Raw genomic sequence first — 247,886 nt, 5'->3', positions numbered from 1 at the left:
ATCTTTCCATTTAATTTTCCTTCTCACCACCAAAGTTACTGAGTTTTTGCAAATTCCATTAACATTTGCCATAGTTTGCACTCAGATTGTTCGCAGAAGTCTCCATGGTTTATGTGGAACCAGTAGAGCAGGCAGAATTCATGTACAAGATGTTAGTAAACTTAGACTCTGTTTAGGGGTATAAAGCGTCTTTACAGTAATCCCATCAGGAGGTTCTCTGCAGTCACACTGTAAGTGTGTACCGGCTTCCTAGTATGAATGCTCAAAGTAACAGTGATGAAGAATAGGTAAACAACAGACTCTTGGGAAGCCATCCTTAAAATAGTTTGGGGTGAGGAAAGTCCATAAAGACCACTAAACTGAAAGGTGGCAATCTGTTTTATTAATCTAGATGTTCTAGTGCAAGTAATATTTCAGTAGGTGTATAGGTTTTTATTTTTTCACTTTCCTTCTATTAGTAATATTTCTTCTTCCTTGTCTCCAGAAAAGAGGGGTGGTAGAAAACCAAAGACGCAGATAGATTGATTAAATGGAGTGGGGAAACAAAGCAGAATGATCCTATGAGTATTTCACTTACCTCACGAGGCTGTTTTCTTTTCTGACTCATACAAGAAAACTTCAGCCGTAAGGGCTAAAGGGGTAGAAATTTCTTTTATTTTGGGACCTTAGTGTAGATTCTTTGCATTAGAAATTGCTCAAAAGCTATATAGTTCAAAGAAAATAAGTCCATTTTGTGTGATGAGTGGATATCAAAGATTCTTATTAATTAGATCCGAGCGTCTTCCGTCTTTAGTTTTAATAAGCTTGTGTGCAGCTTGACCCTTGGGGGCTGACGTGCTTTGTTCCTAGCCACACGCTCCTTCCTGACCATGAGTAAGTCTCTGGCCCGTATTGTCCCTTTCAGGGTGTAGGAGGTGCGCATCTTTCACTTCCCTCTCCTCAGCAGGCTGCCCAGGTTCCCAGGGGTGAAGCAGAGCACACGGGTGTGTGTGACTTCTATGCCCTGCTTGGGCTCTGCTCTGCAGCCCTGCCTTTGCCCAGGCTAGTGCTCAGAGAAAGGTTTTTTTTTTAAGAGCAATGCATTTATCACTCAGTGCAATCTACTGCAAAATCTCAAGGAAAAAAAAAATCCTCCAGAAAACAGTACAACTTTTCTAGCCAGGATTCCAGAGCCATCAGCTTCTTATAGGCACTGCTTCTGTTTATAGACGTTGAGTTGTCAGGGCTTTGCCAGTTGTTTTCTCCTTCCGTGGTTTAATCACAGAACCTAGTAAGAACTCTTATTTGTGAGAACTGAATGCTGACTTTTGAGGGTATTATAAAAATCTAGTGGATCTGTAGAGTTCGAAGTGTGGCTGCTAGTCTATATTTTGGGCAAGAGAGTATCAGATAGTGTTCTGGTGGAAATTGAGGCATCATACCCCTTGAAGTCTAGTTGTGGCCTTGGGCCAAGACACAGTGCCCCTGGGACAGTATCCTTCTTCCTATTTGGAAATTTATTCCTATTAGGGGCCTATAACCGAGTAGAGTACTATTTCCTTCAGAAGAATAAGTTCAATATTACTAATATTTGAAGACCTTTTGAAGTTCTAACTTATGTATGACAAATATATTTTTTCCTTTTTAACATCATTTTTAACAACTCTGGTTATTTTTAATTATTATTTAAAAAATTTACAAGCAGTACAGTTGAAAAAAATTTGGAATATAGTTCTATGAGTTTTAACACATGTATAGATTCATGTAACCAGCACTACGATCAGGATACACAATAGTTCCATCACCTCAAAAAGCCCCCCTCTGCTGTCCCTTTGTAGTCAGACTCTCTGTAACCTGTGATCTCTGGCAGCCCCCAACTGGCTCTCCATTCCTGTGGTTTTGGTTTTTTTAGAATATCATGGAAATGGGATCATACTGCAGAGTATAACCTTGTGAGACTGGCTTCTTTCACCCAGCATGATACCTTGGAGATTTATCTATGTTGTAGTCTTTATCAATAGTTCGCTCTTTTTTTTTTACTGCTGAGTGGTATTCCATTGTGTGGTTATGTAACAGTTTGTTTATCCGTTCATTTGTTGAAGGATATTTGAGATGTGTCCAATTTCAAGTGATTATGAATACTGCTGCTGTAAATGTGTAGGTTTTGGTGTGAATCTAAATTTACAGTATTCAAAGATATCCCTAAGGGTGATTGCTGAGTAATAAAGTAAGTATATGTTTACCTTTATAGGAAACTACCAAACTGTTTTTCAGAGTGGTTATACCGTTTTGCATTTCCACCAGCAGTGTATGAGAGTTCAGTTGTTAATATCCTCATTTGCACTTGGTATTGTCAGATTTTTGTTTGTTTTTTAGTTTTATTGTGGTAAGAACACTTAACATGAGATCTATCCCCTTAACAAATTTTCAAGTGTACAATACGTTATTGTTGACTATAGGTACAGTGTTTTACAGTGAATCTCTAGAGCTTATTCATCTTGCTTAACTGAAACTTTCTGCCCATTGGCAACTCCCTATTTCCCTCTTCCCCCAGCCCCTGGCAAACATCATTCTACTTGGATTCTCTGAATTTGATGATTTTATATACGCCATATAAGTGTAATTATGCAGCATTTCTCTTTCTGTGACTGGCTTGTTACACTTAGCATAATGTCCTCAAGGTTCATCTGTGTTATAGCATATGTCAGAATTTCCTTCTTTTTAAAAAAGGCTGAATAGTATTCCATTGTATGTATATGCCACATTTTCTTTAGATGTTATCTGTTGATGGACATCTAGGTTGTCTCCCTATCTTGGCTACAGTTGAATGGTGCTGCAATGAACATGATAGAGCTAATATTTCTTCAAGATCCTGATTTTAATTCTTTTGGATAAATACCCCAAAGTGGGATTGCTGGATAGTATGGTAGTTCTGTTTTTAATTTTTGGAGGAATCTCCATACTGTCTTCCATAGCAGTTGCAATATTTTGCATTCCCACCAACAGTGTGCAGGGAGCTCCAGTTTTTCCACATCCTTGGTAACACTTGTTATCTTTTGGAATTTTTTTGATAATAGCTGTCTGACAGCTGTGGCTTCTCACTGTAGTTTTGATTTCGCATTCCTTTGATGATTAGTGACATTGAGCATTCAGATTTTTAATTTTAGCTATTTTAATAGGTATGTAGTGGTATCTCATTGTGGTTTTAATTTGCATTTCCCTAATAGTAATGATCTTGAGCATTTTTTCACATGCTTATTGCCATCCATATATCTTTCGTCAAGTGTCTGTTCAAATCTTTTGCCCATTTTTTAAATTGGATTATTTGTTTTCTTACTGTGAGTTTTGAGAGTTTTTTTAAAAAACGTATATCCTGGATATAAATCATCAAGTTAATTACTTGGACATGTTTTCCCCTAGTGTGTAACTTTTTTCTTCTCTTTACCATGTCTTTTGTAGAGCTAACTTTAAAATTTTGATTAAGTCTAATTTATCAATTTCTTTCTTTTATGGATCATGGTTTTTTTTTGTTTTGTTTTGTTTTTTGTGGTACGCGGGCTCTCACTGTTGTGGCCTCTCCCGCTGCGGAGCACAGACTCAGGACGCGCAGGCCCAGCGGCCATGGCTCACGGGCCCAGCTGCTCCACGGCATGTGGGATCTTCCCGGACCGGGGCATGAACCCCTGTCCCCTGCATCGGCAGGCGGACTCTCAACCACTGCACCACCAGGGAAGCCCTGGATCATGTTTTTGATGTTATAAATAAGAATTCTTTGTCTAATCCAAGGTCACAAATATGTTCTCTGTTTTCCTCTAAAAGTTTTATAGTTTGCATTTTACATTTAGATTTCTGATCCATTTGAGTTAATTTTTGTATAATGTATGAAATTTAGGTCAAGGTTCATTTTTATGTATTTTGCAGATAGATGTGTAATTGTTCCAGCACATTGCTATTAAAAGACTATTCTTGGGCTTCCCTGGTGGTGCAGTGGTTGAGAGTCCGCCTGCCGATGCAGGGGACACGGGTTCGTGCCCCGGTCCGGGAAGACCCCACATGCCACGGAGCGGCTGTGCCCATGAGCCATGGCCGCTGAGCCTGCACGTCCAGAGCCTGTGCTCCGCAACGGGAGAGGCCACAACAGTGAGAGGCCCGCGTACCGCAAAAAAAAAAAAAAAAAAAAAAAGGACTATTCTTTTTCCATTGAATTGACTTTGCACTCTTGTCAAAACTCAATTGGCTATATTTTTTAGGGCCTTCTTCAAGGTTCTCTATTCTCTTCCATTGATATATGTATCTGTCCTGTCACCAATGCCGTACTGTTCTGATTACTGTAACTTTACAGTGAGATTTAAAATTATATAGTGTGAGTCTTCCAACTTTATTCTTCTTTTTTCAAAATCGTTTTGGCTATTATAGTTCTTTCATCTTTCCATTAAATTTCATAGCTTGTCTGTGTCTGCAAAAACTCCTGCTGACATTTTGCTTGGAACTGCATTAAATCAGTAGATCAATTTGAGAATTAATAACTGTATCATGTCTTCCAATCAATGAATATGATAAATGTCTTCACTTATTTAGGTCATATTTGATTTCTCTCATCAACATTGTATAGTTTTCAGCATATAGATTTGCATATATTTTGTTAGATTCATACCTAAGTATTTTTTAAGCTATTGTAAATTTTTAAAATTACATTTCAGTTTCTAATTCATTCCTTGTATATAGAAATATGATGGATTTTTGTGTGTTGAACTTGTCTCTTACAACCTTGTTAAACTCATTAATTCTAGGAGCTTTATTATAAATTGTTTTGGATTTTCTATATAGACAATTATGTCTTCTGTAAAAAGGAACAGTTTTATATCTTCCTTTCTTATCTATATGCTTTTTATTTCCCTCTCTCCTCAACCCTTATTACAGACTTCTAGTAAGATATTGCATGAAAGTGGTGAGAGTGGATATTTGTGACTTCTTCCTGATCTTAGGGAAAAAGCATTTAGTCTCATCATTAAGTATGATGGTAGCTGTTAGTTTTTGTAGATACTCTTTCTCAGGTTGAGTAAATTCCCTTCTATTCCCAGTTTGTTGAGAGTTTTTTCAGGAATGGATGTTCAATTTTGTCAAATGCTTTTTCTGTATCAGTTGATATGATTATGTGATTTTTAAATTATTTTATCTGTTAATATAATGAATTATACTGATTGATTTTCAAATATTGACCTACCCTTGCATTCTTGGGATAAACACCACTTGGTTGTGATGTGTTATTCTTCTGTATTGTTGGATTTGATTTGCTAGTATTTGTTGAGGAGTTTTGCATCTGTGTTCATGAAGTTGTTAGTCTGTAGTTTTGTTTTTTTCTTGTCTTTATCTAATTTTGGTATCAGGATAATGCTGGTCTTATAAAATAAGATAAAAAGTGTTCCCTTTAGTATTTGAGGGAAGAGAAATTGTAGATTCCTTTTTAAACATATTTGGTAGAATTCTCCAGTGAACTGTGCCTAGAGTTTTCTTTGTGTGAGAGTTTTTAACTACGAATTAAATTTCTTTAATAGATACAGGCCAATTCAGGTTGTCTGCTTCTTTTGGGGTGAGTTTTGGTACTTTGTGGCTTTGAAGTTGTCAACTTTACGTACATGGATTTGTTCATAGTATTCCCTTATTATCCTTTTAATGTCTGTGGGTCTATGGTGATATCCTTTCTTTCATTCCTAATATTGATAATCTGTGTATTCGTTCTTTTTTTTCCTTTGGCTAGAGGCTTAGAAATTTTATTCATCTTTTCAAGGAACCTGTTTTTGATTTTATTGATTTTTCTCTTTTTTTTTCTGTTTTCAATATAATTGATTTCTGCTCTTTTATTTATTTTCTTCCTTCTGCTTGCTTTGAGTTAATTTACTCTTCTTTTTCTTTTCTATTTTTTTAAGGTGGAAAACTGTCTTTTTTAGATCATTGATTTGAGACCTTTCTTCCTTCCTAATATAAACTTTTATTTTTAATACTATAAATTCCCCTGTAAGCACTGCTGTGTTTGCATTTTACAAAGTTTGATATGTCAGACTTTTATTTCCCTTGAAAATTCTTCTTTGACCAATGGATTATTTAGAAGTGTGTTGTTTCAAGTGTTTGGAGTATTGGGAGATTTTCTAGAGTCTTTATTTTATTGATTTCTCGTTTAATTCCATTATGGTCAGAGAACATACTTTGTATGGTTTCAATATGTTTAAATTTGTTAAGGTTTGTTTTATGAACCAAGATGTGGTCTATCCTGGTGAATATCTCCTGTGCACTTGAATAGAATGTATATCCTACTGTTGTTAGGTGGAATGTTCTATAAATGTTAATTATATGCAATTGGTTGTTCAGTTCCTCTGTATTCTTGATTTTTTTCCTCCCAGTTTTATTGAGATATAACTGACGTGAAGCACTGCATAAGTTTAAGGTGTACAGCATAATAATTTGACTTACATACATCATGAAATGATTATCACAATAAGTTTAGTGGACATCCATCATCTCATATAGACATAAAATTAAAGAAATAGAAAACTTTTTTTCTTATGGTGAGAACTCTTAGGATTTACTTTCTTAACAACTTTCATATGTAATATACAGCAAGGTTAATTATGTTTGTCATGTTGTACATTACATCCCAAGTTCTTATGTGTCTTGTAACTGGAAGTTTCTACCTTTTGACTGCCTTCATCCAGTTCCCCCTCCTCCCACCCCCTGCCTCTGGTAATCACAAATCTGATCTCTTTTTCTGTGTTTGTTTTTGTTTTTAAAGTATACTTGACCTACAACACTATGTTAGGTCCTTTTACACAACATAGTGTTGTGATATTTCTATACATTTCAAAATGATCATCATGATAAATCACCATACGAAGATATTACATAGCTATTGACTGTATTCCCCACACTGTACATTTCATATCCGTGACTCATTTATTTTGCAACTGGAAGTTTGTACCTCTTTATTTCCCTTACTTCTTTCTTTCCTCCCCTCACTCCCCTGTATCCTTGAATTTTTTCCTTCTCCTTTTAAAAAAAATTGAAATGTGGTTTATTATTTAATTGCAACATTATGTCCTATCTCTTTATTTTTTCAAATGTATTGAGATATTATTGACACATAGGAATTATATATATTTAACATGTACAACATGTTTTGATATCCTTGATTATTTTCTGTTTACTTGTTTTATTGATTAGTAAGAAAGGAAGATTGAAATCTCTAACTATAATTGTAGATTTGTCCATTTCTTCCCTTAGTTCTATCAATTTTTGCTACATATATTTTGAGGTTCCTTTCTTAGGTGCACACACATTTAGGATTGTTATAACTTTTAGTGAATTGACCCTTTTACCATTATTTAATGATAACTAAATTAAAAATTTACTTTTAAATAAACAATTTTTTTAATTTTAAAATGATAAATAAATTTTTATCTCTGGTAATTTTCCTTGCTTTAAAGTCTACTTTATCTGATATTAATATAGCCTGTTAATATATAGTTAATATAGATCTGATAATTCATGTTTACATGGTATATACTTACCCCTCCTTTTACTTAAAAATTTTTTTGAAATAATTTCAGATTTATAAGTGAGTTGCAAAAATAGTACAGAGTTCCCATATGCACTTTACCTAGCTTCCCCTAATGTTAACATATTACATAACCATAGTACATTCATCAAAACTAAGAAATTAACATTTGTACACTGTTAAGTAAGCTACAGAATTTTATATGGGTTTCACCAGTTTTTCTACGAATGTTTTTTTTTTCTGTTCTATAATCCAATCCAGGCTGCCATATAACATTCAGCATCCTTTCATTTTTAACCTATATATATCATTGTATTTAGTGGGTTTCTGGTAGATGACATACAGTGTGTCTTTTTTTTTAAATCCATCCTCATAATCTTTCTTCTAATTGATGTGTTTAGACCATTTACATTTAACATAATTATTGATATTTTAGATTTAGGTCTAAATCTAAATAGGTCCAGTGGGTCCTTGAGGCTCTGTTCATTTTTGTCTTCCAATCTTTTTTCTTGTTTGTTCAGCTTGGGTAATTTTTGTTGATCCATCTTCAAGTTCAGTGACTCTTCTGTCATCTCAGTTATACTATAGATCCCACCTAGTGAAGTTTTAAATTTCTGTTATTGTATTTTCTGGTTTAGATTTTTTTCATTTGGTTCTTCTTCTTCTCCTTCTCCTCCGACTTCTTTTTCTTCATCTATTTCTTTGTCGCGACTGTCTATTTTTGCATTTACTTCAAGAGCATTTGCCTTTATTTCTTGCAGCATGATTATAATAGCTGCTTTAAAGTCTGTTAATTCCAGTATCTTGCGGTTGGTGTCTGTTGATTGTCTTTTCCCTTGTGAGATACTGAGATTTTCAAGTCTCATTTTACGGGTTGACCCTTAAACAGTGTGGGGATTATGGACACCAACACCCATGCGGTCGAAAATCCACATATAACTTTATCAACGGCCCTCCATATCTGAAGTTCCTTATCTGCGGGTTCAACCAGCTGGAGATTGTGTAGTATTGTAGTATGCATTTATTGAAGAAAATCTGCATGTAAGTGGATCCACGCAGTTCAAACCCATGTTGTTTAAGGGTCAACTGTATATCAGTTTGGATTTGTATCCTGGACATTTTGAATATTATATTATGAGACTTTGGGTCTTGTTTAAATCCTGTAGAGAATGTCTTTGTTTGTTTGTTTATGTGAGCAGGCAGTCAATCCAGTTAGGTTCAGGCCACAAGTACCTACCTGCCTTCTTTGGGCTGGGGTTCAGTATCTGTTCAGTTTTCAAAGTTCTGTTTGCTGTGCTATTTGTGTCTGTTCCACGTACATACCAGCCAGTGGCTAGACTCAGACCTGGGCAGGTATACCTCATATATCAGTTGTCAAAACCTTCAGTATGCTGTTTAGGGTCAGATACTTTCATGTACAGCTTGGAGATGATTCCTGGAGTTCACATACAGCTTCACTGAACTCCCTTTTCTTCCTGTTGTTCTCCCAAACTTTCTAGATCCAAAGGATTCTCCTTCCTGCTCCTCTTGCTAGAAAGCTGAGACTTGAATTTCTCTGCTCTGCCTTGCACGCCCTGTAACTACCTTTTCCTTGGGAACCAAATGGCAAGAGGCTAGGGAGAGAAAACAAAGCAGTGGAGGTTCCCTCTATGCTCTTGGGATCACAGTTCCTCAGGTCAGAGAAAAGGTTTTCCTTTCTGGCTGGTGTTGTCATTGCCACTGCTGCCTAATTGCCTTGGAGGTAGGGCAAGAGAGGACAAAAGAGAAACAGAAAAAATCAGGGGATTTCCTCCACTCCCTTTGACCTTAGGGCCTCCCTTTCTTGCTTCTTGGGCCAAAAATGGAGGTCTTCTCTTGGAGCTTTTTCTGTCTGTACCTGGTGCACAGTTCTGGGTTTGGTCTGCCTTTGAGTCCAGGCCAAGAGATACCAGAAGAAAAAAGGGAAGCTCTGTTGGTTTCACGATATTTTGAGCTTTGGTTTGTTTTTCCAATCCACCTGCTATCAGTTACTTTTCAGTCATCAGATGATGCATGGAGCATCTCTGTCTATCCATGGATTTTAGCTGAGCTCACTGGGAGAGACAGGGTAGAGTGAACTTACTCAATCTTAACAGGAACCAGAAACTTTGATTATTTATTAGACCCATTTTAAGAGAGGACCAAGGTTGGCAGCGGCAAGAAAGGTGTTGGCTTCAAGGCAGGTTATCAATCCTGAAAGATCAAATGACTGGACTGACAGGCCTTAGGGTCCCTAGTGGAGAAGACACCTCAAGGAAGGGCCCCAGTGTTTCCAGTGCAGGATGCTCTCTCTTCCTCCTTTTTAATTTTTAAATTTAAATTAAAAGTTTTTAAAAAATAGATTATATTTGAACTCAGTACAAAATTTGAAAGATATAAAGGGAACAAAGTGAGAGAGGTATGTCTCCCTCACTTACTTATCCCCTAGCTACCCAATTCCTTCCCCTGGAGGCACCCATGTACCAATTGCTTGTGTATCCTTACAGAGATATTCCCCACAATACCAAATATAAAATGGGAATGTGTGCATATAATAACAAAAACAGCAGTGTACTGTACATACTGCTGTATGCCTTGCTTTCTCTCTTAATATGTCCTGGAGACCTTTCCATAGCAGTGGCTAACGAAGCCTTCATTCTTCTTAGCAGCTGCAGAGAATGCCATTGAATGAATACACTATGATTCATTTAATAAGTCCCTTATTGATGGACTTTATTCCACCAATAAATGATTATTTAGTCAGCAAATAAATATTTATTCCATCAATTTCAGTCCTTTGTTATTACAGGAAAGTTATATTGAATACCCTTGTATACATATTTAATATATGTGGGGCAATATCTATAGAATAAATACCCGGGAGTGACATTGCTGGACTAGAAAGTATGTGTGTCCATTTAAATTTACCAGATTGTTAATAGCGTATTGATACCTTATTTCATACAACTGCAAATAATCCATGAATTTTTTAAGCCTTGGTAAGGAGAGTAAAATTAGAATAGGTAATAGAAACCTTCATATAATCTTAAGTCTTTTTCTAACTCTGGTTAACATCTAACTCTGGTTCTGCCTAGTCTTTTACCGACATGATATGGAAGAAAAGGAAAATGTATTAATTGGCATTTTCCTTCTTTCTTCTCCCTTCTTACTCTAGTAAGAGACATGCCAACAAGCTGTGAAAAAAATACTGTAAAATAACTAAATAGGAACTATTCAAAAGGAAGGCTATAACAGTCAGGAGGATTTGGATCTTGGACCAGTTGATTGGACAATCAGTTCCTAAACCTCAAATGTTGGTTTGCATTAAAGCCTTTCTTCTGAGGAACATTTTCTCTATCATGTGTTCTCACCTACACAACCATGCCCATATAGGTAGGTAGAGAGGGCAAGTGAAAGCTGTTATCATTTGCTGTACTTACGGTGGAACAGAAGCCCTACAAGTATAATGATTTTTTTTTTTTTTTTTGCGGTACGCGGGCCTCTCGCTGTTGTGGCCTCTCCCGTTGCAGAGCACAGGCTCTGGACGCGCAGGCTCAGCGGCCATGGCTCACGGGCCCAGCCGCTCCGTGGCATGTGGGGTCTTCCCGGACCGGGGCACGAACCCGTGTCCCCTGCATCGGCAGGCGGACTCTCAACCACTGCGCCACCAGGGAAGCCCATAATGATTTTTTTTTTCTGACCCCTAGATCAACACATTTGATGTGAAAATGTTTAATGTGAAGCAGTCTTGGAGACATATTTACTATTATGGATACCAAAGAGTTGTTGCTTAGCGGTTTTTCTGATGGTTCATAGTATTTATTTGAAAGCAAGGCTTTCTTGGAAAACCTGACATACAAATTTTCCAACACGATGGAGCATTTTACTAGTAACCGTCCTTACATTACACGTGAGACTAGAAATCAGATCAGTGAGGTGCTTAAAAATTTTCATATTTACTTGGCTTTGACTGTATTGTTATCTGCTTCAATTAATTTAAAAAATAAAATTAGCTATAAAATTAATCTGGGAAAAAAAAGACTATTTTTAAAGTGAATGGTGTGTTCTCTCCAAGTGGGGACCCTAATTGGGTAAATTATTAAGTAATAAAACTGGTTTGGGTGGCTCTTCAAATAGTCATCTTGCTTTTAATTTTTATGTATTTAACCCTATATTTTTGGAAAAATTTGGATGAGCATGTATTACTTTTTAAAAGAAATATAACTCAGTAGAAAATACAGAACAAAGGAAAACAGTGATCTTGGAAGGCTGTGCACTTAATACAGTGAAGCAATTGTTACACAAAACATTGTTGGAATTTCTTGTTTGAAATTGCCCTTCAAACCTGTTCCACGTCAGTCAAATTAAAAAAAAAAAAAGACCAGGATCAGATAGCACTGGGGCCAACTGGAAAGGAAGAGTGTGATGGTTCTTACAATGACTTGAATGGAGTGGGCTTACTGGAAGATGCTGAGGATGGTTCATGGTGTATCCTTGGCCTTTCCTCAGATTGCGGCTTTACAGAGTAATGCAGTAGAGGAAAGACTGTCAAGAAACTTTTATTGGGGCTTCCCTGGTGGTGCAGTGGTTGAGAGTCTGCCTGCCGATGCAGGGGACGCGGGTTCGTGCCCCGGTCCGGGAAGATCCCATATGCCGCGGAGCGGCTGGGCCCGTGAGCCATGGCCGCTGAGCCTGCACGTCCGGAGCCTGTGCTCCGCAACGGGAGAGGCCACAACAGTGAGAGGCCCGCATACTGCAAAAAAAAAAAAGAAACTTTTATTGTTTAAATGCTTTATCTTTTATCATCATAAAGTTTTGTGATCTTCTCTGCTTATCGTATAAAGCAAGTTAATCAAGTGTGGCCCTTACCATAAACTTACAGTGTCTCTTTGGGTCTAGAAGCTCTCTCTCTTTTGAATGTTATTTACTGAAGTTGGATTTAGAGATCAGAGTCAGTATTCATCTTTCTGAGAAGGCAGCCGATGAATTCTTTGAATTTTAAATCATTACCCTAAATAGTGCTGATTTTCATTTAGGAATACAAAGTGCGTTGTAATGATGACCTCTTTTAGATAGTGAGCTCTCAAAATCGTGACAGTAGGGTATTACTCCTCAGTTCGAATACCTTATGCAGTTATTTGGCTGTAGGCTAAGACATTGCTGTTCTCAGCTTATGTACACAGTGATGCTTCTGGGAATGATTTAATCTGGACATGGAGAGACTGGGATTGTTCAGCTTTCTTTAGTTGTGTGTCAGAGGCAATAGTGAATAGAAGGAAGGGGCAAAGTCTCAGTCACAGCCCTAGGCCTCTTATAGGCAGGTCAGAGTCCAGACCAGACAAGGTGAGGGTCCCAAGAGAGGCCAGAGTTCTGCTACAAAGGCAAAAATGGCCAGGGAAACCTACTTAACCTCATCTGGAGGTGTAGGAGGGAAGGGAGGAGTTCTTGTCAAAGAAAGAACATGTAGTCCTATACTGGGAGGATTATTTCTCCCTCTGGTAAAGAAGCACCTGACTGTGAACGTGCCATGGAAATGCATTTTCTCCATCAACAGAAGTATCATTACAGTAGATTCAGTTTATAAGATAGAGTGTCAGGTGCACTTCATTTGCTCTCTGTAAAAAGATGTGCCCAATGATGTGATCCTATACTTCTGTCATACAGATGTCTTGCAAATAAAAATTTAGTTAATTGTTCCTCACTAATTTGACCCCACACCAGCATTAGATTGTTTAAAAAGTCAACTTTCAATTTTGGAATAATTTTAGATTTACAGAAAATTTGCAAATACCCTGCATTCCTCACTCAGTTTCCCCTAATGTTAACATCTGAAGTTACCATGGTATATTTGTCAAAACTAAGAAACCAGCATCGGTGCATTACTGTTAAATTCAAGGCTTTGTTTGGATTTTACCAGTTTTTACACTAATGCTCTTCTTCTGTTCCAGGATCCAGTTCAGTGTACCACATTGCATTGAGTCATCATGTCTCTCTCCTTAGGCTCCTCTGGTCTGTGACAGTTTCTCAGACTTCCCATGTTTTTCATGACCTTGGCAGTTTTGAGAGTACTGGTGAGGAGTTTTGTAGACCGTTCCTCAATTTGGGTTTGTCTAAAGTCTTTCTCATGATTAGACAAGGGTTATGGGTTTTGAGGACGAATACCTCAGAGATGAAGTGTCTTCCTCATCACATCCCGTCTGGGGATGTGGTGCTAACATGACTTATCACCAGTGATGTTAACCTTGATCACTTGGTTAAGGTAGTGTTTGCCAGGTTTCTCCACCATAAAGTGACTCTTTTCCCCTTTGCCTGCTGTATTCTTTGGAAATGTCACTAAGTCCAGCCCACAGTTGGGGGAGGAGGGGTGAGGATTAAGCTCCACCTCCTGGAGGAGGTACTGTCTGCTTATATTATTTTGAATTCTTCTGTAAAGGAAGACTTACTCTTTTTACCCGTGTGTTTATTAATTGCCATTAAGTTATATCCGTATGAACTCATATATTTTGGGTTATAATACAGTACCATGCTATTTATTTTATTGCTCAAATTGTTCCAGTTTTAGCTACTGGGAACTATTCCAGGCTGGCTTCTGTATCCCTTTGACATGCCCTCCTCCTTTTGCCACTAGAGCACTTCCTTACTTTCTGGAACTAGGAGATGTTCCAGGCTCATCTTGTATTTTCCCTGCCCTTGCTCTAGAATCAGCATTTTCTTCAGGAGCCCTGGTTCTTTTCTTTGGAGAAACCAAGATCTGAGCATTGGGTGTGTGCATTGCTAGTAGGCCCCCTCAGCAGAGAGAGCTAGGAAATACACATATGTATACTAACCCACATATATATACATATGTATAATTATTTATGTATCCATCTGCATATATATTAAGCTAAACATGGATTCACACTGTTCTCTCTGACTCTAATCCAGTACCACAGAGTTTATTCTAGCCTTCCCCCCTTGCTTATCTGCAGTTCCTTCTCTGACAGTGAGAAACCTGCCTGTCACCATCCACCACAGTAGATGGCGGGTTTACTTACTTATTTAATTCTGTATACACGTGAAGCAAGTTCAGAATTGTCAGTCCATACTCCAGTGAGCAGTAAATTTACCAATTAGCATACAGTGTTTATGTACAGTTCCTTTTGTCTTTAGCCTTATAGTTCCCCATTGAAACAACATTTTCCAAGGTTACTTAGGTCAGCTCCTTTTTTCCCCCCACCCCCTTCAGTGAGTTTATGTCATACATTTATAATATGTGAGATTCATTTGTCACAGTCTGCATTCTATCTTGGGATCCCTTGATATCCTTTTTGAGTTTTAAAAAAATTGTGTACATTCAAGTTCACTGTTTGTAAGGTATAGTTTTTTGGGTTTTGACAAACACATAAAGTCAGATATTTACCACCCCAGTACCATATAGAACAGTTCCATCACCCTAAAAATTTCCACGTATGTCCCCGCATAGCAGTCACACTGTCTACTCTGTTTAATGCCACTAATCTGTTTTCCATTCCTATAGTTTTGCCTTTTCTAGAATGTTACATAAATGGACTCATACGATTTGTAGTCTTTCACTTAGCAAAAATGCATTGAAGGTTCATCCATGTTGCTTCATGAACCAGTAGCTTGTTCCTTTTTGTCATTGAATAATATTCCGTTCTGTGGATACACCACGATTTGTTTATCCATTCACCTGTTGGAAGACATCTTGGTTGTTTCCAGTTTAAAGTTATAGGACTATAACTAAAGTTATAAAGTTGCTCTAAACACTTAAGTAAACTGCTCAGCTGTGCGGCATTAGAGTTTAGTCACCCATTTTCAGGTGTTTTTTTTTCTTTTTTGAGGGCAGAGGGAATAATTAACAATTGATAAAATTTGGGCTGAAAAAAGTCAACTGATTATTTACTTATCTTTGTAACATTCAACTTATCAAGTGGCTGCTGTGTATATAGCATTAACTTTGGTGAGTCCGTGATACAAGAGCAGGTCTTGTTTAAGTCGTCAAAGGAGGTACCATCTGATAGGGGAGGTCAGATATTGTAAGCAGTGGTATAAGCCGGCGTATAGGATTAGTCTGGGTTGAGTTTTGGTTCTTTGTGTCTGGTGGTGTGGTAGCGATAGTATCCAACTGATTTGTGCCTAAGTCTTAATTTATAAAGGTGACTGAGAGAGTTCCCTGGTGATCCGGTGGTTAGGATTCCACGCTTTCACTGCTGAGGGCCCAGGTTTGATCCCCGGTCAGGGAACTAGGATCCCTTGGCCAAAATAAGTAAATAAATATAAAGGCGACAAACGTGGAGAGGTCAATGCTATTAAAAGAAAAATTTATCATTTACATTTCCCAGGAGAAGGGGACATGCCACATCACACGGGGACGCAAGGAGAAGCACCTGGTTTGGTCAGTAGCAAGGAGAAGGCATGGCCCAGAGCCTTTGTGTTTTCCACGGGAAAGGCAAGGCAGGGCAGGGGAAATGGCTTAGAATTGGCTGGTTTGAATAATTCCTTGGATCCTGGGGCCTAGCGGCTGTTCCTTGTTGCCTGGTACCTGGCCCTGGCTTGATTTAGGGCAGGGGAAGTATTGGCCTTGTGTGTGAGAGTTAAATAAGATCGTCCCGAATATGGGCTCTTGCTGGCAGGGGAGGTGTAGACGATGCTGGGCATTAGTTTGGCCCTGTGATTAATGGATGCCAAACAGACAAATCCAGGCTCTGCGAAAACACAGAGCACGGATGGAGCCTTCCTGCATGGTGCTGCCTCTACCCAGCAGTCGGATAATCTAATTCAATACATTATCGACTGCCTACTATGAAACAGGAGTACAAAAGTGGATGAGATGAGGTCTCTGCCCGCAGGGAGCTCATGATACATCAGAAAAAAGAGATTCATTCATTTGCTAACTTTTATTGAACATCTGCCATGTGCCAGGCACTTGCTAGTCTCTGAAGACACAGGGTTTAATCTAACAGATGGAAAGCTTGTAACCAAATAAATAGAGTACGTTTCTCTCCCTTATAAACATTAATGTTTCATACAAAAATATATCCTCTTATTTTGCTCTGTGTTTCCAATTTCCCTCTACCCCCTACACTCCAGTTGTTTTCCGAATATATAGGGTGCGCCAAAAGGTTCGTTCATTTTTTCCCCTAAGATGGCTCTAGTAACACTTAGTTGTATTTAACTTCATTTGAAACAATTTTGTTAGATTGTATGTGACAGCTGTCTTATCAGCGAGCATTTAAAAAAAGACATCAAATTTGGTGAATTTTTGTGTAGCCATTTTAATATTGAAGGTGGAAGAAAAAAAGCAACATTTCTGACATATTATGCTTTATTATTTCAAGAAAGGTAAAAACGCAACTGAGATGCAAAAAAAGGTTTGTGCAGTGTATGGAGAAGGTGCTGTGACTGATTGAACACGTCAAAAGTGGTTTGCGAAGTTTCGTGCTGGAGATTTCTCGCTGGACCGTGCTCCATGGTCAGGTGGACCAGTTGAAGTTGATAGTGATCAAACTGAAGCAATAATTGAGAACAATCAATGTTATACCACGCGGGAGATAGCTGACATACTCAAAATATCCAAGTCAAGTGTTCAAAATCATTTGTACCAGCTTGGATGTGTGAATTGCTTTGATGTTTGGGTCCCACATAAGTTAAGCGAAAAAAACCTTCTTGACCGTTTTTCTGCATGCGATTCTCTACTGAAATGTAATGAAAATGTTCTGTTTTTAAAACGAATTGTGACGGGCGATGAAAAGTGGATACTGTACAATAATGTGGAATGGGAGAGATCATGGGGCAAGCGAAATGAACCACCACCAAAGGCCAGTCTTCATCCAAAGAAGGTGATGTTGTATATATGGTGGGATTGGAAGGGCGTCCTCTATTATGAGCTCCTTCCGGAAAACCAAATGATTAATTCATCAAGTACTGCTCCCAATTAGACCAAATGAAAGCAACACTCAACGAAAAGCATCCGGAATTAGTCAACAGAAAACGCGTAATCTTCCATCAGGATAACACCAGACCGCATGTTTCTTTGATGACCACGCAAAAACTGTTACAGCTTGGCTGGGAAGTTCTGATTCATCCACTGTATTCACCGGACGTTGCACCTTTGGATTTCCATTTATTTTGGTCTTTACAAAATCCTCCTAATAGAAAAAATTTCAATTCCCTGGAAGACTGTAAAAGGCACCTGGAACAGTTCTTTGCTCAAGAGATAAAAAGTTTGGGGAAGATGGAATTATGAAGTTGCCTGAAAAATGGCAGAAGGTAGTAGAACAAAAGGGTGAATACATTGTTCAGTAAAGTTCTTGGTGAAAATGAAAAATCAGCTCGGTGCTTTGTGTCCCCCTAGAGGGGTGGGATAGGGAGGGTGGGAGGGAGACACAAGAGGGAGGGGTTATGGGGATATATGTATACATATAGCTGATTCACTTTGTTATACAGCAGAAACTAACACACCATTGTAAAGCAATTATACTCCAGTAAAGATGTTAAAAAAAAGATGTTAAAAAAAAAAGAAAAATGTGTCTTTTATTTTTACTTAAAAAACTGAAGGCGCACCTATGGACAACTAATCTATGACAAAGGAGGCAAGGATATACAATGGAGAAAAGACAGTCTCTTCAATAAGTGGTGCTGGGAAAACTGGACAGCTACCTGTAGAAGAATGAAATGAGAACACTTCCTAAAACCATACACAAAAATAAACTCAAAATGGATTAAAGACCTAAATGTAAGACTGGACTCTCTAAAACTCTTAGAGGAAAACATAGGAAGAACACTCTTTGATATAAATCACAGCAAGATCTTTTTTGACCCACCTCCTAGAGTAGTGGAAATAAAAACAAAAATAAACAAATGGGACCTAATGAAACTTAGAAGCTTTTGCACAGCAAAGGAAACCATAAACAAGACGAAAAGACAACCCTCAGAATGGGAGAAAATATTTGCAAATGAATCAATGGACAAAGGATTAATCTCCAAAATATACAAATAACTCATGCAGCTCAATATCAAAAAACAAACAACCCAATCCAAAAATGGGCAGAAGACCTAAATAGACATTTCTCCAAAGAAGACATACAGATGGCCAACAAGCACATGGAAGGATGCTCAACATCACTAATCATTAGAGAAATGCAAGTCAAAACTACAGTGAGGTATCACCTGACACCGGTTAGAATGGGCATCATCAGAAAATCTACAAACAATAAATGCTGGAGAGGGTGTGGAGAAAAGGGAACCCTCTGGCATTGTTGGTGGGAATGTAAATTGGTACAGTCACTATGGAGAACAGTATGGAGGTTCCTTAAAAAACAAAAAATAGAATTACCATATGGCCCAGCAATCCCACTACTGGGCATATACCCAGAGAAAACCGTAATTCTAAAAGACACATGCACCCCAGTGTTCACTGAAGCACTATTTACAACAGCCAGGTCACGGAAGCACCCTATATGTCCCTCGACAGACGAATGGATAAAGAAGATGTGGTACATATATATTATGGAATATTACTCGCCACAAAAAGGAACGAAGTTGGGTCATTTGTAGAGACGTGGATGGACCTAGAGGCTGTGATACAGAGTGAAGTAAGTCAGAAAGAGAACAACAGATATCGTATATTATTGCATATATGTGGAATCTAGAAAAATGGTACAGATGAACCGGTTTGCAAGGCAGAAATAGAGACACAGATGTAGAGAACAAACGTATGGACACCAAGGGGCTTGGCAGGGTGGGATGAACTGGGATATTGAGATTGACATACATACACTAATATGTATAAAATCGGTAACTAATGAGAACCTGCTATATAGCACAGGGAACTCCACTTCGTTGTACAGTAGAAATTAACAGAACATTGTAAAACAACTATACCCCAATAACAAAACCCAAACCAAAATCAAACCAAACAAAAAAAACCCGAAGGTACTTTTGGGCCCACCCAATACTTTAGATTTAGAGGAGCTTATTTTATGGATTTGAGTTTTCACATTCATGACAGATATAAGGAAAGGCATATGATCGAAAGATTTTCTTTTAAGGACCTGGAGCAGATATTTTAAAAACTCAAAGTTGTGTTTAGGTAGTTGTCTTTTTACTATTGCATCTGAAAAGCAGCGATGGGGGAAGGAGCATAGTCATATGCGTGTAGCTGGAGGAGTTAGGGGAGGAGGGATTGTGGGGCACTATTTGGGGCTGTGAGGAGAGAGAGTCAGGAAACTTGTTCTGCTGTTGACTTTGCTGTTAACACGTGCATCTGGATCAGATGTCTTCCTCCTTCTGAGCCTAGTTTCCTCATTTACAGATGGGGTTGATGATTACCACTTTGTCTACCTATCTCATATTGTTGTTAAAGATGAAACGAGATAATAAGACTTAAAGTCCATTATAAATGTAAGGTATATTACAATGCCTTATACATAAAAAGCCTCAGAAGATATTGAGGGAATGAATGAATATATCTCTTTTTTCTTTTGTTTCTGACATTCACTCCAAGGAATGAGGACTGAGCGACCTTGATCTTATTTTCTGAACTTCGGCAGTATTTATCATCTGTAGCTATAATTTAGTAATTATGTTCTTCCTTATATTTCGTGATTGTTTTGAGTGAGTTAGTTTTTGCACTTTAAGGGGAGTAACTAAAAAGTATATATATTTCCTATCTCCTATGGAACCTAGAGTGCAAAGTACATTATAGGTACTCAATAAATACTTGTTGATTCATTGATACTGGTTCAATGTTTAGGGTATCTAACTAAACGCTTTGAGAACTAATTCTAAAGCAGAATATATGCAAGTGAGTGAGAAGTTGGTGTACTGCCTGGGAGAGATCATCAAGGAAAGGATTTAATAAAAAGACTTGATAGAAGGTTGGAGGCAGATCCTGATGTAGCCCTTAAAGACACTGGAGGTTTAGTTTGGGAAACAAAAGAAGGGCGTGCCTGATGGAGGGTTAGAGGTCGGAATGACAGTGGCGTATTAGGAGGTGCATGAACTGGTGGGACAGTAGTAAAGGCCAAGTTGTTGAGGTGTTAGGAATCATTTAAAACTTGCAGTTATTCACTGTGGCTATACATTTGTCAGAGTCAAACAAGCAACCTTCGAACTTTGTTCAGAAATGAGTCCTTGTCACTGTATGGAGTAGCTCTTCAAGGTTTAGACTTAATGCTTACAAAGCCTCTTGCTTCTGCAGAGCCAATCTCTTAGACTGGTGATGTCATTAATAATATAATCCATGTAGAGTGTCAGGGGTTTTTAGCAGTTTTGTAGCTCAGATAAGCAGATAGGCCAGGAATTAGCAGCCTTTTATGGAGATGTTTGGGTTACTTTCCTTCTGGAGGATGAAGAGAATTCTTGCTGTGTAGGGATTCTCACAAGCTGGGGTGTGTGTGTGTGTGTGTGTGTGTGTGTGTCTGTGTCTACATGCTGGCCTCCGTGGTAGAGACTGTTTAAAGTGGAAAGAGGAGTCGAGCATTGATATCAACAGGCCTGTGTTTGTGTGGGCTAGTGATGGTACTTCTGTAAAATAAGGGAACCTTTTGCTTATCCAGGAATTACAGCAGGTTGGCAGGTGTCACCTCCTTCATGTTCACCATCAACCTAGTTATATAGTAATGAGTACTAGTTATATACTATTAAGTACTAGGCTGGATATTTTTACTGGTAAACTGGGCAACACAATTTAGACATGTTGCCTGACAATTTCAGTGTAGGGCTCTTAAACCAAAATAAACATAAAAGCATGTCTAGACAATATATAAATGTCCATCTACTACATTTATAAGATGTGGTAACTATCTTCTGGTTTTGAAGGACGCCACGTAGATCAGGGAGTTGACTACCTTTTGACCTCAAGAATTAGCATTATGGTTGACAGGTGAAAGCTCCTTAGAGGCAAATTCTGATGGCGTGTGAGGAATGCACTTATTTGTTCACGGATGAAATGAACTGCCTCAGGTCACAGCTCTCTGTTCATCACGACAGCAGAGGCTGTTGTCTCTTGGCAGTTTGTAAAGGGAGTGCAAGTGGCATGGAATGGTTGGGCTGTCAGCATCAGCATATCTCCCCTTGGCACCCGTGACATTTTGATTGGGAGAATTCTTTGATGTGGCGGGCTATTCTGTGCATTGTAGCATGTTTAGCAGCAACCCTGGCCTACCACTAGATGCCAGTAGCACTCCCCTTGCCCCGAGTTGTGACACTCAAAAATGTCTCTAGACATTGCCAAATGTTCCCTGAAGGGCAAAACTGCCCCGGTAGAGAACCTCTGGGCCAGGTGAAGTTAAGGTGCCTCAGAACTTTTTAAACTTTTTTTTTGCTTTGCAAGTGAATTCTGCAGCATACATTTTTTTTCAGCAAGAAAGAACTGTTCAGAGGGCCTGCATAATTGGAGTCGTGGTATTCAGTTACTTTCCAATTCTGGGAGGCTTTCTAGGGTTGGAAGGTTTTCAGAACCTGTTGAGTGACCATGAGCTTGGAATATACAGGACGTTTCTTAAACAGGGCATACTCTTGGGAGAGAGCTATGCGATGAAAATGAGCAGATTAGACGAGGTTTGAGTAAAGACACCTGAATGACTAGAGCAAGGGGAGAGATGTGAATTAGCCATTACAGCCAAGTCCACTGTGGTCAAGCAGCACATCAATGTTCTCTTCCTCATCCTTTTCCTTCCCGCTGAAAGCCTGGACAGCTCTGGGGTGGAGGAGGGAGGAGTGCCCGAGGAGATCACAAGCTTGAAGCTTGGCTCCTCCATTTATGAGTTCTGACCTGACAAATTTCTTAACCTTGTTTCCTATGCTTTATTTCTTTTTCTTTTCTTTTTTTTTTTTTTTGCGGTACGCGGGCCTCTCACTGTTGTGACCTCTCCCGTTGCGGAGCACAGGCTCCGGACGCGCAGGCTCAGTGGCCATGGCTCACGGGCCCAGCCGCTCGGCGGCATGTGGGATCTTCCCGGACCAGGGCACGAACCCGTGTCCCCTGCATCGGCAGGCGGACTCTCAACCACTGTGCCACCAGGGAAGCCCTGTTTATTTCATTTTTAAAAATTGTGGTAAAATATACATAACATAAAGTTTACCACTTTAAGCATTTCCCCCTCTACTACTTATTTATCTTACAACTGGGAATTTGAACCTCTTGACTGCCTTCATCCAATTCCCCCTCCTCCCACCCTTTCGCTTCTGGTAACCACAAATCTGATCTCTTTTTCTGAGTTTGCCTGTTTTTGAAATATAATTGACTTATAACACTATGCTAGTTCTCTTTACACAGCATAGCAATTCGGTACTTCTATACATTTCAAAGTGATCACCACCTATGTCTAGTTACATATGTCACCATACGAAGATATTACATAACTATTGACTCTGTTCCTCACATTGTACATTTCATACCCATGACTCATAATTTTGCCACTGGGAGTTCATACGTCTTAATCTCCCTCACCTATTTCTTTCCTCCCTCCACTCCCTCCTCTCTGACAACCACCTGATTGGTCTCTGTATCTGTGACATGGTTTCTGTTTTATTATGTTTGTTCATTTGTTTTGGTGTTTAGAGTCCACGTGTAAGTGAGCTCATACAGTATTTGTCTTTCTCTGCCTGACTTCTTTCATTTGGCATGATACCCTCTGGGTCCATCCATCTTGTTGCAGATGACAAGATTTCATTCTTTTTTTATGGCCAAGTAATATTCCATTGTATATATGTACCACATCTTCTTTATCCATTCATTTATTGATGGGTACTTAAGTTGCCATTTAAACTTTTTTTTTTTTTTTTTTGCGGTAAGCGGGCCCCTCACTGCTGTGGCCTCTCCCGTTGCGGAGCACAGGCTCCGGACGCGCAGGCTCAGCAGCCATGGTTCACGGGCCCAGCTGCTCCGCGGCATGTGGGATCCTCCTGGACTGGGGCACAAACCTGTGTCCCCTGCATCGGCAGGCGGACTCTCAGCCACTGAGCCACCAGGGAAGCCCCTAAACTATTTTTTAAGTGTACAGTTCAGTGGCATTAAGTACATTCACATTGTTGTACAGCCATCACCACCATCCACCTCCAGAATTTTTTCATCTGTCAGAACTGAAACTCTGTACCCATTTAAACAGTAACTCCCCATTTTCCCTCTCCCCCAACCCCTGGTAACCACCATTCTACTTTCTGTCTATGAATTTGACTACTGTAGGTACCTTGCATAAGAGGAATCATATAGTATTTGTCCTTTTGTGACTAGTTTATTTCACTCAGCAAAATGTCTTTAAGCTTCATCCGTGTTGTAGGTTGTGTCAGAATTTGCTTTTTAAGGGTTAACAATATTACATTGTATGTATATGCCACATTTTCTTTATCCATTCATCTATCAGTGGACGCTTGAGTTGCTTCCACTTTTCGGCTACTGCAAATAATGCTGCTACGGTATTTTCTTTTCTGTTGTTGTTGTTGTTTAAAAATGGCAACAAATAATGCTTCCTTTGTACTGTGTGTAAAGGCTCCTTGAGGAGTGCCGGGCATGGGCACATGATAAGTGACATTTCCTTTCCTCACCATTTTTTATGCCAGCTTCTTCACTTTTGCTTCTTTTATATCTCCCTCCTAGTACTGGTAATCAAAGCAAAGCAGGGGCTAATGGATTTTTTTTTCCTGCCACTTAAAGTCCATTCCAGGACGGATGTCTGCAATCACTGTGCTCTGAACTCTTTGTGTTATATCAAGACTAGTCAGTCTCTGGAAATTGGAGATGATCTTAAGGTTGCCTTAAGTGCTCAGGTTCTCTTTAATGGCTCCATTGTCACACTTTTCCCCAAGATAATTTGTTCTAAAACCTTGCTGGTGGCAGCTTGCTGTGCCCAGGGTCCTGAGGTCCCTTCATCAAGGGTTTTGATTCATTTGTCATTCAAAAGACTATTGATATCCTGAGGGTAAGTTTTAGATACACTTGGTGAATTTCATTGCTTTGTTCCTTTGACTCCTGCCTTTAAACACCCAGGCTCCCTCCCTGTGTGGGAAGGAATATTTTTGGCTGACCCTTTTCTGTCTGTGCCGTGCCATCTGTCACAGGGGTCATTGCTCAGAGGCTAGCTTCTTCCCTACTGGGAGCAGGTGGTCAAAAGCAACGGCTATTGACAGGGTCAGGTTGGGGCAGCTTACCCGTATGCCCCCAAAGCTGTGTGTTTAGTTGTTATCTTCAGAGGAATATGAGAAGGCCTTACTTTGGGGTCTTTTTTGCATTAAAGAGGAAGGATGCAGATGTGATCCTAAATCGTTAGTTAATTCCTGTAGTCCAGCCGCTTATTCACTGTCCTGTCTATGATCTTGCCTCTATCCACTTCACCTGGTTCTGGACTCGAAGACTACTACCTGAATCCACCTACGATGTACAAAGAAAGTACATCCATGAAAATTATGGACGATATAATTAGTCAAGCTGATTCACACCCAAGATGTGAGAAGTGACATCCTGATCCTTGTTCAAACGAAATAAAATACCCCTGAAATATTTCAGTGCTCTTGGATGGTAAAGACCTTGGTTTTAAAGTCTCATTTAAAGAGATTGTGCTTCCAGCCACTCAGGATTCTGGGCCTGACTCACAAGAGAGCCAGCCCAGTGCTGAGTCACTTAGCCAGCTTCATTCATTGATCATGTGCTTGTGCACAGCTTGTTTGCAAGGTGGGAGAGAATCACTATTTCCAAATGTTCCTTCCTGAGGTAGCATGATCCAGAAGTGAACCGAGAGACAGGATGCTGGAGTTCTATTCTTGGCCCAGCCATGCACCTTCAGCAAGATACATCCCTCTCCCCCCCCCCACCCCCACCGTGTTAACATGGAAGGATTAGGGAAATAGGTAAAACCAGCACGACAGATGAGATAGAAGACTTGTTTTACATAAAATGGTTTTCCCAGCAAGATTATGAGGCAGCATGGCCCCCTACCCTGTGACTCCTGGTTGGCCAGGCTTTGTCACCACCCTTGCTCAAGTAACTTACCATAGCCTCCGCTTTTCTTTCTTTCAAGCTTTTTTTTAAAAAATTAATTTATTTTATCTATTTTTGACTGCGTTGGGTCTTTGTTGCTGTGCACAGGCTTTCTCTAGTTGTGGCGAGCGGGGGCTATTCTTTGTTGCGGTGCGCGGGCTTCTCGTTGCGGTGGCTTCTCTTGTTGCGGAGCGTGGGCTCTAGGTGCGCGGGCTTCAGTAGTTGTGGCACGCGGGCTCAGTAGTTGTGGCACGCGGGCTCAGTAGTTGTGGCTTGTGGGCTCTGGAGCGCAGGCTCAATCGTTGTGGCGCACGGGAGTCGTTGCTGTGCGCAGCATGTGGGCTCTTCCCAGACCAGGGATCGAACCCGCGTCGCCTGCATTGGCAGGCGGTTTCTTAACCACTGCACCACCAGGGAAGCCCTCCACTTTTAAAGTAAGGAGGAATTTCTCCTTCAAGGTGAACCCCAGCATTCCTAGTCTTCGTTCTTTTTCAAACCAGTCATGCCTGTTTGCCACGGGACTCACTGCATTGTGCTTGGATACATTCAGCTGTTTTAAAAAGCACAAACGATTTTTCTGTTAAGCGGGGGAATCATTTCATAACAGTTTACGGAGAAAGTTCGTCCTAGGTGTGTGGCCTCAGGTTACTGAAATCAGCTTGACCCCGTGTAAAGTATTGTTGGCTTCTTTGGGGGCTCCCTAGTTCCCCTCTAGGTCTACTGCTTGCATAACTGTCTCTCTTGCTTGTGTGCTCTTGTGTCAACCTCCACCCTAAACATAGTTATACCTTTCACCTCTTCTGATTCCTGGAGAAGTAAAACCTTTTCTACCTGGGCCTCAGGTACTGTCTACTCCTTGGCATCCTCACCTCAATATGCTGGTATCTCTAAACTTCGCCCACAGAATTCTTTTATTTTTAATATGAAATGGTTTAAGCATACAGAAAAACATAGAGAATAATATAATATTTGCTTTAGGTCTCTTTCTGAATGTCAGAAATCATCATGGGTTCCCCTGAAGCCCAGAATCGCCGTGTGCGCCCCCCTCCCCAACTCTTTTGAACAAACCTTCTTTGCAGAGCGCTTAGCCTCCCTGTAGGAGGTCTGCCTTACAAATCCTATATTCATTGTTCTGTTTCCTCAAGTGCGTTCACAGCTCCCCTCCCCATCCTTCGCTGTGACCTTGGGCAAATCGCTTTACCTCTCTGAGCTTTATATTTCTCTTCTGTAAAATGTGAATAATAGCAGCACCTGTCGTCGCCAAGTTATTTTGAGAATCAAATGCAGTAACGTATGTGGAGGTCGTTTGTAAAGCTCTGTGTTACACGTAGCATCAGTCATCTGGACAGAGAACCCACAGCGATGTTTTCCAAGGCTGTGGGAGGGGGAGCGGAGGAAAGGAGATTGCCGAGGGAAGCGGTATATCAGAATTCCCAAGGGCTGTTTCAAACTCTAACATATCTACTTTACACTTGGATGTGTTTACACACATATGTACATACGCACAGATGAGAGTTAGAAATACTTGGAAAGTAGAGACCAAGGGGAAATCATTCTATATTCCCTTCTGTCATTTTCAAGGTTCTGAGCTTTTTTCTGACCTATCTCCCACATTGTTTTGCTGTGGAATGTCCACTTAAAAAAAGTCATTTTCTTAGTCTCTGTTTGCTCAAAAAGCACATTTTCAGTGAGAATCTTCATCAACTGTTTGGCTAAGGAGGTTTGCTTTTACCAATATGCTTTGCAAAATTTCTGTTACCGATTCTTTTTTTTTTTTTTTTTTTTTTTTGCGGTACGCGGGCCTCTCACTGCTGTGGCCTCTCCCGTTGTGGAGCACAGGCTCTGGACGCGCAGGCTCAGTGGCCATGGCTCACGGGCCCAGCCGCTCCGCGGCACGTGGGATCCTCCCGGACTGCGGTATGAACCCGCATCCCCTGCATCGGCAGGCGGACTCCCAACCACTACGCCACCAGGGAAACCCCTGTTACCGATTCTTTATGACCCCAGAATACGTCTTTCTCTCCTTTGTTCTTTATTTCTCCTGCTGAATGTAGTCTGAAGAGAGTTCTCCTGGTAAGAGTTAAGGATGCCTCAACAATTACTTCATAGCGCATTAAACTGAAGATAGTCAGGTGTAACTACTGTTTAACCATTTCTGTGCCACTGTGTGCAGGCTGTCTGTATAGATCCTGGTCGCCGCTCATTGTCTTGAGGCGTCCACATTTACTAAATTATGATACCCTGCCCCAAACCAGAGAAGGGATACTTGGGTGAAGGTATTCCTGAATAATTGTATTGAAGAACTATTCAGTTTTATTATTTAAAACATTTAAGATTCAAGTGTAGAAATTAAAAACGCGTATACTCTAGAACCCAGTAATCGAACTCCTAAGTATATATATACCCAAGAGAAACTTTCTCACGTGAGCACATGGCGGCCTGGACAAGAATGTTTATGGTAGTGTTGTTGACAATAGTGCAAGACTGTTAGTAACAAAGATTCATCAATAGGAGAGTAAATAAATTGTGGTATAGTCAAACAATGACCCTCTACTATGAAGCTGTGAAAACTCATGAATTAGCAGAAAATATGTCAGAAGGAATAAATGTCAGCCATAATGTGGAACGGAAAAATGCAAGTTTCAGGATATGATCAATATTTCGCATTTATACAAAGTTTCAGAACATGCAAAACAGTCCTTTATGTTATAAATGGATACACTGTTTATGTGGTAATAATATAAAAAGTGCAAGAATTTGAAAAACACCTAATTCAAAATAGTGGTTTCTTTTGAGGAAGGAAGAGAGGAATTGTATGGAAAAGAATACACAGGGGGCTTCAGTTGTATCTGTAAAGTTCTGTTACTGTCTATATGTTTTTGTTGTTGTTATTGTTTTTTGGCTGCAGCATGCAGGATCTTAGTTTCCACCAGGTATCGAGCCCATGCCCCCTGGTGTGGAAGCGAGGAGTCCTGACCACTGGACTGCCAGGGAATTCCCTGTGTGTTTTTTTAATACCTGAAATATTTCATAAAATAAGTCAACTGTAATAAAAAGAATTCAAAATGTATGTTTTAGTTCATTTAGGTTGCTATAACAAAATACCATAGTCTGGGTGACTTATAAACAACAGACATTGATTTCTCAGCTCTAGAGGCTGGGAAGTCCAAGGTCAAGGTGCTAGCAGATTCAGGTCTGGTGGGCACCTGCTTCCTGGTTCATAGAAGGCAGTCTTTTCACTGTGTCTTCATGTGTGGAAGGGGCAAGGGAGCTCTCTGGGGTTTCTTTTATAAGGGACTCATCTTTTGTAATTCAACATGTGAATTTTGGGAGGACACAGATATCTTATAGCAATGTATATAAAATATGACCCTCAACTTTGTAAAATTACGGACAAAGGAAAGAACATGGAAGGATTTAATAGGCATTCATCTCTAGACGGTTTTCATTTTCTATATTTTCCTATTTTTCGAGTTTTCTGTAGGAAAAACGATAATAAATATTACTCATTTAATATTTATTTAAGAGATCACAGGACATCAAAATAAGGCAGTAAAGTAGTATTGGCAGCCACTCAGAGTTTTTCTCCAATCTGGACCTGAGACTATTTTACTAGCTGTAATTTTCAAACACTTTAATTTGATGAGTGCTTTATTCTGTTTGCATTAAAAAATTTTTTTTTCTTAAAGAATTGGGTTTAGAGGAAAAAGCTGCTAGGATTTTTAAAGGCAAAGAATGCTATTTAATATTATGTAAAATCATGTTAAGACAAATAATGATTTTCAAAGACTGACAGCATGGTTAACAAGTTAGCCACTTCCTAGTTTGAAGAAATTCTCATAGAGTTGAAGACAGGCTGGATCAGACTGCAGAGAAATAAACTTAATTTTAAGTTCTTTTCTGTTTGTCTTGTCCCTAGGACTTCACATTTCACATGTTCATCGAACAAACTACCTTTTCTTCTCACCTTAGGTATTACTTTTATAGGAAACTCTACCTCTACCCCCTCCCCACCCACACCCATCTGCCCCTAATTCTGGGTTATCCTTAATCCTGTCGTGTCACTGCATTGTAATTGGCTGATAATCTGTCTATCTCTACTGGGGTTTAAGCTTCACAGGATGGGATACAGATATTTTGTTCACTGTTCAATTAATCCCCAGTATCTAGCACAATGTCCAGCACATAGAAAGCACTGGTAATGCTTGAATTAATGAATAAATTGAATGAATCAGTTAATGAAAATGTCACAACTGAAGGGGACATTCTGGAAACTGAGCCATTTGATAGGAAACTTTATTTATTATTATTTTTTTGAATTTTATTTTATTTATTTTTTTGTACAGCATGTTCTTATTAGTCATCCATTTCATACACATCAGTGTATACATGTCAATCCCAATCTCCCAATTCATCTCACCACCACCCCCCCACCCTGATAAGAAACTTTAAACTAGGGTTTTCTACTCATAGGTACAAGAGAAGTCATTAGGTTGAGTAATAAGAATTCCAGAATTCTCTCTGGAACTTTTTTTTAAAAAAAATAATTTATTTATTTATTTATTTATTATGGCTGTGTTGGGTCCTCATTGCTGCGCACGGGCTTTCTCTAGTTGTGGCGAGCCGGGGCTACTCTTAGTTGTGGTGCGCGGGCTTCTCATCGTGGTGGCTTCTCTTGTTACGGAGTGCAGGCTCTAGGCGCACGGGCTTGCTTCAGTAGTTGTGGCACGTGGGCTTCAGTAGTTGTGGCTTGTGGGCTCTAGAGCACAGGCTCAGTAGTTGTGGCTCACGGGCTTAGTTGCTCCACCACATGTGGGATCTTCCCGGACCAGGGCATGAACCCACGTCCCTTGCATTGGGAGGCAGATTCTTAACCACTGCGCCATCAGGGAAGCCCCTGTCTGGAACTTTTAAGTGGGGAAACGAAAAGCCAGAGTTTTAAATGCCATTGCCTTACTAGACATAATGAATGAGGAAGTAGTGACATGAAGAAAGTATACCTAGGATTGAAATAAATAATGATTTTAAGAAGTTTTAATTGGTTCCTCCTTCATCTTATCTGATTTTAAGTGCTGTTTCAAGATATTGTTTTAAATGGTATGGTTTCTTTTTTGTTTTCTTTTTGGTTTCTTAATATTAGATAATTTCTTTAATCATCATTTATAAAAACTTCATATTGAAATGTAGCATGCATATAGAAAAATGTGGAAACCATGACTGTACGCTTGGTAAGTTTTCAGTGAACATACCTCTGTAACCAGTAAGCCAGAAGTCTCCTCCTGCCTCTTCTACCTTTCCCCAATGGAGCTACTATCCTGAGTCTTCATTTTTTTTAATAATACAGTTTTTATAGACTATTTCAACCTGTCATACTCCTATTAATATCAGGAGTAAGTCAGCCTGTTGGGTCCGACTATTCAGATTGTTGCCATCTTCCATCCAGTGGTCTGAACGAAGGCATGGCAGCTTCTGCCCAAAGGAGATGCTTCATTTTATTGACAATGAATGCCACATTCCCGAGCCATCACTTAACTTTTATCACAGAGATCTTGGACTATGGGTATGTGGAAAGGTGATTAATAGAAGGTTAGTCATATAGTCGATTTTTGAGCCCTGGTTCTCTTGGATACTGACGATCTCAAGACTTTTGGATGCATTATTTAAAAGGTATTGGAGTCAGTTTGCTTCCCAGTATAGCCGTCGTCCTAGGACAAAAACTGAATCTCATTCTTTCATTTATGCCACAGTTATCTGACATCCCACTGTATTCCTCTTTGTGGGCAAAGCACAAGGCAAAGGCATTCGGAGGATGCAGTGATTGATAAGCATGATCTTGCCCTTGAGTTACTTACGATCAGGTTGGGAAAATGAAACACAGAAACATAAAACTTCCAGTAGTATTTTAGGAGTGATATAAAACACTGAGGGGAGGGTGAGATTGTTTTTGACTAGGGGAATATGAACAGCTATCCCAAGCAAGGATAGGTAAGGTAGCATTCCAGGCAAAAGGAGTGGTACAGCCACAGGTGTGGGAATGGAAAAGCACAGAAGGAGTGAGGAGTGGTTTTATGGAGCATGAGGTACAAGCGGAGAATGGCTATTAATAGGCTGAAAAGGACCCTGAGTGCTCACTTAAGGATTTGAAACTTTAATCAAAAGCCATGGAGAGTCTGAAGGTTTCTGAGCAGAAGGGAGCCATGGCCATCAAACCTAAACTTCATACCAGTTTCCAAGTGTATCCACCAGTTTAGAATTACTGTACTGTCCAGAGGTTGCATGGGTTGTGCTGGCTGAAAGGATTCATTTGTCATCAGTGAGGTGGTTAGCAATAGTTAAGGCACCATACAATCATGAACAATGTTCTGCTTTGATTTTTCCTACAGGATTTTTTGCTGGTCCCATCATCTCTGAGAAGATGAGAGAGAGAACTTTGAACATTGTAGGGGAAAGCATAAGATTAATTTTTGTTAATGCTTTACAAATGAGATTAGAAATAGAGTTCTCATCTTGTTATCACTGTGCTCGTCCCATTATGACATTCTTTTCCTGAATGAGGAACATCAACCTACAGAAAAGCACACTGGATGCAGAGTCATATCCTGAGTCTAAGTCCTGGCTCTGCTACCTGCTATCTTCGTGACCCTGAAGATGTCACTTAACCTCTGTGAGCCTGTCATAGGGTGGTTGTGGGATTTCAGTTGGAACATAGTTGTGAAAGCATTACTAACAGTATTGGGATGCATGTTGCTGTGCTATATATTCGGAGATGATGTTCATGGATGCTTCTGAAAAGACTGTCTACATCACGTCCACAGTGCCTAGAGGCAGTGTGTTGTCATAGAAAAGCACTGGGGTAGAAAGCAGCCCACACCCTGCCACTTGCCGGTGTAACTCAGATGTAACTCTGCTTTTGTAAGCTACCTTGCTTTTGTCTTAATGCACCATAAAAACAAAACAGAACAGCAACAGAAACAAAACACCCTCAAATTCGCCTCCGAAAGACTTAATGAGTAATGGGTGTCTTCAGTGCATGATTCTTGAAGAGATTAGCAAAGCGTGTTGGGCATTAAGCTGCTAGACTTCCTGAAGAGTATTCTTTAGCCACTCCATACAATAGTTGCCCTCTCTCCTCTTTTTCTTTCTGTCCCCAAACTTCCCAGCTGCACTGACAGCCACCTCCAGCAGCAGCCACGTTCCCGGAGTTTTCCTTCGTGGCTTCTTTACCATCATCATTATTTAAAGAGTTTTCCCCTTTCCCTTCTTACCTATTGTTCTTTTCAGCATTAGGAAGATAGCTAGTTTTAACAGGTAGGGAATTCTCCCTCCTTAGAAAATGGATAGGGGCGCATTTAATACTTTGTCCCCGTGTCACTGGCTCTTTGAAACAAGGCAAGTCAGTTGGCCTCCCTAACCTCAAATACCTTTTCTGTGAAATTGAGTCTGGCAATATTTGCTCCTTTAACCTCACAAGTGAGGCTGAGATGAGGTGAAGGATAAGAAAATGCTCTGTAAATGTTACAGCCCTATACAAATATGAGGTTGCATTAATTTGTAGCCTCAGCAACTGTTTGCAGAGTTTGTCGCTCTGTCAGCTGCATCTCCTAGGATTCCTAGCAAGTCTGAAATCTTGTTCAGGAAAGATCTGTGCTGTTTTTCATCGTGGCTGACCACACCAGGTTGTTTGCTGCGATGACCTCCTAGCACTTCACGGGCAGGCTGCTGTGTATTGCTGTGTTGACATTTGTATAACACCTCAAGAGCTCTTCGTAGATACTCTCCCATCAGCTCCTCGCGGTAACCCTGTGAGGAGGATTTCGTGAGCCCCTGGTTGAAGCAGTATCTCAGACCACCCTGTTGTGTGTGTCTCCCTGCTTGTAGTCACCGTGTCTGAGAACCACAGCAGCTACTTGGGTGACCTATCTTCCCTTCCCCCGTACAACCTCATAGAAATGTGAGCCGTGCTTCTGAGTTTGGTAAGTAGGTGATCTTCTAGTGACCATTTAGTGGGTCTGCCCTGCTCTTCGTTAGAGATTGATTCAGCAAATGAAGAGCAAAAACCGTACGCGCTCCACGAGACGTCTGTGGTTCCTGTGTTCCAGCCTCTTAGCCACGTGCAACGCTTTGGTTCTCAATGCTGCTTGAATGCCCTAGGTCTGACCCAGTTGGGGTGTCACCTTTTTTGACCAGTGAAACAACCTGCGAGTTGCCTGAGTAGCAAAACTCCATATAAGCTGTCCATTCTTGCATCTTCTTCCTGTTTATAGAGCTTCTTTGGAGTAGGCAAGTACCTGACCTTAGTCTACAAGGGAAACCCTGTGGGCTTTGGAGGAAGGCTGCTTCCCATATGACCTTGGCAATTCATATTTTTTTATATGAGTCTCACTTTCCTCGCTTGTAAAATGAAGCTGTCAATAATACCTGCTTAATTAGGTGGTTGTGACAATTACAGGTAATGTTTATAAAATGCCTGACCATCGATATTATAATAATCTTTATAGACATTACACCAGCTTTGCATACAGACACATAACCACATTCATATATTCCTGCATGTCCATATCAAGTGAACTTTATTAGTAAACCATCACGATCCGTTGCTATAAGAGGTGTCCACTGATTCTGGAGTTCAAAGAGACCCAGTAACTGTTTTGTGTAATACTTTTAGAGCCATCCTGACACTCTTCGGGAATGTCTTTGGGGCGACATGGGCAGAGCGAGGTGGACTTCAGGTTCCCTCCCTGCTTCAAGCAGAGCAGAGAGGCTTTCGTGTATGTTATATATTGACATTTCGTCTGAGATTTTATTTGAAAAACAAAAAAGCTTTAAAGTTTTCATCCAACTTTCTACTAGCCAGTACAGGAATCTACTTTACAACATGACTGCCAAATAATGACTTAGGAGAATGTGTTCTGATATCAGTTCTCTAGTTATAAGCTTGCCAGTGCCTGCCATATGGTAGACACCTAAGAAGTGCTTATTGAATGAATGCATTCTTGGTCACGGTTGTCGTAAGGATCAACCAAATGGTACTTGACTTCTTTTTAGCCTCTGTGTTCATTCCTTTATTCAACACATAATCATTTAATGATAGGTATTGAATCCGGACACAATTCTTTCTGATGTAAGCCTCTATACATTTAGAACCTTTGTAATTCTCTCAGAGAAGCCAACTTTGCTTAGCCTGTCAGAGTCCAGGGTAGCTAATTAGTCTATTTTTCTGGAAGCAGAGCTGAAAGGGATCTTAGAAGAGGTTCAGAGAAAGGGAAAAAGAGTGCTGATAACAAGAAGTAGTATAGTGAAATGATGAAGAACACAGACCCTGGAGCCAAACAACTTGGGTTTGAATACCCTCTGTGCCCTTGGGTAAGTTACTTCATCTCTCTGTGCTTCAGTTTTCTCACAAGTAATATGGGATGGTAATAATACTTACCTCACAGGGTTGTAGGAAGGATCAAAAGAATTACAATGAAAACTCTTAGAGCTGTGCCTAGAGCATGTAGTAAATACTCCATATTAACTATTATTATTGGTAGTATTATGATCATTTATTTATTGAGACCTACTTCACATGCATCGTCTCATTTAACCCTCAAATGAGGAAATGGAGGTTCCATAATATTATGGAATTTTTCCAAGGTCATTTAACTGACCTTGGGCAAATTCCATAATATTATGGAACCTCCATAATATAGATCTGGCTCTATAAATCATTTCACTCACCTCCCTCCTTTTATAAATAAGACCAAGCCTTGGGTAGGTGAATTGATTTATTAAGGGCCATACGGCTGGTCAGTGACAATATCTGAATTACAACATCAGTTTCTTAAGCATGGCCTAGGACTGTATCTCTTTGGGGGGTGTAGTAGAGATCCTGATCTGATGTCTTAATGTAAAAAAAAATCTCTATGGCATAGGTGATGTCAGCTGTCCACAACCATTATTTTTTTTATGTTTTTGCGGTACGCAGACCTCTCACTGCTGTGGCCTCTCCCGTTGCGGAGCACAGACTCCGGATGTGCAGGCTCAGCGGCCATGGCTCACGGGCCCAACCGCTCCGCGGCATGTGGGATCTTCCCGGACCGGGGCACAAACCCGCGTCCCCTGCATCGGCAGGCGGACTCTCAACCACTGCGCCACCAGGGAAGCCCTACAACCATTATTTTGATTGCAAATTGTCAAGCTTTATAGACGCATATGGGCTGGGGTCTTACCAATTGTGGAAAACAGAAACCTTATAATCCTCGTTATAGTCAAACACCATATTTTGAAGATGGCAAAGTTAAAGCTAGCTGTGAAATCTTGTGACTTAAGTTCTGAATTCTATATGCAATGAAAAAGGGTATATGCAGATGAAAGTAATATAACCCTGTGATGTTATTAATATTATCGTACTCCATACCTTCATCCTCAGTTGTGAAAGATAAGTCCAGCAAGCATTTCCACCACCTCTTTCTCTGCTAAGAGTGAGATCGTCTGCATTCCTCAGTTGAGCTTGGCAGGTGTGCCTCTGGCTATATGTAGTCTGTAATGTAGTAGAGAATATCTACAACTCGGCTACATTTGTCTTTTGTACACATGATATATTGATACCCCTTAACTACCATTTATACCCACATTTAGATTTTTTTTTGTATCAACTGAAAAGTGAACATTATAGATAAAATGTTTCCTTCACTGACTGCCCACCACAAATGAATTTCCACAGTGATGGCATCTTTGTTCAGCAGGATTTATGCAGTGATTTGCAGAAATTGTTTTGGATTTTTATTTATTTTATGAAGGTTGTGTGGAATGGAAGAAATGAAACTGGTGATACAGATGGTATTAAGAGCAAATATTTACTGTGCCCTTTCCGCATGTTAGACACCATATTAACCCTGTGCTTTCTTTGTCATACTAGTAGGTCTCACAGTCATTATATAGTAGAGGCAAAGCTTAAAACCGTTGGATTTTTGGTCAGAGCAGTGAATCCTATATATATGAGTCCAAAATACATATTCATTGGACTTAAGCTGATTAACTGTGTATAATTATAAAGGAAAAAACAACATCAAATATGAGATTTGTTGATTCCCTCAGTTACAATTAGGAACTTTATAATGTTTGTGTGTGTACAGCTACTTCCTTCCTCCACTCCCAACATGTTCCTTCATATGGAGGGATTTTCCTGTTCCCACCATGCCCAATAAATGCTTATGGGAGGTGGTATAAAGTGAGAGTTTCTCATCCAGGCTCTAGAGTAGTGCCTAGAAGCCTGTCTTAGATACTTGAGATAAAATATGGCTTCCTAAACATTTTGGTCTTCCCTTAGAGTGGGAACACCTGTTAATTGACATTTCTTTTCTCAGCGTCAAGCATATGTCAGTAGTTTAGTTCTCTGGAATACACGGAGACAATCTAGTGGAAAATAAGACAACATCTGCTGTCTCTTTAGACAATTGCGTGGGGTTGCGCGGAGATGGGAGGAAGGGACCACATAGGTGAGAGGGGAATCTCAATATTACTGTGAAAGAAATGCATAGGAAATTGAGGGTAGAATCTAATGTGTATGTTGGAATTGAGGCAGAAAGAAGTAGAGAACCACAGATCACAGAAATGAAACCCTTCTCAGCTGTAAAGCAATAGGCAAGAAAAATTGTTTGCATCGTAACTTGAATCAGGAGACTAGTGAAGAGAATGGCAATAGGTGGGAGGGTGGGGGAACAACCAGAGCCTACAAAGGGATAGAAAGGGGAAAGGCTCCTGTACCTTGTGGAAGAAATAAGAGGAACATGGAAAGCCAGTTAAATTTGAAAAAAAGAAAATTGGTGATGGGGGATAGGTGATAAAATTGAGGGAAAATGTGACTTGTAGTGTCCGCAGGGCCAGGGAGATGGAAGTCTAATGACCTCTTGATTGGGCTGTATATTGAGTAGCAGATAGAAGACTAGGCTTGATAGTTGTATGGATACATAGACAAGGTGGAAACCTATTTTCATTTTGGGCTGATGGGACCTGCTCAGAGAAGCTTCTAGATCCATGTAAAATCATTATAATCATTGGTTTTGACTTCACTTAAAAGCATTTTTAGATCAAAATATTCAAGTACTCAACGTGTAGGTGCTTCACACGTACCTCCAGATAGAGTTACTTACTTATCATGGTTAATCTTAAATTTATATCCATATTAGCCCTCTTTCAAAATATTTCTATAAACACATCCTTCAAAGGGTATCTGCAGGAAGACAGATGTAAATCAACCAAGAGTGACTATCTCAGAGGATTAAGAAGAGACCAGTTATTGAGAATCAGAGGCAAATAGCTCAGCTTTGGAAAAGTTGGGTGGGTGTGAGGCTTAAGAAGAACGAACTTTGAAGTGGCCTCGTGAGGTGGAAAGCCAGCGAGACAGAAGAATGCACAGGGCCACTGTCAGTTAGCGCAGGTGCTGACACGCATCAGGGTGAGGATGGGCCATAACATCTTGGAGGAGGGAGAGCCAGATTTCAATGTTATCGAGAGACAGCAATTTTTAATGTTTCAAATGAGTAAAATTAAGATTTGACAAAATTGTTTTTATTTCAGTTTCTAGAGCTGTTATATGATTTTCCAAAATGAAATCTGTAAGTGACAAAGTAGAAAATTGGCAGCCTAGAATCTAGTTGTCACTGGAGGAAGGAGGGGCCCAGGGAGTGGGGACAGTGTAAACTCTATCCATCTGGCTGCATTTCTCTCTTCTCCTGTGATGAGAGCCGCCCACCTTCCTCCCAGTGCACTGCTGTTCCTCTGGCTAATTCCAAATGAGCTATGTATCAACATGCAGAGACTGGCTGGCAGTCCTCAGAGTCTAGCTGTAGTTCTATACAAAGCTGCCTCTCTCCTTTTAGTTCTTGTCGTTAAGTCTTTCCCTTGAACTTCAGGACCACGTGTCTACTGCCTATTCAGAATCTCCATTTGGATGTACCAAAGCAACTCAGAAGTGAAGTCATAACCGTAAACGCCAGAGCTGTGCATCACATCTTATTTCCTGTCTCTGAGTTTTACTACCTTGCATCCATTGCCCACAGCAAAAATCTGGGCCTCTTTCTTGATTCTCCTTCTACCTTCCCTCCCACTTCAGTTAGTCGACATTCCGTTCTGTACATCATCCCTATTGCTGCTGCCTGGTTCAGGCCATCATTTCCTCTCAACTGAATTGCTACAACGGTCTCTTTACACTGTAGTCAGAATAATCTTCCTAAAGTGTAACTTTGATCAAGTCATTCAGACCTTCGGTATCTCCTTATTGCCTTCAGGATAAAATCAGAACCACTTGCCATGATAATGACTTTGCCCCCCTGATGTGGCACCTGTTTACCTGTTAGTTAATTTTGTAAAGACCACTTACACCTAACTGTTTGCAGTCCCTAAGGGGCTTGATCTCCCTTGTCTGTGGTCTTTTGTGTATGCTATATTTTCTTCCTGCAAAGCTCTCTCCATTTTCCTGCCTGCCACCTTGTACTTCACCAGCTTCAGGCTTTAGCTAAGATGTCGCTTTCTTCAGGAAACCTTCCCTGATCTCCCCGATTAGGTGTCTTGCTTGTATCTGTCTGTCGAAGCCCATTTTGCTTTACTGGATTTATCATTACTGTACTTTGCCTGTTTATTTGTCTTCTACCCCCAGAAGACTTTAAAGGTCCCTAAAGGCAAGGAGCTATACTGATCGTGAGTACAGTTTCTGGCATATAGTAGGGACACAGTAAATGCTTCAGTTTTTTTCTCTTTAAATAAATTGTGGTAAAATATACATAATATAAAATTTTCCTTTTTAACCATTTAAGTGTACACTTCAGTGGTATTGAGTACATTCACATTGTTGTGCAACCATCACTACTGTCCATCTCCAGAACTTTTTCATCATCCCAAACTGAAACTCTGGACCCATTAAACAATAACTCCCCCATTGCTCCTTCCCCCCAGCTCCTGGTAACCACTGTTCTACTTTTTGTCCCTATGCCTTTGACTATAGGTACCGCATATAAGTGGAATCATACAATATTTGTCCTTTTGTGTCTGGTTTATCTCACTTAGCATGATGTCTTCAAGGTTGATCCATGTTGTAGCATATGTCAGAATTTCCTTCCCGTTTAAGGCTGAATAATATTCCATTGTATGTATATAGCACATTGTATTTATCCATTCATCTGTCTGTTGGTATTTGGGTTGATTCAGCCTTTTCGCTATTGTGAATAATGCTGCTGTGAGCATGGGTGTACAAATATCTGTTTGAGTCCCTGCTTCAAGTTCCTTTGGGTATGTACCTAAAAGTGGGATTGCTGAACCTTATGGCAATTCTGTGTTTAATTTTTTGAGGAAGCGCCATACTGTTTTCCGTAGCAGCATAAGAGTTCCAGTTTCTCCACATTCTCCAACAGTTGTTATTTTCTGTTTTGTTTCATTTTATAATAGCCATCCTAACGAGTGTGAAGTGGTGTCTCATTGGGGTTTTGATTTCCATTTCCCTAATGATTAGTGATGTTGAGCATCTTTATATGTGGTTATTGGCCATTTGTATATCTTCTTTGGAGAATGTCTATTCAAGTCCTTTGACCATTATTTATTTATTTATTTTTAAATTTATTTATTTATTTATTTGTTTATTTATTTATGGCTGCATTGGGTCTTCGTTGCTGCCCATAGGCTTTCTCAAGTTGCGGCGAGTGGGGGCTACTCTTCATTTGCGGTGCGTGGACTTCTCATTGTGGTGGCTTCTCTTTGTTGCAGAGCACGGGCTCTAGGTGCTCGGGCTTCAGTAGCTGTGGCACGCGGCCTCAGTAGCTGTGGCTCGTGGGCTCCAGAGCGCAGGCTCAGTAGTTGTGGCGCACGGGCTGAGTTGCTCCACGGCGTGTGGGATCTTCCTGGACCAGGGCTCGAACCTGTGTCCCCTGCATCGGCAGGTGGATTCTTAGCCACTGCACCACCCAGGAAGTCCTGACCATTTTTTAAATTAGGTTTTTTTTGGTTGTTGTTGTTTTTGTTGTTGTAGGAATTCTTTATATATTCTGAGTATTAATCCCTTATGAAATACATGATTTGCAAATATTTTGTCTCATTCTGCGGGTTGCCTTTTCACTCTCTTGATAGTGTCCTTTGATGCAGAAAAGTTTTTAATTTTGATGATGTGCAATATATCTATTTTTTCTTTTATTTCTGTGCTTTTGGTGTCATATGCAAGAAATCATTGCCAACTCCAATTTCGTGAAGCTTTTCCCCTATGTTTTCTTCTAAGAATTTTATAATTTTAGCTCTTACATTTAGATATTTGATCCATTTTGAGTTAATTTTTGTATACGGTATAATAAGGTAAGGGTCCAGCTTCATTCTTTCACATTGGGTATCCGATTTTCCCAGCGCCATTTGCTGAAGACTGTTCTTTCCCCCATTGAGTGGCCTTGGCACCCTTTTTGAAAATCATTTGACCGTGTATGTGAGGATTTGTTTCTAGGCTCTCTAATGTATTCCATTGGTCTGTATGTCTGTCTTTATGCCAGTACCACACTGCTTTGGTTAGTGTATCTTTGTAGTAATTTTTGATATCAGAAAATATGAGTCCTCCAACTTGTTCTTTTTTTTTTTTTTTTTTTTTTTTGCATTATGTGGGCCTCTCACTGTTGTGGCCTCTCCCATTGCGGAGCACAGGCTCCGGACGTGCAGGCTCAGCGGCCATGGCTCACAGGCCCAGCCGCTCTGCGGCATGTGGGATCTTCCCAGACTGGGGCAGGAACCTGCGTCCCCTGCATCGGCAGGCGGACTCTCAACCACTGCGCCACCAGGGAAGCCCAACTTGTTCTTTTTTAAGTCTGACAAGTTTTTAATACTACTTGCTATTTGATCCTCCTTCTAACATTCTTTGTGTACCCCCGCCTATAGCGTTTCCCTTAACAACTCCTCCTAGATGACTTCTCTTCCTTCATCTCCATCATAACCTCACTCCAGTGCCCGTTTTCTTTCCCTCTTCCACCCCCTTTTCCTTAATTTAGAGTTATCTTTAGTGTGTTCAAGCCACAACTGACACTTTAAGGCCTTAATACTCCTGGGTGACCAACAGAAGGGAGCCCTAATCATCGATTTCTCCCAACTTTGAGTCTGGTTCAATCTCTTTCAGAATTCTCAGGGCTAAAATTCACATTTATTGTTATGATGGATGAGGTGTATTGCCTAAGAGACTGTGTGGCATAGTGAAAAAGCATTATATCGGAGGCCAAGAGACCTGTGCCCTAGCTCTGCATCTGTCACCGATTAGCAGTTAGACAACTCAGCCTCTCTTACTTAACTTACTGTTAAATTTTCTTATCTGTAAAGTTAAGGAAAGTTGGACTAGATGGTCTCTAAATTCCTTCTAAATCTAAAAAGTTTATTTTTATTTTTAGTCCTCAGAAGGAGGAGGAATTTAAGCTGGTTTTAGAGATGAATGGAATTTAGATGAGAAAGAGGGAAAGACTTCAGGAGATTTAAAATAAGAAAATGAAAGTGTGTTTAGGAGTCAGCGAAAACAACGGTGACCATTTATTAAGTGATGCTGGGTCAATTGGAGACCCACGTAGAAAAAAAAATGAACCTCGACCTCTATCTCGCACAATATTCAAAAATCAGTTCCAGATTATATGAAGTCTAAATAAGAAAGGTAAAACAAAAAAGCTTCTAGAAGAAAATTTAGGCTAATAGCTGCATGACTTTGGGATAAACAAAGATCTCTTTATAACAACAACAAAAAAAAACATGAAAGGGAAGGTTGATAGATTGGATTTCAGTAAAATTAAGAACTACTTTTTATCAAAAGACACCATTAAGAAAGTAAAAAGGAGAAAAATATTTGAAATATATCTGACAAAAGACTTGTATGGGGAATGTGCAAAGAGCTCCGACAAATCAATAAGAAAATGCAGATGACTCTAGAAAAAAGTGCGCACAGATTGAAACTGGCGTTCCACAAAGGAGGATTTATAAATGGGCAGTAAACGTATGAAAAGGTGCTCAGTGTCGTCAGAGAAAAGCAAATTAAAACTCCAGTGAGCTAACAAACACATGGAAAAATGCTCAACATAATTAGTCATTAGAAAAATGCAAATCAGAACCACAGTGAGATACCCCTTCACACCCACTAAGATGGCTGTTAAAAAAAATAATAATGAGAGGAAAATATGTGTTGGCTAAGATGTAAAGAAATTGGAACCTTGCTTATATTGCTGGTGAGAGTGCAAAGTGGTTTAGCCTCTGTGGAAAAACAATTGGGCATTTCCTCAGAAAATAAAGCTTAGAGTTACCATGTGACCCTGCAGTTCCACTCCTACGTGTATACTTAAAAGAATTAAAAACAGGGACTAAGGGACTTCCCTGGCGGTCTAGTGGTTGGGACTTCGCCTTCCAATGCAGGGGGTGAGGGTTGGATACCTGTTCGGGGACCTGGGAGCTGGGGTCGCACACGCCTCGCAGCCGAAGAGCCAAGACATAGAACAGAGGCAGTGTTGTGGTAAGTTCAATAAAGACTTTAGAAATGGTCCACATCAGGGCCTCCCTGGTGGCGCAGCGGTTGAGAACCCGCCTGCCAACACAGGGTACACGGGTTCGAGCCCTGGCCCAGGAAGATCCCACGTGCCGTGGAGCAACTCAGCCCGTGCGCCACAACTACTGAGCCTGTGCTCTAGAGCCTGCGAGCCACAACTACTGAAGCCCGCGTGCCTAGAGCCTGTGCTCTGCAACAGGAGAAGCCACCGCAATGAGAAGCCCGTGCACCGCAATGAAGAGTAGACCCCGCTCGCTGCAACTAGAGAAAGCCCGCGCACAGCAACGAAGACCCACTGCAGCCAAAAATAAATAAATAAAATTTTTTTTTAAAAAAAGGAAGAAATGGTTCACATCAAAAAAAACCAGGGACGAACTAAAATAAGTACATGTGCATGCACTGTTGACAATAGCCAAGCAGTGGAAAGACCTCCCGCCTCAGTTGTTCCTCAGTGGGTGGATGAATAAACAGATCATGATACAGACATATATTGAAACATTATTCATCCATAGAAAGGAGTGAAGAACTGATACATGCTACAATGAGGATGAAAGAAGCCAAACATGAAAGGTTACATACTGTATGATTCCATTTATATGAATTTCTGGAATAGATCAATCAATAGATTATAAAGACAGAACACAGCCTGATGGGTGCCAGGAGCTGGGGGGTTGGGTGGGTGCAGGGGAGAGGAATGGAGAGAAACTGGTTAACGGGGAAAGGGTTTTACTTTGGAGTGATGGAAATGTTTTGGAACTAGACAGAAGTGGTAGTTGCAGTATGTGGTGAATGTACTAATTGCCGCGGAGTTGTTCGCTTTAAAGTGGTTAATTCCACCTCGGTAAATTTTGTAAACACCATGAGCTATCACTATACGTATGCTCACTAGAATGGGTAAAAATTAAGAGGACTGTCACTTCCAAGTGTTGGTGAGGATGTAGAGCAACTGGAACCCTCTTATCTCGCTGGTAGAAGTATCACTAAAGCTAAATAAACGTATGCTCTCTTCTGAGCCCAGCATTCCACTCCTGCCTATGTGCTGAAAAGAGAAGAGCACATATGGCCACCAACAGGCATGCACACAAAGGTACTTAGCAGCTTTCATTCATAATAGCCTGAAACTATAAACAACCTAAATGTCCAGCAAAGTAGAACGGGTAAATAAATTGTATGTTCCTACATGGAATACCACAGAGCAATAAAAAGAATGAACTACTGCTACGCACGCCAGTAAAGATGAATTTCACAAATAATGTGGAATGAAAGAAGCCAGATTTTGAAGAGTATATTTTGTCTTCTGCTAAGGCCAAACTAATCTATGGTGATAGATGTCAGAAGCGCTTTTGCTGGGCAGGGGTGGTTGTGGTGGTCTTTGACAGGGGAGCTCAAGAGAGCCATCTGGGGTGCTGGAGACATACCTTCTGTATCTTGATCTAAGTGGTGGTTACGCAGGTGTATACATATTACAAACTAATCTGTGCACTTAAGATTCGTATACACTTTATTGTTCTACCTTTAAAAAAAATACTAGAAAATTAAAACAAAAACCAGTCGCCAGAGTAGATGTTCTTGCAGGGAAGCAGTAGAAAAGCATGTTTGTGAAGTATAAGGTTGTAGATGAACATCTGAGAAGTGTAAGGTTGTAGAAAGCCTTGAATGGCAGTGAAATGGCAGAAGTTTGGATTCTTTTCTGTAACTCCAGTAGCTTCGAGGGAGGAAAATGACAAAATGGAAGCAGATTTTTTAGGGAAGTGGATCTTTGGAGATGTGCCTAGTGGGCTGAGGACTGGTCCACAGGTGGGAGGCTATTGCAGTAGGACCTGAATTAGGTTGAAAATGGAAACTCTGAAGGAAGAAGAACTAGTGAGGCTGGTGACTGGTTGGGCAAGGACAGCAAAGGATGACGGGGCAAAGATGACTGCAGGTCCACGCTAGATGGCTGGAAAAACGATGGTCCCGATCACAGAATTAAGAAAGCCAAGTGGAGGACTCTGTCTTGGAAGCGAAAAGATGAGTGGTTTTAAATGCTTTAATTGTGAAGTGGTGACAGGCAGTTGTGGGGCTCAGAAGAGCAATCAGGGCTGATGATAGAAATCTGAAAATCACCCACATACAGATTATTTTGAGTAGATGAGCTCCCTAAAAGGAGGAGTGATGCAGAGAGATTGCAGAAAACCAGCCCTTACAGAAGAAAAAGGTGGTAGGGGAAGAACCAGGATAGAACCAGGGTATCAGAAGAGAACCAGAATCGCTTAAGCCAAATGAAGAGAGAGTGGGGGGGATGAAGATGTAAAGGGAGAAAATACAGAAGTAGGAGAGGAAAAGTGAAGATTGAGAATGTGTTGGAGACCCACGATCGTTGAGGGAACCTGGAGAAGGCAGGAGGAAACAAAGGCAGAGGACTTAGCCTAGGACGGCTTTACCTGTGAAGAGCCCAGGTGTGTACAGTCAGGTTACAAGACTTTGTCAGCATCTGCAGTGACTTCCTCTTGCAGTATTCTCTGTCCTCTAAGTAGGGTGACCCAGGATGAGTGTGGCTGTGGGAACCAAGGAGTCCCAAGTATTTGGACCAGTTATGGGTTCCAGGCATAATCGTATTCTCTGTGAGAAGAATACAAAAGAACTTTAAGACACCACTCATGCCCCTAGGGATTTATATGGTGCAGTTAGACAATGACTGAGAGCCAAAGCCAGTGTGAATAAGATGTCTTGAACCCTGACTTTGTCATTTGCTAGCTGTGTAACTTTGGCCAAGCTCCGTTAGGACTCTGTGCCTCTTCTTCCTCATCTGTTAAAAGGGGATAATAATAATATCTACCTCATAGGCTGTTCTGGAGATTAAACGAGTTAATACAAACAAGGCGCTTGGAACAATACCTGAAACATAGCAAGTATGTGATAAGTGCTAGCTAAGAGATCACGATAAAGCTGTAGGAGTTCACAAGGGGAAAATAATTCGTAAGGGCTGGAGCTGATGGGAAGATTCTTCGGAGGAGTAGGGATTTACGGGAGGCAGTTCAGGGACTGATAAGAGGAAAGGAATTTTAGGTTTGGGGGAAACAGTGGGAGTAAAGTCTTAGATCAGTAAAACCATTGGCATTTGCGTGCGGTTTACTTGAACCAGACTGTTCCTGTTGCGGAGTAGTGGGAGTCAGGCTGGGACAGGCAGAGGGGTCACTGATATTTGTCAGAATAAAAGAAGTCTGGGTTGGGGGAGTCAGAGCTCTTTGTGTGTTTTTTCCTGGCCCTGTGACTTTGGGCACGTTACCTCATCTCTTCAGACTGCAAGTTTCCCAATTCTTAAAATGAAGTGGACTGGATCTATAAAATCCCTCACAGCTCTAGAATCGCATGCCTCACACGTGAAAAGGATTTCTTCGACCCCATCGTCTGAGGAATGGTGTTTTGTGTGTGTGCAGCATGGAGCTGACTTGCGGTTCTGGCCTCGTCAGTGCCAGGCTGTAACCGAGTGAGCTGATCAGCCCATGTGGATACCACACACTGCCTTTCGCAGCCATCACCACCGCTGGAAAACTGTGGGCTCTCTGCGGGGGTATTTATGAAAAGAGCCCTTGGGTATTTCACTCCCAGATTATTTAGCGCCAACTCTACTACTGTTCTCTTAAGGAGCCTCAAGCTTTATGGATGCTAGCCTTGGAGTGGACCCTGAGGGCTAAGTAGGAGGGAAAGAACTGTGTTTAGCCTTTTAAAAAAAGGCCCCAGATTGTCTTTGTGAAGCTCATAAAACAAAAGGAAGAAGCAGCACCACCAGCGCCAGATGAACTGCCAGTGAAGCCCTAAAGCTTTCGTGGGAAGAGTCCCATTGCTTTGACATTAGGGAGCCCCCTGTTCCAAGGTGTGTATTTCAATAACCTAGGACTCTGTATACACATAAATGAAAATGGGCTTTTCAGATACCATGCTTAGAAGTCTTTGGCTCTAGTATGGCACTACTTCAGTTTCTCTGTTTAGAAAGGAATTTGGTTTGTGATTCATTTCTCACTTCCTGTCCTTCTGGCGTGAGCCCCGCTCAGGGGCCTTTCTGCTGTCGTTCACCCTGCAGTGCTGCAGGGCTCTTGCATCAGAGGAAGGTCTCTAAGATTCCTCTCCCATTTGCTTTTCCTGTTGCTGAGTGGGAGGTACGTAGAGCAATAGCTTCCCTCTCCATGAAGAAAAGCGCTTTGTGTTTGTCCCTGGCACGAGCTTGGTCATCAGAGCAGGTACTTCTGGACTTTTATACTGGATGGATTTTACAAACCTTGGTGAATTGAAAAAGAACTTGAAACAGAAGAGCCAAAGCAAATAGAAGCATTTCTGTCTATATTTTTGTGCCTCCAAAGTTTTGAAGGGTTTAGTGTTTTCAGAAACTGAAATTTGAAAAGAGAGGCAGTTTACCCTTGCGTTGTCCTTGGAAAAAGAGTGTTTCTTTAGGGAGCAGAGTTCTAGGAAAGGAAGATGACTTGAGCATATAAGGATTCCAAAGCTAATAGGTGCCTCTCGGTCATGTTAAACATACCTTATTCATTTAGAATAGAAATTACTTGAGGGTATGGAATATATATATTTTTAATGTTGTCTATAAGAAAATCACTTTATTTTTTATTGAAGTATGGTTGCTATACAATATTATATAAGTTAACAGGCGTACAGTATAGTGAGTCACAATTTTTAAAGGTTACGTTCCATTTATAGTTATTATAAAATATTGGTTATATTCCCCATGTTGTACAATATATCCTTGTAGCCTATTTTATACCTAATAGTTTGTACCTCTTAATCCCTTTATTGCCCCTCTCCTCCTTCCCTTTCCCCACTGGTAACCACTAGTTTGTTCTCTATATCTGTGTCTGCTTTTTTTTTGTTATATTCACTAGTTTTTGCTGTATTTTTTTAGATTCCACATATAAGTGCTATCATACAGTATTTGTCTTTGTCTGACTTATTTTACTAAGCACAGAGGGTATGGAATATATCTTTGTAGCTGTACGTGGTTCCTAACTGTGAGCTGCATCTAAGTCAATAATAAAAACCAGCAATTCAGGAGACTCCCATGTTCTGATCTCCTTGGCTGCTCATTCCCCTGAGGGGTGGTTATGGACATTGCCTCGTCCATTCATGCCACAGACTTTCTGAAGAGAAAAATACCCATGTCATGGGAGAAACTATGTGTTGCGAAGGTTGTGACTAAAGGTTGAGAGTGAGATGGTTTGGTCTGGCCTCTTTTTAGAGCAGCGATTGATTAATGCTGTCTGTGTTGCCGTTTCTTCCAGAGCTGACCTGTCCTGGACGCAGCATAACTAACGAAGCTGCTGCAGGATGAGAAGATGGCAGCGCGGCTGCTCGCACCACCAGGCCCTGATAGTTTCAAGCCTTTCACCCCTGAGTCACTGGCAAACATTGAGAGGCGCATTGCCGAGAGCAAGCTCAAGAAACCGCCAAAGGCCGATGGCAGTCATCGGGAAGATGATGAGGACAGCAAGCCCAAGCCAAACAGTGACCTGGAAGCAGGGAAGAGTTTGCCTTTCATCTATGGGGACATCCCCCAAGGCCTGGTTGCGGTTCCCCTGGAGGACTTTGACCCATACTATTTGACGCAGAAAGTGAGTTGGAGGAGACGGAGCAGCAGCTTCAGATACCCCGCTCCTAACAGGCTCAGGGGGGATGGGGGGAAAGAGCTGTGTCTTTGCCAGAGTTTGGATAAGTACTTAGCCTTTTGTTTCAGTTCCAGTTGACGGATTCTTTTTTGGTTTAATTGCTGCTAAGGGTCATTTGTGGGTCTTGGCACTTTTCAGTCTGTTAATAAGACTTCTGGTTTTGGCTCCTTTAACTGATTTGACAGTAGAAAAAGATTGATTTAAAAAAGGGGGGGGGGCTTCCCAGGTGGCGCAGTGGTTGAGAGTCCGCCTGCCGATGCAGGGGACGCGGGTTCGTGCCCCGGTCCGGGAAGATCCCACATGCCGCGGAGCGGCTGGGCCTGTGAGCCATGGCTGCTGAGCCTGCGCGTCCGGAGCCTGTGCTCCGCAACGGGAGAGGCCACAACAGGGAGAGGCCCGCGTACCGCAAAAAAAAAAAAAAAAAAAAAAAGGTGGGGGGGGCATAAATGGGAGTGTTTTAATAGAGTACAAGAAAGATGGCATAGTGAGAGACGGCACAGCCCTGTAGAATCTTGTTCACACATTCAGAATTCTATCTTTATATGTAAAGATGATGTTACTATCGCAGCATCAACAGAGCCTGTTGTTAATATAATGGAGATGATGGCTTTGTCTGCTTACCTAACCCCCTTTGTGACATTAGATCATAGCCTTTGGGGACAAGAATAGAATAGAGTAAACCAAACTGGGCCAATGAGGAGACCAGGTCTGTAGCCTTGTTACACAGTTGTCTGTATTCAGCGAATACTGATTCTTACATAGAGTCAATTCTGTTATTCCTGCTAGTAAGAAGCATGAGTGAAAGAAATACCAATCTTCATTTTGCCAAGAGTTTCAAATTTCCCGGACAAATGTTTGACCAAACCTTGGGTTTCTTTCTCACGATTATCTTTTGAAACTAGGCAACAGGTAATGAAGCAGAGCCCCCAGTTAATCCGGTGGCCAAGTAATTAGCCATTGAATACTGAAGACTGACATCAGATACCATTTTAGGGATCCCCCATTTGACAGATGTCATTTAAAGAATTAAATCCATAGGTGTTTCCAGATGAAGGGTAAAAAGGCTTTGTGTAATTATATATTAACAAATATAAAGCTTAACTAAACTGCCTTTATTAACAAAACTGTCTTATAAACTGCCGTTAACTAAATTGCCTTTTAGTCTTTCAGTTATGGAAGAAATTTCTGTTTCTTTGTCTTAATAATGGGACAGAAGTAAGACTTGAGGCGAATAGATCTCTTGATTTAGCTATAGTTGTGGAGGCATCTTAGGTCTGAATGGCAAAACTAGTTAAGACGTTGTCTACAGAAAATGGCCCTTCACCCTGGTACTTCTGTTGCAGCTCAGAACAGCTACGTAATAGGAAAAAGTAGAATCAGTAGCCTGTAACTTCCACTGGGAAATTTAGAATGTTTAAGGAACAAAACATGATATGATATAAAGAAAAGTAGACTAGAAGTAAGAAATCTTCACTCTACCGTAATTCACCATGTTTATTATTTATAGTTTCCTTCCTTAGTATGTGTATTTTTCAAGCTACCACAAATAGTTCATGGGAAGAGAAAGTAGTAGATAAAGAAAAAAAATCTCAGAACTAGTTCATGTCCTTGAGCAAGTCATTTCACCTCTCTGGGCCTAAATTTCTCATGTAGGAATTGAGAAGTTGGACAAGACTTCTAAGGATGTTTTCAAATGTCAAATTCTGGGGCTAAGTAAGTTTCCATAAACTGTCATTGATTTCCTTACTTACTTATCCTTTTTTTAAAATCTAACTATTTAATCTGGGCCTTTGCTGAATGGGGGTAGGTGGGTGAGGAAGGAGACAAGGTTTTAGCTTTCTGGGTTAGTGAGTAAGGGAACATGGAATCTTGCACTGTTTTTAAAAAAATATTTCATTGATTGTAAAATTTTGAAATATTTTAAGATATATTTCCCTCCTCTTTCCTGCCCTTGCGTCCTTAGTCTCTTTAGAGGTAAAAAGAAATAACAAAACACAGAGTTTAGGTCGTGCCTACTGAGATAAGTTTGGCCAACTGGTGTAACTTTTTCAGAAAATACTCTTATGGCAATAAGCAGATAGGTAAAGCCCTTTGGACTCTGGCCTTTCAGGTGCCTGAAACCTCTTTGCTTTTATTTGAACTATTTGTTTTTCTAACTCAGATGCAAATTAAACTTCCTTTTCTTAAGCCTGACTAATATATGAAAAATGTAGAGAGCTCTTCATTGTCAGAGCCTAGTTTTCCTTTGCTTGCCTTTTTCCCTGCTTCCCGCCTTATAGACAGCCTCTTTCCATTCCCAGTGCCTTAGATTTCGGTGCTCCTAGCTTGGGAGTGAGGACCCACAGAGAGTGGTCTCTGGCGCTAATGGGGACTCTTCTCCGGGTTAGGCCAGCTGTTGATGGCACTCCAGTAGGGGACTGGCTCTTCATGATAGAAAATCTGACTTCAGCCTTTGGCCTCACCACAAGGGTAGATAGTTTGTGGAAAGGATAACTTTAATTGTATTCTTTAAATTCTTTTTTTTAAAAAAAAAAACCTGAAATATACCACCATGCAGAAAAATTCATAAAACATAAATGCTTAGCTTAATGATTATTAAAAGCAAACGAACACCTATGACAAGAAAGAACATTAGTAGCACTTCAAGGTATTATTTGTCTTTTTAAATAAAGCGTTTTTCAATTGATTAAAAATAATGTGCTTGTTCAAGTTCACTTGCATATCTTCACTGGCATTACTAAGACGTCTTACTAACCAGGCCTTTCACTGGGCCAAATTAGCGAGGTCTCCCCTACAAGGAAGCACGCTGGGAATCAACCCACATATTGAAATATCCTGAGAGTAGAAAGGACTTTAAGAGGACATTCCCTTCCATTTGTTTCTTAAGGGCTGCCTTAAATAATTCTTGCAAAGTAGAATTTCTTTTCTTTGGTTAATGGTACAAGTGGGTTTCTTTATTTTTTCCTCATAGGTCTTGTTTTCTACCTGATTGATCATTTTTGTGACTCTCATAGAAACTGGTTTCTCATTTCCTTCTCTCTTTATTTTAGAGGGTGAAAGAGAACTAGTTCTCTGTTGTGGATTTCACACTGTCCAGGGACACAGGGTCATAAAACATGTGTATCACGTTTTCAAGATACCATTGTACCAGCTGGTGCTGGTTTGAGCTATCTATCCTAAGCTTCTTGGTGGTGTCCATATTGCATTTCACCTGACTTTCCCGGATGGCCCCCAGAACGATCCAGATCATCCTCTCTTTGGACTGTCTCAGAACTCCCAGTGCTACAACATTTTCCTTGCCTCTTGGTACTTTGTTCGCATGTCTCCATTCTTTGGCTTTCTTGTTTTTCGAGTGTCACCTGAAAAGAATTGAATTTACAGGACATTTAAACTTTTTAATTTATTTAATTTTTAAAATAGGTAATATATTTACATGGTTAAAAATTCAATAAAAGGTATTCAGTAAAAAAGGTATTGAGTAAAAGTCTCCCCTTTACACCTGTCTCTCCTCAGCCCACTTCCTGCCTCTCTGCCACAGGTAACCATTGTTAGTAGTATCTTCCAGAGTTTCTTTATACTGCATATGTACAACCAAAAACAAATAGGTATTTTAGGAACTTGAGCCGTCCTGAATGCCTTTGCTCTTGGTTTTCTTTCTATTTTATTAAGCCAATTGAAGTCTTAATTTTGTTATTTGTTTTCCCTTCTTTCATACTATGGAATCTTAAGTTTTATCAGGGTAAATTCTCTGTTCATTTCTCCCCTTCCACATGGTTTTTGGTAAATCAAATCAAGGACTTCTTCTCTATTGCTTGAAGTGTCTTTCTATCTTTACTACAAAATATACTCTCCGATGCTTAATAATAACTTGTTGAATTTTAAATGGCCGTGTTTAGTCCTAAGAACTGTCTTAAGTGGGGCAACAAGAAAGTCAGTGTATTAAGTTGAAAGAAGGCCTTCAGAGTTGGCTCCTACCCTTTTTTCCTGTTTATTAAAACCAATAATTGTTATTGGTGTCCTTTTTGTTCTGTGGATATGCCCTCCCATAAGAAAGCCCTGTAAGCAAAAATCCAAATTACAGGATTGATTATGTTCCTTTAAATTGGGCACATACCTATTGCATTAAAAAATTACATATGGTTTCCCAAAGTTCATTTTACCTTCAAGTTTTCATGTCTGTCTTTTCCTGCAAATTGGAGTCAACCTAGAATCAAAGAAAATTAGAATATGGTAGGTTTAGACATCATCTAGTTCAGCCTCCTCATTTTATAAACTTAATAAGGTGAATTCGCGAACACCTCCTAACTCTCAGTTTGTTACAACATATTTCTAGTTTTCCACTTTTCTAATTTTTCATTGATTGATCCTCAGCCTCGGTTGGCTCAGTCCTTCTGAAGTGAGGCATGCAGATACGGAGAGAGAAAAAAACCCCGCTTTTTCATTCACATCCCTTATAATCCCTGTGGTTTAACAGCCCTTCTTAGGATGGGTCCTAAGAAATGCAGTGCTTCTGGGGGAAAGGATGGCATTTGCGTTAGCTCCAGTACTTGACCTTCTCAAGTGAAGGAGCTCTGAGTAGTCTAGCGGCCTAGACGACTTGTTCCAGAGACGTGGGCTCAGTATCGATACTGCTACCACTGTTCAGCTGGACATGTAATTTGGAGGGAATTTTACTTCACCTCTTCACATATTTTTGCTTTTTAAAGGAAGATTATTTCTTAGCCCCCGCCAACCCCCCAGCAGAATGATATAGTGAAAAGAGCACTTAACTGGGAATAGAAAAACCTCATTTTAGTTCTGCCATTGCCTCTTGTCTGCCCTTGGCCAAATCACTTAAATTCTCTGGGCTTCAAATTTCCTTACCTACAATATATGCAAGGTAAGAGTTGCGCTTATGTCTATATCTTTCTAATTTTATTTCACATATTATGCCTGTCACATATTATGTTTTATCTGTTGCAAACTATTCTGTTGCCCTGGTGCCGCCTGCCTTCTGATCTCCATCCCCTTCTTCTGGAATATACTCTATGCTTTAACTTCACCTTTGGACACTTAACCACATTTGTCTAGGCCTAGCCCTGAGGCCTCTTCTTCCTTACAGCCTAACTTGTTGTTTACATTGGAACGGATTCCTCCTCCTGAATTTCTATAATACATTAAGATCCCAGCCCTGAGAAGTGGGTTTTAGTTGTAACTCAGGTTAGGTATGGCAGGGCACCCTGTGCCCAGCAATGTTTACAGTTTTTTCCTTACATCCCTAATATTAATGCCATCAGCTTCCTCAAATGAAGAACTCTTAAGTCACACACACACACACACACACACACACACACACACACACACACACACACACACACACACACACACACACACACACACACACACACACACACACACACACACACACAGCACACGCGCGTGCCGCATGCATGCATGCCCATGAGCTCCTGGCAGAAAATCCTTGCAGAATCTAGTTTCACACACTTTCAGCAGGTGTGCAGAGTGGAGACAGGCTGTTAAAGGAGGATTTACATTTCATTAGGTGTGATTTGAAGTATTGCTAATGAAGCGTTGAATTGCCTGTTGCTGCACAACAGGCCTAGATGCCGCTTTCTGTTTTGAGCGAAAACTAGGTGTTTTAAAGCTAGACGTTTTATTTTGTTTAAAAAAAAGTTTTGCAGCAATATAAAAAAACAAAATGTTTCCATTGTTTTATTCACCAAATCAAATTGAGGCAAATGCTTGTGAGCAAATGGGAGGAAGGCCATTCTCAGGGTGGTGGGTTAAGGAAGTGCGTGGTATGGGGTTCTTTTCCATTCTCCAAGTATCATTATCTAGAGGAAAAGGAATTTAATTAAACAATCTTAAATCAGATTCCTCTTTCATAGCCTTAGCAATAGACCAGGAGCTGAGAAACCTTATTTCTGATCCCATTTCCACCTAATTCTAAATGATCTTGGGCATGTCACTTAACCATTCAGCATCTCAGTCTCCCTCATAGAGAAAATTAAGATTATGCTAATAATCTATGCTATTATGCTATTCTACAGTGTTGTTGTGAAGATTATATCTTGCCTACACTATACAAAACAAAGCAGCCTGTTGTGCTAGCCCTCCTTCATTTTTCTCCATTATACACCTAGCATATATTTATTTGTTTATTGTTCATTCTCTTGTATGCTCCTTAGCTGGAGCAGTGCGTGCCCTATAGTAAGTGTTCAATCCATATTTGTTGAATGAACGAGTCAATCTTATGAGATAATGCCTGTGGAAACACTATGTACTTTTCTAAGTGCTTTGAACATGAAAGGTGACATTATGATTTTTTTTTTTCCTAATGAAAAGTTTTCCCATCTACCAAAATGAATGGAACTCTAGGGGGAAAAACACTGATTATCAATATATCTTTTCCTTTCCTGAAGAATTAGTTTCCTTTAGGGGCTGAGGAATTAGATCAAGAAATGGGTTTCCTGGGGCTTCCCTGGTGACGCAGTGGTTGAGAGTCCGCCTGCCGATGCAGGGGACACGGGTTCGTGCCCCGGTCCGGGAAGACCCCACATGCCGCGGAGTGGCTGGGCCCGTGAGCCATGGCCGCTGAGCCTGCGCGTCCGGAGCCTGTGCTCCGCAACGAGAGAGGCCCCAACAGTGAGAGGCCCGCGTACAGAAAAAAAAAAAAAAAAAAAAGAAATGGGTTTCCTGACATTTTAGGGGACTTTCGGAGGGCTGAATTACTTTTGGTAAGTGCACCAGTCTTAACTCTCCTCTTTTAGCTCCTTAGATTAGCAGGGACTTTATCAAAGACCATTAGGTAATAGCCGCTACCTAGTGCTCTTCCTGATTTATTGGTATCAAGTCTATTACACAAAGGATGTTATTTCCTGAATATTCGAAGTTGTTCTGTCATACCTACCTTTATTAAGTGTTTTGCTTCTTTCTCGTCTGTGGGAGTTGTGTTACCCTCCCTGTATTAACCGACTCTAAAGGAAGTGAGAGAAGCTGACGTGGGGTATATACCAGTTTGGGTTGTCTCATATAACATATGATCTATTTATTCAACAAATACTTCTTGAGTACTTCCTATGTGTGAGACCTTGGGGGTATTGGGCTCTCTTGGGGGGATCACAGATTAATAAAGTCCATTTTTGACCCTTACGTAGCTTATAACATGGTAGTGTGTGGGGTGGTATCACTTTTGATAAGGGGGCCTCAGAAAGGGCCTTATTACTTCATAGTAGGCATAATATTTGGATTTTAGAAAAGAGAGACTGAAACATTCTAGGCAGAAAGAACAATATAAACAAAGGCTCAGAAACAAGGGCATAAGATAATGTAAGAGAAAGCTCAATAGTCTAATTTGATTGGAATTGGGGGAGTTGGGTGATGCGTCTGGGAAGGGTGTGCTGGAGCCAAGTCATGGAGGACTTACAGTGTTAGACGGAGAAGTCTGGTCCTCACTTGATAAGCAATAGACAACTACTGAAGCCTGTTTTTAAAAAAAATAAATTTATTTATTTTTGGCTGTGTTGGGTCTTCGTTGCTGCGTGAGGGCTTTTCTCTAGTTGTGGTGAGCAGGGGCTACTCTTTGCTGCGGTGCACGGGCTTCTCATTGCGGTGGCTTCTCTTGTTGCGGAGCACGGGCTGTAAGCACGTGGGCTCAGTAGCTGTGGCTCATGGGCTCTAGCGTGCAGCCTCAGTAGTTGTGGCACATGGGCTTAGTTGCTCCGTGGCATGTGGGATCTTCCTGGACCAGGGCTCGAACCCGTGTCCCCTGTATTGGCAGGCGGATTCTCAACCACTGCGCCACCAGGGAAGCCCTACTGAAGGCTTTTGAATGGGAGTAAGGATATGTGATCAAAGTTGTGTTTTGAGGAGGTGAATGTGGCAGTGATGTGTAGGATAAACCAGAGGGAAAGAGAACTGGGACAGAGCGACCGGCTATGAAGTAGTGAGGGTCTGAAGTGTGGTGGTGGAAGTGAAAAGTAAGGGGAATAGGTGAAGTCAGAAGTGATGTAGAGATAAATTGATAGGAATTTGTGATTGATTGTAGAAGCTTAAGGAAAGAGTTGAGCATTCAGTCCTTCATTTGATAATTGGATCAATTGTTATTGTCTTCTTTATACCCAGGTTCTGTTCCATACCCTTGGGAACAAAGCAGGCAAGCTCTATATACCACTCCTGGAAGTCAGTTTTTGTTGGGGAGACAGATAATAGACAAGTAAAGAAATAAAATTATTACAGATAACCATAGGTACATTAATGAATTTAATATAGTCCAGGTACCTTAAAGATTGTGGTGCTGTAACTTGGTACAGAGACCCAAACGTGGAGAATGCAGAAGAGTCAACGGCTACATGCTCTCTTAAATATTCAGTGTCTTAAATATGCTTTTAGCAAGTACTAAGTTATAATCTTCAAAAGGACCCATATCACAGGTATTCTGAGTTGTTTAAAAGCCAGTATTGTTACTCCACTGAGTTTGCCAATCTTAGATTTTTACATAGGCAGGAGATCAATACATTTCAACATTAGTGTTGAAATTTTCCCCAGAAAAGAAAATTTTCCCCAGAAAAGAACCTCAGGTCTTCTCTAGTCCTTGTACAAGTCCTAATTTGCAGTTCCAAGGTTCTGAGCCACATAGTGTATAAGAGACAACTTTTACCTGAATTCTTTTTTTTTTTTTTTTTTTTTGTGGTACGCGGGCCTCTCACTGTTGTGGCCTCTCCCGCTGCGGAGCACAGGCTCCGGACGCGCAGGCTCAGCGGCCATGGCTCACGGGCCCAGCCGCTCCGCGGCATGTGGGATCTTCCCGGACCGGGGCACGAACCCGTGTCCCCTGCATCGGCAGGTGGACTCCCAACCACTGTGCCACCAGGGAAGCCCTTACCTGAATTCTTGGGTGTATATTATTAGCTAATCACCTGAGCCATAACATTACGCTGACTGGTAATTTTAGGAATTAATCTCTGATGGTTTCTCCAGGGTGTAGTTTATGAAATCTTTTTATTCTATTAAGAATTAACCTGTTGGGGAATTCCCTGGTGGCGCAGTGGTTAAGAATCTGCCTGACAATGCAGGGGACACGGGTTCGAGCCCTGGTCCAGGAGGATCCCACATGCCGAGGAGCAACTAAGCCTGTGTGCCACAGCTACTGAAGCCCGCATGCCTAGAGCCTGTGCTCTGCAACAAGAGAATCCACTGCAATGAGAAGCCCACGCACCTCAACGAAGAGTAGCCCCCGCTCACCGCAACTAGAGAAAGCCCACGTGCAGCAACGAAGACCCAATGCAGCCAAAAATTAAAAATAAATAAATAAGTTTATTTTTTAAAAAAAGAATTAACCTGTTGAATGGGATATTTAATAATGACCGTATAAATGTTGGAGGATTCTCGAGGTTACAGTGATATTGATCATCTTCTCACTATAATTAGCCATATTTTAAATCCATTCTTAGTAAAAGAGAGTAAGACTGTGACATCATTATACAGGGATTGACTGATTCCAAATTCACATGAGTTGTAAATTCTTTATATATAACCCTATTTGACACAATTCAAGATTAGGATTTCCCCATTATATGGCATTTTCTGTCAACTGATTCTAGCAAAATTTTTGATACCTGCTCTGAAAAGGCACTCCTGTTCCAGACACTTTGAGTCTACAAAGTTTGGCCTATGGAATGAAGTTTGAATAAAATATTCCTCCCATTTCAGAGGATAAGGTACCCAACCCATCTGCTGTTCAATGTCAATCCCTCTCCCTGTGCCTTTGAGCCCATCCATGCCTCCCAACTTCCTCTAGCACTTCACTCTCTCAGTTATCCCCTCTCTTTTCTGTACTTTCTATCTTTCCCTTTCACAGTGGTTCTTCCCCTCAGCCTATAAACATACGAAAAGCCTCTCCCATCTTAATGAGCCCACACTTGACCCCCATATCTCCAGCAGGTATAATCTCTCTTCTCATGCCATTGAAGCTTTTAAAGAGTAGCCGTTGCTCACCCTCACCACCTGCACATCTCCTACCCACTCCTCCATCCTTGCAGCTGAGTCTGCATCCTCCCCGCTCTACTGGCATTCTCAATATAAGATCCTCCAGGATCTCAAATTACCAAATCTAATGGACATTTTTTCTGTTCTTATCTCACTGAACCTCTCTGCTGTATTTGACACTGTTTATTACTCCCTGATTCTTGTAGTTCTTCACTTCCTTGGCCTAATTCTCTTTCCATCTCGGACTGTTCCTTCTCTTTCCTTCATTTCTTCCACTTTTCCTTTAAATGTTGACATTCCCACAGGTTCAGTCCTTGGCCTGTGTTCCTCTCATTTGGCAAATTCTCCCTGGCTGATCTTACCCATTCTCTCACATGAATCTGTATCTCCAGCCTAGAGCACTCCTTAAATATTCAGTGTCTTGCCAGGCATCTCCACCTGGACTTCCCATAGGTAACTCAGTGTATTCAAAATTGAACTCGTTTTCTCCCCTCAAACCTACTTACTCCATCTGCTACTTTAGTTGAGGATACCACCCAAATTCTAGGTGTCATTATTGACTCTCCAGTTTTCTGCAGTCCTTGAGGATCACTTAGGAAGCTATCAGTGAATGTTGCACATTTTTACAAGTAGGAAAAAATTGTGGCTCAGAAATGTTACTCTGCTATTGAAATTCCCTCACCTAGTGTGTGGTAAAGCCGGGTTTCAGTTCCCGGGATATGTGAATTTAATGCTCATGGTCTTTCTACCATATCATGCTGTCTCTATAGAGTATATTGCAGGATGATTTTGGGGTTTTGTTTTTTACTATCATTTTTAGATAATTTCTGTCATTTTGCACGGCCTCAATATGAATATAGTATGGGTTTTTTTTAGTTCATTTGTTGCATATCATATCTTCAGCATGGTATCTAAGATGTAGAAAAGGTGAAAAGACTTTTCAAACTAAAATTAATAAATTTTTATGGGTGGATGAGCTAAAGAGTGGAAAAGGTCGATTAGACACCTAGCATAAAGTTGGATATAGTTATGAGTTAGTTGATTTTAGCTGCATCATTGCCTCATGACTAAGAGATTCATTCATACATTCAACAAATATGTATGAACTGTCTGCCTTGTACCAGATGGGCATCATATTACATCTTCTGCTTGCTAAGCTAAGAAAGTCACAGTAGTTGGAGATATACCCCTGCCTTTAAGGATCTCAGGGTCCAGTGAGAGTTACTGATGTATAAACAGAGTGACAGTACTATGTTAAGTGCTCTAACAGAAGTGTTGTGGGAACACACAGGAAGGAAGGATAATTCTGTTTGAGAGAGTTGAATGGAGAGGAGGTGATATTTGAGCTGTACCTTGAAGTATTAAAGTATGGTTAAAAAACATTTCATCTGTTAAAGAGAAGAAAGAGTAGTTTGGGTATAAAGAACAGTACATGAAAAGACAGAGAGGCGTGCAAAACGTTGAAGTGTTTAAAACCATGCGTTTCATTGTGACTGGAGCATGGGGCTTGGTTTGGTAAGAAGGGAGATAAAGGAGAGAGGCAGGTTGGATCCCACTGTGTGCATTCAGCAGTTTTGTTTTGTTTTTTTTCTCCTGCTTCTAGAGTTCTCAGGTCTGAAGTAACCTCTGGGGCCCATTTTGAGCCAGTGCAGCTGTACTGACTTTGGTCCTAGTGACTTTGGACTCTTGGAGTAGCTTATGCACAAGTGTCCTACTGGTTTATGTCAAGTGTGTGAATACTAAGTGACTTGAATATTACCCCTTAGTCCCCTCCTGCTACCCCGCCTGAGGTGCCAAGTTGCAGAAGGAAGAGCAGCATCTGTGTGGCAGCAACAGCGTTACCGTAATCCCGTTTGTTGAGTCCTTCTTCTGTGCCAGGCACTGTAGTAAGGACTTTTTGTGAATTTTCACTTAATCCTCATAATCTGATAAGGTAGGTGCTGTCACTCATTATCACTATTTTATCAATAAGAAAACTTAGCCTTAGCAACCTAAGTTGGTTGCCTAAAATCATGACAGCTAATAAGCAATGGAGCTGGGCCTTGAATCCAGGTCTTTGTGGCTTAAAGCCTCTAAACCGCTCTCCTCTGCTGCTTTCTAAGAGAAAGGAGAATGAGAATAAATTCTAGAATATGATACAGTGAAGAGAGGCATCTACGTAATAAACCTGCTTTTTGCCTTTTGCTTTACCCCCAGAGCAGCTGCAGGCTGGGTACCCCCAAGAGGGGAAGGGGGAAGGAGATCAAAAGCAAACTCATACTGAAGGGCAGTGAGGAGGGGTGGCCACGTAGGAGGTTCAGAGCCGCCCTGCCTTGGGGAGCAGTATATGCTGTTTCAGAGCTGAAGCAGCTGCTGTTCTGCCAGGTGTGGCTTCCTGTGACCAGGATGTGGGCGGGAAGGGGGTGTCAGCTGCTCCAAATGTGGGTTGAAGGGCATGGGGTTACAAGGTCAAACCAAATGAGGAAGTGTATGCAGAAGCAGTGGGAAACAGCAAAGCCACAGACAGATGGGGTGCTAGCATTATCTGCATGGAGCTTAGCTTGGGAAAATACCGTAAATAGCTGCTGTGAACTCTGTGGCATGTGCAAGGGCTTTTTTTTTTTTTTTTTTTTTTTGCCAGAGTTAAAGGTATTAAGTAAAAAAGATTTCTTCATTGGTCTGAGGTTTGGACCAGATGACCTGGTGTGCTGAAAAGAGTTCAGGACTCTGAGGAACCCTTCTATTCCTGTTCCCACCTCTGTGGTCTCAGCTTGGGCAGAGCGCTCTGTGCTTGCTTTCTTATCTGTAAAGTGAGGAGTTAGACTTGATAAGTAGTTTTGAAGCTTTTTCAAAATTGCAGTATTGTGTGATAATTAAGTGTAGGCTTTGGGGCTTCCCTGGTGGTGCAGTGGTTAAGAATCCGCCACCGCGGAACGTGCAGGGAACACGGGTTCGAGCCCTGGTCTGGGAAGATCCCACATGCCGCGGAGCAGCTAAGCCCGTGCGCCACAACTACTGAGCCTACGTTCTAGAGCCCGCGAGCCACAACTACTGAAGGCTGTGCACCTGGAGCCCGTGCTCCGCAACAAGAGAAGCCCCCGCTCGCCGCAACTAGAGGAAGCCTGTGCACAACAACGAAGACCCAACGCAGTCAAATATAAGATAAATAAATAAATTTATAAAGGAAAAAGGAATAAGCTTTGGAGTTAGACTGCCTTGGTTCAGTTCTAAGTTTCACCACTAAACAACTTTGTGGTCTTGCTACAATTTCATCATCTATAAAATGTCCCTACCTCATCGAGTGGTGGCTGTGAGACAGACAGGTATTGTATAAGGCATCTCAGTAGGGTGCCTGCCACATAGTACCTGCTTAATACATGCTAAATGTTATTATTTCTTCAAATAGACTCATAGGTACAATTATCAATGAATAAAAGGAATATAAATATGGGATTTGGAGGTCTCTCTTGCTCACCCCTCAGTGTAGTGGAATAGAGACCTGGAAGATGAGGGCTCTAAATATATAGTTCAAACAGAAGTATGAGCCTAAATGAAAAAGGAAATTGCCTGTGTCCTGATGTCCTGCTTTTTAGTTCAGTATTTCTCAGCTGGGCACCAGGACACAGGCACTCTGGGGATTCAGGCAGTTGTGCCTTTGCTGGAGCCTTTCCTGGGACACACTGGGACTATAATTGTAATTTTACTTGAGAGACCCACTGAGCAGATTAGCATTCAGAAAGGCATCAGGACTCCTTTTCAGCAGGGTGTAAGTCATTTTGACAGTGCAGGTCATTTATTTCTGAACAGCTTCCTAGTCTGAGGTAGAATCTGTTTAGATTTAGCATTACGTTTTTTCTATAGTAAAACAGGGAAAACTTGAAAGGACATTTATTTGTTGCCTGCTGTATTGGCTGTATAGTTACTTAGAAGCGAATGCCAAAAACTGTAGCCATTGACTAGTGGACAACTGGCTACTGCTCTTATCACTGTTATAGCTGTTCTTCAGATCAGCTGTATTTGTATTGTTATTGGGTAGCAGAGTCCTTCTCTGTGCGTGCACACTCTGAAACCAATAGGCAGAGAGGATTTGCCCCCGTAGAAGGTACCAGAATTAAGAATTTATAGTTAGGCAGGAAACAGCTAAGAACTGTTGTAAGTCAGATTAGCTAGTTGCCTGGTTCAGAAGAGGTGACGTATGTCTGGGAGAAAAAGGTACATATGTATATATTAGGTTTAGCAGACAAGAATTTAAGGCTAGAAGTCAGCTAACAATGAGAGGGTCAGGCAATTCCGGAAGTCAAAACAGTTAGGATCTAGGGTCCAAACCCTGGGGAGATGGTCGTAAATCAGTGTCGATAACAGTTAGAGCCGGATGGAGCCAACTGCCCCCTTGTAGATTAGCTCAATCCCTGAGCCCCTAGGTGTTCATTATAGCTGGAAGGCCATCAGATACCTGCGGGTTACCTTCGCCCCAACTGAAATGATGACCTCTCAGGGGAGGGAGAACTTGGTTGGGTGGAGAACTGCTCTCCTGGGCCTTGTGTCCCACAGCAAACCAGGAGCTGGGTAATAAACCTTTCCCTAAGAAGCTTTCTGTTCTGTGATATACTCCACCCCTGCCTTGAGTACTCCTCCCTGTAATGTCCTTTCATATGTACCCACCCTTTATTACTTTAATTTATACATTTTGTATGGCTAAAAAGCTTAATCCAGTCCTGGGGTGAGGGTGGGGAAATGCTCAGGAGTTGGCTGCATGCAGTACTTTGGTAACTGTGTGCGTTTATTGTATTGTGTTTGCGGTGTGCTAGGATTTGTTTGGCATGAGCGTGAATGCGCTCGCACCTGGCCTTGCACAATGTCCCTGCTCCTTACTGTAGACGGAAGAGCATATCTCTTACCCTGCGTTAGCAATGGCAAAGCTCCCCCATCGTGTGCTCTATCCCCACATTGCTAATTAGAAATGAAAAGCCTGTGCTTTTTTTTTTTTTTTTTTTTTTTTTTTTTTGTGGTACGCGGGCTTCTCACTGTCGTGGCCTCTCCCGTTGCGGAGCACAGGCTCCGGACGTGCAGGCTCAGTGGCCATGGCTCACGGGCCCAGCCGCTCCGCGGCATGTGGGATCTTCCAGGACCGGGGCACGAACCCGTGTCCCCCGCAACGGCAGGCGGACTCTCAACCACAGCGCCACCAGGGAAGCCCGAACCTGTGCTTTTCAGAAGGCTCATCTTATGCCGGCATGACACATTTGTTAATACTCCATGCCGTAACTTGTGAAGAGCTGTTCCACCGCTGCTAATGGGCCTTGTGCTCACACACATTCAGTGGCTGTTGTTATAAACTGATATTTTCCCTTGGACCATAAGCCACAATTCAATTTCAATTTCCCTTTTAACTCATTTACTTCACAAAGATCTAATTTAAGACAGATTAGGTAGAATATTATTGGACTTCATGAGTACCAAGTGACCGTTGCTTAAGAAATATTCTCGTAAGAATCCAAGGCTTGCTGTCCTTCCCAGTCCTCCTGAGCTTTAAAGGATCTGGTGTTGGAGCACAGCATCGAATAAGGGACGAATCTTCTTTTCTGGATTCTTACCAGCAGTTTAACAATGATGCCTGACATTTAAATCAGCCATGTGTATGACTTTAAAATGCTTTTGTATATATTTTTTTAAAAGCCAACCCATCACCAGTCATCCCTATCCATTCTCTCTCCCATAGTCACTGTCCTGCTAAGAACAGGGGGTATAAGTAGGGGATATAGGGCAGGGAAAAAGCAGCCTGTGGTACAGTTCTGTCTGGTACCCTTCTGCCCCATGCTGCCCTCTGCCCACATAAGTATAGTTGTCAGGATAGTATTAAGCACTGTTGACCATGGACTTGACAGAGTTTCAGTTGAAGGAGCAAAATAAGTAACTCAGGAGAGTTCTAGCAAGATGTAATGTGAAGGAATGAATAACAGTAGGTTTTCTCCTCAAAGGTACAGTTTGCTGCTTTGTTGCACTTAATATTGGATGCTTCTGTGCATTTTGCAAACTGTAGACTCACAGATTGCAGAGCTGGAAAGGACCTGGGTACGCCCGTCAGGCAGCCCCTCTCTCATGTTAGAGATGAGGAAAATGAGATCCAGAGAGCTGCAGGGGCTCCCCCAGGCCACATAGCCAGGTAGAGGCAGGTGAAGAAGGACAACCTATGTGTTTTAATACCTGACAGGTGATGTGGCAGTTCTCAAATCCTGATGAGCACAGATTCCTCTGCAGCTTGTGTATCAGAACCTCTGAGGTTGGGACTTGAGAATCTGCTTTTTTTTTTTAAAGCTGATCAGATCATTCTTAAGCAACCAGTCTGGTTTAGGTCAGAACTGGTGTTAGTACATAACAGGGATTAGCCAACCTTGATCCCTGGCCCAGATCAGCTCTGCCATTTGCTTTCCTACAGCCCATGAGTTAAGAAGAAGGGTTTTCACGGGACTTCCCCGGAGGTCCAGTGGTTAGGACTCCACGCTTCCACTGCAGGGGGCACAGGTTCCATCCCTGGTTGGGGAACTAAGATCCCACAAGCCTCATGGTGTGGCTAAAAAAAAAAAGAAGGGTTTTCACATTTTTAAAGGGTTGGGGAAAAGTCAAGAGCATAATAATATTTTGTGATATGTGAAAATTTTACGAAATTAAAATTTCCTTGTCTGTAAATAAAGTTTTATTTGAACACAGCCACTCTTATTTGTTTATGTATTGTCTGTGGTTACTTTTGCAACTACAATGGCAGGTTGTTGCAACAGGGACTGTATGGCCCATAGAACCTGTACTGTTTGCTATCTGACCCTTTACAGAAAAGGTTTGCTGACCCCCGATATATATTATTCTATCTCTCAGATAAGCCCTGCAAGCCCCAGTGTTAAAAGGAGATTGCTAAGCTCTGAGAACTTGTGTTGGTCCAAACAGCATCTTGCTTTATGCAAAAGATGAAGTTTGAAAAACTGCATATGAATTAAGCATATGTAAATCTAATTATTTTAACAGTAAAGTATGTTTTATTGTAATACAACTTGCTGCTTGAAGTATGGAGGATTCACCTTCGTTTCTGGAGGTTTAGTGAAAGCTAGATGTTTATTTCTCTTTGAATAGAAAAAATATCTCCTGTTTTTATACTTGATAAAGATAGAGGGTGTAAATATTTAGAAAGGAGTGATGATAAACTATTCTGTATACAGTATTCAGTATCCAAATTAATTGTGAAATTTCTACTTCACACATAAAATGTCCATAAGGAAGCCTTTATACCTACAAAACCATCGTTTTAAAATTCACTAAAAAGACCTAGTTTCCCTCAGGATCATCAGTCTCTTTCTTGCCAACTCGGCACTGTACTCATTCAGAATCCTAGCTACCTCCTAGTTCTTCTTCAACCAAGGCCTAACAACTTCAGTTTCCTAACGTCTTCCTTTTTCTTTTCCTCTTCTCCTTTTCCCTCACCTCAGGCATACAAGCATTTGTTCAGTCACCAAGCAACAGGCATTTATCGAGCATCTGCTCCATGCCAGGTGCTGTGCAGGCTCTGATTCTGAGATAGGAAACACCCTCAGTGGTCCCTCTAGACCTATCTTTCCATCATGACCAAACTACAAGATGAGAAATTAGGAAGGTGCAGAGTTTGTTAACTTTTAACAACCCTGTTGCCTGTCTTCTTCTAAGGCGGGTAGGTGACTTTGGAAAGGCCCAGCCTGGTGGTTTTGGATCCTGGGGCACGGGCCAGTGCTTCTTCCCTTGTTGCTGAGGCTTTTATGCAGCGTACCCCAGGGGCTCAACGTTCTCATTCACCGGAGACTCCACCCCCCACACCAGGTTCATTCTCTGCCATGTTCCCATTGAACTGCCTCTCAATCCGGCACAATAGGAGCTGTAAAGAGGCTCTAAACTTGGAATAATATGTTGCTCCTTGCTGCCTGACCTTTGATAGGTGGTGTCCCTCTCCTGAGCTTTTGTGAGATGCATAGAGGATAATCATCCCTCCTTCACACATACTTCACGGGGATATTATGAGGTTGAATGAGGAGGTTATTTAAAAGGCTTGGCATTTTCAGAGAGGGGGTTGCTATAGAAACACAGAGGAGTACAAGTACTTCAGAGAGGGGGTTTTGAGAGAGTGCAGGGCTCTTTGTTTCTTTGGGAAGCCAAAATATGGAAGAGCCAGTAGCCCAGCCCTTGACCTCTTTCAGCCTAACCCCAAGTCTACTACTTCCTCTTGCTTTTAGGATTAGTCTTTCCCTGCAACGTGCCCCACTGGAACCAGTCCCTTCTAGTACAGGAAGAACATTATTGCAGTGCATTCTCACCCTGGGGATGGTGCATTGAGCATTTCCAGGATGTATATGGCTCAGTACCAGCACTGCTTTTCTACTGTGGAGAGACCGGTGTGGCTCTGTCAGATTAGGAAAGGAAAGAGCAGAAGATGAGAAGACAGGAACTTCGAAAAATCTGCCAGCAACCGTTTATTGGGAGTGCTTGGGCTGAGCGTTATATTGGAGCTGTGGGAGGCAGTGGGAGGAGTGAGGTTGGTTCCCGCTCTCCAAGAGCTTGAAACTTAGTTCTAGGAGTAGGTGGAGAGGGTGGAGGGGAGGGTACAAAAAGAGCTGGGAGAATAATGAAAGACACAAACTCTGAGTGTAGAAAAGGGGGAGCTCAGAGTAACTGGAAATATACCACAAAAAGGTGGGACCTCAGTACCAAATTCAAAATATCGCTGACCTCTGTGGGAGGGAGAGTGTGTATTTGGAAAGGAGTGCAGAAAGGAGCAGTATTGGTAAGGCGTTATTTCCTAGGCTAACTGATGGGTGCATAAATGTTTGTGGTATCGTTCTTTAGAACTTTTTATATGTCTTATACCTCTTACATGGTTCAGTTTTGTGTGTGTTTTTGTGGTGTTTTGTTTTCATTGAGATACAGTTCACAAGCTAGAAAATCCACCATTTTAAAGTGTACAATTCATTGGCTTTTTGTTCACAAGGTTTGCAGGCATTACCACTATCTAGTTTCACAACACTTTCATCACCCTAGAGAGACCCATTTGCAGCGAGTTCCTAATCCCCTCTCCATCCAGCCCTAGGCAGCCACTAACCAACTTTCCATCAAGATTTGCCTGTTCTGGACACTTCACGTAAACGAAATCGTACAACACGTGGCCTTTTGTGTCTGAACTCTTTTCAAGATTTTGCAAGACCATGTTGTAGCATGTATAAACACTTAAATTCTCTTTCTTTTTTTCTTGGCCCAGATGTCCTTATTTTTCAAAAAGCTCCTTAAATCTTTCTGAAGTTCAGAATGGGTTGGGAACCACTTTTAGCTATTACTATTCTTAATTCTATTATTTGGCTTGTAATAAAACTGATTTTTAAAAATGTGTCAATAACACCTTACTGGGCACTTTTCAGGTAGTAATGTACAGTTGACCCTTGAACGATGCAGGGGTTAAGGCCATGGACCCTCAGCATAGTTGAAAATCCACATATAATTTCTAGCCAGCCCTCCAAACATGCAGTGTCCCCCACACCTGCGCTCCCTTAGTGTCTGCGGTTCCTCTGTACCTGTGCTTCCGCAGCCACAGATTCAACCGACTGTGGAGCGTGCAGCACTGTAGGATTTACTATTGAAAAAATCCACGTACAGGTGGACCTGAGCAGTTCAAACCCACGTTGTTCAAGGGTCAATATATTTTTATTGTGGTAAACTATACATAACACAAAATTTACCATTTTAACCATTTTTAAGTGCACAATTCAGTGGTATTAAATACATCCACCATGTTGTACAACCATATCGCCACTGTCCATGTCCACAAATTTTTTTATCATCCCAAACAGAAACTTTGCCCATTAAACCAAAACTGTCCAATCCTCCTGCCTGAGGCCCCTCATAAACTCTATTCTACTTTCTGCCTCTATGAATTTGCTAATTCTAGATACCTCAGATAAGTGGAATCATATAACATTTGTCCTTTTGTGTCTGGCTTATTTCACTTAGCATAATGTCTTCCAGGTTCATCTATGTTGTAGCATATGTCAGAATTTCAATCCTTTTAAGACTGGAGAGTATCCTGTTACATGGATATATGCCACATTTTGTTTACCTGTTTGTCAGTTGATGGGTTGTTTCCACTTTTGCAGTATTTTGAATAGTGCTTTTATGAACATCCATGTATACATTTTTGTGTGAACCTGTTTTTAGTTCCCCTGGATATATAGCTAGGAGTGGAATTGCTGGGTCATGTGGTAACTCATTGTTTAACTTTTGAGGAACTGCCAACTGTTTTCCAAAGTGGATTAACAATTTTATATTCCTGCCAGTAATATATGAGAGTTCCAGTTTCTTTATATTCTTGCCAGCATTTGTTATTTTCCATGTTCTTTTTTTAAATTATTACCATCCTAGTGGATGTAAAGAGGTATCTCATTGTGGTTTTATTTGCATTTCCCTAATGACTAATAATGTTGAATATCTTTTCATGTGCTTATTGGCTGTTTGTATATCTGCTTTGTAGAAATGTCTATTTAAATCCTTACCCATTTTTAAGTTGGATTATTTGTCTTTTTACTGTCGAGTCGTAGGTTTTTTTTTTTTTAATCTATTCTGGCTGCTAAACCCTTATTAGATACATGATTTGCAAATATTTTCACCCATCCTTTGGGTTGTCTTTTCACTTTCTTAATAGTGTCATTTCCTGCACAAAAGTTTTGAATTTTGATGAAGTCTCGTTTATCTATTTTTTTCGTTGGTTGCTCGTGCTTTAGGTGTCACACCTATGACACCATTGCCTAATCCAAAGGTATAAAGATCTACACCTATGTTTTCTTCAATGAGTTTTATAGTTTTAGCCTTTACATTTAGGTCTTTGATCCATTTTGAGTTAATTTTCATATCGGGTGTGAGATAGAGGTTCAGATTCATTCTTTTGCATGTGGTTATCAAGTTGTCCCAGCACCATTTATTGAAGACTGCTCTTTCCCCTTTAAATCGTCTTGGAACCCTTGTCGAAAATCAATTGACTATAGACGTATGGGTTTATTTCTGGACTCTCAATTCTATCCTATTGATGTGTTTGGCTATCCTTATGTTAGTACCACAGTTTTGATTATTATAGCTTTGTGGTAAGCTTTGAAATGGAGAAGTGCGAGTCTTCAACTTTGTCCTTATTTTTTCAAGATTGTTTTGGCTATTTTGGTTCCCTTAAATTTCTATACAGATTTTAGGATCAGCTTGTTAGTTTGTGCCCAAAAAGGCAGTTGAAATTTTGATAGAGATTGCATTGAACCATAACAGTATTAAGTCTTGCAATCCATGAGTGCAAGATGTCCTTCCATTTATTTATGTTTTTTTCAATTTCTTTTAATGATGTTTTATAGTTTTCAGTGTATAAGTCTTATACTTCTTTTGTTAAATTTATTCCTAGGTGTTTTATTCTTTTGGATGCTCTTGTAAATGGAGTTGTTTTCTTTCTCTTTTTTCTTTTTATAGTTTTTAAAACATTTATTTAATTTATTTTTGACTGCATTGGGTCTTTGTTGCTGTGCACATGGGCTTTCTCTAGTTGCGGCGAGTGGGGGCTACTTTTTGTTGCGGTGCGCGGGCTTCTTATTGCGGTAGCTTGTCCTGTTGCGGAGCACGGGCTCTAGGCACACAGGCTTCAGTAGTTGTGGCGTGCGGGATCAGTAGTGGTTCGCAGGCTCAGTAGTTATGGCTCGCGGGCTCTAGAGTCCAGGCTCAGTAGTTGTGGCACACGGGCTTAGTTGCTCCTCGGCATGTGGGATCTTCCTGGACCAGGGCTCGAACCCGTGTCCCCTGCATTGGCAGGTGGATTCTTAACCACTGAGCCACCAGGGGAGCCCCATAGCGTTGTGTTCTTTTTTTTTTTTTTTTGTGGTACACGGGCCTCTCCCTGTTGTGGCCTCTCCTGTTGCAGAGCACAGGCTCCGGACGCGCAGGCTCTGCGGCCATGGGTCACGGGCCCAGCCGCTCTATAGCATTGTTTTCTTAATTTCATTTTCAGATTGTTTATTGCTAGTATATGGAAATACAACTGATTTTTATATGTTGGTCTTGTGTCTTGGAACCTTGCTGAACTCGTTTATGAGCTCTGATAGTTTTGTGTGTATCTATTCCTTAGGGTTTTCCATATACGAGATCATTTCATCTGCAAATAGAAATAGTATTTCTTGCTTAATTGGCTTGTCTAGAACGTCCCGTACAGTGTTGAATGGAAGTGGTGAGAGTGGAATCCTTGTTCCTCATTTTAGGGAGAAAGCTTTTAGTCTTTTAACATTAAAAACGATGTTAGCTGTGGATTTTTCATAGATGCCCTTTATCAGGTTAAGGAAGTTCCCTTCTATTTCTAGTTTGTTGAATGTTTTTATTACGAAAGAGTATTGGATTTTGTCAAACGTTTTTTCTGCATCTATTGAGATGATCATGCAGCAATTATGCTTTATTTTATTAATATTTTGTATTACATTGATTGCTTTTCATATGTTAAATCATCTTTGCATTTCTGGGTTAAATCTCACTTGGTCGTGGTGTATAATCCTTATTTTATATGCTACCAGATACTGTTGGCTGGTACTTTGTTGAGGCTTTTTGTATCTATATTCATAAGGGATATTAGTCTATAGTTTTCTTTTCTTGTAATGTCTTTGTATGGTTTTGTATCAAGGCAGTACTGACCTTACAGAAGGAGTTGGGAAGTGTGCCCTTTTCTTCTATTCTTTGGAAGAATTTGTGAAGGATCGGTGTTAATTCTTTAAACATTTGGTAGCATTCATCAGAGAAGCCATCTGGTCCTGGGCTTTTCTTTGTGAGCGTTCATTTTTTTAATGCAAGGTGCAGAAGAGTATTTATGGTAGAATCCCATTTGAGAGAGAGAGAGAAGGAGAGTCTTTTTAAGGCTATATTTATTAATACAGAAAAGTTTTGAAAAGATATACAAGCAGCAAAGGTTATCGTTGGGTCATGAGATGGAACTTGTCTTCTCTTCCCTTTTTTTTTTTTTTTTTTTTTTTTTGTGGTACACGGGCCTCTCACTGTTGTGGCGTCTCCCGTTGCGGAGCACAGGCTCCGGATGCGCAGGCTCAGCGGCCATGGCTCACAGGCCCAGCCGCTCCGCGGCACGTGGGATCCTCCCGGACTGGGGCACGAACCCGCGTCCCCTGCATTGGCAGGCGGACTCTCAACCACTGCGCCACCAGGGAAGCCCGTCCTCTCTTCCTTTTTTAATGATTATGAACGTGTTTTGCTTTAAATTAAAAAACAGAACAAAACCAAAAACCTACTTAAAATGGCTAGCATTTGACCATTTGCTTTTTTCACCTGCACGGTGAGATGCTAGGGCTGTGTACCTGCCACTGACCTTGTGTCCTTAGGAACTCAGTCTAGTAGGCCCCTACATCTCTCTCCAGCTTCACAGTCTGCTGCTCCCCCTCTCTATTTTATCCTCCATCAACACTGAATTACTTATCAATTCCCTGAAAACACCCACAGTTCTGTGCTACTGTGCCTTTGTAATCCTATGTTGGTCCCTTTCCTTGCCAACCCTTCCTCCTTTATCTGCCCAGTTAATCTCTCTTAATCTCCGCTTGTCCTTTAAAACCCCTTCCAAATGTTTAGTTACCTGCCTTTGTGAACACCTCGCAACCCACTCTCTTCCCTTGCATTTCCCACCCAATGGGGGAAAAAATCTCTCTCTCCTGCTGCCTCATACATTACGCATATTTTTGTTACTGAACTTTGTATTTACCCTGCATCATAATTACTAGTTCATATATATGTCTTCCCTAAAAGTACAATTTTATTCAATCTTGTATCCAAGGAGCTTAGCACAATGCTCGGCACAAAACATGCTCAAAAAGATTTTAATTGAATTGAGGTCATGCGACAGGAAAAAGCATTCTGGGTAGGATGAGCAATGAGAGCCAAGACCAAAGTTTAAATGACTATAACCTGTACTGGTTTGGCAAGACAGGAGGATTCATGCCAGGAATGATTTTGGCAAGGCTGATAATGGAGGCTCTTAAAAGCCAGACAGAGTAGACTTGGTAGGTAAATACTGGCGGAATGAAGAACCCTCCTCACCTCCTTTGAGTTTTTGCTCAAATCTCTCTTCTCGGTAGGCTTACCCTGACCACCTGAGAGGGATAGACTCGGAGTTTGGGGTTGATAGATGCAAACTATTACATTTAGGATGGATAAACAATAGGGTCCTATTGTGTAGCACAGGGAACTATATCCAATCTCATGGGATAAACCATAATGGAAAAGACTATTTAAAAAAAAAAAGAATGTGTATATGTGTATAACTGAGTCACTTTGCTGTACAGCAGAGATGGGCACAACATTGTAAATCTACTATACTTCAAAAAAAAAAAACACCAAACCTGTCATCTCTCCGTTCACCCCATCCCCTGACCCCTGCACTCTAGAGCCTCCTTTCCCTGATCTTCTTCCTTTTTCCATAGCACTTATCACATTTGGTGTAATTTACTTACTCATTATGTTTTTTATTTATTATCTGTCTCCCCCCTTAGAGTATAAGCTCCTCACACTAGGGTGGCCTTGTTTACTGATACTTCCCAAGCACCTAGAACGTTGCCTGGCATATAGTAGGCGCTGAGTAAATATTTGTTGAGTGAATGAATCCTAAATTAATAAACTTAGGGCTTCCCTGGTGGCGCAGTGGTTGAGAGTCCGCCTGCCGATTCAGGGGACACGGGTTCGTGCCCTGGTCCGGCAAGATCCCACATGCCGTGGAGCGGCTGGGCCCGTGAGCCATGGCCGCTCAGCCTGTGCGTCCAGAGCCTGTGCTCCGCAATGGGAGAGGCCACAGCAGTGAGAGGCGCGCGTACCGCAAAAAAACAAAAAAAAGGGAAACAAAAATAAACTTAAGTATCTTGTCCAGAGCTGGCATAAAATAGTTTACGTATAATTCAAATGTCTTGTTTCTCAAAGGAAAGTTTATTCTGTAAAACTGCTGAGATAGTGTCATCTATTTGTAATGTAATCTGGGGCAGGGAGGGGGGAGGGAGGTGAGGGAAAGAGGTTTCTCTTGCCTTAATATTGCCTGAAGGTTTCTTGCCCTAGACACCAAACTGAGAAGTAAAACTTACAAGTACATTTGAGTTTATTTCTTGCCTAGAAAAATGTTGTTTCATGTGATGATTAATTCCCATGCTTTAATAATTTCTCTCTCTCTTTTTCCACAGACCTTTGTAGTATTAAACAGAGGGAAAACTCTCTTCAGATTTAGTGCCACGCCTGCCTTGTACATTTTAAGTCCTTTTAACCTGATACGAAGAATAGCTATTAAAATTTTGATACATTCATATCCTTTTCTGCAAATGTGGAGTGAGTGCAGCAGTTGCATGGTCGCTGGTGTGTGTTTCTGAATGTGGACAACGTGATTGTATATTCAGTATTTTACCAATAATGTAGGTGACTATCCCACCAGTTAGAAGTTTTAAGAGTGACTTCTGCTGAATCCTGAGTTGAGCTTCAGCAAATTCTTTTTTCTTAGGATGATGTCATGGGAGTCTGGAATTTTGTGGATATCATTAAGAGCAACAAATGAAGATGGTAACCTTTTACTGAAGTCTTACTTTTTAAAGCACTCAGACTTCAAGAGTTAGATTGTTCAGCTTCTTATATATGAAAGTCCATATTAGAATTTTTGAAAAGCTACTTCTTGAGTTACAAATAATTGAATGAGTGTTTTAGAGATCTGCCTTGAATATTTTTGATTTCTTGAACAGTGAGTTTAGAAAGTATCTAAGATAGTTTCTCAGATTAAATGGCCTCCTTGGTACAGAGGTTTAGATCTACATTGCAAGATTGCTATGAATCTGTTTTGGTGTTTTTGCTCCCCTTAAACAGAAAATGCCCATTTATTCATGTGGCTTGACTTTTATGTCTTATTAATATAGGAGAGTATATGACAGATGACAAATTATGTGATGGGGTTAGCAACTTTGCATAGTGACTTTAAACTTTCATGGTTGGCCTTCAATTTGACAGTACTTAGTCCCATGCTTCAGAGTTTTTGTACCCTCCAAGTAGGATGAGGAAACCAGCAGTTGCTACTTTGTAAATAGGTTTGCTGAGCTTTTGCACATTTTATTAACAGTAAGAACTTCGCAACCTGGTCTGGAATCTTTGGTTTACAAGCAACATAGATCTGAAACCTAAAGGTTTATAAGTAAATAAATAACTCACAATGGACTTCTTCCCTTTTTGCTGGATCAGAAGATGGTGTTTTTTCTCTTCTAGCCAGAACATGTTGTTATTCCCTGAAGAAAAATACAGCTGTAGTGAAGAAAAAAATCCAGCTGTAAGAAGTAGTTTTTCTTTTTAAAACTCCACTAATAGAATGAAGATAGTGAATGCCATTAGCAAGAGAGAGTGAATTAGCAACAAATGAGATATGGCTTCTGTGCTTATTAAAGTGACAGTTTGAGTTCGAGTAACTCATATTGACCTGAAGCCGTTTAATTTTTCTCAGTAGACAAGAACAGGAAGGGCTGAGAGAGATCCTGGATGGAATTAAAATGGCAACAGAATGATTTGCTACCCATAAACATTCCCAGGCACTTTCAGAATGATCAGATGAATTTGCCTCGTTACCTAATTCTTAGGAGTACGGTGGTGCAGATGTCCTTAAAATCCTTACCCAATGTACCATAACTGGTTTCCCAGATTGGACAAATTCAGCGTACATTGACTGTTGCCTTGCCCCACAAGAACAATCAGACCTTTGGAAGACTATTAAAAAAAAGAAAAATCATTAATGACATGCACATTTCCAAATAACGGGTAATGCAAGATAATTAACAATAAATGACTACTGAATAATATAGATTAGATTTAATTTATTTTCTCACCTGATGACTTTGGCATCTGGTGGACTGCAAGATTTCTGGTTATTGGGCAGAGAGGTATTTAGAGGCATAAGTGGTAAGAGGGAGAAATGTTTATCCAAAAGGAGTAGAGCAGTGACAGTGCTTTTGAAAGAAAGAGAGTGGCCATGCTGCTGTGTCCACTCACATTCTCTGGCCAGGTGTGGGTCCACATGGTGGCACTCTCTGTTCATGGTGATGACCACAGTTTTCATTATCACCTCGCCTTTTCCTCCTCTCTGTGCTTTGTCTCCTTTCAGGTTACTGATTTAATTCCTGTGATACCCAATGCGATGTGTGTTTGCTTCCTGAGGATAAAAACTGGCCAGATTTTGTATATTCTCCCTTGACTTTTTTCTACAGTGTTTAGCATGATCATTATGTGCACTATTTTGACCAACTGTGTATTCATGACTTTTAGTAACCCTCCTGAATGGTCGAAGAATGTGGAGTAAGTAGCTCATTTATTTATTTTTCTGCCAGCTTGTTTTAAGTATTTTTAGTCACTGAATCTTGCACTGCACAGCTTATCCACCAAGGAAGAAAATTATTGCCCACTTTTCATGTCACAAAGATGTGTGAGGATACGTGTGGAATTTAAGAACTATCCTTAGAAGTCAACTCTAGAAAGAGAAAGTATGCCCTGGAAGTTACTACTCATCACCTCTGCCCTCTCCTGTGTCAGCCAATGCTTTGACTTGCTGCCCCATCACCATCTCGTACCCTCAGTTCCTGATGATACTGCCTTCTTCTCCAACATTAGCTTTCCCTTTCTTTTTGACTTGTCTCAAGTTAAAATTAACTGTGGGGCCTCCTCGCCTGGTTCAAAATGATCATGTGCTAGATGGCAATACAGAGTTTTTTCTTTGCAATACCCGTCAGGGCCCAGTGCAACATTCCAGAGTTCTTGCTTTGTGCATTTCAATAATTTTCATTTGAAGCATCCCTTTCTCTTCCTCACTTCCTTTCTGCTGCATTGGCTGTGTTCTTTCTGTTTTGTCTCTGTTAGTTGAAGCCATCCGTCAGCAAGTGTTATCTTAAAAGATTCATTTAAAGTTTCTGTCTGTTCAGAAATTACCTCAAGATATCCATTTCTTTGACAGGTACACGTTCACAGGGATTTATACATTTGAATCACTAGTGAAAATCATTGCAAGAGGTTTCTGCATAGATGGCTTTACCTTTTTACGGGATCCGTGGAACTGGTTAGATTTCAGTGTCATCATGATGGCGTAAGTTCTCTGCTTACTTTATTGGTGTTCTGGGTGATTATGTGTGTGTGGTTGTACTCTTGGGTGTGTTTGTATGACAGTTTGTAAGTGTGAGTTTGTGGGCTTAGTTGTATGAGGAATTAATGGATAACCATGTAAGGTGGTATGGACTTATGCCTATGATTCTTGCTTATGAGGGCCTCTTGTGGTTCAGGAAATGACAGCATGTATATATGGGAGATGGTGAGCAGAGGCTTGACAGCTGGGAGAGAAAGTAGGAAGTGATTTCCCATTGACACTCCCTCATATTTTATTTTCCCCTACAGCATTGACCCGGGGTCGCACAATTATCACTAGGCGGCCTCGGTGAAGACCTCAGATTTTTTAGGTGTAAACCTTAGGCTGGAACTCAGTGTCCTGGGTATGTTATATCACATGTAATTTCATGAGGCTATCCAGACGTTGCGGAATTCAGAGCATATTTTAGAGTCAAAACATGAGCCAAGTGTATCCAATCTGGTCACTTCGTAAAGAATTACCGACCAGAGCTTCAAACTATTATTACTAGGGGGCAGTGTAACCCCACATTGGTATGCTAGGGTAATCTGTGTTCTTTTAACAATGAAAATGTATCTCTTTGGGAAGTTTAGCTGGTGATAGAAAAGTTATAGCAGACTTTATTTTTATTTTCAGGTTGGGAAAGTACTTTGTGGTTTGGTAGGGGCTAAGTGTGTTGTATAGATTGTGTGTGTGTTTATGTGTATGCACACAGACGTGTAAGAAATTGAGTGCATTTGTGTGTGTATGGGTCTGAACGTCAGATAGAAAAATGTATTTCAACTGTAAAGTGTGAATGAACGATATGCATTGAATATTTGAAACTGGAACTTTGACTTTCTGTTATATTAAGACAATTTCTAGCTTTCCAGCAGTATGAATACACATTGGTGTTCATTTAAAATTTAAGTGTCCTTGCTAGGCACAGAGCTGGTGAGCACTTAACACAATATTGGCACTTAACACAGTGCCACAGTGCCACATTGGCACTTAAATGAGCACTTAACACAATATTGGCTCTGATCCCATGACCTAGATTTTTCCTGAGCCCTGTTTCTGTATGTCACGGGCTAAAACTTCATCTGTAGGCATGACTGCAAAGATACGCATACAACTCTTAGATAAGTCATTTATGCAGAGATTTAGGCATTTTTGCCGTTGTCAACTAGGGAGTTACTTTAATGTAGGTTTGTTTTTATGAGACTCCTGTTGCAGAAATTTGTCTCCTTTTCCTAAGAAATTGTTCATAAAACTTGGAGACATAAGCCTTTGAATACCTCCTGGCCTTCCTTTTTACTAAAACAGTGAATGGACTAAGTAGTCATTCTGATTGGGATCTGCACATCACAATGCTGAGGAAGAAAGGAAGCCCTAGGAACCTTCTGGTGGTATCACTTCCTTCAAATACACTTTTGAATTCTCCTTGCCCAATTGAAAAAAAAATGTGTTCCTTAAATGTTTATATTTTGAAACTTTTCTTTTTCAAGGAAATAAATGAAATCATAGCTTGTATATAAGACCCTTTCTTACCCCCGTTCTCAAACCCTCGCCCAGTGGTACCATTACAAGTTAACTTTGGTTTGATTCTGCAGGTATATAACAGAGTTTGTAAACCTAGGCAATGTTTCAGCTCTACGCACTTTCAGGGTACTGAGGGCTTTGAAAACTATTTCGGTAATCCCAGGTAAGATGGCCCGGGGTTGGTGTTAGGTGTTGGGTTAGGGCCCTGACGTGACGTATTGTACTTTTTGTTTTGTTGTGGTTTTGTTTTTTTCCTTCGGTGTTTGTGTTTGTGTCTGTGTTTGTCATTTGTGTCTGTGCGTGACCTCCCTTACTACAGATATGTGACAGAGTTTGTGGACCTGGGCAATGTCTCAGCGCTGAGAACATTCAGGGTTCTGCGAGCTTTGAAAACTATCTCTGTAATTCCAGGTGAGAAAATTTAAACACAAGACTGACTTTGCCTCATCTCCTCTCTCTCCTCCATTCATTTTGTCCAGCACATTCTGAAGCGGCATCAGCACAGCTGATATGGCCTTGCATTCCGCATGTTTGTCCTGGGAGACGTTCTCTGGAATGGCTCTTTGGTCCTTAGCAGTATCTCTGACAGTGCTTGCTAGGCATGCGGCCCCCATTCCATCCATGCTTTGAAAAAGCACGTGCTTAAGAATCCCTTGGATCTTACAATATCTGAAAGAATTGTCACGGAGCTAGCTGTCTCTTTGAATATCAATCACTTGCTTCCTAGCCTCATGGAATTACAGTAATTTTAACATTCACCATCATTCCATTGCTTATGATTTCTAGGCTTCCTGTCGCATGGTTTGCTGATGGGATGTTATTCGAAGAATTGTACTTTTATTGTTACTGTGTTAATGGAATTATTTAATCACAGAAGAGACCTTACCCAGTTAACTAGTCCAGTGTTCCAGACAAATTTAAGAGCCTGAACTTTAATAATCACTGTCTATCACATTCTGTTGCTGTCTGTTTCACTAGAATAAGAACCAGTAGACATCTACTACATATATATTCAGAGACCATTCTCAAACATAAATCCCAGTGAAAGCTTATGCAGGTGCTGTTAAAAAAAAAAAGTCAAAGGTAAGATAAGATACGTCTAAACATGTGGGCAAACAAAAAAGTACAGAAACTTCATAAGAAAAAAAAAAAAGGAATCCGCGGGTGGTTAAGAGGTAGTTTGATTGACAGTCTCTCTAAAATTTTTGCCTTTTTTTTTCTTGGTTCTGGTTGAGCTAGCTCAGTGGTTCTTAACCTTTGGAAGGTTTTGAATCCTTTTGAGAATCAGATGAAAGGTCACAGGCACCACCCCCCAACACCAAAGCCCACCTGTGGCCCCCAGGTTGAGATCCATTAATTTAACTCAAATCCTTTCTACCAGGTAATAACTATTTTTCTAAAGACCAGTCTTGAAATCTGGAAGGAAAGATATTTTAGTTAGTCTGCTAACTAAAATATTGTTGGCAGAAATGTGGCAGAAGTCAAGACTACGTTGTTGCTGGTTCGACTTTGGTTATGTTCAGGAGTTTTCAGGGAAGACTCCCGAGAGGCCAGGCTTTCCACTGCAGTTTTGTAGAAACAGGGACATGAAGAACAGAGGCATCCTATTCCTGGCATCACGTGGCTCTTCTCCTTGTGGCTGAACCAAAAATAATTCCTCTTTTCCCCTTTTCAACACGTTATCTAGATATCAGATGCAGAGAGAGGGAAGCACAGAGGTAGAATCCGAGAGAGGGAAGACTTAGAATGTAGCTTACTGAGAACCTCAGGAAGGTAAACCTCAAGTTTCTCCATTTACAGATTGGGCTATGAAGCGGGCCAGTAAATTATGGCCCTATTAAAAATGAATTCCAGGGCTTCCCTGGTGGCGCAGTGGTTGAGAGTCTGCCTGCCGATGCAGGGGACACGGGTTCGTGCCCCGGTCCGGGAAGATCCCACATGCCACGGAGCAGCTAGGCCCGTGAGCCATGGCCGCTGAGCCTGCGCGTCTGGAGCTTGTGCTCCGCAACGGGAGAGGCCACAACAGTGAGAGGCCCGCGTACCACACACACACACACACAAAAAAATTCCGGGCTTCCCTGGTGGCGCAGTGGTTGAGAGTCCGCCTGCCGATGCAGGGGACGTGGGTGCGAGCCCAGGTCCGGGAAGATCCCACATGCTGTGGAGCGGCTAGTCCCGTGAGCCACAAGTACTGAGCCTGCGCTCTAGACCCCGCAAGCCACAACTACTGAGCCCATGTGCCACAACTACTGAAGCCTGCACGCCTAGAGCCCGTGCTCCGCAATAAGAGAAGCCACCGCAATGAGAAGCCCGTGCACCGCAACAAAGAGGAGCCCCAGCTCGCCGCAACTAGAGAAAGCCCTCGTGCAGCAACAAAGACCCAGTGCAGCCAAAAATAAATAAATTTATTAAATGAAAAAGAAAACGAATTCCTTGGGACTTCCCTGGTGGTCCAGTGGCTAAGACTCGGTGCTCCCAGTGCAGGGGGCCTGGGTTTGATCCCTGGTCAGGGAACTAGATCCCACATGCCACAACTAAGAATTTGCATGCCACAACTAAAAGATCCCGTGTGCTGCAACTAAGACCCAGTGCAGCCAAATAAATAAATATTTTTTAAAAATGAATTCCTTTATTTTTAGCAATGGTAGCTTACTGCTTATCATCCAGAGGCTGGGTGTCAGTTGGAGTATATTCTCCTTGGCAAAAAACTATAACCCTGACTTATCAAGGTTTAGTTCCTAGCCATTTCAAATCCGTTTGACAGAAAATTCAGCTCATTCTTTAGGCAGCTTCATGAAGCTTGTTGATGGCACCCTAACCCTTAGGCAGGCCTTGTCTTTTTTTTTTTTTTTTAAGACATCTGTACCACCAAATCTTTACTTTCATTTTTCCTTTGGTCTCTTTCCTCCTCTGGCCTCTTTTAAATATGATCCCATGTTTTCTGCTCACTTCCCCCAGCGTACTCCGCAAGGCATCTGTCTCTTTATGTTCTTGTGATCTCAAAACTTCTCTTCCAGAATTAAATTGGAAAGCTGCGTTCTGCTCACTAACTAGGGCAGCAGATGCTGTCTCTGCTCCAGCTCTTAGCCTCTGTCTCTGTCTCTGCTGTATGATTAACTTCTGACCGCAGCATTTCTGCAAGATAACTCTTGACTGATGTCACGTAATTTATCCTTATTACTTTAGTTTTATAGATATATATTCATGTCTAGTTTTATATTCTGTATTACAAATACATATTTATAAGCACAGTGCCTGGCCCATAGTAGTCCTCCATAAATGATTTTAGCAGTAGCAATTATAAAGAAGAAACCTAAACCCAAAGAAAGGGTTTGTATGAAGATTTAGACACCAGCTTCACAGTTTGAAATAGATTCCTGGATTCCTATTTCTAGAAGCACCCCGCAACTGAGATGGCTTTGGGAGGCTTTGGAAAATAACTTTAAGGGGTAATAAAGCCAATAATAGATCACTATCAGTGAATGGTATAATTGATACTTGAATTAAAGTGTGACTTTTAATCCCAAGTCCTTTTGCTCCCCATTCTACGTGTAGAGGGCTATTGCCTTGTTCCTACCTGCCTGTTACCCAGGTCTCCTTCCCAGGTGGTAACACCAGTGTATGAGGCAGTAGACCCTCTCTTGACTGGAAATCTAAGTCCTCTTAGATTTCTCTTGAAATCTAAGTCTAAGATTTATGATTTAGATTTCTAGATGAAATCTAAATGATTTAGATTTTTAGATGAAATCTAAATGATTTAGATTTCTAGATGAAATCTAAATCTAAGTCTAAGAATCTAAGTTCCAGTCTCTTGACTGGAAATCTAAGTCATTTTGACTCCACAGTTACAGAGTTAGGCCATAGTTCCCTCTGAGTAAAAGCCATTGCTTTGAGTACCAAGTTTTCTCATAGGCCACTTCAGTGGAATTGTTGCTTTCTTTTGCCTTTTCCTGCTCCCGGTTTGATGATTGCCTTTTTGGTTTTTTTTTAACATCTTTATTGGAGTATAATTGCTTTACAATGGTGTGTTAGTTTCTGCCTTATAACAAAGTGTATCAGTTATACATATACATATGTTCCCATATCTCTTCCCTCTTGCGTCTCCCTCCCTCCTACCCTCCCTATCCCACCCCTCTAGGTGGTCACAAAGCACCGAGCTGATCTCCCTGTGCTATGCGGCCGAAGCTGCCAAAAACAGGAGTGAGAGCAGCCACAGCACTGATGTGGGACCTGCAAGTTCTCACAGGGCTCTTTATGAGAGTTTTCCCTTTCCTAGAGCACTCACCCTGCTCGCCTGGCTGATGCTGTCCTCCCTCTTAGCATCTTTGGTATTGATAGATACTCTGAATGTGTCAGGGCAGTCAGGACTCCCTGAAGATTGGAGAGTACAGTGCACCAGTTAGCTCCAGCCTTTTATACAAGAGGTACTTTGATTTAGAGCCTTCTTGTGGCTTAGAAAAGACTGAACTCACATCCTGACCCTTTTTATTTGCCAACTCAAGACCTGGATACCTATCATTCATGGTTTCCCTTCTGCTTCGGAGAACTCAACTTGAAGAACAGTGCCATGCAAACTGTGCTAAAAGGGTCAGTTATAGGAAAAGACCCTTTGAATATTTTCTTTGGTCTGGAACTTGCTGGATTCAACTTGACATTGAAGTATTCTGTGGAGAATGTCGTATACCTTAAAACTTTGTTTTCACTTTGTGTTTATCTGGGTACAAAAATGAACTTCTAAGTGACTTTGTCAGAATTTTCATCTCCTGCATGCTTTGGCCATGAGCCACGGGACTAACATGCCCCCAAGATAGGGTGGACATCTCAAAGAAGGTGTCTCAGGGTTTTCTTAGAGTGTAGCACTTAATGGTGTAAATAAAACTGGTTGGGAGGGCCTCGCTGCCAGTCCCTTTTCATTTCCATCATCATTTAAATGGCTCCCCAAAGCACTACTTCTGTTGGTCATTTTGCTCTCTTTTGAGCTGTAATTTCTTGATTATTTTTCTCTTGGATTTGTTATTTCTCTGCTTTCATTTTTGTTACCGTCTCTCTCTCTTTACCTGTGGTATCAGATAAGAAGCAGGGAAAATGAGAGGCCCTTCTCCGTCCCCCCCCAGTATTCACGAAGAAGGTGTTTTCTTTAAATGTGCCCGTTATGAATGTGGCAATCTCTGCTGCGCTGTGAAGGGGGATAGAAAGTGTGTTAAGACTCTATTCAGAGTCATTGTTTCTTTTAAAATATTCTAGTGATTAATCCAGTTGCTTTTGTGTTTCTCCTTTTTCCACACTGTTTCTCAGGAAAGACAGCTGAAGTTTACCACAGTGGTCCTGATGGGAGCAACACTGAGAACTCCCAGCGCCCCCTCCCAGCCCCACCTCTGAGAGCTCGTTTAGTTGTGGTCAGGCTTACTCAAGACGAATCTAGTGTTGAGTAAATAAATCAAGGGGCCCCCAGGTCTCTCCCACATTACTCTTGATCTGAAGAACCTGCAAGAACTGTCACTGTGAGGACTGAATCTGCAGCAGGGAAGATGACCTGGCATGACTGTACCCCAGGACTTGTCTGGACCGAGCCAGACTGTGGGACCGGGGAGTTGTTCTTCCCCCTGTTGCGAGAGCTGCTTGTTACTGCTGTTGAGGCCTGTTCTGATGTTCATTTTGTAGGAGGGGTGGCTCGTGTTGCTTCAAACCAGTTAGATTTCTCAACCTGAACCACGAACTAGGAAAGATAAATGGACCTTATTTATAACCTGGCACCAGCATGGTGGACGATCTTGATCCCAGCATGCATGGCTGGTTTCTCTGGACTTAGCTTTGTTCATTTGTCTAAGGGATTGCTGGGCCTTGGGAAAGGTGACAGGAGGTTCAGAGGCGCCTTTGGACATAGAGCGGAGTGAAATTCTGTGACAGCGGCTGCACCTGCTTCTCAAAATTTCTTAAGTGTCCGACTTCCTGTCTGGTAGCTGACCTTTCTGTACATCGGGTCCAGCTGTCTTTCCTTGTTCTGTAGTAAATCTATTAACTACTTCTGCTCAGACACGTCCCCAGTGCTGGTGAACGTTCGCCTCTTCTTCTCGCTGTCCAGTTTGCCGCCGCGTGGCTTCTGTGTCACACTCTGTTGTGTAGGAGTCACATGAAGGAGCTCACTGCTCTGTTTCGGATTATTAGTTTTCTTGCGTATTCTGGTATGTGGTGTTATGAACTGGTTGAGTTTATGCTCACAACCAGAACAGTCTCCATTCTTGCACGCCTCGGGTCAGAAATTCTACCAGCGACTTCTTACTTTTTTTGACCCGTGTTGCTTGTTGCTGGGGGAGCACTTTTGCTTGGCTGTGTTTACTAGTATGTGGCAGCCACTGCTGGCAAGACTATGAAGGTTGAGCTTAAGAAAAGCATTGATGGGACTTCCTTGGTGGTGCAGTGGTTGAGGGTCCGCCTGCCGATGCACGGGACGTGGGTTCGTGCCCTGGTACGGGAGGATCCCACATGCCGCGGAGCGGCTGGGCCCGTGAGCCATGGCCGCTGAGCCTGCATGCCTGGAGCCTGTGCTCCGCAACGGGAGAGGCCACAACAGTGAGAGGCCCGCGTACCGCAAAAGAAAAAGAAAAGCATTGATGGCGTCATTTCCATAAATTGGCGTCAGTGTCTGCAGATATGGTCATTTGCAATTATCAACACTGACGGAAGGAAGAAGAGTCTTGGCTGAGGCCTGGGTATAATCCAGTAACCATTTAATATTGCTGAGTAATTGTGTGCCTAGCTTCACTTACAGATACTAAGTTATGTCACCTTTCTTCTTCCTGTGCCTTCCTCTAATTTTCTCCTAACAATCTGGATGAGAATCTTAGAGAGTAAACTTTTTGGTTGGCCATAGTGTTATTTAGTGATCATTTTTGCTTAATTAAGTTTTGTTCCTTTGAGACCCTGTGAAGTATAAGCGGCTGAATACCATTTCCAACTTAAATCTCTACTTTAACCTTCTTGAAAGCTGAAAGAACTCCACAGAGGAGTTGATCTAAGCCTCAGACTTCAAAGGAAAACACTTGAAAATTTTTTTTTGGCTTTCTGGACTCATGTGTACAGATTTCTTCAGCAGTGGCATCTGGTTTATGGAGAAGAGATGTTGAACCAGCCGATTGTGAGTGTTCACGTCAATCCCCAGAAAAGTGAGGAGCTCCATGTAGGGTTGGTGTATTATTTGAGCATCTCTGGTTGCAAGTAAAAAGATACAGGAGTACTTCAAGGAAACTAAGGGCTGGAATGCTTTGGGGCTTCTGGAAGCCAGTGAAAGCAGAATGCAGAGCCAGAAGGCCCCAGACACCAGGGAGTACCTTGTCTTCATCTTTCTCTTCTCCATGCTCCTATTTCCTTTTTCTGTCCCTTAGAATGCTGTCTTGACTTCACAGACATATCCTAATATAATGATAGAATATGACTACCATTTAGCTTCCAGATTTATACATTATCATTCCCACCACATGAAAAGGCTACTGGACTGTCTCTTGTCCCATTCTATATTCCTGGAGGACAGGATCTAGATTTAGGTCAGGTGTGCATCCTGACATCTAACTACTAAGAGAAGGTTACTTCCTACAAACAAGGCTGCTGGGAGCCCACCCTTATGGAACAGAAGATAGTTTGAGCTCATAGCCTGGAATTTCCTGTTGTATGGGCTTGGAACTGTCCAAAGAGTTCCCAGCCCAGGAAAATCAGATTAGACTTATGCTAAAATTGTATGTTTTTAAAAATTAATTAATGTCACAAATACATTGGTTTGACTATTTTAAAGTTTTATCCTCTTGTTACTAATACAAATGACAGCTTACAGCTCATTTCTCAATTCATTAAAATAGAAGTAGAAAGGGCCTTGAACTATCATCCAGTATTCAGACAGGTGATTGTCTGAACCATTCAGGAGAGATGGCTATATAAGCTCTTCATAAAGAAGTTCAGGAAAATAAACTTTACAGTCATTCTTCAGTGACCTATTCAACTACTCTTTTTTTTTTAATTTATTTTTTGTTGACATATAGTTGAATTACAATGTTGTGTTAATTACTGCTGTACAGAAAAGTGACTCAGTTATACATAATACATACATTCTTTTTCATATTCTTTTCCATTATGGTTTATCAACTACTCTTTTTTAAAAATCACTCTTTGACTTTGAAAGCAGAACTTTCAAAGTTCACTCTTGACTTTGAAGCAGAATTTTAGGAGCCTAGAATTGACTTATCGGCCCAACATACACCTACCTCAACCCAGCCAAATACAGTGAAGGACTTTTCTATTCCTTAGCAACTTATTGAAATGAGTTCCAGAACACTGGAACAATTTTTACTTCTTTATAGCTGCCTTTTATTCTATACCACCAATACCTTCTTACCTAGCTGTGAGATTATGATACAATTTTCCAGGACTTAGGAATAAAAGATTGAAACTTCAGCTACTTAATCACGAACAAGTAAATATCTCTGCCCTATTTTTAAAGACTTTTAGAGGGACCTCCCTGGCGGTCCAGTGGTTAAGACTCTGCGCTTCCACTGCAGGGGGCACGGGTTTGATCCCTGGTCGGGGAACTAAGATCCCACGTGCCACAAGGCACAGGTAAAAAGATTTAAAAAAGAAAAAAAAAAACGAAACACTTCTAGAGACGATTCTTCAGCTTCTCCTCCACTGCCCACTGCCGGTGCTCCTGTGTTTATCCATGTTCTGTGTATGAGAAAATGAGACCGGGAGGTGACCTTAAGTTTGTTCTGAAACACAGTGGGTCATAAATAGTGGCTGAGCCAGGATCAGAATTCCCGCTTTCTGATTCCTGCCTTGTGCTCTTTCTGAACAGCCCTGTGAGGAGACAAGGAATCAGGCCAGAAATGCCTTATCCCTGGAGCCCAGGCAAGCTCTTCCTGATCCCTTTGGTGGCCACAGTGTCCATGGAAGGCCCGCTCTGTGAGCAAACATAAGCCTTTGCACACTGCCACGTCTCTACAGTCTAACTCTTGGCTCTTTTTTCTTTAATTTCCCTTACATCCCTTTCAGGATATCTGTATGAAAGAAAGCTTCTTACTCATTTACTCTTTCAATAAAGAATTTAAAGACATATTAAGTGTCTGCTTTGTGCTAGGGCTTGTGCTAGGCACGGCATCCATTACCACCATTGGACTCAGCTTTGAAAATTCTAGGTAGTCACTTGCAAAATACAGCAAAAGAAGAGTCACGTCCACACCACCCATTAGATCACCATCGTGCGAGGTTAGCCATGCAGTGTCATTATCCCATTATCCTGTCTCTTTGAGGAGGGCAACGTATGTATAATAGTGATAGCTAACAGGTAGTAAGTGCCAGGCACTGTACTTGGTATTTAACATTCATTATCTTATTTAAACCTCACAGCAACCCAGCGAGGTTGATATTTTAAATACCTTTTACAAATGAGTAAACTAAGGTTCAGACAAAAATGGTTAACATTTGATTCATTTATTGTGTGCCAGGTGCTGTGTTAAGTGTTTGTATGAGTCATGCTTCATCCTCGCAACAGCCCTATGATATTCTACTATATTCATCCCCATTTTAAAGATGAAAACACTGAGATCCAAGGAGGTTAGGTTTATTGCTCAGGCCACGTAAGTAAGTTGTATAACTTGATTAAGATTAGTAATTATCTACCCAGACTCAGGATTAGAATTGGGATTAGGGTTAGGATCAGAGCCAGGGTTAGGATTTCTGTAGAATTTCAGTGTGATAGTCTTGTCTTCAGAAGTAGATTAGGGGGCTTCCCTGGTGGCGCAGTGGTTGGGAGTGCACCTGCCGATGCAGGGGACGCAGGTTCGTGCCCCGATCCAGGAGGATCCCGCATGCCGCGGAGCGGCTGGGCCCGTGAGCCATGGCCGCTGAGCCTGTGTGTCCGGAGCCTGTGCTCCGCCATGGGAGAGGCCACAGTGGTGAGAGGCCTGCGTACCGCAAAAACAAAACAAAACAAAACAGGAAAGAAGTAGATTAGGGATAAGATCCCTCTTGAGGCCTGTGTGTCAAGGCTGTGTGTCTGCCTGCTGTCCGTCCTGGCGCCCCGGGAGTGCTCAGTGCTTTCTTGGCCATGTCTTATGGTTTATGGTTAGCTGATGTGTGAGCATGCCCAGGAGAACCACATGTAGACTCAGTCTTGATCCAAACATCACGAGCCCACAACCATACTTTTCTTTGCCTCCTATCACCGATCTCTCCCTGTGCAGTTAAGAAATCTGCCTGCAGATTCAAATTTGAACCGGTGGCTTGAATTTAAACCGCCAATTCAAGTGGGTTATATGTTTTTTTAAACTTTTTCAAGTTTTTAATCTAGGACAGAAAAAAGGTATAGTATATGTGATGCAGAGAAGGTATATTTTTTAGTGGAAATACAAACCACAAATACTAGATTGATACTGATTAACCTTTTCAATACATTGGCATTTCCAGAGCTCTTGGGAAAATATTATTGTACCTTCTCACCTATTATTGGCTTTTAAACTTACCTGTAGTTCTCTTTCCAAACTGGAAGCCTCCTCAATTCCTGATTTTCTGTTTGTTTATTCAGCTAATATTTACTGAGTACCTTGTGGGCTAAGCCATGCAGATACACCTGTGAACAAGGCAGACATAATTAACTATAACCATGATAAATGCTACAGAGGAAGTAAAAGGTGCTATTAAAATAGTAATAGTAGGGGAGGGAGAAGAGTCGTAAAGTCAGGGAAGGCTTTCTGGGGGAATTGCTCTTTAAGCGAGAGTGGAGGATGAATAGGAAACAGGCAGGAGGGACAAGAGAAGGGAAGGAAGCATTCCAGGCAGAGGGAACAGCATGTGTGGCAACACTGAGGCAAGTAAGACCTTGACTTATCTGAGTCGCTGAGAAGCAGTCAGAGACAGGGAAGTGCTTCCAGGAAGAAAAGAGCCACATGCTGGAGAAGGGACTTTCTTTTTCAAAAAAATATTGACTTAAAAATTGATGCCCCTGGAAGAATTGACAATACCGCCGCCCCACTGTTATTCCCATGGTGTAAATGGTGAAGTGGCCGTGCTTCGTGGGCGGCCCTGTGGGGCAGACTAAGAGCCGTGGCGGAGCTGGGAGGCTGGGGGAGGTGGGGAGGGCTGTGGGATGACTCTGACTCTGGGGGTTCTCTCCCCTCAGGCCTGAAGACCATCGTGGGCGCCCTGATTCAGTCCGTGAAGAAGCTGTCGGATGTGATGATCCTGACAGTGTTCTGCCTGAGTGTCTTTGCCTTGATCGGACTGCAGCTCTTCATGGGAAACCTGCGAAACAAGTGTGTGGTGTGGCCCATAAACTTCAACGAGAGCTATCTTGAAAATGGCACCAAGGGCTTTGACTGGGACGAGTACATCAACAATAAAAGTAGGTGGCCCCGTCTCTGCGAGTGGGCAAGAAAAAGCCTTCCAGAAAGGAAGGCCAGGACTGCTGGAACGAGCCTTGGGAACTTACTCCCTTCCCGTGAGGTCGGATGATGTTCAGAAGCTCTCAGATATCAGCCCCCTCTCCCTCTCTCTTTTCTCTCCCTTTAAAAGCAAAAATGAAACTTTAGATCTTTTTCACATGTACCCCTAAACTTTTGCTTTGAAAATCAGGCTTAGAAACTTGATAAAAATCCTCTTTTCCCTGAGATATGTAAACATTTAGTTTATAGAGTATATACCTAGTAAGGTTTCTGAGTACTACTTAGACCTTAGGAATCAATCTGGTCTTAGGGAGTCGAGTAATCTCTAAGTAATCATCTGATCCTATTACAGTTAAGGAGTTTTAACAGGTTCATTTCAGGAACCAAGGCACTTGGGTCTTGCCCTTAGGAATATTTGGTATAGTAGTACTTCTGTAAAACAATGGGGGAAAGTTAGCAGTCTCACTGTTAGTCACTCCTGAGGAATAAAGGCAGTTAGTATCTACAAGAAAGTGTTGCAAAGGGGATTTCAGGGACACGAAAGGCAAACGTGCCTTCTGAATTAAAGTGGGGCATGGTAACTAGCGATCAGTTTATCTTTGGTAGAGAGAAGTTATAAGGATAGAAGAGTAGAGTGGTGTAACAACCCTTTGATTCAAGTGCTAGAACGTGGCGTACAGATCTGAAGTACGAGAAGTCAGGTGTCTGTGAAAAGAACATTGCACTAAAGGCTACACAGCAGCACTTTTCATTGTTAAATATATATAGGAGAATAGTTAATGGGAAAGAATTCTTATCAGGTTTCACTGCTGTCAGGAAAGATTTATGTGAGCTAAAATCAATAACTGTTTATTCTCTCATTCACTGAAATCTGCCTTATTCATTTCCTGCCTCTTCAAACTTTTCTAGCAAATTTTTACACAGTTCCTGGCATGCTGGAACCTTTGCTCTGTGGGAACAGTTCTGATGCTGGGTAAGTAGCTCACCTAATTTTATTCTCCTCCCTTAAAATAATTTGTCAGACAAAAATGGACAATATGTTCTCTTTCTTTGTGCTCATATAGTGGATCCTTAGTGGGCCCGACGTATTGGGTGACTCAGATTTTCTTTCTGTCTTATATTGGTCCGTCCAAAGTTGACATTTCACTAGTAGGTGAAGGTGTCCATAGTCTCAAGCCAAAATTAAAGATGTAAAAGGCTAAAGACAGAATCTATAACATCAGATGTCTTGCCTGTCTCTTGAAGACTCTCCTCATTCTATCCTAACACAATTAATAAAATATCGAATAAGGACACCGTCTTCATGATAGGTTAGCACCCAACGTTGACCCAGAATATGCCGGGCCTGACAACATGGGGGAGGGGAAAGAGTTGCAATGTAATATCTTTTCCCCTTTTTATACTGTGGCAGAATACACGTAACATAAAATTTGGTCTCTTAACCATTTCTACATGTACAGTTCGGTGGTATTAAGTATGCTGATGTTGTTACGCGACCATCACCACCATGCATCTCCAGAACTCTTCATCTTCCTACCGTGAAACTCTGTACCCAATAACTCCCCATTCTCCCCTCCCCTCAGCCCCTGGTGACCACCATTCTACTTTCTGTCTCTATGATTTTGACCAGTCTAAGTACCTTACTTAAGTAGAATCATACAGTAATTGTCTTTCTGCAACTGGCTTATTTCACTTAGCATAATGTCCTCAGGGTTCATCCATGTTATAGTATATGTCAGAATTTCCTTCCTTTTTAAGGCTGAATAATATTCCATTGTATGTATATATCACGTTTTGTTTATCCATTCATCTGTCAGTAGACACTTGGGTTGTTTCCACATTTTAGCTCTTGTGAATAATGCTGCTATGAACATGAGTGTACAGCAACAAAGTTTAGTCCTGATTCTGCTACTTCTAGACTTTTGGCAAGCCATTTAACTTATGTGAGCCTCAGTTTCTTCATCTAAAAACGGATTTAATCATGTTCTCACTTTCTCAAAGGGTTATGTAAGGATCCAATTACATAACATATGTGAAAGTGCTTTGTAAACAGAGGACTATATAAATGTAGGGTGTAGTGTCATTATTTAGAGTATATTGGTAAATACAGGAGTTGGTGTTTTAAGATGACATGACGACTAGAAGTTCATTTAATTTCTGTATTGAAGTAGATACTAGAAATTACACTGAAATAAATATCAGGCGAGTCTTAAAGCAGAAGAACTGTTGTAATCAAGGTCACTGAAATCCCCAGTATGACATGGTTGTCACAATGGGTGTTAAGAGAATCGAGATGATTAAGAGGAACTTCTAGCCGTTTGTCATTTCGGATAGCAGCTAAGTTAAATTGGGTTGAATTGCACATTGATATGAATCTAGGACAGTGAATCTCAAATTTTGGCATGCATAAGAATCATCTGACACGCCCCTTAAAAATACAGATTCCTGGATCCCATATCCAGAGCTTTTATTCCTAGGTCTTGGGTAGGTCATAGGAATCAACATTTTTCAGGTGATTCTGATCCTTGACTGTCCCCATGACATCATTTTTTGAAAAATTGACCTTGCTACTTTGTTTCTTTCCTCTTTTTCTTTTTTTTAATTCCTGTTTGTTGGCCTGTAATAAATAACCATCTATATATTTATTATCTCCAAGGTCATAGAGATGCCTTACAGCTGATGACTGGGTAGGATTACATTGAAAAGCCGTTTGTTTCCCTTTCTTTCCTCAGGCAATGCCCAGAGGGATACCAGTGTATGAAAGCAGGAAGGAACCCCAACTATGGTTACACAAGCTTTGACACTTTTAGCTGGGCCTTCTTGGCATTGTTTCGCCTTATGACCCAGGACTACTGGGAGAACTTGTATCAATTAGTAAGTAATACCTCTTTTTCGAGTGCTGCCTCTTTTTCTTTGGTGATAGAATTTGCATGAGGCTATGTGGGGTTGGGGACATTCTGTGTGAGAGACCTTTGGTGAAGACGTTATATAGGATCTTAGGGTGGTATTTCTCAGAGTCAGCTGGTTTACAAAAGTAAGTGAATTCTCCCAGCTCTTGGCCTGGTCCTTTAATGCTCATCATGGGTAGCTGTAGAGGTTCACAGACTTGAGAGCCTCTCGCCCGGCCTGGGAATCTGCATTCTCTGCCTGCTTCCTATCATTTCACCAGACCATCTTCAGTATTCCTCTTTTTGGATTTTTGGGCTTAGGGCATCTTTTTAAGAAATATTAAACACATTGTACAAGGCACTATGCTAGACATTATAAAGATGAGATCTTATCCACAGGGATCTTGGATAAGATCTTGTCCATGTTTTGAAATTTGTAACACATTTGTATTTGTTCAAGAATGTTGTGACAGATTTTTTTTAAAAGGTCACTACTATGCTTTTGGGCTGCTTTGGTGACTCTGGGCAGGTCGTTTAATTTTGCTGGTTGTGGTGGAGAAGTTAGTCTAGGTGACTGCTGAGGGTCTTCCAGTTTAGAGATTCTCTGATGATCCATTGTTTTCCATTTGACTCTAGCATTTGGTAATGCAAATTAGTTTGAGGATAAGAAATGTGTTCCCCTCAGGCATGAAGGAAGCTCTTTAAGGAAAGTTTCTTATTCGTATCTCCTAGAACTCTTCCTTTCTGTTGTACAACCTAGTATTCCCTCAGGATTGAATCTTTCCCATGAAATATTTGCGACTTATGCTAAGTTTCAATTTGTGGTTGAGAAGAACAAAAATGCAAACTAAGTAATAGTGGGTCCCGTGTACATAACCGAAAACACAATTGTTCTTTGGTGTCTATGTGCTTGCTCAAGGAATACTCAGTATTCCTTGAGTAGTCCCCAGGGAGTACTCTTGGGATCCTCCTTCCTGTTTTCTTTTCCCTCCACTATCCTTTATGTCATACCCCTCTTTAAAAACTCATCCTACGGGGCTTCCCTGGTGGCGCAGTGGTTGAGAGTCCGCCTGCCGATGCAGGGGACGCGGGTTCGTGCCCCGGTCCAGGAAGATCCCACATGCTGTGGAGCGGCTAGGCCCGTGAGCTATGGCTGCTGAGCCTGCGTGTCCGGAGCTTGTGCTCCGCAACGGGAGAGGCCACAACAGTGAGAGGCCCGCGTCCCACGCACACACACAAAAAACTCATCCTATTGCAACAGGCTAAGGAAGGATGTCCCTCAAGATAGGGACTTCCTATGACTTGGACCTGATCCCAGAGATGGAATTTGTCTGTTAATGCTCTTTGAGGACCAGTAGATAAATGAGCTGAGGTCTTGTATTCATTTCTTCAGACTTGTTTTAGAACGAGCTGACAAAGTCAAATGTAATTCTTAGCCCAGAGCGATTTTTCCTTTAAGAAAAAAATTAAGCATTTTTCTACAAAAGGAGTATATTAAGAGTATTTGGAAGTGGAAGAGGACTTTTTTGTCATAATGAATGGGACGTACTACCAACATTTACTGTGAGTTGAGGGTAGGGGAGGCCGTTTGGCCATTGGGGATGCTAAGTGTTCTGCAGTGTGAAGAAGTACCACACAGTGAAGTACTGTCCTGTTCAAAATGCAGTAGTGGGGGCTCCCCTGGTGGCGCAGTGGTTGAGAGTCCGCCTGCCGATGCAGGGGACACGGGTTCGTGCCCCGGTCCGGGAAGATCCCACATGCTGCAAAAAAAAAAAAAGTAAAAATTCAGTAGTGCCCCTGCAGAGGAACACCAGCCCATGAGTTGTTTTCAGCCTGATTCGTTTGATGCAAGCAACTCAGAAAGTGGTCTCTGTCTTTACAGACCTTAAGAGCAGCTGGGAAAACGTACATGATCTTCTTCGTCTTGGTCATCTTTGTGGGTTCTTTCTATCTGGTGAACTTGATCTTGGCTGTGGTGGCCATGGCTTATGAAGAACAGAATCAGGCAACACTGGAGGAAGCAGAGCAGAAAGAGGCTGAATTCAAAGCAATGTTGGAGCAACTTAAGAAGCAACAGGAAGAGGCACAGGTTGGTGACCAATTCTTTGCTATGGTCTTTCCTGCCATATCACGGTGACTAAGGCCCCGCCTGATTGCCATTCCAATTGATCTCTTTAGGCATCAGTCACTGTCAAATAGAAGTCACTGATCTGATTAAAATAACCCAAGTAACAACTACAGATGGTCAGTCCAATTATTCCATTTGTCTTAATGGCCATATTGTTTGTGAATATGATCTTTTGTTGAATTTCTCAACTGTTCAGTGTACAGCTGCTGTGCTGGCTGGGGAGAAAAGAAAGTGGCCAGAGCAGTCTATATAATGCTTCATATAAGCATAGCCTTTTTGTTGCGAAAAACATTAGGGTCTCCTTCAGAGATTCTCTGTGGTCATAGCAAGTCTTGAAAAGAAGATACAGGTAAAATATGAAAGTAAAATTTGAAAAACAAACTTGTGATTCCACCAACACCCTAACACTTTACTTTTTCATCTTTATCCAAATATACATGTATTTTTACATTGTTGGGCCCATAATGTATAGTATAGTTTCTTAGCATTGCTTTGCAGAGTTGTCCAAAAAAAGGATCATTTGGTACCAAGGTGGCAGCCACGTTCTTGTCTGAGATACTCAAGAGAATAAGCCCCAGAGTTCTCACCATGCCGTTCTGCTCTGATTATGCAGGGCTGTGTGCCACGATACAAATTCAGCTAGGAAAAAGGGATGCCAGGCCCCAGCCACAGTCTCCTCTGACGGGCTGTTTTCCTTCCTCCTTTTTTCCCTTTTCCCCTATCTGTGGGAAAGGAAACGACCTGTACTAATTGCTTGGCTTTGGGTGGCTCCAGTTCATTGCTTCTGATCTGCTCTGTGGCTGTGGCTCCTTTCGCAGGCGGCGGCGATGGCCACTTCAGCAGGAACTGTCTCAGAAGACGCCATAGAGGAAGAAGGTGAAGAAGGGGCAGGCTCTCCCCGAAGCTCATCTGAAATCTCTAAGCTCAGTTCCAAGAGTGCCAAAGAGAGACGTAACAGGAGAAAGAAGAGGAAACAAAAGGAGCTCTCTGAAGGAGAAGAGAAAGGGGATCCCGAGAAGGTGTTCAAGTCAGAGTCAGAAGATGGTATGAGGAGGAAGGGCTTTCGGCTACCAGACAACAGAATTGGGAGGAAATTTTCCATCATGAATCAGGTAAACTCTTTGCGCTGGGTCAAATAAGCCTAAGAAATTTTGGTTTTCCTAATCTCACTTGATTCTCATGTTCCCCTTTGGGTTTACGTTTTCCACACCCATTCCTGCATTCTCAGGCCTTTTTCTCCATACCTACACGCTGTTTTCCTTTAGGAGGAAGTGTTACTCGCGTATTAGGGCTGCCCTGTGCTCTAATCCTGCCCTCCCTTCTCTGCTCTAAAGCTAGCCCTAGGACAACCTGGTCACCTTTGGCAAACTTACCATAGCAGTAAAGTCTGTGTCACAACCAGCAAGCCTTATGTTCTAAAACATCATGAAGAACTTTTCTCCTCTTAGCATCTGAACTTCAGAATTTAGATCAAATACCTCTTTTTAAGAGTTTCATATAATTTTAGGTTAAAAAAAAAAAAGTCATGGAACTCTTTAGGTCACCTTATTTGAGTGTAGCAAGTTCTAGTAATTAATTATTCTAGATATATAGTGTCATGCTGATAAATTAGCCTATGATATATTAAAAGCCTCCAGTTTTACCCAACTTTGATAAATCGGGAAACTAAAAGAAAGAGAAGGGAGAGGACTTATGGATTATTATTGAGCATTGTATTACTATAAATTTCATCACATAATAGGTATTTTTGGATTTCAGAGAACACCACCAAAATCCAATTCTTAAGCCATTTAATTCCCCAATTTTTTTTTTTAATTTATTTTTGGCTGCATTGGGTCTTCGTTGTTGCATGCGGGTTTTCTCTCGTTTCGGTGTGGGGGGCTACTCTTTGTTGCGGTGCATGGGCTTCTCATTGCGGTGGCTTCTCTTATTGCGGAGCACAGGCTCTAGGCACGCGGGCTTCAGGAGTTTTGGCACACGGGCTCTAGAGCGCAGGTTCAGTAGTTGTGATGCACGGGCTTAGTTGCTCTGCGGCATGTGTGGTCTTCCGAGACCAGGGCTTGAACCCGTGTCCCCTGCATTGGCAGGCTAATTCTTAACCACTGCGCCACCAGGGAAGCCCTAATTCCCCCTTTCAAAGAAAGTTTTGTAAGGTATAGAATACATTATTACAGTTCCTGGTTATGGCAGTGTATTCAGTGTCTTTTCTTGTTTCCCAGAGATGATTGATTGTGCCTCTCCCTTACATCTCTCACCTCCCAGTTCAGTCTTTTGCTGGTCCAGTTCATTTTATCACAGCAGAATCTCTCATGTCCATCCCCTTCTTTTTATTCGTATTAATCCTATTTTAGTTCAGACTTTGTGTTACTTTGTTCTACTGCAGTTACCCATTGCAGCTTCATTCACTCTTGTCTGTCTCTCTCTCCTTTATGTTTTATATATTGTCAGCAGATCACTTCCTAAAACGTCTCTCTCATTATTTGTCACCAAGCATTTATGGAGTGCCTACTGTATGTCAAGGATTGTGCTAGGGGGCTTCCCTGGTGGCGCAGTGGTTGAGAGTCCGCCTGCCGATGCAGGGGACACAGGTTCGTGCCCTGGTCCGGGAAGATCCCACGTGCCGCGGAGCGGCTGGGCCCGTGAGCCATGGCCGCTGAGCCTGCACGTCCGGAGCCTGTGCTCCGCAGTGGGAGAGGCCACAACAGTGAGAGGCCCGCGTAACGCCAAAAAAAAAAAAAGAAAAAAAAAAAGAAAGGATTGTGCTAGGTCCTAGAGATTAAAAGGTGGTTAGAACACCATCCTTGCCCTAGGGAGCTTACAGTGTAATGGGGCAACCAGATACATTAAAAAAATTATTTGTGTAATAGCATTGATGATATTATTCCATAATTGAGATACACTGGGGTGTTTTGGAGGGCACCAATCTATCCCAACCTGGAGGTTCAGCAAAGATTTTCTGGGGAAGATCAATGAAGGATAAACAGGAGTTAGTCACGTAATGTACATGTGTGTTGGTGAGGGAGCAGTAAGACGGAAAAAAGGACATTCCAGGTTTGGAAGAAAAGTATGTTCCAGTTTGGACATCCCAAGTTTGAATTGTTTGTTGGGAAACCTAGTAGACACATGGATAGTCAAATGATAGCTCAGGGAAGAGGTCCTGAGCTGACAGGTGGGGATTGAAACCATGAGACTGGATGAGATGACTTGGAGAGGTGTGTCAGGTGGAAGAACAGTGAGCCACTGATGTTCACGGCCATCAGAGATGGAACTCATGGAGGAAGACAACTGAACGGTCGTTAGAGGTGCTAAGAGAACCGACAGTGCAGTGAGGGCTGGAGAGCACAAGGGTGGGAGAAGGCAGTGGAGTGATCAATGGATTGAAACTTAACAGAGATGCTTGATGAGATCAGAACTGGAAATATCCGTTGGATTCGGCAATAGAAGTCATTGAGAACTTGAAAGTTACATTTCAGTCCAGGGTAAGGGTGGATGCCGTGTTGAGTGGGAAGTAAAGACTTCTCATTCAAACTTCTTTAAAGAATGTGGGTGGGGGCTTCCCTGGTGGTGCAGTGGTTGAGAATCTGCCTGCCAACGCAGGGGACACAGGTTCGAGCCCTGGTCTGGGAGGATCCCACATGCCGCGGAGCAACTAAGCCCGTGAGTCACAACTACTGAGCCCGCGCGTCCGGAGCCTGTGCTCTGCAACAAGAGAGGCCGCGATAGTGAGGGGCCCGCGCACCGCGATGAAGAGTGGCCCCCGCTTGCCACAACTAGAGAAAGCCCTCGCACAGAAACGAAGACCCAACACAGCAAAAATAAATTAATTAATTAATAAACTCCTACCCCCAACATCTTAAAAAAAAAAAGAATGTGGGTGAAAATAAGCTTTTTTTTTTTTTAGTTTGCGGTACACGGGCCTCTCGCTGTTGTGGCCTCTGCCGTTGCAGAGCACAGGCTCCGGACGCGCAGGCTCAGCAGCCATGGCTCACGGGCCCAGCCGCTCCGTGGCATGTGGGATCTTCCTGGCCCGGGGCACGAACCTGTGTCCCCTGCATCGGCAGGCGGACTGTCAACCACTGCGCCACCAGGGAAGCCCAAAAATAAGCATTTTTATAATCTGTTGGAGAGGAAATCCAGAAGAAGGAGGGTTGGAAGTAAAAATGGAGTAGAACAGAAAAGAAAGTAGAACAGTCTTGGGAGATGTGAAAATAAGCGTAGCCTCTAACAGGAAAGGGGGTACCTTGTCCCCCCCAAAGACGCCAGCACAAGAGAGGTGGGTGTGTGTGGGCAAGTTTGTAGATGGGGAGTAGGAAGTGGAGAGAGATGGCACCTGTCGGTCTCTAGTTTTCAATAATGTAGGAAATTAAAAATCTTATCAAAGGGTTTGAGAGGTTGATTCGGGAGCTTGAAGACAATAGTGACAGTTTAGAGTAGTTACTAAGAAGAATGGGAGAGGGAACTCCCCTTTGGGGTGGAATTCATAGCACTCGCCCTCCCCGATGCAGACTCCCTCTTCAGTCTCCAGTCCCTGTGCCCCTTCAAGCACCCTATACTTACACCACAGTGAACTACTAGATGCTTCTCATACACGATGCTTCTTTTCTACCCTCTGTTTTGCTCCAGAAACAGCCTCTCTAAGATGCCCTGTTTTTTCCATTTCTGAATTGTCCACATTGTATTTATTCTACACATCCTTTTCTCAAGAAACCTTCCCTGACCCTCCTCCATCCCACCCCCAATTGGAAATTATCATTTCACCTTTCCATTATGTTTATACATACCTCTTTGCATGTTGCTTTTTACTGTATGTGGTTTTATATTTACGAATGTTCATATCCTCTCCTCTCTCAGATAAAATCCTAAAGTCAAGGTCTGCTTCTATGCCCATTCAGATATTTGTTGGAAAAATGAATGAAGAACTTTTATAAATCTGACTTAACCCCTTCTGGGACTCCTTTATGGCCTGGAACCATCTCTGTCTCACCTTCACCTCACCTTTCTCCTAGTTCAGTCTCTTCTGGGGGAAAACTGTGATTGTAGCTTTGTTGTAATCCAGCCCTTGTCTTGAGAGCCATCCTGAGCTAGTTAATGAATACCTTAGTACCATTAACACTTTGCTATTGAATGGGCTCTGATTAATCCATAGGCTTCAGCACAGAGTTGCACTGATTGCTCCCTAGCTCAGAAATAAAGCTGGGCTTCTGAGATGTCCTGCTTTGCATGAAAATGTTCACTTCCTCTAATCTCCCCATTTGAGAAAAACTGTGGATTCCTAGAGTCCGTGGCTGACTGCCAAGACTTGCTTAGAAGCCCCACACAGTAGTAATACTCTTTGTCCCAGGACTCTCCTGCAGTTTCTCTGATTTTATCTGGAGGAATGGTTGCGGAAACTGAGCCCTAGGGAGATTTACTAATTTATTTAAGGTTATATAGCTAGTAGGTGTTGCAGGCAAGATTTGAACCGGGGGCTCCTGACTATAAGCCTTGTACTGCAGTCTCTAGCCACCCCCTCCTCACTCACCTCCACACGTACCTGGTCGTCTGTGGCGACTGGCTTCAGTTTTCCCACCGCACAGTTCAAGTGAATGTCAGTTTCCTGTATTTCAGATCTGCTGAGATCCTCTCGAGACATCTGCCCAACCTGTCTCCTACCTGTTTCTCTGTAAAATTACTGCTGTGTTTTTAGGGTTTAGGTGAAAACAAGTATTAGGTTGAGTTCATTTTTGCAAAGTATTTTAATTATTCTATTGCAGCAGTTCTCAAACTTTTTGGGCTTTATATCTTTAAGAATTATTGAGGACCCCAAAGAGCTTTTTTTAAATGTGCTTTCAATTTATTGTGTTAGAAATTATAATTAAGAAATTTTAAAATGTTTGTTTACTGATTTATTTAAAATAATAATGATAACCCCATTATATGTTTAACACAGATCATACATATTTTTGAAAAAATAAACTGTTTTCCAGATCAAAAAAAAATTAGTGTAAAAAGTGGTACTGTTTACATCTTTGCGAATCTCTTTAATCTGTGATTAGTAGAAGATAGCTGGAATATACCTGTATTCAGTCTCTTGCGATGTATGTTTCTTTGGTTGAAGTATTTAAAGAAAATCTAGTTTCATACAGATGTAGTTGGAAAAGGGAGAAATATTTTAACAGCCTTTTTAGATAATTGTGAATATTCTTCTTTGATGCTTTTCCAAAACTGGATAATGGTAGATTTTTAAATGGTTAGTTGCAATGTGGACGCTGAAACTGTATCAGTAACTTGGTACTGTTACATTAAAATCCTTTGCTGTATTTTGCACTATAGGTCTTTAACTCATGAATGACTTGTGGCATCTTACGTTGACCATTTGGGAAATACTGGTTCACTGAGTTATGCAGATCTTCGAAGTACTGACACACAATATTAAAAAATCACGTATATTATTATCTCTATCAAGCTCATAAGAAAAGTCTTTAAATTCTGTGAAACTGTCAGGCTCACAGAGTCTACTGTATGCCTGTGAGAAAATGAGAGTGATAAAGGCAGACATCATCTTAGTATTATTATGAAGTAGTTTTAATCTTGTGACCCCCCCCGCCCCATAAAAGGGTCACAAGGACCCCAGGAGTTCCCAGACCACATTTTAAGAACCAGCTGCTGTGTTGGAAAGAAAAAGTGAAGAAAAGGTGAAATATGGCATGGAAGTAGGACATTTAAATCATCAATTTATTACATTCTAAACATCCCAGTCATTGTTAAGCCTTATCCCAGTAAACAGCTGACATGGATGCCCTGAAATTCCCAATTAATTTTTCTGTGTAGTGTGAGGGCTCCTCCCTCTAACCAAGAGCACCCCAGAGCTATTCTCCCAAGCAAACACCTAGATCTAAGGGAGTATTTTTAGTTAGCTGTGATGTGACTGCCTGGAAAGGACCAGAAGCTCCTGGTTTGTTGACAGGAAAGATTTTGAAAACAGGACCTATCTCATAAACTAGCCTGGATCCCAGGAGTTAATAGAGCCACAGGTCCTGAGTCATAACTAAAACCCTCCAGTCCGGGAAAATTGAGACTGGGGGGTCAGGGGCTACCCTCAGGATATGTCTCCTTAGGGAACTGGCTAGATCAGGATTAGATACAAGGGGTACAAGGAGAAATGGGACAAGTTCATCTTTTCCCCTTCCACATTTATTGCAGTCAACTCTTTTGCCAAGAATGGAACAAAGAATTAAAGGATAATAGATAAACTGTTTCCTTTTAGTGTGTATTGTCTCAGGATCCTGATTCCTAAGTGTTCCTGGGTCACTGAATTGGTCATTATCTTTCTATCACTTCCTCTCACTTTCCTATCAGTTAAGAATAGTCAGGTATTATATACTATATGAGATCTAATATAGTATATAGTATTTCCTCATGTAGTACATAATATTTCCTACTAGGCTGCAGGTTTCGAGAGGTCAGGGTCCATGTTATATGTCTTGTTCACCACTATATCCACATCACTTAGCACACAACAGGTATTTAATGATCATTTATCAAATAAAAATCAAACCTCTTTCCTAATACGGGGACCTAATATAGTAGGTAGGGTCAGCACCCAACGTCGGCCTTGTGAAAATCACAGATTCAGTCCAGGGAAGCTTGCGGTGAGAAGGGAGGCAGTTTTTTATTTTCTGTATTTTATGGGGCTTTGACACGTTAGGAGCCTTGCTGGCTGGGAGGAGCTGCCCCTCTTGGCGCTAGTTTAATTCCTAGAGAGAGCAAACAACTTGCCAGGAAGTGTGCCTTTCATGTGCAGATCAACCAGTCCCAGACCCTTATCCCCAACCTCCTGGTATCTAATACACACACCCAGCCGATATTTCCCGTGCCCTAAATCACTCCAGAGCCAGGACCATTCCTATAGCCCAGAACCTGTTTGAAATTATTCAAACTATCCAATTTTAAACTTGTTCCAATGTGCCTGCTCTGCCTCACCCATCCCTTCCACAGCAAAGGCTCTGGGCCAGGCTTTTCCCCTCGCTCCTCCTGCCTCCTGACTGACCCTCGTACCCACCCCCACCCCCCGTGAGGCCCTGTGTGGCCTGGCATGACATGGTGCGGCATGCCATGCCCCCTTATTTTGGGAACTGTAAGTAATGAACCAAAGGCAGTTATCTCTGTGTCTGTCACCTTACCATACCTGATTAAAACAAAATCATAGGTGGGACTTCCCTGGTGGTCCAGTGGGTGAGACTCCATGCTCCCAAGGCAGGGGCCCTGGGTTCGATCCCTGATCGGGGAACCAGATCCCGCATGCTGCAACTAAGACCCAGCACAGCCTAAATAAATAAATATTAAAAAAAAAAAAGAAAGAAAGAAACCAAAACTCATAGGTACGTTCTAACACTTAACAAATCTTCTGGCCAGCCACATTATTTAGAGAAGTGTTTCTCAAACTATCTGTAGCGAAGGACCAGTTTTTGTCTTTCCCATTTCTTCATGAATGATACTCTTGTAAAATATAATTGCAGTAAACTTCTAGAAAAATTATCACATTCTTGGATGTTGTAAAAATGCCTACTTGCTATTAAAATTTCTAAATGCTTCTCTCAGGTTTTTACTGTCTCATTGCAAGCCAGTAGCAGATTATATACTAGCATTGATCTGTGAATGGTTCAGGGGAATGAATCAGTGAGGGTGCCCGAACATGTATGTGAAATGAGGAATAGCAAGCAATAAGCTGGAGGAGGCGCTGACCCCTCTACCAGCTCAACAGCATGGAGAAGGAACATGGCCATGTATGTGCCCTTTTAATACACAGTGACACCCTCCACTCATAAATGAGACCCAGTGAACATTCTAGAATCTAACCCATGCAGCTCCTCCTCTCTGGTGCAGGGATGAGGCAGAAGAGCAGAACAAGTCAGAGTGATCAGGAAAGGGGTCAGAGATGCTGCATACCTGAACCCTATTTTTTTAGAGGTCTACATACAGCATATAGTATGTATTTAACAGTAACATTTGTGTAAAATGATCTGTGATAAGTGGTTTTCTTGATGCAGTTTCCAGTAATCAAATTCATTTATTATCTCAGAGATTTGTGAGTTGCTTCAAGCCACCACAAGAAGAGACTACATAACAAGGGAGATACAGGTTAGAGAATGAAGTATGATAAAACTAGAAATATCCAAAAAGATGTACCCACCTGGGCATGGGGGCTTTGTACATTACAGGAAGAGAATGGAACTGGGATCATTTTGAGTCTAGAACTAGAAGTGGAGTTCTAGGTAAAAAAAGATATGGGCAGAAATATTAAAGAGGAGCCCTACAGCCATTCCAGGGTTATCATCAAAAGTATTATTTTAAAATGTTTATTTAGCACTTTTAATATGTATACTATATTGGCAGAGTCCTGGCCCACAAAGAACTTTCACAGTGGAATCATTTTACCAGAAGGGTAAGGCCTAAACTCTAAGGCAAAAATCTTATATAGCTAAAAGTTACTTTGAAATTCCTTCAAAGCCATAATTGGGCAAACTGAGTATCTCAGGGTAGCAAGGAGGATTGTCTGAGGTCAGTTGTCTGTCAGGTTTTGTTCTCTTAGAGCAGAGGTCCTCAAACTGGGATTGCATCCCCTCAGGGTACTTGAAGACTTTCTAAGCACAGTTTTAAGGAACCTGATTTCCAGATCTTTAAGTTACATTTTCCTACGCCTAGGGAGAGGCCTGTGGTCCAAAGTCACACCAGTTCTTTTCCACTTTTCTTTTCACAGTCAGCCTTCTCCCACTTTACAAAAGGAAGGCATATCTCTCTCTCATCCCAAATCCTAAGTGGTGTATTGCCCTAAGATATAAAAATCTTTGGAGGTGCGAAACAAAGGGACAGTTGAAAATATTAGGGTCTAAAAAGTTTTCTTTAACCTAGGAAACAAACCCATTGTAAGGCTTTCTGAATTTACCTATCTCTTATATACTTGTAATAAGAGTGAAATATAGAGTTATAATCAGGGGCAATGGGATGTTTTAAGTTCAGGAGCAAGATGGATGTCACTGGGATACATATTAATACATTTATTAAAAATTAAAAATGAAGTCATACTTTTCCCAATGAAAATAAGTCTGATTTGGCCAATTGCTTTGACATTGGGGACTGGCTTTGCTAATTAGATCATATGGTGGGCATTTTTGTAAATTAAATGAGCTAAGTCTGTGGCTTTAAGGTTTTGATGAAAATATCTTTAAAGCATGTGATAACATCATTTTATTAAAAAACTAATGTTGGCAGTGATGTGTAGAAATTGACAATATTTTGGTTATTCCAGCCTTTTCTGTTGGGTTAAATATGGTTCCTTTAAAGTCAAAGAATAACCCCTGTAAGAGGTACCGATATAATTATTAGTTAATAATAAATAAGGCCCTTTTGATATCCTCAGGAATCAGGAAGTGGAATACTTCTATCAACTGGGTACAAGTCCTTTGGCAAGTTGGGTGGTTTTCAGTTCTTTGCTTTCAACACAATTGAAAGAGGACTTGATTTAATTGTCAGCTGATAGAGCATTAAGATACATTTTGCTGATAGCTTACTATGCAATTTTGGCGTATAACTTAGAAGGAGTTCAAAGAATTGAGTGACATTACTGTTTATAACAATATTCTTCTGTTCCAAGGTACCATTTACATGAGTAAGGTTTCTCAGCACTTAAAACCTAAATAATATTAGAAGGGAGAGAGGGGTTTCTGTTGAGCCATGTTTGATTCTAATAATAAATAATACTATCTACAAATATTTAAACACCAAAACACTAATTGGAAAAAAAAATTCATCTCACTGAGATATATTTTAATAAAATTTTCTTTTTAAGCTTAGTAATTACTTATAAAATGTAGAATATATTTGTGATCAATCGTATTAATGAGAATTGTAATAAAAACACAATCCAGGAGAATTTTTTAAATTTCTTGGAGACTCATGGTCACAGGAGAATTTTCTTTTAATTTTAAGTAGTTTATTTATAATTTTTTGTTACCGAAAAGTATTGAAAGGTGATCAGTAAAATGCATTAAAGCATAAAAATATACATTAGCATAAAATTCTCTAGGGCAGGTGGAATGGAAGTATGAGCTGAAGGAGAAAAAGATGAAAAATTTCTAAGTGATAAATACAAGTTTGACTTTAAAATGTCAATGCTGGGAATTATATAATTTACAAATACTTAAAACTTCTCATGAAAAAAACGTTGACTTTAAAATGGAGGAGGAGGGGACATACCATTTTCAACTGAACTAAAAAACTATTGGCATAGTTCTTAGCCTCTAGGGCATGTGGTACCCATTGAGAGAGTGGCAAGTGACTGGGCACTTTTAAATTCTCTCCTTTTGCCCAGTGTGGCATAGAATCTAACTTGGTAGATTAAAGGCACACTCCAGGTGAGCTCGTAGTAATGAGAAATAGACACTGAATGTATTTCCTGGTGATTCAATACACAGAGCATGAGATAAAAGCATCCTTTCAATACATGGGTGAACAGTGAATAGAACTTGTGAACGGTTAACAGGTCAAAGACAGGTGTATAGCAAGGTTATGGGGCAAGGAGAAGTGAGTAATGATGGGTGTTGAAAAGCAGTAGAAATTCGACATCCCGAAGTGCTTTCTGGAAACACCTGTGTTCCGATGAACAGGAATGCAAGGATGGGGCCAGACTGGGGAAGCTGACAGCCTTTGTTCAGCCTCTGCGGGGTCCCCTTCCTGTCTCATGCCTCTCTCTCTGTCTCTCTCTCTTCCTGCCCCTACAGTCACTGCTCAGCATTCCGGGCTCCCCATTCCTGTCCCGCCACAACAGCAAAAGCAGCATCTTCAGCTTCAGGGGGCCTGGGCGGTTCCGGGACCCGGGCTCCGAGAACGAGTTTGCGGACGACGAGCACAGCACGGTGGAGGAGAGTGAGGGCCGCCGGGACTCGCTCTTCATCCCCATCCGAGCCCGCGAGCGCCGCAGCAGCTACAGCGGCTACAGCGGCTACAGCCAGGGCAGCCGCTCCTCGCGCATATTCCCCAGCCTGCGGCGCAGCGTCAAGCGCAACAGCACGGTGGACTGCAACGGTGTGGTGTCCCTCATCGGCGGCCCCGGCTCCCACATCAGCGGGCGTCTCCTGCCAGAGGTGAAAATAGATAAGGCAGCTACTGATGACAGTGTAAGGAAGTAAAAAAGTAGACCGAGGCTAGGCATGGCCTTCTCTCCCACTCCCTTCCTCTCTTCTCTCCCTGCTCTGTCCCTTCCACCCGGTCTCTCTTCCACGCTCCATCCCAACTCGTGTCTCTGCCCCCCACCACTTCTGTTTTCTCCCTCCTGGTTTGTTCCTATTTCTCTCTTCACCCTCCTCTTTTACTCGCCCTGTTTTCCCTTTTACTTTATTCCTTGCTCCATTTTCCCCCATCTTCCTTTCTTGTTTCTGACTCTGGCCCTTTCCCCATCAACTCTTCCCTTTATTTTATCCCTTTTTCTCTCTCTCCATCTCTGCACGTCTCTGCCTGCTTATCTCTTTTCCTCCCCACACCTGCTTTGACTGAATGCCTCTGGCCAGAGGATCCTGCCCGGATGGAATGAGAAGGGCCTCTGCCGTCACCAGTGACCCAAGTCTGAGCGGGTTTGGAACTATCATTGCTTCTCTCCCCCTACGTCCTCCCTCCTCGTAGGGAAACAACTTGGAATTTAAAGCTCTTGTCTTCCTATTTAAAAAAAAAAAAAGTAACATAGCTTTGAATAATTTTCTTAGTCTTCTCTACAAGAGTGAGATGTGATTTTTCCTCTTTTTCCAAAGAGGAATGTGCATGGGTGATACTGAGGGTAGGAAGTAGGCACTGGGAGAGCCAGGCAAGGAGAGGTTAAGGAAACCAGTGGGGAACTGGACCTAGACATTTAAAAGGGATTGAGATGGAAATAAATCGAAGGAGGGGAAGGTAGGTGGTCAGGGCAAGAACACATGGTATATGGGGGAGGAAGGAAAAGGGAAGTGAAAGATGAATTTTAAATGTAATCAAATGTCAAGCTCTGGAGGAGCTGTATATCATAGCTTCACAAAATCGCTTGTCTAGGGGCTAGGATAATGGCTCGCCTCTTTGGGAAAAGCCATCCCTTAACATTTCTTTAGATTCTAAGCTGTTTATACCTTTTTTTCTAGTTTTAAATTCTTATAACCTTAGTGATCCTAATCCTTTCTACCTCTAGTTCCTTAACTTTCCTCAGTCCCTCCTTAGCCGGTCTCAGCTTCTTGAGATAGCATGTCGGTCTGTTTTGTTGCAACACTTCGGTTTCCTCTAACACAGCATGAAGATAGCCAGCCCTTTCATTAGCATGATGCATGTGTGGAGGGAAATTGGACAATCAAGGATGGAATTATTCAGAATGATCTGTTTTTAGCACTTTAGGACAGTTGTTGACTGTCCTAAATTCAAAAGACAGTTAGGATATTTGACGTTGTCCTTCCTCTTCCTGACTTTTTATTTAAAAGCAAAATGTTTTCCCCCTTATGTTTGTGTAGCTCTTTACAAGGTACACATTACTTCTGCATGCTTTATTTGTTTCGAATAAAAATTCCATAAGGCTGACAAAATGGAGCTGATTATTCCCGTTTTTGAGATGGGGAAACAGGCTCAGTGAGTTTGTACTCCTTGGGGTTACACAGCTCATCACTGACAGACCTTTCAGAAACCTCAGTCTTCTGCTTCTCAGTTAATTTTCATGTCTTCTCCGCCTAGTCACGTGGCCACTGCTCTTCTGGAGAACTGTTTGTTTCAGATCAAGCGTAATAGGAACAATAATGATAACAAACGGTGTCTCCAAAGCCCCTGCAAGCTAGGTAGTTGGCTAGAATAAATGTTATGAATGACTGTCTTCACTTGAAATATAATTTTTTGATCTTCACTGGTTCTATGTCTAGATGTAAATTTTTTGGCTCCGTAATTAGATAGATAATTATGTTCTCTAATAAAACAAGAGATGATATCAATGGAGAATGAGGGGTGGATCAGCCTGGACAGTACAGTGGGCATAATTCAGATGTTGAAAACGAAAGTAAATTTTGATATCCTAGCAGTTTTAAAAAATATTGAAGCGAAATAATATATCTTGCTTTTTCTTTGAAGAGAAGGTATTAGAAAAGGTATCCAGGAAGAAGGAGCTTGAACTTCAGCTTAAAGGCAGCTGAGCGGGTTTGCGGGTTTTGTTTTTGTTTTTTTAGCAGCTTCTGTTATATTGTGTGGGAGATAAATCTGAGAGGCAGTTGAGCAGATGGCTGTGGAATGTAAGGCTGTCTGCGCTGCCTTACGTTGTGGCTGACAGAACGCTGCCTTTGGGGTTTTGGGGGTCCCGCACACTCAACACCCTGTAAGCACTTAGGAGATGCTTTGCAGTGGCCCCAAGTGATGATGGTGACCGACCTGAGGATTCCCAAGGCCAAGAGGTCAGATCCCAAAGTGGCAGGAAGATGAGGTAGGTAGGACTGTATCATTCCCAAGGGCTTCATAACGAGGAAAAATTATTTTGTTAGAAACCATAAAGAAGCACCTCCTACTTGTTGATGGTGTGGGGAAATATCTAAGTTACATTAATAGGCCAAAAAGACAAAACAAAACAATAACAGAATGCATATAGTTTGTGTGGTATGATATCATCTATATAAAGACAAACTGCATATAGAAAAAAGATGACTGACTAAAAGTTAACAGTAGCTGCCTTTGGAAGGGGAAATTATGAGTGACTTTTTTTCCCTTCCTTAACATTTTTCTGTTCTTTCTAGTTTTCTGCAATGGGCCTAATACTTATAGCTGCCATAGACTGAGTTCTGATGACACTATGCTACTAAGCACCTTTATATGTATGATCTCATTTAATTCTTATAACTTCCCCATTCAGTAGGTGGTTTTATCCAATCAACAGATAGACTCAGAGACTTAGTGACTTGTGGAAATGGAACCAAGGTCTTCCTGACACCAAGAGAACTTCCTGACTGCTTATTTGGGAAGTAGGAAAAGTCATTTCTCTTAGAAGGAATTAATATATTCATAATGTTATATGCAGCCTGGGCCAAGTGAGCAATTATTATACCTCTTTGGGTGAGAAGATAGCGATTCTCACTGTCAAAACATTTTGGATGCGTCTGCAGCTACAGATGAACTTGTCCTTGCCTGAACCATCAGAGTGCTTCCAGTTACATACTCATGCTTTATGGACTGGTGTAGGAGCCATTGATGGTGCATAAGCTGATCTCACACAACATTAATGCTTGGGCTATGCCACATCTGTATTTTTTTTTCTTTAGGCTCAAATTAAGAAATATGATATTCCCTATGAAAAAAAGACATCCAGACATCACCTCATTAGAATCTCATCAAAAACTATTTCACATCTTCATTAATTATTCAGTTGTGATTGAGTGGTGATAATTTTTGGATAGTTTGAGAACTTTTGCGTTTTGCTGAAGCAGAGGATAAGGGGACTTTCCCCATGTCTTCATCTCTGTGCTGGAAAATCATTGCTCTTCACTCGTAAAGGAAGCAGGTGCCACTGACCATCCAAAAACGCACATAACTCAGAAATCATGTTGTAAATGCAAAGCATTATCTCATTTCATGCTCACAGCTCCTGCCCTCTGAGTTAGATACTACTATTGTGTGCATTTTACGAGGAGGAAACCAAGGCTTAGAGAAATAAAGCAACTTGTCCAAGATTGCACAGTAAGCAGTAGAGTTAGGATTTGAATCCAGACAATCAAACTCCACAGCGTTAGCCACTAACCATTATGCTATGCTAACTACGAAGCCCGGGTTCTTTATTTACTCAGGTGATCCTGAAAAATTAGCATCTCTAAGCCCATTTCCTTATCTGTAAAAAAGAGATAAAAAGGACCGTTGTTATAGGGCTATTTGAAGATTAAATGTAATAACATTTATAAAATGTGAAGCATATTACTTGGCCCATCCTTGGTATTCAGAAAGCCAGTTTCCATTCCTTTCCCTATACTTTTTTGGCCTTTGTAGCCTGAGAAGTAGACAGTGGGATTTCTGCTGAATTGCTTGACTTGGAGAGGGTCGGATTTCTTCTAAGATTCCAAAGATCCTTTGAGAAGGATAAATTATTGTACAGTATTTTAAAGCAGAATACTGCAAAAATTTTAGAAAGGCTTGAAACAGGAGATAAATGGCTGGGTCCTAAGCCCACTTCTAAAATGCTCTAAATTTTAGTCCCAAGAAAGGTGACTGGCTGGTAAGTTGCCAGTTATGTATTTCCATGTGAAAGCAGTTCAGAATCAATAACAAGTTGAGATTCCTTGGATAGATCTATAGAAATGTGGGCAGAACCTGCCATCTGCAGACATGGTAGAATATCTCTTTGAGAAGGACAGCTACAATTTAGGAGGTTGGAAGTCAGTGGCCTAATAAACTTTGTGTTTGAGTTAAGAGAAATGCAATAAATTTGTATTGGGTTTAAAGTAATTAAGGTTCTCAATGGCTTCCTCTGTTACTGATAGTTTTGCACCAAGGCTCCTTAGGGGCTGAATTTTTACAAGGCAGAGAGGCTCCTGACTTTAAAAAGTTGTTAGTTCTCCTCCTCCCTCCCCAACAAAATGAAAGAAAACGAAACAAATAAAAATATACACCTTCATCTCCCGCCCCCGCAAAAGATGACCCCAAGAAACAAGGGAGGGGAGAGAATGAGTATGTGATCTTTCCTCTGGTCCTTGGGTCTCAGCATGCTTGGAGGAAGACACCTCCTTCCCACCTTCCAGGTGATGAGAATTGGGCAGCTGAACCAATAGTAGAGACATACCTCACAGAATCCCAAGCAGATTCTAGGTGGAAGGGGTGACGATGAAGAGTCTGCTCCAGGTTTTCTTCCCTTCAACTGGTCATAGTCTGACACAAGAAACAATAGCCAACATTACTGGTTGGAAAGTGAAATAGTACAGACACTTTGGAAAACAGGTTGGCAGCTCCTCATGAAGTTAAACATAGGGTTATCAGATGATGCAGAGATTCTACTCATAGGTATATACCCAGGAAAACAGGTGTTCACACAAAAATTTGTACATAAATATATGTATATGTGTTTTCAGAAAACACAGAATTTTGGTAGTGATTGTACTGAATCTATAGATCACTTTGGGGAGAATGGACATGTTAATTATATTGAGTCTTCCAAACTATGAATGTGGTACATTTCTCCATTGATTTAAGTCTTCTCAAGTTTCTCTCAGCAAAGTTGTATAGTTTTTAGTGGGGGTCTTAGACATCTTTCATTAGATTTTTTTTGCTTGGTATTTGATATTTTTTGATACTATTGTAAAAGGTATAATTAAAATTTTTATTTTCAATTATTTGTTGCCAGAATATAGAAATACAGTTGATTTTTGTATATTAACCTTATATCTCATGACCTTGATAAATTAATGTATTGGTTCTATTAGCCTTGGAGGGTTTTTTGTTGTTTGGGTTTTTTGGGTAAATTCCATAGTGTTTCCTACATGCACAGTAATATTTTCTGTGAGTAACAGCAACTGCAATCTTTATGCTCTTCATTTACTTTTCCTGCTTTATTGCACTAGCTAAGACTTTAGATACAAAATGGAATAGACTTGATGAAAGCATACATCCTTCCTTGTTTCCAGTATTAGAGGAAGAGGATTTAATGTTTCACCAAGAAGCATGGTGTTGGCTATAGGTTTCCTAGATGATCTTTGTCAGACTGAAACTGCTACATTGTATTTGTGGCTTGCTGAGGAATTTTATTTTTATGCAGAGGTGTTGAATTTTGTTAAATGTTCTTTTTCTGCATCTGTGAGATGATCATATGGTTTTTCTCCTTTATTCTGTTAGCATGATGAATAACACTGACTTTTTTCCTAGTATTAAATTAACCTTGCTTTCCTGGGATAAACTCTGTTGGTCATGATGTAGTGTCCTTTGTATATATTGCTGGATTCTGTTTACTCATATTTTGTTAAGGATTTCACGTCTCTGTTGGTGGGGGATACTGATCTCTAATTTTCTTTTCTTGTAATGTTCTTGTCAGGTTTAGTATCAGGGTTATGTTCGCTTTATAAAAGAAGTTGAGAAGTATTCTCTTAACCTCTGTTTTCTGAAAGAATTTGTATAAAATTAGTATTATTTCTTCCATAAACATTTGATAGAATTCACTTATGGAGCCCCATCTGGGCCTAGAGTTCTCTTTGTGATAAGATTTTTTATTATAATTTCTTGAATTAATATGAGCTATTTAGATTTTCTATTTCTTCTTATGTCAGTTTTTATAAGTTGTGTTTGGATATGTTTGTCTGTTTCATCCAAGATGAAATGGCATAAAGTTATTCACAACATATCCTTATTATCTTAATAACGTCTATAGGATTTATAGTGATATCCTGTTTTTTCACTCCTGAAAATTATAATTTGTGTTTTCTCTATTTTTTTTCCTTGATCAGTCTTGCCTGGGGAATTATCAATTTTATTAATCTTTTTAAAGAACCATCATTTGACCTTTTTTGATTGTCTATTGTTTGTCCATTGACTAATTCATTAATTTCCATTCTTATTATTTCCTTTCATATACTTAACCTATGGCTTAATTTGATCCTCTTTTTCTAGTTTCTTAAGGCAGAAGCTTCGAGCATTGATCTTATATCTTTTTTAAGCTGTAAAATTTTCTCTAACAATTTCTTTAGCTTCATCCCATAAATCTTGATGTATTGTGTTTTCATTGTCATCAGTTAAAGTATTTTTTAAATTTCCCTGTGCAAACCTCTTTGATTCACAGATCTTTAGAAGTCTGTTGTTTCATTTACAAATATGTGGGAATTTTTCTGGATATCTTATTATTACCAAGACATTTGATGGAACCAGTTATTTAGATCTATGCTAAATGCTCTTGCCTTTGTAAAAAGATAATTAATGGATTTCTCTTTTTACCTTCTAGAATTTCCTAAGTATGGGCTTTGAAATGTTCATTTCTCAGCATCTTCTTTCATTTGTTTCTTTTTTAAAAGTTAAGCAATTGTACAGTATAGATTATAGTTCTATAACACATTATGGATTATGGAACAAATTTTAATATTTCAGAAGTTGTCTCCACATAGCCCTGCTACAGTTTACTTTCATTTTACCTAGAAAGAGATAAATAGTAATTGTTCCATCTTAATATTAAGTTTGGGGATAAATTTTTCTTTAATTTTTGTGGATTTTTTTATCCAAGCTAAAAATTGTTTTATCTTTTGAATAGGTATCAACAAATGATAATATAATGATTTGACTAGGTCTTTTTAGATAGCATTTTCATTAATTTTGTTTTTTAAGGTTGGTGTTATTAAAGCCTGAAGAATTTATATCTTATTACATCCAGCATGCCCAAAAGACAGTAAGCTACACTAATACCAAAGCCATATTAAGTGCAGTTTCATCCTTCTTTGATAAACCAGCCAGTCCATTAGATCTCCCAGTACCTCGGGGGTCAGCATTATAAAATCTATCTATTGTAGATTTGCAGAAGGGCAGTTCAATAAAAATCTAGAATTAATAAATGTCAGAAATAAGAATGTCCATTGTATTGGGACTTCTGTGTTTATTTTTAGATGATTGTCATTTTTTAAAATAAATTTATTTATTTATTTATTTGAATTTATTTTTGGCTGCGTTGGGTCTTCGTTGCTGCACGCGGGCTTTCTCTAGTTGCAATGAGTGGGGGCTACTCTTCGTTGCGGTGTGCAGGCTTCTCATTGCGGTGGCTTCTCTTTGATGTGGAGCACAGGCTCTAGGCACGCGGGCTTCAGTAGTTGTGGCACGTGGACTCAGTAGTTGTGGCTCGCAGGCTCCAGAGCACAGGCTCAGTAGTTGCGGCGCTCGGACTTAGTTGCTCCGCGGCATGTGGGATCTTCCCGGACCGGGGCTTGGACCCGTGTCCCCTGCACTGGCAGGCGGATTCTTAACCACTGCGCTACCAGGGAAGTCCTGTCATTTTTAAAATATAGTAGTTTAATCTCATTTATTAAAGGTCATGAATATCAGGCTGGGAATTGTAGCACAAAGTGATTTCTCAAAGAAATATACTGTATCATGACCTGAGCTAATGGTTAAGTCAGTCTTACAAATACAGATGCTTATATAGTAATGCATCCAGGAATTCCCAAGGAAACCAGTTCTTTTTCTTTTCCATTTCTTCTGTAGCTCTGCCAGACAGACAAAACAAAACAAACAAAACCCTAAGGTAAACCAAATCTCTGAATCAGTGGAACTATTTGATAAAACACCATGATGGGATAAATTGTAATCTGCCCGGAACTTTCTTCAGTACAGTTCTTAAAATCTAAATATATGTAAGAATAGAAAGGCTTTCTGATGTAACTCTCCAGAGATGATTATTTTCTTTTCAAAACTTACTGTCACTGATCAGACAGATACTTCTCTAGCTTCATACAAACACATGTCTTCCCTGTCCTGTGGTGACTGTCTCCGTCCTCTTACCTTCACATGGAAGGAGCAGCTAAGTTTATATGGTTGACGTGTTACAGTACAGCATGGTTAACTAGAAAGCTAGGTTTTAAGCCACCCCATTAAGCCTGATCTGATGTAGAATATTCAGGTTGGCACAAACAGCGCAAGCTAGGGACATTCAGAAACCCTTTGCCGTAATCTACCATACTGGTATCGCCCAAGGTGGTGCGTGTAAAAAATATTTTGTTTAACAGTCTGATGGTGTTTTCTGCCCTTTTTATTCGGTTGGGAATTCGAAAATTTCAGGTTAACTCATAAAATAAAAATGTAAAAAACAAGATAAATGTAACAAGACATATGAGGCAATGTGTTTAATTAAGATGGCAAAACCTACCACTCTCGTTTGCAGTGGCTTGGAGGAGATTTGGAGTAGAACTTCCACTTGCTAACGTTCAGTTAGGCCCAGTTTTGACATTTGGAAGTGACAGTTTGGTAGAATGATGGTGCTCCTACAAGTGAAGGAAACCGTGTCTGTAATACTCAGTGTGATCAGGCCCCTGGCCCTTCATGAAATTTCACGTACAGGTGAATTTGACTTATTTTATCATGTGGTCCAATTCTAGCCAAATGCTGTGGATATGCGAGGAGGACAGGAGGGTCTGCTTCTGATGGCATTTTCCCAGGGGATCTGGTCTTTCTACTCTGCGTACATGGAGCAGATGATGTATTTGGATCCCAGCCAGACTCTTGGGTTCACTGTAGATTTTATACACACTTGGACGACTTGGTCTTGTCATCTGTAGAACTAAGGATGATCCATGGCCAACTCGTTTCATTCTACTCCTTGAGGCGAATAGGACTGTAGGATCAAAGTAGAAAGATCTAAGGAAGAGCATAGGTTCTCGCTCACTCTAGACTATATCCGCTAAGGCCCAGCCTTAACGTTGATAAGACTTTACTCACCCAACTTGCTGTTTTTTTCAGGCTACAACCGAGGTGGAAATTAAGAAGAAAGGCCCTGGATCTCTCTTAGTTTCCATGGACCAATTGGCCTCCTATGGGCGGAAGGACAGGATCAACAGTATATTGAGCGTTGTTACAAATACACTGGTAGAAGGTATGTGCCTTGTGATGCTGGTCCAAGCTGCTGAGCTATAAATATGTAGTGTGCATGATAATATAAATATAGTCCCTTGGGCTGAGTTTCGCAAAAATTGTCTCAGCTTTAGGAATAGAGTCTGCTGGTTATAGAAACCAGCATTTCAGATCTACATGCGGAGAATCCAGGAAGGACTTCAAAGCCGCTGCCAGCACTGTACACAGATAGGTAAGAAGTATGAAGGAACAACGTAAGAGCGAGCTAGAGGACCTCAAGAAGTCTCTGTAATCAGCACCATGAGGAGCCAGTAGGGTGACGTGAGGCAGAGAGGAACAGAGACGGAAGAACTGTGATGACAGAAAATGATGGAAACCCCCCTCCTGCCCTCGACCACAAAACTTACCTTCCTCTTTTCCTTTTTAGCTACTTACAGATCTTTTGGTTTTCCCTTAAGGACAAATGTACCGTGCATTGTGATTATACCTAATTCTGCCTCGCTTTAAACACCCCCATATATCCATAAATACATTGCACGAGTGAACAGGTAAGCTGAAGCCCCTCTAACGCTGGCGCTCTGTGCCCGGGGGAAGGGCAGCCACTGTTGAATCATAGCGTGCCTGCAGCAGCGTAGCCGTCAGAGCCTGAGCTCCGTAGCCGGTGGCTCCTCCGTGACACAGCCTGGCTTGCTGAGGATTTCCCATTACACTGCAGTTCCCTCGCAACTGTCAGCTTTCTGTCCGACTGTGGTCTGTATTCCAGGCTCCTCTTGATTTCTTTGGCAGTAGATTCAGTGACCAGGTTTTCTCTCACAAGATTCTGATTGATTCTGCATGCTTCTTCTTCATCTGATTCATGCTGATTTAGCTGAGTTGTCCCATTTTACATCCGTACTGTTCCTGATTGCCGTTCTGCAGAATCCACACACCCAGGCTAACCCAGTAATAATCAGAGTCCCTGAGATAAGGAGACTCAAATTACTCTGGTGTCCTTGGAACAAGTTTTTTTTTTTTCATTTAAGCCACATACCACTTCTAGTCTCTCTCTCTGTGTGTGTGTGTGTGTGTGTGTGTGTGAGAGAGAGAGAGAGAGAGAGATGGGCAGGGGCATCTGTGGTGAAAGGAGAATCCCTAGAAGGGAACCCGAAACTCCTCTGGAATACTCACATCTGCACATATGGGCAAGGAGTTAGACTAAACCTAGGCTAATCTTGAGGTGTATCACGTAAAAAGAATACTGAACTAACTACTTTTCAGCTCCTGAACAGCTTCATTTGTCCTGTTTTCTTTAATTCCCATTGAGGTCATTGTCTGATAGAACATCTTTAAGCTTTATAGTTTATACTTTGAGATAACAGGTAAGTAACTGCAGATCATAAGAATTCCAAGATAAGATACATCAATATTAGCTTAAGAACCTTAGCAAATTTTATTCTTCACTTGGAGACCAAGACAAGATTTCTCTGAGTATCTGTAGCAGTTGAGAAAGAAAGACGAACAACCTCCAACAGGCCTATTTTATTCCTGGTAATAACATCAGAGCAGAGCTATCCATTCAATGCAACAGTGATTTACTGGTTACCCCGGTGGCCTAGTGCAGGGTCTGGCAAAAGTAGATGCTCAAAAAATGTGTACGGAACTGAATCTTGTTGTGCTTGGGACTGGGGAGGAGTACTGGGGCTCCAGGACTCCTTTCGGAGGGCTTAGTAGGATTTGACTCCCTTTGCTGAAGCTGACGAGACAGAACTGCTGTAATCAAGGACAGTGAATGGCTGGAGCTGAATGATGTGAGAGAATTAAAGGACGTTAAGGAAGATCCATTCCTATGTAACCACTGTTCCCTCTGTATTTAACAATTGCTACAACATGGAAAGCCAACACTGAATGAATACTTGTTTCTGCTTTTCAGCCTTCAGTTAGGAAACTCTGACATTATTTTAATCCAAAGAAGCGGGCTTCTTATCTAATGGTTTAGAAACCACAGTGGAGAATTCCAGAATCCTGTAAATAATGAGATAATCCTACAAATAATGAGATAATCCTGCCTGCTCTGCCTCACCCCTATCCTATCGCAAGCATGCTCACCAGGATCCAATAAACTCAGCGGAATTCACAATCAGCAGAGCCGTAAGCTTTGGGGATATTTCAGAGGACGGGGCATGGGGTGTCGGCAGAGAGTAATGTGGTCTTACTTCTCCTCAAAGCAGTAAAGCTATGGGAGAAGGGGAGAGAGTTGAAGTAAGAATGAGGAAGCAGTGATGGTATTTAGCATTATTGATTCTCAGGTGAAACAGTTTCAAAAGTGTCAGTGCAATTACTTACCTGGTGTCTGCCTTTCCAGGTGCGGCTATAAGCTCTGTGAGGGTGGCGATTCTTGTTCATCAACGCAGTCCCAGTGCCTAGCACGTTGTTGAATTGACCTGGGAGAAGCCCTGGCCTTCAGAAACCTCCTGGTCTACAAAGGCCACCATCTTGGAGGAATCATGAGGCCCTCTCTGAAAACAATTCCCAGTGCCCCCAAGGTTGAGACTACAATTCCCAGTGCCCCCAAGGTTGAGACTACAATTCCCAGTGCCCCCAAGGTTCTCTCTGAAAATGTCCAGGAGCAAACTAAGGGAGCCTCACAAACTTTTGGACATCTCACCCCCATATGTTAACACATTTGCCCAGACTTTGCTCTTGTGGGTGTGTAGGGCCAGTAACGGTGTGCAGAGCTGTGCGTCCCTTTATAAACCTCCTTATTCACCTAACTGATCTCTTCTCGCTCCTAAGGCTCCGCATCGTCTTAGTTTTTGTGGAACGGAAACGAGTATCCTGAGGATCTGCCCCTCTCAGTAAATGGCAGGGATACTAGATACCTAGTATCCCTTTTTGGTGCCCCACAGGGTAGGGAAACCCTACCCTTGTCTGTCTGGCAAGGACTCGGAACCTAGTTCCTTGTAAAACATTACAGTTGTCAACTGTTAGAAACGTGAACAGTCCGCTGCTTCAACCTCCACGTGCAGGTGAACAGCGGACATTTGGAGAGAGGAGGAGATAAAAAAAGGAACGGAACCAGATTTCCAAATATGTACTATAAGAATTCATGGAAATAAGAGAACCTTTTCAATTTTCTTTTTTGGGAAGAAGACTAAATTTACCTTGGGAAGGGAGGGAGTTCTATGAGGAAGAAACCAAAGCAAATTTTCTTCACAGACTTCCTTTCCCACGCAGACTCCCACGTGTCGCTTACTGTGGCCCTTAAGTCTGAAAAACCAAGGCAACCATTTTCTTAGCAACCAGGGAGCCAATTAAAAGCCCAACCAAAGCACCCCATCTAAAATAAAGCCATCACCATGGGCACCAACCGGCTGGTTGGAAAAAGGGAGAGTAGACTGATTTAAAGCAGCCATCTTGCTCTTCGTGAAATGTCGGGAAACTTTTTTTCTATTCCCTGAATGACTTGATTTTGTTAGTGGATTTGAGTGGGGTCAGGGTAGTAGCGGATGCAGTTATATCCAACCCCACAGAGCCAACACCTGGCCTCTAAGGGTTATCATGCTGATGGGTTTTCAAAGTTACCCCTCTTCAAGAACATCCTTCCAGATCAAGGTCCTTGGACTTCTGTGATGCTGGCTATTACATTTCATACTGAATTTTGAGGAGGGCTTTGTTACCGAGGGCCTCACGCCTAGATTGTTGGAGCTGAATGGCTCTCCGCCTTTAGTGTCTAATTGTCCTTTCTAGTCTTTGCTTTGTAAACGACCTCAGAGCTCATCGAGTCCAGTGATTGTCAGTCTGGGTTTATCAGAGTCCTAGGACCCTGGCGTAGTACCTCAGGGAAGGAAGACTTGGATTGCCCTGGACTCCAAGCTCCTCTTCCTGCCTAAACTAGAGCAGCTCCTGGTTTGTCTATTTTACATATTGCGGGTCACATAAGATCTTGTTTGAAAAAATGGGTCCTGCTTTTAAAAGAGGGATAGACTAAAGAGACGAAGACAAAAGAAGCGAGAAACAAAAAGGAAAGAAGAAAGAGACTGAGGGACGGGGAGACGAAGAAGATAGAGAAAGAAAGGATGAGAGTGGGAAAGGGTGAAAGGGCAAGAGAAGGAGAAAGAGAGAAGAGCAGAGATGAGAAAGAGGAAGGAAGGAGCAAAGGGGAAGGAATGCAACCTCTGTTCCTGACTGCACTGCAAACTCACATTGTGAACTCATACATCTTTGAGAACCTAAGACAGACGGTCCACGTGGTGGCTTGGTTGACAATGCTGGTTCTGCTGTAAAGAAAATAAACAACAATAGCAAATGCTTTCATAGCACTTGCTGTATGCTGGGGTGTTCTGAGGCACTTTATATATGTTTTAGCTCATTTAATCGTCGCAGCAAACTGAAGTAATTTACTCAAGGGCCCACAGTTAGCAACTGCCTGAGCTGGTTACGCCCGTGTATGTCTGGCTTCAGTGTGTGTGCTTTTGACTGCTTCTCTGATAATAAATAGTTTAATCATACCATGTGTAATAAAATATCTACCGTTTATTGAGGACTTACCTCGTGCCAGGCCCTGTGCTGTGTGCTATCTGTAAGCAATGGAGGAGGGTTATAGGATTCATTTAGTCCTATAGCCTGCAAGTCAGTGCCCTTTTAGATGAGGCAACGGAAGCGTAGAGGACGCAGTAGCTTGCCTGAGATCATACACTCGTGAGTGTGGAAGCCAGTTGAACCAGGGTTGCTATGCTTCCCAAACGGGCGGATTGAGTTGTTTCTAACTAGATCCTTGTTAACTGGGATGTGACCTGGCACTGGTCATGCCTCCTCCTCTCTGCCTTCAAGAGAAGGAAAACTGAGGGAAGCCCTCAGGAAAGTCAGCACTCCCTGGCCACCTTCCTTCTTGTGTTAATAGCAGTGATACCCACCAAGTCCAACCCTTTTGTCTTCTTCCCAAGACTGAGGGGCTACCTTTGTTCTCTACTCACTACAGAGCTGGAAGAGTCTCAGAGAAAGTGCCCACCGTGCTGGTATAAATTTGCCAACACTTTCCTCATCTGGGAGTGTCACCCCTACTGGATAAAGCTGAAGGAGATTGTAAACTTGATCGTCATGGACCCTTTTGTGGACTTGGCCATCACCATCTGCATCGTCCTGAACACACTGTTTATGGCAATGGAGCACCACCCTATGACGCCACAGTTCGAACATGTCTTGACTGTAGGAAATCTGGTAAGATGGAGCACGGCCTCCTGATTTGACCATCTGAACGGGTTTTGCCTGTAGGAATTTTTTTTTCTGAGACTGAAAGCTGGAGTTTAGTTGAAAAGAAAGTAATAGTTAATTGGAAGACAAATGCTTCCACATATGCCGCAGCCCCGCCGCTTCCGCTCACTGTTGTGATCCCTTGGCTGTTTCCTCTTGCTGCAGAACTTTGAAGACGTCATTTAGGAGCTGTTGGTTGCAGAATGGGAGGCATGGTACAGTGGGTTGGTTTCCGCAACCTTAGCCAAGGACTTGTGGATTTCTTTCTCACTCTGTTTCTCACATTAATTCCTGCGTTACTCCAGCAAACCGCTTCCCCTTTTTCACCTTCAGCAACAACCACCACAAAATAGGGGAGCTCTTTCAGGGCGTTAAATCTAATGATAAACTTGCCCACACCGTCATATCTTAATTATCCATATGGGGACTGTCCACGGGAAATTTTAAATTCTAGGCTGGTTTCCCCTCCTGTCCAACTTCTGAGTGTCATCCAGTTTCTACCATTAGTTGATCTGTGCCCAATTTATTTTAACGTTGGTTTAAGTGATTAATTTATATTATTTAGAAGATAAGTATGCAGTTTTTAAAAAATAGATTATGTCGTGTATTGTGAAGTCAAGTAGTTGTAATTTGGGGATTTCCTGTTTTACTTCTTTAGTACAAAAATCAGGAGTTGATTGAATTTTGATCGACTGTAAAGAGTTAGTTGGAAAGAATCCTCTAGGTCATCTGGCTGCATTATTCCTTAGGAGTTGCACTATAGGCATGTCAAATCTAGTTGTTACCATTTAATTTGTGCATGATCTCTGCCTGGTATTTCTCTCTCTCTCTCTCTTTCACACACACACACACACACACACACACACACACACACAGAGTTTCTACCTTAAGTCCTAATACACTATCAAAGTGTTATAATATCATTTTGACTGCTGATTCGGAAAACACACACTGGTTAGTCCTTACAGCTGATGTGCTCTAGTACACATCCAAGGTGATACTCTAATCTTTCCAATCTTTATGTCTGAGTTAGTGACACACTTCCGACTCACTACTGCAATGTGCAGCTCAATGAAATACCCAGAGTCTTGAAACAGGATACCCTCATAGACTATCCAGGAAACCTGTTAACTGTCTCTGAAAGGCCTCTGAAGGTAGCTTGCTGTGTGATTGGCCGACCCTGGGGCTTGGCCATCAGGCAACATTTTGAGCCAATCAACAATATCATATCGATATAAGCTTTATTTTATTAGCCAATAGTTATGTAACGAGAGAGACGACTTGATCAACTTTGTTGTTGATGGTAGTGGCAGTGATGTGTTTCCTGCAGTGTTTTGTTTTTCTCAAAGTCTTTACTTGCTTTTCACAGAATCAGTCCTTGATTTCCAAGGGATTTTGAGAGGCCTTTTCACATACTACCAGCAGAATTGCCCTCAGACCAGGCCAGCAAATAACGTTATTTTTCGCTTCTTGAAAATCTAGAGGGGACTTCCCTGGCAGTCAGGTGGTTAAGACTCCACCCTTCCACTGCTTCCGCTGCAGGGGGCACGGGTTCCATCCCTGGTTGGGGAACTAAGATCCCGCATGCTGCACAGCACAGCGCCCCCCCCCAAAAAAAAAAGAAAACCTAAATTAGAGTCGTGAGCATTCAGAAGACTTTGCTCAGAATCATCACTGAAGAAGAGGGAGAGAGGAGAAGGTCAGCAGCTAATATTTAGGGACTTTCTGAGCTAAGCCAACCAGAACCAAGTTCTGCAAAGAGAAAGCACTCCGGGGGTAGAGTTTTCAAGGGAAAAGTAATGTCTGATTAGCAGTGGGGATGGAGAACAGTGAATGATTCAGGATACTTTGGACTGGCCAGTGAATTGGACATGAGGGTTGAGGGAAAGAAATCAGGAATGGTGCCTAGATTGGGGAAGTTTGGTAACCGAGGGGGAAATGGGGATGACTGAGCAAGGAACAGGGGTGGAGTTTAAAATCAGTTCTGTTTTGGATATATTAACCTTAAATAAGCCATTGATTTCTGTCCGGAAATGTTTTACATCTGTAAAATGAGGATGACACCATGTCAATCAGTAGTTGGGAGGAACAAATGAGAACCTATACAGAAGTACTTGGACTAGTGAAAAGTCCTCTCCGTACTAGAAACTGTGTAAGTGTAGTTCAGTAGGAGAATTTTCAAAGGCTTGGAGATTTGGATACAGCCTTTGACTGAACCTGAGAATAAGAGAACAACAACAACAAAAAATGGGCGGACTAGCTTGTGAAATAGACTAGGACCTTCTCTCTCTTTTTTTTTTTTTTTTGCGGTACGCGGGCCTGTCACCGCCGTGGCCCCTCCCGCCGCGGAGCACAGGCTCCGGACGCGCAGGCTCAGCGGCCATGGCTCACGGGCCCAGCTGCTCCGCGGCAGGTGGGATCTTCCCGGACCGGGGCACGAACCCGTGTCCCCTGCATCGGCAGGCGGACTCCCAACCACCGCGCCACCAGGGAAGCCCTAGGACCTTCTCTTGTGGTTGGACGGTGAGGCTTTTCCCACAGCTGGGACAGTGAATTGAGTTGTGTTCGTCCACAAACGTGCAGATAGATGTTTTTGAGGGAAGATGAGAACAGCATTCTGTAAATTGGCAATCCCTGCCTCTTCCATCCTCCCCATAAGAAAAAAATGTTCATAATAGGAAGAGTAAGGATAATTCGATCCAACCCCCATGTTTTATAGAGGAAAGTGAACCCAGGGAAGCTACTTGACTTTTGTATTGTTTAGTAGATAAACGTAATGATTCTTTTCTTGCCTTTTTTTGGTAACCATTTGAACACAACAGTGAGTTTATAACGTGGTTTTTTAAACAATCTTAAATCTTACAGAAAAGTATCAGGTACAGCGTAAAAAACTATTTTTTGAGAGTACATTGCTGACACAGCCTGTCACCCGCAAGTACTGTAGTGTACTTTTACAAACAAGTACATTCTCCTGGGCTTTTGCAGGACTGTCGCACAAGCAGGACTGTCATCTTCTCATTACATCTACCGGGTGGCACGTGATTTGCGTTTGTCCCATTTCTGCCTGTGGTCACTTGATTAAGGAGGTTCTGCCAGGCCTCTCCCCTGTACAGTTACTCTTTTTCCATTTATAATTAATAAGTGTTTGTGAGGAAGACACTTTGAAGCTATCTAAATTTCCTGTTTTTCATTAAACTTTTGATTTATTCCTTTACTTACTTATATCTGTATGGACTCAAAGTTTTCAGTCTTATTCAGTGGGTTTTATTTTAATCCATTACTATCATGTACTTAGATGTTTAAACCATTCCTGATTTGGCCAGTAGGAGTCCCTTCAAGGTGGCTTCTGTATCCTTTCAACACATCCTCATTGCTTCCTTCCTAAGACCATTGAGGTCTTAGGGACCTCAGGGATCCCCGACTACACTTTGAGATCTGCTGCACTAGAACATAAATTCTTAGGTGAATATTTGATGACATTCACAAGAGGGACATTTATATACAGTTGATGTGCTGCTTGTAGTTCCCTTTTTTAAAAAATTAATTTATTTATTTATGTTTGGCTGTGTTAGGTCTTTGTTGCTGCACGTGGGCTTTCTCTAGTTGGCGGAGAGCAGGGGCTACCCTTCGTTGCAGTGCACGGGCTTCTCATTGTGGTGACTTCTTTTGTTGCAGAGCACGGGCTCTAGGCGTGCAGGCTTCAGTAGTTGCGGCATGTGGGCTCAGTAGTTGTGGCTCCCGGGCTCTAGAGCTCAGGCTCAGTAGTTGTGACACACGGGCTTAGTTGCTCCGCGGCATGTGGGATCTTCCTGGACCAGGGCTCGAACCCGTGTCCCCTGCATTAGCAGGCGGATTCTTAACCACTGCACCACCAAGGAAGTCCTTGTAGTTCCTTTTTCTCCTCAAGAAGCATATCACAGTGCCAAGAAGAATGGCATCAAATGGATAACCTTAAATCTACTCTTCTCCATTTAATTCCTTCCAATAGTTACAAATTTATTTTCACCCAAACCCCAAACAAGGGCAGCACACTATGTGCTGAAACAACATGGGTGCCGACCTCTGTCACAGGCATTTCTACCAGGCACCTGGAGGCCTTTCATCCCATTGAAAGGCAGCACCACATAACTGTGTCATTGATCTTCTGTCAGGAACCAGAGTTCCCACAGTATAGATATTCCGAGGTCAGTCAGCCCGTGCTTGTTACTGAGCACTTACTGTATGCTCACCAAGAACTAATGGGACAGCAAAGTCAGTCTCTACTTAGTGTGCGTTAAGTGGGTTAATGTTTCTATGTAGAGAAACATTTGATGGGCTGATGCTAAGGGTAAAGCGTGTGTCAGGAGTTGATTCACTGCCCCTACCTTCCTGACCTCACGCAGAGTGGTATTCTATTTGTAGACGCTTAGCTTGCACTATGAACTTTGATTTAACTTAACCAGATCTCTTCAGGGAATATTTTCTTTCAGTTTTAGAATACTGCATCTTCAATTTAGCAAAGTGGGGGAACCATAGAAACGTATATGGACCCCAAAAATTTCCAGCCCGTTTATCCATTTTGTTGTGTTTTCATCAAGTCATTCTGTTTATTGCTATGCATTAACTCAGTGTGTTTCAAAACAGTGTCTGTAATCTAAGTCTTTTTCACTATTTTTAATTCTGTCCTCAGACCATATCTCCAAAGTTTTCCTCAAACTCCTTCATATGTAAAGTTGGTAACGGAGTGGTTACAAGTATTAACTTACTATGAATTTTAAATCTGCTGCGTGTAAAGTCCTCGCCTCTAAAAATAGAATATTCAGTCATAGTCGTATGTTACATGCTTAGGCTAGAATGAGGGTATTGGTCTTGTCAAAACTGGGGTTCATGGGATTTTACTCTCTCCCTGCCTGTTATGTCACTAAGGCCTTGGGAAGGATACAGAAAGCATTGGGAAATGCAGGGTGCTCTGAGAGGCAGAAAAGTGGGAGCCAGGTAACACAGGGAAGGCGTCATTCTCGTGCCCAGTAAGCTCCAAATCTAAAATAATTACCACATTATTGACTATCGTATTGAAAAAATCAAAAGGAAGGACCAGAGTCTCCAACAATAAGAAAATTCTTTGAGGATATATTTACCCAATAGAATATTATACAAGCAATAAAAGTGAGAATTAGGAAGACCGTGTTGCAACATGAATGGGGTCATGATTAAATGAAAAATACGTGATAAGTGAAATGAGTCGTGATAAGTCAAGATAAGTGTAAAGCTAAAATATTATGTAGTCTGTGGTTTACAACTCTGACAAAATATATATGCATTTGAAGAAAAAAAAAAGAAAAGGAGTACATTAAAATAATAGTTGTACGCAAGGTGGTGAGACTGAACGTTTCTCCTGTATTTTTCACACTTTTAGCAATGTTCTGTTGCTTTTACCATTTAAAATAAGAAGGCTTGCAGTATATGTCTACGTTTGAGAAGGCACATAATGTCAAATCAGGAATAATACTGTATTTTTTAAATATAATTATAACACGAGTGATTTTTTTTTGGCCAACATCCCAAATGTGGCATACGCATTCAAACGACTGCTGACCCTTTAGGAGTCAACTGTGTGATATTTTCAATTGCTTAGAATAATTTTTTAACTGCACGTTTGAACAATATGAATTGGGTAGTTCTGGCAACAAAGATGTGAACATTTCCTCTTCATTCAAGAGGAAAATAAGGGCTTCCCTGGTGGCGCAGTGGTTGAGAGTCCGCCTGCCGATGCAGGGGACGCGGGTTCGTGCCCCGGTCCGGGAGGATCCCACATGCCGCGGAGCGGCTGGGCCCGTGAGCCATGGCCGCTGAGCCTGCGCGTCCGGAGCCTGTGCTCCGCAACGGGAGAGGCCACAACAGTGAGAGGCCCGTGTACCGCAAAAAAAAAAAAAAAAAAAGGAAAATAAGAAGACTTTCCTGCATCATGTGGCATGGTCAGGGGACATCCAGGTATTGTCGGCCTCAGATGCAGAATTTAGCCAAGGCTGGTGCTTGTGGCTTCTTGGACGTGCCATATTCAAAGATAATGATAAAGGCGTTTTCTTTTTATTATTTCTTTTTTCTTACCCCCTGCCTTCCCCTCTTTAGGTTTTCACTGGAATTTTCACAGCGGAAATGTTCCTGAAGCTCATAGCCATGGATCCCTACTATTATTTCCAAGAAGGTTGGAACATTTTTGATGGATTTATTGTCTCCCTCAGTTTAATGGAACTGAGTCTAGCAGACGTGGAGGGGCTTTCGGTGCTGCGATCTTTCCGATTGGTATTCCATATTTCTCCAATTTCTTTTTATATTTCCTATCTTGCAGCTACTAGAAAGAGTTTTGCATAAGATAATCTGATGATTTTTTAAAATCTTTAGCTTTATTTCATTGGCTGTTTATTGGCTTAGCAACTAAAATATTGAAAACTTTTCTGCTAACTACCTAACATAGAAAGTAGTTGTTAAAATCAGTCAACAAACAGAAATCAACTTTATGAAGTTCCTCAGAAAATAATGGTTAATCTAAAAGACGAAGAAGAAGGATTCCCAAGGGCTATTCTGAGGTCCAATTTGGATTTGCTAGTGAGCCCCTTTCTTTATCTGAACATCTCCCTGAAGTGGCAAGAATTTCTTCTTTTTCAAAGGTGGCTCCACTCTTCTTCTGTCATGGTGACCCCTTCCAAAATATGAGAATAAAGTAATGTTTTTTAAAGTTATATTGAAATTAGTAGTTGAACATCCATCATTAGCTAAGAAAGATTTTTCAAATGTATCTGAAGAAGTTAGTGTTCAAATGACTAAAATGCCTCTGAAAGAATAGTTAATGATATCCTCGAAGTAGCTTCCCATATGCACAGGCATAAGTGATGTCCTGATGAAGTCGCTTGAGCAGCTGAGTTATCATGGGGATATCCCACTCAGACAAAGCATCAGACAAAGCAGCTCCTTATTGGGAAGATACCTAAGCACTTGCAACTGAAAAGATTTCAGGATATTCAGCATATCTAAGAAATAGAATTGATTAGAGTGAAACTGTTTATAAAACAGAAATCTCATTGAATCCACGTCACAAATATTTGTCAAGTTTCTGGAACCTCTGCTTACTGGTCTTTGGTTAGGATCCAGCCCACAGTAGACTTTTTGAGAATACTTCTTATTTTCTAGAAGATAAGATGAAGAATTAAGAGATAGAAGCCCTGCCACTAATACTCTTGATAAATTAAAAGCCAGTCAGAATAGGGAAAAAATATGAGAGACCCAGAGTGTGCACAGAGCCACATCTGGTAAATCTTGGAACTCTCAGATACGATTCAAGTTTTCTTTTTTTTTTAGATTTATTGAGGTTTATTTTTATATCAAAGGATAGTACAAATATTTACCACACACCATTAACCTAAATACAATAAGTTTAACCTTCTAAAAGTGCAATTGCTTGCTCAGAGATAGATCTGCAGATAGTTTTGCCACGTAATGCCAGATTTCCCTCCTCAAGGGTTACATCAAATTACAGTCCCACTAACAATGTATGAAGACTCAAGTTTTAAATAGGAAGAAAAAAGTCCTAATCAGTGCTGTTGCCTTCTACCAGAATTCTTATTACATCATGTGTTAGTTATTAACTTAAGACCTACGATGACGATCTCTGTTCATGGGCTTCATGCATTATAATTCTCAGGCTATTAGCCAAGACCTTGTAATCATTCATTACAGAATACAGAAATCTCGTGATTGAAAGATACCAAAAGTTCTGTCCTCTGAATTAATATTAGTATAGTCCCTTTTCATAAGATATTTGACATATTGGAACTTCCCCTACTTGGAGGTTGTGGTTTTCCTCCGAGTTATTCCAAGCATGTCACGAAGTTTCGTATCAGCGATTGATTATTTATTGGCAAGCAAAAAGAGAGGTATGTAGAATTTTTAAATGCTTGCTTTTTTGAAGAGACAGATGATTTATTTTCACCGTCCTTACCCCACTGACCTTTTGGTTCACTACAAATCACATTTTCCTTGATATGACCCTTGAGAAGTCAGAGGAAAATCAGTGGGAAAAGGATTATTTCAGGTATATGGATTTTTAAAAGGTAGATTGACCCAGAGACTAATTCAGGGGACTAGAGGCAGTATTCTTGGTTCTTAGTTCTAAACCTTTCACTTCCTGTGCAGTTAATCTGTTTTCCTTCATCTTTGCCTCAGTTTCTCTCATTTTCCTCTAAGATACTGTTAGAAAGTCCTGGGGATTTCCCAAGGGTGCTCGATAAATGTTAAGATGATCTTAGTAATTTCATATGTTTTTATTGTAGCCATGTGGTAAGAATAAATGAATTGAGTTTCACTTGGGTTTTGTTTGGGTTTTTTTTCCCCCATAGCTCCGAGTCTTCAAACTGGCCAAATCCTGGCCCACCCTGAACATGCTGATCAAGATTATTGGAAATTCAGTGGGTGCCCTGGGCAACCTGACGCTGGTGCTGGCCATTATCGTCTTCATCTTTGCCGTGGTGGGAATGCAACTCTTTGGAAAGAGCTACAAAGAGTGCGTCTGCAAGATCAACCAGGACTGTGAACTCCCTCGCTGGCACATGCATGACTTTTTTCATTCTTTCCTCATCGTCTTCCGAGTGTTGTGCGGGGAGTGGATCGAGACCATGTGGGACTGCATGGAGGTGGCCGGCCAGGCCATGTGCCTCATCGTCTTCATGATGGTCATGGTTATCGGCAACTTGGTGGTTAGTACTAACGTGTAGATCTCTTTGTTCTTCGCTCTGAACGTCTTACCCTTGACCCAGAAGCCCAGTCTGCTTAGTGCTTCTACTACCTTCCACGTCTGGGTTGGTCTTTATTCTTTCTTGGCTGAAGAACCCTAAGGTACAAGTGAAGGAAAGGAGACTGCTGTTTTAGGTCATGAGCCCCACAATCTGTCAACCCTCTTTCATAGTTGTGGAAACAAAACTCAGCGAAGTTAAGACATTTTTCCAAAGTCACACAGCTGATAAAGAGTCAGGGCTTATATTAGATCCTTGACTTCAAAGTCTATGCTCTTTCTGCTACACAAAAAAAAGAATTTCCCGACCTTGACAATATTGATCTTTTGGGCTAGATCATTACTTGTTGTGGAACTTTCCTGCATGTTGTAGGGTGTTTACAGTATCCCGGCCTCTACTCTTTACTGTCCAGTAGTGACTCCCGTCCCAAGTTGTGAAAACCAAACATGTCTTCAGACGTTGCCAGCTGTCCTCAGGGGTCAAAATTGCCCTCCATTGAGAACCGTGGATCTAAACCTTCCCAGGATTTTATCTAATTTGTATAAGTTGCAGATCAATTTCTCGCTTCACTCTGATCTGTCCGCCTGCTGTCTTCTGCCTCTGTATATAGAACATTCCCCAACAGAGACTTCACACCTTGTTTCTCAAAGTGTCATCTGAGGACCAGCAACAATGAGATCGTTTGAGAGTGTCCTAGAGACGCAGAATCTCAGACCCCTCCCCAGAACTACTGAATTAGCATCTGCATTTTTAACAAGATCCCCAGGTGATTCCCATGCATGCTAAAGTTTGAGAAGCACTCATCTTTCAGGTCAGGCCAAAGCCCACTTGCAGGTGTAGAGCGAGGAGGGCTGGAAGAAGGCACACTCAGGTGACCCCTTACAAGCGCATCCACAGTAGGGTCTTCCTTTTTCTGCCACAGAGAAGCATATGCCAGGAGAGGGTTCCTGCTCACCAGCCTCTGAACTAGCCACGCTCCCCCTGTTCTTTCATTGGACCTATAAAAATAGACACTGTAATGTTCCTTAATCACTTGCATTCTCCATGCCCAGCCAACTTCCCCTCAGTCCTGATTCCTCTGGTCTTTCCACTCCTTCAGTGAATACAACTGCTGCCTACTGGTCTGTAGTGGGATCAGACATTACCAGCCCTGACCTCCTACCGTTTCTCTAGCCTCCTGTTCTCAGTTGTCTCAGGGGCATCGCCCCATGACTGGCTATAGATACCTGAGCACATGACAGAACCCACTATTATTTCTGCCTCTGATGACACCTTTCCCAGTTCCCCTTGGCTCAGTTCTTCTGCCCATGTAGTCTCTAGTAACCTATAAGTCTTTATGATTTTTCTCTCCACTCCTAGTAAATATCTGATGTCTTTCATATGTCTTTCTTCTTAGCATTTCTATACCTACATCTTTCTTCATAGTATTTCTGAGATCTGCCCCTTCCTTTCCATTTCTACAACCCATCTGTTATTTCTAAAAGTGTGAGGAAGACCACCTTCATCACAATCACCTGAGTCTCACTCATTAAAAGAGGCGGAGTCCCAGGCCTTACATCAGATCTACTGAATCAGAATCTTTCAGGTGAGGCCAAGGAAATGCTTGTTTTTAACAAGCATCCCACCCCAGGAGATTCTTCTGCATGCTAAGGTTTGAGGTTACTATAGCCTAATCCAGACCCTCATCAATTCATGCAAGCAACAACCTCCTAATTCCTAGTTCCCCCTCACACCCCCCACCCCCGACCCTTGTACGTAGCTAGTAGGAATGACTTTCTCAAATCTCTGTCATCACCTGTGACTCCTTTGCTCAAGGACCAGTAGTGAATCCAGTTAAATAAAATTCAGATCTTTCAGCTTGGCCTTCAAAGCCTTCTGCAACTGACCCGCACTTTACCGACCATATCCCTTTGTAATTCTGCAAATGGCCGCAGTAATCATGATACATATAGTTCACATATTGTTTCCATTTCTCCCACTCTGCACATATGATTATCTCCACCAAAAAACTATGCCTTACTCTTCTTCAGAAGTGTGACAAAGTAAGGGCCAAGTGTAAATCAAGAAGTGAACATCTCTCCCACTTTTCAAAAGTAAGTCTTAATAAAAATAGTTAATTTAATGCCCAATGTGGTGAAATAGGGGAAAAGACAACATAAATAAAGCTTGTTTCTGATGGCTTGACACTTCGATATATGATAGAACACAAAAGTCACCATCACTGTCTTGCTAGAGCTACTTAATTTTGATAAATGTTAGGAAAACAAAGAAAATTAATTCTTAAAATAGGGTGACATCAAATATATTACCGTTCCACCTTCTAGATCTGTGCTATGAGAGTCTGGCTCTCCAAGCCTACTTTTTTTCTAACCTGGGTCCTCCAGGACATCTGCTGCTCATGAACACATGGCATCTATACACTTTGATCCTCCCCAATAATCCATGCCCACCTTTTTGTTTTTATTTTTGGGAAATTTTCTCCCAAAATGGATACAGCCTTTGCTTTCTCAGATTATAAGAAAAGCAGTATGTTTTGAAGTACATATATATGTATATAACACTACAAAAGAACCAAGAAAAGGGATACTAAACTCCTTGTATTACAACCAAAACCAAACCAAATGCCCACCTAGTGACATTTAAAACACTACGTGGGTCAAGTGAAACACAATAGAAACTCCTGAGTCTTTCACGTAAGTCTGTGGGCTCCCAGTTTGCAACCCTAGTTTAGTGGATGCCTTTACCCAATACCGTTCTACATTCCCTCTCCTTTTTCCTAATGCTCCTGGTCCAGGTGCTGAACCTGTTTCTGGCCTTGCTCCTGAGCTCCTTCAGTGCTGACAACTTGGCAGCCACAGATGATGATGGGGAAATGAACAACCTACAAATCTCAGTTATCCGGATCAAGAAGGGCGTGGCCTGGACCAAACTGAAAGTGCGCGCCTTCATGCAGGCCCACTTCAAGCAGCGCGAGGCCGACGAGGTGAAACCTCTGGACGAGCTGTACGAAAAGAAGGCCAACTGCATCGCCAACCACACTGGCGCCGACATCCACCGGAACGGTGACTTCCAGAAGAATGGCAACGGCACAACCAGCGGCATTGGCAGCAGCGTGGAGAAGTACATCATTGATGAGGACCACATGTCCTTCATCAACAACCCCAACCTGACCGTGAGAGTGCCCATCGCGGTAGGCGAGTCTGACTTTGAGAACCTCAACACCGAGGACGTTAGCAGCGAGTCGGATCCTGAAGGCAGCAAAGATGTAAGGTCCTAGCCTAGAAACCAGTCTTGATCCTATGTGAGAACAGACGGCTCTGTCAGCCCCAAGGCTTCAGTTCAGCTCTGGGTCTGGCAGAGAGATTCTGGAAGAGCCGACTCTCAACTTTGAGAAGCAATCCTACCCACCCCCCATTGTTATTCTAGATGAGCTAGATTCCTGAGATGTTCCCAGATCTGTCTCCATGGCTTCTGGACCATCTGGATCCAGAGGCTGGAGAAAACCGTCAAGTACTTCCCTGCCATTAATCTGTCTGAGCTGTATCACTGAGACCAGTCTATAGCCCACCTTCTGCTTAGGGTAGATCACTGTCACCTGTGAGTGGGCTTTAACGTTGTACCCCATCCTGACAGAAGTTTTGAGGGCGCTGTGGTAGTCGTTTGCCTGTGATGAACTGGACGATCATGGGTTTGCCACAAGGATTGTATCCGGTACATCATCTGTACCAAGGTAGCATCGTCAGTGTAGAGTGGACGTGTTACTGCAGTGTTGCTTCTCTCCCTTTTCCTTGTGTATCTAGAAACTGGATGACACTAGCTCCTCTGAAGGCAGCACCATTGATATCAAACCAGAAGTAGAAGAAGTCCCTGTGGAACAGCCTGAGGAATACTTGGATCCAGATGCCTGTTTCACAGAAGGTGAAAGGGGGCCAGGAGAGGGGATGGCCTGTAGCACTTGCACTGCTCGCAGACACATCTCTGCCAGGGTCAGTGGTTGGCTGGGAGGGGGCTCTACGGCTGTCTTCACCCGCCTCATCATTTGGAGGGAGGTTGCTACTGTTTTGCCCGTTTGAGTCTTAGCTATCACAGGTTTTTACTCTCAGGCTTTTCTTTGTCCTTTTTTCTTGACGTCAGCCCCAAACTTCCATTAGAAAGGCCTCTCCTGTCATGGCCGTGCCCGCCTCCTGACTACCCTTTTCTCCTCCCTCTCACTGCTTCTTTATAGGACATCTTCCCAGCGCCAGAGGGCCTTGCCCTGGTAGCCTGGCAGCATAGCCTCAGCCCTGCCACCCTCTCCACTTCTGAGTCAGACCTTCTGATTCAGCCACTGAACTCCTGGCTGTGTGGTGGGGCAGCACCTGGTGGGGCCTGGGAGAAGGAGGAGAGGGCACATCTGGGCGGGGCACGTCCCACAGTCTGACCTGCCTCTCCCGCTGGTGCCAGGTTGTGTCCAGAGGTTCAAGTGCTGCCAGGTCAACATTGAGGAAGGGCTGGGCAAGTCTTGGTGGATCCTGCGGAAAACCTGCTTCCTCATTGTGGAGCACAATTGGTTTGAGACCTTCATCATCTTCATGATTCTGCTCAGCAGTGGCGCCCTGGTGAGGTCCGGGGGAAAGAACCATGGGGGATTGGCTGGGGAAGGGGTAGAGCAGGAAGGACTGGATGGGCCCAAGCCCAGTTTCTCTGAGAACACAGCTTGACTGTAGGCCCAAGAATAATGATCTACGGACGTGCTTCGAGCTGGTGTTTTGAGCCTTTGGGATTCGAATTCAGACTTGTCCAAATCTTCATCTTTAGACCCAGCACGACCCCTCTGAAGCCTAGGAGCCCCTTTTCATCAGGCAGAGAATACAGATTACCAAGTATCTTCACTGCTTAGTTTGCGCCATTCAAAACAACTTCCTAAGATGAGCTTCCCTTTCTCGCCTAATACCCTGAATCACTAGTTCTTGACTTTTCAGTTGCCCAAGATAGGAGGGAGGTGGCACCCCTCCACCCCCTCTCCCGTCATACGCTGCTGGACTTGGAGAGCCCGTGGCCTTAGCAGATATTAGGAGTCAGATCTCTGATACAAAGGTCATTTATATTCACGTGGTTGTACCTGCTTCTCATTAGTCAGTGAGGCACACAGGGCACTGAACACACAGGTTCCTCCCCTACTAGGACTAATTATCTTGGTGTTTACTTTCATTTTTTAGCAGGATTATAACTGAGGAGATCTGCACAGGGTCTGCTGTGAGGGAGCTGCTTCCTAGTTGAGTAGATTCGAAGACAGCAGGAACTAGAGACACAACACATTTTCCTTCTTTTAATTAAGGGAAAAGTAAATAATGCTGGATTTTGAAATGCTCTTAAAGAAGGTGGGCACATTCATGTAGGTGTGGAATTAGAGGCTAATCTGGAAGCAAAAAATAACAAGAGAGAAGCCCCAAATGTAGTGTTAAAGAACCCCCAGTGACTCGAGAAGTTTCTCTGACTTGTGAGGTAGGAGAATAGGAGACGCCGAGACAGGAAGTGACATGTGGCGAAGAAGAGCCCGAGCGTGAAGATGACGGTGAACAGTGGGGAGTGGTGGGGGGTGGGTGAGCAATGCAGGAAAGCCTCAGGACTAGAGCAGGAGACAAAAAAGCCTCCATCCCTAGTGAAGGGGAGCCAGACCATCCTGCCTGCCCCCGGGCCGTTTATTGCACCAACAGGCATCCACTCAGCACCTCCTGAGGCCTGTGGAGGCCCCAAGAGGACCGCGCAGGCCCTGCCCTTGAGAAAGGATCAGACTCAGGCAAGGGATTGAGGAAGGTCTTTTATTACTGTTGTCATCATTATTCTTCAGATCTAGTAAATGAAAACCCAAAATAAGAGAGGGCATGCCTCACCCTTTGATTCTTCTGTTCCCCCGTCTCTACGCAAAAGAGTAGAAGCAGCAGTGAAACAAATGTATTGAACCTTCTTCACTGCTACCTGTGACCGTCTTTATTTATCAAAGGTGAATAAAACGGGGGAGACCGGGCTCAGGACATGAAGACCCTGTGCAGTAGTAGCATGAGACTCAAGTCAAGTGAAGCCACAGCTAAAATGTCCAAGAAAAGACTAGAATGTGGTTGTGAGGAGATCTCAGAGGGGGATCAGAGCCCCCAGTGACAGGATGAACAGTCTCAGCTCACACATGTTGGGTTCTAGAATGGATCACTACAGGTGGAGCTAAGGGGAAACGCGACGTGGAAGCTATAGCTTTTCCACTGAGCGGAGGGGATTGATTTGTACCAGACCCTGAGGACTGTGGACCCATGATTTCTGTCCCCACTGCCCAGCAGTGAACCTGGATGTCCATGTGCCTCCATTTGGGAAGGAGAGTCTGCGGGCGCCTGGCTCTGTCCTTCCTTCTGGGACTGTTCAGAGCAGGCTTCTCCACCGCCGGGCACAGGACCCTTTGTCCACCTCCAGGTTTTTTTTTTTCCCACGCTTCAGGGATTCCCTGCCCCCAGCACAGAGCTTCTGCAGTCCACCCCCCTGCACGCACGAGTGCTCAGACCTTCACATGACAGAGGCTCATCCCCTCGTTTGGGAGTTCCAGAGAAAGAAAGGAGTGTTGAGATTCTCTTCACCCGGTGTCTTCCAGTCCTGTAACTCTCCACCTGTGTCTGTGGTGTCAGGGGCTGAAGGGAGAAAAATTTTTGTCCTATAAATTATATAAAGTGTTAACAAGGATGTGGGGGAATTGGACCCCTCATCTACTGCTGGTGGGAATGTAGACTGGCCCGGCCTCTTTGGAAAGCAGTTCGGCAATTCCTCAAAAAAGTTAAACTTGAGCTACCAATGACCCAGCCATTCCACTCCTAGGTATATACCCAAGGGGAATAAAAACATGTCCACATGAAAACGTGTACACAGATGTTCATAGCAGCATTATTTACAATAGCCAAAAAGTAAAAACAACACATATGTCCATCAACTGATGAAGGATAAACAAAATGTTGGTATAGCCGTAACTAGAACATTATTCATCGATAAAAAGAAAAATGCAGTGCTGAGGGGTACTGCCTTATGGATAAACTTTGAAAACATTATTTTAAGTTAAAGAAGCCAGTCGCCAAGGACCGCATATTATACGATTCCATTTATACGAAATGTCCAGAAGGATTAGACCTGTGGAGATAGAAGATAGATGAGTGGTTGCCAGGACTAGGGGGAGATTGGGAGACTAGAGGGTGCAGCTAGAGGTGTGGGGGTTCTTTGGGGGGTAATGAAAATATTCTCAAATTGTGGTGACGGATGTATGACTCTGAATTGTATTAATAGCTATTGTATTGTACACTTTAAATAGCTGAATTGTGAGGTTTGTGAATTCCATCTCAAGAATGCTTTTTTAAAGAGAAAAGCCGTGTGTAGCAGGGGATAGAGAGAAAGAGACAGGGAGCTGATGACGGGCCACCGCAGGTGGGAGGGCTGCGGAGGGGGGCAGTACCTCCGTGTTGCTTGTTTCCCTTTAGGCACTATAGGCAGCTGCTGCCTCTCTTCCAGGCCTTCGAGGACATCTACATTGAGCAGAGAAAGACCATTCGTACCATCCTGGAGTACGCTGACAAAGTCTTCACCTATATCTTCATCCTGGAGATGTTGCTCAAGTGGATAGCCTATGGCTTCGTCAAGTTCTTCACCAATGCCTGGTGCTGGCTGGACTTCCTCATCGTGGCTGTACGTGTCCTGCTTTCTACTTCCCACCCATGCCAACAGGAAAGCAAAAACAGGGACTGTCCTTCCTCTAATGGCTGGAGTTGCCTGGGGCCCAGGGTGTAGGACAAGATGTAGATAGAGCACGACAGCTCCTTTTGGAGCACTCAGATCGTAACTTTGGAAAGGGACTCTGAAGTCCTGCATTTGCTCCAGGGACTAACTCAGCAGCTCTTTACTCTGGTGGTTTGGCTTAGAAGTTTCAGAGGTTAGGACTGGGCAGAATCATTGGTGTCAGAGCCTTGTTATTATTAGGCTGGGAACAGGAGGATTGTGTCCCCAAGCCAGTGTGATGTCCTCCTCCTGCCGCCAGGAGAGGGCTTAGAGGACGAGGTGGGTGCTGCTGGGACGGAGGTGGTGGTGGGATCTAAGTACACTCTCCTGCCGACCGTCCCCGGGGACACTCCCATCCCCCTCAAGTCTTCATACTAGACTCATCTGAACAAGTCAGACTGTCAGGGCGAGGAGGAGTCACCCCGAAACAAAGCCCCCTCTCTTCCCACACGTCGCATTTCCACAGAGGTGATCAAACTCTTAAGAAATCCTTTTTCCTCCAGGTTTTGAGAGCATCTCCACAGCTCAGCGGCCTTCGCCTGCCATGTTCTTTTTCAGGGCAGAAGCTGCGTCACCTGACACTATTTCTCGCCCCACCACGACTTGTTCCTTATTGGGTTTAACCCTGATGGTTATTGGTTCTAACCCTGATGAGTGTTTCTTCTTCTGTCTAATCACTACAGCTTTTTTTCTTTCGGCCAAATCGGCATTTGAATGGGAGTGAATGGGGATTTCAGGAGCAGGGCCCAGGGAAACTTCACTTCCTTCTGAGGGCTGAGAAGCGCCAAGAAAGTGGCATGCTTGGCGGCTGGGTTGATACATGTAGAATATGGGTTTCATTGGCTATATGGTGAACTACGTGTAGAGTGCCTCCGGGATCTAGCATAGAGCAGCAGGGAAGTAACAGGCACCTGGCGTTCTGCTCTGTTAATGCACTCCTTTCCCAACACAGCATCTGCAACTTCCATGGTTTAATGACTCCTTCCAAGAGCTGTCACTATGCTCCTATCTACATTCCCCATTTCAAAAAGCAAGCCTCCGGGAAGATCCCTAAATGAAGTGAGGGGGTCACTGTCTGCCGTCCGAGTGAACTGGAGAGGTATCACCCCAGAGTTGCCAGCAAGAGAGCCTCCTAGCCAGAGGTTTCAGCAACCTTGGATGGAAGGGACTCTACCTCCCACAGATGGAAAGCTTGAGTTCTAGGAGCTAAGGAATGGGCTTGGGATAAGGCCCAGAGTACTAAACTGACACTGGGCCAGCACAGGGGAAGTGCTCTGGAGTCTTCATTTCACTGTAACTCCTCAGGACCACTTAGAGTCAGGTGGGACACCCGTGGGAATCCTAGAAGCCCCTCATCTTCTGGACCTTCCAAGAACTTGGATAGATACATCCACTACCACACTTCCAACAGCCCTAGGAAAGCTGTGATTCAGAAACAGATCTTCCCTACCATGACCTGCCTCCTGTTCACCCTAACCTCTACTACTCTATTCCTCTTCTCTCTGGGGTGCGCAACCCCAGAATTTGTGAGTGTCAATCAAGTATCCCACATTCCTCTGGTACCCAAATAAGCTGCTAGAAGCATTAACGATTCTGCATGTCACCATTTATTTATTTAGCAAATATCTTTAGTACTTTCTATACTAGGTGGCAGGGAAACAAAAAACATGAGAAAGGCATGTAGCCAACTGACAATAATCCTTAAATCCCCCTAGCTTTGGGGAGTTGCTGGATTCTTACATTGCCATGAGACCTGACACTGGCTCCTGAGAATACCTCTGGACCAGTGACTAGTAGACAGACATAAATGAAACACCATTCTCCGTGTGGAATTGTCCCAGAAGCCATAGGGAGTCACGGGACAGGCAGGCATAGTCCCGGCCCCTGGGAAGCTCACACTGGCTTGCAGGGCCACTCTGACCTGATTCCAGGCTGTGGAAATCCAGCATCCCGGGAACAGGGCTTTCCCAGGACCTTCCTTCTGTTTTCTCGGGGACAGAGCAGTGCATCTGTTCTTCATGTCTCATGTCTACGGAGCATCCGCAACACAAAGCCTCCTGCCAGGTATCGTGGGGGGATACAGAGAGCAGAAGACGAGGTCACTTCTCTCAAAGGACTGAAAAGATGGGACACGTACACAAATAACCAGTGTGAAGCAGAGTGTGCTGGGGGCGGGGGGAGCCCCAGTCCATGCCGTGGCTGCACTGTTGGCCACTTTTGAGTTGTGGGTGGAGAATAAGGCTTAGACTGACACCTGGACATGGGGAACTGTCAGTTTTTGCTGTCCTTTTGGACTAAGTGTCTAGTGCCTTTGGCATTTTAGAACATCCAGCAGGTGTAAATTTTAGGTCCTCATTTTGGAGCGTCTCTGAGACTCTCTTCCTCCCATTTCATCCACCGGTGGCTTGATATCTGAATCTGTTATTCATCACCATGTTTGTTTCCCTAATGGATTTTCATTCTTCCTTGTTGCCCTTTACAGCTGCTCAGAGCACTCTTTAGGATCATGGGGATGATCTAGACAGCTTCCAAGGTTAACTCGCTGTGTTTGTAAGCCAGGCGAATTCCCAAACAGAGGCACCATTTTCTTTTGCCCAGGTCCCTGGCTGCACTGGAGATCTTGTCCTGGAAAAGAATTTTGTCATCTTTTCCCAGGGAAATTTACCACATCAGATCCGGAGATTAGCCAGCATATTGGTTCCAGGGATGGGAACTTGCGGAGACCATTCACCTCATCCTGAATTCAGACTACTGAAACCATTCTCCATTTGAAAATGTTCACATCATTTTGAAAAAGCCACCCAGTGTCTCTCCCTTTTTTTCAGTGCCTGAAGCCACAGATACCCTGGATTTTGACTTGCCCTCAACTCCTTTTTTTCTTTCTTTCAGGTTTGATTCTTTCCTTAATTCTAAACAATGTTCTGATTATGTCCAGTGAGAGTTTAACATGGAGACTCGGCAGATTATAAAATTGCCCCTAACTGTTTAGGAATAACCCAGATAGGATGCTTGCTGGTCCTGTCTTGGGTGATCTTGGCCAGGTTGATGAGTTGAGCGGCAGACTCTCTCTCAGCACCATTTAGAGCCAGACTCTGAATTGGCCTCTGTACCTCCTCCACCCTTCCCCCCACTTTAGGCAGGCCTATTTATTATCAGACAAATTACGCAGCGCCCCCCGCCCCGAGAAGAGCTTGGGTTGTCTTGTCTTGTGTGAAACTTAGTTTTTTGCAGTCTTTACCTGGCATAGTTTCACAGGATGAAGTTGACTCAGGTATTTTGAACTCATGTATTTGGTTGAGGTAACTTACCTTCAGATGTACCTATAGATTCTTTGGGGTTAAAAGTTGGCTGCACTTGGCAATAGTAGGCAAAAGACACCTCCATGGAGAGTCTTCCTGTTAATGATGGATGGAGGGAAGATGGTTGGTTGGTACTGCTGTGTTCTAGATAAGGATTTGGAGGTGCTTGTTTTGAACAGAAATTGACCTCTGAGCCATCTACCCTTCAAAGAGCATGAGTGGCCTAATAGGGCAGCATTTCATTCCAGATTTGCTTCAGATACAGCCCAGGACTGTAGAGGAGAGACCTGCACTAATGGGTTACGAGGACAGGCATAGTTGAAGGTTCACAACCCTTTGAAAAACTGAAACCTTTGAGCCTGCTCATCCGTGACCCTCACTAGGGTCACTGACCTGCTACTTCTACCCCTGCTGCTTAATTATAAATATCTTCCTTTAAAGCAACTTTTTTTTTTTTTTTACAGTTCAGAGATACAGAATCAAAGAAGTAAATCCCTCAGCTAGAGATAAAAAGCAACAAATGAAACTAAATTATGGATTGTTGCTTTAAAATGCCAGTTCAGGCCAAGCCGATCTGTAATCACCACTTCCCAGTAGAGGGAATTTAAGAATTGTTGATGGAAACAGCTTAACCGATCCCAGAATTTGTGGTGCAATATAGAGGAAAGACTGCTCTAAGAAAGCCAGGAGCCCAAACATTCTAACTAAAGGTGTTTCAGGTCTGGTGCCCCCTGAAGAGCTACATATCTCTCTCCGGTTAGGCCCAGGCAGCCTTAGGTATAGTTAAGGGTCGGCGTGGTAACTGTTCTGAGACCTCTGGCAGAATAAGGTGAGTTTGCCGGTGGAAGAGCAGGAAAGAATTTGACCGTGACTCTAGGCCCAGAGACCAGACTGCTTCTCCCCAGCATGGCAACATATTGAACCCCAAATTGTTCAGATACCGTAATCCTCTATTGAGATTTTGTCATCCAGCCTTCCAGTGAGGGAGGTGACTTATCCATGGGAGAAAGAACTCTGGCCTGGGAATCAGGCATCTGAGCCTTTAATCCTGGCCCCAGAACTGCCAGTGTGACACCGGGCAAATTCTTGTATATGGGTCTCAATTTTCCTCATCTATAAATAAAGAATTATTCCAAGAACCCTTCCAGCTGTTATTCTGATGATGAGAGTAATAGAAGATTGTCCTGGAAAGGACAGACCTGAGGCCAGTTCTTTTGGGGCTGTTCTGGAGAGAAAGAATGGGGGTTATAAGGGAAAAATATGGATTCAGTTGTCCAGACTCACCCAAGCTCTCGTGGCCATGAAGGAGTCATGGTTATAGTTAAAAGATGGAAGGATTGTTGCGGTTAAAAGTGAGAGAATCACTTAAGTGAGTTCCCATGGAGCCAAACCTCCATCAAGAAGTTTCTTCTTTTGGTCCTTTTCTTGTTGGGAACTGCAAAGTCAGCTGTGGTACTTACTGAATACGTTTCCTTGTTGATGTAGTAACGCATCCAATTCTCAAATGGTTTCTTGTCAACCAGGAGTAAGAGAGCTTGTCCCTGTTGGAAGTCCATGGTGAATGAGCTGAGGAGGGGGCAGCCTGTGTGGAGTGTGTGTATTTATCTGTATTCTTTTCCATAGGTACCATTAAATTTGTCTGGCTTAATTTAATGGGAACTTCGGGGACCTGCAGAGACTATAAAGGGCGAGGGTAAGGTTTTTGTCATCTGTTCAGGCTCCTCTCCTTCCAGTGGAACTTCCTCATTCTCCCTCTCCCTCCAGCCTCTTCCCTTTGCCAACTCGTATGTCTGTTCTACTGCCCTCTCTCCGCGTTCTCTTCCCTTTGTGTTTTTTCTTCTGCCTCTCAACCACCTTTCCTTCCAGGTCGTTTGAGTCCAAGTTGAAGTAGGCAGCTGGTGTTACCCACTTCCTCTTCCTGGGGGGGGCGGGGCCCAGTCTGTATAATCAGTGCTAGGGGCTTTATTCTAACACTCTGGAACCTCTGTTTTCTTTTTTTTTTTCTTTTGTTTCCTTTTTTTGTTTTTGTTTTTCTCTTCTGTTTCCGTGTAGGTCTCTTTAGTCAGCCTTATAGCTAATGCCCTGGGCTACTCGGAACTAGGTGCCATAAAGTCCCTTAGGACCCTAAGAGCTTTGAGACCCTTAAGAGCCTTATCACGATTTGAAGGGATGAGGGTAAGATACTAAGAGCAGCTGATCCTTCTGCATGCCAGTGGAAACCGTCTAAGCATGCTAGAACTGATCACGTGGTGGAAAGGTCATTCACACACGCACTCTGGATGCAGCTGCTGACTTGACCCTCCACTCTTTGTCCCCCGCACCTGCCCCAAGGGCAGTCGCGTTTAGCTGCCTCATCACATTAATACCGGCCCCACCCCCGACGACATGCCATCGCAGAACATGTTAACATTGGCTCTTCTCATCTGGCCTGGCTTATCTGTAGCACTTCGGGGCGGCTTTCTGGGCTGTTGATTTAATAGGGAGAATCACCAGGTGCAAAGAAGGGGAATTGTCACCCACAGACCCACTGAAAAGCAGAGGCCGCAGGCAGGGAGAGTGCAGGGTAGGGGCGTCAGCCAGGTGAGGACTGCGGCCTTGGAGTCACTGAGAAAGCGGCCGAGAAGGGGCTTGAAGACGGGATGGCAGGCCTGGAACTGGGGACGGAGCAGAATTTGGCATGGCCCTGGGAAAAGAAATGCTTTTCTTTCTGTTCTGATTCCTCTTATTGCACCTTGTTGTTCTCAGCCCAGTCCCGTAAGGACTGGCAGCCTCTGTCTGATAGCAAAGCTTTCCTCCTCACCCCCCACCCCTCTGCCCACGCTATATGGTCCCCTGTCCTAACACTGTCAAAATAACAACCGGGTACGATGCTAGGTGACTATCAGCTAGTTCTCCTGAAATTTCTCAACACCTGCTATTCCTTCTTTGGCGACAGCTCCACCCAAATCCAAACAGTGCAAGGTGCTGTCACCCTGCCAACTATAGAAATAAGGCTCCCTCTTTTGGTGCCTTTTTGCTGTCTCTCTTGGTTTAAAAAAATTGTGTGCACACGTGCGTGCGTGAGCGTGCGCACACACACAGACACACAGACATGCAAGTCCGTAAAATCAAATGGACCACTGGCTTTTGGTGGTAATGGTTGCCCTGTGGTAATCAGAGAGGTCTGTTATACTTAACGAGACCAAGAAAACTCATTTTAATTCAGATGTTGAATACATGCAGGAGAGCAAACCAGAGGATACGTTTTTAAACATGCAGACATCAGAATGTAGGAATAAAAATTAAACTGTTGTGGTAGTTCACGTGAAGCAAGACTGCTCAGAGAAACGAGGTACCAGGACAGTGCTGCTTCATTCAGTCCTCATCTGTGGGTTCCTGGCCACTGTTTCGTGAAGCCACCCACATCTGTACAGGAAGACGAAAATTTCACTGGGACTTGGGAATTTTATTATTCTAGTTTATCCAGACAAATGCTTTCTGCAAGAAATGTGCATTTCTCCTGCAGCACAGTCACAGTTTGGTTTACTAAATATAAGCTTTATGCAACCCACCTGAAACCATCTGCAGGAAGGTCAGTTCCACAGCAGCATAAATTTATTTTAATTTAAGAAACAAAACTTGGGATTCTAAGTCTTTCTCCCACAGGTAAGAGAGGTTTCAGAATGTGTGCAATCAGGTCATTGTTATGCTCGGGCTAAATGTAAGGGGAAAGTATGTTGCAGAGGGCTCAGTGTTTTAGGGGGCCGTGGTGTCACTGAAAACGGGATTTAAATGCTCTTCCCTCCTCTCCCACCTTCCCACTTTTTTTTTTTTTGGTCCGTACGTGGGCCTCTCACTGCCGCGGCCTCTCCCGTTGCGGAGCACAGGCTCCGGACGCGCAGGCTCAGCGGCCATGGCTCACGGGCCCAGCTGCTCCGCGGCAGGTGGGATCTTCCCGGACCGGGGCAGGAACCCGTGTTTCTTGCATCGGCAGGCAGACTCTCAACCACTGCGCCACCAGGGAAGCCCACCTTCCCACTTTTTTCAGAAAGCATTAGTTAAAATTTTTGAATAAGTCCTACTAGTTTTGTTATAAAGTTGATAATCCGTTTTGGTGACTGAAAGCTAAAGATAGTAATTGCAAGATTGTACCTAAACTCAGTAGCCTGTGATCCTCCACATGCCCCAGGAGGGGTCCTGGAACTCCTAAAAGGAGACTGGTAATACCCAAAGAAAGCCCAAAAGAAGATGCTCTACCGACTTTCTCCATCTGGGTGCCCATTACTTCCAGTCCCAACCTGTGGCAGAGGCAGTCCTCCCTGACCAGCTGCCGCCAGTTGGCTCACGAGGAAATTACGTGTATTGTCTGAACACAGGAGTGCTTCTGGTGGCCACACCTCTTCCCTTTAGCTCCTCCTCCTTTCCTCACCTTTCCGGGACTCGCAATTTCCATTCCCTCAACACTTTTACTTGTCAACTTTCAAGTAGTTGAGCCCAGAGGTCTGGAATGGGTGACCAGAAGAGCAGACACTTTTATTTGAAAAGCATTAGTAAAGGTTTTCTCAAATGAGATAATAAGGGCAGGAACAAGTTTGAACCCAAAGCCGGGCTTTCAAACAGTAAACATTCAGTGAGGAAAACTATGGTAAAGGATGTCACCTCCTTTGGTTGGCTCCAGTCAGCGACAGCACGGCCACTTCTAGTTGGGCCGGAGGTGAAAACTCAGGACCCATTCCTTTCCTGCAGTTCCCCAGCCCTTCTGTGCAAGAATAACTGCAAGAAGGGAGGAGTGAATTTGCCCCAATAATAAACAGAATTAGGGACCTAGGTTTTACTTGAACGTTACTCTTCTGCAGGGTCGTGTTTTTCATTTCTTGGTTTGGGTCCTTGTGTGTGCCAACACTTGCATAATCTAAGAGATTATCCCCTTAGAAAATTTTAAACAAGACATCTTTATGAACTGAATACCATCAATGCAGATGGGCTCAACTGTCACTGTGCTGCTCTGGTGAGAGGTTCAGACCTTCGCTCGAGAGGGAACATAAGGCCCTAGCCTGTCCTGGGACACTGGCTTCAGTCTCTTCCTCAAACCAAAGACCAGAACACTGAAACACTCATGCTGTCGGCAAAGGAATGCTGAATGTAGTTCTTTGCTTTTCTCTCCTGCGTAGTAATCTTCATTTAAGGATTTTGCTGTGCCGTTAAACTTTTGAGGGTACAGAAGAGTAATGCTGTGAAACATGCATGCATTTTTGTTGATTGTCAGTATATAGTTGTCCATTAAAGCCATGTTCCCTCTGCCAGATATTGAAAGCTATTTGACAGATTTTATAGTATTTAATGAGCAATAACGTTCTAGGCATTAGAGAGAAGACAAAAATGCTGAAAGAATTAGTACCCATTGGAATTTTTTCATCAAATGAGATTTCTATCAACTGCTAAATACAAACTTCCATTGCAAAAAGTAACTTCATAGGTTGCTAGCTTTGAGTGATATTTCTATACCTAACTTTTAACAATAATGAATTTCATAATTAAAGGTGACCCAGAATAACGAGTTATTAGGGAGCAGAAGGGGAGATCCACTTTATTATGTAACTGTCCATGGAAACTTAAATTATCATTTATATATATGTCTATAGTGTAAGAGTTCAAAATAAGAAAGCATGGTTTCTTGCTCTTTGGTTGCTCAGAATATTAGCTAATGTTCACAACAAGGAAGAATTATCAGTAAAGTTCATCAGCTGTTTACTGTTTTATTCATGAAATGAAGCTAAGAAGTTTTTCTTTTGGTTATAATGAAAGTACATTTCATTATAAGTGAAAGTACATTTGCATCTCACAAGTACATTGGATTTTATAGGATTTTTATGTCATATATATCAGAGAACGAGGCCCAGTAAATGCTTTTGTGTACTGATTCCTTTGAGCATATCTGTGAGTTTAAAAGTGCAAAGAGATTTCTTAGTCAATTAGCTAATTATTCTTCCCTGCTGGAAATATTACCCCATATTTAACTGTAACACACAGACGCTATGTAGGACAGGTTAGACTAGGTGAAGGTAGTCAGAAGAATTCCTAGAGGAGGTATACTCTGAATTGATATAAAAAGCAAGATTTCTAGGCTTCAAATCTTTGGGGGCCAACTTCTGTATTGCACACTTGTGATGGTCTAATAGAAGGTCACGCTCTCGCACCTGAGCGCTGCTGCAAAATGCTGTCACATAGACTTGAGCTTTTGAAACTTTACATAACCTACTCCCTTAACTCCCTTAACCTTAACTTGTGAGAAACAAATCATTCCATTTGTGGGTCATCTTCCTTTTGCCTATTCTTTTGCACATTTCATTGCCTTGAAGTACTCCCATCAAAGGGTAGGCAACTGTAGAAAGAGGAGATAAAATTCATATCTGATCACCTGACAAATTTGGTAACATAAATTAATAATATGAATATCATTCTCCACAGTAACGTTGGGGAGTTCCCAGATTTCAGGTGTTCTGGCTTTCCTTGCTCAAAGTAATGAACAATGGAAGTATAATTATTTTATACCAATGACAGAGCTATTACATCTAGAAGAGATTTCTTGGTCTAAGAATTAGGAAATAACTACCTCTCAATCTAAAGGCCTTCATACATGAATTGGAGAAACACAAAACTACTATTTTAATCTAAGGAGAGTGACTCCTTAGCAGAATATCGTTGCCTTTTCTATATAAGGACAGAACAGACAGCTCTTCCCAGCCACGTGTTCCAATGAGTGACATTACAATCTAAGGCCAAAACAGAAGATAAGGAAAACCTGGTCCCAAGTCGGGCTCAAATTAGAGCCCAGAGCTGCCCCCTGGTGTTCCTTCTACAGCACGGCCCTTTTGGCCGTTTCCATGCTGTGCCGGTTGGCAGCGTGTCCTCTCTCTTCCCTGCACTGAAAAGCGATGGAGGAAGGTGGTGATGCTTGTCACCTCCTTCTAACAAAACATTAGAAGACTTTGTTTATATCCAGGGTCTTTATTTTAACTCCACTTATCCTCCTAGGATACTAGAAAAAGGAAGAAACATGCTTCCCATTTTAGGGTCACCTTTCTGGGCCTTAGCAGTCCTGCTTAAGACAACAGCCAGTGAGAATCAGGGAAGAAATGAACACCAGCTTTGTTTTCTGCCCCACCACCTGAAATGCTATTTTTGTAAAGCACTTTGAACTCTTCTAGTGAAAACTGCTGCCGCAGTGGAAGTGTTGTCTAGCTATTCTCATCTATAGTGTGAAGCAAAATCAAAGTTAAAAACACAGAAACTTTAATTCCTGAGGGAGCTCCTTTCCCTTGGCTTTTTTTCACTCCCAAGCTTACTGTAGTCAGTGATTTTTAACAATATGCCAGTTTGGGGGTTTCAAGACCAGTGATCTAACCCAAAATTCTCCCAAAAAACCCAAATTATTCCTTTTTCTAATAATACATTGTGAAGAGTTGAGTCAAACCCCAGATTGAGCAGAGAGACACCAGCATATTAGCCAAGCAGAGGGCGACTCAGATCTAGAAGCCTGCAAAGTCAGGAAAAAAAAAAAAAAAACTGAAGAAGAATAATGAATCTTGCATGAAAAACACAACCATTCAGATTTTATTTTATACTGTTTGGTAGAGGGAATATAGCTTTTTTTTTTTTTCTTGAGCCTGCAAAAAATGCATGCTCAGCTCTTGCCTGAAATAAGATAACTGGCCTTGCACAGTCATAAAAGAGACTTTATGTACCGTTGAGCGATTCACTGCTAACCCCACAGGGGAGTTCTCTGTGATTTTGAACAACCTCACCTTGCTTTGCAGAGGGGGAATGTCTGTCGAAAGGCAACTAGTGAGCTTGAAATCACTCAGATTTTCCCATGGGGGGCATATTTTATGAGTTGATGGGAAGGGACACTAGACAATGAAATAATTTTTTCGGTCCCAGGTTGATGCCTAGGAGAGAGACCTAGGTCAACTTGGGCAGGGGAATTTGTGTTCAATGAAATAAATATGTAATTTTTAGAATTCCTCATAATATATTTCATAGATATACAAAATTTTGGTCCTGCGTATGGGTGTTTGGTTACCCTAATTCCAAAGGGAACATAATGTTTCCATAGTCAGAACAAGCCACAAAGTGTCATGTCATTCCCCTCCTGGAAATCAAAAGAGCGTGCGTGCCTGTACTTCTTCCCGACACTCAGCAACCTCCCCCTTCCAACGCAGGTGGTGGTGAATGCCTTGGTGGGCGCCATCCCCTCCATCATGAATGTGCTGCTGGTGTGTCTCATCTTCTGGCTGATTTTCAGCATCATGGGCGTTAACCTGTTTGCCGGAAAGTACCACTACTGCTTTAATGAGTCTTCCGAAATCCGATTTGAAATTGAAGATGTCAACAATAAAACTGAGTGTGAAAAGCTCATGGAGGGGAACAATACAGAAATCAGATGGAAGAACGTGAAGATCAACTTTGACAACGTCGGGGCAGGATATCTGGCGCTTCTTCAAGTGGTAAGGATTGTTCTCCGTCCTATGAAATCCAGAAGGCTAGCAGAAATCTCATTTGGTTCCTTCTCAACCCTGCGTCCAGAATTGGGACCGCTGTTAATAGGTCAGGGGACGATGTCATTTCCCACACCAGTTCCAGGGAGACCCCTTGCCTGAGTACTCTGACATCTCCAAAACCTCAGTCAAGGGACTCTGTCACTGTGCTCAGAAGCAGAGTTCTGCTTATCTACAAATAAGGATTCCTGCAGCGTAATAAAGTTGCAGAGAGATCACCATCTCTCTCCATGACGGAGTATGTAGTTAAAGAGAAAGAAAAAATGAAGTAGGTAAGTGTATAGACCAAAAAAAAAAAAAAAAATTGATGGAGCAGAACAATCCCACGTAACAGCTACACTCGAGTTAACTACATATGACAATGTGACGGTGCTATGATGCCGCTACTCATGTCAGCTCAACCCCAGAGAAAGGTCTCAAGTTAATGTATCACAGTAAACAATGAAGCGTTCCATCATGTCTAGTTTTCTCTTCCTCTTTGGTTGATTTTTTGGAGAGTTTGACAAGAAGGTAGAGTACAATGAAAGCTCCTAGTCTTTGGACTCAAACATGTAGGTTTGAGCCACACTGGTATTTATTGGATATGTAACCTTGGACAAATTACTAAACCTCTCTGAGTCTATTCCTTCATCTGTTAAATTTGAGTAATAATACCTTGCACGGTAGTTAAGAGGATTCATGATAATTTATTAACATTTCTTAGTACAATGCCTGGCACATAGCAGTGCTTAATTAATGGTATTTGCTATTATGTTTCTTTGTTACTATTACAACTGTCCCTATGTCATAGGGTTGTTGGGAGTATTAAATGTGGTAACGCAGGTGGAGCTCTCAACTCGGCCTTGCGTATAGTAAGCACTTACCGTTAGCTTGTAGGAATGAATGGGATGAGCAGTGGTTTATCCCACTCCAGAGCTCTTTAGCTCTTCTCTCCCAGTTCAAGAAACTGGACCCCCAGATTGAACCTGAATTGGAGCAGCTCCAGGAAACCAGTGCACATCAGCCAGCCAAACATTGTATTGAGTCCCCACCACATGCAAGGCACTGTGCTTGGGCAGTACCAGAGCCATCAGATGAATAAAGAACTGCCCAGGCCCTGAGAAAACTGAGAATCTGATTGAGTAAATAAAACAGAGAATGAAAGGAAGACATGGAGACTGTTAAACTGGTTACCCGTATTAGTTTCCAAAATCAGGTTAGGTATAGTGGGAGAATTGGGAAGGGGCTGCCTAGGACGAAGCCACTGTTGCCACTACCATAGGCTAAACGTGTATCTTAGTAGGGGGAAAGTTCTGACCTTGTTTTTTTTTTTAATGCAACTATTAATTTTCAGACCCCCCCCCATTGCTTGTTTAACACCTTTTTAAAATATGACTCCTTCATGGAGGGGGTAAGTTCTAAGTAAACTCGGTAGATTCCTGCCACTCATAAATATGAGTTTGCCCTAGCTTCAGGCGACCTTCTCAGACCCATTTTAAAGACCTTTTGTAAAAGTATTGATCCAGTTACCACTGTCGACATGTTTCTCTGCCAATCTTTGATGTTATATTCAGGGCTTAGACAAAGCTCCCTTGGGACCTGTATTAACAAACAGAAAATTCTGTGTCCACGTGAGGCTGCACCCAAACTCCCTGACTTGTGTTCTCGCTGAACCTAAGCCTGCCTTTGGGACCCTCTGCCCAGACTCCCACCCACCCCCTAACAGGCACAGTCTAATGACTGACTCTGTTTGCCAGGCAACCTTCAAAGGCTGGATGGACATCATGTATGCAGCTGTAGATTCCCGAAAGGTAAGGTTATACCTGGTGAAACCACGACCTTATTAACTGGTTAGAAAGCAAGCAGCATGGTGGAGCTCGTCAAGAAAGAGAGGGAAGGTTAGAACGTTTTTTGCCTGTCTCACTGATTGTAGGTCACTTTCCCCCGCAGTGAGTCACCACTCTCTTACAGCGGCTCCAGGTGGCTAGGCTCCTGGTTTTCACCTGGCCCTAATGGAGCTGTCTGCTCTTCAGTGCTGATCTGAAATAAGCGTGGCTCCTAGCAGACAGCCCTCCCCTCCCCCTCGCCTCACGATTTGCATATTCTCCACACACGTCATGGAAGGCATAACATGCCTTCTCAGGGCAGGACCTGCCAGCGTGGAGAAGGAGACAGGCAGAGAGAACCTCGGGCTCCCCTACCCCAGCTGGCTCAGCAGCTCAAGCGGTCAGCGGGGCTGACGGCCTTGGCATGTCGGAATCCCCCACCTGACCCCCAAGCTAGGAGCTGACTCTCTTCTTCTTTCTCCTGTCCCTTGACAGCCTGATGAGCAGCCTAAGTATGAGGACAACATCTACATGTACATCTACTTCGTCATCTTCATCATCTTCGGCTCCTTCTTCACCCTGAACCTGTTCATCGGTGTCATCATTGATAACTTCAATCAACAAAAGAAAAAGATAGGTCTCCTCCCCACGTTGCCAGCAGCCGGAGGTCATCCCAGATGAGAGGCACTTCTGTCCCTCTCTCTAGAGAGAAATGCCTCTCTTTCTCTAAAACCACATCATCACCTCGCTGTGGCACTGGCCCCACTGTACATTAGTCCCAACCAGCCCGTTGTGTTCTGCTGGATTTTGCAGTGTGTGGTTTACCACATTTACTAGACCAAACTAGCAATTTACTGGTACCAAATTTACTAGCAATTCCGGAGGCTTTTTACTAGGTTTGGCCTCCCACCAGAGGGAGGTAGGGTCAGAGAGGGTCTAGTGACAGCTGAAAAGGAAAGCAGCAGATGAATAGCTTTAGTGAGAAGTAGACATTGTCTCGACCTGTCATTATCTGTGTTAATCCCTGGTACCACCAGCACATTGGGATTTGAGAGATCAACCTTGGAAAGCTCACCTCCTTTACTTGTCCAAAGCAAATAAGATTACCCTTGTCATTCATTTTATAAATCGAGCCTGTCCCAACAAACTCCAAGGAACTTCCCAAATTGTTTGCTCCCACCAAGATTTCTAAATTTTTAATATTGTCGGAAATAAATGGGCCATTAGCCAGGACTTGAAAATTCTTTCATTTTAAAATGCTTTTTTGAGAATTGTGTCAGGAAAGCAGGCCCCCCAAAATTTACGAAGATGTGTTTAGAGTCATGGCTCTCAAGTTTATCCTTCCCTGGAGGTCTGTTACTCCAGTTCCTTCCTTCTTTCCTTCCTAGCCCCTAGCAGGTCTCAGAAATCCCAAGCTGAGAACAAAGGTATCTCTTTGAGTCAGATTAGTTGTCCCAGGTCTACCTCCCTCTGGGACAACCATTAGCTAAACTGACCTCTGGAAAGTAAAGGGGGTAAAGCCCCCTCGGTTCTCAGGGTTGCACCTTAGGTCCAAACTTGTAGCATGTGAAAGCCAGTTGTAATTGCACGTTCTCTCTTTCCCTCCTTTACTTTGGAGGTCAAGACATCTTCATGACCGAAGAACAGAAGAAGTACTACAATGCCATGAAAAAGCTGGGCTCAAAGAAACCACAGAAACCCATCCCCCGCCCCCTGGTGAGTGCATTGTGTGGGCCCAGGGCAGAGTGAGGCCCCGTGTGGAAAAAGACACGGCTAGAGTTACTGCAGAGGGAGGAAAGGGGCAAATGATGGGCGGCCTGGGCCCTCCAATCCTCTCCTCGCTGTCCCATCCAAAAGATCAGAGGAAGGGAATTCGCTGGCCATCCAGTGGTTAGGACTCTGTGCTTTCACTGCCGAGGGCCCAGGTTCAATCCCCGGTCGGGGAACTGGATCTGAGGAAGACGGCAGAAGAACAGGAGTTAAGGTATGGGGTGGCTTTTGCATTTGCACCTGACCTTTCCTCTGAGGCGTCCTTGGGCAGCAGCAGAGAATCGGCATGTTGACCACATTGGCTGTGACCCTGGTAGAGAGATGTTTTAAGAGACCCACTAAAAATGAACAAAGGAAAGTGAAATGAAAGCTGATCTCTTTCCTACCAGTACAAGATAGGATTTGGTCATTATTTTCTCAGCCCTCTGCTTAACAAGTCAGTCTTTGCAAGGGTGTGCCTGAAAGCTAAGCTAATGCCTCTTCCCGGTTCTCTGTGGGAGCAGGAGAGGGTGAAGCTAGGAGAGTCTGTGGCCTGATTTCCTCCCTTGAACTGAGCCTTTTGTAAAACAGACTTGGGGACTGGGATTCTGCTTGACCCTGTGTTGGTGGTGGTTCTCTTGCTTCAGAGGAGACGCTGTGCTCCGGAAGCCATACAGCCCGCCGAGTGGGACATGACCCCCAAAAGCCACACTCAAAGTTCCTTCTTCTGTAACTTTTATTTAAAGTAACTTTTTAGGGAATTCCCTGGCGGTCCAATGGTTAGGACTCCGTGCTACCACTGCCGGGGGCCCGGGTTCGATCCATGGTTGGGGAACTAAGATCCCACAAGCCGTGCGGCGTGGCCATAAATAAATAGAGTAACTTTTTATTTAAAACAACAACACAGCGGAACTCTTAAAAGCTTACCCGGCAACCTAATTTATAAAAATGAAAGTGAAGCTACTTTCTTTGAATCAAGAGTGGGAGTCCCAGAGCATCTTCCTGACTTAACCCCACACACCCTGTTCCTGGCATACCCCCCTCACCAACTTCTGAGGGAGAGGAAACCCTAGGGCTTTGCGGAACAGTTTGAAACCCACCAGGTTAAGTAATCCTGAAAATAAGCATGAGCTCAAGTGCCTAGGTATCTAAAAAATCAGGGAGATCTTAAGAAAGAGAACATTTTTTATATTTCCTTGATGGTAGTTTCCACTTTGTGACAGAAATGCGATCAGAGGGAATGCAAGGGGATTGCCATTTCTAAAGTTCTGTTCAGTACTTTGCACGTGGGAACCTGAGCGTATTTTCTTCCACACTAAAATATAAACGCTCAGTGTGGTAGGAAGCATTAATAAAGACTTATTCCGCAAATAGTTACAGATTTCCTACTGTGTACCAGGCACTAGGCAAAAAGTGATGAACAAATTTAGACAACGCAATCATGGAGCTTACAGTGTAGTGGGGATATATATAGATAATAAATAAGTAAGAGAACAGTTATTATAAAATGCAAGGACTTCCCTGGCGGTCCAGTGGTTAAGACTTTGCCTTTCAATGCAGGGGGTGCGGGTTCAATCCCTGGTCGGGGAGCTAAGATCCCACGTGCCTCGCTGCCAAAAAACCAGAAATGTAAAAAAAAAAAAAAACAGGAGCAGTGTTGTAACAAATTCCATAAAGACTTTAAAAATGGTCCACATCAAATAAATAAATAAATAAATAAAATGCAGAGTGTTGTGAGAAAAAAATCAACTGAAGGGCCATGACAGAATATAATGGAGGCCTGGGCTGGGGGGTCTCCTTTAACAGAGTCGTGGGAGAAGCCTCATTACGGCGGGTCTATTTGAGTGTTTGAGAAGGAGGCAGAAGGCTGGGGAAAGGAATCCTGGGAAAGCAAATGAGGCCCTAAAAGCAGGAAACATTTGTGCGGCCAGGTCACTGCCGTGGCCTCTCCCGCTGCGCAGCACAGGCTCCGGACGCGCAGGCTCAGCGGCCATGGCTCACGGGCCCAGCTGCTCCGCGGCATGTGGGATCTTCCCGGACCGGGGCACGAACCCGCATCCCCTGCATCGGCAGGCGGACTCTCAACCACTGCGCCACCAGGGAAGCCCTGAAAGGCATTTTTAAGTCAGTCAACCATAGGCGTTTTGTTGCAAGTCCAGTGAGAAGCTAGTGAGAGATTTTAAGTAGGAGAGTGATGTGAACCATTTATGTTTTTAAATAATCACACTTGCTGCTTTGTGGAGACTGCATTGGATGAGGGCAAGAGAGGAAGCAGGAAGACCAGTCGGGAGACCCTTCTAGAAGTCCAAAAGGGAAGATGCTGGTGGCTTAGTTAGAGGAGGGTCACAGAAATGGAATGAAGTGGCTGAATTCAAGGAAGACTCCACAGGACCTGCAGTGGATTCGATGGGGGATGAGGGAGAGGGGTGAGCGGGAATGACCCTCAGATTTCTGGCTTAGAGACTGGATAAATAATTGCGGTGAGAGAAGAGCGAGTTGGGAGAGGGGCAGAGGACTTGCTTTGGACTTGCTGAGCTTTTAGATGCTTATGCGTCATCCAGGAGCGATATCGAACAAGCAACCCAGGAGTTCAGAGGAAAGATACAGGCTGGAGAAGAAAACACTTGGGAAACTGAAGTACCTAGATAATATGTGAGCAGTAGGAATAGATGGTAGATGAGCTCTCCAAGGCAGGAAGAAGAGATTAAGAGAAGAAATGGCCAGCAAATGAGACTAAGAAGGAGCAGCTGGAGAGGTGGGAAGACACCCAGAAACGTGTGATGGCACAGCCACAAAGAGAAGAGTGGCAGTTTTAGAAAACTCTTGGTGAGGGAATGTTGACCTTGGTCTTTAGCCATGCTCCTGATACCCTGATAGAGCAGCAGCAGAGAGCTGGCCAGTATTCCAGCAAAGAAAACAGGGTGGCAGCTCCCACCGTCTGCTGGGGAAGGTTTTCATGAAGCCTCTTCTGTCTTCCTCCCTCCCTCCCCACCCAGAACAAAATCCAAGGTATCGTCTTTGATTTTGTCACTCAACAAGCCTTTGACATTGTTATCATGATGCTCATCTGCCTTAACATGGTGACAATGATGGTGGAGACAGATACTCAGAGCAAGCAGATGGAGAACATTCTCTACTGGATTAACCTGGTCTTTGTCATCTTCTTCACCTGTGAGTGTGTGCTCAAAATGTTTGCCTTGAGGCACTACTACTTCACCATTGGCTGGAACATCTTCGACTTCGTGGTGGTCATCCTCTCCATTGTGGGTGAGTGGGGCAGGCGAGGACGGGAAAGGGACCTGACTGGCCCTGAGGATGAGATTCCGGGGAGTGCAACGAATGACACAGGGCTGAAGGGCGGGCGGGTTACTCTCGGGTTACGCCCAGGGCGGGCGGCCCCCAAGTCAACTTGTGGGCCCGCCCCAAATCCCTGATATGGGTCAGCAAGTTCCTATGAGTCTTCATAGTAGTCTCGGGTTGTAAATTTTGTGGCTGAAGAGGGGGAAAAGATTAGATTTGGTTCTTGCTTTCAAAGAGTTTACATTCTAAGAGGTAAGGTAAAAGAAATATATTTTAAAATCTGGCTACAGTAGCAGTATAAAGTGGAAAAAGGCCTGGTAAGAGATTGTTAAGTTGGACATTAATGAGGAACGTTCTGGTGGTGGCAGCACTTCTGCTGATGGCAATGCTCATTTACTAAGATTTTATGGTGCCAAGTAGTTGGAGAGTTTCTTCACTTGTGTTGTCTCATTTGATCCTTATGACAGCCCAGGAAGCAAGGTATGTTACTATCTTTGCTGTGAAGATGTTCAGGGTCACTCAGTTAGGAGGTGGCAGAGGCAGAACTCAAGCTGGTTTTTAACAGTGACTGTGTGGCATTTGCTTCAGCCTAAGGGCCTGGAAGGGCTCATGTCCTGGCAGGCAGTGGAAATGCTGTCCTATTGATCGCCCTCCCCCAAATTTCCTTGCCTTCCTAAAAGGCATCTCGAATGGTGAAACACTACCTTGGTTCCAGGTGGGTTTGACTGACTTACGCTAGCAGGGGTAGAGTGCCCGAGACCCAGGGAACCAGCTCCAGAGCTGGTTTAGCAAGGTGGTGACCACGGCCACGAGAAGGCAGCTGTGCTCCCACTTTCTAGTTCTGTCCTCCAGAGCAGCGTGTCCAAAAATGTGTTGACTGATCTCATACATTTCTCCCCAAGAAAAGAATCCCATGATGAAATTACTTTGGGCAACACTGTACAATACATTGAATTTCCCTTTGGAGGGTCACAAGGCACATTAGCCTACAGGAGGCTCTTGAAAGTCTTGGAGTAAAGAATTCCGTTTAATACATCATCCCACCTTTACTCAATCACAACACCCTGTTTTCAAGTAATAATAATGTTTCTAAGAGTTTAATGGAACATACTATGTGCTGGTCACCATTCTAAGTGCTTTACATGTTTTAATTCATGTAACCCTCACAACAGCCCTGTAAGTACCATGAAGAACAAAGGCACAGAGCAGTTACTGAGACATGCAACTGGTAAGCGAGCAAGCCCAGCCCCCTGGCCTCAGCTCCGCACTCCTAACCTCCCACAAAACACACTTTGGACCATGCTACCCTTGTCCACGTTTCTTAAACTTTTTCTGCCCACCCATCACTAAGTGGGATGGAAAACCCACAGACGAAACCATGCCCCCTATTCTCAGATGGTACTTGAAAATAAGGAGGAAGAAGAGTTTCTTCTGATAATTGGGATTTTTTTAAATGTCATTAATCTGTTCAGAAACAAAAGCTAGAAAAAAATATTTTTAATTTAAGAGGAGTTTGGGTAAAACTCTCCCTGGAACCTCCTGGAGGACCTCTTAAATGTTGATCCCACTGCCTGGATTGCTGTCTGCCCATCTCTCTCCCCTTTTCTCTGGGCACAAATACACATTCATCCTACAGAACCTTACTGAGGCATCATCTCCTCTCTGAAGCCTTAGTTGCCCACCATGTACGGAATGCAAGTATTACGTACATTACCTGACTTCTTGTGGTCACTGGTTATGACTTAATTGAGAAGTAAAAAGAGGAGAGCTGAGAAATCATCTTGAGTCCTGGCTGAGGCAGAGATTTTCTTGAAAGCTGAAAGTTAAGATTCATAGCTTAAAACCTTAAAACCTGCAGTTCACTACCCCAATATTTATGAATCCTTATGGTTGGAAGATATTTCTTTATTTAAATGAAGATGTGCTCACACTGTCTTGTGGGGGCCTCGACAGCAAGAGAAGACCCTGAAGGAAGAGCACGTGGTGTCACTGCCATGCCTTCAGCTGTCATCTCCCAACCTTTTCATCTCCTCTTCCTTCTGCGGCCCCTCACTGGGCTCCCGTTATCGCTCTTTAGTTTTAAAGGCAAGTGGTCTGGTGGAAGTGGACCCCTGGATGAATGTAAACAGAAAAAGGCCCTCTGATGTGCGTGTTTCACCCTCTACTTTTGTTTTTGTTTTTTTTGCGGTACCCGGGCCTCTCACTGCTGTGGCCTCTCCCGTTGCGGAGCACAGGCTCCAGACGCGCAGGCCCAGCGGCCATGGCTCACGGGCCCAGCCGCTCCGCGGCATGCGGGATCCTCCCGGACCGGGACACGAACCCGCGTCCCCTGCATCGGCAGGTGGACTCTCAACCACTGTGCCACCAGGGAAGCCCCACCCTCTACTTTTATATCCTATTAACGTCTGGACATTTTTACCTGGTGATACTGGGTTTTGATGGATGGCTTTAAACACAAAAATCTAGAAGCTCTTGAGTTGAAAACTACCCCCGAGAGGTCCCTTTAGTTTGTAGGCTAGTTTGGTAAGGTAGGAACATGGGGCAATGAGAACCAAAAATATCTTTTCAGAGCCAGGAAGAAGATGCCCTGAGAATTAGCGGCATTAGCGGACTAAGGCTTCACAGCCATTGGGTAGTGAAGTTACGGGGCGGAGCCAGGACTTCTCATTCACTGTTTGTGGATGTGGTAATTTGATAGCATTTTGGAGAAGAAGCCGTAACACCTCAGAAAGTTATGCACGGACAAATCTGAAAAAAAAAAAAACGAATTTAACACCAGAGATCAATCTCCCAAACATAATGTTACGTCTCAAAAGCAAGTTAGAGATCTAGAAAGAGAGATACGGTATAATTCCTTAAACAGAGTAGGCTGCTACCTATATATTATTTATGGGTTCGTACATAGCAAAATTATGAAGACACTGGGGTGAGACATGTCATCTGCAGGATAGTGGTCGCTTCTGGGGGTGATGAGTGGAAGGAAGTTTTGTATCTGGGTGTCAGGTACCTAGGTGTCCATTTTCTTGTTTTCTCGGCTTCTCTATATGTTTGAGACATGCGATTTTCTTTTGAGAAAGTTTATTATTGTGAGGGTTCAGACTGAATAGCAAGGCACTCATTCTATAAAGTCCTTTGAAGTTAAGGGTTCCATAGTGCCAGGCGACATACGTAAAGAGAAAGGGCATCTCCGGGCTCAGTAACACATCTTCTGTTCCTCTTCTTAGGAATGTTCCTGGCTGACATAATTGAGAAATACTTTGTTTCCCCAACCCTATTCCGAGTCATCCGATTGGCCCGTATTGGGCGCATCTTGCGTCTGATCAAAGGCGCCAAGGGGATTCGTACCCTGCTCTTTGCCTTAATGATGTCCTTGCCTGCTCTGTTCAACATCGGCCTTCTGCTCTTCCTGGTCATGTTCATCTTCTCCATCTTTGGGATGTCCAATTTTGCGTATGTAAAGCACGAGGCTGGCATTGATGACATGTTCAACTTTGAGACGTTTGGCAACAGCATGATCTGCCTATTTCAGATCACAACCTCGGCCGGCTGGGATGGCCTGCTGCTGCCCATCCTAAACCGCCCCCCCGACTGCAGTCTGGATAAGGAACACCCAGGGAGTGGCTTTAAAGGAGACTGCGGGAACCCCTCGGTGGGCATCTTCTTCTTTGTGAGCTACATCATCATCTCCTTCCTGATCGTGGTGAACATGTACATTGCCATCATCTTGGAGAACTTCAGCGTAGCCACGGAGGAAAGTGCAGACCCTCTGAGTGAGGATGACTTTGAGACCTTCTACGAGATCTGGGAGAAGTTCGACCCCGATGCCACCCAGTTCATCGAGTACAGTAAGCTGGCAGACTTTGCAGACGCCTTGGAGCATCCTCTGCGGGTGCCCAAGCCCAACACCATCGAGCTCATCGCCATGGATCTGCCAATGGTCAGCGGGGATCGCATCCACTGCTTGGACATCCTTTTTGCCTTCACCAAGCGGGTCCTGGGAGATAGCGGAGAGTTGGACATCCTCCGGCAGCAGATGGAGGAGAGGTTCGTGGCATCCAATCCTTCCAAAATGTCTTACGAGCCAATCACGACCACGCTGCGGCGCAAGCAGGAAGAGGTGTCAGCGGTGGTCCTGCAGCGCGCCTACCGGGGACATTTAGCAAGGCGGGGCTTCGTTTGCAAAAAGACAACTTCCAATAAGCTGGAGAATGGAGGCGCCCACCGGGAGAAGAAAGAGAGCACCCCGTCTACAGCCTCCCTCCCATCCTATGACAGTGTGACTAAACCCGAGAAGGAGAAACAGCAACGGGCAGAGGAAGGAAGAAGGGAAAGAGCCAGAAGACAAAAAGAGGTCAGAGAATCCAAGTGTTAGAGGGAAGCAAAAACTAAACACTGTACAGATTTAAAACTCGCAAGTGAAAGATTGTTTACAAACTTCCTGAATATTATCAATGCAGAACAGCTGTGGAGACACTTTAACCCGAAGATCTATACCAAACGTAGTCTGCTTACCATGTAACACGGTTGCATCTTGAGCAGTGACCTGCCAAGGGCAAAGGACCCTGCTCCCTGGACTCACAGATTTTTCTAATGCTTGGGCAGGTGGTTACTGCATGTTCCACATCAGTCAATGCAACTTAGGACAAAACTAACAGGATACAAAAACAGAGGCGAGGCTGCCGGGACCAGTGTATTTCCGTTGCAGCCAAATGGATTTTATTTTTTCATTCTGTTGATTCTCAGAAGCAGAAAGCATCAATTTAAAAGTTTGTTTGTTCATGCAAACTCTATTTGCATTCTTACGTTAGTTAGGCTAAGCAGCAAAAAGAAAAAAACACACACACTCACATTTAGCCCATGTCATTTAATTGTCAGTTTCTTTGACATAAGCCGCATCTTCTCCACATGGGCTTCACGTGGTTTGGAGATGGGTGGGGGAAAACAATCAGGTTTCTTCAGGCTGAGGAGGACTTGCTCAGGCCAATTCCAAACATTGTGCTCGTTCAATGCGTAGAAATGATTTGCATGATGGCATGCCGTGATCAGAAGTCATGCATGAGAACCATACACCACAGGACACTACTAATCCTGTCCCCTGCACTGGGTCAGCCTTTGGACAGGACCCAGCCCTGCACCGTTCACTGTATTTGGAGGAAAAAAATGGTAAGCGTTCCATACCCGCTGCAATTCTTTCTGAATTCTTAGAAGTCTTTCGTACACCTTCCGGGTAGGGAAACATAACCAACCAATTGACTACCACCACCAACAAAAAACAAACCCAGTCCAACAAGCAGATGGATCCGTTGTGTGTATATGTTTAACAGACATCTCTAACATACAGCCATTGTTGCACATTTTGAAAGATGAACTATTTAATGCTGCTCTCCGTGTCCCATACATGGGGAGATTTTGATCTCAAATGGCTTGTATTAACGTCACTGTAAAACCAAATCCTAGGGCTAAAAACAAAAATCAAAAAAATTTTTTTCATTTCTATCTTGCAATATTTATGATGATTGTTTAGCCTTCATACTGGAGAACTGACTTTTTTGGGGGTAGAGATAAAAGTGCTATTCAAAGTAGCATGGTATCTCTAGAGGGTCATTTGGGGGAACTTAAAACAACCTTTCGTTGGGGGTAAAGGGGTGCTCACTTCATCAGTATCACGTCCTTCTGCATTGTGGCTTTCTCTGGGCTTGGGTTCATGTGGAGAGGGGTTCAGATATTCTGAACAGGCCTCTCTTCTACAGAGGGGTTGTCACAAGCTGACACACTGCACGGTTCCTCTTGCCTCCGTCACATTTTTCCACCAAGCAGGGCTTCCTTTACCCACAGAGGTGGGTGAGGGCCACAGCACTGGAGCTACAGCTGTGCTTTCTTTCATTTATTATTAGAATAGTCACTGGTGGGACCTCAGTAGAGATGGGGCCGCCTCTGAACCCAGCCCACTTGGTTTCTTTACTGCATTGGTTCTCACGAGAAAGCGACTTAATATGAATTCTTAAGAAGTTCCAGCTTCCCCCAGCACATTCTTTCGGCCAGTTTTGCCATCTGCTTAGGGACCTGCCCATTGTCATTGGAGGGTGGCTTTGCGGGGGAGTGTCATAGCTTCCGTCTGTCTCCCGCTTCAGGGAAGACAGTTTTTAGTCCAGGGGTTTCTCATCTGATGACTCGATTTCAGAGCTAAGATGCTGCAGTTGAATGTGTCAGGAAGTCGATACAAAGAGTGAGGAGAGACTTCAGCATGCAAACCAAATCAAAATAAATTCTTCCTGAACCATAGAATGGAGGGAGAAAACCCACAATCAGACACACCAATCTGCCTTGCAGTAGAAGCACTTTGGATGTCATTTCACAGTCCACCTGACTAGTTTTGCGTGGAACAAACCACAGCAAGTCAGTAAGCAGAGCTTTCTATCTTGTCGGACCATTAGAAACTCTGTCCAGCTTTCATAAGCCTGCTTCTGCAGCACCATCCGTAGTACTTTTTGTACTACGCCTGATACCAGGTTGGGAAGGCGTTTTTCTCGGTGACCCTGCTAACTGCTAGGATGGATGTATAGTAACGTGTACAGGCTACATCGTAAACAGCACAAAACAAGCTGACGTGTGGTTATTCTTTTTAAGAGAATTATAAATACTGTAATATATCATTTTATTTTATTGGCATGCCTTTTTGTAAATACAAATTATTAACTTATTAAATAGGAAATGGCTTCTGGCTTATGCCATTGTCATGTTTATTTTTATTTTTTATACTTTTCTTTCTTCTTAGAACTTAGATGCTGTCAGCCAATGTACATCCCCAAACCAGACAGACAGACAAAAAATTTTTTATTGCTAATGGTCTTTTCCAAAACAACAAAAAATATATATATTTTTGTTCCAATGTGCAATAAATTCTAACCACTTCTATGCAAGATTTGGCTAAACTTCATAATCGTTCTTGTTCTTAGGTCTTGAGATGGGCAACAGAACTATAAGATCCCGCTCCGTCCTCTAAGTGCTCATGCTAGTGATGTCATTAAGCTACTAGAGCATATTAATGAGATTTTTCTGAGCTCTGACCCTTTTCCTCCCCCAGACCCTGGTCCCCACCCAGCGGGTTATCTCCTCAGTGACACACACGGGCCTTGGTATCTGACACCCATCGGCCAGCTTCATAGGGAAGAAGCCACCTCCACTCTATTTGAAGTTTCACTTATTTTTTTTTTAACTTTTCCCACCTTCTTTCCCCTCACCCATCGCCCCTCTACCCACCCACTCGCTCACGCACTCTCACCCTCTCCCGCCCTGCTCCACACTTCTTTGGTAGTAAGTGACACCATCACCAGCAGTTTACACCCGCAGTTAACAGGCATTGAACTCAAAGAGTCAGTGATGACGTTCTTGTACGTCTTCACCGAGTGGGTCAGTGGCAACGCTTTGCCAAATATTAACGAAGCCAATCAAAAAGCAGCGGCAGCCACAGTATCACTGCACATATATATATATAGATATATAAATACAATATAAATATTTATTTTTTGTAGCCAGGTCCTTGGTGCAGTATTTATACTCCACAATCCACCTTTAAAAAAGGACAAAAAGCAAAAAGACGTGTGATGCTGTTAATTTAAAACGCAGAGCCAAAGCCACTGAGCAGCAGCTGACACGGTTGCTGGTTTGTGTGTGAAAAACACTTTCCCCTCTTCTTTCCTTAACCTCCACGTTGCTTAGGATGAGGAGACTCGTAATTTAAAGCAGAGGGCGAGCGCAGGATAAACTTCCCAAGTCAGCGGACCTGCTCCCATCCCTCTCCGAATGAGCCACTCTTGGCATCAGAAGTTGACTGAGGAGAGATTAACAGAAACTCCCAGTCAAAGCCCCTGGAACGACAGTGCCCAGAGTTCTTTTCTTTTTCGCCGCAACCAATGTAAGCTTGTAAAAGACCAATAGTGAAGACTAGTGTATTAGTGAACGCATGGAGGCCAGCACTGCTCTAAACGAGACGTGATAAAAAGTACATCACTACTATAAGCCAAAAGGAAACAAAATAAAAATGACCCTTTTTACTGTACAAGGGAAGCCTGTCTTGGTGTGCGTTTGTTGCTTGACTCTCCCAATTTTTGATTCCTGGGAGGGGTCTGGGAATTGGGACTTCAGCACATTTGGGGAAAGGAGGGGGAATGGAAGGGAGAGAAATCAGAGGGTTTCCTGCAAAGTTCTGGCTAAAAAGTAGGGATTGGAGAGAAAAGCAAGGTCCTGTCCGTCCCCCCCACCCAGATCCCCAGTCACCCATTGCATGTGGCATTCCTCCCACTACTGGGCCAGTGCTTCAAGGCCCATGAAACCCCTTCCTCATCGGTCCCCCCAGCAGAACCCCCAGAGAGGCTGTCAGCCAGCCCAGCTGGGCTGGCCTGCTTTCTGCCTTTTTCACGTTTTTTAAGGAAAAAAACCATCCCAACGCCCCAAAGCTCGGGCGAGCACGATGCCCAGCGCCTCCCCTCTGCTAGCTAATGCTGGGCCTTGCCCTCCATCAGCCCCAGGGACAAACCAGCGGACTAGGGCTGCTCTCATTCGCATTCGGCAGGGAAGGGGGGCGCCCTCCCCTTCCCTCACCCTGCCCAGCTTTGGGGACATCCCTCTCTAGGCCGTGTCTCCCAGTCCAGGAACACTCAGGAGGGTTCTGAAGTGCCCACTCTAGTCCGCTCCAGTAGCTCCACTCTGGAGAGAGATGGCTGGTAGGTCAGTCTCCATCCCCCCCCCCGCCCCGCCTCCAGGCCTGCTGTGGAGGTGAGATCGCCATATGGGTTATGACTTTGTGACTTGAGTCTTGGGCATCTTCTGTGACGATGCCTCTTTATTTTCTCAGATGTTGCCCAAAGTTTTGCAAAAAGCTTCGTTCATTTTCAGGTACCCCCACCCCCTAAAGAATCGGCTGCAACTAGCCAGCCAGGGGGACGTCAGGAGAGAAGAAGAAGTCTGGGTTGGGAGGGGCCCGAGGTTTGCACAGTCTGTGCTGTGGCTCAGCATTGTGCTTTCTTGGATTCCCCTTCCAAGAGCACCAAGATTTCCTCCGTCAAAACACTCCTGAGGCACCCCTACCCCTGCCCCCCACTGCTGTTTGCTGTACATAGAGGCTAAGTGGGGTGGGGTGGGCGGGTGTGCACGTGTGGTGTGTGTGTGTGTGTGAAGAATGTATATAGGTAAAGGGGAGCGTGGTCCAGTGGTTCCAGAAAAGGGACAGAACTCCTGTGTTCCATCCCCAGCTCGACCACTGACTCGCTGTGTGGCCTTGGGCAAGTCACTTAACCTCTCTGTGCCTCAGTTTCCCCATCTGTAAAATGGGGATAATAATACTGACCTACCTCACAGGGGTGTTGTGAGGCTTTAACTAAATGTTTTGTAAAGTGTTTTTGAGATACAGAGGCAAAGGCACTAGGGAAGGGCAAAGTATTATTTGGACTTATGGAAGATGAAATGGTACCATAAATGCTGCTATTCTGAGAGCCATTTTAAACTGCACTGCTCCAACCACCCCCGCTTCTCATCACCAGGACAGCAGGTCGAGAAAATGTCTTTCCCTTTCACTTGCTTCTGGGGTTTGTGATTATTCCAGATACTTAATTTTGTTCCCTTGCTGTATCTCCTTCCCTCACCCCCTCGACTTGTTCCCTGTTCCGTTTATGCGGAAATGGCAGAAATGCTTGAGAAATGAGAATGTATAAGAGGATCGGAAGTTTATAGTCTGAAATTTCAATTTTACTTTGTACTGTACATCTTTTTACTTTAGAATTTGCAATAAAGGGTTACGTCAATCTTGTTTTCAACTCTCTTCTTGGACTGGCCTGTCATTCTGTCATTACTCTCACACCGGAGCCCCTCAGCCCAGGGTAGCGGGGGAGTCAAGCACTCCCACCCAGCAGGACCCCACAGCTGTCCTCTCCCCTTCCTCTGGCAGGGGCAGAGTCTGAGTAGGATCTGTGTGAGGGCTCGCCCAGGCTCAGCTCCTCTGATGGGCGGGCGGTGCCCCAGACACTCAGGTGGGTGGGAAAAATTTGAGGCTCCAGGTGGAGCTTCAGGAGGCCTTGCCGGACTGGAGAGAGCAGCTTGGAGGCAGCAGGCCCTGGAAGTGGGCACACCTCTAGCTGTGCCGCCCCCAGCCCACTCCAGCAGGGCCTCGGAATAAATAGAAATTCTGCACCTTGTTCCAGTCCCCATCCCGTTTCTCCAGCTCCCTTACTGCTCACGGATCATTCCCTCTGGAGCTCAAACTTTTGACTCAGGCAGCTCTGGATGCAAACGCCTGACTATGCCACTAACTAGTTGTGGCCAGTTTCCTTATGTGTAATTGAGATAATACCTTATAATCTTGGGTTTTGAGGATTATATCAAATAATGTATGTAACTGCTTAGCCTAGGGCCTGACACACAGTTAGTTAGTGCTCAATAAATGGTAGCTCTTAGTGGAAGAATAAGTGCGAGACAAAGAAGGAACTAAAGCTGACAGCAATTGGGAGGGTCTGCCCTCCCCGGTAGACTGGCACCCGAGCCCTCCTCTTCCACTGGCTGCCCCTCTGGCTACGCCAGTCATTTCCAACCAACAAACCGATCGCTCCCACTTTTACGTATTTCGTAACTTTTATAATATGTCAAAGGCAGCACGCCACCAGGATTGTGCTCCCATTTCACAGCCGGGGACACAGAGGCGACGGGGTATCTGGCCCACCTGCAGCCCAGGCCCCTGGGGATGCGAGGGGCTCTGCAGTCAATAGTGGCTCCTCTTCCCCGCAGCCGGGCACCCCGGAGGGCCGCAGCAGGGGAGGGGCAGGCGGCCAGAGGCTGTGGGGCCGCGCCCCGTCGCCATCGCCGCCCGTGATCCACGGCGTGAGCAGGATGAGCAGCGCCCCGGCGCCCAGCGCCCCACCGAGGCCGGTGAGGAAGCCAAGCGCCAGCGGCCCGGCCCAGCCCGTGGGGCTCCGCTCGTACGGAGCCTGGGGCAGTCGCTCCACGATCAGCTCCAGCTCGTCCCAGTTGGGCTCGCGGGCCGAGGAGCGGCGGGGGCGCAGGGCCGGGGCCGGGATGGGGGCAGCGGGGGCGCCGGCTGGGGGTAGGTAGCTCCGCCCGAACTTGCGCAGCTGCAGCGTCGCCTGCTGGTGGAGGCTCTTGCCCAGCTCCCGGGCCACGTCCGGGCGGCCGCTGCGCCGCAGGGCCCGGGCCACGCGGTCCCACGACAAGGACGGGGCCTCGGCAGCCAGCCAGGCCGCCAGTCCCTCCCGGCAGCCGTCGGACACGTACGCGGGATCGGCCGCCCGGCCGGCCGGCTCCCCCGCCGCCTCGCGCCGCCGCCGCCGCCGCCCCGCCGCCGCCAACGTGGGCACCGGCTTGGGCCGTGCCAGCCGGTCCTCCGAAAGCCTGGCCAGCTCGGCCTCGACGTCCGGCTCCGGCGCCTTCAGGAGCGACTGGAAGTGGCCGCACTCCTCCGGAGTCAGCAGCTCTGCCAGGCGGACGGCCGCGTGAGGGCCCATGGCGTCCACGGCCCCCGCCGGAGCCAGCGCCCAGCCCCAGAGCGCCAGGGCCAGGGCCCCAGCCGGAGCCCGCGCAGCCATCGCCGGGCGGTGACCACAATCCACGGATTGTGGGGGGAGGAGCTTCGAATGCCCGCGGATGGGGGAGGGGCGCCAACACCCACGGATGGTGGCAGGGATGAGGTTCCTACATCCGGGGACTGGGGGCGGGAGGAGGGGGACACCCAGGGACGGGAAGGGGGGCCCTCCGACACAAGCAACTTGTCGGAGGAGGATCTGCTAACATCCAGAAACTAGGCATTAAGCGGGGAGGGTCTCACAAAACCTGGGGATTGGAGTGAGAGTTTCCCAATACCCAGGGATTGGCGGGGGGACTCAGTCCCCCAGGAGGCAAGGATCCCGGGCCCTTAAACTGAAATGCCTGCCCGAGACCTCCGGGCTGTCCCACTAATGTCTCAAACTTAGCAAGTCTCCCACATCTCTTCTAACCCATTTACCACCCCTCACACTCCACCAGAAGCCCTAGACCCCTTGCTCTCCTTTACTTCCGACATGCAATCAAGTCCCACATTCTCTTATTACCTGCTAAATACAAAACGTGTATAGACTCTACCATTTCCCGTCCTCCCACGGGTGCATCCAAACCCTCCTCCTCAAGTCCCCCACCCTCAGGGACGGAACTGGCTTCCCTTCCCCAAGCAAGCTTGGACTGCACTCTGCTCTGCCTCGGTCACTCCCCAGCTGACAGGTCCCTTCTGGGACGCCCTCCCTGCCCCCACACACCCTTTTGCCTGTCTCTCCATTAGGCACCCCTCCTATGTACTCCCACAGCACGCTGCCGCTCTGCCTGTTTACTGTCTGTCTCCGGCATTAGAGTGTAAGGTCCATCTATTGTCCCCATAGCAACTAGTGCATAATAGTGTTCAGTAAAGATTTGTTGAATCCGTGGGTAAACTCTTAACTTGCAAATCAGTCCCTGTCCACCAGCCACTAACCCCCTCCCGGCCCCACACACGCAGGCTTCATCGTGGAGCCTCAGCTCCTCACAGGGCATGGAAGGTCCTCCTAGTGCAGCGGTGCAGTTCCATGATTCCGCCCACTTCTCCCCACTCCTGCCCTCACTTTATGCTCTTGTAACAAGTCACAGGTATGGTACAGTTTCCAGCCTCCATAGCTTTGTCAGGCTGTACCCACCCAATCCTGTCCAGGAAGTTTTTCTGACCCATCACTACCACTACCACCACGAGTCAGAATCTTTTCTGGGCATTCCTGAGATAGCCTACGCATCCTCCATCGGGACACTTATCTGGAAAGTAACTAATTCGAGGATTTAGTCAACATATACTCAGTGTCTTCTATGCGTACCAAATACTGTGCCAGATGTGAGAACATAAAAATTTTGACACGGCCCCTCCTCAAGCAGCTTTATCCAGTTGTATTTTCAAATGATCCATTCTTGAGCTTTTCCCACCCTGTACTGTGGGCTCTCCAGAATGGTGGCTGTGCTTAACCATTTCTGTATCCTCAGTACTATGTGGTGTCTGCACAGAGTAGGTGTGTCATAAACCAACTAGAGTGCGAGGGGGTGTCGGGACCTCCAAGGGCCAAGAGGGTTGGGGTCGGTGAGCCCTGGGGCAATGCCCTAGAGCCCCCATGTCCAGGTGCACCAGCTGTTTCTCTTGGAGGGGGAACTGCTTTGCAGGGTCTGGCCTTGGGCTTGCTTTGCCTCCTACAAGTCCTGGGTACGCCCTTAGGCTGAGCCCGAGGACGCCAGGGGGCCTACCTCCCTTGCGCTCTGGTGCATTTTCAGTAATTTTGCTCAGCGCATTCAAGACCTCAGGAAGTTGTGGGTCAAAACCTCTCATGGGCATCTCCATATAGCTTTTTCAGCAAGATGTTCCTTCCTAGTTTTCTGTGTCCCAGTTTATGATGAGCTGTCAGAGTTTGGGGATTGACAGACAGATGGTGGCAGACAAAGGATCCCATGTGACCTGAAAGACTGGAACACACTGTGTCCACACCCTGCCCTCTGTCCACTTTCCTTCCGTCCAAGGATGGAATACAAGTACGATCCTAGCTCTGGCCAGCAAGGGCTGCTCTCCAGGTTCTGAGTGAAACTTCCTCTTCAGCCCCCCTTTCCTCCATGCATACATCTATTCATTCATTCACTCATTCAACAAACATATGAGCCCCTCTTTATCCCTCAGGATTCAGAGCTCTGGGGATATAAGTCAGCCCCAATTCTGAGCCTCTAAGAGCTCAGAATTGCAGGCTTTTCATCTGGTGGCCTCACTGCCCAGCACATGGCGGGCCCTTGCCGTGCCAGTGAGTTAACAGGAGTCCCACAGTCATGTTTTGCTGAAGGAAAAGAAACACCCACAGAGCCACACCCATGGCTCCAGCAGACCTGGAAGCCCAAGCATTCCCCAGAGGGCTCCCCACATCCTGCTGCCCCCAAAAAATCCTCTGGAAACCACATATCATCGTTTTAATACTGTGTAATACTTTCTTTTAAAATACAGTCTTTTCTGAGGTAGACAGACCAAACTGCAGAGCATCGTCAAACAGGAGATAAATACGTCCATGTACAACACGCATCAAAATGAGGTAGAAATGGTTACAGCTGGAGGAGAGGACCCCAACCCCAATCTGGGCAGAGGAAGGAGAGGGCCAGCTTGCCCTCCCCCCATCCCTGCCCCTGGATTCTTTGGTATGCCCCCCCAAACACTGCCAGAGCTGGACCTGCCCTTCCCCACCCGCCTCAGTGCCCATGAGGTAGGTGCTATAGACTGGAGGCTGTCTCCTTGTGCAAAGCTCCCCAAGGCCAGGAGAGGAGGCAGTGGGGGCCCTGGGTCCTGGTCAGTGAGCTCTTCCCCCAACCCCCAGAGCTGCCGGCCTCTTGAAGGGAAGGCTGGGATCCCAACCCCACCTCCCCAATGCCCTCCACCCCCCCCATACACATATACACGCCTGAGAGGACCTGCTCACTCCCTGCTCCCCGCAAGGGCCTTTCAGAGCCAAGACCCTGCACCCACTGCTTCTGAGGCACCAAAGCCCTGCAATCAGCCAGCTCCAAGGAGTGGAAGGCCAGGGACCAAGGGGGGAAAGGGGGGAAAACAGAGCAGCTTTCCTTTTAGCACTCCTAAGCCAGCACAGGCCCTTAGCACCTTGGCACCTGAAATGTCCCCCACGGACTTCCTTCCAGCTAGTAGTGGGAGGTGGTACAGAGACTGCAGGAGCTGTAAGGGTGGCAAGGAACAGGAAAGGCGGCTAGGGTGGGAGAAAGAGTTGGGGTGACAGCTTGTCCCCCCCACCTTTGGACCAAAGGTCAGAGCTGTGAAATGGGCTCCCTGAGGGGGAGGGGCGAACTGCCAAAGCCCCATCAAAGGAGAGCTGGTGGGAAGAAGAATATGGTTCTCACGAGGAAGGGTGCCCAAGCCTGGGCTTCAGGGGGAAAGTCTGGGTGGGACTGAGAATAAACCACCAATGTTTATTCAGGGGAACACAGCCTGCCCATCTCTTTCACCCTCTCATAGCCCCTGGAGCTCTAGACCTAGGACCCTACGAGAATGGGGGAGGTACAAGTCCCCACAGAACCTTCTCCTGTAAAGGATGCTCATTCGCCCCTCCTCAGGGCCTCCCAGCAGGCCCGGGAGGCGGAGTCTGTAGTCAGTTTTGTGCACAACCACTTGTGGCCAGACTATCTTCCCTCCCAAGGAAATCTCCTTAGCGTGAGTTACAGGAGACCCCTGCCTAGACAAGGGCCAGGTGGGATGGCCTCTCTGGGGACTTTCTGCCTGGATCATCTTCCCATTTGGACCCTCTCAGCCTACTTTCTGGGTCTGGGGCAGGCAGTAGACAAGGGCATCCCAACTCTGGATAACTAACCCTCCACAGAAAACACCCCACTAAGCTGAGGGGTGGGCCCAGCAGGAAGGGAACAAGACCTGCCTCCTCCCAAATTCCACAACCCACCCCCCCTCACCCCTACCTACAACCTTGGGCCTGAGCAGGAAGCCCTAGCAATACATTCTGCTTCTGTCCCAAGAAGCACAGGGGTTTAAGTGTGGCCTCTGGGTCTTCCTCTCCCCTTCCCCACTCAGAAAGGTCTCACTTTCTGAGTCTTCTGGGAGAACCTGCTTCCCTGGGAGTGAAGGGGTAGGTGGGGACACACACAGGAGAGCAGCCAAAATCTAACATTCTTTCTGAGGTCAGTTTCTTCCTGAGTTGTCAAAAGAAAAAGAAAAACAGCAAATTCTACACATCTTACAAAAATAAGAGGCCTAAAATATTAAACAAGCTACATTTCTGGGGTTTCCCCCCTCAAAAACAAGTAACAACAAAAAAACCCTTCTTTGGGTGGTTCTTTTTTTTTTTTTTTTTTTTTTTGCTTGACTCCCACAGACCTAAGGTTTCAGCTGGGTGATGGATACGGGGTGGGAGGGGACTCCCTACCCCTCCTCTTCAGCCCCTAAACCTCCAGATCTCCTGAAAGGGACACTGCAGACTTTGAATGTGAGGGACAGAAGGCAGGGAGAGGGACCAAGAGACAAGAGAGGCTGGAGAGCAAGGGATGGAGACAGAAGCACAGAGGGTGATAGATGGAGAGACAGGGGAGGGAGGAGCAAAAGAGAAACAGGGCCAGCGCCGGGGGGAGGTATGGTCAGTGACAAAGCGACGGGGAAAGAAAACTACGCGAACGCAGAGAAAGGGGGAAGTGGAGGAGGGGGAGGGAACCATTCAGAAAGCAAGGAGACAAAAGGATTGTGGCGAGAGAGCAGGAGTTCCTTCGGCCCCGGGCCGGCCGTCCGCGGGGCGGAGATGGCGAGCTTCCCGTCCACAATAAATAGGAAAAACCTGAGTACACAGCGCATACGGCATCTATCTGCCTAGCAGAAGCATTTTCCTTCCCACGAAACAAAAACATCCACCGGCGCCCCCTTCTCTCCCCCACCCCATATCCCTCACTCCGCGAACAGAGGGCCGGGGAGGGGGGCGGCGGCTCCCGCGGCCTCACGGAGCGCCTTCAGTGTCCGAAGCCGTACATTTTGTCCCACTCCACGAACGAGTCCAGCTCCTTGGGCGAGGCCCTAGGGCCCACCTTGGCCAGCGCCGCCTCCAAGTCCTTGTAGGAGAGGGGGCGCTGCAGCCCCGGGAGGCCCGCCCCGGCCGCCGCCTGCTGGCACAGCTGCCCCAACTCGCCCCCGGAGAAGCCCTGGGTGCCCTGCACCAGGGCCGCCAGCTCCCGCTCGCTCAGCGCGCAGCCCTGCTGGGCCAGCGCCCGCTGCAGGATCTGCCCGCGGGCCGGGCCGTCGGGCAGCGTCACGTAGAAGCGGAGAGCGAAGCGCCGGCGAGTCGCCTCGTCCAGGGCCGCGGGCCGCGAGGTCGTGCCCACGACCAGCACGCCGTCGGCTCCCGCGCCGCAGCCGCCGTCCAGACAGGCCAGGAGCGGCGCCTGCAGCGCGCCCGCGGCGCTCGTGCCGTCCTCCCGAGCTGACAGCAGCGCGTCCAGCTCGCTGATAAGGAGCACCGCGGGCGGGCGGCAGCGCGCAGCCGCGAAGGCGGCCTGGAGGAGGCGCGTGCCCTCGGCGGAGCCCGGCGCGGCCAGCGTGGCTCCGCGCAGGCGCAGCAGCGTGGCGCCCAGCTGCGTGGCGAGGCAGCGGCCCAGCAGCGCTTTGCCGGCGCCCCGCGGCCCAAAGAGCAGCACGGTCCGCGGCGGGCGCGGGCTGCCGGGGTAGGCGGGCGGCCTCAGCAGGGGCCACACCAGCTCCTCCTCCAGCGCCGCCTTGAGCGCGCCCTGGCCCGCTACGTCCGCCCACTGCACCGGCGGCCCGCAGTCCACCATCTTGCTGGTCACCAGCTCCAGGGCCCCCGGGTCCACACCTTTGGGAGGCTCCCCGGACGGCACCGCGAAGCCCCCGCGGGGAGCCGGCGCCGGGGATCGCTCCGGAAACTTCTCAAAGGGCTCGAGTTGCGGGCCGTAGACGGGGGAGCCCAGGACCTTGAGGGGAACGCCGCCACCGTACTTGCCTGATGCCTCCTCCGCCGCTCCCGGCGGCTTCGCCCGGAACCCGTTGCCCCGACACTCGCCGTTGTCCGCGGCGGGGTAGGAGGCGCCGTCGGCCGCCGGGGCCTTGGCGGGCTCGAAGGCGTACTTGCGGTAGCGGCCCTCGGCGCCTTCGTCGGCCGCCTTGCGCTTCAGCGACACTCCGGCCTCCGAGGCCCCCTGGAAGCCGTAGGAGGAGGGCGGTGGGCGGGACGGGGCGGGTGTGGGCAGGGGCGTGGGCGCCGCCAAGCCCGAGGTTAGGTAGGGGGCCGGGGGCGGGGCGGGCGGCGGCGGGAGGGTCCCATAGCCCGGCTGCGCGGCGTAGCCTCCTGCTGGGTAGTTGTACAGAGGCCCAGAGGGGCCATAGCCCGGCGGGGGCGGGGGCTGCAGGAGCGCGGCCGGGGGAGGCGGGGGCAGCGCGGCGCCGGTCTGCGTACAGTAACCGGGCGCCAGGTACCCCCCGCCGTAGCCCGCCGCGTACTCGGGCGCTGCCGACGGGCCCCCGCACGCGTTGCCGGCGTAGAGGGGTTCAGGTAGGTTACCGGCTAAAACCGGGGAACCCCCGAGGCCCCCGGAGCCGCCCCCAGTGCCCGACTTGGTTCCCGGGAGGCCCTCGTGGAGCGAGGCCAAGGGGTAGGGGGTCTCCGGCCCCGGCCAGGGCTCGGGGTCCCCCTTGGCGCCGTTGAGGAAGGCGGCGTCGCCGTAGCCGCCCAGGGTGGGGCGCTCGTAAGGCGAGTCCAGGACCCCCGAGTACTTCTCTGCGTAGCGCTTGAGAAGGTTGGAGGCAGTGAGGGCAGAGATGTCGTCGTGTGCCCAAGCATAGTGGCAGCGCTGGCGACCCCCGGGGGGCAACTCCAACTTGTGGGCCGGCGACGGGGTGGTGGAGGAGACGTCCAGGTGCTGCTCTGGCCACTGGTTGAGGGGCTGGGCGTGTTCCGGTGTCCAGTGCATCTTCGACAGAGCTTCAGGCAAGAGAGAGAAGAGTCTAGTGAGACCCTGCAGAGCCTCTGAGAGCCCATCGACTGCCAGCCACAGGCCGACCTTCTTAAACCTTAGCTTGGGACAGGCTGTTTTTCCTGCATCCACCCACACCGTTCCACCCTCCCTAGGCCGTCTTCTGGCACCAAAAACACCATATTTGACTTGCTCCTCATGTCCCACAATTAAGTTATCTGAAAATACTTTCCGCAGATCCAAGATGGATCTGAAAATGACATGTTTGGCCCTAACTTCACCTTCTAGGTAACGACTATTGTTTTGTCCTGGCCCCTCTAGCCCTGCCCTCTAGGACACATGGTCCTTACTTTTAGACCTGTTGTAGTGAAGGGTCAGGCAATGGGTAGTCCCCCCTTCCCCCACCCCCAGCCCTGGGAATAGTCAAACCCAGGTGGGGCTCATTCAGTAACAGATATTTGCTGCACACCCACCATGTGCTGGGCACTACAGAGGCACTGGGGTTGTGTAAAGGCCCCTGGCCTAGCGGTGGCCCAGCAGTCTGATAGTCCTAAGTGCTCTGTTCACCTTAGCCTTCCCTGAGGCTCCAGGGGCTCCCTTTGGGCCTGAAGTGAGGGATGCCCGTGTCAGTGGCAGCACCATATCGGCCCTGGGAAACCCCAGAGGCTGACCCAGAAGCATTCACTTCCTTTCTACTTGGTTTCTTTTAGTCTCTACCTGATGAAGTTAGAGCACCTGGGTTCCAGACCCAATTCTGCCCATGACGACTGCAAAGAGCAGGTGCTGACACCGGCCTCGTTCACAGTATGTTATACCACAGTACAAAAACTTTGTTTAGAAAAGACATATATGTCTTCTAGAGAAGATGGGACAAAGTTAGTTCACAGCAGTGCGAAGTTAGTGCACATAGTAGAAAGTGGGTCACAAATTTGTCTCGGAGCTTCCCAGGAACCAAATAACTCATCTTGCAAAGTAAAAAAAAAAAAAAACAAAACACTGTCATACTCAAAAGAAGCAAAAATGTTCCTGGCATTGAGATCATGGAACTTTTTTCATGGACCTCAGGAAGCCGACCTGTGAGATGTAATAAAAGTGGCCTCTTCAGTGGCCGTGCTGTAAACACGGCAGAAGTGTTAACGCAGCCGTTTTGTCCACTGTCCCTCAGCACCAGTCCAGGCGTGGGCCACACTGGTAAAAGGGATCCAAGGCCTGGGGAACAGCACTCGCCAGGCATATGGTTCCAACTGGGTGGCCTGATCCGAGGATAACATCTCAAAGACTAAATGGGCCCATGACATGCCAGAGAAGATTTTTGCTGATGATGATTTTTCAAACCTAAGCTTTTGATAAGACACGTTAACCTTACAGGTTCAATATTCTTTCTTCAACAAAATTTTATCGAGGGACTTCCCTGGTGGCGCAGTGGTTAAGAATCTGCCTGCCAATGCAGGGGACACAGGTTCGAGCCCTGGTCCGGGAAGATCCCACATGCCACGGAGAAACTAAGCCTGCGCACCACAACTACTGAGCCTGCATGCCACAACTACTGGAGCCCGTGTGCCCTAGAGGCCATGCTCCGCAACAAGAGAAGCCACCGCAATGAGAAGCCCGCGCACTACAACGAAGAGGAGCCCCCACTCGCCGTAACTAGAGAAAGCCTGTGCGCAGCAACGAAGACCCAGTGCAGCCATAAATAAATAAAATTAAAAAAAATTTTTTTACTGAGCACATACTAAGAGCTGTGCTGGGCATGGGGGCAGGTTGAAAGGTGAATATGATGGTTCAACCAGGTGGAGGAGACAGACAACATCCTTTATGAGGTGGGAAAACAGAGGTGTGTGCCCAGAGCTCTAGGGCTCGGCGGGATGTGCCATGCCTGGTTGAGAAGGCCTCACCAGGGAGGAGTATCTTTGCTGGACCTTGAAGGGTGAGAGACCAAAACTGACCAGACGGGCTAGAGGGTTCCAGCCCCTTCAAAGATGCAGGGCACAGTGCGTTGAGAAAGCCGGGGCTGGAATAGTTCATATGCCCTCTTCCCTCCTTCAAGATGCCTTACTGCCACCTTCTGGAAAATCGTCATAATAAGTCTACAAATCTACCGCGTCTATGATGTGAACTGTGCCCCTTTAGAAGTAGGGCTCCTGTGCAGTGCACAACCTACATAACCTATACGCTGTAAGCCTAGAGGGAGCACCAAGAACTGTTGGGTCCCTGGAGCCTTGCAAGTGGGTATATATGGGGGGAGTGGTAGAAGAAGAGGCTGGAAGTAATCAGACCGCTTCTCAGGCTCTCCACAGTTGCCCTTACTTGCAGCAGCCTGACTATATCACCTCTTATGGCTGTAACCTGATGTCACTGGGTGAGGACAGTCTTTGAAAATAAAACTATTTACTCTCATCCCCGCTGCCCTAGGGAAGGCATGAGCCACGGATACTAAATCTTTAATAGAGGAGTTCTTAGATTTGTTTCGCCTCCATCTGAGAGGTGGTCCTGGCCACCAATGGCAAGAGAGCAGAGCAGAGACAGCAGAACTGAGGGTGAGGTCTGAGGGATGCAGATATGCCGCTCCTACGGAGGGGTCTCCGAAGAACAGAGGCTTTACCTATTGTCAAACGGGTAATGTCCTGGGATATCAGAAATCCCAAGTGGTTCTGCTTGCAGGGTCATATGTGGTAACATCAGAGTCATACAAATGCAAAAATTGTGTTATGACGTAGCCCCCCAAACCTGTTTTTTTTTTTAATTCACTATTATCTGTGAATATAGATAGGGAGCTTTGGCTCCTTAATATAGGGAAAAGAGATTTGAATGTGATGAGAGCACTTTCCCTGAACTTATTAAACTGGGCATGCTGGGGGAAAAGGGTGTCCCCTCCCAGAAGGACACACATAGACACAGCAAGGAAGGCTCTGGGTGTGGACTTGTTCACACACATCTCCCTCGCCCACTGCCAGATCCGCTGCCCCTCCTTGTGGCTGTCCTGCAGTATCCTCCCTGCCCCTCAGCCGGCTCCTGCCCTGGCCTGCAGCAGTCTTCACTCAGGTCCCCTCTCTCCAGACCGAGCAAGCACTCGGGCCCTGGTCCACATCGAACCACTCCACCTCAGCCATTGTGGACTCCGGGAACCCACTACCTCTGGCCCTCCAAGCCTGTCCTCCCAGCTCCTTACCCGTCTGTCTCATCTGCTCCGGGCTTAGCCCCTTGCAGGCTCTCCTAGCCCCTGCCCAAAGGGGCCCTTGTCCACCACAGCTCATCCCACCCACTTTGAGATTGTCTCTACCCTCAGTGCCCTCAGATACTGGCCTTCCGCTCCAGGCTGTTCTCTTCCGTTTTCGCCAGGGGCACGTCTCCCTCACCTCTGGCCTTCTATTTTCACCTTTATCTCCATCTGCATCCATTTTGCAGGCCAGGCGGCCTGAGGGTCCCTCCACCTCAACCCATGACCCCATCTGGCCCAGGCTGGGACCTTGCCCCATGAATGAACTGTTCTTCCCCACTACCATGGCCTGGCTTCATCCCCACAGCAAGCTTAATTCTTTCCCATTTTCAGAAAGACTTCCTTTACCCTAAGTCCCCTACTAACTACCAGCCCATCTCTCTTGCCCTTCTCCTTCATTCTTCCCTCAAGCGTCACTCTCTGCCTGCAGTGATAGCAGGGTAGAGCATGCTGTGTCCCTGCCCTCACCCTCAGGCCAGTTACAGCCCTCTCCTCTCCCACGGGGAGGTGGGGCCTGCTAGTCAGGAGCTGGAGGGATCTCCCCTGGAGAGGGGCCCCACCTCCTTCCCAGGTTCATAGGGCACACTGCAGTCCCTGCATCAGCTGAGCTACACATGATGGAAGGCCTGGGGGACTGGGGGAACGTATGGGTTTTGAATCAGAGAGACCTGGGTTTGAATCCAGGTTCAAACACTCATGATGTGAGCCTGAGCACGCTGCCTAACCTCACTGAAGCTCAATTTCTCCACCTGTTAAAGGGCATGACATATGCCTTGCAGAATGGCCACGAGGATTTAAAAAGATAACATAAGTACACAGTCCAGCGTCGGATATAAAGTAGAATGATAAATGGTACAATTAGGAACCTGAGCAGTGGCCCAACCTTGCTGAGTGAATCCGAACAAGTCACTTCCCCTTGGGGTTGGGGGAATGTGAAGAATGTTCCAGCTCTGATATGACAGACTGGTCCTTATGCCATTTCCTCTGTGTCCCCACTGGGGGCAGAGCCAGCCCCTTCTCCGTGCTTTATGCACTGTCTTGTGTAGCCCTCACAACAGCCCAATGAGAAATACTATTGTCTTCATCCCCATTTGGCAGATGAAGAGACTGAGGTACAGACAGGTTAATACATCCCTAAGGTCACACAGCTGTTACCCAGGGGAGCAGGATTCAGACCCCAGCAGTCTAACTACAGGGCCCAGGCCCTGACCTCTTGGCTGCACTATCTCCCTGGTCTAGCCCTTGGTACTCACGGCAAGAGAAGAGCCTGAGGCCATGACACAGCCTCCACCAAGGCTGTTTCCTTGGCCCTAAGGAAACGTGTTTCGGTGTTTGCCCGGGAATGTGGCTATGCTTCAAGTGCTGTATGCTCACCCTTCAAACCTGCAGTTGGAAGCATCTCCCCCTGGGGGATCCCAAGTTAACTGTGCCCCACACGTAGAAGAATATGTGCCCTCTCACTGCAAAACAGCCCGAGTAGAGCTGTCCCTTTCACCCGCAACCTCGCCATCTGAGAAGCACTCACACCCCTAGGCTGGGCAGACACTTCCTTATTTGGGTGTGTGGGCTTCGCTGGGGGTGGCTGGGACTCTGTGGAGAAAATGCCACTTTTTGAAACTGCACCCTTTGGGGAGCAAAGGAGGTCAGGCTCCTGAAGCAACTCTTTCTCTGCAGACCCTGGGAGGCTGGAACTCCATTTGACTCCACACACACAGTGCAGTCCTTCAAACTCATAGGTGGTCAATAAATAGTAACAAAGAATTGCTGGATGGAGGGGGAGGAAAGAATTCTATAAAACCCTCCCGTCACTTGTAGGAAGTCTTCCAGGATCAAAGAGGGAAGTGATTGGGCCTTTACAAATGGCCAAGGCACTCAATGCACTGATTTCAGTCCTCGTGGGCCTCTCCGATCCCCGTGGACCAGGCCCAGGACACTCCGTGCATCAGGTCTGACACAGGCTGTGATAGTGTGATTTATGATACGGGTGGGCCCGAACGAACTTTTTGGCCAGCCCAATATTTAGTCTTCACCCTCTGTTCCTGACTCACAGCTCCCCAGACCCTTGGAATTTCCTAAGCATAAGAGGGAGCATCTTTCATTATAATATTTGCTCTCTTGTCCGAGTTCCTGAAACAGCTTCAGAGCAATAAAGATGAAATTGGTCTCCTGTGATTCCTAACATGTCCCTTTCAACCACACCTGAGTTTATGTTAATGAGGTGATTTTGGGAAAGCTCCTAGGAAACCTAAAGATGAAGCCTGCTTGCAAGGGGAAGCAGCCACGATTAGAGGGTTGGAACTTTCAGCGCCCCCCACCCCACCTTCCAGGGAAAGGAGAGGCGCTGGAGATTGAGCGCCATCGCCAGTGGCCAACGGCTTAATCGCTGTTGGCTGTGTAAGAGGCCTCCACAAAAACCCCAGAGGACGGGGTTGGGAGAGCTTCTGGGCTGGTGAACACGTGGAGGTGCTGGGAGGGTGGCTGCTGGGAAAGGGCAAGGAAGCTCCATGCATCTTCCCATATACCTGCCTTATGCGTCTCTTCCATCCCGCTGTTACTGACTTAAATCCTTTCATAATAAACCAGTAATCTAGTAAGTAAACTGGTTTCTTGAGCTCCATGAGCAACTCTAGCAAATTAATCGAACTGCAGGAGGGGGTCGTGGGAACCTCTGATTTACACCCCACACTGGTCAGAAGCACAGATAACAGCCCAGACTCGTGACTGGCATCTGAAGGGGGCAGTCTTGTAGGACTGGGCCCTTAACCCGTGGGAGCTGCCGCTACCTCCAGTAGATTGTGTCAGGATTGAGTTACATATGGAGGACACCCAGCTGGTGTCCCAGAACTGGCTGGTGTGGGGAAAACCCACAGTTCTGGTGTTGGAAGTGAAGCAGTGTGAGAGAAAGGGGGACACACAGGAGGAGTGTTTCTCCCTCACACACGCCTCCACCCTCATTCTGACATCAAGAGGCAGCAGACGCCCTGAGCTGTCCCTACGTGACCACGGGCAAGACACTAACCTCTCCAAGCCTCACTTTCTTCAGCGTCAAATGAGATGCTGTTGATGATGGACAGCAAACTTGCTCTCACTAGGAACCCTTTAAATGAGTTTTATACAGGCTGAGGTGACCCCAACCATGCAGTGTCAACACCCCCCTCTGACTCCGTAAGGGGGCCCCTAACACGCCCTCCCCAACTCACAGAAGTTCTCTGGTTCAGAATTCCCTGACCCACAGGGCTGGGGGCGGGGCAGGAAGGAGGGGCAGCTGTGTGGTGTCTCCAGTCCTGGGTGGAGAAGGGCCGATGTCACCCTCCCGGGCCAGCTCCTCGGGCTCTATTATCTCAGCCTGGGACAAAGGGGCTGGAGTGGAGAATCCCATTGTTGGGCCTCGTATGGAAATCTCATTAATCTATTCACCACGGCTCCCACAGGCCTTTTGTCCCAGGCTTTTTGTCTCTCGCTCACAACTGATGCCCCGGGGGTCTCTGGCTGCCTGGCAGAGCTTGAAGGGGACAGTTCCCCCATCCACTGGGCCCTGCCCCCTCGTGCCAACCCCCAGTTACTGCAAGAGGGGAGGAGAGGGAGGGCACCCGGGAGCCTCTGGAGGACAGGACAGGTCACCTGCCTCAGGCCTTGCACCCACCATCTAGGAAGCTGTCCCCCCAGCGCAGGTGGACCCCCAGCACCCCGCCCTAGACACAGGGCCTAGCATGGGTCGGGCTCAGTAAGTGTTTAGGGGATGAACCAGAAGAGGCCAGAGAGGCAGCTACAAAACTCTGCGCCACAAGGGCGGCAGCCCAATTTCTTCAGGTTCACAGTCTTGTTTCCGTCCAGCCAGCAAACACTGTCATATACCTTCAGAGTGCCAGCCACTGAGCAACAGCTGTCACAGGGGCAAACCCGGACCCAGCCCTTCCTTGCAACTCTACCGTCTCACAGGGAAGATGAGGTGAAAGTGGTTATGGCCATAGGAAAGAAGAGAAGAGAAAGGAAAGGAAGAGGGATGGAGAGAAAGAAAAAGAAAGAAAGAAGGGAAGGAAGGGAAGGAAAGAATGAAAGAGCAAGAAAGAAAAGAAAAGAATGAACACTGGCAGTTGGGAGGCTGTGGAGCCTGTTTTCGGTGGGGAATCAGGGCGGCACCTAAAATGGGTCTCTGTGGACAGAAAGCACTGGGGTGTGTTCGCCACGGAGCTGAGCAGGCAGTGCCGGCGCACCCGTGTCATCACTCACCACCCAACACCCCACCTAAGTAGATAGTATTTACAGATGATAAAACAGTCCCAGGGAGGAGGTCCTGCTTGCCAAAGGTCAGAAAGAGGGCCTCCTCCTGCTGGCCAGTGTTTTCGCACCTCCACAGGCTCCGGTAAAGCAAGGATACAAATGGGGGAGCAGACCCCGGAGGGGAGCAGGGGTCTACCCAGCAGATCTCAACACTCCCCTCCATGTCCCTAAACTCACTCCTTGGCTGGAAAAATGGTGGAGAACTGGAGCTGGGGAAGGGGGAAGGGAGAGCCATAGGGAGATGAGGAAGGGGTCACGTGCCAGGAGGTGGGAATGGTCGGAGCTAAAAGACACCTGGGAAACGGCCCTGCTCAGTCCAGCCTACAGGGCTTTGCCCACCCAGGTCTACTCACTGGAAAGCTCTCCCTGTGCCAACTAGCTCGTTCCCATCTTTCAAGGCCCACGGCAGGTCCCTCCTCCTTCACGCATCCTCCTTGGCCACTCCAGCCCTAACTGACCCCTTGCCTTTCGGGGAGAGCTGGAGGAAGCCCCTCCTGGCAGTAAGAACACAGGCTGTTCTTCCTCTTGCGCCCGGATCCCGTCCCCTTTCGATGCCCAGGGACCGTGTTCCCTCAAGTCTCCCCTGTCCTGCATGACCAGCTTCCCCCTCTACTGGGTCATCCTCATCAGCCCACCAACGTGCTGTTCCTTCTCCCATCTTGGGGTCGGGGGAGCTCAAGAGGGTCTCTTGATCCCCTTCCAACTACATCCTATTGCACTCTGCTTGCTTTTTACCAAAATCAAAAACAAAACAAAAACAAGAAAGAGTTTAAAAGATGCCTATGCTACAAGTTCTGCTTCCTCCCCTCCCATTCTCTCTTGAACGCCCTCCATCCAGGCTTTCACACCCAGCGTTCCAGCTGTCTGCGTGCGCGTTGTTAAGTCTGACCGTCAGTCAGATGGCCAGTCCTCAGCTCAGCGGCATTGGACTCAGCCGGTCCCCCCTCCTTCCTGAAGCTTCTTCACTGGGCGCCCCGCCCCCTCTCCTCCTCCACCTCTTTCAGACCCTCCTTTCACCCCTCCCCTCCGAGCCTTGCTGAGCCCAGGGCTCAGTCCTTGGAGGCTTCTCTCCACATTAACTCCTTGGAGACCCCACCCAGGCTCACGGCCTTGACCATCGGCTGTGCACTGAGGATTCTCCAGCCTAGCTCCCCCCCATGCACACCCCACTGGCATAGTCAACCTTCTTCCTGACCCCTCCCCGCTTAAATGTCTAATGGACACAATTGACGTGTCCAAAAATCAAACTTCTGACTTTCTCACCCAGCCCCGACCTACCCACCACCCACTACTCCCACCCTGGGTCTTCCCCACCTCAGGAAACGGCAGCCTCATCCCTTCTAGGTGCTCAGGCCAGAAACCTTGGGGTCACTTCTAACTTCTCTCTTTCACACCTCAGACCAGCAAATCAGACTGTCCCCAGCTTCCAAATCTATCCAAACTGCAGCCACCTCTCACCACTCCGGCGACATCTCTTACCCAGAGGACGGCAGCGGCCTCCCATTCTCCCCTCCCCATGTCCACTCTTGTGCCCCACTCTCTAGTCGCAATGCAGTGGCCACAGGACCTTTGAAAACATGTCTGAGCATGTCATTCTTCTGCCCAGAAGCTTCCAGAGGCTCCCATCTCACTGGGAAGAAAAGCCAGAGTCCTCCTAGTAGCCGACCTCATCCCACCCATCTGCTTCCCCTCCCCTCCGGGCCTCCCCTCCCGCCACTGTCCCCTGGCACCTCCCCTCCAGTCACACTGGCTTCCTCACTGCTCCCCACACACTGGCTTTGCTCCCGCCTCAGAGGCCCTGGCCTTGCTGCACTCTGTGCCTGAAACTCTTTCCCCAGGCCTCTGCACGGCTCACACCTTCACTCACTCCAGGCCTCTGCTCAACTGTCACCTCATCAGACCTGACCCCCCAACCTGATGTCCTCTGTAGCACTCATCATAATCTGACCTACTTGTGGCTTTATCTTCTTGTACCCATTGGAAAGTTACACGAAAGCAGGTACTTGGTTTTGTTCACTGTCTTATCCCAAGCACCTAGGACAGTACCTAGTGCACAGTAAGTTCTTAATAGACTCTGTAGAGTGGATGGATGGATGGATGGATGGATGAGCAAAGAGGCTTGAAAGTGCTTTTGCGTCCAAATAAAGAAAAAAACCCAGGTGACTAAATTTGAGCCCACGTGAGCTGTTGAGGGTGGCAAGAGGCAAAGCCAGGGAATTACTTCAGGAGTGGACGGGGAGGGATTGCCTGGAAGGGGAATCCGTGTCTGTGAACACCAGAGGAAATACCCAGCCCTGATCTGGCTGGAGCCGAAGGACACCCAGCCTCCCAGGGACCCCACCTGGCCTTCCTTTTTTTTTTTTTTTTTCTTTTTCCCCAAAAAATTCTTCCTCCTCCTCTCTTCCCCCAGCCAGGCCTCTGGGAGAGGACAAAAGGGGCAATGGAATTCCCATCAAAGGCCACTGGACACATGGTAAAGAGATCAGGGCCCTTGGGATCCTGCTTCCTCAAGGTAGTAAGGCCTCCCCGCCAGTCTGGCTCCTCTCTGGGATGGGGGTGGCAGGGGGCGTGGGGTGTGCTCTGGCCCTGGACTCCTCATATGTCAAATGCCAAACAGCAGGAGGCCGGCCAAGCAGCCCCCATCTGGGCTGTGTGTGTGCACACGCGCTGGGGGGAGGGGAGAGTGCAGAAATCCCTGCTTGTGTCCGCGGTCAGGGCCACAGACAAGCTGTGACCATCTGTTGTCGTCTTGAGAGGCCAGGCCAGGGGCCGAGCACCCTTGAGGATAAACCTTCCCTTTCTCCCGGCCTTCTAGTGTTTGCAGAGAACTTGAATAATTACCATTCAGTTTCATCCTCACGACTTCCCTGATAGATAAACATATTCTCCCCATTTTACAGAAGAGGAAATGGAGGCTCAGAGAAGGGAGAGTGATTCTCCCAAGGCCACAACAGCTAGTAAGAGGGGAAGCTGAGATTCTCAGCCCATGCTGCCAGCCCCTCCCTATCTCAGCCTTGGCCAAGGTGCCTGGGTGCCAAACACAGGGCCCCCTCAGGGCGAGGCTCTCAGGCACAGCTCCAGCCCAAGCCTGCTCCCTATCCCCTCTTCCAGGAAGCCTTCTAGGACTGACACCCCCAAGGAAGTTCTAAGATGCTTCAAAGTCTAGAGCTCTATACAGCCACTCCTTTCCCACCCTGGGCTCTTGGTCTGTCCCTGGGTATTGGGCCCCCTCACCGGCCGGGACCTCTTAAGGGCCGCTCGGTCACCCACCCGCACTGGGGCTGGGGTGCTCTGACAGACTGGGGAGGGGGCACCGCACGCTGCGAACAACCCCGCCTAAGGTCACACAGGCAGGAAGGGATCTGCACCCAAGAGCCTGGCTTCCACCTCTGAACACAGCCTCTAATCCTGTGCTGCCCACATCGCAGCTGCTAGCCACAGGGAGCTATTTAAATTCATTAAAATGTATTATTTAGAATTAAATCACTTATAATGACTTATTAATTATTTAAAAATAAAAAATGTCTTGTTAAAGTGAAATTCAATTAAAGGAATTTCCTCGACAACACTAGCCACACTCCAAGCTCTCACTGGCCACACGCGGTAGTGGCACCTGCGTGGTCAGCACGGACGCAGAGCAGAGCATCCCCACCACTGCAGGAAGTTCCATGGGAACTGTGCTGCTCTCATCCCAGCCAGGACTTGCTTCTGCAGCCGGGGTGCTTCCCACTACAGCTGGAGCCTCCGCTGCTTTCTCTTGAACTTGAACGGAGTCTCACTTCTTAGGGTCTCCAGGTAAGACATCCCTAGGACTCGGATTCCGTTCCTCAGGACTCCAGCTTCCCCAGGAGCCGGGGAGGGAGGGCAGATGAGCTGAACCCACCACCCCGCCAGCCCAACCTGTCCCGCCTGCCACCAGCAGAGGAGGGGCAGGCTGAAGAGGAGAGGACAGTAGGACAGGGCAGTTTGTCATCTGGCCCTCCAGGCTCTGCCTCCTTCCCTCCCCCATCAGCTGCTTAACACCCATCCCCCCTCGCCTACCATCCTCATCCTCATTAAATCCCATGGACAGATGGGGGCCGGCAGGGAAAAACGTGATCACTGTGAAAGCACTCTTCAGTGCAACAGAGTCTGGGGGTCACAGCTGTGTCCCCTGAGGTCTGGCCAGTCCTTCATGCCCGCCCTTGTGTCAGCAGTGAGAGAAGGGGGGGTACTTAGGAATCTTAGGGGGAGATTTAGGAATCTGTAGATGCTGGATTATTCTAGCAGACACAACCCCAGTTAAAAACGCAGTCAGTCATGTGGTCACTCATCCATTCAGCGCACACTGAATAAGTCCCACCACGTCAAGAGGTAATAAGAGGATGTAAAGATGGACAGGTGGGCTCCCTAACCAGCTTGACCAGGTAGGGACGTGGCTTATTCTGGACTTAATCCTCGTTCCAGGCTAGATGAAGATCCTTTGTCTCTGCCCAGTGGTCTGAGCAGGACGGACAGCCCCCCCAAACTCCCCCCAAACAGGCGCACAGCACGTGTGTGCGCTCGTGCGTGCGCACATACACACACACACACACACACACACTCCCAGCTGCCGCCATGAACTCCCTCCCATGGTCTTTCTAGCCAATCACAGCACTGAAGGGTAAGTCCCACTGCCCAGCGGCCCCCAGGGAGTGTATTAGCACATTTGAACCACTCAACCTGCAATGACAAAGCCTGGGGCCTTGGGAGGAGACACAGCAGGAGGGGAGGGGGGCCTGTGGGGAGCTGTCCTCCCTCCTCTCCCAGGGGAAAGCTCAGGACTAAATTAAGCATTCTGGGGCACAGAGGAATTTGGGGGCCCCAGCTCCAGCAGTGAATAAGCGATCCACAAAATCCCAATTTACACACTCACTGATCAAACGGCCCATCTACTCCCCTAGGAACTTGGGCACGGCTCCTGGGCTTTCCCCTCTCTTGCAGAAGGTCCTGGGGTGCCAGACCCAGGACAGGGCAGCCAACGCTTTATCTGAAGACTCAGTCCCACCCCCAATCCCCATGAGGCACATCCACCCCCAGGGCTTGGGGACCTGCCTGTACCCACTGCGATCTGGCTGACTGTGGTGGGACTCACCAGGTCTGCCCTCTATGCATGACAGCTCTTTTTCCCTCCTGTGCTGCCCCGGGGCTGCCGGGGCTGCCTTCAGCCTCATCAGAGCTGCTAATCACCTTTCCAGCTCTGAAGCCCTATTCTCCTGCCCACTCCCTTCTTTCCGACAGCCCCTCCATGTTTTCTCTTGACCCTCATCCTGGTGGCTGTAGCTGCTGGGAGATGCTCTAAGCCCTCTCCTTCCAGCCACACAATCTCACCCCTTCCGCAGGCTGGGAAGATATCCAGAAACACAGGGCAAGGAATACGGGTTTCCTATCCCCAATTCATCTATCTCCCTGGAGACAGCAGGTAGAGAGAACTGGCCTACTTATCACCCTTCCCCCTTCCCCCAAAGAAAACTCCATTTGTCTCCACCTACCTCGATTTTGTTTGCTTTATTTAGGCTGCCTGAAATTTCAGGAACAGAAAACCATTCTGGTTAACAGGCATCCTCTTGTAAGCTACCTACAGCTCTGGGAGGTTCTGGGCTATCAACCACTCGGCCCTCAATGAAGGTTAGCAAAGCCGATTGGCTTCTCTCCATGCCTGCTTGAGAGTGGCCCTACTGGGCAAGTAGAATTTTCATCAAGGCCAAGTAAAGTGAGTCTTCGGGGCTGGTAACTGCGTTAAGGGCAGCACAGCCCACCCTACTACGCCCTCTTCTCACTACCTGAGCTGTGTTGGAGCAGGTTAGTGGGGGCTTTAACTGCTGGGCCCTGGGACAGGACACAAAGGGAGGGAGGGCTCACCCTATGTCCATGCTTTCCGGAGGACTTGGTGGGTCAGGCTGCTATCTCCCAGAGGCCATTGCCTCCTGGACCCGGAGCTCGATCTCCATGACGTCACTGAGTGCCCCCAACAGACTGCTAGGAGGGGTTTATAGTGCGAGCCCACTGGGCAGCAGGACACACTCCTTCCCTTCTTCCTCCTTTCCTCACCTTCACTGGCTGCTCCCAGGGACCCTCAAATGCAGCCTGGACTCACTGGTGACTTCAGTTAGGCAGGTGTCTGAAGACTGCCATTGGGGCTGGGGGTCTCTGAGCCCACCCTGGCAAGCCCAGGGGTCCTTCTGGAGGTCACAGTCCCACCTCCTTCCTAGGGCTCAGATGATGCATGGAGTGGGTCAGCCTCTGAGATGTGGGGCAAGTGTCTCAACCTCTCTGTTTCCTCCGGTGTGAAATGGGGGAACCAGCATGGCCCAGCGTGCCCCCACGCTGGCATGAGGGCAGTGAAGGAAGGGTGGTACTCTCAAGAGTGGCTGGAGGGAGCCAGGGGATGGGGCAAGACACCAGGCCTGGCTCTGACTTGGCTCCCAAGAGGGCTGGCCAAGCACTTCAGCCTGAAAAAGGCGGGGTCGGGGAGACACTGGCACAGAGGATCCAATGCGCTTGAGAGACCCCTAGGAGAGAAGGGCACTTTCCAAGCTGGGCCCCAGAAGGGCGGCATCGCCCTGCAGTGTAAGGCCCCTGTCCTGCCCCTCTCGACTGCTGGCTGGGACTGTGGGGGGAACCGAGTCCCAGACCACGGCTTCCCTGGATGTCCTGCCTGAACCCTGGCCCTGCTGCCCTGTGTCCTAGAGCACCTCTCACCCACTCCTCCTCTGCCAATAGAAGGAGCCCCAGTGCCCTGCCCCCTCTCTGCCCTCTGTCCAACTTAGAAAATGCCCAGATAATGTCACATGCCCCTTCAGGTCCCTCTTGGGAACCCGCACCATGCCAGACCCAACTTCCTCCCGAGCCACACTTTTCCTGTCCCTGGGACTCTTGGGGCGCACTCGGCCTCTCAACACAGAGTGGGCACAGCAGCGGGCACTGGCGGAGGAGGCTGTGGTCACGGCGGTTACTGGCCAGCTCCGGCAGCCCTGCTCCCCGGGGCTGGGTGAACCCTCCTAGTGCCTGTCTCCTCGTGGATCTGCGTCTGGGGCCCTTCGTCCCTTGGGACTTGGCCCTGCATGGCTGTGGGAGGGGGAGGAGGTCAGGGCTCTTGACCGGTGTTCAGTCGTAGGCCCCTTGTGCAATCTAGTAAACCTTGCGGCCTGTTCTCAAAAGTATTTGTCAGTGTATGAGATAAAAATACACAAGAGAAAACAAAGGTGTAACTATATATCGTGACAGATGTTAGCTAGACTTATTGCGGTGACCATTTCATGCTATATACAAAAATCAAATCATTGTGTTGTACACCTGAAACTAATGTTACATGTCAATGATACCTCAGTTAAGAAACAAATAACACATGGGACTACTTTGTCAATTATACCTTAATAAACCTGGGCAGGGGGTAGAATTTTTTAAATATTCAATACACGGGGCTACAAAGGGAATTAATGACATTGGAATACAACTCTATTCGTGAGCTCCTCCGGGATCACGGATCACGGGTGTTTAGCCCAAGAGACAAAGGCCCCCTCTCAGACCCCACCCCCTTCCCCCCAGCCAAGCTTAGGATCCAAGGTTGACTTGAGTCAGTTTGGGTGGCATGTGACCTCCGAAAGGCTTAAGCATTAAAGTCTGTGTGATCCTATGTTCCCGGGCCCCGAATATACCCCCCTCCCCGTGCATAGGGGTGTGTGAGAGACACCCCGCACAGGGCCAGAGCAGAGCAGAGGTAAGGGAGCAGGCCCAGGCAGCCTACGCAGGCTTCCCCAGCGGCTGCCTGCCTCTGCCCCCTCCTACTCCCTTCCCAGCCCTGGGGGAGCCGAGCTGAGTAACTCCAGCTATGCAGCCTGGCCGGTCTACCTGGGCGTGAGTGGGCAGGGCTGTCCTCCAGGGGGTGGCCCCCTCCACCTGCGGGGCCACAGGAACAGAAAGAGAAATGGGGGGGATGGTGCTAGGCGAAAACCAAACAACCACCACAGCAACTCCTGTCTGCTCTGGTCTGGGTCCCCAGCACACGTGCCAAGCACTGCTGTAAGCACGTGAGCGCATGTAATCCTCACAATAACCCCAGGAAGGAAGTACGACTGTTACTCCCATGCTACAGAGGAGGAAACTGAGGCATAGTTAACTCGTCGAAGTCACCAAGCTAGGACATGGTGCTGGGTGGCAGCTCTGTGCAGGCCCTCGGCTCTCCCCCACCCCATCCTCGAATGAGACGAATCTGCCATGAAAGATTTCTGCCTTAATGTTAGCTGTCTGAGAACATGTAGGTTGTCTCTGGAAGTGATAAGCTCCCCATCAGTAGAGGCATTCAACACGAGAGGCTGCCTACAGGGTGGGGCACTCTTGGGCAAGTTGATGGGCTCTTCCTCTCCTCTCTGCAATTTTTCTGGGTCATCCCCACTTACATGTCTAATAGGCACTGCAAACCCAACAAGTCTAAAAGCTGAACTCCTGACCAACCCCACCCCGATGAGGCAGCTCCATCTTTCCCAATAAGGGGCTCAAACCCCAAAACTCTGACCCGAGAGGGCTACAGTATGGAAGATGGTGACAGGAGGATGGGCATCCCACACAGAACACAGGATACCTGGAAAAGGAGCCCCTTCCTAGAGGGGTGAGCGTCTGGCCACCAATGACCTCTGTCTCTCTGAGGAGCTGGGTGGGAGGGGCGATCCCCCCTGGTGGCCAAAGTCCCCCTGGCGCCCCTCTGCCCCAACAGAAACCTCCAGGTAGATTGGGTAGATGTGGAAGAACATGAGGCAGCGGGAGGTATCTTTTTGCAGTATAACCCGAATCTCGCCAGTTTTCTTTCCCCACTGGTCTGGAAAGAAGAAAAACCACCCCAGACTCTCAAGCATCCAAGGGCCCAACAGGCCAGACAGCAGCAGGTGGACGTTCCCAGTTTCCTAATTCCCACTGTCAACAGGATGGAGCATGCCCCATCGGGGTGGGGTGGGCCGGAGCTCGGTTTTTAGACTTGTTGGGTTTGCAGTGCCTATTAGACATGTAAGTGGGGATGACCCAGAAAAATTGCAGAGAGGAGAGGAAGAGCCCGAATTAGGGCCTCTGTCACCTATGAACAGCCTCCCTCGGGGAAAAAGAAGTCTCCTCGGGACTCTGCTGAAGATGCAAGGCCCTGCTGTGAAGGGAGTGGTCTTTTCCCAAGTCTCTCCTCTCCATCCCATCCTGGGTCCTGTCTACCGCTCCCCAGCTCAAGCACCTTCGGAGGCTCCCTCCTACGCAGGGAAAACGAGGAGAGTGGTTCTGAAAGCTCAGCCTGTCCTTTGGCCTATCCGCTGGTCCTTGACTGTCTTGTAAGCTCCTGGAAAGGGGGAGCACATCAGAAATAATGCTTGTTGGATGAAAGCCTGTCCGGATAAAGTATATCTGGGCCTGGCTCAGGGCCCTGCTGAGTGTGAGGTGAGTGTAGCAGTGCTTCACGTGGGTACCTGCAGCAAAGCAAACAGCGCCAGGGCTAAGGATGGGATCTGCTCCTTCCAGGCCACACGGGAAGCCGAGGGTTGTTATGGAAGATCCGAGGCAGGAAAGCCCCACTCAGGGGCTGGTATGTAGGTGCCTGGGGAGTGTGTGGGGAGTCTCAGGGGCCCAGGAATCCCGGCCCAGGACCTGGCACGGTGCCAGCACCCAGCAGGTGTTCTACCCAGGTTTGTTAGAATAAAATGCAGCCTCTTTGCCACATCTTCCCATCCATCCCCGATTGATTGATTCCAGCACTGAGCAGGGGATCAGGTGGCTTGAATCTGCCAGGCGGTGAGGGGAGGCAGGCGGGAGGCAGCTTCCACCTCCCGGATTCCAGAGGTAGCCAAGCTGGCTCCCCTCTCACCTACCTCCTGAGCCCCCGCTCCTGCCCTGACTCTACTTCGGAGAGAGCTTCAAAGATGGCCTGGGCAAACCCTGCCCTGGGCCAGAACTTTCACACTCATGTCCCCTTTTTCTCCTTGCTCCTGCGCTGGGAGTTGGTTCTCTGCAGTGGGTACTGAATCACCACGTGGGTCACCAGAGGTAGGCATGTACTTCAGAGACAAAGGACACACTATGTGAAACCAACACCTCTATCACCTACGAACTCACTCACTAGTGTTCTTACCCCCATTTTGCAGATGAAGACATAGAGACACAAACAGAGTATGTGACTTGTCCAGGGCAATTAGACCTGATTAGTGGCAGGGTCACTGCAGCCCAGGGCTTGGCCCCTCGGGTGGGGGGCATGATTGGTCATCATAAATTTGGGATTAGGGCCTACGGAGGTTGGTCCGAGGCCACTGCCTAATGCTACCATTCACTGAGGACACCCCACCCCTCCACCAGTCCCCAAGGTGAATTGCAAAGGCTGACTGTCCACGCCTCCTTACCAAAGGAAAAGAGAGCCAGGCACCTGGATGCCTCCCACTGCAATCCCTTCTCCATTTTCCTGCTGGCCCAAGTAGGAAAATGTCAACATCAACAGCAATCACAGACGTCCCAACTCACGATGGTTTGACTTACAACTCTTTGACTTCACAGTGGTGCGATACGCATTCAGTAGAAAGCGTACTTTGAATTGTGAATGTTGATCTTTTCCCAGGCTAGCGATCAATATGCAGTACGATCCTCTCTGGTGACGCTGGGCAGTGGCAGTGAGCCGCAGCTCCCGCCGGCTAGCCATGCCATCACGAGGTAAACAACTGATACGAAACAACCATTTTGCGCCCATTAAACCACTGTGTTGTTCACTTTCGGTACAGTCTTCAATAACTTACATGAGATACTGAACACTTTATTATAAAGTACGCTTTGTGTTTGATGATTTTGCCCAACTGTAAGCTCACGGAAGTTTTCCGGTCACCTGTAAGGTAGGCTAGGTTAAGCTATGATGTTCAGTAGGCTAGGTGCATTAAATGTGTTTTTGACTTACAATAATTTTAACTTACAATGGTTTTATTGGGACATAACCCCATCGTAAGTCAAGGAGGATCTGTATAGCCCTGAGCTCTGTCCCCTGCGTTTCTGACCAGGCCCTCACAGGCCCACAGTCCTTCAAGACTGGGACTCAGGGCTTCCGGCCCCTGCCTCATTTAATCCTCACGACAATGTTTATGAGGAGGGCACCATGATTAGTCCCACTTCTCAGATGAGATATAGAATATTTAATAAGCACTATGTACGTAAATATTAGCTATGATTCATCAAGTCGCTTACGAGAGTGCTCAGAGGAGAGCTAGACTCTCTTGCCACGCATCCTTGCTCCTGGGGATGAGTGGGTCCTACAACAAAACAACCCCTGGACCTCCTCTCTCCAGGTGACACAATCAGAGGTGACTAGCCCATACCCCGACCCAGGCAGTGTGAACCTTTCCCGCTCAGAGGCTGGCCCAGCAGCTCCGTCCGATGCCCCTGGTCTCTTGGCTCATCCTGTCCACCTTCCATGGAGACAGCACCACGTGGAGGGCAGGAGTGCTGGGCTGCAGGCCCCACTCTGCTCTCAGCACGTCAGGGGGGTCTGGATTGGGGGGAGGGTTTCCTGATGTAGGGTTCCCATGGGTGTCACGGGGTCCAAGGACCCTCTAAAGCAGAAGGCAAAGTCTAGTATCGAGTGATGGAAGTGCATTTTTCTGGGGATGGCTTTTGAGGGGTCTGTAAATCAAAAAAAGTTATGCACCCAGGACTGGGTCATCTGGAAGACCCTCCCATTCCTAGTATTCTTGGGCTACATGCATTGAAACATAAACCGCACCCCTCATCCTTCAAGGCCGACCTCAGCACTCAAGCCACTCTGGAAAACTCTAAGATTTCTTGCTTCTTTGACTGCGGCATAAGGCTTGGGACCCACGTAGCCTTGTAGGGCCTCTCCTGCTTTGCTCTTCCTCACTAGCCTGCCAGCTCCAAGAAGGGAGCAGGGCCAGCCCAGGGCTGAGATGGCAGAAGGCATCGGTATACCCCATGGTCGGCCTAGTGGGGCTTACCCCAGCCCACAGCCTCTGTCCCCGGGAAGGCAGAGGCTCTCGGGGTTGTGGACCCCAGGTGTACCCGGCCTCAGGTCCACCTCTCTCCACAGCGGCCCTGGAACCTCACTGAGCCATGCTCCCGCAAAGAACCTGGTTTTCATTAAATCAGGTAGAGGAGTCATTAGCCGCCAGCCAAGTCAAGAAGCAGCAGACTTCTGCTAGAAGGCATGGGGAGAGCAAGGGAGACCAGCCTGTCCCCTGCGATCCCTGGCTGACAGAGGTGGGGGGAGGGGGAGGCGGGAAGGCTGGGCTCCTAAGGGTCCAGCAGCTGCAGCAGGAGGAGCTGGGGGTGGAGAGTGGGGGCAGTCTTGGCCCAGATAATAAGCAATTGTTAATGTGATCCATATGGATCCTGACTGGTCTCTCTGTTTAACAGGATGATAATGGCAGGGAAAGAATGCTGGTCTGTGGGGAAAGGAAGGGGCAAAGTCCTCCCCGGACTTGGGGATGGGGGAGGGTCAGCAAATGAGGAGGAGGAAGAGAGCCACCCAGGGGTCTCCCCCCACCCAGGAGCACAGAGTTATTTGCCTGCAAGTGTTCAGATGCCATGCTTTGCAGGCTGCCCTTACAAAACCCCTTTTATTCAGCCCACAAATATTTATGGAGCACCCACAAGGTGCCAGGCATCCCCAGTGGGGACGGGGCGCGGGGAAGTATATGCTCCACCCTGTCCTCCAGGAGGAAAAGCCTAGCGTGGACTCAGCCTCAGAGGCTGACAGGAGGCACAGGTGCAGGGTTAGGAGAACATGTAGGGAGGAGCAAGTGACAAGAGCTGCGGGCTCTGGAGACCGTATATGGAGGACGTGTGGCATCCGAGTTGGGCCTTGAAGAATGAGGAGGTTGTGGAGAGACAGGGACAATGGGAAAGCATTTGGCTGAGGGGACAGCCAGAGCGAAGGCAGAGAGGCGTGAAATTGCGTGGAGAGAGTCTGAGGTCTCAGCAATAAAGCTGCAGCCCAGGCAGGGGAGGGGAGGGGAGGGGCGGGGATTCTTGCTCCATAAAAAGCTGTGGCCATGGATGACCAGGAGGAAGGCAGGAAAGGGCTCTGAGAACAGCACACTCGGGCCTGGTCCCTCTCCTGCCCCGCTCCAGTCGGCGCAGTGGGATTGTCCACTCATGGGATCCCCAGCCCAGCCCAGCCCACCCTCACACCACAGCCCGAGAATCCCGCAGGCCCTCGGAAAGCCAAACTCATCCCTGGGTCTCTCAGCCCTCCTCTTCTTCTCCTGAGGAGACGGGGGGCCCCCTGAAAAGTGGGGGTTATTGGGCCTCCCCCGGAGCAGCTCCACTGCCCCACAGAACTAATTCCCTTTGGCGCAAGAGGGCTTTCCCCCGAGAAGATATTACAGGGAGGGCACGAGGGTCGCTCCTTACAGGGGCGGCTGCTGAGGACACCAGTGGGATCAAGTGGAAATAAATGAAATAGCGTTAAATACGGGAGAGGGGGATTGACGAGGCCTGTCACCCGGTGGAGCGAAGCTGGCCGGCAGGCCCCGCCCCTTTCTCGCCCACCCCAGTTAAGTCCCGTCCCGCCCCCTGCCCCGCCGCTCCCGCGGCCGCTGGGTACCGGCGTGCGGCTGGGTCCCCGCGGCGCTCAGCCACGAGCCGCGCAGCGCGTCCGTCCTCCGGGGTCACAGCGCAGCGGAGGACGGCGCTTGCTCCCGGCTAGGAGCTCCGGGATGGGGGATCTGAGGAACCCCAGCCCGGCCGCTTCCAGGACGATGCACAGGGGTTCAGGTTGGACTCTGGGGCTCCCACCCAGAACCTCTGGGGCTCCCCTGTGCAGGGTCAGAGTTCTTTGGACCACTGCATCACCTGGCCCACTCCAGCGACTCCACAGGGAAGGCTCTGGGCCCCGAGAACCGAGAAGTTCTCCCGCCCCGCGGAAGCCCAGAGTGGGCTTCGAAACGGATACCCATTCCTCGCTGCCTGGCCGACGGCTGGAGTCCGCTCAGCCGCGGCAGCCCGCGCTGACGACAACACAAACATTCTTCCGTCCTCTATTCTCCTCCAAATTAGGTATCCATGGAGACAGGGCCTGGCAGCCTGACAGCCCCACGGCCTAATCCTGATTTAGTGACCGTCCCTTTAACAGCCCACCCACCCGTCCACCCACCGCTGCGCTCTGGACTCCTGGCTGCCTGTGGACGCAGACTCCAGGCCACTTACACTCGCCCCCGCGTAGACCCCTTCCCAGGCCTCCTCCGCCCAGGGGCCGAGAAGGGGGCGTACATTTGCTGAGCACCTACTGTGTGCCCAACCCTAGCGGAGGACCCTCTATCGAGCGGGTTCCTTAGCAAGGGAATCTCTGTGTAGACAGACCAAGAGAGGGCTCTTGGAGCGGGGAAGTTTAAAGGGCTCTCGGGAGAGAGGGCCGGGAGCTCAGAGGGTCACCCTCGCAGCCTGTAGCGCACGGGTGAAGGTAAGTTGCTTCCTGCAACACCCCGACTCTGAGATGGGGGCTATGCTCTCCCGGGCCAGAAGAGAAGAAAGGCAGGGGTTGGGCGTGAGGGACGCAGGACCCGCAGGGCCCGAAGTGGCCTCAGTCTCCTGTCACTGCCCCGTCACGATGCTGGGGAATCTCCGGGCCTGGAACCCAGTCCCCACCCCCCTCCCTCACACACAGGGGCCGCTGGACAAAGACCTGACGGAGTGGGAGGGGCCTCGGGCCGGCCCTCGGGCTCCGGACACTGGATCCTTCTGGGACCCGAACCCGCAAATTCTGGTTCCCCACCCCCAATCCCGCAGGCTACCCCCAGAGCCTGCTGCTCGCTATTGCTGCAGCCTCCGCACCAAAGGGGGCGGCGAAGAGGGTGCCCGTCGGCTGCGGAGAGGAGAGCCCCTTCTCTGCCCGCCCCCTCCCCCCGGGAAGTGACCCTCGGCTCCCACGCACCCGCTGGGGTCTCTCGCTGGCCTTGCCCTTCGACCCCCGCCTCGCTGAACCCCGCGCCCCGCAGCCCCCGCCCTCTCCGGCCCTCGCACTGCCCCGCGCCCGCGGACAAAGCTCCGGACACCCCGACCGAACGAACGGTCACCACCCCCTGACCCCGGCCCGCCCGCGCGCTCCCGTGCCTGCCCCCGCCGGGCCCGCGGCCCCGTACCTCGGCATCCCGGCCGGGTCCTAGGTGAGTGTGCGCGGCCTGGGGGGGCGTCCGGCCCCGGGGCTGGGGCGCGGGCCGGGGGCGACAGGCCGGGGCTGGGGGGCAGCGGCGCTCACCATCCTGGAGCCGCTACTGCTGCGGCCGCCGCGGGCGGGAGCGGGACTGGGCAGTGGGGGTGGCCGGACAAGGGGCCGTCCCGGCTCCCCCCGCAGGCAGGACCCCCACCCCCACCCCCGCCTCCCCTCGCCCGCCCCCAGCGCCCTCCCTCGCAGGCCTTTGCTCCCCTCCCCTTTCCCTGCTCCTCCCCTCCCCTCGTGCCCCTCCCTTCCCCCCAACTCCCGCCCCTTCCCCGGCCCTCTCCACCCCGGCTGCTTCCCCGCCCTCCCCTCCTCGCCCCCGCCCCGCCCCCACCTCCCCTGGGCTCGCCCGGCCCCTCCTCTCTACCCGCCCGGCCCGGCCCCGCCCCTCTCCTCCCCAGGCTCTAAAATAAATTAGCCACAGAGGGGGAAAAAGAGCAAATGACCCTTGGTGTGGAGTGTCATTGCGCCACTCTCAGGCCCGCTCCCGCCTCTCCCGGGCCGTTGGAGCGGGAAGTTGGGGTGGGGGTGGAGGCCGAGCAGGGTGAGGAGCAGTCCCCGAGGTGGGAGGGGTGGGGGCCGGGACTGGGCAATAGGGCGGCCGAGCGTGTCCGCCGGGTGTGAGCGGCTTCCTGGGTCGAAGGGCAAAGGGGAAGACAGCCGGCCCGGCCCGCCCCGTCCGCTAGCCGCCTTCGACCCCCACTCCCTGGACTGCCTCGGCCTCTCAGCCTAAGCCTGGTAGACTCACTCTTTCATTCTCCTCCGCCCCACCCCCCTGCGCCTGCCCGGGATGCAGAGGGTGGGACACACACAGCCCAGCAAGTCCACCGCCCTGCACTAATGCCACTCCGAGTGGGGTGGGTTCGGGGGAGGACCGAGAGCCCTGGAGGTGGGCAGTGGAGAATGCGATGTGACGTCTAAACAGTGGGCTTCCCTGGAGGGCTTCCCCAAGAAGGCAGCATTCACACTGGGCCAACAGGATGAATCCCAGACCTGTGATCGGCTTGGAGGTGTCCAAAGGCGTTCATTAATTGGTGCATTCATTCAGCAGATACATATAGAGCGTCTACTCTGTGCCTGGGCATTGGGCTAGGCACTGGGGACACCCGAGAAAGTCCCAAAGGCACATCCCTCTCCCGGTGGAGCTCCCAGGACAAGGGTAGACAGAATTCTGTCAGACACACTGACGCAAGTGTTCAGCGGTGATGCAGGTGGGAAAGGAAATCTGCAGGGCCAGCAGCCCGCAGCAGAACCCACTTTGCCGCAGGAGGAGAGGGATCTGAGCTTAGGTTGGAAGTTACAGATACATTTCCCAGAGGAGATGTTGAGCACCCAGAGGGTCCCAAGGCCTTCTGTGTTCCCATGCAAGGGCAGTGTCTGAGGGTCCTCTCTTCTGAGGTGTGGTTTTTGTTTTTTGTTTTCTTCTGGGCGCTGCTCAGACTGTCTTGAGTACTAGTGGGACAAGGTTGCCCTTGTGCTCTCACCCCCAACTGCCCGGTAGTGCTTTGTCCTCAGTGTTTTGCAGAAACACTGCAAACTCTCCCCTTCTCTTCTCCTAGCGATGGTTCCTCTGGAGTCTCTGGGGTCTCACTGGCCCCCTCTGGAAGCTCTGGGTTCTGATCTCCCAGGGCACCCCTAGAGGTGCCACTCAGGGAAAGGGGGAGGCTCCCATATTTTTCCCAACCCACATGTGGAAGCAGGACTAGCACCCAGGCAGGTTCTGGAATTCACCAAGGTCAGGATCTTCTGCAACCCCAGAACCCTCTCTTCCTCTCTATGCCACAGCCCTAGGACCACACCCTGGCACAGGGTCAGAATGGTAGGGCAACCCATGGCTTCAAAATCAGAATGGCAGGATAAAGGGAGCCACAGCTGCCAGCCTAGGAGAGCTGAAACCCTAGCTGAAGGGACAATCCCGGGACAACAGAGGGGGAAGGAATTTGTTGAGTATTTCTTTATTGATGGGGTATCTGCGCACCAGAGAGAAGAGACGCGCTTGGGGTCACACAGCAAAGCTGGATCTAGAATCCACTGTACTCTTTCTACCCTATCTGTCAGGCTCCCCAAGGGTCAAGGGCAGGAGCTAAGGGAGAGGCCAATGTCCGCATGAGCTGAGTGACCCCAGCCAGCAGGAGGCCAAGCCCAGCATTGCCAGGGCATTGTGGCTAGGTGTCACTGGGGGCCATGCTCCCCCAGGCTCCAGGGTGGGGTGGATGACAGGGGTGAGGGTGGAGAAAGGAGTTGATAAGGTGCTCCCCTGGAGTAGGGATCGGGTTCTCCTTCACCCCCCAGGTCCCTCCAGTATGAAAGACAAGGTTAGACCTCAGGAAGGCCTTTCCAGTAAGATAGTAAGGCAGGTCAGCACGCTGAGAGACCTTTGCTGGACTTCACGTGGGAAGGTGCTGCATCTCGGAGGTGCTGAATTGTTTCTGATGGGCAAACAGGCAGAGGTTGACTTAAAGTGTTTAGTTAGCAGATGGGGGTGAGGTTGGTCTCTTCACCCCTCTGCCCACCAGGCTCAGGCAATGAAGTGTGGCTCCCCATCCCAGGCTCATTAAAGTCCTGTTAATACATCATCCAGCCTCCTGGGCTGACAAATACTCAATCCTGGCAAATGGCCCGTCATCGTGTCTGCCCTCCTGGGCGGGGCCTTGGGGGTCCGTTCTCCGAGGACTCCCTGCTGACCCCTCTTCTGGCTGTCCCCAGTCAACAGATCTGCGCCCTAAGAGCCCCCTGCTGAGGACAGGGTTCTGGCAGGTCTTATGATCATCCCGGCCTAGGTCAAGTGCCTGGCAATGGATTGGATAATAATAGTGGTAGTGGTGGCAGTAATGCTCCTCTCAGCTTCTGCTGAGGGCCCTGCATTCTTTCCCAGCCCTTTTGCTTGTATCACATCCAAGGTGGAAGCAGGTGCTGTGCTTGGGTGTGCTGCTGAGTGCCTGAGCATGGGGTGTGGGGAGGGGGACATGGGTATGTGTGCAGGGGTGTGTGTGTGACCTTCCTGGTCCAGAGACTTGCAACAAGGCCTTTCCGAAAACATCAAGGAAAATAACCCAGCTGGCCCAGGGAGAATCAGCTTTGCCGGTTTTGAAGGGAGAGAGGAGAGTTAGGGAAGATGTGGAAGCCAGAGAGGGAGGGAGGGAGGAGCAGGTGGGGTGGGGAGGAAGGAAAGAAAAGGGCCTTGGGGAAGGATGGGGGTGGGGGGAGGAAGGGAGAAAGAAATGGAAGGGAGGAAGAGGAAAGGGTGGGGAGACCTCTCTTTGTAGTCCTGCGGATCGGCCACTCAGGAGTCATTAAGAAGCAGGAAAGGAAGGAAATGTGTCCAGGCTGGGCGGCGGGGGTGCGTGCCCAGAGCACACCACACCCAGCTGGCTGCCACACCTCCCACTCACCCTGGCCTCAGGCTGCTCCCCTACAAGTGGAAGCACTAACCCTTCTCTTTCCAGCTGTTTGGACTTCCAGGCCCAGTTCCCAGTGCCTCCCGACCCTGCTCATGCCCTCACTCTCTTGCAGTTTGTGTGCTTAGACCAGCTTTGCCTTCCCAGTGAGCTGCAGGCTGTGTCCGGGTCCAGTCCCCACCCCACAGCCGGCCAGGGGCACGTAAGAGCCTCCGTGAGAGTGAGAAAAAGCGTCCCTCCCTCTGGGCAGACACAGCTCTGTGCCAGGCCATCTAAGACTCGGGAGGCGGTGCTGGGGCTGGCTGTCAGGCCCCTCCTTTCCCCCAGGGGCCCAACACCTGGGGACCCTGGGGCCCACTTCCAAGATCCTCATACCTTCTCTGGCTCTGCCATTTGGTCTGTGAGCAGCACACCCATCCTACCCCATCCTGCATCACAGCCTTTGGGCCAGCGCCCCAAACTGAACTATCATCCCACCACGCACCTTCATAATACAGCACCACAGAACCTCTCACTAAGCACCACACCATTTTAATACTGCAGAGTCTCTCTCCCTGGAGTATCATGTATCCTTCAGAACCCCAACTCAGATATGGCCTCTTCTGTAATGCTTCCCTAGCTATCCCCTACCCCCAGCAGAGCTGGTAGATGCTACCCCAGAGCTCTCCTAATGCCAGGGGTTGAGCCCAATACCCTGCTTCCTAGAAGAGCCCTTCCCCTCCTACACCCTATCCAAAGGCGGAAGACTCCACTGGAGCCTGCCCGGCTCACTCTCTCGCATGCCAGCTCCTCTGGAACCCCACTGAGCTTCTCCCGTCCCTAAAGCTTACAACCCAAGGAAGAACGAGGAACTGAAAATCCAAGTGGCCCAGAGATCTCCCCACCCCCACTGCCCTCACTGGGTCTGGGCCTGACAGGAGATTCCCAGCACATCTGGTTGTACTTAAATCATCCAGCGCCCAACTGCCCAGGCATGTTCCCTGCTTTTCTCCCCTCTGGCCTGGCCTCCTCCCCTTCTTAAACCAGCCTCCCAGGTCTCTCCTCCAGGAAGCCTTCCCTGATTGGCCCAGCCTCTGTAACCACAGCCCACCCTTGAACCTCCACCTCTCTGGGTCTGGGGTCTGGAAGGGTGTGCACTCAATATGTGGAGCCCCATCCTTTCCAAGCGTTGGTCCTGGATAGAAACCCTTCCCCCAGGCAGGGAGGAGAGCTGACGAAGAGCTTCTCCTCTGTGCCCTTGGCTTCCAGGGTGGTTGCCTCCAGTTACTGGTGTGTAGTGGTTATTGGGAGCCTTTTTAAAGCTTTGGTTCAGATCCAGACAGAGAGCTGTTCCCACAACTCTCGCTGTCAGCCATTTTCCAAAAGACTTTGCAAGTATTAAAGAACAAAAGGGAAATAAATACAGAAAATGCAGCAAATAGAAAAGGATACGGGCTACAAAGAGCAGGTTTGGGAACTACCAAGACCTGCTTCACCAGGGCTCAAGGTTTGAATATTTGTTCGTTCATTCATTAATTCAATAGCATGTACTGATGCCTACGTATACTAGGTTCTGGGAATAGAGACTTGAGTAGGACCCCAGTGCTCCGTAGAGAAACTCACAGTCAGAGGAGAGGGACAGGTTGATAATGTAAGATGCTGCAATGGACATGAGTGGGGAGGCAGTGGGGTGCCGTGGTTGAAGATGGGAGACCCTGGGTTCAATCAATCCAGCTACTTGCCTGCTGTCACTCCAGGCGGGCAGCGGAGGAGCACTTAGCTGGAGCCTGGCTCCTCACCTGGAAAAGGTGAGTGATGTGTCCTGAGAGGGTTGTGGTGGAATTCAATAAGATTGTGTGTGTGGAAGCACTTTGTGAAATGCTAAGTGAGTTGTTGCTACTATTACCGGGCTCAGGCCTGTTGCCTGTCTGATGGTCACTGCTCATTTTTCTGATGCCTGAACAGCTGTTCCTGCCTACCCTCTAAGACTTGGAGAAACTTCTCCTGTGGGGGACACGCAGCCCAAGCAGCAGGCAGTTAGGGTCCACACACACGTAATACTTTTGTTACACAAGTAAAACACCTTTTAAAAGTAACTTTAAAAATTAGAGGGCTTCCCTGGTGGCGCAGTGGTTGAGAGTCCGCCTGCCGATGCAGGGGACACGGGTTCGTGCCCCGGTCCGGGAAGATCCCACGTGCCGCGGAGCAGCTGGGCCCGTGAGCCATGGCCGCTGAGCCTGCGCGTCCGGAGCCTGTGCTCCGCAACGGGAGGGGCCACGGCAGTGAGAGGCCCACATACCGCAAAAGAAAAAAATTAGAAAATATAGAGAAGCACAAAACAAAAAAATTTTTTTAAATCGAACACCCTTAATCCCACCACCCAGAGATAACCACTGGTAAGACTTTGGAGGAAGACAGGTATTTTTCTAGATGTCGATATAGTGAGAGATTGCCACACTATCTTGTAATCTGCTTTTCTCAACAGGCAAGTATTTTGAGTATCTTTTCTTGTCTATAAATATACTTAAACCACATAATTTTTTTTATTAAAGTCTGGTTTATTTACGATACTGTTTGTACAGCAAAGTGATTCAGTTTTGCGTATATATCTATTCCTTTTTTCTGATTCTTTTCCATTATAGTTTTTTTTTAATTAATTAATTAATTTATTTATTTTTGGCTGTGTTGGGTCTTCGTTGCTGCGCACCGGCTTTCTCTAGCTGCAGTAAGCGGGGGGCTTCCCTTCGTTGCGGTGCGTGGGCTTCTCATTGCAGTGGCTTCTGTTGCGGAGCATGGGCTCTGGGCAAGCGGGGTTCAGTAGTTGTGGCGCTTGGGCTCAGTAGTTGTGGCACTCGGGCTTAGTTGCTCCATGGCATGTGGGATCTTCCTGGACCAGGGACTGAACCCATGTCCCCTGCATTGGCAGGCGGATTCTTAACCACTGTGCCACCAGGGAAGCCCTATAGTTTATTACAAGATATTGAATATAGTTCCCTGTTTTATACAGTAAATCCTTGTTGTTTATCTATACCACACAACTTTTAATGACAGTTTAATATTCCATCATATGGACATGCAAGAATAACAAATTTCCTTTGTTGTAGGTTTTTTTTCCACAAATAAAAGCTTGATGAACTGATTTGTAACACCCACCTTTGTGCATATGTCTGGTTAAGATAAAAATACTAGTAATGAGAGGCTGGGAATGCATATTTTTAGCTTTGAGGAGCCACTACCCCAGGCCTCTGGGTGATGCCCTCACATTTCCTCCAGGCAGCCCTCCCAGACTGGCGTTTCAGGGCCCAGTGCATCTCCCAAGGCCCACGCCTTTCCCAATAGCGTCCTCCTTAAGCGACCTGGCCTGGAAGCCCTGAAAAATGCTCGGAAGTCCTGGCTGGTGAAGGCCAGGAGGGGCCCTGGGTGGAGAGCACAAAGCACAAAGCTTGTCTGGGGCACGGAGAGAGGCCCCGCCCCCTCGGGGCTGCTGGCCGAACATTCCTCCCTGGACAATGGCTGCCTCAGGGAATCCCGAGAATGAAGGAGGCCGGGTGGCTTCCCGAGGCCACCCCCAGCCACCCCCGCACCAAGTTGAACCCCTTCCCAAAATGGAAAGAAGGGGCGCTTTGCACTGGGGACGGGGTGGGTAGGGCCAGTGCTTCCTCTTGCCCACACCCCCCGTCCCCCGCCCCCTTCTTTCACCAACTGTAATCCGGGACGCCCCAGCCCGAGTCCCGCCCAGCCACCCCTTCCCTGTGGATCTTGGGCAAGTCCCGCTCTCTCTGTAAAATCCCTGCTTCCTCAACTGCAAAATCAGGGGCTTGGATTCAGCGACTGCTAAATTCCCCACGCATCTAAAATGCCATAAGGTCGTGGCTAAGACAGGCACAGGCTCTGGCGCCAGATTGCCGGAGTTCAACTCTTGGTTTGCTCTTTACCCTGTAAACTTAACATTCCCGCCTCAGCTTCCCCATCTGTAAAGTGGATTGATGATAGCCCAGTCCTCACGGGGCTTTCCTGAGGAAGGATGAGAAGATGCTCATGAAACAAATGGCTGAGTCATCAAAATCTATGAATAGTGATTCACACTTACCTCTAAAGCTAACTGGATCCCTAGCCCCAGTCCCCTCTCTTGCCTAGTTGAGATTTTGGCCCCTGGACATTTTCCCAACAACTGGCCACACCTCTGGGAGATGAGGGGCAACGGATGTCCCAGGGAAGCCTCTGTCCGGCATGTTTCCACTTGCCCTTGCCATAAAGCCATAAAGCTGTGAAACTGTAAAGGCTTTTGGGGGCAAATAAAATTTAAAATACAGGAAAACTCCTGTGTCAGGTCACATGTCTCCACTTTTGTTTGGGAACTGCAAGCATTTCCAATGCAGCCAGCAACTGCTACACACCATGGGTGACAGGATTCCAGGCCCTTAATAACACATTGGAGGCTTAGGACTAACACACTTGAACAGTGAGCAACGTGGGTCTCCCATAAATATTTTTTGAGCTGTTTGCCACAGACCCCTGCCCAACCTCCTCTACTCTCCCTCACACACTTGTTCTCTGCTTTTCCTTATGCACCTCCTCCTCAACCCTATCCAATACCCCCGAATTAAAATCCTCTGCTGTCATAAAAAGAAACAAAATTGAGTTATTTGTAGTGAGGTGGATGGACCTAGAGTCAGTCATACAGAGTGAAGTAAGTCCGGAAGAGAAAAACAAATACCGTATGCTAGCACATATATATGGAATCTAAAAAAAAAAAGGTCAGGAAGAACCTAGGGACAGGACAGGAATAAAGACGCAGATGTAGAGAATGGACTTGAGGACACGGGGAGGGGGAAGGGTAAGATGGGACGAAGTGAGAGAGTGGCATGGACTTATATACACTACCAAATGTAAAATAGATAGCTAGTGGGAAGCAGCCGCAAAGCACAGGGAGATCAGCTCAGTGCTTTGTGACCACCTAGAGGGATGGGATAGGGATGGTGGGAGGGAGACGCAAGAGGGAGGAGATATGGGGATATATGTGTACATATAGCTGATTCACTTTGTTATAAAGCAGAAACTGACACACCATTGTAAAGCAATTATACTCCAATAAAGATGATAAAAAAACACAAACAAACAAAAATCCTCTGCTGCAAGTACCAGAAAACTCGCCTCACAATGGCTTATACAATAAGGAAAACATGATCATATTTCATCCAATTTAGATGCCACTGATTTTTTTTTTAATAAATTTATTTATTTATTACTTTTGGCTGTGTTGGGTCTTTGCTGCTGTGCGCGGGCTTTCTCTAGTTGCGGTGAGCGGGGGCTACTCTTCCTTGCTGTGTGCAGGCTTCTCATTGTCGTGGCTTCTCTTGTTGTGGAGCACGGGCTCTAGGTGCACAGGCTTCAGTAGTTGAAGCCCTAGATGCCACTGATATTAAGAAGCACTGTTGGGCTTCCCTGGTGGTGCAGTGGTTAAGAATCTGCCTGCCAATGCAGGGGATACTGGTTCGAGCCCTGGTCCGGGAAGATCCCACATGCCGCAGAGCAACGACACCCGTGCATCACAACTACTGAGCCTGCGCTCTAGAGCCCGCGAGCCACAACTACTGAACCCGCGTGCCACAGCTACTGAAGCCTGTGCTCCTAGAGCCCGTGCTCGGCAACAAGAGAAGCCACTGCAGTGAGAAGCCCGCGCACCACAATGAAGCGTAGCCCCCGCTCGCCGCAACTAGAGAAAGTCCGTGCTCAGTAACAGGGACCCAACGCAGCCAAAAAATGAAATAAAATAAATAAAGAAAATAAAGTTAAAAAAAACAAACAAACAAAAAATGAAGCACTGTTACTTTATGTACCATTAGAAAGCAAAAGCACTGCCAAATAAACTGACAATGATTTCTTATCACTTGGAATTTTTATGTTACGTTTATTAAAAAGAGTCCTTTTGAAAAAAAAGAGTCCTTTTGGACTTAGGTGGAAATATACTTTTTAAAATATTTATTTATTTTATTATTTATTTACTTATTTATTTTGGCTGTGCCGGGTCTTAGCTGCAGCATGCGGGATCTTTAGTTGTGGCAATCAGACTCCTTAGTTGAGACATGCATGCGGGATCTAGTTCCCCAACCAGGGATCAAACCCGGACTCCCTGCATTGGGAGCATGGAGTTTTACCCACTGGACAGCCAGGGAAGTCTGAAATATACATTTAAAAAAAATAAATTATTTATTTTTGGCTGCATTGGGTCTTTGATGCTACACATGGGCTTTCTCTAGTTGCAGCAAGTGGGGGCTACTCTTCTTTGCCTTGCGCAGGCTTCTTATTGCGGTGGCTTCTCTTGTTGCAGAGCATGGGCTGTAGGCACGCAGTCTTCAGTAGTTGTGGCGCGTGGGCTTAGTTACTCCGCAGCACGTGGGATCTTCCAGGACCAGGGCTTGAACCCATGTCCCCTGCATTGGCAGGTGGATTCTTAACCACGGTGCCACCAGGGAAGCCCCTGAAATATACTTTTTAACATAAATTACTCTTGCACCTATATAGCAAGGAAAACATGGGTGAAATAAATTGCTTAAGAATTTCTTTAAATTTATCATATTCAGAGTCTGATTCTTGGAATCCCTTTTCAGCTTTGAGCTGTCAATGTTTTTCCACATGGACTCATCATCGGGGCCAATTTAAGGATTGGTGAGACAGCATTTCTTAAAAGACTGCAGTACTGAATTAATTATCTGTTGCTCTGTAAAAACTTACCCCAAATCTTAGAAGCTTAAAGCAACAAACATTTATTATGTTATAGTTTCTATGGATCTGGAATCTGGGAGCGGTTTAGCTGGTGTTTCTGGGTCAGGGTCTCTCATGAGCTAGCACTCAAGCTGGGGGCAGCAGAATCCACTTCCCAGCTCAGGCACGTGGGTGTTGGTAGACCTCAGTTCTTAGGTGACTGTTGGCTGATACCTCAGTTCTTCACCACGTGGGCCTCTCCATAGGCCGCCTGACTGTCTTCATGACATGGCAGCTGGCCTCCCCAATAAACAATCCAAGAGAGAGCCCAATCATTCAAGACAGAAGCCACGGTCTTTTTATCACCTAATACTGGAAGTCACATAGCATCATGATTTCTTCCCTATGCTACTGGTCACAAAGACCAGCCCAGAACGATGTGGGAAGGGGCTACATAGGGTGTGACTAGCAGAAGGTGAGGACCATTGGGGACCATTTTGCTGGTTGCCAACCACATCCACTATTACCCTTGGGGTTTCCCTCTAAGCCACTGACATCCATTCTGGAAGTTTCGATGCTGGGAGATGATCTTGTCAGATCGTTGATAAAAATTTCTAGATATCAGTCAGGACTCAAAGAGTCCTTACATGGTTTGTGGAGTGAAACATCATGGGGTTGCAGTTGTCCTGTCATGACACCAGGAAAGCCACCAAAATGTGTACATGGGCAGCAAGGACAGCTAAGCACATCTGCTGTCTGGCTGACAGCAGGTTAAGGTGCTGTTGATGGTAAGATGTTTACTGATTTCAGAAATGTTCTCATGTGACCAAATGTGCATTTCAGAATTCAACAAATACAATATTTTACGTAAGAATGAGAAATGGTGGTTCCAGAGTTCACTCAGAGACTCAACACCTTCTTCAGGGACCCAGGTTCCTTCCATCTTCACATCTAACACCCTCGGCATATCTGCTGTGTCCCTGGATGGTTCCCCTCAAATCACAAAATGCCTGAATGCAGTTCTAATCATCCCATGTGGGCCCAACTAGTCCCCCCAGGTGCCTCCTTTTGAGAACAAAGAAACCTTTCCCAGAGACATCCGGAAGATTTTCCCTCTTGCCTCATTGACGGGAAATTGTTACTGCCTGTGTTTGTCAGTTGCATATGTTGGCAAAACTCGGAGTGATTTAAACTAGATTGAAGTTTATTCTTTCTCACATAAAAGAAGTCTGAAAATAGGTGGTGCTGGTGTGCCGGCTCCATAGTTTCAGTATAATTGGAGACCCACCACCTAGCTTATGTAATTTCACTCTCAAATTCACCTCATGTTCCAAAGTAGCTGCTGGAATTCCAGCCATCAGATCCATGTTGTAGACCAGAAGTAGCAAAACAAAGGGCCAATGTTTGTTCCTCAGCAGAGTCAGCAACCTTCTCAGATATTCCACGAGCATTTCTATTTACATCTTATTGGTCAGAACTTGGCCACATGGCCATATCTAGCTGCAAGAAAATCTAGAAACATTTTTCAGCAGAGCACTGTGTCACCCTAAATAAAATGTGCCTTTTTTTGTTGTTGTTAGATGTTGGGGTTAGGAGTTTATTAATTTATTTATTAATTTATTTATTTTCGTTTCTTGTGCGAGGGCTTTCTCTAGTTGTGGCAAGCGGGGGCCACTCTTCATCGCGGTGCCTGGGCCTCTCACTATCGCGGCCTCTCTTGCTGCGGAGCACAGGCTCCAGACGCGCAGGCTTAGTAGTTGTGGCTCACGGGCCTAGTTGCTCCGCAGCATGTGGGATCCTCCCAGACCAGGGCTCGAACCCACGTCCCCTGCATTAGCAGGCAGATTCTCAACCACTGCGCCACCAGGGAAGCCCGACTCTTTATTATTAAGGAAGAAGACAGGAGAATGGACGTTAGGTGCCGCAATCTGTGTCGTCCACAGTCCTCGAGCTTAAACCAAGCCCCGGTCAGGGGGCAGGATTACTAGGATTGATGTAGATGCAACAAGATTTACTCCCGGGTGGACACAGGTTACATTCCTTGAGAGGTGGATCCCTGGACAAAACCCGAATTGTTTTGTTTTGTTTTCATTCCTAGACATTTATTCCAGAAAAAGATTTAATGGTCGCACAAAAATATTTTTCTTTTTTACATGAATATTTATGGCAGCTTTTTCTTTGTAATAACCCCAAACTGGAAAAGACCCAGATGTTCCTCAAAGGTTAATGGTTAAACAGGCTGTAGTACATCCATTCCATGGAACAATACTCAGCAATAAAAGCAAACAATTGATACATGCGACGTGGATGCATTTTTTAAAAAAATTCTATTGGAGTACAGTTGATTTACAATGTTGTGTTCGTTTCAGGTGTACAGCAAAGTGGATCCGTTATACATCTACATATATCCACTCTTTCTTAGGTTCTTTTCCCGTAGAGGCCATTACAGAGTACTGAGTAGAGTCCCTGTGCTATACAGTAGGTCCTTATTAGTTATCTATTTTTTATGTAGTAGTGTGTTATGTCAATTTCAGTCTCCTAATTTACCCCTCCCCCCACTTCCCCCCGGTAACCATAAGTTTGTTTTCTACATCTGTAACTCTATTTCTGTTTTGTAGATAAGTTCATTTGTACCCCTTTGTGAGATTCCACGTATAAGCGATATCATATAATATTTGTCTTTGTCTGACCTCACTCAGTATGACAATCTTTAGGTCCATCCACGTTGCTGCAAATGGAAAACCTGAATTGTTAACACTGAAGAAGCAGATAAAGCAGTCACTACTGGTTATTGACCAACAATCATTGCCCCTCCCCACCTTTCTTGCTAACAGAACCTTGGTTTTGTTCAGGGACCAGACTGCCAGTTCTTCAGCAGAGGCTGAGCCCCTCCCCAGTCCCAGGGGTGAATCTGGATTAGTCTGAGACACCTGTGGGAATTCCATTCTCTCTACCAGTGTTTGGTTTAAGATTGGACGTGTAATATGATCTTGGCCTATGACACATGAGGGGATGTTCTTTGGGAGACTTCTGGAAAGACTTCTCAGAGGCCAAAGGAGAAGCCCCTCTTCTTAGCTTCTGAATGTTGTTGTCTGCATGTGATATCTGGAACTGCGGAGCCATCTTGTGACTCTAAGAGAAGTTAGGGTACAAGGACAAAAACCAACATGATACAGATGGCAGAAAAAAGAGAACGCGATATGGTGGAATATTCATAGAATGGAATCCTACTCAGTAATAAAGATGAACTACCGATACATACAACCATTTGGATGAATCTCAAAAACACTGTCTGAAGCAAAAGGGTCAGGCACGAAAGAGTATATATAATATGATTCCATTCATAGAAAGGTCTAGACCATGCAAGACTGACCTATGGAGGTAGGAATCAGATCAGTGGTTACCAGTGGGAGTGAGGGAGGGACTGACCACATGTGGTCACAAGAGGACTTTCTGGCATGATGTCCATGTTCCATATCTTGATTGGAAAGGTGGCTACTAGGTATACATTTGTCAAAACTCATCAAACTGTACTTTTAAAATCTGTGCATTCTACTGCATGTAAATTATATTTCAGTAAAACTGACAAAAGAAATAAAAAAGAAACAAGGAAGGAAGGAAGGAAGGAAGGGACACTGGGTCCTTCCTTGGCCCTTGACAACACGGTTGAGTCACTGAATTAACCAATAGTCCCACCTATTATGTCTTGTTTTGCAACATAATAAATAAACACCCTTGCTGTTTAGGGCATTTTTAAGTTGGGTCTTCTGTTAACTTGAAACCCAATTCCTCTTGTCAAAGTGGGGAGAGGCACCCAGAGACCAGGACACAGATCCAGCCCAGTACAACTGGGGGTTTCTTCCCACCATTTCCTGACCTTCTCCAACCCCATTTATAACATAGTGACCTATCAATCAAAGGACCTACTCTCAGATTTCTGGTGAGGATTAATTAAGAGAAAATGCAGGAAAGCTCTTAGCACAGTGCCTGGCACGTAGTAAGGGCTCCATAAGGCTCTCGTCTTACCTCCCCTGGCCCTCGTGAGGATTACCTGGGCCTGAACCAAGCGGGAGAGGTGGGAATAGAATTCAGAAATCTTTAGGAAGCAGATCCTGGAACTGTAAATGATTGATGACACCAAGGTCACAGGCTTGGGTGACAATGTAAATGGGAATGTTTCTCAGGATTTGGGCAAAGATTACCTGCAGTATCTGTTTTTATCACTAGGTAGATGCTGGTAAAGGGAGGTAAGAAACATGGGAGGAGGAGGAGATTTGGAAAGTAAAAAGAAGAGTATAAGTTGAATTTGAGATGACTGTGAGCAGTATGGAGGGGTGGAAAAGAGCAAGGGCTCTGCCACCAAGCAGCTATGTGATCTTGGACAAGTTACCGCTTCTCTCAGAGCCTCAGTGTCCTCATCTGTAAAATGGGAATTCTAAGAATACTAGAATACGACCTCCTTAGGTTGCTCTAAAGATTATATGAAACTGTATATTTAAAGTGCTGAGCATAGTGCCTAGCACATACTAGGTGCTCATTAAATAGTGACACTAATTTTCATCATCCCTTCACATCCTGCCTCATCTGCCTTGGCAGGCAGCCTCACACTGAGTTACTGCTTAAAGGGATGGAGAGTTTTGAGCTTACACTTCACCTTCTCCTGATTCAAACAGGGTGTTCCCTTGCAGAAGATTTCCTCTCCTTTTCTTTTTCTTTGACCGGTGCCTCCCTTCCTTCCAGGCTCTACCCTGCCCTCCCTCTTCCAGGAAGACTTCCCTGACTAATGCCTCCCCCTTCCCTGCCAACCCCTTCACAAGCCTCCCTGTAGGGACTGGCTTCTCAGCCCAGAGTTCTATCCACTCCCTTCCATTGCCCCTCCCTTGGTAAAGACCACTCCAGCTCAGATAAGGCCTGGACCCATGGGGAAGGACGCTGGCTCTCCACCACATCTCCAGTGGTTGAAAGCTCAGACAGGGGTGGGGGGCTGGTAAGGAGGAGGCCACCTGCCAGAGTGGCAGCAGACAGGCCAGCTAAATCCTTGACCTACGATTTAAGGGGTCGGGCATAGTTCAATAGAGCACTCCAGGCTGAGTCCCAGCTCATTCACACAGGTCAGGGGGGTGAGGAGTAGGGAGGGGAGGAGGGCCATCTCCTCCAAAAGCCCCTTGGATTCATTCCCAGGCCTCGGAGGCGTAATCCAGCATCATGAAAACCCAAAACCCTCATCCCCATCAGTGCAGAACCTCCATCTGAGAGGCCAAGTAGGGACTGGGAACCGGTAGGGGAGGCGGAAGAGCCGTGGAACGCGCGGAGTCACAGAGCCTGGCACACAGGAAGGGCTCCCTAAGGCTCCTGTCTGTTTTAACCCAGAGTCCTTTGTTAGGTCCTGAGCCCCAGCATCTTTGCCCAGAGTTCCCAGGTCCGCCCTCCTCTCTGCTCCCCTCCTCCTTTGGAATTTTCCCCCAGAACTGGGTCCTACCAAGATTTGGGGGCAGGTCCTTTGAACAATGAGACTGTCCAGTGGAATCCCACGTGCAAAAGAGAGACATTTCCCTCGCCATAAATGCTAGTCAGGTCTCAGGATGAGGGCCAAGCCTGGGTCCCGCTCTCAGCCAGTCGCCCCTACCCTTGGGTTTCCCCATCGCCCAGGTTTGCCCGCTGGGAGTGCTATGCAAATGAGATGCAAAGCAAGCCAAGATAGCCGTAGGGATTGGCTGACGCCGGAGACTTTGTCCGCCCAATCCCGGGCCTCCCGGCAGCTAGGGCTCCAGCACTCCATCCCACCCCACCCCCACCCCCCGCCCCCCACAGGTCGGTCCCGCCCATAAATCAGCTCCGTCAGCATTAATGGCTCCTGACTAATTGCCTGGACTCGGCTCCGGGCTCGGGTCGCCAGCATTAAAATTCAATCAGGCCCAGCGCTGAGCTATTAAAATATTCATTGGGAGAGCTTCCCGAAACCAGGCTGGGGGATGGGGATGGATTGGGTTGGAGGGACTACCCGAATCTACCAGCTCCAGAGGAGGCTCCCTGTTCCTCCCCAGTACTCTCTCGTATCCTACAACTGCTGCCTGATTTCCATCCTACTGGACCTGATTTCTCTGTGGAAGTCCCTAAACCCTCTCTAGAGACTCCTGGGAGACTGAGCTGCCCTGCAGGAGTGTGGTGTTAAGTTATGCCGAGGGGCTGTCCTATTCCTCTGCCCTGCATCCTCTCCATGCCTGGGCACTTCACCCCATGGACCTCTCACCCAGTCAGTGCCCACTGTGGGTCATTATTAATGCTGGAACCTTAGGTCCCCTCAGGAGTAGAATAGCTCCAAGGCACAGATGACTTCGTCCTTAGCAGAGACCAGGAGGGGCCCCTATGTGCCTGGTCCTGCTGCCTTTGCCAGGGGCTTTGCTGGCGCTACTCTGGCCATCTTCAGCAGGCTGGAGAGAGCTCCAGGCTGGGCAGCCTGGTCTGTGCCGGAAGGGAGGAGGGTGCTCTGTGCAGTCCTCCTCTCCTCTCCCCTTCCCCCAGGAATGCAGCCTGTCCGAGCGCCTGGGCCCCTGCCCTGATGCTGAGCAGGCTGCCTGGAAGTTCTCAAGGAGGGTACCCAGGAGGAGGGGGCTGGGGCTGAGGGCCTGTGGGGGGTCATTGGGAGGGTCCTGGATTGAGCAGGAAGTGCGTCCCCACTCACCCACCCACACATACAGACGCACTATAGTTGGAGGGTTATGAAGAGGGTTTAGCAGGTGTGATGACAGCCATGGCCCAAAGGCTGGAGTGAGCCACTCAAATAAGGACTGGGAATTTTCCTAGACCCTCCATGTTGTATTGAAATATCATGTGACACAGCTCCAGTCCCCGGGCCTGGAGGTGTTTGAGTTAGGGGGAAGAGAGAGCACCAGGAAGTATGCTAGGAGAAACCTGTTCCCCTCCCTGGTTTTACAGAGACTCCTCAGGAGCAAACCACCTGTTCACAAGGCTCTTCCCCTGCCCTTTGGACTGCTCCCTGCTCCTGGTGCCTGAGGTCCTGCAGGAAATGAACCTGCAGGTTCATTGGGGCATGGCAGAGGCTGTGACTGCCAGAGCCACAGAGTGCCTCGTAGATGCTACAGGGGAGGGATGGAGGCCAAGGGCACCAGTTACTACAAGGCCAGAAGCAGCTCAGGGCGCCAGGAGGTGTGTGAAGTTCAGGGCATGCTGTTTGAGGGGACACTGGGAAGGACTTCTTGCTCTGCTACTCTGAGATCATCAACCCTTGGCCCAGCAGGAAGCCTAGGATTCTGGTCTGAGAACCCCTAGTCCCCCAGAACTTAGGTGCTCTCCTAGCAGGAAATGGGGGTGGGGGGAAGCTGAGAAGCACCTCCTCTTCAGGACCCAGGCAGGCCCCAGAGCTGGGGCAGAATGTGTCTGGCAGCGATTACGAAGGGAGCTGGGGCTGGGAGGCCTCAGACTTCAGCAGGTCAGGAGTGACCTGAGCCAAGTGTCTGATTCCAAAGCCAGACGTCACAGGCAATCCAGGATTCCAGCTCACCCCACGTGTGGTTCCCATTAGGGCTGGCTGGGGTCTTCCTGAAGGCCAGGCAGATTCCTGAGCCCCTCCCCCAACACAGCCCCTCCCTCTTGGGGCTGTTTGGAATATCTTACCCAGTTCTTCCAGGTGGCCTGCTAAAGTGCAACCTTGGGGATTTTCTGGGGCATCCAACTCCAAATAGGTCTCCCTACCCACTAGATGATGTTTTTGCAGTGTCAAAGGGGACAAAGGGATAGGCGACTTATAACCCCCCAGGGAAGGCTAATCCCTGAAGACCCCTACACTGTGCCTGGGGCCTTCCCTCCTCTCGAGGTTAGCTGCTTTTGTTCAGGCCTCAGCCCCTCTGGTCCTGACACTTGCAACTGCCCTCACTGACCAGGCCTTTCCTCCATAATGCCCCTGAGTGGGCGTTCTAAAACCCGGGCCTGTTATTCAGATCATTTCCCTCTTACAAAACTTCCAACAGCCTTCTGGTATGTTTGCATCCTCAGATATATCTGTGCTATGTGTGTTTTAGACACACACACCATTTCAAAGATTTAAAAAATAGTTGTCAACATTTAAAAACCAGGAGGCAACACATAAAAACCTACACTTGTAATTTTTCTTGAAAATAGCTGACAATACTAAGCTCACAGGCTGGCATGGCAACAACTGGCCAGAGCTGAGTAGCAACTGGTCTTCCAGAAGGGATCCCTGGGGCTGACGTGAGCACCACAGTCCCCACCAGTCCCTATTGTCTCCCAGGTCTGAGGCCCAGATGAGTGAATGGTCTTTTTAATCACTGGGCTAGCACTGACTTTTATATCTTACTTCCTGTCAGTTTCACTCCTTCCAGCATCTTATGTTCCTTTCTGTCCCTCCCTATGCTGACACGTCAATTTGTTACAACAAACCCAAGTCGAAGGTATGTATCTCTTCAGCCTCCATCACACACCTCTCTGCTCCCTTTCCCAGTCAGCTCCTCCTGCCCAACACTCCTGCTCCAGACACATCACTACCTTCACAGTCCCGAGTCTTTGCACATGCTGTTCTTTTTTTTAAAATTTTTAACATTTTTTTGAAGTATAGTTGATTTACAATGTTGTGCCCATCTCTGCTGTACAGCAAAGTGACTCAGTTATACACATATAGACATTCTTTTTTTTTTTTTTAATTTATTTTTGGCCTACGGAATGTGGGATCTTAGTTCCCAGACTAGGGATGGAACCTGCGACCCCTGCGGTGGAAGCTCGGAGTCTTAACCACCAGGGAAGTCCCTATATTCTTTTTTTTTGAGGGGGTGGGATGTGCTGGGTCTTCGTTGCTGCGCATGGGCTGTCTCTGGTTGCGGTGAGCAGAGACTACTCTTCGTTGCGGTGCGTGGGCTTCTCATTGTTGCAGAGCCCGGGCTCTAGGCACACGGGCTTCAGCAGTTATGGCTCAGGGGCTCTAGAGCGCAGGCTCAGTAGTTGTCCTACATGGGCTTAGCTGCCCCGAGGCATGTGGGGTCTTCCCGGACCAGGGATCAAACCCATGTCCCGTGCATTTGGCAGGCGGCTTCTTAACCACTGGACCACTGGGGAAGTCCCCTACATTCTTTTTAAATATTCTTTTCCATTTTGGTTTATCACAGGATATTGAATATACGTGCTGTTCTTCCTGCCCCATGAACTTCTATTTCTCCTTCCAGCCCAAACCCAGAAGCCTCCTGATGCCTCCGGCAGGCAATACCTTCAGGTTGTCCCGTGGTCCCTAGGATTCCAGAACATCTCACACTGCATCCCCGCCCTATAGTGACAGCCCCTCCTGGGTTGGGAGCAGGCCTGCTGAGCATCCCCACGGCTCACCTGTGTTGCGGAATCAGACCATCAGGTGGGTCATGGGGATGGTTGCGGGGAGGGGCTGTAGCTCCGCCCCTCTGGAACTGGCCTCAGTGGCAAACACAGGATTGTTGGAGTTGGCAAGGTTGCAGGAGGGGAGGCAGCAGGTGTTCTGTGCCGCAAGGTGAGTTCCGAGGATCTTGGCAGGAAGGACACCTGTGTCACCCAGGGACCTTGACATGAGAAGGTGGGTGAGGGCTTGATATATATGGGAGCCTAATCTCACTCAGGATCACCTGTGCTTCTGCTCCTGGGGGATTGTTTAGACCCCTGAGGGTGTGTGTGAAGATGTGTAAGCATTTGGGCAGTGGTTCCTTGCGCCAGGGCAGTGGGGTACTCTGCCCTGTGAGCACCCCCAATGCCCCCAGAGCTGCCATCAGTACAGGGATGGAGAGGACAACATCCTCACCGCTTGAAGCTGATGTTGCAGAGACCCCAGTGAGGCTGCTCGCTCGCATCATCTGTTCCCTGGCCTCCTGTCCCTAGCCCACCCCCCTCTTCCCCAGCGGAGTCTCTGCTTCCTCAGGGTCCCCAGCTGTCACAGCACCTTCCACAGGACCCAGTCAACCCCTGTCATCACTCCCCCTGCCCCGGGGGCTCCCCAAGACCAGGGGAGGGCCTGATGCTCCTGGTATCCCCAAGACTAGCAACTAGCCCTCTGTGGAATCACCCAAGAAGTAGATACTAGGGTATCCCCGTTTTACAGTGGAGGAAACGGCTCCGAGCGGAGAAGGAACGTATTCAAGATGCCCCACCCTTGCGGAGTAACCGGAGGAGAATTTCAGCCCAGCCTGAGGGAGGCGTCTGAGCGCCAAGTTCTGTCTCCTCCACCCAGCCTCTTCGAGGGGGTTCCAGGCCCTCCCCTGGGTTCCTCACCCTCCCCTCCCCTTCCACCCACACCAGTCACAGCCGTCCTGTTCAGAGATTGATGCGTTAATATCCCAAAGCAAGACGTGACCACAGACCAAAGCGTGCGTCAGCGAGTTGAGGAGGGACAACCCCCAGGATGCTTCAGAAGTCTCGACCCCACCAGGAGCAGAACCTGAACACTGGGATTCTGTGTCTCGTAAAGCTGTGGGACTCCAGCAGGGGAATCCCCGTCCGCGGCCAAAGAGCGGCGGGTCGGGGCGCTCTCGGTACCCCACAGCATTCGCCCCAAGGCGGGTTCGCGGGTCACCCCTGAGCTCCCGCCCTCCCCTCCCGAGCCGGGGGTGCGCGTAAGAGGGGGCGTTCGCTACGCCTCAGCCCCTCCCCCAGGCTTGGGGGAGGGGAGGGAGGAGGGAGCAGATGGCAGCAATTACCGCTCGGACCCTCCCCCGCCCTTAGCCTGAGGCCGGAAGATCGGCCTTGCAAGCTTTCGCGGGCGGGAGGGGCGGCGGCCTCTGCGGCCTGGAAGCGACTGGGCCGCGAGCGGGGTGAGGGGCGCAGGTCCGGGAGGGGACTTCCTTCCCCCGGGAGCGGGGCTGGGAGATTCCCTTAGGAAAGGCCAAGCCCTCCCGTCCCGCTCCCAGCCCGAGTCGGCTCAGGCCGGTTGTCCCTCCAAGCCCCGCGCCTGTGGGTCTCAGAGCTCCTAGGGTGTTCAGGTCCGGGCAGGGGTTCAGGCTGGGGAGAGGGGAGCTGTACGGTTGTGCAGGTTGTGATCTAAACAAGGGCCGGGAGTTTAGAATGGGGTCCGAAATCCAACCTCGGGCCTTGGCAGGAGTTGACGCTGGAGGAAGGCAAGGGGCACCTTTTCTCACTGAGGGATGGAAGGAGCAAGCCTGGACTGCCCGTGCTTTAGGGCAGCGGACTGTGTGCCGGAGCGCAGATGGCTCGAGGTGGCCTGTGTGGGGCAGGGGCAGGGCCAGAGAGAACAAGAGGGCTCTCAAGACCCAGGACACGGCTCTACAAACTGGGCTTCCCTGGCCCTTTCTCTCTTCCCGAATTACTCTCCCATCCTTCCCTTGTCCAGCTCATTAGCAAAATTTGGCGCTTCTGTCTCTAAGCTGTATCTTGGATCAGACCCCGCCCCCAACCTCTCCAGCACGTAAGCCCCTATTACTCCTACTTCCTTGCACAGCTTCAGAGGTTTCTGTCTGCTCTCCTGGTTCCCCAACAGTCAACTCATACAGCTGCCAGGGGGGCGTTAAAAATACCAATCAGAAAACAAATCAGAGCATGTCACTCCCTGCTACACAGCCTCCATGGCTTCCTCTTGAAGAGAGCCCCAACTTCCCCCTGGCCCCTGCCTATGCCGACGTCTCCTCTGGCATCCCCCCCTCTGCCTAGGCGCTGCTCACCCTGGCTGCCTTTCTGTTCCTTGAACTAGACAAGCTTTTCCCCACCTCTGGCCTTGGCCTTGCATGTCCCTTTGCCTGGAACGCTCTGCTCAGCTCCTTCACAGGTATGTCACCTCCCCCATCAGCCCTGACCACAATACTGAAGCAGCCCCACACCCATCTGCCTGATGTACTGTGTCCCTTAATCTCATCTGTGTCTTCCACAGGACTTACCACTTTCTGTAACCGTCTTCTTCATTCACGTGCTTTGTGGTCTGTTTCACCTACCAGAATGTCAGCTTCATGAATTCAGGTGTCTTTCTTGTTCTCTGCTAGCATGATGGCCAGCACAAACCCAGAAGGTGCTCAGTATTTCCATACATTTCAGGAACGCGGGAGTCCCTGGGAAATGAACTGGACACTAGTCTATCTGGTCACTTAGGGGTCTACTCCCTGGGGGGCCAGCTGCAAACCGCTGTGTTCACCCAAATGCCTCATATACGTGGGCAGGCCTGTGGTTTCCAGTCACGGTAATCTTCGCAGCCAACGCTTACTGAGCATTTACTATGTGCCAGGCGTTAGGTGCTTTACATGGCGTAATTAATTTAATTTGTATGACAAAGTACCTACTAATAGCCTCAGTTTGCAAGTAGAGACACACAGATACACACAATGTGTGATCGTTCAGCAAACATGCACACGCATCGTCAGCATTGGATTCATTAATTTTCATCGCACAATAGATGCGTGAGATGAGTAATATACGGTTGAAGCTGGGGCATTTAATAACTACCGCAGCAACAGGAGAACAGAACCAGGGAAGGGTCAGCATGGGGGCACAGGGCTAGTTTGGGCAAGTGAGTAGAAGAGGACGTTTAGGCCACAGCCTGTGCCCTTGCTCTGGGTCCCCACAGCACTCAGAGGTGCAGCTGTGATAAAGAGGCAAGGACCTGGGTCCTGGTGTTCTGCCCTTTGCCAAAGGGCAACCACTTACCTTCTCAGCGCCATATTAACGAAGCGTCGTGGGAGGCATACACAATACCTAACTCCCAGAGCCCTGGGCAGGATTACATTAAAAAATGCCCTAGGGGCTTTCCTGGTGGCGCAGTGGTTGAGAGTCCGCCTGCCGATGCAGGGGACACGGGTTCATGCCCCGGTCCGGGAGGATCCCACATGCCGCGGAGCGGCTGGGCCCGTGACCATGGCCGCTGAGCCTGCGCGTCCGGAGCCTGTGCTCCGCAACGGAAGAGGCCACAACAGTGAGAGGCCCGCTTACCGCAAAAAAAAAAAAAAAAAAAAAAAAAAAAAAAAAAAAGAGCCCTAACCTATAAGGGAAAAGTATCTGGAAAGAAAAAGAAAAGATATATATGTATGTATAACTGAATCACTTTGCTGTATGCCTGAAACTAATACAACATTGTAAATCAACTATACTTCAATCAAAAAAAAAAATTGCTTGTGGAAGTACTTCATCAGCTGCAGAGGACTTGCTGAGGAAAGAGATCAGGGTACAGGTTGCCAGCCTGAAAAACTGGGGTTAGAGCTACACTCTTGGCACCTCTAAGTCACAGCCCGCTGTTGTGTGCTCCTCCAGGGCGGGCCAGGCTCTGCCTCTGTCCTCGGCCTGGCACAGTTAGTAATCAATGAGTGTTTGTTGAGTGAATACACGTGTTTGTTGAGTGAATGCCTGGCTTGAGGGAAAGACCAGGGGATGAGTAAGAGAGGGAAAATAAATACCGTGACGTATTGACACCCAAACTCAAAGATAGAGTGAACGGAGCAGGGACTAGAGACACCCTCTGCCCCTGAGCCTGTTTCTTCATCTGTCAAAAGCAGTGGAAAGTCCTGGCCCACCGTTCTCTCTGAGCTCCAGCGTGGATTAGATGAGATGCAGTAGGTCCATGGAGGCCCCCCTTTGCTGTCTATGCTGAGCTGAAGTGTCCCCTCCCCCGACATCCCTGTCCCCTGGAATTTATAGACTCTTCATTGTCCTGCACAAAGGCCTTCTTGGGGAGGAGATGGGGCGGGGGAGGAGACTGGTGAACTAAAAAGTCAGAGGCTGAGTAACAGCCGGCCACACCCGAGGCCCCATAAATCTGCCCCAGCTCCCTGTAAGATGGACTTCCTTTGCCTTCACCCCGAGCAGCTTGCAAGGCTCGGGCTGCCGGGATCAGTGCATCCTCCCAGCAGCTCCGGAGCCTCACCAAGGTGGAGGTGTGAGGGGCGTGAAGACAAGACCCTGCGAGTGGTGGGGGACTCCTACTGTTTTATCCCTCTGATGTCAGAAAGTCCTTTCCCCCATTTCGTTCCCCTCCCTTGCGCGCCCTGTAATTCTCGTCCACTGCTGTTGCTTCTGAGCAGAAAAGTGAGCGTTCTGTGGGTATTCTGAGTCCTGACCCCAGAAAACAGCCTCTTCCCCAGCTCCGGCCTCTCAGGGAGAGAGGGTCGGGGCTGAGAGTAGAATCGGCAGATGGCGCAAGGCTAACAGATGACATGGAAAACAGAATTACTCAGATGTTCTGTCCCTCCATCTTCCCCCCAGAAGGGATGGCCTTCAAACTGGAAAGAGATAATGATATCAACTGGGAGGGTTGAGGAGGAGAGAAAAGGAAGCTACAGGGTACAGGGGACCGCAAACCAGCACGGAAAAGACCTGGCTTGGAAGCCTATCCCTGCCACTCACCAGCTGGGTGATCTCAAGCAGGTCCATTAACCTCTCAGTCTGTGTTTCTCCATCTATAAAATGGGTCGATGAAAGAACCCTGCCTTACCTTCTCACTGGCTTTTATGAAGATGATGTGGATTTTCCTCTTTGTAAAATGGGCTTTACAACTTGTGAAGGTGTAAAAATGTAACAGGTTACTTATAAACTGTGTCAGCACCTTAGTTGTTTGTAAAATTATTTTTTTCTTACAACAAAATAAAATGGAGTAGAAAACATTAGAGCGTGCCACAACTACTGAAGCCTGCACGCCTAGAGCCCGTGCTCTGCAACAAGAGAAGCCACCGCAATGAGAAGCCCTCGCACCGCAACAAAGAGTAGCCCCTGCTCACGGCAACTAGAGAAAGCCCGCGCGCAGCAACAAAGACCCAACACAGCCAAAAATAAATAAATAAATTAAAAAAACAAAAACAAAAAACATCACAGTGCATCATATAGAAAAAGAAAACATCACAGTGCATCACATAGTTTTATAAAACTTTGCTTTTAGTTATATGTATGTTCATGTGTCCTGAGGCTGAAGGTAGATGTGTTTACTGTGGGTGATGGTCAAAAAAGTTTGAAACATTCCAAATGGAGGAGATTCTTTAGTGATATCTCGAGAAAGGAATAGTGGATGGATGGAAGCTAACAACAAGAAATGCACCAGGGGGCTTCCCTGGTGGCGCAGTGGTTGAGAGTCCGCCTGCCGATGCAGGGGACACGGGTTCGTGCCCCGGTCCGGGAAGATCCCACATGCCGTGGAGCGGCTGCGCCCGGTGAGCCATGGCCGCTGAGCCTGCGCGTCCGGAGCCTGTGCACCGCAACGGGAGAGGTCACAACAGTGAGAGGCCCGCGTACCGCAAAAAAAAAAAAAAAAAAAAAAAAAAAAGCACCAGGTGAAACGTATATGTAATTGGTGGTGGACTGTGGAACCCCGGGCTGGGAAGATGAGCCCTGAGAAGCTCAGGATAACTGAGGTTGGTGGCGATGGGGGGAGGGGCTTACTTAGGACCTATCTGCGCTCTCGGTGGTGCGTAAGGAGGCTGTCTTTGCTCTGTAAGACGCCTGGGGCCTGAATCCTGAGGATGCTCACCCTGAACACCTCCTAAGCCGTGGACGCTGCTCCTTCAGCATGGTCCTGAGCTGAGCCAGCAAGAATCTTGAACTCCTGTGCCTGGACCCCTCACCCGAAAAGTCCACTAAGAGCGCAGTAGGTATGATGTAGTGTTGGGCAGGACCCCCCTGCCTGAACTTCACCCATGACCCTCATCCCCACCCCCACCCCCGGGGCCACAGTCTAGTGATGGTGAACTGGTCAGAGGGGGCCCTAAATCAATCCCAGGCTTCCCTGGTTGGCATTGAGTTACGAGCTGTGGGTTTTGTGATGTAGATCGTGGTTGGGGAGGAGGGGGCATGACCTATGGCAGGTCACACAGGACCCCCAGAAGGGGCCAGAGCTGGGGTCAGAGGCCATCTCCTCCATTCTCCGCCCTACCCTGCTGGGTACCATTCCTAGTCCTTAAGCTGGGTTGGGCCATTTCCCTACTGACCTCTGGCCCCAGCTGTACCTGCCACCAGACCTGTAGGATAGGAATAGGGTGGTTCATGCTGGAAAAAGATCCTGGAAGAAAGGAAGAGGATGAGATGAGAGGACACTTGGCTCCTGACGGGTGACTGGTCTGTGCTCCAAACTGGACCCAAGCGCTTTCTCAGCTCTTTATCTGAAGATTTGCCACTGTGCTCTCCCCCAAACTCCCCCTTTTTTTCTGATTGAATTCCACATGTCAAGACTCCTGCAAACCCCAGCCCGGAGGATTAGATGGCTGGAGATACGGCATGACAGTCAGAGAGCAAGATAGAGAGAGAATCAAGCCGGTACTCCAAACAATGCATATTATCAGGGCTTGAGAGAGCAAGTTAGAGGGGTCAAAAGATGGAAAGACCCAGACAGAAGGATGAGAAAGATCAAAAACTGAAAAGATGGCCAGACAGAAGGCAGTGACGAGAACTAAGCTGAAGAGAAACTGGAGTGGCAAGAAAAGAGCATTCTGGTAAACTCCTGTCAGACCCCAGCAGCTCAGAGATCAAAAGGAGGATAGCCTGCACAATTCCTTCACGGTTAATCCTTGAGGCCGCCACACGGAGCCTCCAGAAGGAAAGGTACCTGACAGAAAGTTACCTGTATCACCCAGGATGTTATCCATTATTTGACACATTAACCAGCAACCTCCACTCCCCCCCTGCCGCAATCATCTCTATCAGCAAAGACATACACAGGAAGGGTCAAGACCCAGGCTGAGGAACTGAGCAGGGGTGGGGGAGGGACACAGAGGTCTCCCGAGCCCTGGACGGGGCACCTCCAAATGGGCATCGCTGCAGATGGAATGTAAAAGAAAGCTCATGAAACTTCTGGGTGCCTGGAGAAGTTGACGAATGATGACCTACAAAAATAATTCTCCTGTCCTTCGTGGTTTGCGCCACAAATCGAACTCCACCACTCTCCTCCCCCTGTGCACTAGTCCTGCCAAGACCCTGCACCTGCCCCTGACCCCAGAACCCTCTGCTATAGCCTCCACTCTGTTGGGTGGGGATGCTCCCCCAATCCCTGCACAGGGCTGCCACCTGCTGGCTGAGAGTGGCCTTTCAGAAACAGGACCCTTGCAGAGGCTGGGGGGTGGTGGTGTGTGTACTGAACTGGCAGGAGCTTCTCAAGGCTTGCGGGAAGAGAATTTGAAAAGCAAAATGTGAAATCCCCTTTACCTCGCTAGATGTTCCTGGGGCCTCTCAGCACAAGTTAAAGGCTCCTATCCTTCTAGTACAGTCACTCCTGAATGGTGCTGAGGGGTTCTTCAGGCCGGAGGAGAGCCTCAGGAAATTCACATTTCCTGAGTGGCGGACCCTGTGCTAGAGGCAGGAGATAGAGGGACCAAGGTGAGGGAAATAGCCAAGTATGAGATTAATGATAACTAGTGTGAAAAGCACCAGAGCCAAAATATATGCCTGACACAAAGTAGGTTTCAATGAATAGTTATTGAGTGAATGAATGAATTTCTGAGATAGCACTGAGCAATGATGAACTCTGTACAGCAGAGGTTGTGGAGGAAGAGGAGGAAATAGGGAAATCTTTCTGATTCTTTTCTTTTCCCCTTTTGTTATCAAGTAGTAATTATCCTGGTGGAAGATTCAAACATTAAAAAGCAAAATATGAAGGTCCCCTTTCATCTCATTCCTATCCCCCTCCTTAAGTGAATCACTGCCAACATTTTTAAAAAATATTTATTTATTTATTTGGTTGCACCGGGTCTTAGTTATGGCAGGTGGGCTCCTTAGTTGTGCCTCGCAGGCTCCTTAGTTGTCGCTCCAGGGCTCCTTAGTTGTGGCATGCAAACTCTTAGTTGCAGCATGCACATGGGATTTAGTTCCCTGACTAGGGATCAAACCAGGGCCCCCTGCATTGGGAGCACTGAGTCATAACCACTGTGTCACCAGGGAAGTCCCCACTACTAACATTTTAATGAGCTTCATTCTTTACAGTAGTCCTCAACTTTGGCTGCACACTAGAATCACATGAGGAGATTTTTAAAATCCCCTTGCTCAAGTTGTGCCCCAGACCAATTACCTCAGAATCTCTGGGGTGCGTCCCAGGCACCACTATTTTTTCAAAAATATTTATTTATTTATTGGGCTGTGCCCGGTCTTAGTTTCAGCACTTGGATCTTTAGTTGTGGCATGCGAACTCTTAGTTGCGGCATGCATGTGGGACCTAGTTCCCCGACCAGGGATTGAACCCAGGCCCCCTGTATTGGGAGCGTGGAGTCTTACCCACTGGACCGCCAGGGAAGTCCCCAGGCATCACTATTTTTAAAACTCCTCAAGTGATTACACTGTGCAGCCAATGTTGAGAACTACTGTTTCAGGCCTTTCTATGCATTACTTACATATATGTAAGCAGCCAACTGTGCCCGGGTGCACACACACACGTGATATATATATTACATTGAGTTTTTCTTCTCAATTAACAACATTTCTCAGAGATATTTTCAGAGCAATCCATATGGATCTATCCTTTTTTTTGGCCATGCTGCACGGTATGTGGGATCTTAGTTCCCCGACCAGGGATCGAACCCGTGCCCCCTGCAGTGGACGTGTGGAACCCTAACCACTGGACTGCCAGGGAATTCCCCTATCTTTTTTTTTTTTTTAAATGACGGCAAAATCTACACGTGCATATTTTCCCAAGCCCCTCCTCTACTGATGAACATTTAAGTGGTTTCTAAATTTTTTTACTAATACAAATAACACTGCAAAGTTATACACAGTATATCTTTGTTCACATATGCAAGTGCTGTTTTGGGAAAGATTTCTAAAATCAGAATTTCTGGATTAATGTGTATGTACATTTGTTATTTTGATAGACACTGTCAAAATGCTTTCCAAAAATACTAATTTACATTCTTCCAACAGTGTAAGCATTTAATATTACTAGTGTTTAATTTTTGTTAAGCTGATGGTCCAGAGTAATATTGATATTTCATTATTTTTTAAAAATATATTTATTTATTTTTGGCTGCGTTGGGTCTTCGTTGCTGTGCGTGGGCTTTCTCTAGTTGTGGCGAGCAGGGGCTACTCTTCGTTGCCGTGCGTGGGCTTCTCATTGCGGTGGCTTCTCTTGCTGCAGAGCACGGGTTCTAGGCGTGCGAGCTTCAGTAGTTGTGGCACGTGGGCCCAGAAGTTGTGGCTCACGGGCTGTAGAGCGCAGGCTCAGTAGTTGTGGCGCACAGGCTTAGTTGCTCTGCGGCGTGTGGGATCTTCCCAGACCAGGGCTCGAACCCGTGTCCCCTGCATTGGCAGGCGGATTCTTAACCACTGTGCCACCAGGGAAGTCCCCATTAATTTGCCTTGTCCTGCTTACTTGTGAGATGAAGTATCTTTTCATATATTTATTTTGGCCATTTGTATTTCTTCTATGAATTAATTACCATGTCTTTTGCCCATTTTCCTATTAGGTTGATTTTTCATCATGATTAGAGGAAATTTTATTTCCAATAATATGACTGGCTAGACTCTAGACTAATCTTTCGGAGTAAAACAGTAAAAATGCAAGTTAAAATACAAATTATTTTAAAAGCATTGAAGAGTTGGCCAGATAGCAAGAATTTATTAGGTTAAAATCTAAGGGAAGGCAGAAACTCAGGGAAACAGAACAAAGAATATACTTTAGCTTGAGCTGTTGAATTAGGCAAACTTGAGCTTCAATTTCCATAGCCTTTATATCCGACAGAATCAAGGTGAGGAATTTCATAGACGATTTCTGTAAAAAGCTAGGAGTCCAGGGCTTCCCTGGTGGTGCAGTGGTTGAGAGTCCACCTGCCGATGCAGGGGACATGGGTTCGTGCCCCGGTCCGGGAAGATCCCACGTGCCACGGAGCGGCTGGGCCCATGAGCCATGGCCGCTGAGCCTGCGCGTCCGGAGCCTATGCTCCGCAGCAGGAGAGGCCACAGCAGTGAGAGGCCCGCATACCGCAAAAAAAATTAAAAAAAAGAAGAAAGAAAACTACAGCCTGGTTGATTTCACTGGGAAGAGTAACAAATATTAAGGAACAAATAATCATGATCCCCTCACAGACTCTTCCAGAAAAGAGAGAATGAGAGAATACTTCTCAACTTACTATATGAGCCTATTTTATGACTTATTATTTTATGGTATCAAAACCTGACAAGGGTGATAAAAAGTGAGAATTAGAGGCCAATTTCAGCCATGAATATAGGTGCAAAAATCCAAAAGCATTTATAGATAAATTATTAAAATCAATAAGAAAGTTTAGAAAGCTTGTTGCATATAAAATTAATATGCAAAATATATTCTATCCGAATAAAACATAAAATATAAAATAGAATGTAAAAATAATATGTAGAAATATAGAATATAGGAATAAGCAGTTAGAAAATATTAATAAAATTAATAAAAGGATACTATTTACCTACCATCAGAATGTATGTAGGAAAAAAATCTATCAAAACATGGACAATATAAAATGTTCTATTAGTCAACCACATATCAGTACTTTAACACACACAAGAAGTTGATTTCTCACTCTCATTCACTCAAAATCTGCCATGTGTCTGGATGATTATCCAGGTAGCAATTTGGTAATTCAGGTTGCTTTGATCCTGTGCCTCCACCATCTTGCCATGAGGCATCCTCTGCCATCACCAAGGCAGGAAAAAAGCTGCTGGAGGGTCTTACGTTAGCAAGTGAATGCACAGGCTCAAAAGGGACATTGTCAATTCCACTCACAACCTATTAGACAAATTAACCACACAACGTCGCTTAGTTGCAAGAGAGCTGGGGAAGTATAATCCTCCATATGTCTGAAAGAGATAGAAGAACTGAATACGGGTGGGCACAGTAAGTCTCTAGCACAGACCTTTAGGGAGAAAACTATAAAATATTGAAGACATTAAAGAAATCTAAATAAACAGAAGATAGACCATGTTTAAGGATTAGAAGATTCAATATTACAGAGGTATCAGTTTTCTTTACATTGATCTACAGATTAAATAGACGAGTCTCTTATAGGGTCGCAGACAGGTGTTCATTGCAAAGCCGGAGTCACCTGAAGGCTCAACTAGGCTGGATGCCTAAGGTGGCTCACTCCCATGATGCTGTTGATGCAGCCTGGAGGCTGGAAACTCAGCTGGGGCTGTCAACTATAGCACCTACAAGCTGGACTTCTCATAGCATGGTGGCTGCATCCTGAGAGGGAATAACTTGAGAGAGTGTCTGGAGAGTGACTTCCAAGGGGGAAGCTGAAAGGTTTCTGGTGATCCAGCTTCAGATGTCACACAGCATCACTTCTGCCATGAGCCCCTAAGACCAGCCAGGTTCAAGGGAAAGGTAAATAGAACACCTCCCAGGAGGAGAAGTGTCAAAAAGGATTTGTGGCCGTCTTCTGTCTGTCACATTTGACAAACATTCAAAATACCAATAGTTCAAAGGACCAAGAGTAGTCAAGACATTGTTAAAGGAGAAAAAGAAAGTGGGAATACTTGCTTTGGCAGACACCGTGATTCCTTTTAAAGCTTCAGTAATTAGGACAGTGTGATTTGGGCCCAGGTATAGACAAATAAACCAGGTGCCTTCTCTGTAGTTCCTTCATCTTTAACATATGGCTTCTGCCTCATGGTCCTAGATGATTGCTTTAGCGCCAGCTATAATGTCTGCAGCCAGAAGGCAAGATGGTGAAGACGAGAAGAACACACTCCCATCACATTAAAGATACTTCTAGAAACTGAGCATACCATCTCCACTTACAAAGAGTCAATTTAGGCCAGAGCTTAATCACATAGTCATACTCAATGCAAGGATGGCTAGAAAATGTACTCTCTAGTTGGGTAGCCTGCGTCCAGCCAGAGAATTCTATTACATACAGTCCACAAACACATGAAGAGATGTGCAACAATATTAGTTATTAGGGAAATGCAAATCAAGACCATAATGAGATACCACTTCACATCCTTCTAACTGGCAAAAATTAGAAGCCTGACAACACAAGAGTGGAAGAAGATGCACAGGGTCTTCTACATTTACTGGGTTCAGTTATAAATGGTACAAACAATTTGGAAAACAAGTTTGCATTATCTCCTAACATTGTATAATTAAATGATTTTTGACTCAGCAATTCCACTCCTAGAATACTCTTGCATACACAATCATGCAAGAGCGTTTGATGAGAGGCTGGGCGGATTCAGGCCTGGGGCAGCGTGGACACTCTGGCCCCGGTCCGGTGGCGACGGCAGAGGCCAGAGGAGCTGCAGATTCCGGGGAACTGGAAAATGGCCTGCAGGAGATTGGAGGCAGCTGCACAGGAGCAGGGCTGCCCCCAGGTGAAGGCGAGCATCCTGGAATCCTGGGGCCGGGAGGAGCACGAAGGACACACAGTGGCCAGGGGAGACCAAGTGTGGGGATTCCTCGGCTCAGCCTTGCTCCAGATGCACTGCGGGGGAATCTGGACATTTTAACCATACAGAGAATTGTTAGAAGATGCAAGTTGAAAAAGGAAGATCCCAACTGTGGTTTGGAACCCTCGTGTGCCAGCAAATGTAAACCTCTCATGGATGGATGTGGGTGCCCACCTGTTCAAATAGCAGCCCGGTTTGTCCTCTCCGCCAGGTACTCCCATGGGCCTCTGCATCAGAGCCAGGAGGATCCCGTCACTTCAGAAGAGCCTCCAAATGTTATTACTCACCAGGCCTCCTTTCAAATGCATCTTGCCTGAGAAGATCAATTGCATTATTTAAAAGTTTAAGAAAATTCAGTATCAAACATCCTGTGAGGTTTGAGAATCCTGTGGCTTATGGACCCATAACTAGATGTAGCCCTGTTTTATACTTTTCCATTGTTTTATGGATGTATCCAGGGCTATGTACTCTTTTTAAACGAAAAGTCTTATTTTTATATTTAAAATGCACTGTAATCTTCAACTGAATTTTACTAAATGCTAGTACCCAGTCTGTTCTGTGTGAGTCCCTAACTGAAGTTATCAGGCACAGGACCACTTTTATATTAAAATGGAAATTTCTCATTAAAAGAAGAAGAGTGTTTGGGACTTCCTTGGCGGTCCAGTGGTTAAGACTCCGCTTTTCCACTACAGGGGGGCGCGGGTTCGATCCCTAGTCAGGTAACTAAGATCTTGCATACCTCCATGCTGGATCAGAAAAAAAAAAAAGAAGAGTGTTCATAGCTGCACAATTTATAGTGGCAGAAACTTGGAAACCCCCCAAATATCCATCAATAAAGCAGCGTGATAACTGTGGTATATTCACACAATGGAGTGAATATACACATAGCAACAAAGATGACCGGACTGTAGCACCACACGACAATATGAGCGAACCTTAGCAATATGTTATTCAGTGATAAAAGTAGACAGCAGAAGGCTACGTACAGCATTTACATCCTTTAAGCTAAAATACTAGAATTATATATGTGTAATATACACAATATATATGCTTTGAAGGAATACCTAAAGATGCAATAAAACAATATATAAAGGAACAAAACAAAGGGCATGAAATTCAGGATTAGAGCTGCCTCGGGTGGGGAGAGGCAGGGGATACACTGGGAAAATCACGTAGTGTATTGTCAAGTTCAAGCTTTCATTTGGAGGTGGTATTACGGGTATTTATTGCCGTGTTAAAAATAATTAACTAATTAATAAGCTAAATAAAAGCAGACTACACAGGCACCAATAATGAGAACGGGGGATTGCGATTAATCTGGTCCAGCATATATGAGGTCTAAGAAAGAGAAAGAAAAAATTAAATCTACGTCAACAATAAGCAAAACAAAAACAAAAATATGAGACTTTAATTACAATAGCAAGAAAAACTATAAAGAATCTAGGAATCAACCTAACAATGAATGTATAAGACCTTGCTGGAGAAAATTTAACACTATTGAAGAACATAAAGGAAAACCTGGAAAATGGATATATACCGTGTTTGTGGAGGAGAAAATTTAACATTGTGAGGCAGTCAACTTTCTCCAAATTAATCTATAAATTCAATGCAATTCCTATCAAAATGCCAGCAAATTTTTTCTAAAGAATTCAACAAACTTATTTGCAATTTTGTTTTTTTTGGCTGTGTTGGGTCTTCGTTGCTGCGCGCGGGCTTTCTCTAGTTGTGGCGAGCAGGGGCTATTCTTTGTGGCGGTGCACAGGCTTCTCATTGCGGTGGCTTCTCTTGTTGCGGAGCATCAGCTCTAGGCGTGCAGGCTTCAGCAGTTGTGGCACGCGGGCTCAGTAGTTGTGGCTCGCGGGCTCAGTAGTTGTGACACATGGGCTTAGTTGCTCCACGGCATGTGGGATCTTCCCAGACCAGGGCTTGAACCCGTGTCCCCTGCGTTGGCAGGCAGATTCTTGACCACTGCGCCACCAGGGAAGTCCTGCAATTTTATATGAAAGAATAAAAATCAATTTTGAAAAAGAAAATGAAATATGGAGAACTCACCCTATCAGGTAGTCAGACATACTACAAAGTTGGAGTAATAAAATCAGTGTTGCATCAGCACTGGAACAGTCTAGTAAAATGATATAAGAACTCAAACACAACATAAAACATTAAAGAAAATTTGAAGTTTATATATGATAAAGATGATGCTACAAATCAGGGGAAAGAGAATTGTTTAATAGATGGGGTTATTTCACTAGTTGGAGAAAAGACTGGATCTTGCATTAGTCTGTTTGAGCTGCCATAACAAAATACCACAGACTGGGAAGCTTAAACCATAGAAATCTATTTTCTCACTGTTCTGGAGGCTGAAAGTCCAAGATCAAGATGCCAGCAGGGTTGGTTTCTGGTGAGAGCTCTCTCCTTGGCTTGTAGATGGCCTCTTCTCACTGTATCCTCACATGGTCTTTCCACTGTGCTCACACAGGGGTGGGGGAAGGGAGGAGAGAAAAAGAGAAAGACAGTGTGCTCTGGTGTCTCTGCCTTTTCTAAAAGGACAGCAGTCCTATTGGATTAGGGCCCCCTATGAACTCACTTAGTCTTAAATACCTCCATAATATCACTGTCTCCAAATACAGCCACATTGGGGGTTAAGCCTTCCACATATGAATTGTAGGGGGACACAATTCAGTTCATAACAGCTCTCTTCCTCACACCATATATAAAAGTAAATTCCAGATGGATTAAAAACTAAATATTAAAAATAAAACTGCAAGAGTAATGAGAGATGAAGATCCTTGTGATCTTGGAGTGGGAAATTCTTCTTAAGCAAGGCCCCAAAGCACAAAGTATAAGGAGATTTTTTATGAATTTAACCACATCAAAATTCAGGATTTCTTTCGATGAAGTTCACCACAGATAAAGCTAACAGAAAGGTTTATGCTACAGTTGCCACCTTTAAAACCCATCTGACAAGGGGTGTATTAGCTAGAATATTAAAAGGAATTCCTGAAAACTCAATAAGAAAAAGACAGGAAATTCTAATAGAACATTGGACCCAGGCTATGAACAGGTGATTCCTGGGAGGGGAAACAAGAATGACTATCAGGTATGTGGAGAGATGCTCACCTTGTTGATAACCAGAAAAATCCAATGTAAGATAGCAATAGCCCCTTATAGTTCTGTACCATCAGATTGACAAACATTAGAAGGCCGAATAAGTACAAGGGTTTGTAATGATTTGGGAGACTTTTATGCACTGTTGGTGGGTGCACTGCAAAATAGGGAGCAATCCGACAGTACCTGGTCAATAAGTATGTATGTTCCCTAGGACCTAGCAGTCTCAGAGATGCTCTCTTTCCAGTCTACAACTAGATATGTACAAGGATGCTCACTGCAGCATTCCTTGCAATGGCATGAAGTTGGAGGCAACACGGGTGTTCATCACTGGAAGAGTAGATAAGTAAAATGTGCTGGGTGCACACTATGGAATTCTATTCAGCAGGAATAAGAGGGAAGAAAGAAAGAGGTTAAAAGGTACACCTCACATATTTTATCAAGAGAGCAAAGATTGTTTTCCGGAGCCTCACCCATCAGACTGCTGCTTGCATTTCATTGGCCAAAGTTGTGTCACCTGGTCACACCAAAGTATAATAAAGGGTGACTAGAGAGAAGGGAGGTTATGGATAGGGATTCTATCATCTCATCAGTGATTTCTGACACATAACCTGGTAGATTTCTTCTAACTGCTGCCTAGAGTCCATAGTGTGCACTCACCACATTTTACTGTGATGGCTACAGGTACAGCAGTCATCTTGTGACCATGAGGAAAAGTCAAGAGACTCCTAGAGAAGGCCCTGACAACATAGAGTCAACACCAACAGCTTCTTATGCCTGAACTTTTTATCCCGTATGAAGAATAAACCTCTATTTGTTTAAGCCACATGTGTCAGTTAGGGTTCAATTGCAGACAACAGAAATAAATCTGGCTAGTTTAAATGGAGAAGCAGGCTCTAGGTCCTGGAACAACTCCCAGCTTTGGGAGGCATGTGACCTCTGCCTATGATGGGGAAAACAACAGTCACTACTACAGGAAGCTGATGAATCAGGAAGCTGCTCACCAGGACCCTCCTGCATCTGTCATGACCTGTGACAGCAAAACGGATGTCCCATGCTACTTAGTTCTATTCCAGACTTATGCCTCACGCAAGAGTAGGACCTAAATCACAGATTCCTAGCTCACAAGAACCTGGGAGGTGTCATTTTAGCTTTCCAGCTTCTGTAGTTTTGGATGGATGTTGAACTGCCAGAATGTGGCAGCCTCCAACACCACTGAGGTCAGCTTTTGGTTACTTACAACCAAAGGCACTCATGACTGGCGCACTGCACAGAACGCAACAAGGCCAGATCCCAAAAACATAACGCTGAGTAAAAGGAACAAACACGATGAGCTCTGTAGCACAATCTAAGGTGTTACTTAAAACGGACACAAATCAACACTACCTTTTTCAATGAAGTGTACATTTTCAAGGATATATGTGTCAATTGGTAAAGGAAAGGAGGAGGATGGGCTGTGGGGATCAGGGATGAAAGAGATAAACCAAATGAAGTAAAATAAAACAAGAGAGAGATCTTGTACAGTCTGATAGTGGGAGTGATATAAGTAGAGCAATATGATTGGCTCCATTTTCTACACCTGAGGTCCAAACCCAATTCATTAAGTTTGATATTTAATAGTAATTTAACTTAAAGAATACTTTAATAATAATTTATTAATTTAATAAATAATTGTAAATAAATGGTTTAATTTAAATGATTTATTTAAGTATTAACACAATTTAAATATTTCATATTTAATTTACCACGCCAGATTAATCCATTAAACTTAATATATCATGATTTTTGTACCCCTAATTAAGCAATTCTTTATACTTTAATTTTCCCAGAACCTCAAAAAATAGATTCAGGTGACCCCTGGCACCCCACCTCCGTCCCAGCCCCTATTTAGTGAGATGTCTTCACCTGCACTCTCTCCCACCCCACCCCCACCCCCTCACCAAGCCCTGCTCCACCAAGGAGGAAGGGACTTCAGCTTTGGGGGCCGAGTTCCGAAACCTGGCAACGCTTCCATGGTCGAAGGGTCTGGTTCTACGGCAGCTAGTCTCCCCAGAAGGCCGAAGGTGAGCGCGTCGGCAGAGAGGCGGGTCTTACTCTCAGAGCCGCCTCCGCGGGGGAGGAGCCGCCCTGACTCGGGCCCCGCCCACCCCGGCCAGGCTCTTGGGGCGGGTGTTGGTCGGCTTGGAGACGAGAGCAGCGTCCCCGCCCGCACCCCGATCCCTAACAAGCCCGGCTTGATCCGGCTCAGCCCCGAGGTGTCTGAGGCAGCTTTTTCTGTTAAGTCGCGCCATCTGTTACCTGCGTTGCTTCCTGGGGCTGTTAGTCCACCTCGAGACACTCCAGAGACCCGGTGTGTGTGCTCCCAGGAGTCTGGGGGGATGCTGTGGGCTCCAGGCTGGGCCCCAGCAATGACTGCCTCCTAGGGACCCTCCAAACCCCAGGTAAGGTCCCATGGGAAAGAGAAGACCGCCTCTCTTCCTTGACTCTCGCTAGGACCCTCACTTGCAGTGAACGACTTCGGCCCTCTTAGGGCTCTTGCCCTTCGGTCTCCCTGCCAGGGGCTTGTCCTCTCTCCAAGGTGGATGGGACGGGAGACTCCAGCGGGCAAAAGCTCTCCCCAGGGCCAGCTGCTGGGACCCCTCCCGGAATCCAGGGAGACTGTTCCCTTCATTCTGTGTTATAGATGCCAACTGCGTGAGGAGGGGAGACTCACCTTCTTGCCCCCAGGATGGAAGAGGAGGAACTGACACTGCAGAAGGGAGGGCTGGACGTCGCTGAGACCCTGTCCTGCCCCGACCACGAGACCTTTACCCCAAGCTGCGTGCTGGGCGCCCTGTACTGGGCCTGTTTCCACAATGACACTGCCCAGCTCCAAGCCATGCTGGACGATGGGGTCTCCCCAGAGGAGGCCACCCAGGTGGACAGCAATGGGAGGGTGAGCTACCCTGGGTGCTTCACAGGCCAGCAGGGGGCGCTCTGTGTCCTCACCACGCCACACTCGTCCTTAGAGAGTCTCAGGATCAACAGCCACAGCCTGAGTCCTCAGGAGGAAGGGAGTGGGTGAGAGTGGGTCTTCACAGGGGCTGGAGCATCTCTGGGACAGTTGTGGGGTAGAGGCACAGGGCCCCCCCAAGGAGCTCATGCAGGAAAGCACCGGGGCTGAGCTGTCCCTCCCCCAGACAGGCCTCATGGTCGCATGCTACCACGGCTTCCAAAGTGTTGTGGCCCTGCTCAGCCGCTGTCCTTTCCTGGATGTGAACCAGCAGGACAAAGAAGGAGACACAGCCCTCATGCTGGCTGCCCAAGCAGGTGAGAGGCTGCTAACCCCACCCTTTACCAAACCCCATCACCCCCCCACCCCAGACCCGGCCACAGTCCCACACTCTTTGTACCGACGTTCTCCCACCCCAGATGCTGCCTTGTTGGGGGGAGGGTGGGTTTGGGGCTTTGTCATCCCTTTCTTGGGTAGCTAAGCTCTGCCCTTGGTGCCCTGCAGGCCATGTGCCTCTGGTGAGTCTCCTGATCAACTACTATGCTGGCCTTGACCTGGAGCGCCGGGACCAGCGGGGGCTAACTGCGCTGATGAAGGCCGCCATGCGGGACCGCTCCGAATGCGTGGCTGCCCTCCTCATGGCAGGTGCATGGGGCCTGAACCAGGATGTGTGGTCTCCAGTCCCTCCCCCACGCCTCCCCACCAGACACTAAATCAGCTGTCATAGTTGCAATGAGGAGAGAGGTGGAGATGGAAGATCAATCCAGGCTGACTTCCTGGAGGAGGGGAGTGTGCTGGGGCTTCTCACAAGCAACAAAGTCCAGCTATTGATAGCTCTATTTGCATTGGGAATGGCGGTCCCAGAAAAGAAAGCTTGGGAGGATAACCTAGACCAGCTGGAGAACCTAATACAAAGAAGGCTGGTAACTGGAACCAGATTCCTAAATTCTCATCCCGGCTCTGCCCCCAGCTGAGTGACCGTGGGCAAACAGCTTCCCTCTCTGGGCCTCACCAGTGTAAGATGAGAGTGATGGCTTTCTCTGGGCTGATTTCCAGCTCTGACGAGCCAGGGTTCCAGGAATGCAGTGATGGGTAGTTGAGACGTGTGGCCGTGTAGAGTTGTTCTGGGGTGAAGTCCACACTGTCTGTGGAGTCTCGGGCCCTCATTACTCCCTGAGGTGGGGCTGCCCTCTGTTGTTCACTCTGGGGGACCCCAGCCTCCAGCTTTTCCCTTTCCCATCCCGTCACACTGGGTTTGGGGTGAGAAGGGAGGAAGCTCTACACCCCCTCCTTTGTCTCAGAGTGACTGCCACTCCCCTGGCGCCCAGGATTAGGGGTGTGTGGTGGTGCAGAGAAGAACCAGGAGTGGGAACCATGAGAATCCCCGCTCCACCTGCTCCAGAGGGTACATCTCGCTCCCCACCCATCCTGGGCAAACGTCACACCAGCCCTCTGGTCAGTGCCTTGGCTCAGGAGGTCTCTTCTTCTCCAGCTTTGGAGATACCCCCCCGACACACACACAGTAGGTCTCTGTGAAGTCTTTTCCCCTCGCTGGACCCCAATTTCTCTATTGGTCCTAAACCGGAAGTTGGGATCTGGGACTGGTACTGTCTCTGGGCTGTAGCCCCAGAGGGGCCCCAGCTTCCAGCTGCAACAGGACGGGACTCTGTGGCTTTGCATGTAACCCCAATCAGTCCTGCTGCTAAAGAATCTGCCCTTCTGCAAGTCACCAATCCCTGTCCTACCCCATGTCACCCCGTCCCTGTCCCCAGGTGCCGACCTGACTGCAGTGGATCCTGTCAGGGGCAAGACAGCCCTGGAGTGGGCATTTCTGACCGACAGCTTCGACACGGTGCAAAGGATCCAGCAGCTGCTGCGGCGGCCCCAAGCGGAGCAGCTCAGCCATCATTACCAGCCTGAGTGGCCAGCCTTGCCCGGGCTCGTGGCACAGGCCCAGGCTCAGGCCGCCCCGTCTTTCCTAGAACGACTTCAGGCCACCTTGAGCCTCCCCTTCGCGCAGTCTCCTCAGGAGGGGGGAGTCCTGGACCACCTTGTGACCGTCACGACCAGCCTGGCGAGTCCTTTCCTCACCACTGCCTGCCACACCCTGTGCCCTGACCACCCACCTGCACTGGGCACTCGAAGCAAGTCTGTGCTAGAGCTGCTAGGCACTGCCCCGCCCCCTCCCCCCGTACCCCAACTCCCCCAGGAAGTCCCTGGCCCCCGGGTCTTCATCCCCTACCAGAGCCCTCAGGGTGTACTGAGCATGTGCTATCAGTGGCTCCAGCCCAGAGATAGTACCAGCCCCAGGCCCCAAGCCCCTAAGATCCTCCTCTCCAAGGCACCCTCATCTGGCGTTCAGTGGAAGCCAGAGCCCAGGTCTGCAGGGAATCGAAGGCTGTCCCTTCCTGTCTGGAGATACCAGGAGCTCAGGATGGAGAGGAGGAGGCAGGAGGAGGCCAGGCTGGCACAGAGCCAGGGGACGAAGGGATAGGCCGGGCTGGGACTAGGTAATCAGGCCCCTCCCTGAGGCTCCTTTGCCCTCTAGAGCCCCTTCTGCCTTCCCATCCACCTCTGTCTAAGTGACTGTACTCTCAGCCTGTGTACAAGGTTATTCATACAGCATTGTTTGCAACAGTAAAAGGGTGGAAACAGCCTAGGTGTCCATCAAAAGGGGACTGGCTAAATTGATTCTGAGTGTAAATACTGCACACCCGTATGATGGATTCTATACAGTGGCAAAACGAGAGTAAGGAAGCTCTTTATGTTCTCATGTGAAACTATCTTCAAGATGTATTAAGTGGAAAAAAACCCCAAACAAGGGGTGGAACAGTGTGTATGGCATGCTACTATCTGTCAAAGTACAATCTGCACCAAGATAAACTCGACTAATACAGATATGTAGTGAGTACCAAGATTTATTAACTACTTAATGAGCAAACCAGCCGGATGGATCAAAGGAAGAAATGAAAAACTATTATAGACATTCAGGGGAAAAAAGAATGCTTGCATAAGATTGCAAAGATAGATACAAAAATATCAATTCCTACCTGGCAATAAAACCATAACTGTTTTTTTTCCTACCAGACAAAAATAATTTGCTATTTATCAATCTTCTACACGTTAACCTCTTAACTTTACAGTCTGCGCACTAATCAATAGTAAATCGTATAGCAAACTTAGTTACTTCCCCTGAATGACCCATAGGTGGGGTTATTAGCCAATGATCTAAAATATCTTTGAAAGGGCACTCAGTGATTTTTTGGTGTGCCTTATTTACAAGTTTTGGGTATTTTTTCTTAACATATTTGTTGCATAGATATGTTTGCTTGCTTATTTGTGATAATGAAAGCAACCACTTGTAAGGTGCTTACTATATTCATTAATACATTTAACTCTCCCAATAATCCTATGGGGAATTTATCTTTGAGGACACAGGGTACAGAGAGGGTTAGGAATTGCCCAGGTTCACACAGCTAGAAACTGACAGAGATCAAGATTGAGAGCCAGCCATTCCAGTTGTAGGGGCCAGACTCTTAACACCAAGCCATGCTGCCTCACAGCACCTTTCTGGAAAGAGACATGATAGTATTTTAGGGAAGAACACTGAGCAGCTGATGAAGGGTGGGAGGGAGACTTTTCACTAAGTATCTTCTTGAAACTTTAGGCCTTTTTAAAAAATAAACTGAATTTTTTCAAACAGTCGTAGATTTACAGAAAAGTTGTGAAGGTCATGCAGAGAGTTTGCATGTACCCCATACCCAGTGTCCTCTTTTATTAACATGAGTGTAGTACATTTGTTACAATTAATGAACGAATGTTAATACATTACTATTAATAAAATCCATTCTTAATTCAGGTTTCCTTAGTTTTTTCCTAATATCCTTTTTCTGTCTAGAATTCCTTTCAGGACACCACATTACATTTAGTCATCATGTTTCCATAGATTCCTCTCGAATGTGACAGTTTTCTCAGGTTTTCCTTGTTTCTGATGACCTAGACAGTTTTGAGGAGGGTTGATCAGATATTTTGTAGACTGTCCCTCAGGTGGGATTTGTCTGATGTTTTTCTGAAGAGATGAGGGTTATGGGTTTTGGGAAGGAAGATGTACCATTCTCCTCACATCATATTCAGGGTACCTCCTACGCACATGACTTGATCACCTGGCTGAGGTGGTGTTTGTCAGGTTTCTCCACTGTTATGTTCCTCTTTTTACCCCCTTTCTATATTGCACTCTTCAGAAGGAAGTCATTATATGAAGCCCACACTTAAGGAGTGGGGAGTTATACTTCGTCTCCTTGGGGGTGGAGTACCTACATAAATTATTTGGAATTCTGTACAGAATGTTTCAACTTTTTAGTCAAGTATTACCAAATTTTGAAAGACTTGAAAATAAATCTGCTCTTGTGTCCATCAAAAGATGAATGCATAAAGAAGATGTGTTATATATATATACCTATACACACACACAATGGAATACTACTCAGCCATAAAAATAAAATTTTGCCATTTGCAACAACATGGACGGACTTGGAGGGCATTATGCTAAGTGAGATAAATCAGACAGAGAAAGACAAACACTGCATGATATCACTTACTTGTGGAATCTTAAAAAGTAAAACAAACTAGTGAATATAACAAAAAAGAAACAGACTCACAGATATAGAGAAAAAACTAGTGGCTACCTGTGGGGAGAGGGAAGGCGGAGGAGCAAGATAGGGTTAGGGGATTAAGAGGTACATACTACCATGTATAAAATAAATAAGGGCTTCCCTGGTGGCGCAGTGGTTGGGAGTCCGCCTGCCGATGCAGGGGACACGGGTTTGTGCCCCAGTCCGGGAAGATCCCACATGCCGCGGAGCGGCTGGGCCCGTGAGCCATGGCCGCTGAGCCTGCGCGTCCGGAGCCTGTGCTCCGCAACGGGAGAGGCCACAGCAGTGAGAGGCCCATGTACCGCAAAACAAAAACAAAAACAAAACAAAACAAAAAAAATAAATAAGCTACAAGGATATATTGTACAACACAGGGAATATAGCCAGTACCTTATAATAACTGTAAATGGGATATAAGCTTTAAAATTGTGGATTACTATGTCCTACAACTGAAATTTATATAATATTGTAATCAACTATACCTCAGTTAAAAATAAATAAGTAAAACACATCTGTTCTTTGAATAGAGGAAAACATACACACACACACACACACACACACACACACACACACACACACACACACACACTGAGGTGACAATGATATTAGGGTTAAATAGTGTGTGGTTTCCCCCAGAGGGTTCTGAAGGCAACTGTGGTGAACCAGAATGGGTTCAAGGTTAACTTTGCCATTTTCTACCTGTGTGATCCTGAATAAGACACTTAAGTTTCCCTTGCCTCCTTTCTCATCTGTTAACTGGGGGCAAACAGGGTTATTGGAAAGACCCACTAACTAATGTGGGTAAAAAGGCTCTGTAAACCGTTAAGTGCTGTCGAGAGGTGAGGAGCTCTGGAAGGGCCCTGGGGAACCGAGTTTGACCGAGTTGCTTCCGAACCTCTGGGATGGAGCTAGAGTTCCTTCCTCCCCACCCACTGCTGAAATCAGAGCACGTGAAGCCAGCCCTGGCCCTGGGCATTGCAGCCAGGTAAAGAAACTCCATCTCCAGGCTTGGAACAGCATGGAAGTTACATGCTTCAGCCTGAGAGTTGGCCTGGGACCTTGGGCGAGTTACTGGACCTTTCTGAGCCTCAAGGCTCTTATATGTAGAGTGGAGTGTCACCAAAGGGCTGTTGTGGGAATTAATTGAGCTAATGCAGCACTCCGCACTGTGCCTGGCCTTAATGTCATCATTATCCTATGTAATCCTCACGACCTTCCTCGTTTACAGCTGAGGAAACTGAGGCTATGAGGTTAAGGTACTTGCCCAAGGTCACCAGCTGGTAAGTGGCTAAGTGGTACTTGGAGTTCAAGTCTGTCGGACTCTGAAGCCCGTGTCCGTTCTGTGGCAGCACGCCCGGACTCCGCCCACAGCCTAGGCTCCCTGGTTCTCGGAACCTCTCCCTCCCACTTCCAACCAGTTTGAGTTTTACAAGGGTGCAGGGGTGACCATGGCACCGTCAGGGCCAGAGAACGATCCCTCTGCGGCTCTCTCTCCAGGCTCGCTGGCTTGGGGTAGATCTGGGCTGGCAGGTGGTAACGCCTTGTCCATGGGTCAGACAACAGTTTCCAGCAGAGGGAGCCTCTCCACCTTGGAGAAGACCCACCCCTCCATCCCTGACCATCTCCAGGGCCACTAGAGTCCTAGGCCGAGCCACCTCTCTCTCCCTCTAACAGCTCCTGACAGCCTTTCAGGCCACCAGCAAGGAAAGAAGTCTAGTGGGCTGCCCTAAGTCCACGTGTCCACTAGCACCCCCAGCCTGGCTCCTGTGGCTTCCAAACTGAGGCCCTGTCAGCAGAAGCCAAGGAACCCAGGACAAGGTCCCTGGTGGTGAAGAGCACAGGCCCCGTCAAAGCCGCTCTGCTACGGCCCACAGACGTGGGTTTGAATCCTGACCCTGCCTCTTATCTCTGTGACCAGGTCCCCTCCCAGCCTCGGTCTCCTCCTCTGTAACATCTAATGGTGATAATATTTAATCGCTACTTCCCAGAGTTGTTGTGCGGCCTGAACAGCGGGAGGCCTGCGAGGCACGGAGCACCGCCTGGCTCACGGTCACCCGGTAAACAGCAGCTTTTGTTACTGTGCTGGGCGGCAACGGGTAAGGAAACAACCAAGGGGGCAGTTCCGCGGAGGAGGCCAGCGCACGTGTCCTTGGAACCCCATGGCCTCCCCTGTGATTCTACGATATTATTCTGGTGGCCCCTGAAGTGAAAACACACACTTATCCCGGACAGCCTTCTCAGGCCGGCTCCCACTCAGCTCTGCAGCCCAGCGCCCCCAAGCCCGGCCCACTCCCCATTACCATAGCGCTGATGGTACCTGGCAGACAGGGGCTCCTACAGAGGGGACTGCAAGGTTGGCTGTCCTGACGCACGCTGGGATGTCAGCCAGGCTGTGGGGACTCCTGGGGAACCCTCCCCTCACTCCTGCGAGGGCAGAAACCGTGTCTGTCTCCCTAACCCCTATAGGTCTGTGCCCGGCCCATACAGGCTCAATAAATGTGTATAGAAGAGAACTGAGTTCAGGCTCCACCAAGGTCTGGGATGCTGAGAGAGGCCATTATCATCTCCCTCTTCTTTTTAGGGGCTGCCCTGGTTCCAGGAGTGGCAGTGACCCTGGCTATTCCAGGGCACAGCCTAGGAAACACCTATTGGGTCAAGAGAAGGCAAGGGAGTACATATATGTGGGGAGGACAGAAGGACAAGCGGGAGCTCATTTGTGTGTGTCCCCTTTTTCCCAAACTGGGGCATCTTGACAGGATTCCCTCCTCTCTGGCAGTCGTACTTTCCAAATGGTTGCAAACATCTATGTACCTTCCATCACACCAGCCACCAGGCCAGCCGTGCCTCTCCTCCTCAGAGGGACCACGGCTTCTCATGGTTAAGGAAGATAACTGCGTTTGAAGGGAGGACTTGAGGACAAGGCTTGGGGTTGGATGGACTCTGTAACATCCCTCAGAGTCACACAGGCAACGTCACATGCGGACACAGGGTCAGCCAGGGGCCCTAGGGGCCTGCAGGCTCACAGGCACAGAAGTACACACAGGCCCACTGGTCCACACACTTCTAGTCCCATACAGAGAGGCCAGCCATACGAGCACATATAAACACACCCCATCACACAGGTGCACAAACACACAGGTTCACTGACAAAGGAAAAAATAAAGACAGGGTCCCCCCACTCCCTGAGGTTCCTGGCCCCTCCCCTGCCCTTCCTATCCCCTGTGCCCCCAGCACGTTGCAGTCCCCTGTCCAACCGGCTCCACACATAGTCTGTATGACGGTGGTCAAGGCTGCAGAGTCTGTCTAAACGTTGGGAGCAGCAGTTAGGGGGTTGAGGGAGCGCCAAGCCTGACCCTCGGGTCCTCCCCACAGACCTAGGTATCATCCGTAACTATGAAATCCATGGTCCCTCTCAGGGAAAGGAGAGAGGTGGTGGGGACTTCCCTGGTGGTCCAGTGGTAAAGAATCCACCTTCCAATGCAGGGGACGTGTGTTCGATCCCTGGCCGGGGAATTAATATCCTACATGCTGCAGGGCAACTAAGCCCATGCGCCACAACTATTGACCTCGCACGCCTCAACTACAGAGCCCACATGCCCTGGAGCCTGCGCACCACAACTAGAGAGAGAAAACCCACACGCCACAGCTAGAGAGTAGCCTGCGATCTGCAAAGAAGAGCCCACGTGCCGCAGCAAAAAATATCCCTCATGCCTCAGTGAGGATCCCGCATGCCTGAACAAGGATCCCGCATGTTACAAAGAACCGCCACAGCGAAAGAAAGAAAGAAAAGAAAGAAAGAAAGAAAGAAAGAAAGAAAGAAAGAAAGAAAGAAAGAAAGAAAGAAAGAAAGAAAGAAAGAAAGGAAGAAAGGAAGGAAGGAAGGAAGGAAGGAAGGAAGGAAGGAAGGAAGGAAGGAGAGAGGTGGACAGCTAAAGCCTAAATCCTTCTTTGTGGTTGTTTCCTCCGGACCAAGCTTGGCTACCCCCCATCCCCTACATCCTACATCTGTGATTTGCCCTTGGGGACAAGGGGCAGAGGCCTGCAGATGAGGGAGTCTTGGAGACAAGAGCTCGCTGAGAGCCCTCAGTGCCAGGCCCCCTGGCGCTGGGAAGGGCAGAGCCTAGGCACGGATGCTGGAGGGGTAGGAAAGGGGCAGGATTTGTGGCATTTCCCCTCCAGCTGGAAACAAAGGCACATTCCTGTGTCCAGCTCCAGCAATCTGGTCCCACCCACCCGAGTGGCTGGAGCTGAAGGAAATCCCGCTGGCCTCTGGCCTCACCCGGCCACTCAGCCTCTCTTTCAAACAATGTCTGTCCCAGCCGGGGCCATTACCAGCTCTCAAATCCTGCGGACCCCCTCCTTGTCCAAATAACAAGCCCTCTCCATTGGGGATGGTTCCTTTAACTCCTCAGACTCTCTCCTCAAGCAGCAAGGGGCCCTGCAGTACCACCCAAGAGACTGCCAGGCCCTGCTCGTGCTTAAAGTGGGCAAAAGTCTTGATGCCCCTGGGAACTGCTGTGACATCCAAAACGCTCAGCCAGACCCTCAGCACATCTTCAAGTCCTGAGATTCAGTGGAACATCCCCCCAAAACTAGATCATTCACCTCAGCTAGTGGACACATCTTCCTTTATTGCAGCAAAATGGTAACTCTAGGGAAGAGTGGAGGTACCACGCCTCTGACTTGGTGAAGAGTCAAGAGATACTGTGTGATACCAACAGAACAGGAACTGAAGGTATATTATTAAATTTACAAAAGAATAACATATGATCAATAATTAGAAGGGAGAGAACCTAAATGACCCAAATTCCGAAGCTTTTAAATCTAGAGATAGGGCTTCCCTGGTGGCACAGTGGTTGAGAGTCCGCCTGCCGATGCAGGGGACATGGGTTCGTGCCCTGGTACGGGAAGATCCCACATGCCGCCGAGCGGCTGGGCCCGTGAGCCATGGCTGCTGAGCCTGCACGTCTGGAGCCTGTGCTCCGCAACGGGAAAGGCCACAGCAGTGAGAGGCCCGTGTACCGCAAAAAAATAAATAAATAAATCTAGCGATAGCAGAAAGACAACTACTGCATGGGATCCCTTACACGTGGAATCTAAAAACAAGTCAAACTCATAGAAACTGAGAGTAGAAAAGTGCTTGCCAGAGGCCGAAGGGTGAAGAAACAGGGATAGGTTGGTAAAGGGTACAAACTTTCAGCTGTAAGGTGAATAAGGTCTGAGGATCTAACATATAACATGGTGACTATGAAACCGAGTCCCCCTAAAACCGAGTTCCCTTACCAAGTTTATGATTAATCTCTTTATCCAAAATTTATTCCCTTTCTGGTCCCCTCTGACCTCAATCCTGTGCTAACTGAACACTAATCAACCAGAGTCAGATGACTAAAATTGCAGTTGTTGATAACATCGTTCATGACTAAAATTGCGATTATAAATATCACCATTAACGTACAAACTTTAGGCTGTTTCTCCGAGGCAAGATCAGCTAACAGACCCCTAATCCATGCACCAACTAGCCAGAGAATCACAAACCAGAAACATCCTGACTCTCGAAACTACGATTAAGAAATGTCACAGAGGGCTTCCCTGGTGGCGCAGTGGTTGAGAGCCCGCCTGCCGATGCGGGGGACACGGGTTCGTGCCCTGGTCCGGGAAGATCCCACATGCTGCGGAGCGGCTGGGCCCGTGAGCCATGGCCGCTGAGCCTGCGCGTCCGGAGCCTGTGCTCCGCAACGGGAGAGGCCGCAACAGTGAGAGGCCCGCGTACCGCAAAAAAAAAAAAAAAAAAAAAAAAAAGAAATGTCACAGAAATGTCAGAAGACGATGATTAATCCCAGCCTCTTTGTTCTTCCCCTTAAAAAAACCCCTAACTCAGAGACAATGTGGGAGTGGATCTGAGGCTTGTCTCCTTCTCCTTTACTTGCTGCCCTGCAGTAAATCCTTACTTTGCTGCAAACTCCTGCTGGCAGAGTTGGACTTTCTGCGTGACGGGCCCACAAGCCCTTTGCTCAGTGACAACTATAGTTGATAACACTTGATTGTATAACTGAAATTAGCTGAGAGAGTAGCACTTAAATTTTACTCACCAAAAAAAAAGAGATAAGTATGTGGGGTGATGGATGTGTTAATTAACTAGATGGGAAGAATCCTTTCACAATGGATACGTATATCAAATCATCACGATGTACATTTTAAATATCTTTTGGGAAAATCTTGCATCTGTTTAAAAATTGAAGTATAGTTGATTTACAATGTTTATACTTTAAATACCTTACAATTGTGTTTGTCAGTTATACCTCAGTAAAGCTGAAAACAATCTAGAGATAGAAGTGTAAACATATTATCTAGAGTTATAGAGGTAAATGTCAGAGAAATAAATAGCTTTGGGAAGGGGACGGCCCCAGCAAGAGGGTCTGGGGATGGACACAGTCACTTCTTGTTATAAACTCTTCTGCAGAGTTTTAAAGTGTATTTACTCTGTGTGTCTTTAGGATTTCCTGAGTTATTTTCAGAATGGCTGCCTCGTGCCTCCAGGTCCTCTGCAGTGGCTCTGCACTCATCTATACAACAACCCCTCAGAGAGCTATTCATAGAAGAGGCGGTATTTAGGGCTCCTCTCCGAACAGGTAAGGAAACTGAGGCCCCTGTCACATAGGCGAGCCTCCGCCCTCCTGGAGACTCTCAGTTCACGCCCTTCTCCTGCCTCACAGCACAGTCTCCTTCTCTCAAAGCCAGACAGCT

The 247,886-nt window shown here is 45.8% G+C and overlaps 4 protein-coding genes and 1 pseudogene across 8 annotated transcripts; 3 read left to right on the top strand and 2 right to left on the bottom strand.

The window, feature by feature from the left end:
* The first annotated feature begins 48,344 nt into the window (after positions 1-48,344).
* SCN8A (sodium voltage-gated channel alpha subunit 8) lies at positions 48,345-161,168 on the top strand. 5 transcript variants are annotated; one of them, XM_060166188.1, is made up of 26 exons: positions 48,345-48,620; positions 73,880-73,998; positions 75,927-76,016; positions 76,669-76,797; positions 78,674-78,765; positions 89,516-89,737; positions 90,687-90,750; positions 92,510-92,651; positions 94,548-94,754; positions 95,612-95,905; positions 106,553-106,915; positions 116,220-116,352; positions 121,288-121,526; positions 127,668-127,841; positions 129,932-130,288; positions 133,119-133,589; positions 134,125-134,242; positions 134,768-134,922; positions 137,843-138,016; positions 143,458-143,580; positions 149,607-149,891; positions 151,679-151,732; positions 152,243-152,380; positions 153,359-153,463; positions 156,493-156,763; positions 160,021-161,168. In XM_060166188.1, exons 1-26 carry the CDS (start codon positions 48,345-48,347, stop codon positions 161,166-161,168), a joined length of 5,943 nt encoding a protein of 1,980 aa, XP_060022171.1. The 5 variants fall into 5 exon arrangements, with proteins under 5 accessions (XP_060022171.1, XP_060022170.1, XP_060022172.1 ...); XM_060166187.1 differs by having other exon boundaries at positions 106,553-106,948; XM_060166189.1 differs by lacking the exon at positions 78,674-78,765 and adding an exon at positions 78,426-78,517.
* A 6,267-nt stretch (positions 161,169-167,435) lies between these two features.
* Positions 167,436-168,387, bottom strand: TMDD1 (transmembrane and death domain 1). Its single transcript, XM_060166294.1, has one exon. It carries the CDS (start codon positions 168,385-168,387, stop codon positions 167,467-167,469), a length of 921 nt encoding a protein of 306 aa, XP_060022277.1. The 3' UTR covers positions 167,436-167,466.
* Positions 168,388-173,191: 4,804 nt separating this feature from the next.
* On the bottom strand, positions 173,192-198,015 carry FIGNL2 (fidgetin like 2). The gene is made up of 2 exons (XM_060166192.1): positions 197,924-198,015; positions 173,192-175,314 (listed from the first exon to the last, which is right to left on the bottom strand). The coding sequence occupies exon 2, from the start codon at positions 175,301-175,303 to the stop codon at positions 173,333-173,335; it is 1,971 nt and encodes a 656-aa protein (XP_060022175.1). The 5' UTR covers positions 175,304-175,314; positions 197,924-198,015; the 3' UTR covers positions 173,192-173,332.
* Positions 198,016-215,192: 17,177 nt separating this feature from the next.
* LOC132529963 (uncharacterized protein C10orf143-like) lies at positions 215,193-230,469 on the top strand (annotated as a pseudogene).
* Positions 230,470-236,686: 6,217 nt separating this feature from the next.
* Positions 236,687-239,004, top strand: ANKRD33 (ankyrin repeat domain 33). The gene is made up of 4 exons (XM_060165349.1): positions 236,687-236,807; positions 236,995-237,135; positions 238,263-238,658; positions 238,853-239,004. Exons 1-4 carry the CDS (start codon positions 236,687-236,689, stop codon positions 239,002-239,004), a joined length of 810 nt encoding a protein of 269 aa, XP_060021332.1.
* Positions 239,005-247,886: the final 8,882 nt, after the last annotated feature.

The sequence above is a fragment of the Lagenorhynchus albirostris genome, chromosome 11, assembly GCF_949774975.1.
Source record: "Lagenorhynchus albirostris chromosome 11, mLagAlb1.1, whole genome shotgun sequence".
Taxonomy (NCBI): Eukaryota; Metazoa; Chordata; class Mammalia; order Artiodactyla; family Delphinidae; genus Lagenorhynchus; species Lagenorhynchus albirostris.
The sequence above is the reverse complement of the archived record's forward strand: the minus strand, read 5'-3'. Positions and strand labels throughout refer to the sequence as shown.

Excerpts from the sequence above, each read along its gene's own strand:
- SCN8A (XM_060166187.1), top strand. The coding sequence starts at position 48,345 with ATGGCAGCGCGGCTGCTCGCACCACCAGGCCCTGATAGTTTCAAGCCT. Across the intron at positions 133,590-134,124 it reads ATCCTGAAGGCAGCAAAGAT|AAACTGGATGACACTAGCTC; the intron begins GTAAGGTCCTAG and ends TTGTGTATCTAG. Across the intron at positions 138,017-143,457 it reads TGGACTTCCTCATCGTGGCT|GTCTCTTTAGTCAGCCTTAT; the intron begins GTACGTGTCCTG and ends GTTTCCGTGTAG.
- TMDD1 (XM_060166294.1), bottom strand. The coding sequence starts at position 168,387 with ATGGCTGCGCGGGCTCCGGCTGGGGCCCTGGCCCTGGCGCTCTGGGGC.
- FIGNL2 (XM_060166192.1), bottom strand. The coding sequence starts at position 175,303 with ATGCACTGGACACCGGAACACGCCCAGCCCCTCAACCAGTGGCCAGAG.
- ANKRD33 (XM_060165349.1), top strand. The coding sequence starts at position 236,687 with ATGGTCGCATGCTACCACGGCTTCCAAAGTGTTGTGGCCCTGCTCAGC. Across the intron at positions 237,136-238,262 it reads GGCTGCCCTCCTCATGGCAG|GTGCCGACCTGACTGCAGTG; the intron begins GTGCATGGGGCC and ends CCCTGTCCCCAG. Across the intron at positions 238,659-238,852 it reads GTCTGTGCTAGAGCTGCTAG|TGGAAGCCAGAGCCCAGGTC; the intron begins GCACTGCCCCGC and ends TCTGGCGTTCAG.